This window comes from Sciurus carolinensis, chromosome 3 (genome assembly GCF_902686445.1).
Source record: "Sciurus carolinensis chromosome 3, mSciCar1.2, whole genome shotgun sequence".
Taxonomy (NCBI): domain Eukaryota; kingdom Metazoa; phylum Chordata; class Mammalia; order Rodentia; family Sciuridae; genus Sciurus; species Sciurus carolinensis.
In genome coordinates this window covers 14,017,090-14,224,357 of record NC_062215.1, presented here as the reverse complement: position 1 = coordinate 14,224,357, position 207,268 = coordinate 14,017,090, and the positions used below count along the sequence as shown (strand labels likewise).

The 207,268-nt window shown below is 37.7% G+C and overlaps 4 protein-coding genes and 1 pseudogene across 9 annotated transcripts; 1 reads left to right on the top strand and 4 right to left on the bottom strand.

Moving 5' to 3' along the window:
* Window positions 1-2,196: 2,196 nt before the first annotated feature.
* Polg2 (DNA polymerase gamma 2, accessory subunit) lies at window positions 2,197-18,503 on the bottom strand. Its single transcript, XM_047542723.1, has 8 exons — window positions 17,870-18,503; window positions 13,981-14,107; window positions 13,754-13,859; window positions 12,449-12,622; window positions 7,652-7,792; window positions 7,469-7,549; window positions 5,422-5,522; window positions 2,197-3,424 (listed from the first exon to the last, which is right to left on the bottom strand). Exons 1-8 carry the CDS (start codon window positions 18,411-18,413, stop codon window positions 3,259-3,261), a joined length of 1,440 nt encoding a protein of 479 aa, XP_047398679.1. The 5' UTR covers window positions 18,414-18,503; the 3' UTR covers window positions 2,197-3,258.
* A 2,694-nt stretch (window positions 18,504-21,197) lies between these two features.
* On the bottom strand, window positions 21,198-28,143 carry Ddx5 (DEAD-box helicase 5). Of its 2 annotated transcripts, XM_047543323.1 has the most exons (14): window positions 28,127-28,143; window positions 27,659-27,837; window positions 26,264-26,429; window positions 25,863-25,959; window positions 25,633-25,766; window positions 25,447-25,512; window positions 25,015-25,156; window positions 24,768-24,928; window positions 24,508-24,680; window positions 24,140-24,250; window positions 23,805-23,866; window positions 23,653-23,712; window positions 22,125-22,349; window positions 21,198-21,902 (listed from the first exon to the last, which is right to left on the bottom strand). In XM_047543323.1, the coding sequence occupies exons 2-14, from the start codon at window positions 27,700-27,702 to the stop codon at window positions 21,499-21,501; spliced, it is 1,845 nt and encodes a 614-aa protein (XP_047399279.1). In that variant the 5' UTR covers window positions 27,703-27,837; window positions 28,127-28,143; the 3' UTR covers window positions 21,198-21,498. The 2 variants fall into 2 exon arrangements, with proteins under 2 accessions (XP_047399279.1, XP_047399278.1); XM_047543322.1 differs by lacking the exon at window positions 28,127-28,143 and having other exon boundaries at window positions 27,659-27,876.
* A 198-nt stretch (window positions 28,144-28,341) lies between these two features.
* On the top strand, window positions 28,342-55,725 carry Cep95 (centrosomal protein 95). 2 transcript variants are annotated; one of them, XM_047543321.1, is made up of 20 exons: window positions 28,342-28,751; window positions 30,088-30,216; window positions 30,987-31,094; window positions 34,978-35,088; window positions 38,111-38,216; window positions 39,975-40,084; window positions 42,246-42,377; window positions 43,326-43,516; window positions 45,476-45,585; window positions 45,775-45,898; window positions 46,470-46,620; window positions 47,869-48,008; window positions 49,301-49,393; window positions 50,223-50,352; window positions 51,298-51,467; window positions 51,567-51,641; window positions 53,251-53,403; window positions 54,606-54,752; window positions 55,044-55,115; window positions 55,381-55,725. In XM_047543321.1, exons 1-20 carry the CDS (start codon window positions 28,733-28,735, stop codon window positions 55,570-55,572), a joined length of 2,463 nt encoding a protein of 820 aa, XP_047399277.1. In that variant the 5' UTR covers window positions 28,342-28,732; the 3' UTR covers window positions 55,573-55,725. The 2 variants fall into 2 exon arrangements, with proteins under 2 accessions (XP_047399277.1, XP_047399276.1); XM_047543320.1 differs by having other exon boundaries at window positions 39,975-40,090.
* A 5,263-nt stretch (window positions 55,726-60,988) lies between these two features.
* Window positions 60,989-165,314, bottom strand: Smurf2 (SMAD specific E3 ubiquitin protein ligase 2). Of its 4 annotated transcripts, XM_047544441.1 has the most exons (20): window positions 164,824-164,842; window positions 163,932-164,014; window positions 116,865-116,903; window positions 112,614-112,722; window positions 106,984-107,117; window positions 104,772-104,837; window positions 102,771-102,855; window positions 100,926-101,009; window positions 98,177-98,379; window positions 95,471-95,555; window positions 87,264-87,422; window positions 78,676-78,871; window positions 77,207-77,310; window positions 74,705-74,819; window positions 70,748-70,926; window positions 69,309-69,446; window positions 66,344-66,464; window positions 63,656-63,857; window positions 62,397-62,472; window positions 60,989-61,562 (listed from the first exon to the last, which is right to left on the bottom strand). In XM_047544441.1, exons 2-20 carry the CDS (start codon window positions 163,957-163,959, stop codon window positions 61,463-61,465), a joined length of 2,223 nt encoding a protein of 740 aa, XP_047400397.1. In that variant the 5' UTR covers window positions 163,960-164,014; window positions 164,824-164,842; the 3' UTR covers window positions 60,989-61,462. The 4 variants fall into 4 exon arrangements, with proteins under 4 accessions (XP_047400397.1, XP_047400396.1, XP_047400399.1 ...); XM_047544440.1 differs by lacking the exon at window positions 163,932-164,014 and having other exon boundaries at window positions 164,824-165,310; XM_047544443.1 differs by lacking the exons at window positions 87,264-87,422; window positions 163,932-164,014 and having other exon boundaries at window positions 164,824-165,313.
* LOC124979769 (60S ribosomal protein L19-like) lies at window positions 70,933-72,037 on the bottom strand (annotated as a pseudogene).
* Window positions 165,315-207,268: the final 41,954 nt, after the last annotated feature.

Genomic DNA, 207,268 nt, shown 5'->3' with positions numbered 1-207,268 from the left:
CAAACAAAACCATAAAAATTGTATGACTACATCATTCTTTATAACAAAACAACTCAGATCGATTAATTATTAAAATATTTTAAAGGAAGTCATAGAAATATGAGACAAAAACAAGGAGGATTGAAAAAACATCTTAAACCGGGTATGGTGGCACACTCTTATAATTGCAGCGGCTCAGGAGGCTGAGGCAGGAGGATTGCAGTTCAAGGCCAGCCTCAACAACTTAGCAATGCCCTAACCAACTTAGTGAGAACCTGTCTTAAAATAAGAAATGAAAAGGAGTGGGGTAAATTGAATGCAGTGGTAAATTACCTCTCGGTTCAATCCATAGTACCAAAAATAATTTAAAAATGAAAATAATCTTAAAACGGAGAAGGCTTTCCTTGGCATGACTCATAATCCAGAAGACATGAAGGACATTTGATTAGATAAACTATTCACAAATTATATTTAAAATAAAAACCCAAATTAAGTCAAAGAATAACTAGGGGGAAACATTTTGAACTCAGGTCTCAGGTAAGTGCAAAGTTCCGTAATGCATAACGAGCTCTAACTACTCATTAAGAAAAAGATCAATGTGTTAGTCCCGTTTCTGTTTCTGTGGCAAAATACCTGAGGAAAGAACGGGTTTGGAGGTTTTGGTCCATGGCAGAACATCTTGGCAGGGAGCACAGAGCAGGGCAGGGCTGCTCAGCTCGGGGCAGCAGAGAGGGAGAGAGAGGAAAGCGCTGGTGATGAAATAAACCCTTCCAAGGCACGTGCCAGGTCCGCCTCCCTCCAGCTGGGCTCGCCTCCTAATGATTTCATCATCTCCCAATCCCCATCAGCTGGGGAACAAGTCTTTGGGGGCACATTTAAGATCCAAATGATAACAACCAACAATCTATAGGACTCTGGGGAAAGGCAGGGCCCGCAGAGTAGTGCCCGGGCAGCACAGAGAGCTTGCGGGGCTGAGGAGTCTCCAGGGCCCTCCACCTCCACCTGCTCCCGCTCCCAGGGCTGGAGATCGTAGCCTGAGGAGGCTCTTGCTCTCGGTGCTGCCGCTCCCTAAGGCTGTCAAGGGGAGGGCTCGCCTGAGGGGTGATCAGTGGATTCCTGTGCCCTCCTGGATCCCCTCGTCCACCTGTCTCCCCCCTGCTCGCTCTGCTCCAGTCTTCCTGGCTGGCTTTCTGCTCCTTGGCCCTTCCAGGCCTTCCCCCCACCTAATAAAGCAGGGCCTGGTGTGTCAGTCCCTCTGTCCAGAACGCACCCCATCCTCGGAAGCCTTCCCTGACCACCTGCATAGGGCTCCCTGCCCAGCTGTCACCCAGTAAGTCACCCGTTCCACTTCCTTCTGTCACTCATCCAAAATTGTCCTCAAGCCCCTCCTGGGAGGTCCTTGTCTGTTTTGTTCACTAAGACGTCTGGGTACTTAAACCCAAAGTCTTTGTAAATGAACAAAAATGCAGCTGCCCCTCAGTATCCATGGGGATTGGATCCACAGATGCTCAAGTCCCTTATCAACGACAAGACGTGTGCACATGCTCCCCTGTGCTTTAAGTCAGCTCTAGAGTACGGACACCCGAGACAACGTAAATACTATCACATAGTTGTTATTTAGGGAATGAGAACAAGGGGCCGGGAGAGTAGGTTTAGGGTAGTTGCAAGGCTTTTTGTTTTTTCCTGAGTACTTTTAATCCACGTTTGGTTGAACCCACGGATAGGATTCAACCTGTGGATACAGAGGGGCAACGTCACAGGTCAGTGACTCAGAAGCACACAGTCCCTGGTATTTAAGTTGGAGAAATTTCTATACTTCTTCACACGAGGACATACTATAAACACAGCAGGCCACTGTCTTCAAGAACATTCTTATGGCAAAATCAACAGAGTTTCATAGGACTGTTTTTCCGTCCCCACCTCCAGTACTGGAGATTGAACTCAGGGGTGCTCTACCACTGAGCTGCATCCCCAGTCCTTTATATTCTGGGGACACGGTCTTGGGTGGGTTGTTCAGGTTGATCTCAAACTTGTGATCCACCTGCCTCAGCCAGTAGCTGGGATTACAGGCGTGCACCACTGCACCCAGCCTCATAGAAGGGTTTCTAATAGCAGTGTGGAATAATGCACCAATATGACACAATTTTGAAGTTCATAAATTTTTACTTTGTGCAAATATGAGCATAAAATATATTAAAAGCATCTGGGTGAGGGAAGTTCTGTCAAGGTAAGTAGCTCTCAATCTCATAAGGTTTACTACTAAGGCAGTCTAAAATGGCATGAGGGGACATTGTGGGGTGATGAAAATGTCCTGTTGTCATTGTGATGGTAGTTACTCATACACTCATCAATCACTTGAAATAGGTAAGTTTATTTTATGGAAATCATACCCCTCCCTGTACTCGGGCTTGAACCCAGGGCACTCTGCCACTGAGTCAGCACCAGCCCTTCTTATTTTTTATCTTAAGACAACTACTCAAGAGGCTGAGGCAGGAGGATTGGAAGTTTCAGGCCAGACTCAGCAACTTAGCAAGACCTCATCTCAAAATAAAATAAGAAGGGCTTGGGATGTAGCTCAGTGGTAAAGAACTTCTGGGTTCAATCCCTAGGACTGCAAAAACGAACAACAAATACCCTCTTCTTTCCTGATAACAAAACCCATTTCAGTCAGATACTACTGCACCCAAAGGAAAAGTTACACTTTACTAAACCAGTGCATTCCCATTTCCTTAGATAGTGACTGGTCCCAGACCAACTGCCACTTGGCCTAGTTCTGATCAATGAGATGTAAAGAGATCTTCTGACTGGAATGGCTTGGAAAGCTCTTATTTTCTTAACTAAAGTGGGAAGAATCTTCACTGGCTGGCTCTTGTCTCCTTGACTTTCCTCATTAGAAGGTGGAAAGAAAAAAGGAAATGCAGCAGCCACCTGTGATCATGAGGCAACAAGCAAAGATAAAAGTCAACATACTGCAGATGGTGGTCAACCCAGTGCCTGGGTCCCTAACTATCTAGAGGTACACTAGCTTTGGACGGTCTGTCCCCTGCATTTGCATGTTATATGAGAAAAACAAACCTCAATTTGCTTAAACTAGTGTAGTAGAATTTTTGTTTCTTGTAGCTTAACATATTCTTGGTATGATGGAACACATCAAAAGTATAACACCGAATGAGTCAAAGCACCAAAAAATGTTCACTTCTGAGTACAAAGGGACTAAAAACAATCCAAATGAACATAAGACAACCAAATTAGGAGTATTTATTATACAAATGTGAAAACCTATACGTTCTTAGCTGATGATATATACTTGATTAAAAAGTCTTTTAATTTGGATATATGCATCATTTCCTTCATTGTGGTATCTCTACTTCTCAGATGTATTAATCCATTCTCCAAAGTAGTTTCAGTAATCAAAACTGTGAAGAGGATACTCATTTCATCATACCTAAGAAAAGAGCAGAGCAACAAAACACATGAGCACAAACCCACAAACCCACACTACCAGCTTCAACCACAACCATGCCACCCCCAAACTCAAGGTCAGGGCCTGGGAGCTGAAGTCGAAAAATACAATATTTTTTGTTTCTGAATCATCTTCAAAGCAAAATTCCTAGGGTTTGTAATTTATTGTAATAGGGGAAGTCTTAAGTCTTAAGAGACTAAAACTCTCCATAAACACTGACGCCTCAACACATCCTTTGGGGTGATACTGTGGACGAACCTCATAATAACCGCAGCCTTTTGGAACTTGGCTGTAATTCAAGAACAATGATTTTAAAGTCTAGTATAATAAACAAGGTTATAATAAAGATCAGTTATACAGCAAATTATACCAAATACATGCATTCTTTATAACTTAGCATGCTAATAGTTTCTAATTCAGCAATCACTGAACATATCTAAACTGGCCTTTCTGCTTACCAAGTCACACTATCTCATTAAATGCTTATTTTCTTTGTAGGATCCCATCAAAAACTATTTTATCTATTTGGTTGTTTGTTATCTATCTTGTCCTACTAGAATATTAGCTTCACAAGACCAGGAAACTTTGTCTTGTTCAGTACTACATCAAAGTGCATAAGACACAGTAGGTGTTTAATAATAAATATATGGATAAAAATATGTGGGGACAATAAAGCCTGAACCATATAAATAATAACTATAACTTGCTATAACCACATGACTCAAAGGATAAGATTTTAGAACCCATGAGGACTGGGAAGTTCAAGTAACATCTCTTCATTTGATATATGATGAAACCGTTAGTTGTTCTATTTGGAGAAAGCTATTTTTCTGCAGACATTATTCAAAAGGTAAATTTTAACAAATTCAAAATACAAATTTTCAGAATACTTTACCCAAAAGACCTGAATTCAATACCCAAAGGTAAAAAAATAAATAAAAATATACCTAAAGGAAAAGAATGAATCACTTTTATTAATGAAACAGCAGAACTAGCAAGATTAGATAAAGGGAGATCAGTTAGGAGATGATTTTAATAATCTAGACAAAAGATACTGGTAACCTTAACTTGGGTGATAACTGTGAAGACAGAGATGTGGACTTGACATCTATGTAGGAGGCAGGCTGACATCTCTTTGGTGCACCTGTGTTTTGGCCACAACCTGTTGCATGAGGTCAGGTGTGGAATTTTCCACGTGCGAAACGTCAGAAAGTTTCGGATTTCAGAGTATTTCAGGTTTTGAAAGTTCAGGTTAGGGGTGATTGACCAGTAGCCAGTTTCAGTCTTGAGCAATCTGGTGAACAGAAGTGCCAATTCCTGAGAGGCCTAGCGCTCTGTGCTTGGCTAGAATTCTCTTCCACTTAATCTCAGAATGAGCCAAAATGACAGCAAGGAAAGGCATCCCGTTCATGTTCCTTGAGTCCTGACTCAACGAATGCATCTAATATACATAACACCATCCCTGTTTGACAAACTGAGGTGCACGTACTTTATGACATGAAGTTTTGGAACTGCACACAGCACGCACTCAAATACACCTGCTGTTCCCTGCTACAGCAATCAACCCATTTTGACCCATCATCCCAGAGGTGAAACTTAAATTGAGCAATAGATATACCACATATGGGAACTTTTAAATAATTATTATGTTTTTAGAGGTCTATATAGTCTTTTGAGAAAAGTAAATGATTACAGTGTTTAAAAAATATAATTTCCATATATATATGTGAAAATGTATATAAAATATAAATTCTAGATTATGACTCCAACCTATTTTAGTACACCTCTGTCAATTTTGTTGAAATATTTTCAGAATTGAAAACTTGGGACTTAATGGGTTGACTAAAGGGCACATGGCTCTATAAAAGTGACAGTAAGAAATAATTTTGTTTAAAGATCGATTTAAATTATCATTAACTAAAGACACATACAATCACTGGAAAAAACATGTTTATTAATGCAAGGAAAATAATTCTTACTTTGAATAAAGTTGTTCCAATGAAGATGGCATGGTTTCCAAATATCCAGGCCACACAGAAATTCCACTTTCTAGCAATTCATTATATAGCCCTTGACAAACCTGAAGAAAAATATAAAGACTTCCAATATGAAAAAAATAAAGAGTGTCCTATTTTTGTGAAACCACAAATCATCTTCTTTAATCTCTAAAATGGGTAGTAAGCCAGGTGTGGTGACACACACCTGTGATCCAGCCACTTGGGAGGCTAAGGCAGGAGGACCACAAGTTGAAGACAGTCTAGACAATTTAGCAAGACCCTGTCTCAAAATAAAATAAAATAAAAAGGAGCGTAGCTCAGTGGTAGAGCACGGGCCCAGCATGTGCAAGGCCCTGAGTTCAATCCACAGTACTGCAAAAATAAACAAAGAGGCATTAATATCACATATTTTTTAAAAATCTTTACAGATTTATTTAGGGTTGATTTGAGGATGCAAGAAGCACTGATCTCACCCCTAGAGAACTTTCCACCTTTGGAGAAGCCTTGCAGGGTCGGTGGGGAGATAAAAGCTCTAGAGTCAGATTTATCCCATTCTAATCCCACTTTTGCCACTGTGTGGAGTTATTTTCTTTTTGCCTTTCTGGATCAGTTCTCTGTCCTTTCTTGGGTCCTTTCTGTGTCCAGGCAAGGCTGACCTCTTTGGACTGTGTTACTCTAGCTCTCTTGCCCTCTGGCATCTGTTGGGTTCACATATTAATGTTTATAAGTTACATATTATGTACATATTGTATACTTTATAAGGTGTATATTTCCTTTGAAAATGAAATTAAGCATTACAAACTGCATATTAAATACAAATCTTCTGAAAGATATATCAAATAAGAATTTTAAATCATTATCATTCAAAACAAACTCAATTAAACCAAAACTGATTCTATCAGACAAAATACAGGTCCAAAGAACAATATTAACTCTAAACTCACAAGAGAGTTGAGAACTGAGCCCTAGGATCATGCTACTATTATCAAGGCAAGGGAAGAGCCAGGGGGGAAAATGTGAGAAAAATCAGCAGCATGGAATTCCAGAAGCCAGCTACAAAAAATGTTCCAAGAGAAGACACTAGTTTTAGTGGAATGCTGGAAACAAAGTCTGACTGGAAATGGAAAAGTCATGATAATTAAATGACATAGTAAACCTTACTGATTTCTCAACATGCAGTAACAAAGCAAAACAAAGGAAAATTTATAACAGCCAGAGGGTGCCTTGTCACCTGGGCACTTCAGACACAGGGGTTTTAGCCACACCCCACCTCCCCTCTGGTGACAATCAAAAATGCCTCCAGATATTACCAAATGTGGTCCTTGAGAGCAGTTTCTCAAACCCCAGGAACTTGAAGCTACAAGGGCCTGGGGCACAAGCCATTGTCCTCTTTGCTTGGTTCACAGCTGCCACTTTACAGACCTCACCAGGGTGGGTCTTAGTATCCACAGAAATGATGACAGCTGAAGGAATATCAGGAAAAAACTAAAAACCAACGCCCTGATTTTCGCAATAATACTTAATCATTAAACCAGATAGTTTAGGAAAATCAAAATCACTGATCTAGAGCCTTTGCTTATAACACCAACAAGTATTAAGTTAAAAGGGAAAGAAATAATTCATTAGACATCTGTACACATTTTTTAATTCCTAAAATTGTGTGGGGGTTTTTTAAATTTATTTTTATTTTTTATTTTTTTTATATTTTGTGTTGCTGGGGATTGAATCCAGGGCCTTGTGCCGGCAAGCACTCTACCACTGAGCTACGTCCCCCCAGCCCCAGAATTATAAAAAATCAGTAAGATATGAAACTTAGTGGGCATGACTTTAATAGGTAAAATACACTGAATTGAACTCAGCTTCTTTTATACCACAGTTCAACTGTCTACAATTAACGGTACTTATCCAGAGTTCATTGTTTAATTAAAACATTTTCAAAAGTAAATAAAAATAAAATTCCAAGTGGCAAGCCCCAAGTTTACTTGGAGTAAGAGTCGTAATGAAAATCACGGCATGTGTGTAAACTTGCCTGTCTTAGCTCCGAGGTGGGGCCTCTTCCCACATCCAGAGCAACCTTCATAGGGACCAAGCAAGGGTGGAGTTTAAGGACCTAGGGCAATTAAGGGGTGAAGGGAGGAAAACATAATTAACACAAAAGGAAAAATCCCCAAGGGTTAGTTTCCCAAGTCCAGCTCTGAAATACCAAAAGCACCTTTCTATGAAGGATTTTCTTCCTCACAAAGGAGTTCCCTGTGAGCTGGAGAGAATCGTAGAGGTAAGCCAGCACGCCTCGGTCCAGATCCCCACTCACAGACAGGACACAAGGAACCACGTTTTTCCGTCCATCTCGGCCCTTCACAGAAAAATCGAGTTATCATGTTAGCTGAACTCTTTGTTAAAATTATATATTTCAGAATGACACAATCAGAATACAAAATTATGAATTCATTTTACAAAGCATCCAGTCTAGGCCAGGCCTGTGCTAGGCATGGGGCACATTCCGCGCTCAGGGAGTTCAGACTTCATGAGTGGGTCCCAGGCTGCCAGGTTACGATCAGCTGTGAACCTGCACCACAGCAGTGCCAGGCTCTGCTCCCAGAGAGGGTGGACTCGGCTGCGGTGGGAGCAAGTGTTTTCAGTGCTTCCCAGGTGAGAATGGTATTTAGAAAGGGAACACTCTAAGGAAAATCTGTTTGAAGAGTATTAAAAAGGTCGGAAGAGCTCTTGCAAGGGGTGTTGGTGTGCTTAGGAAAAGGAATTTAGAGTGTAATTTTCTGGAAATATAATTTCATAACATATAATTGATTTATATTTAAAATATAATTTTCATAATAAACACCTCTTGAGAACTTGACTTTTGGGTTAAAGCTATAATTATTAATATAAAATATAATAAATACATCACATACATCAAGTATTGATAAACATTTCTTTTAAACTGAAGAATTATCTCAAATATTAAAATATTTCAATTTAAGAAGTTTTAAAGTTTTATATAATAGCAGTTCTTTTTTCTTTTCTTCCTATTATCACTGTTTATCTGAATATTTGTTCTTTCTTTCTTTTTTTTTTTTTTTCCTGCAGTGCTAGGTATTGATCCCAGGTCCTCATACAAGTTAGGTAAGTGTTTTACCACTAACATACATCCCAAACCCTTTATATTTTTTATTTTGAGACAGTCTTGTTAAGTTGCTCAAACAGGTCTTGAACTTGCCATTCTCCTGCCTCAGCCTCCTGAGTAGATGAACCCGACTGTGATTATTTTTGAATGCTTAAAAAACAACTGAAACCCTCAACTTCTTTTAATTATCCATGATCAGTCTTCATTAATACATACATATATATATATACTGACATTTGAACTGCGTATGACACTTCAAAGATTAAAAACTTGCCCTCAAAGAGCAGTGTACTTTCTGATACCTGGAATTCTAATCTAATTCCATTAACAGCTGATATCTGTCACACATTTATAGAACTGATAATGAGTATGATAATTCTAAGGCACTGCAAGACTCTGTGGTGCCATCTGAGTCAAAGAAACATTATTAAGTATTAAGAATGCTTTGTTTTCCAACATTTTAAAATTGAATATCCATGGATGTCAAGCTATCCAATGGCAACTGGTCTTAGCTAGAATATCTGATATCTGATTTCTCACATCTTCCAGAATGAATTTCTTTCTATCTTAGCTCTTCTTCAGCCATTACTAATTGCTAGACTGTTTTGCTTTTTGCAGAGCTGGGGGTCGAAGCCTGAGTCTCACACACACTAGGCAAGTGCTCTACCCCTGAGCTACATTCCCAGCTCTTAAAGTCAAACACTAAATGGCAGAAATTCTATTTAACAATTTACAATATATTCAATGAATAATGAATAATTCTGTGAACTATGGAAACAGAAGAACAATTTTGTGGAAGAGCAAAAATCATGCAGTAGAAAACGTTCCATTTGTGAAAATTACTCCAATAAAGAATATCATGAGCTGGGCACAAAGGCACACACCGATAATCCAAGCAACTTGGGAGGCTGAGGCAAGAGGATTGTAAGTTTGAGGCCAGCCTCAGCAACTTAGTGAGGACATAAGCAACTTAAAGAGATCCTCTTGAAACAATTAAAGGGACTGGGGATGTAGTTCAGTGGTTAGGCACTCCTGGGTTCGATCCCCAGACCAAAATAAAGACTATCATATGACTAAATAGCCATGATATAGAATCATCATTAAATCACTATTCACAAGTTTGAATTGGTCTTTATAATAATTAATGAAGTAAGTTTCATTTGAAAGCTGAAAATGAAGTGTGATCTTCATGGAATTATGGAAAATGTTCTCGAATAAGCTAATTATTTACAGGTATTTTATTCACATTTCAAATTTAATCAGTTTTCTATTCATTATACAGAAACTATAGGTTGAGCATTTCTAATGTTAAAATCAAAAATCCAAAATGTTTTGAGTACTGACACCCACAAGTAGAAAATTCCACACCTGGCCTCATGTGATGGCTCAAAGTCAAAACACAGGCACATGAAAATTGTCTAAAATGATCTGCAGGCTATGTGAGTAAGATGAATGTGAAACAGAAATTAATCTCATGCCTAGACTTGGGTCCCACTCCCAAGATATCTCATTATGTATATGGCAAAAATTCCAAAAACTAAAAAAGTCAGAATTCAGAACATTTCTAGTCAATCTGTACTACATTTTCATTATTATAGCATCTTCAAGTCTCAGGCACCTTTTTTCACTGGAAGACTGCATTAGCCACCCACAGCACATACAACTCCCACCTGTACACTGCCGAAAATTGTGCATTCAAAACTGCACAGGGTGAAGTTTTGGAAGGCAGGGTCCCTTCTCTTTAGGGATTATGTCATATGTTTAAATTTTAGAAAATTTTGTTTTATTTTATCAAGTATAAGAAGCATTGTTTTTTTTTCCCCCTTGCCAGGGCTGAGCTTTTAAAGCTGCCTGGTACATCCAGCTCAGGAGGTCAAGGGTCAACTTTCTGGCAGAGAAGGGAGAAGGCCAAGTGGACAGGGCCACACTTTCTCCTTCCCTGTGTTCTGTTGAGAGCACTGGGCGAGGGGGCTTTCACAGAGAGAAAGCACATTCAGGATATAGTTTTCCAACCAGCCTCTCCTCCTTCTTCCTTCACCTAGATGAAACATCCATCCAGAGTGTAGGGGTAGGAGGACTGGTATATCTGGGGCTGAGCTTTGTCTAAACATGGTAGGAAGTATAGTTACATACAACAAATGAAAAATAAGTAAATACACTGAAAATACTTGGTGCCAGGTTGCTCACTGTCAGAGAAGAGAATTATACATTTGCAGAGAGATCACGATAGCAAAACTATGGAACCAACCTAGATGCCCTTCAACAGATGAATGGATAAAGAAAATGTGGTACATATACACAATGGAATATTACTCAGCCTTAAAAAAGAATGAAATTATGGCATTTGCAGGTAAATGAATGGAACTGGAGAATATCATACTAAGTGAAATAAGCCAATCCCAAAAAAACAAAGGCCAAATGTTTTCTCTGATAAGCAGATGCTGATCCATAATGGGGGATGGGTAGGGAAGAATGAACTTTGGATTGTGCAAAGGAGAGTGAGGGGAAGGGAGGGGTAGGTGTGGATAGGAAGGACAGTGGATTGAGACAGACATTATTAACCCATATACATTTATGGAAAAAAATAAGAAAGAAATATATAAAAACAATTTGCAGAGGGAAACTAAAATAACCTCTAAAGCACTGGACTGCAATTTGAAGAACTGATATGAACACCTAGATTTTAAGAGATACAAGCATAGAGGTTAAGTGTGTAAACACATTCATATGCAATCATCTACAACACTTCCTACATGTACCCATGAGAGGGCCCAAAAGCAATGATATCTGGTTATAAGGAATATACCTCATGGCAAAATCTGTTTTTAAATACATTTCCTTTAATAGGAAATGGCTGACTCTATAGCCAGGTGAAGAAAATCTAAGATGATCTTCATATTTTTAGGACAATTTGTTATAAAAAGTAAGAAAGTACTAACAGAGAGGAAACACGTCAAAAGGACACTGGAAGGCTGGGGACGTGGCTGAGTGGTAAAGAGCTTGTCTCATGTGCCTAAGGACTGGGTTCGGTTCCCAGCACAGGGGGAAAAGAAAAGGACACTGGAAGTGTCTAGGACAATCTGGAAATCAAAATAAATAATGACAGTAACAAATTGGACCCATGAGAAAAACAGAAATATGTGAATCCATACCAATACAAGAAAATGAATAAATGGGGAAGGAGGAAAAGTTCTACCCTATATATAGTATACTGCTGACCAATAAATGTAGAAGTAATAATGAAAGTATAAAAAATTTTGACAAACCTCATAGTACTAGCTTATTTGGGCAAAAATCATCAATGGATGCTGCAAAATTTAGGGACAAAGAATTTATGTATAAAAAAAGTATCTGCCACCAAAGACTTATTAATACTTATCAATGAATATAAAATGCTTATTAGCTTTAGAGAAACCTGGTAGATACCACCTGAACCAAGAGATTGATGCCATGTGCCTTCCAATATGATGCACTGGGAAGAGGCAGCAAGTCTTCTGTGGTAAATCAGACAAATCCACACCAAGGTCATTCTACAAAGCAACTAGCCCATACACCTTTAAAGTGCCAAGGTCATGAAAGATCAGGAAAGATAGAGTCATGTGAAGCAGACTATAGGAAATACATGATCCAGGATTAGATCCTAGGCCTATAAAGGTCATTCCAAGGCCTACCAATTAAATCCAAAGGGTTCTGTGGAATGGATAGTAACAATGGATTACTGCTAATCCTCACTCTGATGGCTGCACTGTGGTTATATAGGTATCACCTGAAAAATACACACTGAAATATTAAGGGGTCTTGGGAGGTCTGCAATCATTCTCAAATGGTTCAAAAATGATCCCAGAGAATCTGCGTAAACAACATACAGGAGCTCAAGTTAAAACGTACGTGTAATTTAGACACATTTCCAGGATACATGTGTAAAAGTTCTTGATCCCCTAGATTCCACAGGGTTTCTATTGGCTCCTTTCCCCAGGGAAAATTGTAGTAAAGTTTGTTTCCTTTTCGTCCCTCTTCATCCTGACAATCACTGCTGCTGAAGTTAGATGGACTCATGGCAAACTGGAAAAGAAAGTTGGTCTTGTTAACTTGTTACCACTAATCCCCTAATTAATCCTAAGAATTAAAGTTGCCTAAGACTCTATCCAGCAACTGACTGAAATCAGTCAAGTCTCAAGTAAAACTTCTGAAATTTAATTAAGTATGCATGAGTATACTGCTAAATATATTGGTTTTCAGTCTGTAAGAACTGTTGAGAAAAACTATTGACGCTACTTAGGCTTTTTGTGGCCAATGAATAAGAGGGGAATTTAAACATGAACTAAACAGGATAAAGAAAAAAGTATCAGATGGTCACTATTCTTAACTTTCTGTAAAGTGCTTGGTTATCTGTGATTTTCCCATTTAGTTTAGGTCAGAGTTTGGGATTTTTAAAAGTAGGGAAAAGGTAAGACAATAACAATACAAAAATCCTTCAACTCCTCTCTTCATTAGATAATAAAACTTGGTTTTAAACTATAAAGTCATTTTGACTAACGTGGAGCATTCAGAGGTAGGAAGCAAAAGTTGAGGCTGTGAAAGAGGAAAGGGTTGAGGTCTACCCAGCAAGGAATGCCAGGAGAGGGGTCTGAATTCTACCTTGTCTTATTTTCTCAGTACTAAGGATTGAACCCAGGGCCCCAAGCATGCTAGGAAAGTGCTCTGCCACTGAGTACCCCACTTCCTCAAGTCCTTCTTATTTTTTATTTTGAGATAGTGTTTGCTAAGGTGCCTAGGCTGAACTTTATTTTTGTGGTGCTGGGGATTGAACCCAGGGCCTTGTGCATGCAAGGCAAGCACTCTACCAACTGACCTATATCCCCAGCCCCAGGCTGAACTTTAACTTGCAGCCCTCCTGTCTCAGTCTTCTGAGTAGCTGGGACTGGAGTGCACCACCATTCCTGGCTTGAACTCTATTTTCTTATTAACAACAACATTTGAGCTCAAAAAGTGTCTTTACCAAAGTAAGCCTATAATCTGGAGCAATGAAAGTCATTACAAAAAGTTTTTATTTGTATTTGCTCATTTATTATAGCTAATTTCTTACATATATAATGCAGCTACATCAAATCCAAGTTAATTTGTCACACAGAAGTATTATTTCTGACAATTAAGATAATTTAGTTATTAACTATAAAGTTATTATTGTAGTACCTTTCTCCACCACAGGAGTCGATGACGCAACCAGAAATCAAGCCACTGACTTGAAGTCCTTGCAGAGGTAAACCATACTAGTGAAGCTTCAGTCCTCTCACCAATTCTTTAGACATCAAAAATATCAGAGTTAGTTCATCTGAAAATTATATAATTTATCCCGAAGTGGAAATAACTGGTTCTGGACTATTTAAATACAAGGCTAAGTTATTTGCCATATTTTGTACCTTTTAACACCACTAGGAATCTGCTTTGTGTCAGAAACAGGATGAAAACAAATTCCAATCTGAGCAAGGCCATAAGGTAGCCTCTTGTTTACCAGATCCAGGCAATTAACATACTGCTCCAAGGCACCTGTCAAAAAAACACACCAGTCATGTACAAATCGATTCTGGAAACCCAAATTATTTTCATCAATTTACAGACAAACTAACAGTATAATGCTAACACAGCAGGGTAAGTACCATGGAGTTAATAGACAGATCTTAATTACCACTTACTTTTAGGTAGTTCCCCCCAACCTGCTAGTTTGAAGAGTTTCAAATCTGAAGAAAGTTGAAATAGTAGACACTTGGATATAATAAACACCTGCATATCCTTCACCAGTATTCATCAATTATCAACATTTTGCCAGGTTTTCTTTTTCTTATTCTCTCCCAAACACTTCAACATGCAACTCCTAAAAATATTTTTAAAAAAATATTCTCGGGGCTGGGGTTGTGGCCTAGCATGTGAGGCACTGGGTTCAATCCTCAGCATCACTAAAAGTAAAGGTTCACTGACAACTAAAAAAAAAATTTAAAAATCTCTGCATACCTTTATTACACCTAAAACTTAACCACAGTATCGTTCAGCATATGGTGGATATTTTGTTCTGTTACCCAAAAATATCATTTTTTGCTCTTCTCTTTCTTAAGGTTCATGTACTGCATTTTAGGGTTCTTCAATCTTTCCACTGAGAAGACTTCCTGACTCAACTTTGCTTTCTTTTTGCGGGGGACAGGGGAACTGGGGATTGAACTCAGGGGCACTCCACCACTGAGCCACATCCCCAGCCCTATTTTGTGTTTTATTTAGAGACAGGGTCTCACAGAGTTGCTTAGTGCCTCGCTGTTGCTGAGGCTGCCTCCTCAGCCTCCTGAGCTGCAGGATTAAATATGTGCGCCACCACGCCCGGCTTCAACTTTACTGGACAATAACTGAGTCCAGACTGTCATACATTACCTTACATTTGTGATTTGTCTACTGTTTTCTTAAAACTAAATTTGAGCTAATTATATTTTAGCAGGAATGCACAATTATTCCAATACTGACAAAACCAAATAAGATTATTTAGTTAAGGTAGTAAATATCTACTCCCCAACAATATCCTGCTTCCCAATCATCTCCCATCTGATATTTTAGAATTCACTGATGATCCTTGCTTGAATCAACTATACTGGGAACTATATGATTATTAAATGGTGATTTTTCTCAGCTACTTTTCCTCTTACATTTATTGTATAGCTTCTGTAAAAACAAATGCTTCCTCTGCCCCTTCTTCACCCTTGGCCTCATTGCTTATTATTGTTATTTTTTTAATTAACACTATGGACTTTCAGATTTATTTTACCTGGTATGTTATGATCCATTGTGATTATTTTTTTAAATGCTCAAATTGTGCAAAATCAAGCCAGTCTCTATGTCCTCTGACATGACCCACTAGTCTTCAGGCCAGTCTTTGCTTTCTAGTCCCATTAAGTGTTCCAAACTCACCTAGTACTTTCTCTGCCATTTCCCCAAGCACTATTCATTTCAGAAACCAAGACCTGGGAGCTAGGTATGCTCACTGCTATGGAATGTCATTGCTTCTATGCTCTTTCAATGAAGAAAGTCAGGAAATATGTATTTTCACAAGAGTTCATGCCGATATTCCCAGTTCACATTTAACATTACCATTTATTCTTGCCTTCCTTTTTATTTTTGCCTTTTCTCTTACAGTGAAAATCTTGGTTCCAATAACATTTGCCTATTTGTTTTATCCTCTAATGTACATAAAATAGTTTCAGAGTTCAAATTATAATATTCCTACTTAGAATTGTAAAAAGTTCAAAATAAACATCTTTGTTGTTCTTTGTGCACTCAGACTACAGCTCAGTAAATTACAACACTGTATGTTACTTGATTTAGGAAAACTAAATTGTAATGAGAGATACTGGTCAAAAATTATGTTAAAATCTGGGTAAAGACAGGGCAGTTACCAAGGCAGAAGGGAATGTGAGGGTCCAAGATCTGGAAAGTAGGGAAGAGCAGAGAGGTGAACTCAGTATTTAGTGCTGCTTTTCAAATTCCCAAGTAACAGAGCATCCTGCTAAATGCTGGGACTGGGAAGTACAAAATTTGTCGTTTTTCATCCACCAAGGAGGATCAGGCCTTGTAAACACCTTAGCTTTCACTGGGGACACTAATAAGACTACACTCTAGGGGGCTGGGGAGATAGCTCAGTCGGTAGAGTGCTTGCCTTGTAAGCACAAGGCCCTGGGTTCGATCCCCAGCACCCCCCCCCCCCCAAAAAAAAAAAAAAAAAAAAAAGACTACACTCTAGAACAGAGGTGAGTGAAGATCTGGAAGAGAAGGAGAAGATGATACGCATCCCACCTTCTCCCCATTACTTGCCAGAGCATAAGTATATCCTCCTCCACCTATAACTTCAAATTATCTCTAAAACTTTTTATGCATGAATTACCTTGAATAACAGGAGAAAATTCCAAATGACCAAAAGCTCAGAGAAAAACAGATACCAGAAACAGACACATTAGAGTTATTATATATGAACTTTAAAACATGATTAATGTGTTGAAGAAAACTGATGACAAGATGGGGAAAAGGTCTAGCACATAATTAGTCACAGATAGACACAAATAGGGCAGGGCAGTATTTGGAGACAGAATGGCTAGGAATTTTTTAAAAGTTATAAGTAGAGGCTGTCCAACAGTTCTGACATGGGACAGACAGAAGAGCACAAGGGCACTTGGAACAGAAAAAGAGGCAAACTAAGTAAGTCTAAGCTAAAAAACACTAAACCACCAAAGGATTCACAATTAAATCAATTTAAGTTTCCTAAAGGCAAGAAAATGTCTGGCACATAACTAAATAGATGCTCTAATGAATGGATATCTAAGGAAGCCGTGTCTCATTTTCTGAATCTGCACCTGGAAGGATAGTGTTTTCATTTAACAAAGATAGGGGAAAAAATGATTTGTTTTGTGGTCAGGGTAAATGAGCAGATAGTGATTCAACATCCCAAAGTAAAGCCAACATGGAATAAAGTATTATAAACTGAAATCATCATATTGATGACCAATTTGTTTTTATTTGCTTTATTTCATTAAGGAAATTTTTAAAAGGATACAACATGGGCACAACTATGGATGTTTAGGATATTTTAAGTTACTCTATAGTACTAAAATGGCAAGTGCAGCATTTCACAAAAACGAGACCAAATGGCAACAAGTCTGTCCGATAAAGAACCGAAGGTCTTCTTTTTACTTTTAGAATCTTGGCATTGTGTTTGATTTTAAAGGCCAGTGATATCCCACAAGTTAATGTGTGTTGACTCAACAATCACTTATAAAGCTCAGTCTTAATAGTTGGCAAACGCAAACATTACCTAATGGGTCAAAACAGTTTGGCGATCAGTTTTCAGTAAGATTAATTTGGGGAGAAGGGAGGAATTTTTCCTTTTGCTTAAAAAAAAAAAAAAAAAAAAAAAACTCTCTTGATTAGTTAATTAGGTAACTGTGGAAATATTTGTAAACATTTTGTTACCAATGAGCAAATGGTTCAAACACTTAATTGAATTGAGGTCTTAATTCTAGGGCTGTTCAACTGAGCTGTAAAAATCTATGGGGTTGCTTGGTGAGGCTGACAGCCTGACTAGCTTCCTCCGTACAAATTCTTTAGGAAACAGTAATAACTCCATGGACCAATTCACTCCACGCAACACTTCAGAGAAACGAGACCCAGATAATTCCTTTGCATGGAAAAAAAAGGACCAGATGCAATCTCCAAACTCGAGCGAGATTGCCTTTCTACCCCAAACTTGTTTTTGAAGCATGAAATCGTGAAGAACCATACCGTGAAGAAGATTCTCCCGTAGTTTCCCAGAAGTTTTTAATAAGTTCTCAAGATATGCTACTAGCTGTTCCTTACTCAGTTCTTTGTCTTGCAAGATTTCTCGTAGAGTTTCTGCAGAAACTAACCTGAAGGCGCCGTCTCCAGGTTTGTGGTGGGGGGCGTCCACCGCGAAGACCTGCTCCCTGGACACCACCACCGAGGACCACCATTCTGCGGCCAGGTTCTTCCGCAGCTCTATGCCCAAAGTTCCAAAACCGGGGTGGCACCCGCTCAGAAGAGAATCTCGGCTAAGCTGCTGCTTAGTTCCGCTAAGAAAATGCCTTCTCTGACAAACCTCCAACAGCGCCTCACTCTCTGCAGACTCAGGCGCTTCTGTCTGCTCGCAGGCCCGGGGGAGCTCCGCGTGGGAGTTCAAGTGTCCTCGGAGGGAGTCACTCCTTTCCGTCAACCAATCGGCTTGCCCCCCTTCTATTCGATCCCCAAACCCAGAAAACAGACACCTGCAGACTTTACGGCAGGTCCTGATGGCTGCACTAGACCGCATCTCCCTCAACAGTTAAAAAGCACGATACTCCATCACTGTGAAGAACCCAATAAACTGCCACAAACTGGCAAAGCACGGGGACCTACACCGTTGGCGATGGAAGTGAGCATGCGCTGGAAGGGCCCACCTCCGGAAGTACACCACCACACTGACAGCCACTTCCGGCTTGCCCCGCCCGTTGTGGCTCTTCAGCCCTTTACCTTCTATCAGCTCTCCGTAGTTTAGTCGCGCCCCCCTCCCCCAGCCCCCCGCCAGCAATTGCTGGTCTTTTGGTCCTTCATCAGTACCGTTGTCCTCACCCACTTTTCACCAGCGTCCTGTAGTCACTTGAGTCACCTTTAACTTCTACACTTAGAAACCCGGAAAAACGACCAAAATTTATGTTCTCCAAATCACCAAATAAGCTTCTTGATCTTAGGGTGTCTACAAAAATAAAATTTGGTTCCTATTTTTAAAAAGGTTTTAACCACGTATGATTGTTTAGACCCAGGCTTTCAGGGCAAATGCTACCGGTAGCCTGCTCCTGTTCCATTTTTTTTTTCGCGGGGTGGGGGGGCGGGCGGTGTACCGGGGATTGAACTCAGGGGCACTCAACCACTGAGCCACATCCCCAGCCCTATTTTACATTTTATTTAGAGACAGGGTCTCACGGAGTTAGCTAAGCGCCTCGCCCTTGCTGAGGCTGACTTTTAACTCGCGACCCAGACAGCCTCCTGAGCCTCTGGACTAGAGTGGTCTTTTAGTAACTTTTTCTGAGGGTGCTGTGGTGCATGTGAAGGCGATAGGGCAGTTACTTCCAAAGGGGAGTCTCACACCAACAGAACCTATAACACATTGAATGCCTTAGGAACTGAGTGTGTCCAGCGATGTTTTAAACAAGCCCCTCCTGATGCAGAACCCCTAATGTACAAGCCAACTTTTATCCAAGGACTTTTGCCTGGGTTTACCAAAAAATGCAACGAGATTCCCAAGAACAGACCCATTGACCACCTACCTAGCAGACTTGTGATGACTTTACAACCTCCTTTTGAACAGGAAGTGACTTTAATTGCCCACATAGTGACAAAGTACAGTCAGAGAAAAATGGTCGATTCCAAAGTCCATCTCTCAACAGTTTTCCTTAGGGTGGTTCTGGAAACCTTGTAGAGATTAATAGGCCCAGTAGACAGGAACAAGCTACATTATAATAGGCTCCAAGGAAGGGGCTGTTTATAAAGGGTAATAACTTGGCAGTTCAGTTATATTTGGTTGTTGCCGGGCACAGTGGCACATAACTAATCCCAGGAACTCAAGAGGCAGATGTGTTTTGAGGCCAATGGGCCAGACCATGTCTCCAAAGGGCGCAGAACGCGTCTCAGTGGTCAAGTGCTCCTGGCGTCAATCCCCAATACGTGGGTGGGGACATTTGATCATGGGAAAGTGGTAGGGCAGGCTCAGGAAATAATTCAAGTGGGTTAACAAAAGATGGGTGGGGGAAGAAGGAAAACAATTGTAGTAATGTTTTTCTACACTAATTCACACTAAGGAAGAGGCTTCTTCGCAAATAAATAAAGGAAGAGAATGGGGAGGAAAAAAATCATTTATTAAAGACAACCACAGGCTGGACACAACACACATGCTAAAAAGTGGACTGTCTTTTAAAATTTCAAAGGTAAATAAAGGTATTTTTCCACAGCCCCACAATCATTTCCATTGTTTACAAATTAAAAAGGCCCATGTTGACATTAAACAATATGTAATAAAAGCTCCAACCTGTCCTGAAAGCTTTTTCTAAGTTAAAAATCATGAATAAAACTAACCATGCCATTGAAAACTATTCAGGGTACCAGCAGCTGAATTGTTTTCAATGTTTATTAGTCCTAGAAATACCATTTCCTATCACAGGCCCCATCCCAAGCATATTCTCTTTTTACATTTTGAAGATAAGGCATTAACATCAAAGCCTCAATTTAATCCTCAGAAATTTAATGAAGACTTCTTCAGACTTCCCTCATCTTGGGGTAAACATACATCAGACCCTATGGGAAGAACTAGTTCTAGTCACTGGTAAAATTAGAAAGGTCGGTGAACCAAAGTTGAATCTAAAGCTATCCCCCGGATCTTTTTTTTTTTTTTTTTTTTAGCAATAAACCCATGAAGATCTATATTGTACAATTCACTGTGCTTTTGGTGCCTCGTGATTAACTATTAATTTCAATGAGGTTTTTCCCCTTATAATTTAAGACCTCTAGAACTCCCTGAATTATGAAGATATTCATGACTCCCAGTATGACCAAGAGACCCGGAAAGTCTCTGAAGACGAAAATCTACAAGTAACCTGAACTAAGGACATTATGCAAATTTAACTAGTAAAGATTCAAACTCAGCTTTCAGGCGTAATTTTGGTAGTTCACAATACAGCCGAGCATGAATGTCATCTTTTGAAAAAGCAAGTTATTTGAAGCTCTCTATAAATTTCCCAAATGAACAGTCACCCATGTTGTTCTGATTCCAGATAGGTGCTTCTATTACCTTACTGGTTACTGGTTTTCATTCTAATAAGGAAAAGAGACTATTAAAAATGACTCCCTGATGTTGGAAGCTTACAGAAAGCTTTTAAGCAATTTAGTCTAAAATCATAAATTTATCTAAATTAATCCCATTTTTAAAGGGGCCTCCTGATTCTCATTTCCCAATGGAAAAAAGTCACTTAAAAAAAACAAAAACAAAACCCCAAAACCCCATACCATCTAAGCCAAGTTTAACATGACAACATGTGTAAAATAAAGTACAATTTCCACTTAATTCAGTCTTCAAATATCTTTTATTGGAAGGCCATGCATTGCCTTCATTTATTGTATTTCAAATCACTGTACAGTTACTTTTGTGAAAACACTGCCTGCATTTTCTAGTACAAAAAAAACCTAAAAATTGTTTCAGGAATGTAGAGAAATATCCAACTTAAATAGCGAAAAAGTGCACCATAATTACTGCTGCACTGCAGTCATTTCTGCATTTCCCATGTTTCTTAAATAACTATCGTCTGATAACACACAATATAAAGAGCAATTATGAAAAACAGACATTTACATATACTTCTAAAGTCTTATTGAGAATATCCTGTTGGCATTGGATAGCCAATCATAGGTGCAGCTGCAGTAGCAGGATATGCATATGCCTGTTGGTTCATACCATTGTGCATATTTGGAACATTACTTCCATATTGCTGAGTGCTGTCATAACCATTCTGGTAAGTCCCTGTTGGATTACCAGTCCTAAAACTGGTCTGTATACCAGCAGACACAAAATTACTTCCAAAGCTCCCATTGGTATAATTTGCAGCACTGTAAACACCATTCTGAGTTTTTGCCCCAAAATCTCTCTTAAGCAGACTAGAGTAACCTCTGTCATAATTTTCCCTGTCTCTAAAGGTATTAAATCCACCCCTTTTGCCCGCAGAGTATCTGTCCCGACGGTCATCCTTCATGCCTCCTCTACCCCTGGAACGACCTGTTAAGAAAATAATTGCAAATTGATCAATTAGGTCTATGGCACAAATTATTGCTAACAGAAGGAACTGGGTAGCTCTATTCATGCTAGGTTTGCAGGGAGTTTTACAAGTTCCCGAGAAATTTCGAAATTTTACTCACCCTCCAGTTCCACTTAGGTGGATTTGTAGATAATGATGTGACCCCCAAACTACCCATATTTCTTACTGAGGGTTGGCCTTACCTGAACCTCTGTCTTCGACCAATTGAAGCAACTTGGGATTAATTGCTTGATTAGCTTCACGAAGCACAGAGATAAGGTCGCTCACTTGCTTTATGTTATTAGGTGTAAAGAAAGTGTATGCTGTGCCTGTTTTGGTACTGCGAGCAGTTCTTCCAATTCGATGAATATAATCCTCTGAGGAGTTAGGGTAGTCATAATTGATGACAAATTTCACATCTTCCACATCTGTAAGGTGTTGCAGTGTGGCAAAATAGCAATGTACGGAGTTTTGCACACCACAACAGCCAGACCAAAAATAAAAAGTTAGACAATTGTATTCCCAAGAAGGTACGGGCTGCAAAAAATACAGTTAAAATGGTTATCCATTCTCTGTAGGAATACCATTGAGGTTGAAAAAAAAAAAAAAAAAAAAAAAAAAAAAGAAAAAAAAAAGAAAAAAAAAAAAAAGGAGGAAAAAAAAAAAGAAAAAAAGCACATGTCATCTGTATAGGTCATCGCCCACCCAGTGATAGCACCTGTTGAAAGGAATATGTATTCTCCCTAGCACGTTCCCAATCAGCAAGTCCCCTTACAGATCATCAAGTGACATCTGAATGCTTCTGCGCAGTAGGGCCACTTATAGTTTCACAGCAACCTCTTCATGTGCTCATTTTGAGGACCTTTGAATAAAAACGTACAAGGTCCTTTGCATTACACACTCATCAGAAGTTCAAAATTCTGGCCACACTGCTTGTCTTGCCAAGACCTTACAACCGCAGCTGCAAGAAAAACATACCTGTCCCCCAAAAGTTGTTTTTATGCACTGTGTCTCGTCTAGGCAAGCGCTTCCAAGAAGCCAGGATTCACTTGAGAATGTGTCTCTCTCTGGCAGGTCTCGACATGACGACTACTGTGTAGGTGAGGGAGGAACTTTCAAAGCACTGCTTTCTTTTCCCACTGACTAAGTGTGAGAAGTTGCTCCTGCTCTAGGTCTCATGTGCCAGTACTCACCAATTTGTAAAAGGCTTAGTACCTTTTAAAGCTGCTCTCTCCATTTCAAACTTGAACAAAAATTTCATTGAACATTGAAGTTTGGAAATATTTCTTCGACATTTCAGCAAACTCACTGAAACTCAAAGACCCACAGATCACAGTAAACAGTTTGAAACAATGCTGTACCATGGCAATCATGCAAAGCATGGGACAGAAGAAATACCACGGCAGTGAACTGTGAGGGTAACTTCCATTTTTTTCCCCCGGAGAGAACAGTTTATGGGGCAGAGGTGGTATGTTCTGCCCTTTGAAGATTACTGGCACACTTTCAGCTTTTCACCTCTCTAATCGACTGGAAGCAGCCAGCCGATCACTAGTCCTCCATCCCCCTCGAGTCCTCCGATTGTCATGCCTAGGCCTTGCCACAAAGACTGCACCTTTATGTGAAAAAAACTTAGAAAAAATGCAGAGGTTAAAGAAAGCAATAAACTTTCTTTAAAAAAACTACATGGAGATCTTCTGGGAAACCAAGCCATGAATGCGAGTTTGTACTAACCTAGCCCTCTGGAGGCCACATCTGTAGCAATCAGAATAGGAGCTTTTCCGTGTTTGAATTCTACAAAGGAAGGCATATATATATGTGTGACCATTAATCTGAGCAAAAAAAATCCAAATTAACAATAAAATTTTCATATTTTAAATACTTACCATTTAGAACCCAGTCACGTTCCTGTTGACTCTTGTCACCATGGATACCCATGGCAGGCCACCTAGGTTAAAAAGCTACATTAGTAGACTAACATTTATATCTGAGAGGGCACAGGTTATGGCTCAGTGGTAGACTGCTTGGCCTAGCATGTGAGACGCTGGGTTTGATCCTCAGCACCACATAAAAATAAATACAGGTATTGTGTCGATCTACAAATAAAAAATATTTTTAAAAAAATCTGAGACAATTCTATTGTTTCTGGTAGCAGACCTCTCATTTCACCTGAAATAGCATATAATTTAACCTATCATGTGAACAGAGGAAGCCCACATACCCATCTCTCCTCATTTTTCTAGTAAGCTCATCACATCTTCTTTTGGTTTCAACAAAAACAATGGTTTTATTCTCCTTCTCACTCATAATCTCTTCCATCAGGCGAATAAGTCTAGAGATAAAAGAAAAATTTTGAGTTCAATACGTACACATTTACATTCTATAATTAAATTAAATGTACATGTATACATATCAAAAAGGAAACATCTACTAAACCACTTATGCAATTCTGCCCTTGGGATACATTACTTTCCTTTTCCTTTAGAAATATTAAATGATTAACTTAAAGTCACTTTTAAGAGGATCCATGAAACAATGATTCCTACACTGTATAAGATTTTTAAAAACAGTTAAACATAAAATGCTTACTTTTCATCCTTTTCTACGTCATGACATACATCCACAATCTGAAGAATGTTATGGTTTGCACTTAGTTCTAGTGCTCCAATATTTATATGAATATAGTCTTTGAGGAAATCTTCAGCAAGTTGTCTTACTTCTTTAGGCCAAGTCGCACTCCACATTAGGGTTTGCCTATCAGGCTGAAAGATGAGGAAGGAGAGATGAAATTGTACTCTTAAAAGAACTTAAAATTGAGTTTGAAAGGCAACATATACAACTGTGCTTACTCTTATTTGATCCACAATTTTCCTTATTTGGGGTTCAAAGCCCATATCAAGCATCCTATCTGCTTCATCAAGGACAAGGTAGGTTGTTCTTCTCAGATTGGTTTTCCCACATTCTAAAAAGTCAATCAGTCTTCCAGGTGTTGCAATACAGATTTCCACACCTTCAATTAAAACGGATAAAAATAACTATTAATATCTAGAACTTATGTCACTGCTAGGGATGAAGAGAACCTTATAAATTACATACCTCTCTCCAAATCACGTATCTGTGGTCCCTTGGGAGCACCACCATAGATGCAAGTAGACTTTAAGCGACAAGCTCTGCAGTATTCAGCAGCTACCTGCTGCACCTGCTGGGCCAGTTCCCGAGTTGGTGCCAGCACCAAACACTAAGGAAAAATAAACAGCTTTTTAAGCAGATCTAGATACTAGCTTTGTCTGTGAAGTTTTTTCTGGCTGGAGGGGTACTGGGGATTGAACCAGGTGGATACTAGCTTTAAATTGCTAAATTTACACTGGCAGATTATTTATGCTGTGTAATACAAGGTAGCTCTAGCTAAATTGGACAAAAATATTAACATCTCTATATTAAAGCACCACAAATTATTAAATCATTTGCTACATAGCCTATATCTCCACAGTATCGATCTGGTCAAATATTTTTAAAAAATATACTTACAATAGGCCCATCACCTCTCTCTAGGAATGGCTGATGATTGATGTGGACGATGGCAGGCAACAAATACTATTGGAAAGGGAGAAACACAAGAGGTAATTTTAAAATGCTATTTTTCCTTTCACTCCATCTTTGGCATATATCATCCATTTAACCCAAAAGTTACAATGTAATCCACTCAAAACTTACAGACAATGTCTTTCCAGATCCAGTCTGCGCTACTCCAACCATATCCAATCCACTTAGAGCAACTGGCCATCCCTGAGCTTGAATTGCAGTGGGTTCCGTGAAGTTTTGCCTTGCAATCACGTCCATGACGTTTGCTGCCATCAATACAGTCAATTTAGTAAAAAAAAAATTTTAAGGCCAAGACAAAGAAGGGAACATAAAAGGGGAAGGAATTTGAAAACTAGCACTACCAGGGAAGTTTGCTTCATAGAAATTCAGAACTGGCTTTGGACAGTTGTGACCTCTAACCGTAATTTCCTTGCTTCTTCTGTATGTCTCTACTTCTTGCTACAAAACAAATTAGGGGAATTAGTTAAGATTCTAAGTTTAAACAACCCCCCCCACTAATTAAAAAAAAAACTCTATAACTGACCAAAGTGAACTTTATCTATATCCACATATGAAAACCCAATACAGCATTAAACCACCTGTTCTATTATACTCACCCATTTTAAGAAGAAAAATTCAAAGCCACCTGTTTTCAAGTCATCTCTCTCCCTCAAGTCAAAGAACTAATTCTCTCCAAATTGGAGCTATTTTCAAGATACACATCAAATTTGTCATTTACTAGAAACCATAAGAAATTACTCACTGCTGTGCGCCTGGCCAAATCAGGGTGTTCCTGATAAAAATTCTTCTCAAACTTGGGCAACTCATCAAGATTCCACTTCTTTTTAACTAGTTTCTCCCCAGGATTTCCAAACTTCTTTCCAGATAGGGGCCCTGCCCTACTCCCTCCAAATCGAGGTGCACCAAACCTGAAATTAGGGAAAAAAAAGTTTTATAATTTCCAAATGTCCATAGGTTCATATATACATTCACTTACTACTATCCCTTAACACCAGCGAGAGCGAACTTCTACAAATATACAACTTTGAGTCCTTAAAGATAGGCTCATTACCTCTCCTTAGAGATAGTCATTCTCTTGACAGCCACAATTGGCATTCCCATAGTCCCAAGTACACGCTATTGAGGCCTAACTGCCAGCCTGGGATTTATCAGGTCGGAAACTGGCTGCCCAAATGGCAGAAGTTCAGATTACAAGGGCAGACAAGAGCTTGCAGCTACTATTAGTCTTTCCCGTGAGCTTAAGAATTAAGTAGGAGAAAGACAAGAAAGGCACAACCTAACAACGATGTTATTTTTACGGCTGTTTTCAAGCAAATCAGCTTTGGTGTTTATAGATAACGGGACAGCAATGGCAGTGAAAGCAGCCAAACAAGGAGGATGTTCGAGGGGGCACTCATGCAAGCGAATCGAATTGGGGGAAACCCTCAGAAGAGCTCCGGATCAAGGTAGCAAAATTATATAACGCGAGGAAAAAGAGAAGGAGGAGCCGGCGACTACCGGGGGAGGAGTCCCGGCCCGGGCGGAGCCGGCCGGGCGGCGTTCCCGCTGGGGCGGCGCTTCCCCCTTTGTCTCGCATTTCTCTCTGCGCCACATTTTCTCGACGCTGCCATTTTGAGCTCCTCCGCCGGGCGGGGTAACAAAGGCGCCGCCGCCATGTCCAAGGCCGGCATTTTGTGTCCGCGGCTCTGCCACATGGCCGATTCCCCCGCGCCGGCCACCCTCCCGCGCACCGACGGCCTCGGAAGCGGCCCCCCAACTCCCACACAACACCCGGTACCCCTAAAACCCCTCCCGAAAGGCTGCACCTATCGGCGGCGCCTTGGCCTCGACGCGTCGCGCTTTCCTCCCCTCGCAGAACGATCCCCTGGATTCCCAACAGCTGCTAAATCTGAGGCCCCGACGACTCCCTGCCCACCGCCACCGCCCCCCCAGCAAAAAAGCCAGCTTGAGGACAATTAACTGGCAAATCTCTCCTAACGGCTTTTACCTGAATATCAAAATGGCGCAAGCCTTCCACTGAGGCCCCAGACGGACCGAAAAGGCCGAGTTCCCACCCCGCCGCCCCCGCGCGCCGCCCCCCTCACCCGCCCTCCCATCCCCCACCCGCCGGGCCTGACAGGTCTGTTCCCACACTCACCCTCGATCCCGGCCGCGGTCTCGGTCACTCGAATAACCCGACATGGCGTCAATGGTTGCGGTTGGCGGGGAACGAAGAGAAGAGAATCGGGTGCGACGAGTCGCTGTTACTGGCCTCGGCTACGACGAAGCCTTGCGGGGGCGGCAGCGGCGGAGGAACCGCGATGACAACAACTGGAGCTAAACGACCAGAGACCGGTGGAAATGAATGAGGTGCCGGCCGCGTCCCGGCAGCCGGTTTTATAGTCTGGACCGCCTCCTCCACCGCAAAGAATGCTGGGAGCCGCTCTATGACCTAATCACCCCGCCCCCCGCGCAAAGGCCGCAACGCCCGCGGGCGTTCCGGAATCCGCCATGTTCTCACCCCTCCCCCCGCGACCGCTCCCTCACAGTCGCCCGGCTTTCGCCTCTTTGACGTCTGGGCCCATTAATCATTGCGATGCCTCATCTCGCAGTCTCTTAATTTCACCTTTTTTCTTGTCTTTCCACACCTCAAGCAAGCTACTCTGCCCTTTTTCAGGCCCAGCAAGGCAATAAAAAAGCCAGCGCAAGCCAACCCACTCGCCCCACTTGGTGATGTTTACGTCTCCACAAGAGTCCCCACGCCCATAACCAAATGAAGCGAGAAGGCGGAGCCTGACATTGTCACGTGACTGCCTCATGGGGCGAGCGAACCGCACTACTTCCTCAGTTGGCGTCGGCGGAGGAACACAAATCAACAGATCTCACCGGAAGTGCCGTTCTGATGCCCCCGGGAGACGGGCCAGGGCTGCTGGGTGACCTGGCTTGCCCAGCCCGGCTCCCTGAGAACACTTTAGCGGGATTTTGCCCGCGGGGAATGGTTTCTAGAGCCCGCAAACTGCCGCTTAGGCGCGTGCTGCGAAAGGAAGTGCTCCTGTAATGACCAATCAGCGGCGAGGAGCCGTTTTAACGTCCCTCCCTCATTCACCCCTCCTTCCTCGCAGTGTGGTCCGTACCCCCTCCTGTCCGCCCCAGGTCTGCGCGGTGCGGCCCTAACGGGACGCCGTCGCCCGCGAGCCCGCCTCGAAGTCCGGCGGCGACCTGCCTCTGCGACATGTCTGGTTCAGAGGCTGGTGAGTCTCGGCCTGGAGCCCTGGTTTGTGGACTTAAGATGTCCACTATCCTGACGGCCTCGGGCGGTCCTGAACTGGGTCTGGGCTGCCGGCGAAGCTCGTGACTGCGCGGCACACGGTCGCAGTCGCGGGTTCTCCAGATGAGTGGCTCAGCCTTGCTACTTCTGGGCTTCCCGGCACTCAGACAGCGACGTGGGTTGTGAAAGGGGCCTGGTGGTAAGGCTGGTAGGACACCTGCATCCTGGCTGCCAAAGAACAGTCGGCAGGATCTTTCCCGGACTTGAATCTCTCTGGAATGTCCCGCCACTGTCTCTGTGTTCTCCGCTCTTGTATTGTGGGGACTGAGGCCAAACCTACATTTGTATTGATCTTGAGAGGCATGACACTTTTTGAGATATGTCGATGCCCCGCCAAAGTAAAGTAGCGGTGTGTGGTGTTGTTTTAGTGCCCTCTGGAGTTAGGGTTTGTCTGGCATCCCTTTTGGAAAGCGAATTGATTTGGTTGTCTAGGACGCTCTGCTCTATTCTCCAGGACAGCGTACAAAACGGTTGTCATGGTTTGGTCTGCTGCGAGAAGTGGGCATGAGGAGGGAAACAGGTGTATGGAAGATATTTGCTTCCAAAACATGCGTCCGTAACTTACTGGAGCTGCATCTAATACTAACGTGCTTTCCTTTTAATCAGCAGTAATTTCGGTGAACTAATGATTCAAGCTTTCTACATTATCTTTAGTCAAGAAATCCTTAACCTTGGTAATCCCAGCCCTGGGGGAGGGCAGGTTGTCGTACAACACCCAAAGAACTTCAACAATATTGTTAAGATGCTAGTTCTGAGTTTAGGAACAGCCTAAATTAATCCCCACCCTTTGGGCGCCAGGTAGACCCTGACTTGCACAAAATAATTGGGTAAAAACATAACTAATACTATTGGGAATTTGAAGCATCCTTCATTAATTTGTTTCTAGTAACTTGAGATTGTCATTTACAAACCTTTTTTTGTGGTATGATAGTTCTGTTTACTTATATGTTTTAAGTAAAAACACCTATTTAAGTCTTCTGTAAAATAAAAACTACTAGCAAATAAGTGAAGATTTTGGGTTGCAACAGTAAAAATTGAATTTGCATTATAGCTTTGACTACATTGAAATTGTAGCATTCTAGAAATCATCCCAATACATCTTTTCAAAAATCTTGACTAGGAGGGTCTTTGAAATTTTATAACAAATTCCTTGTTTTGTATAGAGTTCAGTGTCTTTGTTTTGTGGGTTTTTTTTTTAAATGCGTGCTTGACTTTTCCTAGTGCTAGTAGAGACTGATTTTCTCCTTTTTCCCCAACAGAGTGGGTAACTGTTGCCAATAACCTTCTTTATAAATGTCACATACACCTGAGGATACACACACTTGAAGATTGTGATTCTAATGTTTTTATTGCTCTTTATCAATCCATTTTGGGAGAAAAAGTACCAGGTAAGTTTACTGAAAAAATGGTACTAATTGTGTCTATATGATAGGCCAGAAGTTTCTAGTGCCTTTAGTTAGATCCCTTGGTATTTATAAAATTTTATTTTGTTGGTCTGCATCTTATTTTTATCCAAATATAGCATTCTTACCCTAATGAATATCTTCAGAGACCCTCTCATAATCAAATCAGTTTGATGGCCAGCCCCATTTAATCTAATCATACATAATGCTTTGTGAAAGTCATACCATTTCTGTAAATAAAATTTCAAAGTTTCTAAAATTGAGTGGAACTTGGAAATTTATTGGGTTCTGCTGCTTAGCCAGTATTACAGATAAGAATTGATGTTTATTTTATGAATCTAACTTACTAAGAAGATAGTAAATTTACATTTTAAGTTGTGATTTGCACATTTCTTTAAAAGGTGCCACATTTTGCTGTGTCCTTGGCTAAAGAGCTCAGGATTCTTATCCATAGATTCCTTTACTGCCTCTATATCTTTGTAAAGTCTCAGCCCATGTCTTGCCTTCCTCATTAGACCATTTGCATCCCCTTGAATTTTGGTGCCTCTGTATCTTCTTTTACATGGTACTTATGTAGAACATGTTTATATTATGTGTTGGGTATAATATCAACAGTTAAAATAATATTGAAAAATAAATATTCAACTGAAAAGATCCTACTTTGTATTTAGTTTACTCATAAGCCAGGTCAGAGACAAATAGGTGAAAACTTGAATCCTTATAGATGCAAAAAAAATGTGACCTTTGCCCCACAGACCTCATAGCTATTCCCAAGAGTCAAGAGGATGATGCTCACAATGTACAAGCAGTGATTGACTCATTGGCCTTGGATTACCTGCAGGTTAGCTTGTCTCACATAACAGGTTAGTATGAATTTAATTAGGTAAGTATGCATTTTAGTAAAATAACATTAGGTAGAACCTTAGACATTGTTTAATTAGCCAAATGAGGGAGCTTATAGAACAGACAAACTAAGACTAAACCAAGACAACTGATATAGTTAGGGCGACCATACATGAAAGCTTTTCAGGAGAATTTAACATTGATCTGGATCTGAAATATAGTTCACGTTATGTTTTTGATTTGTTATGTTAAAGCATACCAATACTGCATGTTTATAGCAGCTTAAAGTTAGAAACACCTACATGCCAATTAATAGGAACTGCTTTGATAAATAATAATAGTTCCAGACAGTGCAACTGCTCAGTAGATTTGAAAGATGATTGCTAATGCACAGTGTCCCATTTTAGGGGAACAATCCCCAATGTATATTGTGAGAAAAACGTAGTGGAGTTATAATGTAGAGTATGCTACAGTTTGTTAAAACAAGGGTGGAGAGAATATATATGCAGATAGAACCAATTGAGTGCAGTCAGAAAGACTCTAGAAAAATAGATTAAAAAATAATAATGATTCCCTGCAAAAAGGGGAACTTCAGGGCTATAGGAAAGGGAACCCAGATATTCACCATATTTCTCTTACATTTTTTGAATTTTGAACCATATTACATATTCAAAACCTTTTTAAAATGTAACCTGTTTTTAAGACTTTTTTCTAAAATAAAATGAATTATAGTTTGCTGTGTTCCAAAACCAAACATACAAAATATATTTAAAAATTCTTATGTTTGTTAATAGTAATGAAAAAGAATTTTTCCAGTAAATTATTTCAAACTAATGAACAGAGGGAATCCTAGGGACTTGAAACTATATTTCAGTCACAAAAAGAAGGCTTCTACTGTTGATGTATTTTTTGACATTTGTTAAAGAAGATAAATGTTAATCATGGTAGGAAATTTACATTTCTTAATATTGACAAGAACAAATTTTTGCAAAAGATACACTGTCATAAGTATTTGAGTTCATTTCTAGGGGAGTAAATGTGGTAAATCAGTTTAAAGATAATTCATTTTGAGAAATGAGCCCAGTTTCCCCTGTTTGTTTATAGTTTGGAATTGCTTTATCACCTGAATACATTGGACAGTTTCTGATATTTGTACTTTTAAAATATGCTGTAGCAAGATTATAAACATTTGTGTTTGTAGAACTTTTTATCGCGAAGTTGCCCCTGACAAACTACAGTCACCCATGAGATACTGCACGCTGCTTACCTCCTCCTATGGATTGCAGAGCAGCTTTTTACTCCTTGTGTTGTGTTTAAAGCAGTTTCTTTTCTGCCACAAAGCACTGCATTCTGGCCAGCAGTCTTAGTTGCTGGGCTGGCAGAGTTTGCTCCCCATCCTGGAAACTGAGAAGTCTTGAGTATGCCCATGGGGTACATATGTATTTTAAACCAGAAAAACACAGGGCTTAAAAACAAGATTTCACGTTCATTATTTTAAACAGAAAAAACTGTTCCAACACAGCATGTTTTTACTAGTAGTGGTGTAAAACATCAGAGTTCTGGTATAGGTCTGTTTTGCATCATAGCTAAAGTTAAGAGTGGTCAGATTTTCTCAAATATCAAATTTCTACTCTGCCTCTCCCATTCTGGTTTGAATTCATGAGCATCCACGATATCCCAAAGGGATCACCAGAGCATCACAAAGGCGTTCCATCCATATCTGATGTTGATTAGATTCCATTTTAGATGACATTAAACATGTCAAGTATCCACGCTTTTGCCAGTCCTTTTTTTTTTTTTTTTTTTTTTTAATGGAGAATAACTTTTTATTCCTTTTTCTTTTTTTTTTCTTCAAATTTTCAATTTTGATGAAACAGGTACCTATTACAATGTATGCATCTGAAGCCCACGTTTCAAAGACATAAAAGCAAATTTCAGGATTATAATACTGAAAAAGATTGACATATTGATAATCTTCCTCCTACTACTTCATAATAACTCACAAGTTGCAATTCTCCCATTAGCCACTTCTGCACACATATTTCAAGTCTTTTTCAAGATAAAGAACCATATTTAGGGACTGGGTTTGGGACTGAGTGGCAGAGTGCTTGCCTAGCATGAGCGAGGCACTAGGTTTAATCCTTAGCACCGCATACAAATAAAGGCCCATGCACAACTAAAAAAAAGATTTTTTAAAAGCCATATTTATTGTAGCATTTATATACTTATAAATTATTTAACATGTACAGAATTGTGCTCCCATTTTTATTTGACTTCTATTTTTATTTCACTGACAGTTTTTAGGTACTATTTCCTGGCCCCATTTTTCTCTAAACCCTATGGTTGGTTTTGTTTTGTTTCATTTTGTTTTATTTTGTGGTACTGGGAATTGAACCCAAGGACATTCTACCACTGAGCAACACCCCAGTCTTTTTTATTATATTTTGAATTTTGAGACAGGGTCTGCTAATTTGCCCAGACTTGCCTGAATTGAGATCCTCCTGCCTCAGTCTCCTGAGTAGCTTTGCCAATCCATTTTATTCAACATTTCAACTTAACATTTATTAATCATCTGTTAGGGGCCAGGTACTGTGCTAGGAATTGTTTAAAGACTAACTTCTAAGTGTTATGTGAATACGGTAGGAGATGAGACTGAAGAGGTTGAGGATGGGGTGAAATTAAAAAGGAATTTAGCCAGGCATGGTGGTTGTGACTCAGGAAGCTGAGGCAAGAGGAAAGAGGATCACAAGTTTGAGGACAGCTTCAGCAACTTAGCAAGACCCTGTTTCAAAATAAAAAATAAAGTACAGGGGATGTAGCTCAGTGGTAAAGCACTCCTGGTTTAAAGCCTCAGTACCAAAAAAAAAAAAAAAAAAAAAGGAGAGGATTTATAGATTAAGATTTAGAAAGGGAGCCTGGATGAGGTCTTGCACTGCTGGGGATCAAACCCCATGGATGAGATTTTAATCAGAAATATGATTCGATCTGTACAATATGAATAGAAGTTAATAGGAGAAAAGAATCATGAATTCCTAAAGAAAGTATTGAGTTTTTTGTTTTGGTATTATTCTACTACTGTTATCTTTAGAGTAAGCCAACCTGTAGAAATAGGATCCCACAATCTGAATGTGTTTTCTTCTGTCATTTTTTCCACCAGTCTGATAAAGTTCTGCTTTGCTGCTTTACTGCTTTGTATAATGGTATAAATCTTATCAGAAGATGTTTTCTTTTTTTCTTTTTTTTTTTGGTACCAGGGATTAAACCCAGGGATGCTTAACCACTGAGTCCTATCCCCAGCCTTTTTAAATGTATTTTATTTAGAGACAAGGTCTCACTGAGTTGCTTAGGCCTTGCTAAATTGCTAAGGCTGGCTTTGAACTCTCAATCCTCCTGCCTCAGCCTCCTGCTGCTGGGATTACAGCATGCACCACTGTGCCTGACAGAAGATGTTTTCTTAAACCAGTTACTTTGCTTCTTAAAAAAAGAAGGAATATACCAGTGAATTATTCAACATCATATTCAAGCTTACTATCTTTATTTTTTTGGATATAATTAAACAGCAGGAAATTGATGTTTTTAGTATTTATAATATTATTTGTTCTGAGTTTGTATTCCATATATTCTTTCAAAATGTTATATCCATTTCAAGGTTATGAGGCTTTCAAGGCAGGTGTTGTTGTGCATCACAGTGCTGGGAGGTTGAGACAGGAGGATTGTAAGATTGAGGACAGCCTGGGTAATTTAGCTAGACCCTGTCTCAAAATATCAAAAGGTCTGGGGATATAGCTCAGAGGTGAAGTTCCCCTGGGCTCAATTCCTAGTACCAAAATAAAAAACTAAAATGGATTATGAGGCTTTCATTATCTTCATTAAATTTTTAATAGTTTTATATTCTGTGTTCAGGAGAAAATATAGTGAAAGGAGACAAAGAATCTATCAGGAATCTCCTAGAAATATTTGATGGATTGCTGGAGTATCTTACAGAACACATCAGTGAAACATCTCATGAGAAAAGTAAGTTTAAGAATGGAGGGGCTGGGGATCAGAGTTCTGGTAGAGTGTATACTTAGTGTGGATGAGGCTCTGGGTTCGAACCCCCAGCACCAAAAAAGAAAGCAAGAAGAGTGGAAATTTGTTTTGGTCTACAACTGTGTTACATCCCTTTTGCCTTTTATCTCTTTGGTTATTTTTCTTAGGAAGCAGAATCACCAATACAATATGCCGGAAAAAGTTAATTGTACATTTGTAATTGTTTCTGTTTCAGGTGGTTGGAAACTGTATCATCAACTCCTTTGTTAGTTTGGATTGTTACTTATAAATAACTTTAAAGCTAATCTATAATGGGAAGCTAAATTTCTGCCTGAATTGTTTATTGTTCTATTATTGCATAAATTTCTTATTCAAAAATTTCCTATGTCAGAATCACCTTTTTATTATTACAAATCTGGATGTTACTAAAACATTAGCAGGAAGAATTTGTGCATCTCTGCCCATGCTGATATTTCGTGATGGCCAGCTTTTTTTTTTTTTTTCCCTTTTCCTTCTTCATTCCTTCCTTTCTTAATTTGCTTTTTTTGAGACAGATCCTTGTAAGTTGCCAGGCTGTCTTCCAACTTGTGATCCTCCTGCCTCAGCCTCTTGAGCAGCTGGGATTATAGGCATGCACCACTGCATCTGGCTACCAATCTGAATATATATATTTTTCTTTTTGGTATCAGAGATTGAACCCAGGAGCACTAAGCCACATCCTTGGCTCTCCCCACCCCACTCCACACCCCCAGGCTGGCTTTGAACTTGCAGTCTTCCTGCCTCAGCCTTCTGAGCTACTGGAATTACAGGCATGCACCACCATTCCCAGCTGAATATTTATTTTACTCTTTACTCTTCAAGTCCCCACATTATAAAAAATTGTTGTGTGAGGTTTCTGTTTTAGGAAGATCAGTATTGCCTTATTTTTATCTAAAAGAGTTATGGTTATTTAAACTCAATCAGCAATACTTAAGGACTGTTTATCATCTTTAATAAATAAACCTCATATCTAGGAATTTATTCTAAGGAAATAATACAGAAAAAATTAGGTACTTGAAAGTCTTAAGTATATTGATATTTATCATTGCACAGAAAACCTGTATCTTAAGAGTTGGATGTGAATAATACTGTTGATCTTGGATGGAATAATATATAATCTGTTCTTATGTTACATATGTACCCCAAAAATTATCATCAGCACAGTAATTAACATAAAATTTAATACAAGTTACAAAAAAATTTGGGTGGGCTCATCTTCCCTAATTCTGCCATGATGGACAGAACCATGCTGTAATTATAACATTTGAAATTAATCTTAAAGTCTTTAGTTAGAGATACTTCCCTACCTTTAACCAATTTATGCTAAAACAATTTAGAAGCCAGAGGGAAGATTGAAAAGTATACTTTGGAAATTTATTTTTCTTAAAGTTCTAAAATTTTGGGTGTAGTTATGTGTTAAATGCTAATCTGGGTACTTTGGGAGGATTCAAAGCTGTATATCATTGATTTTTTTTCAAAACAAAAATAACACCTGATTTTAAGTCAGGGAGACAGCCTTAAATACATAAAATAGAAATGAAAGAGGGGAGTTAGAGGAGAGTACTGAAAGTGAATAACGTGGAATTCACCTAATTCAAGGTTACCAGTAGGTATTTGGATGCTCTGTATCCCTTGACTTTTTAGCAGCAAAATTAAGAGACAGAAAACTACCTTCAAGTAAGTTGAAATTAATTTAAAGTGTTGTAAAGGCAGCGACAGTTTTTACAATTCAGTACTTGATTGCAGGAAGAGGTGGGAAGATAGTGCCTGGTTGATAGAGCGGTGGGGATGGAGGGAGGAAGACATGCTCTCATGTGAGTCTGGTGGTAACGAAAGGCTGAGGGATACTACCTCCCAGAAAGGTTGGTATTATGTGGTGAGCTGAGCTGTGATAGGTGGAAGTTGCTAAGTTGGACCTCCCTCAGTGACAGTTGGACAGTGTTTTCTAAGATTTGAGTCTCACTTAGGCAGGTCCAAAATATACTTAATTGGCAGTATTATCTAGAGCTGATCAGATTCTTCAAATGCCACTTAACAAAATAGAAAGCAAATCTTTGCTAGCATTAGTTTTAACAGCAGTGCAGGGCAACTTCTGCCTGGGACCTGAGTTAGCATTTTCATTTACCATTGAAGAATGAGGGATTTGAAGGAAAACCATGGGTGTTCTACCCCTCACTGTCTGAGAAACTCTCCAAACTTGTTTTCTCATATGAAAGTTGTTGTAAAGGTCAAATAAGGAGATATGTTGAGCACAGAGCCTAGCTCAGAGTAAATGCACAGTGTTGACCGATGTTATTAAAATGTTGCTTGGTGAATACAGAAATAGAAAATAATGAGGTGGATGTTCGAACAGGAAATGTCTAGAATTTGGGCATGGGAATATCCAGAGAGGTAAATCTGAATTAGGTTTTACCCACAATAGCTCCTGAAATCATGGCCCTAGTGAATTAGTGCTACTGGCGAACATGTGTATTCATTGGGTATTTGGGGTTGGAGAAAAGTGAGTGATCATAAGGAAAATTTCATCTAAACCATGATATGGTCTGAATCTCACCTAAGGCATGGTTGTCTTGGAACTTGAATTAGGTAGATAGAATCATGTTTTTCCTGCTATCTTTATTGATTACCTCAGATATCCCTTACAGATGGAGAAGTGTAAAGAATGATAAGTGAACCTACCCCTAGCCTCACTTAAAAAAGAAAATATTATTATATACATGGTAGGCCTTGCTTTGAAAGCAACATGCTTCTTGTTTCTTTGTTACTCAAGTAACTCATTGTAGGTGATTTGATTTTTTTAATTTCACTGTCATGGGAGCCTAGGTTACCAGGATGGGTTGGGGGTTGTCTCACTGTACTTACCTCTTCTGGCCTCATTAAAAAAAAAAAAAAAAAAAAAAAAAAGTGGTATTAACTTAGGTTTTTTTTGTTTGTGTGTGTGTTGTTGTTTTTAATCTGTTTAAAACAGGTGAAACTGAACAGTATTTTAAAGAATCCCACCAAGGAGAACCTTTGGAAGAGCTAGAAAGCACTAAGGAGTCCAAATCATCATGGAAGAGAGTTTCTTTTGGGAGGTATCCCACAATGTCTGTGTATTTCATTAAAACAAATTATGTTTTCTCATCTACTGATAATTAAAATGCACATAATATACCAGAATGGTACCAAAAAAACTAATGTTAACATTTTACAAACTTCTATTTTTTTTTTACCTTTTAGAGGGAGTTTTAAGAACATGAGCTACATATAATACTAATTCTCAGTCTTTATTACCTACTCAGTTTTCATTTGTCCCTTGATCATGAAAGGATTATCATTTTTCCCTTGTTCATCCACCTTGCAGGAAACTTGGAAAGTACAGAGATATTCCTTAACAGCAGAAAATAAGATGAAATCTATCATTTAAAACTAAGTACTGCTATTAACATTTTGTTATATTTTAGTCCTTTATACTTTTTTTTTCTTTTTTGGATTAAGTCATACTGTCTCTATCATTTTATTTCTTGTATTTTTTAAAATTGAACATCAAGTATTTTCCCAAGTATTCATAATATTTTTTTCCCCAGTTCTTAGTATTGAACCCAGGGCATAATGCATGCTAGACTTCTTATTTTGGAACACATCTTGCTAAGTTGCCTAGGATGACCCTGAACTTGATATCTTCCTGCCTTTAGAATAGCTGGGATTATAATGACTATATATCATATGATTCATGTAGGTATATCATAGTTTACTAATCCATTCTTCTAATATGGAGGTTTGTTATGATGATGATGATTATGATGATGACGACGACAACAATGATTATAAAAAAGCAAGCTGGGCAAGATTTTGTAAATTTGAGGCCTGCCTGGGCAATTTAGTAAGACCCCGTCTCAAAATAAAAAGGGCTGAGGATGTAGCTTAGTGGGTAGAGTGACCCTAGGTTTAACTCCTTTACTGGGAGAGACAAAAAAAAAAAAAAAAGCCTTTTTTATTCTCCCTTCCTCTCATGTCTTTAGGCTAAATTCAGAATAGAAGAGTATGAATGTTTTAAGGCTATTAATAAAAGTTGCCAAGTTGTTTTTCAAGAAGGCCATTACTAAATTACATCCTCCAGCAGCATGAAAGAGCAGGTACTTCATGAGCCATTTTCATTGACCAATTAATTATCAGTTTTAAAATTTATGCTACTCTCATAGACAAAACATATTGTTGTTACAGATTTGATTGTACTTCTTGCTAACTAAAAGTTGAATGTGATGCTGTTATTTTCTTTTAAATATTTAAATTTTGATTTTTTATGGAGTATGTCATGGTTTGAAAAACATAGGCAATACCTTTTTTAGATAAAGTACACTGTGAAAAATGTCTCAAAGGAGACCCATCACCAGGTAAAATTCTTGATTTTACATTTCATTATATTTTTTAAAACAAGTGCAAAAGTGAGACAATTCAAGGATACTTAGTGCAAAATTAATGCTCTACCACACTCCCTCCACTTCTATACCCTTAGATTCACCCATGTCTGCTGTTTTTTGTATTCTGTCAATTTAATTCTTGACAATTTATACACAGTTCTTTCACTATATATCTGTCAACACAAAACAAGCAGCAAAGAAGTGATAAGTACTAAAAGGAAGATCATACAATATTGTTTGTTTTGAACATCTCAGGGCCTCAGGCATGCTCAGCAAGTCCCTTACTGCTGAGTTACTTAGCCGGCTCTGGTTTTTTTTCAGTTTTTCTGCACCTAGCAAATGAGCATTCTGAATACCTGCAGTCTGGAAGTTGGAAGCAGGAGGGCCTTCTATGGTCAGGCTGGGCCCTGAGTGAGTGAGAATTTCTTTCAGGTGCTCCTCCTCACCTGAGGCTCTGGGCCCCTCTTGGGATGAAGATGAAGCAGAATCCACTGGTGAAATAATTAGACTTGGAGACACAGCACACACCTTTTCTCTAAGAAGTAATGGTGAATATTTAACCTTTAAATATCAGTTATTATTTGGTATACAATTATAACAATGTGAAGAGTTATGCTCTTTAAAATTGAGAAGAATAAAGCCCTGATTGAACCTCAGCATTGAAATTCCAGAATAACACCATTATGCATTAAATATGAATAGTTGTCTGAAATCACAGGCAAGTGGGAGTCACAAGCAGATGGGCACATAAGATCAAGGCAAATCAGTGGGTGCGAGGTTGTAATGTAATTTGTGGGACCTGATATCCTAAGAAGAGAATTCTGGATGTGTCTTTACAATCTAGTCACACTTCTGGAGTACTCCTTAATTATAGTTTCCCAAATTGGACTTTTTCCATCATTTCAACTAACAAGTTCATACTCCCAGTAGCAAATTTCCTCCCAGGTTTTCGGTCACATTTCCAATAATCTGCTTACACAGAGTAGAACTGAATATCTCTCATCCCCAGTTTAAGGCCCTCCAACCATCCTACCCACCTTGCATGCCATGTTCATCTTTGACGTATATTGTTCCATCTGCTGGGATGCTCTTTCTTCCTGTTCTTGACAAACTCACTCTCCATAGCCCAACCTCCCCTACCTGCCTCAGTCTGTTGAAACTGTATTCTCTCTTCCTTTCTGTAACACCATTCCCACATTGCTTGATGATTTATAGTTATGTAAACTGTGAATTCCTGGGAAAGTGGCCATCATACCCATTTAGCAAATACTTGGTGCCTTTCCTATACTAGGCAATGGTGAGAGAGTTGGGAACAAAACAGACACAAATCCCTGCCTTTATGGAGCTTACATTCTACCTCTGAAAGCTGCTGATAAATAAGTAAGATATATAGTAAAATTATTCTTGTTCATCATAGTTTTTCAAAACTTAGGAAAACACTGATCCACCATAAATATTTTTGAATGGAAGGACAAGAATGCTACTGTGTAATTAGGTACTTAAAATTGTGAATCAGACTCTCATCCAGACTTTGCTACTGGCTGTGTGACTTTGGACATGGTGCTTATCTTTTCTGAGCCCCGTTTTTTCACATTTGAAATAAGAGAATTGGATTAAACCACCTCTAAAGTCCCTGTAAGCACTAGTACCCTAATTCCAAGGAGTAGACGCTGCACTCCCAAGAAATTTTGTTCAAAGACCTAAGTCTGAACATCGTAGTAGACCAAAGATGTGTGCTTGTCATCAATAGAGGCAAAGTAATGGAATGATCAAAGTCAAGTGTACTTAATACAAAAATGTTTCTTGAAGGAAGTCAGATAGATTGATAGTGGAGGGAATGAATGGTGATTTTAGAAATGGGTTCTCTGATATTAAGTGCCATGTAAATTAAGTACAGCAGTAAAAGATGAGTCAAGCATCTCTAATCCAAAAATCTGAAGTATTGCAAAATCCAAAACTCTAGGAGCCACTGACATGGCATCGCAAGTGGAAAATTCTACACATGACTTCATATAACCGATCACAGTCAAAATGCCAGAATACTAGAAATAGTTTATAAAATTACCTTCAGCTGTGTATATGAAACATAAATGAGTTGGTTCCCATCCCAAAGATCTTACTATGTATATGCAAATATTCCAAAATCCAAACCACTTCTCATCCCAAGCATTTTGAAAAGGGAACTCAACCTGTACTTGTTTTCAAATTACAGAGAGCAGAATTTGGTTTAATGTAATAAAGGAGAAAAGGTCGAAAGGGAGGCCTCGCACTGATAATTGAGATTAATTTGATGAAAGGGCTTATGGCAGCTCCCTTTTTCTTTAAGATGTCAGACAAATATCATACACATTCACAGGCATCTAATTTAGGTTTCAATTTCTGAACTGTAACTCTTTGATTATGGTACTAGCCACAACCCCTAATTCATTTAATATCTATACCTAGAGATGCCTGCATAACAATCAGCATTTCTACAACTCTAGCACCTATTTTTCTAAAGCAGAGTAATAAAACATTGAGTAAGTTGTGTAAGTGATCCTGGACTATAGAACTGCCTCTTACTATGTGATAGTTATTAAAAATAATTGATATTATTTAACCAACTTTGTTCTGTCAACATTATTTTATTCCTCTTGGCATTTAGTATAATATTTAGCAAATACTTTGATAGGTAAAAAAATTCATCTTTATTTTCTTTCCTAGGTGCTCAAAGTCCTGTTCACAAGCAGTCTAAAAGAATGTCACCCTCACCAAGTGCAAAACCACACAGAGATGTGTTAAATCCTCCCTCATCTAGTTTTCTAGTCAAGAATAGGACATCCTTCATTGAAGATAGTGAGTCATGTGTTGGTTCATTAGACTATTCCTGCGTTGAGAGACAGTTCATTGCCCTGGATATTTGCCATTAGTCTTTTTACTTAATTGCACTATATAAGAATCTTTTTGGTTTTACAATTTTATTTATAATTTGTTCTCTTAATTGTGAGCTCTAATTTCTGCTTAATATGGTCTGGCCATGTATTTTTGCTTCTACTATTTTATTATCTAAGTTATCTTCTCAGAATATTTGGGGGTTTTAGTTTTTTTTTTTTTCTTTAAAGGACAATAGTCTGATTCGTTTGTATATCAGTTGATGATCTTCAACTTATAAATAACAGAATATAGTAATAGTATATGAATATAGTAATAGTAATGAAAGAATATAGTAACTTGAAAAATATTCTCATTCCTACTTAATACAAAATTTTTATATGGTAGTATTACATAAAATCATTGTTAACGACTAACTGGTTTTCCAACAGGTGGATGAGCCATAATTTACATAGCCATTCTTTAAACTATTAGGTTGCTTCTAATTTTTCATTATTTTTATTTCTTTAGGGATTGAACCCAGAAGTTCTTTACCACTGAGCTATATCCCCACTCCATTATTTTTTGAAACAGGGTCTCACTAAGTTGCCGAGGCTGGCCTCAAATTTGTGAACCTCTTGCCTGAGCCTCCCAAGTTGCTGGAATTACAGGTGTACATCACCTTGCCCAGCTCATTATTTTAAAATAACTTTCAGGATCGATTTTTATGCTAAATAAGATTATGTTCATTCTCATTTAATTAAATTTCTGCTTGTTGGCTAAGGATGCATCACTTTACTTTTTATGTATTTTTAATGAAGTTTAAGAGATTTATTAGTGTGTGTGTGAATGTGTTTGTATAGTTGTAGGTATATGCAAAATAATTTATGTCTTAGAATTTTATCCTTGATCCATGTTAATTTGTCCTGCCAGCGGAAACCCCTTCTATGAGTACAGTTCCAAGCGCTAGAAAGCTAGGGGAGCCTATCAGAGCCGCTATTCCTTTACATCCACCCTACCACCCTTCAGAGCCTCGAGCACCCTGCCCTATAGGAAAAGAATACCTGCGTTCAAGTCACTGCTCCCCTGCCATGAATTCATCTGGAGAGCACACAGCATTTTCTGTAAGTGGAAAAATTTGCTTCCATTTGGTTAGAAAGCCCATATTTTAAAAAAATTATGTATCATACTGGGGATCAAACCCCAGGGCCTTGCTTATGCTAGGCAAGTGTTCTTCTACCACTGAGCTCGTCCCCAACACTAGAAGCCTGTCTACTTAGAGGTCTCTTGTTAGAATGACAGTCAAGCATATTGCACTGACCAAAGCATTGTGCTTCTTAAAATTTACTTCCACATACCCCTGCATGTTCTTGTTATAGGAAGGTTGGAATAAGATAAATGTATAAAAAGGGAAATAAGAAACAACACATACGGAATTTTTGTTTATTTTTGCCAGGCAGTTTTGGGTATTTTACAGGAATTTAATAATTTATTCTTCCAAACATTTCTGGAGAAATCACTATATTTTCCATGGAATCTAATGTAGAGAGGTCAGTATCTGGTCTGAGGTTATACAACAATTGTTAGAGGCAAGATTTGAACTCATGTATTCTGACTTCAGAACACATGTTGTGTATCCCTAATTAAATACTTGAAAACCTTTAAAATATCAGAAAATGTGAAAAAGCAAATTGCCACTGGGCAAAGTGGTGCATGCCTACAATCTCAGCTATTCAGGAAGCTGAGCTTGACAAGTTTCAAGGCCAGCCTGTGTAATTTAGTGAGACCCTGTCTCTAAATAAAAAGGTCTGAAATGTTCTCAATGGTAGAGCACCCCTAGGTTCAATGCCCACTACTGCTTTAAAAAAAAAAAAAAAAAAAAGTGACTATTCATCCATATTTCTATTATCTAGCATGAACACTTATTAATATCTTTGACTTTTACTCTTCTCTTTGGCGGGGGGTGGGAGGGAGTTCCTTTTAAATAAAAAAATTCTCTTAGTCTGTCCATATGTCCATATCTTCCTAGAAAGAACAGGCAGATATGTGCCAGGGTAAATTTGTAAACAATGACACATTCAATTCTCATTATTAAAAAGTTCAAGCAGTGCAGAAAAGGTACAAAGATGAAATAAGCATCATTAGCATTAGGTGACCATCATTTTAAACATTCTCTGTGTTTGTTTAGATAGGACAGATTGAAAAAAGAGAGAAAGAGGGTGGACAGATTAAAAAAAAGAGAGAAAGAGGTCATAAGATAATGGTTACCTTTGGGGAAGTCTTGCTGGGGATGGTGTAAGGGCTTCTGAGTTATTGGTAATCTGTTTCTTCACCTCGGTGGCAGTGAATGGGAATATTCATTTTGAAATAATTCACTGAGCTGGACATTTAAATTTCATTTTAAAAATATTTTTAAATTTGATTAAATATATTGCTATTTACTAAACTGTACTAAATTTAATAGAAGAAAAGGATTCTGAAGTGAATTTGAGGATATCATTAAATACCAAATAATGTTTATCACAAATATTTTCTAAGATTCCCTCTAGGAGACAGGTGTATAGTTCAGTGGTAGAGTGTATACTTAGCATGCTCAAGGCCCTGGGTTTAATCTGTAGCACCAAAACAAACAAGCAAAAATAGATTCCCTCTAAGGTTAAAATATTGAAAATGTTGGGTTTATATTTATATTCTGAGAAGTTTCATGATTGTTTTAAGTGTTTCACTTTTGGACAGTTCTAGTTGATTTCTCAATAGATGAGATAAAATTTGTGATTTGATCATTTTTTAATTGTCTAGTTGTAGCCATTACCTCTGAAATTCATGTTTAAGAACCCCTCACCTGCCTTTATATTAGAATGGCATTCTAAGTCACACTGTTTCTCTGAGCAGAAATGATAGACATAGCTCTACCCCTTTGACATTGAGTGTCAATATGGTATTTTGACAAATGCATTTAAAAATAAACATGGAAATTGAAGAACGTAGCTTTATGTCACAGATTCACCCTTGCCCACCCTCAAAAGGGTTCTGCATGTCTTCTTTGTTAACTTTTTCAAATTAACTTTGTTCTATGTTAATAGGAACCAGATGATAAAGATATCTTAACTTCCAAGGTGCCTGATAGTGAACAGGAAACCTATCCAACTCAGGTCCCCAGCCCCAGGGCAAGGAAGATTCCCAAGGGAAAAAGGTAACATTACTCCAGGCTTCCATGTTTATAGTCTGTTTGCAAATGGTGAAAAGTGAAGGGTACACTCTACAAATTTAGCTGTGGAAACCAGCATGAAATATGTATTAAAGCATGTATTATATGGTTATTTTGAACTAAGTAATGTATAACTGGCTACTTAAATATGTCACATGGTCACTTTCATTATAGAAATGAAAATAGAGCTGCAGTCTCATCATGGGATTCACCCCAGAGGTCAAGAAAGAGGTTAACAGAACAAGAACTACATGCAGTGTCAGAGAAACTCTCTCAACGGCTCTCTGAACTAGATTGGGCAAGTTTTGTTTTTTAATCTATAATTACTATGGGTAGTAAGCATTTCAGTGATCTTCGAGAGGAAGGTGAAAGCTAAAACGTAGGTATTAGAAAATCAGTTGTGTCTGTCTTAACTGTAAAAATGTTCCAAAAGTCAAGCAGGTAAGACATGAACAAAGATCTCTTAGCCTTTCTTGATGTAACCAAGTATGACACAGATTTATCCAAATCGTATTGGCTTCTGATGAAAACGGAATCATTTAATGTACATGATAATGTTAAACCATTTATCTTTAATTTCCCTTTGTCAATAAAGATGGATTTGATATAAAATTGGATGGATCACTGATTCCCACAAAATGCAATGAGACAACATTGAATTAATTAAACCCTATTTGACTTACTATAAAGTTTACTGAAACTGACTAGTCATTAGTATTGATACCAACCTTTTAAAAGCTAAAGATGTATAAGCATCTGAAAACTTGTTGTTATTAACTATCAGAGGAAACTTTAAATGTCTGCTCTCTACTTCTAATTTACATTTTGCTGAAATCAATGAAAGATGTTGAAAAAAATTTTCTCAATAGATGTTAAGAAGTGCTCTGGGTGATCGAATTAAAGACAAGACTAAGCGTGAAGAAGATATTGGAAACAAAGAGATGGAAAATGGAAATGAGGAGACACTGTCTCAGCATAGTGACAGCATCATGGAATATGAGCCAAAGAAGCTAAGACCAGGTACTCACTCAGAGGGACCTAGAATGGTGGTGTCCCTGTGAATTACTTAGGTAGTTCTCTGTGTTTTTGATATTTCCAGAAACCCAGAGTGCTGGGGACTCGAACCCGGGCCTCCAACATGAGAGGCTGGCACTCTACGAGATGTGCTATATGGCCTGCACTTCTCTATGTTTTTAATGACTTTCTCATTTTAAAAATTTCAGAAATATACAAAAGGATCAAAAATAAGAGCAAACTGAAGTTAGTAGTGTTTCCTCTTACCACTTTTTTTTTTTTTTTTGGTTTTGGTTTTTGGTACTAGGCATTGAACCCAGGGACACTCTATCATTGAGCTACCAACCCTCTTTATTTTTTTGATACAGGGTCTCTTAAGTTGCCAGGGCTGGCCTTGAACTTGCATTCCTCCTGCCTCAGCTTGGGGATTACAGGGGTGTGCCACCAGGTTGGGTTTATGACTATTTTCATACTTTGACAGTTTATATATTACTTGTCTGAATATACTATTGTCTTATGTTCTTTAAAAATTTACATAGGGATGGAAATACAGCTCAGTGGTAGAGCTCTTGTCTAGCATGCATGAGGCCCTGGATTTGATTCCCCATCTCCCTCAAAAAACAAAAATTTAAAAAAATTTACACAGATACTCTATATATCATTCTGCAGTCTGCTTTTTTTGTGTTAACATCGTGTTGGAAATCTATTTTGATACTTAAAGGTCCAGCTAATTCATTTTAGCTGCTGTATAACTAAGTTCACACAATGTATCCCACTGGTATGAGTATATATGTCACTATTCATTAGGGAAGAATCTGCACTGCTTAGACGATGCTTTCCCATGTTGCTTATAAGCATTCTACTTTGTAAGTATTCATAAGCTATGTATAAGTGTTTTCATCTCCTCCTTAGGACCTTGATGGAAAAGGATGCAGAACACAACCCAGATAATTTACCTTTTCTCCCTCCTCATTGCCAAGAGCACTTTCCATAGGACTTTGTGTATAACAAGCATTCCACATGTTGAATTCAAACCAAAATTGAATATACAACCTAAATGCTTGAGACAGTTCACATTTGTGTTCATTTGTCTGTTAACCTGGTGTGACTAAATACAAATTAGTTATAAAAAAGAACACATTTAGCACATTCACTCATTCTTCTCTTGGGTTTGGTGAGAACCAACTAATTGGTTTCCAGCTTAATATTTCTGGCTGTCAGGAACTAATGGTAAATGGCCTTTCTGTTTTGCAGGATTTCCCAAGCACAAAAAGCCGCCTTATAGATCCCATTCACTTTCTCCATCTCCAGTTAACAAACACAAACAGTTCCAGATAGAGAGAAGGAGGCAGCGTAAGCCAAAAGAAACAGATATCCGCCAGTTTCAAGCAAAGGTATTTCCCCATTCCTTGATTGTTGTTGTGTAGCAGGCCATTTCCCCTCAGCCAGATGCTACCATTAAATTAGCATACCATTGATAAAGATCTAAAATACACTTAATATGCTTTGAGTTGAGTGGATGATAGGGAATTATGTGATATAGTTTATGTCCATCGTAAGGAGCATAAAATTACTCATGAAATTCTCAAGAAAATTAGCTCATTGTTTCAATGGATTAAGAAAGAGTATGAGTTGGTATTTTTGGAGAGAACTTGAGAGATGAAGGGAAGTTGAGGTGGATTAAACATGATTGGTCACTTTAATTACATGGTGGGTCATTGATCAGAATGAGAATGTAGCCTTTAGAGGAGGTGGTTGGGCTCCAAGAAGGAGACTGGTATGATTAAGATTGCTGAGGAGGACTTTCTGCTGAAGAACAGGGATTCTGAAATGTTCATAAATGTAGGACACTTAGTTGTTTGCTGTAGTAGGTTTCATAATCTCTTCCCTCCCTCTTTTTTTTTGGAGGGGGGCACTACCGGGGATTGAACCCAAGACCTCACAGAAATGAGGTAAATGCTCTACTACTGAACACTTTTTAATTTTATTTTGAGACAGGGTCTCACTAAGTTGCCCAGTCCTCCTGAGTAGCTGGAATTACAGGTATATACTACCACACTTTCTCTTTTTGTGGTACTGGGGCCTGAACCCAGTGGCACTCTACCACTGAGCTACATTCCCAGCCCTTTTTAATTTTTTTTTGAAACAGGAACTCACTAAGTTTTTTAGATTGGTTTTGAGCTTGAGATCCTCCTACCTCAGCCTCCTGAGTAGCTAGGACTACAGGCATTTGCCACAGTGCCCAGTTGTATTTATAATAGTGAAGACTAAATTTAATTGAAGTGTCTTATAGTAGTTATATTCAGTATGTTATTCAGCATGTAACTTCCATTTAGGGAGTATCAAAATAATTACAAAACCTGTGGGAACAAAAAAAATGCATCATATAAAATTTCATTTTATGCCCCAATTACATATCTTTAAAAACAATATGCAAGGAACTGTTTTAAAAAAGGTGGGAGGAACTGAGCTTGATATTTTGGGGGTGAATGGTTTCCTAGGTGAATTGTTATATATATATATATATATATATATATATTTTTTTTTTTTTTTTGGTGGTGGTTCTGGGATTTGAACCCAGTGCCTTGTGTTTGCGAGGCAAGCACTCTACCAACTGAGCTATATCCCCAACCCCCATGTATATGTTTTTAACAACTATAATATTATATAACTTTTCCCCCTTTAGGCATTAACTGAAGCATTTGAAAGGGAACTAAGAAGAAATAAAATTCAGGAGAATATTGGACCTCAAAGGATAAATGAGGAGGAGGAGGAAACAGTGGGTAAAAAGTCTCCACTATAATAAAAGCACTTGATAAGATCAGTGGGAAGTACTAATTTTTTTTTTTTTTTTTTTTTTTTAAAGAAAGAAAAAGGATCAACAGGGCCTTAATCATTAGCTCTTTAGGAAAAGGCAGGATTTCATTTCATAATGTAGGATTTTTTTTTCCTTATTCATGGGGTAGTCAAGTTGCTAAATTACAGAAAGACATGTTACCAGAGAAAGCTACTGTTTTCCTTCTGCCTAAAATTTGCATTAGTTTTTAAGGGTTTCTACTTCCTAGTAAACCAGGGAGTTAAAAAATGGCATAGGCTGACCAAGTAAATGGGGAGTAAGAGAAGACAGAGAAGCCCAGTTGCTTTATTGGATGGGAGAAAACCAAAGCATGTTTAATGCCTTTCAAAAGGTTAATACAGAAACTAAGTAAAAGCATGGAGAAAAGCTTATATTAAAATGTTACTGAATAAAGTAGGTTATGAAGTACAATATGGTCACAACTAAACATAATACATAGTTGCTTGGGAATTTTTTTAATTCACGTAGGAAAAGTTGTGAAAGAAACAAGCATATCCAAAGCATTAACAGTGGTTATATTTAGAGTGTGGGATGAGGTGACTAAAACTTGAAAAATTCCAAGGGATACCAGGGACCAAAAGATGTCTTTACCTTAGAATAAATGAATATTAACCAGATTTTTAGAAATTTAGAAGAAAAGTGGGTTGTCTAGGGATTGGTTAGCTATTTTTGTCAATATAGAATGCTTAAGGTGATGTATGAAAGAGTTATACTTCTCTTACTTCCATTCTGTTCTATATCTGCTTTGAAGGGAAAAATATACAGAGAAGCCATTCATACAAGAACTCCAAAACGTAATCAGTCCTGGAAGATTTACTCCAGAAAATCCATAACTCCAAGTCCAAGAGGTGGCTTCCTAAAGCCACATAAAGCAGCTCCAAGTAAGAACCAAAAATTGTACTTCATGGAAAACTGGCCACCTTTGAAAGTATGCACTTCACACCAAGGACAGCTTTAAAAACTAACATCCCACCAGTTATCAGCAGAAAGTTCCTTCTTTTATCACTGCCATGTGACTGGTTTTCTGTAGAGAGAGCTAAAACTCTTTAAGAATTGCCTTAGGCCTGTATAGTGGCACCAAGAGAAAGCCAGGGCTACTGCTTGCAGCTCCAGCTTGAGCCTCACTCTGGTTGCCTTTTTTTGTTTTTGTTGCTGGGAAGTTGGTAGAATGCAGGGGATGCTTGAAGGCAAGCAGATGGCCTGTCCTGCCTCTGTATGTTGATAGTTATACAATACTAACATTGATACTTAGTGCCTTTTTATTTTTTGTGAGTGAATGTTGAATCTTTTTTGGGGGGGGGGGGGGCGGGGGGTGCTGGGGATTGAACACAGGGCCTTGTATTCGTGAGGCAAGCACTCTACCAACTGAGCTATCTCCCCAGCCCCTAAGAGTCTTGTTACAAGCAAACAAGGTCATGTGGAATGTCCGATTTTTAACTATTCCCCAAAGACTGCTGGCCTTCCAGCTACATCCCATTAAACAGTTTTTCTTGTAAGCACATGCCTGCCAGGAGGGCTGAGGAGTCTTCTGTTTTAACACTTAGGAAGCATCCACCTACAGGTGCTGAGGCAGCTGCAGCTAAACAGTTAGTATGGACTTCTCAGGCCCAGCATGTCATCCTAAGAATGTTGAGCTATCCTCATTCCTAACAAGTAGTTGGCTTACTCTGATCAGAGAAGGAATGCAAAAGTGATAAGTACATTTAGAATGACCTTTTTTCAGGATCATCATATCAATTAGATAAGATTTGGTCTACCAGGAAGATGGGGTAAGAGTTCTTATTGGCAAGTCTCCCAGATTAAGAGCATCTCGTTTGTCCCTGCAGTGAAAGTAAATGAACACAGTCTCTTGCCCCTAATGCTGGAGCAGTTTCCATTTCTCTATGTTTCTGGCCCAACACTAAGCAAAATGTGGAAACAACAAATTGCACAGGTTGAACAGCTCAACAAAGAGGTACATGGGGAGAGCCGATCAAAGAAGAAACTCCAGGATGAAGTAAGTTACCATCAACTTGAAGTGTAGGAATATAAACCAGAAAGGCGAAGAGCTTGTACTTGAACATCACTATTAACTTGCCTTGTATCCTCCTTACAGATAGAAGAAGCCCTGAGGAGGCATGATCTCCTCACTTCCCTTGTCAAGAAAGAATATGAACATAACAAGAGACTGGTATGTCAAGAACAAGTTGGGCATTCTAATTTTGAACTTAGAAAAGTTATATTCATTTCCTTTTATCTGTATAGCGGGGCAGCACAGACTCTTCTAACACTTGGCCTGCAGAAGCAGTTAAAGCTTTATCCAAAATTGATGAGGGAGAAATGCTATAGAAATGTTATATACAATTTTTTTTTTTTTTTCTAGTGCTGGGAATTGAACCCAGGGGTACTCTACCACTGAGCTACCTCCCCAGTGCTTTTTAGTTTTCATTTTGAGACAGGGTCTCACTGAGTTGCTTAGGATCTCGAAGAGTTGCTAAAGCTGGCTTTGAACTTGCCATCCCTTCCTCAGCCTCCTGAGGTTCTGGGATTTATAGGTGTGCACCATCATATCCAGCTTTAGTGCTGTATACTTTATATCCAGTTTCATTTAGCCTTTATAGTAACAAATTTGAAATGTTTTCTATGAAATGTAAAACCTGATTCTTTTAGATGGTAACTTGCTCTGGGGGCCGAGGGGTGCAGCTGAGATTGTGATGCAGTTCTTTCTCTCCCTCCACAGCCCCTTCTAGGTGTAGTTTATTGCTTTTTGCCCTCCCATCTTTCTCTGTTCCCATGTAGAGAGCTGAAGTGGTTTTCCATCTTCCATTTTAATTTTGATTTTTTTTCTTTTTTTTTGGTACTAGGAATTGAACCCAGGGGTGCTTTACCACTAGACTAGTCCTTTTTGTTTTTTGAGACAGGGTCTCACTAAGTTGAAAAGGCTGGCCTTGAACTTAATCAACTTCCTGCCTCAACTTCCTAAGTTGCTAAGTTCCTAAGTTGTGCCACCATGCCCAGCTGCTTCCATTGTAATTTGGATTGGGATTCATACTTGGCACAACATAGTCCCTTTTAAGTATAGTGAAGGAAGAGGTCAGAGGTCAGTCTGCCAAAGGAAGCGATTTTAAAACCTTTGATTGGGGGGCTAGGAATTTAGCTCAGTGGTAGAGCGCTTGCCTAGAACACACAGGCCCTGGGATAGATCTAAGCCCTGACAAAAATAAAGGGGGAGAAAAACACCTTTGGTTGAATGTATAGTTGAGATAAGCCATTAGAACTATTATCCTAAACAGTTCACAATGCTACCTAAGAACTGCTTAGGTTGCTTGGAATGGGAGAAAACAATATCTGAACATTTGAGTTGGAGGCTTTGGGCACAGGACCTCATTTCATCCTAACTGTTTTGATATTGTCTGATTTCCTAGTTTGAGCCTAGTTTGACAACTCAAGCTTGAAAGTCCAGGTTGCCATTTTTCTTGCTCTTGTTAAGTTGGCATTGACTGTGACTTAAGTGACCCCTAGTGGAGTGAGGAGGTGAGACCCTCAAATTTGGGGGTGCTCAGGTCCTGGCTGCTCTCTGCATGATTGAGGCTTGTTAGTGTTGCATTTCAGATCAAGGTGATGAAGCTGCAAAGGCTGAGGGCTTCTGGGAGCTGATGGTCTTCCACACACTGTCCAGGTTACAGGGCCACTGTTCCTGCATGGCTGCCTTTCTGCTCAAAGGCATGAGGGACTGTGGGGGGATAAGAAAGCTCGTATCTGCCTTCCTCTTACCCTTATGTCCTTTTCTCCTTTCCCAGCAAGACTTCAAGGACTGCATTTATAGACAGAGGTTGACCCAATCGAAAATAAAAGAAAATCGTCAGCAAATTATTCGTGCCCGAAAGTATTATGATGATTATAGAGTTCAGTTGCGTGCAAAAATGATGAGAATGAGAACCCGAGAAGAAATGGTAAGTATGCTCTTTCTGTCCAGCCCTGTTAAGGTGAATTTTGTCTGTTACATTTTAGGACTTTCTTTGTTGTAATTCTTGCCTCAGTTTAAATCTGAAATCCAAGCCAGGCATGGTGGCACACGCCTATAATCCCAGTGACCGAGGAGGCGGAGGCAAGAAAATCACAAGTTCAAAACCATCCTCAGCAACTTAGCAAGACCCTGTCTCAAAATGAAAATAAAAAGGGCAGGGGATATACTCAGTGGTTCAATCCCAGTACCAAAAAAAAAAAAAAGGAGGGAGAACACGTGGCATACCCAAACCCTCTGAACAGTTTTCTTTTCCAAAGCTCCGCAAATGCTAACCACCTAACATTGTGCAGCACGATGCAGGGCAGCATGTTCTGCTCTGGGGTTCCTGCCTTATACAAATGGCTGCTTGAGAGTTCTTTTCTGTGATAAGTAAGAAGATGTTGAACACTGTTAATCAAATACATATCAAAACGATATACCACTAACACAAGAATGGGAAAACAAAAGACGAGTTGATAAGAATGAGAAGTCAGAACTCCCATGCGGGCTAGTGAGGTTGTAAATGTATGATTGCTTTGGAAAACAATTTGGCAGGTCCTCAAGAAGACCATAAAGAGTTAATATGACCCAGTAATTTCATCCCTAGATATGAACCTGCATACAAACATGTACATGCATATTCCTAGCAGCATTATTTCTAATAGCCAGAAAGGGGAAATAGCTAATATGTCCATCAGCTGATGAATGGATGAACAAAATGTATATTCACATAGTATAATACTTGAGAAAAAGGAATGAAGTACTGATACATACTATAATATAGATAAAACTTGAAAACATAAAGCTCAGTGAAAGAAGTGTCCAGAATAGGTAAATCCATAGAGACAGAAAGTAGATTAAGGGTGCCAGCTAAAAGAGGGGAGCATGGGGAATGACTGCCAACAGAGATGGGGTTTCTTTCTGGGGTGATGAAAATGTTCTGAAACTAGTTGTAATAGTGGCAGTTCTGAATTATCAAAACCTACCAAAGTGTACATTTTTAAGAGGGAGGGTTAGTTTATTGGTATGTGAATAATATCCTAATAAAGCTGCTATTTTAAAAAATCTGAGAAAAATATTATTGGTATTTACCTGTAGTTGAGCAAAATGATATTCCTAAATGAATACATCTTTATCATCAAATGACAGATATTTAAGAAACTGTTTGAGGAAGGTTTACAAATTCAGAAACAAAGATTACAAGACCTGAGAAACTATGCCAAAGAAAAGCGAGATGAAGAAAAGAGACAGCATCAGAATGAACTAGACTCAATGGAGAACTACTATAAGGACCAGGTGAGCTCACTGTCACTCTTAGTAGAATGTGCTGGATCCTGCCACCTGTGTCAAAAGTTGGCTTGTATACCAACAAGAAACCTCCATTAATTCAGAACTTTGCAGCACTATATAGATTACAGTAACTCCATTTTCAAGACAAATTTAAAATAAAATAAGCTAGTGCTTGGCCATACTATATAATATATATTGCTTTTTTTCATTAAGAAAAGATCTTAAGCCTGCGAACATTTGTATAAGAATTTCTACATTTAGACTACAAACATTTTTTTTTTTTCTTCCCTCTAACAGTTTTCATTGCTGGCAGAAGCCATATCACAGGAACGTCAGGAACTCAAAGCCCGAGAGAAATTCCAGGCTCAGGTAATAATTAACAGGTCAGAAATTTTGTAGGAAATAGAAAACTGTATTGTACCTTTTTAGGGAATGGAGAAAATGCTAATAAGATGAGCCATCTGCAGTCCAAGATATTTATCCTGTGAGTTTAACTTTACTCATTCAGGTCTCTGTAAGAGCTGATGCTCAATTATAAAATTGTTGGAGGAGCTTAAAGATGGAGAGATACTAAAAATAGATAAGGGCCTGGATAAATGTTTTGAGTAGCCGGATGACATGAATTCTCTTTTAGACATTACATAAGGTGAAGAGGGAGCTGAGATCTAAGATGGAGAAGGAAATTCAGCAACTACAGAACATGATAACGCAGAATGACGATGATGCTTTCTTCCGGGAACTGGAAGCTGAGCGCTTCAGAGCTCGGCTGCAGCTGGCTTCTTTTCAGTACAGTCGAAATCCCTTCTCACGGGGTCAGACCTCATAGGTGAGGTTTCTGGAGGCCTTTACCAGGACAGAGCTAGAACTGAGCCAGTAAACAGTCTGAAACAGAAGAATTTTTTAAATGCCTTATCTGTGTATTCATTCCAATACTCATAATTTTTTTTAAAAAATAAAAGTGTTTTCTTTATAAAGCTTATTGCTTTTCTCTCTCTCTTTTTGGGTACTGGGGATTGAATCCAGAGGCAGTTTACCATTAAGCAGCATTCCCAGCCCTTTTCATTTTTTATTTGAAGACAGGGTCTCATTAAGTCACTAAGATGCTTTAGAGCCAAAGTTGCAGAGGCTGGCTTCAAACCTGGCATCCTCCTGCCTCAGCCTCCTGAGTCTGTTGATTACAGTCATGTGCCACCACACCCAGCTTACTTTTGAATTTGACTTCAACCTGGAAAGGGGAAATAAAGGCACACATTCTTCATCACTCAGATTTGTGCTAAAGCAATTATTCTTAACTGAGCAGCCAGCCCATGAAGCCTGTTGCTGCATGTCAACAAAAAGTTTTAAAACAAACACACATACACACACATACACTTGAGGATTCCCCCCAAATTGGAGAAAAGCTAGACTACTGGCTGGTCATCAGAGGTGGATCTTTGGGTTGAACCTTTACTGTAACTGTATGTGCAGGCTTCTCACAACACGTTGGAAGATGAGAAAGAATAAGCATTATGGCTTCTACTGGGTGGAAGAAGACAACAGTGAGGAGCAGCAAAGGTATAAAGCCAGAGGGTTTGCACCTCAAAGGAGCACCGGTAATTGCAGATGGGAGGAAGCATAATGGGCTCAATGTGAGCAACAGCACACCAACCCCCACTGTGGTTGGGGCATATGAGGAAAGAGAACCCATGCAGAGATAGCGTCCTCCATTGACGAGGAGGCTTTTAAGAAGGCCAGAAGCAGAAAGCTTCAGATCAGTTATGGATATGGGAGCTTGCTGGTCAAAGCCAGGGAGGGGCATAGGGCACCACAGCAGGGATGCCAGGAGAAGAGGTGGCCGTGAAAGCACGTAGAAGAGCATGGGGAGGAGCTTATCAGTGAAGCAGTGCCCAAGGAGACATCAAGGGGTGAGAGCTGACTGTCCTAGAGAAAAGCAGGCAACTGGATCAAAAGCTTGTGTCTCTCGTGCTGCCCTCATGGAATGGCAGCTGATAAAACAGTGAGCTACCAGGCAAAGTCCTTTTTTACTCCTGGAGCAAAACCAACTGCTTTATCAGCCACATTTGGGAAATTTGCTGAGCGAAGTGAGGTTTAAGCATGTGCTCCTCCCATCAGGACTGACTCCTTCGCTGTAGCAAACCGAGTTTTAAGTACTTGAGTGTGAATTTGGCCTTCACTGAGACACAGACTGGAAGTTCAGTTTTCTAACAGCCATCCACAGCTATGACACCGAGCCTTGCACACAGGAGGAATACAGTAAATATCTGCTGAATGAACAAAAAAACAAGTCACATTTAGGGCAAATAACTTCCATGTAAAGTTTAACCTATCATGTGTCTAGGGCTGGGGAGATAGCTCAGTCGGTAGAGTGCTTGCCTTGCAAGCACAAGGCCCTGGGTTCGATCCCCAGCACCACAAAAAAAAAAAAAAAAAAAAACCTATCATGTGTCTAGTTGCTAAGAGTGCTACCACAGGAAGGTAACCCTTCTGTGTAATTGCCTCGTCTATCCTGGTGCTAGGCTCCTGTCCTGTTACATCTGGGATATAAAGTACAAATAAATGTAGTGGGAAACAGTTAACCTTGATTATAAACAGCAAAGGGTCTCAGGTTACCACACAGCAGAAAAACTTCCAACAAACATTAGTTAAATCAAATTTTCAGGTAACTACAGACTATTAAAAATCTATACTAAAACCTAACAAATTTTAGCTAAAAGCAGTTAATGTGGCATGAGACAAAGCAAAAAAATAAATTTCAAATGAATATTAAAAAGCACAGCATGTCCATTCCTAGAATTCTTAATACACTGCTGCTACTTACAGGTTCCCCAGGCGGTCCATTCTGTTGTAGCCTGTGCTGTGTAGAGACTCACATAGACCATAGAGGAAAAATAAATATGTCACATGCATTTCCTTTCCCACCTATGGATCTTAGCTGGACTTTCATCTACTAGCATTTATAGAGTTGTAAATCATATACCTTAAAGTCCTTGGCTTCTAGGGAAAGTAGAACTAATTTCTCCTTTTCATTTTGAGGATTTTCTTGTAACACCAAGGCAGGGCTGGCAAATGTGAGGTCCCTACCACAGCTCTGCCCTTCAGGCCCAACAGTCCTGGGTACAGACAGATGGGTTTCAGGACCACATCACTCTTCCCTCCACTAAACCCAGGCAGACCTCATGGCCCCCAACAGGCATGGGCAACTCATCAAGTTGTCATGGCAGGAGAAAACATGCACCTTCCTGCTCTACCAGAGAAAGAGAAGGGGTCCTGAGCTCTCTAATGGGATAAAGAGTCAACTAAGAAAAGGCATGCATTCTTATCACCTTTTGTAAAGCCAATCAAATTTTTTCAAGACAATTCATTACAAACAACATTCTTCAAAAACGTTGATGCTGTGACAGTGCAAACAGCATTCATTTTATTGCTCAACTTCGGCATGGGCACATACATAGTTAATTTTTAAAAACCATTTATGTAGATGTTATTGATAAAGCTCATGTAACAACTGAGTGAAAATACAAAGAATATCAAAGCTAAAACACTCTGTAATAAATACAAATACAATGAAAATGATAAAACTTTGTTTTTAAAGTCAGTTCAAGAGAAGGAAGAAAATTACATAAAGTGAACTAATTACACCTAGAGATAAAACAACTCAGCATTTGGTACAATCATCATCCTAATGTAAGAATGTTAAATACCACAAATGGCATCTGTTGACTGCACGGCAGCTTAAATTCAGAAGCAGAGGGAGCTAGCTGCTCTACCAGACCATAGAGGTGGCTGGAACCATCTCTAACTCTGGCCAGCGCCATCAGTCCAATGCACCGCAAGTTTAAAGCAGATTTAGTGTTGTAAAATAAAGCAAATTACATTGTACTTAAAAGAAGAGAAACTTGTGCTCTGGACTGTAAATATGAAAAAGAAAAAAAGGACTTGATAAAAATTAAACCCATTTGGGGCAACAAACTATGTGCAAAACAAAATATACACTATACAACAGCACTATTTAAGAACTCTTTACACCATGAAACAAGGCCTTTGAATCAAAACGCACCGTGGTACTGCAATATAAGCTCTACAAAGTAATCACTGTTCAAAATAAAAAATTCATGAGGGAAAGGCAACAGTATGGACCAGGTGACACCTACATATCTGAAATAACAGCTAGATAAAGGACAGGGAAGAAGAACAGTGTGGAAATAAATATTCACATTAAACATGAGGTGCAAGTCCAAGTTTCAATGACACACTGGGGGGGGGGTTGTTTGCTTAGCACCCATTTGGAAGTAATCAGTTGATGCAATCTTGAAATCAAAATCATATTTTCATTTATCATGTTGGTGATGCCATATGTAGGATGATTTCTTAAAGCTCCACTAAGTCATTATTATAAAGTTAAAAGGCACTCAAGGAGATGGTATTTGCCTGCTTTATTTTTACTTCTTATTTTTTATTTTTTAATTATTTTTTTATGTGTGTGGTACTGGGGATTGAGCCCAGGGGGTGCTCTACCACTAAGCTACATCCCTAGCCCCTTTTATTTTTTGAGACAGGGTCTCAGTAAGTTGCTGAGGCTGAACTCAAACTTGTGATCATCCTGCCTCAGCCTCCCAAGTAACAGATTACAGGTGTGCACCACCATGTCAGCTTTGCCTTCTTCATACTGTACGTGAAAACTGTTAATATCATTTCATTGTTACTGCATCCCTGTCAATTACCATTTTAGAAAGTACTCATCGTGTATTTTCTTTTTACTTAATTATCTTAAGAGTAGGCACAACTACAACTGCACTCAGGCTTTATTATAAGAGAGATGGACCTGTAACCAATGTATTATCACAAAAGCTAAAATAAATCACTGACAATCAAACAGCATTTCTGTACATTTCAAGATAGTCTTTAGTACTAAAGAATGCAGTAGGAAAAACCGTGGGAAAAAAGGTTGGCATAAGCACATTACTGCTGCACAGTTATGATTATGACTAGCTTTTGTAGCAGTCAAATTTGGCCAAATAAAATACGTTAAAATACTCAGAAGCTACACAGGTAGTTCTCCAACTGTTTTTAAAGCAGCAAAGTCTCTGCTTCTTTTATCCTACTCATTTCCCTACCCCTACCCCAACACACCCCAGGAAAGCTTACTTAGAATTCCAATATATAAAAGAAAAACACAGAAGCTGCTCTGAGTCAAGGGGGAAGGGATGGGGATAGAGGTTCCTATCAACACCAGCTAGGCTTTCCCTCCCTCTCTAAACTGTCACTCATCAGGCACCTGTGAGGAGCCCTTTGGCTTCAAGAACACAGACTGGAACCCACTGTATCACATAAAACAACACAAATGTTCTATGCGCTCGATATTTAAACTGCAAAATCCAAAAGTTGTCCAAATTTCACACTGATGTTTTTAAAAACAGAAGAATACATATTTTTGATGGTTACATTTAAAAATCCACCTGTGATTTCAGATTTTTCCAATCCCTCACCCCCAGAGTTTTGGTTGCCTTTTGGATTGAGTGACAAGCCACACACCTTGAAAGTTCAGATGCAGATTTTCAACATTGAGGAAACTGGGATTCCTTTACTTCCAAAATTAACTCTTCAGTTTTAAAGTGATTTGTACCATGGAATTTAAGCTTGCTAAATAATCTTTAGAAGAAAATTTTCATTTCTGATCATTTTAGTTGATTGAAGTTATGAGTGGCTAAACAAAGCTCCAGCATGGTTTACTTGATAGCAACTTAACACTGTAATTAAAATATAAATTAGGTGCACTTATTAGAGGCTTTGGTTTACAAGAATAGTATATATACTAAATACAAGCTGACCCAGCAAAAGAATGAAAATCCTATCCCTTCCACATGCTCTGAGAAACTATAAAAATGCAGTATTTCCGTTTAAGGTGAAAAGTAATTTCAAAAAGTCCTGATCATATTGATTCAAGATAAAAACATCATGTCTTTTTTAAAAAAGTCTTCTTAAAAACAGGAACCCCTGAACATATCTTACAGTAAGAAACTACTAAGTTCAGACTGAATGGTTGCATTAGGAATTTGATAACCAAAATTATATAGCTGTATTTCCAGGAAAATCATGCTTGAAAAATATAAAAACAACCCACATAGGCTAGGCTGAACCACATAATGCAAAATATAATGCTCTATAGAAAAACATGATAAAACATGTAAATGGCTTAATTTCTTAAAGATAATGATTTTTTTAGCCAATTGTTTACAAAGGTAGAATAATTCAAAATAACTTTATTTTTTTTTTTTTTTACAAAGAGCAAGTACAGGAGCTATTCAAAATCATGTATTCAATCAAAATGAAATGTGACTTGTACCGACTGCTGAAGTTGTCTTGATGTGTGAAAGACTTGAAATCTGTGAAGCGTTCTGAATAGATTACCTTTTATAAAAATAGTAGTAGTCTTTAAGTGTAGAATACTGCCTAACTCTGGAAATGCAGGAAAAGTCAGCATTCTGTAAGGTTCAAGATATTAATTTTAAATAGCAGCTGAATGTGTCCTCATGGCAAAGCATAAAGACTTTTTTTCCTTGAAAAGGAATTTCAAAATTGTCCTTTCCCCTCACAGTGTCCTAAAATTTAGGGGGGGTGGGGGCGCTTTCCTGTATTTCAGCATTCTTTGAAACTCTGCTGAAGGGAGGCTGTCAGTCAGGGGTATAAATAGAGTCTGGGTAAGTCCTTGAAGTTCATCATTCCACAGCAAATCCACATGTTTCTTCAATGGCTGTTAGCAGCTTTTCATAGAGCTTTTCATAGCTTTCATAGGGCGGAATGTCTATTCGATTGAAGCTGTGAATAAGTAAATCAGATTTTACACAGTTCATTTAAATTGACCTATATGTTAAGTGTATACTAATACAACCACATCAATCTTAGTGTCACACAAAGTTAAAAGGCTGTATTTTTCTAAAGTATAGATTACCAGTTTGGGGTTTTCCTACCAATTTCTGAATAATATTAACTTTTAAATCTCTTTTTTTTTTTTTTTTTTTTTTTTTTTTGAGGCAAACCTTTTAATGCACTTTAACACCTTTTGCTTAAAATTTCGGCCATAAATCCTGATGTTCTTGGTGCTAACACTTGAACCTTAACCTACAAACAAAGGTGACTTCTCCCAGCCCCCAGCAGAGGAAGGTGGTCTCAGCAAGTCCCCAGGCGAGGACTGAGCTGGGTGACGGCCCTCCATGAGGCACACAAGGCGAGGCCAGGCCACATCCTTCTTGGCCCCTCTGGATCTCAACGGGGCTGCAGAAACTGGCTGGTTGTCCTGGCCAGTGGGCACGCTGGGTGGATTCAGTGGCCTCCCCAAGGTGCCGGCATCTCCTTGCAGGCACTTAGCTTCCGGTGGGCAAAGTCCCTGGCCCGGAGACGGCCGCTCCTAGGAGGCCGCGCCCGCACCACCAGACAGCCCCGCCGCTGCGCTCGCGCTCTACAGGTCGCGCCATCGCGCGCGCGTTGAAAACGCCCAGGCCCAGCTGCCCGCAGCCGAAAGCTTTTATATCTCTTAATTTCAGTTATTTATCATTCCTTTTAAATGTCGATTTAGAACAATAAATGAAAAATTTGTTAGGAACTAACACACACCTACATGGGACAGGGAGGAAAGTTACAAAAATAACATACCAGGTATGGGCTTTTGGCAGGTTGTTAGTACAGGCATCGATCTGGTGTATGGTAAAGAGGCGTGGGCCTGCGGCACCTGCAAAGAAAAAAATGGGTCAAATCACCACAGGTGCATGTCTCCATCTCTAAAATCTTAGATTAAAACTGGTACATAAGCCACAGGATCTAGGGACAGGAGAATGCTGTAAATCCACACATGCTACCTCAGGGTAGCAGGAAAAGAATCTGGGTTTTTTTAAAGTTGGTTTGGATAAGGCTGGATGCCTTAATATGCTAGCATTTCATTTTTGGAAAGAGTTGAGAATTGAAATCCTTTTGTCAACTTCTTTTAAGATCAATAATCCAAAGAATGGGCAAATCCAAGATAAAATACATATGCAAACATTTTAAAAAATGATAACCTAATGCAAATTCAAATTTCAAGACTCAAAATGGGCTAAGCAGATTAGTAGTCTATCATATACCATTTTACCACAGATGCCCCATACAAATATCTGGAGGACAAATACAATTTTGAGCTCTCCAAACCAGGAAGGTAAACACAACTCAAAGGCAGCTTTGCCTATGGAATTACAAGGTATGCACTGTGGTGGCACTGATATTATGTACCAGTCTTTGTGTATCCTCCCTCATCACTCAGCAGCTTTAAAATGAAGAGCTTAAGGGGTAAAGAAAGCACATGAAGTACCACGATCATTAGCAATATTATCAACTCATCCAAAATTAAACAACTCATTCCACAGAAAACAATCCTTAAAAAATGGAATATGGTTATACATCAATGGTCTGAAGCCATGCAATAATTGATGTGCTCTGACCAAACAGATGGCTTCCATGACTCATGCTGCCTCTTTCTATTAAAGGAAAGAGTAGAGGGGGAAGTCATCCCAGGTAGGTAAATGTTCTGCCAGATTGAAACGTGAACACGGAAGTGAACAACTTCTACTATAGGAATGTGCAACAGAAGTAAAAGCAACGACCAGAAAACAAAAGGCAGTCCACAAACAGTCCAGTCTAGCATGCGGCACTCACTACAATCACAGAGAACCCCGCAGAAAAGTCTCTTGGGAGGGGAACAAGAGAAGGGAGGAGAAGAAGGTTTCACAGTGTGTGAGTTCCAGATAAGAAATAGTGAATAGAGAATCTGTTTATAAGTACATGGTTTGTAAAATATCTGTACAAACCAAATATTGCCACCCCAACCCCACCTCCAGAAGCTTAGATGCCATGTGCCTGTCTCTCCCTCTCTGGGTTTTTACCTTGTAGTGCTTTGAAGCCCTGCAGAGGCACTCTAGATGATCCTGTCACAAACTGAAGCAACCGTGCTCGTCGCTCTTCATCAAAAAACTCCACAGCTTTCCAGAACCACTTGACGACATTGCTGTCTGGTGTACAGTGTTTTAACCGGGTGTTTACCTTCCAGTCATTGACATCTATCTTTCCAAGTCCACAAATAATGAGCTGTTAAAATATTGCACAAGCAGATGAGTCAGTGAAAACCAAAGCCACACTCAAAATTCCTCAAAACAGAACTTTAGATTTGTGATGTATTCTCACTTGGTGGCTCTTAATTAAAGGTGCACATGAGAAAGCTTTTCAAAATATACACACCAGGTCCTGTGCTCAGACATTCTAATTCTTTGCATCTGGATGAAAGGATCTGTAGTTTAGAAACCAACAGAGGTTTCTATTCAATGTAGGTTCCCTCTCCGGGATCTGAAAAGCACCACTGTGATGAACTCAACAAGACTAAAGAATTGTGCACATTCTATAGTTTTATAATAGAATTCTAATTTTTTAAAAAATAGACAGAAATTGAGACACATACAGTTTATTTGTGCCTTCCTCAGACCCACATCACATTCTATTGGTTTCAACACTATTAGCTTTGTCATTGGGGGGCATTTCAATTCCCTCCATCAGCCAACAGTTTCCTCTGCTGTAAAATGATAGTCCCCATGAAAGGGACTCACAGTACACAGCAACTCATGAAATGTTGAGAATAAGTGATTAACACAACTTGTTTAATTATCTTGAAATTATATTAAAATATGAAATACATGAACACATTGATATAGACCCCTGCTTGGCATCCTGATGCAGAGTTAGTAGAGATGAACTACATAAAAATCATTTTGGCACTACTAATACATCTCTTTAGGATCCAAGACTAACTCATTTTGTTATTCTAACATGTTTAAAACAGTGAATTATGAAATTATGAAAGTGTATAATATAAAACATAATGTAACTTGTATATCCTAGATCTTATATAATTAATCCTACTAATCCAGGGTAACTCTAAAACGTTTTAACAATTTCATTAGTAGTTGAAACTATATAGTAAATCCTACCCCTACTGAACAAGATCTCCAACAAAGTTTGTAGAGGCTTCTAAAAGACTACTTAATATAAGCCACACTGAACTGGGAAGAGGTTATCCTAAAAGGATTATGGATGCATTCAGAACACAAAAGACACCTTCCAAATTCTCTTCTTCAGAGGAGTGGCAATTAGAAAGCAAACTCCTCATTTGTTTCATAAACAGATGAAAAGGTCCTGTATTTCAACTTTAGTGTCCCTCCTCTTCCTGACCACCTCCTCCTGGCCATATTACTGTGAATAATTCAGTTGCAGAAGGAATGGGGATAGCACTAAGTCAAACGAATCTTTTTAGATTTATTTGCTAACAGCTGTTAGTACATTTAATTAGAACACTGCTATTAATGAATACAATCATGTTTTAAGTTAGTTGCAGACTTCTAATATTTATGTGATCTCTAACCACTAAATAAATTTGGGACCTTTGGTAGAATAAAACCTCATTAATTTTTCAAAGTAGTTCAGAAGAAAATTCAAATGTGTTTGTTAGATGTTCATTGTAACTTTAACCAGATAGTTAAACTTTAACCTATTAAAGATGTTAATTTTAACCTTAACCATCTTTAACCAGACCTGAGGTGCTGTAAGGACTAACTTTAAACAGAAACAAGAAATGCTTAATTGTTGAGTAGAGTTACTATTAGTATATGAATGTTTCTAAAGGTCTAAGGATGATTAGATACTGTACAGTTTTCCTAAGTGTTTTATTTCCCCCAATGATCTACTAAATGTTTTCTAGCAAAGTTTAGTACAAACCCAACTGAGATTAAACCTTTACCCAAGTAAATTTCGATATGGTAGAGACCAATTGATAAGGTTTTGTTTTGTTTGGTTTGATTTGGTACTGGGGATTGAACTCGGAGGCACTTAACCACTGAGCCACATTCCCACCCCTATTTTATATTTTATTTAGAGAGAGGGTCTCACTGATTTGCTTAGTGCCTCATCATTGCTGAGGCTGGCTTTGAACTGGAGATCCTCCTGCCTCAGCCTCCCAAGCTACTGGGATTATAGGTATGCACCACTGCACCCAGCATGATAAGGTTTCATCAATAACCTTGATAAGGTTTAGTTAAATCAATCACTAAATTGTGGAATAGAAAAAACACTGGAAAAACATACACAGAAGACATAAAATTTGTTTAAGGGAAGATAGGACAATAAGGAAATATAAATTAAGAATGTGCACAATGTGCCAGGCACAATGGTACCTGGACCAGGAGGCTGAGATAGGAAAATTTCAAATTCAAGCTTAGCCTCAGGAACTTTGTGAGACCCTGTGTTGAAATAAAAAATAATAAGTGCTAGGGATTATGGCTCAGTGGTAAAGTGCCTCTAGGTCCCAGTACCAAAAGAGGGGGCGGGAAAAAAGGTACATAATGTAAGAGACATTGCTCACTCAAAGAAATTCCAAGTATAAAAGACTTCCTGTAAATAAAAATTCTCACAGTATTGAACCATTAAACTTTAAAAGCATTAGAAATACAACTTACCTCTAAAACTAAGAAACAAAATAATTTCTCATCTTATCTTACTAGATGACATCATAACATGGATGTACTGACCTCTAACTCTTTCTCATCAAATGTCTTCAGTAGGTGCTGGGGAATCACTTCATTAAACCCTTTCTGCAGAGCCAGGAACTGAGCCTCGATGCCTCGTAAAAATCTCCAATTCACATAGAGCCTGTAAACATTGGACAGGGGTTTCATATGATCAGATATTCAGATTTGGTAATTACTGTGAATCACTTCTTTAGCAACATTGTACTTTATAAACATCTAGCATCAAGAATTTATTCTAGGGGTGGGGTTGTGTGGTTGTGGCTCAGTGGTAGGGAGGCCTGCCTGGCATGTGTGAGGCACTGAGTTTGATTCTCGGTACCACATATAAATAAATAAAGGTTCAAAAAAAATGTTTAAAAATTTATTCTGAAGTCTTAAAAAAAATCTCAAACTAATGGGGACAAATAGATCCTGAGCTGTGAGGCAGTTCAATGTAGATACAATGTAAACTTCCATAAATAAAAGCAGTATCAATGAAGCAATTCTTCAAATCAGAGAAACTACTGGTAAACAGGAAGTCTATTAGAACTTAGATGGTCTGAGATTCACCTTCTATTGGCTGAGGTGTACATGGTGCACAGCATGTGCTTCTTAACATGTACATGGCCCTGGGTTCAATTCCCAGCATGCATACACAAAAAACTTGATAAAAATTCTTTCTTTTAACAAAATTCCAACAAACCAGATAAAAGAGCCCAGTGACTAAGAAGATGACCATTTTTTCTGGCTGTATTTGAAAATATTATCAGAATGTGTTGCTGGGTATTCTGTTTATATTTAAGGCAGGAAAATAAAAGAGGAGACAGAAAATCCTCATATCCAAAATGAGAAGAAACTAGCCAAGAGCACTTTTTGAATAAATACTCATTATTCCCTGGAAGCTATAAAAAAGTCTGGAAGATGACATTTTATATTTTTTGAAAAGTACACTAAACTATATACATCTGTTGTGTAACTTGTGCTAACTGGAGTTTGTCATCTATAAATGAATTGCTTTTATTTACCTGTCTACCCAGGAAACGGTTCCATCTAATACATCATGACTACTCATCTGTCAAATTTGTTATCAACATTTTCTTTTCCAAACTTGGATAACTAGTTCTCTAATAAATAAGTGATTTAATATCACATTGTTTGGAGGACCTGTTTGATGGTTTAAAGTGGCAGCAAAACTATATAACTCTTGTCCTTGTTTATCTCATTTGGGCAGTTGTACAGGGATTATTACTGTGTCAGTAAACACATGAGCCCTGGAAAAAGTAAATCTAGGAACTGAGGACACACTGGATCCTAGAACTGACTTGCTCCTGAGATGAGGGAAATTACCAGTCACTCTTACAATTTTTATCAGAAATATAACAGAGCTGTCACCAATATACACAAAAATCAAACATTAACCATGTAGACCAAGTGAAACCTCAAAGTCCATTCTTCTACCCTCTTAACTCTACCCATTCCCAGGCCACTACCTTGCTCCCTCCTTCTAGGCAAATACTATATTTGATATACAGCCATATAAATATAAAACACAACTTTGTCCCTAAGTAATTCTTCTAGAACTTGTTTCTTAAATCTTACTGCTTATACAATCTCTCTTTCAAACATACACATAATATTCTACTGAATGTATTTATAATCATATTACTCTAAAAACATTTTGGTAATTTTTTACAAGCATTCATTAATTGAACATCCTTATTCATATTTCTTTAATTATATGTGTTTTTCTGTAGGGGAGTCCTAAAAACAGAACTGCTAGTTAAAGGGTATATACATGTTCACTTTGGTAACTGTTATAAAACTGCTTTCCAAAAATCCCATCAACAGTATGAAACTGAATTTGAAAGAAGGAAAATTTTAGCTAATAAGATTTGGGGACATTAAGATATAGCACAGTGTTCATGTTTCCATGTACATACGAAGTTCAAACTCCTAAATCTGATTATCAGTTTTCTATTTAGAAGACTTTAGTTACCATAATAAGTATTAAATCAATATTTCAAATTTCTTCAAATTATATTTTATAAAACGTGGAGAACATTTTCTTGTATTTCTCCCTCAAACTAAGTACTCATTTATACATCGGCAAAGTGCTAGCGATATAGCCCAAAGTAGCTCTGCACTGTTCCCTGAGATAGCTACACTGCACATGGCTTTGATGCTCCCTGTCTCCTGGGTTCCCAACTTTGTACAGCCCCTCCTCCACAATGAATCTGGGCTGGCATGTGACTCACTTCAACCAAAAGAATACAGCAGAAGCCATGTTGACCAGTGCCAGACTTAGGTCTTAAAAAGATCTGGCAGCTCTCTCTCCTCCTTGCTGTCATGCTCTCTCCTCCATTTCACTCTCTCAGGCGATCTCAATCTCTCTCTCTCTCTCTATCTCTCTCGCTCTCTCTCTCTCTTTTCCTCTCATTTTCTCTCTTACCCTGCAGGGAGACACTCTGCCTCTGTGCTTAATAAACTCTCTTATGTTAAAAAAAAAAAAAAAAAAAAAAAGATCTGGCAGCTTCTGCTTTTCTGTTCTGGGAAACCAGCACAAAAGGAATCTGACTATCTTCTGGGAGAGAGACAGAGGTCTTTCATACTATGAAGGGAGTACCAAGGAGCCCAGTGACAATGAGGCCCCAGACAATGCCCCCAGATGAGAGTTGTTCCTGCCAGCCCTCAGCCATTTCAGCTATCCTAGCTGAGTTCTCATTTATATGAATGAAGAGACCACTTTGGCCCCTTAGTCCAACTGACATCTTGTGGAATAGCAGTGTGCCATCCCTGATGTTCTCTGCCCAAATCACTGACCCCTGGAATTGTGAAAAACAATAAACAGTGATTGTTTTTAAGTGACTACATTCTATGAAAGCATATTTTATAGCAATAAAACGACTTAAATACTTAAATGTTTTTCCATACTGACATTCTAGAACATTAAAAAAATTCTCAACCTTGAGAACAGAGAAATGTTTACCTGACATATTCTTTTTTATTTTCTTCAGTAACAGGGATACTTTTGCCATTTGGTTTGAGTTCATGCTGAATAATTTCACCATATGCATTATGTTCAACACAGAAGGTATGATCCAAAACACCTGTAATATCATTTTCACTGGACAGGAAACAGAGAAAGAGATACATAACTAGAAAACCTAAAACACCAGTCCTATAGGTTTATTAACTGGTGAGACAGATAGAGCTAAGATAGTTTATGATATGACAAACATAAGAAGGTCAAGATTCGTCTTCTAGTTCTTATGCTATTATACTACCTTTTCTTGGGTAGAAAAGTCAAAAAGCTTTAATATAAACACAAGTAACATCTCACTTCCTTAGTAATGAGAAAGAACCCTGGTCAAAGCTAACCTTTTGCTAGAACCACAACATAAGAAAATTTCATTTATGTTTTGACATCCAGATAAGAGGCCTCAGGGAATCTAGGAACCCCCTCCACTGACCTGAGTAATCCAGAGAAAGCCATCTGTATATTTCATAAAAGGATGTAATACCAGCACATCTTCCTAAACAGAATTTTTATTACCTTAAGTAGAATTAGTTCTTATTTTAAATTTATGATTCCAACAATTAGCACTTCATTAAAAAATAACAGCTTCAAAAATTGCTATTCTAACTAACACATGCAGGACTGGACTGAGGAACTCATTACGCATAGTACTGTATATGTACATAGTACAGGATATACAAATTGAGCATCCCTAAATCAAAAATTCTAAATCCAGTATGTTCCAAAATCCAAAACTTTTTCAGTGCCAACATGACACCTTAAATGGAAAATTCCACACCTGACCTCATAGGAGGGGGTTAAAGTAAAAACACAGGTGCTCTAAAAAATAATGTAAAAAATTACCTGTACGCAATGTAGATAAGGTATACCCAAAACATAAATGAATTGTGTGTTTAGACTTGGGTTCATCCCCAAGATAACTCAAGTATATGCAAATATTTCAAAATCTAAAACAAATCCAAAATCTGAAACAATGCCAGTCCCAAACATTCTGGATAAGGAACACTCAATCTGTATTAGATTTTTTTTTTTTCCTTTTTAAAGTATAACACCTGCTAACTTTAAGGAATTTGAAGTGTACAGGAAAGCAGCAGAAAGGGGGAAGTCTTATGTGGGCCTACCACTCATGTAACCACACTTAATACGTTTTCAGTGCATTTTTAAAAAAAAAATTTTCAGTTGTAGATAGACACAATGTCTTTATTTATTTATGTGGTGCTGAGGATCGAACCCAGTGCCCAACATATGTGAGGCAAGCGCTCTCTCATTGAGCCACAACCCCAGCCCTATATTTTTTGAGTTTTAAAATAAATACACAGTTTAGAAACAAATCTTTTTAAAAGCTCATATTCTAACCATAATAAACTGATATAAGATTCCATACGTACAGTATCCACACCAAACTGTTATGAAGATCTGGATCAACTAACTCCATGTCATCCAAAGTAATTGACTTCCCAAGCAACTGTTTATAAAAAGGCAATGTAAAACCACCATCAATATAATGTCCATGAAACACAGCCATTCCCATTATTCGTCCAACGAAGTGGAAATATGATAAATGTTCCTGAAATTGAAAAAAGTTAATATGAATACTTAAGCTAGAAACTATACAGGAAGTTCTTTAATAAAAAGTAAATATGTAAGTAGCATTAAGATTTCTGGTGACGCCTCGACAATTTGGAAACGCAGGGAAAAGTCTCTGTGCTATGTAGGTACTAGGAACAGAAACCCAAAAGGACATTCAACCCCCAAAGCAGCAGCCAATGATACCTATCTGTGAAGAAAATGAAAGAAAATCCAGGGATCCAATCAGATGCAGAGAATGTGGATACAGAATAACGTACAAGAAAAGAACCAAAAGATTGATTCCCCACCCCCCCAACAGATAAAGTTTGTTTTTATTTCAAGGACTGAGACCACTATGTACAGACAAAGAGGGAAGCTTTATTTCTTGGTCTCTTCCTCCTGGGACAGAGTCTTGATGATCTCTTCCTTCTTGGCCTAGAGGCGCTCCTCACAGCGCTTGTATGCCTCCTTGGTCTTTGATCTGCGGGCCCGGTCAGCCAGGAGCTTCTTGCCGTTCTTATCTGCCTTCAACTTGTGGATGTGTTCCATGAGAATCTGCTTGTTTTTTAACACATTCCCCTTTACCTTCAGGTGTAGAGGCTGTGATACCTGTGACGGTCAATCTTCTTAGATTCATGGTATCTCCTGAGCAGCCTATGCACAATCTGCATCCTCCTCATCCAGGTTTTCTCTGGCATTCGAGCATTAGCTGTACCCTTTAGCTGACACCTATGCCCATATGCCTGCCCTTCCGGCAAGGCAATGTATTTTTCCGGCACCAAGCCCGGGAATGGACAGTCACTGGTTGAGGATGATCAGCCATCTTTGATCAACTTCCTGATCTGCTGACGAGAGTTGGCATTGGCGATTTCATTGGTCTCACTGGGGTACAACCAGACCTTCTTTTTCCCACAGCAGAGGACGCTGGAGGCAAGCCTCTTCTGAAGCCTAAGCATACTCATGGCTGCAGCTATGGCAAGATTGATGGTTTCTGATGCTCGATGAAACATGGGAATCCTGACGAGTGTCTTCCTTTGTACTTGGATTCAACCCTTAGTTTCTCATTATTATACAGTTTTTCATTTAGCAACACTTATCTTATGAATACAACTATATACACATAATTTCATTTTATTTCATTTCCAAACCAAATTGTGTTTAGGTATCAATAATTTGTATAGTTTTTTTTTGTTTAATTAAATGACTTAATTTAATTTTATTGTATTATGTGATCTGAAACAAAATGAGGGTTAAAACTGCTTCCCCAAATCACACTTTTAATAAAAGGCTTGTAAGAAATACACGTTTCCAGAGTCCTGTAAAATTCTAATTAAATAAGTTCCTTGGGGGGGAAAAAATATTTTTGGTAAGTACCAAATTTGTACTCTGCAACTATTTAAATGGAATCAATCGTCACATCAAAGCTCAATAAAATTCAGGGAATGTTTCTATAGGGCATGCTAAAGCTTTTCTACATTACTATAAAATACACAGTTGATGCCTCTCTCAGAGGGTAAGGGCACTTTGTAAAATTTATCTTTTAGAAGTCAGTCCACATCACAATCCCACTGCAGCTTCACTCAATCATTTGTGGATAGGTTCTGTTCCTTTCCTCCTCTCACCTCCTACTGAGTCTTTTGTCCTGGAAAAGTCTTACTGGCTGTGCACACTTGTTCAAATTAATTAAACCCTGTAAGACTGTCTAGACCTAGGAACATGAGGATAATGAAAGTATCTAAAAAGTATTCTATAAGAAGTACAATAAGGTGATGAAACCCATGGCACTAGGCCCAGCATACGGGCAGCACTCAACAAATGTGAGCTGGTTATTACTCCAATGGTAGTAGTGGGCTCCCCAAAAAGCCGCACCTACAAATCTTCCTTTCATAGAGAATTACCTTCAATGAACACTTCTATCATGTTTAGATATATTGTTTTTTTCATTACAGACTGTTTTGTTAATTGGAAATTTGTATTTTAAAATTCATTCACTTCTCTCTTTGTTAAGTAATGTTTAAGCTCATCTTTAAAACACCCTTTGATCTTAAAAAGTTGTTTCTTTTTTAAAAGTAGCATATGTTCACTACAAAATATTCACATAAAACACAGACAAGCAAAACAGGAACTAAAAATCACCTATTATCTAATACCCAGAGATAACACTGTCAGTATTATAGTATAGAGCTTTGCCTGTTTACACTTTATTGTATGTATTTACCAAAGTTGTTTCATACTGATGTATAAAATACTTTTCACTTTACATATCATGAACACCATCTTTATCCCACATTATCATTTTAGTGGTTGTGCAGAATGCACTCCTATGAAAAGATAACAGAGTTACTACAAATCAATAAATTAATAACTGCTAACTTCTCCTAAGCTCATAATAAGGAATAATAGGGCTTAAAAGGCATAGCACTGCACTAAATTCATAATGTTCAAGGTCCCACTTAACTCTCACACTCTTCTCTGAGACAAACTGTACTTATTATTTTTAGCAATTAAAATACTAAGGCATAAGTCAATGAATTTGCCCATATCACGAAGCTAAGTATATGATGAGAAAAGGATATGATTCCATGTATTCCCAATACCAGAATCTGTGTTCTTAACCATTTCTATTATTCTGCTTTATGTCACAATTTAATCAATCTTCCCTCTTATGGATAACTTTTTTTGTTGTTGTTCTTTTTAAATACACATGACAGTAGAGTGTGTTTTGACATATTATACATACATACAACTTATTCTAATTAGGATCCCATTCTTGTGGTTATATATGATATAGAGTTACTGGTCGTATATTCATATATGAACATAGGAAAGTTATGTCTGATTCATTCTACTCTTTCCTATTCCCACCACCCCATCTCTTTCCTTCATTCCCCTTTGTCTAATCCAATGAACTTCTACTCTCCCCCCACTCCCATTGTGTGTTAGTATCTGCATATCAGAGAGAATCTGTGGCCTTTGTTTTTTGGGGATTGGCTTATTTCACTTCGCATGATAGTCTCCAGATCCACCCATACCGGCAAAAGACATAAAGTCATTCTTTTTTATATATACCACAGTTTCTTTATTGTTCATCTGTTGAAGGGCACCTAAGTTGGTTCCACAGCTTAGATATTGTAAATTGAGGTGCTACAAACATTGATGTGGTTGCATCACTGTAGTATCTAATTTTAAGTCCTTTGGGTATAAACCGAGGAGTGGGATAACTGAGTCAAATGGTGGTCTAAGGAATCTCCACACTGCTTTCCAGAGTGGTTGCACCAATTTGCAGTCCCACCAGCAATGTACGAGTGTACATTTTTCCACACATCCTTAACAATCATGGATAACTGTTGTTTTCAATTGGGGCTACTATAAATAATAAACATCTCTGTGCCCAATTGTTTCATGTATACCATAATCATTTACTTGAGAAAATTTTCTCAAAGAATTGCTGAGTCAAAGAATATGATTAGGGCATGAAAAAGTAATTCCTATTATAATAAACTATATTGAGCCAGGCATGGAGGCATATGCCTATAATCCCAGCTACTCTTGAAGCTGAGACAGAAGGATCCTAAATTTTGAGCCAGCCTCAGAAATTTAGTGAGACTGTTAAAAATTAAAAAGGATAGGAAGGGCTGAGGATGTAGCTCAGTGGTAGAATACCCCTGGGTTCCATCCCAAGTACCACAATCAATCAATGTAATAAACTACACTGATATTTAGTGATAACAAGGACTACAGGTCTCAATGCACATCATTACAACTATAAATCATACCGGATTAACTGCAGAATCAGGGTTGATCTGCAAAGTATAGATGTCATCTCTTGAGTACTGGAAGAGGCCATAGTATGGATTCAACATTTCATGTGACAGGAGATACAACCATTCCCTAGAAAACAAGATATGACAAAAAAATTTTTATTAATCAGTTTTTATTAAGATGTACCATTAATCATTTTAGCAAAAATTTTTTTAATTAAGAAAGGAAAACAAAGTATTAAGTCTCTGCTCATGCAATTTTGGTTCTATTATTACATTTTAGCACCACAGAGTTTAAAAGCATTATGTAGCAGTTCAGCTACTCATGAAATGCTACAGCCCCATAGTTTGCTACTTTAAATGCTAAATAAATTTGTAACCCATGATAAATATAAAATGAAGGGAAAAAGTTTTATTTCAAAGCATCTATGTCATGTAGTCTATCCTAGTCCACTCCCATTATGTCAGATTTATACTAGTTTATGTGGATATATAATATAACATTAATTTACTTTTACTTTTGGACAATGGGGTGTTTTGTTGATGGACAATGGGATATCTTATTGATGACATTGTTTTAGTAAGGAAAGTTCATCATTTATCTCATTATATTTCATTGAATAGAGCCTAAAACATACCATGATAAGAATATAAGAAATCAGAAATTCCAAGGCACTTGGCATAAGTGTGGATACAAGGGCCAGTCTGCATTCTCTGGTTATAATTCACACTACTTCTTGGTTTCAAGTATACTACATCCATGTTTTCAAAAACTTCACAATAAAAAGTACTACTGTCCCCAACTTAATAAATCCTTTATAGTTTTCATAGTATAAAAGATAACCTGTCACTAATCTTAGTGGAAATGAAATAAAATCAGTAGTCTAAAACTTAAGAGAGACAGTTCTAATCTCATTTACTATTCCTGAGCTACAGAAAATTATTTAAATGATATGTTTTGACATTATGTATTAAACAGCTTAAATGCTACATTTTCAGCAAATGGGGTACAATTCCCAACTAGTTAAAGGAAAATATTTCAAAATTCTATAATATGATGGAGTCTAAATTAAATTACTATCACTATGTAGCAATTGAAAAATTATCATAGAGAAAAAAAAGAAGTGAAGTCTCCATATATGCAGCATCCCTACAAACAACACTTACTGATGTGCCTTGCACATGAATCTGTGTTTTTGTCAGAGAAAATCCAAATTTTGTTTTGTTTTCCCAAGTTTTTAGAATATGTGTAAGAGAAGAACTTGAACTATTTGGGGGTTCTACTATAGAATAAAGTTCAAAAAAAGCAGTTCACTGGCAATCCCATTTATATTGCCCGAATCTTGACAGTATAAAATTAAAAAAGATTTCTGAGGAAGGATCCGCGGATGCTTGGTTGCCTGCCAGCTGCAGAGGTGGAGGCAAAGGTGGATATCTGGGGTCCAGGCACCAACCAGCCTTCCACCCCTAGCCCGCCCGCTCTGTTCTCAACGCACAGGTGGCGCATAGGATTGTCACCTGCTGCAAAGAGAAAGCCAGTGTTTACCAGATGTGCTGCTGCAGATCAAAAGTAAATAAAAAGTTTTGTTGTTTTGAAAAAAAAAAATTTTTCTGAGACTATTAATTCCATATATAGATGCCACTAGCATATAAAGTTTTCCTACAAACATGAATTCTATTTGAGTAAATCATAATTCCGTAAGAACTACTAAGTCCTAAATATGATGTACAAGAGAACGTTTTATAAAAACCTTGAGAAATTAACCATTTGCAATAAGGTGACAGAATGAAAATAAGTCTACAAATGAATACAATTGATGTTAAATAACAGCTGTAGGACTTAGTGGAAGCACTATTTAATGTAGGTTGGCTTTAGAATAGGGAAGCAGAGTTATTTTGATAGTCCTTTCAACATTTTGATTCAGAGATATACTGTTTCTCCTACATTTACATAAAGTGAATTTTCACACGTGGAAAAAAATTATGATAGTGTATATGCTATCAGAAATAAATCAATTGGACTTGATGTATAATTATGAATGTAGCAGAAACACTATATCTTCTGTACTGGAACATTCAAAGGACCATCATGAGACCTGCACATATATACCATTATTTCGCAAGGAAAAAAATGTGGCAATGGAAGCAAAGGGAAACAGTATTTAGATAATATATCATTAAAGTCTCAAGATTGTTCCTGACAATGTAAAGCAGAGGAAATAAGTGCTAAACGAGAGAGACAGTGAAAACAAAGGGCCAACAAGTCCAACAAGACCACAGAGTTGCAGCTATTTTCAGAAAAAGTCTCACTGAGCTATGTCATTCAATAGAATAACTCTTATGGAAGCAGTAATGTCCTGAACTCATTATGAATGTATCTACAGAACTGTCCTTGTTTTACAAATATCAGGGAATATAACACTAGAAAAATAAATCTCCATAAGAAATTTACATCACAGGCAGTGTCTTAAATTTGTAAAAGAACCACACATCATTAAGTGACAAGCAAGTCTTTACCTGGCAACCCCTCCATAATCAAGGCCTTCTTCTCCACGAAATTTTATCATTAATCGCTTCCAGAGATCTTTTGGTCTCATTTTCATGACCTGTCGATATGACTCCTGAAAAAAATTAATATATTTTTATTAGGTGATTTTAACCTATTAAACTCCCCCTCCCATCCAACTAACAAAACACAGTTTGTTTGTTTGTCTGTTTGTTTCGTGGTGCTGGGGATCAAACCCAGGGTGTTGTACATGCAAGGCAAGCCCTTTACCAACTGCGCTATATCCCTAGCCACAATTTAAATAAAGTAAAATTTGTCCGTCAAATCAATGAATAAATTTCAAATGTTTTCAACTGCACAGAATTTTTAAAAACAAAAATGGATGTAGTTTAATCCTTCTGAAAGCAATTTATTTGATAAATACTATATGAAAAGCCTACTAGGTACTATGAACCACAGTAATGTTTCCACTCAAAAGAAAAAGAGAATTTGGTAGAACAGCAAATTTTTAGAAGTTGGTTGACCTAATTTTAGGTTATAGGCACCAGTAAAGTAAGTGTAAGAAAAACAGTTCCAAAAGAACACAAGCAATCATAAAGTGGTTCACTACATGGGTAGCTTTATATCCTTTTAAAATATGAACAGCAGACTACAAATAAGGTCAGAAGTGCTCTGAAAGAAAAAAGTTCATCCTTTAGGAAAAGGATAACTGGGGTTCCAAACATATTTTGTACAGGAATCCTCTAATGAATGGGAAACCCCTACCTTTGGCCTCTACTACCTATTATGACAAGAATTTTGAAGCTGGTATTAGGGCTATCCTCCAAGGATAAAAGTATATAACTGAAAGATTTTCAATAAATTAAGGAAGTAATCCAACAGTAATCAGACAAAATAATATTTTTTAATTAGAGTCTCTTAACTTTCAGAAGCATCAGAAATAGAGGAATGGATAATATTTGTGGCCTTTTAAAATTCACTTACAGGCTGGGCACAGTGGTACACACCTGTAATCCCACCAGCTTGGGAGGCTGAGGCAGGAGGATCATGAGTTCAAAGTTAGCCTTAGCAACATAGCGAGGTCCAAAGCAACTCCTAATACAAAAATGGACTGGGGATGTGGCTCAGTGGTTAAGTGCCCCTGGTTTCAATTCTCAATACCAAAAATTAAATAAAAATTTTTTTAAAATAATATTCATTAACATATAAGAATTTGCAATGCAGAGATCAAACTGAACCAAGGCACTCTTGAATATGTGGCACTCTTCATCCCATTTAATGCCTACCTCACATACTGAATATCTCCAATATTACTGCCTTTACTCCCCACAATTAAAAAAGAATTAAGAGAATGCTTTCACTCAAGAGGGATATGAATCCCAAAAAAGTATTCTTGAAAAAGGAATAATAAAACACTAAATTTAATTTTCCTCCATTTTAAAATAACACTTGTAAAAAAATAAAAGACTTCTAAGTTTACCTCAAAAATCTCTTCCCTGGAAACCTCAATGCGGCAGTGGCCAGCCTGAGGCTGTTGTTGAGAAAGTTCTTGCCTCAAGACTTTCAGTTTCTGAACCAGATCTCGCTTGTACCTTGGCACTGTCAGACACTCTGTGTCATCAGGGCATAATGACACCACTTGCTGTTGCTGTTGGTCTTTCAACTGGTTCTGCCGACTGGAAGTAACAGAAATGTTACTATGAAAGTATTTTAAATTTAAAAGATTGCAAATACATTTAAAATACCATCAGACTACAAACCAAATCTAGCAATATATCATTTGCCAAGCCTTATTAGGACATATGGTTAGCCTCTTTTTGGGGGGGTAGGGGAGCAACAATAAGCCAGCTCCAAAGTTTATTTCTCATAGTCCACATGAACTGACAGAATTAGAAAATGCAGTTTTATCCACAAAGCTTTATACTGCTCCTGGTAACAAATTTATCAAGTACTATTTCCATTTTCCTCTACATTGTTCCATCACCTATGTTAAAATTCAGGCATATGCCAAACACTGCTTGCTATCTAGAGTCTGTCTTTCTGGAAGAGCCAAACAGAAGTTCAAATTGGCAGCTTGGCAGAAACCCTTCTTGTTTATCTTTTATAATCTACACTACAACAATTTGGGAGATCATGAGTAAGTTACTTCACAGAGAAACAAGCACTTTACAAAGAAGTCTAAGTGCATTATAAAAACGACTATATCTCTGTGTCTATATGCGGTAAAATAAATATAAAATTTACCATTTTAACCATTTTTAAAAGTATACTTCAGAGACACTAAGAAAACTCACTGTTGGACCTAATTACACATATAATACCACAACATGAAAATAATGTCCCAAGTACATCATAAATATAATAATAGTAATAATAATAATAATAATAATTTTAAGAGACACTTTGCCTAGATATTGTTTTTATTCTCCTGACATAAAATAGTCTAAGTTGCATTTAAGATATTTTAAAAAGAACTCTATAATGTAATGAAGTAGTTAATTCCAATAATTTGTCAGGAAATAAAGTTACATAATTTATTAATGATGTCTATGCAGATACTGAGCGACAGGGTTGGAGTTTAAAATTAATTTTATACGAAATAGATAAGCAAATAATCTCCTAACCTGAAGGAAAAGAGTAATGGAAGCTCTGATAAAAATACATGAAAATAACTCAGTTCATTAACAGATAAATCTAATTTACATTACATATCGTGATTCTCAGTCCAGGCCAAATTTATGTCTGAAACATAACCATACAGAGAATACAGCATTTTTGAAAATGTCAATATTAACTATTCTTCTAAACATAATAATAAAGGTGTTTTTACACATACACACACACACACACACACACACACACACAATATGTTATAAAAAGTACTTCATAAATAATTATGAAATCCTATTTTTAAAAAATGAACTTGGGGGACTAGGGACATAGCCCAGTGGTATAGAACTGCTTAGTGTATGTGATGCCCTGGGCTTAAGTCCCAGTACTATAGGGTGAGGTGACAAAAACTTGGGTATATAAAATATACCAGATACAAAAATCAACTCAAAATGGATCACAGACCTCAATGTAAAATCTAAAACCATAAAACTTGGAAACAGAGGAAAACATATTTATAACCTGTGTTAGACCATGATTTCTTAGATATAACAATAAAAGCATAGTCCATGAAAGAATAAATGGAGAAATTAAACTTTAACAAAATTTTAAAGAAAATTTCTGCTTTTCAAAATGCACCAATAAGAAAATGAAAAGACAAGTCACAGACTAGGAGAAAATCTTTGGAAAGCATATATCTGACATATATGTAAATATCCCAGAACTCTCAAAAACTCAACAAAATAAAAACTAAACAGCTCAATTAAATAATTAATTAAAGGTATTGTGTCCATCTATAAAAAAACTTTAAAAAGAATGAGATACCACTGCACACCAATTAGAATGTCTAAAACTAACCAGGTTAATCATACCAAGATTTAGTAAGGATGCAGAGCAAGACCTCATGCACATAGCTGGTGGGAATGTAAAATGGTATAACACTATGAAAAGCAACCTGGCACTTTCTTTAAAAATTATACATAAATCTACCAAATGTCTTAGCCTTTTTACTCTTAAGTACTTATTTACCCAACAAAAGTTAGAGCATATATTCATACAAAAACTTGTATATAAATGTTTATTTAATAGTTTTATCTGTTATAGCCAAACACTGGAAACAACTCAGATGATATTCCATTGTAACAATAAAGAGAAATGAACTATACATGCAACAGAAACAAAGCTCAAAATTATGTTTGGGAAAAGAAACAAACAAAAATACTGTTACGATTCCATTTACCTAAAATCCAAAAGGGAGTGTTGTGGGTTGTCCCCTCCAAAAACATGTTGAAGTCCCAACTCTTTGGACCTGTGAATGTGACCTTATTTGGAAATAGGGTCTTTGCAGATGTAATCAGGCTACGATGAGATAACAATGCATTGGGTTGGTCCTAAATGCAACTGTTATCTTTGTAAGAGGAGGGAAATTTGGATGTAGACACAAAGGAAAGAAACCTATAAGATGACTGGAAGACAAACATTAGAGTGAAATGTGTACAAGTCGAAAAACACAAGGTTTCCAGAAACCGCCAGAAGCAAGAAAGGGACATGTACCAGATTCCCTCAGAGCTTCCAGAAGGAACCAACCCAGCTGACTCCCTCAGTATGGACTTCAAGCCTCCAGAACTATGAGGGAATTAGTTTCTGTTGTTCACCCAATTTGTGGTATTTTGTTGCAGTAGCCTTGGGAAACTAATACAAGGTGAAAGCAGCACAGGGAGGGAGAGGAGGAGAAATTACAATGGGACATGAAGAAACCTTTGGAGTGATGGATATGTTCACTTTCGAGTGGTGAGATATTTGGGTGTATAACAAGTTAAATATGTTAAACTGTATAAAAATTTACAGTTGATTGTATGTCAATTATATTTCAATAAACCTTTATTTTTTAAATCCACAGACAGCAAGCTCATGCACAAAGCCTTGTGTGAAAGACTGTCTAAAGACCTGCAAACGGAAAAGGTTTAAAACTGAAATAGTAAACAATCCCAGATTCAGCCACCAGAAGTTATTATTTCTCATATACGCATGGAAAAGAAAAACACAATTATCCAATAAAGCAGTCTATCTCGTCAACTATACTAGGGTGCAAAGGGCAGTTATGTAAAGACTGATGTCAGTGCTAGTCAAGAAACACTGCAGGTGCCAATCCTCTACCCTTCAAGGTGTTTGACAATGTCTAGAGACTTAATCAGGAAATCAAACAATTTTCCTGAAATAAGTGAACCTGACATGCAGAGAAGACTCAAATTGTAAAACCCTTGTCCACAGTCATCTTTAAAAAGAAAAAACAGAAAAGCTTCCTTTACAGTAATAACTTCCTGCAATGCCAATCAAAGGAAGGGAAATAGTGTTAAAAGAATAAAGTCAGGAAGAAAAAAAAAATACCTGTCTACAGTCAAACTGGATGGATTCAAATCCCAGCTCTCACACTTTTTCTACACCTCTAAACAAGTTAGATGACTAAGGCTCCATTCTTCTCATTGGTGAGAGGGAGACAGCATAGAGTTACAAAAAGAACGACATAAAATAGTGCTTAAACGACGTAAGATACGTCAGAGTGCGCTAAGCAGAGTAAATGTTAGTCATTTTAACTGCAATGAATATAGTTACTGGGTTAAAAAATCTATAAAGTTTGTTTTCAAGCAAGGACATTTTTTTTAAAAGATTAAAAATGATTTCTTAGAAGAATGTGTCCTTTGACAAATTATTTACTGAATCCCAATGACAATGTTCCGCAATAGTCTATCAACACTGTACCATCACTAACAGATTATGTGCTGAGGCCTCACAGGAACTGCATAATCTTCAGAATATAAAAAACTTCCCTTTGAAAAGAATGACACCAAAAGTATTACAGAAGGGGTTTGGGGGAGATTAAAGTACCACATAAAAAAGAACTTAAATAATATGCTCCTGAACATTTTATATAAAATAGGCCTAATATATATTTCTAAGAGGTAACTTATCACTTCCTCTCAAAATAATTAATTCCCAATTCTTCTTAGTTTGACTATGAGATTCCTCTCTAAAATATAACTTGCCCCACTATCTTATTTTCTGGCTCAGATAAAGTACCCTTTCTATGATTTTATTGCAATCAGTTCTTACTTCCTAAATGCTAAAACAGGTTACAAAAAACTAATTAAAAATAAAAATCATCTAAAAATATTTATGAAAGTTATATAACAATAATATATCAGAGCTTCTCCTAAAATTCAGACTAAAGGTTAAACTACTTTCACCAATTCATGATTAGTCAGATAACAGTAGCCTGACAGCAATACTCCAATAACATTTTTTGGAAAAAGAAAAATTCCAAAGAGAAAATAAGAACCATATCAGATCTACCAAGTAACTAGATAACAATGTATTTGACAGCTCATATAATTTAGATCCAAAATTCCTTTAACAGACTTTCTTATTTATTTATTAATCTCTGATTCCAGGGATTGAATCCAGTGGTTCTTAACCACTGAGCTACAGCCCCATCCCTTATTTTTTATTTTGAGGCAGGGTCTCCATTGCTTAGGGCTTAGCTAAGTTGCTGAGGCTAGCTTTGAACTTGTGATCCTCCTGCCTCAGCCTCCCAAATTGCTGGGATTATAAGAATGTGCCACCTTAACTGGCTTTTAACACATATTTAAAACACATTCCAAAAGTCTTTAAAAATAGAAATAAAGCATTAATGTTAAAAAGAGTCTTCTACCCAACATATCCTAAGATATATAAGGATTAATATAACAACGTTAAATTTTAAAACTGATGCCTTAATAATATCCTTTTTTTTTTTTTTTTTTTAATTACTGGTGATTGAACCCAGGGACACTTAACCACTGAGTCACATCCCTAGCCTTTTTTTGTATTTTGTTTAGAGACAGGGTCTCAGTGAGTTGCTTAGAGCCTGGTTAAGTTGCTGAGGCTGGATTTGATTTTTTTTTTTTAATATTTGTAGTTAAAGATGAACATAATGTCCTTATTTCATTCGTCCATTTTTTTTATGTGGTGCTGAGGATCGAACCCAGTGCTTCACTCACATGTGCTCAGCAAGCACTCTACCACTAAGCCACAACCACAGCCCCTCAGGCTGGCTTTTGAACTCACAATCCTCCTGCATCGGCCTCTTGAGACACTAGTATTACAGGCATGCGCCACTGCTCCCAGATGAATATCCTTTTAAAACCATAATTTGAGGTTAAAATTGTTTCTTATACCTCAACATAATAAATTCACTTTCACATAACGAATTAGGTTTTACATTTTATATCTGTATAAAAACTAAGTCCTTTGTCAATTTTAAGTTAACTTCTGATAGGAATTTAAATGCTGTAAATAATTACATATTTTGTCTAATATAACATGACTATAAATTCCAGAGAAGATTTATCAGGTTGGAGACTTTACGGATGACACTGTCAACTGGAGTTCTGAAATTCTGCCCTCCTTAAAAACAAAACAAAAAAAAGATACACAAACGCTTAAGCTTTTTCACAGCACAATTATTCAAAGATACTGAAGAGAGGATACAAAAGAAAAAAAAAAAAAAAAACACTTTCAGGCCAGGAGTGGTGGTGCCTGCTTATAATCCCAGTGATTCAGGAGGCTGAGGCAGGAGAATTACAAGTTTAAGGTCAGTCTCAGCAATTTAACTAGGGATGTAGCTCAATGGCCAAGTTCTCCTTAGTTCAACCTCCAGTGCAAAACAAAAAAAATTTCACATGAGAACTATCTACTGGGAATGACCATAAAACTTTGAGATACAGAAATGTTGATGATATTAAAGCAAGCTAATAAACAGAATTGGAAAAATAATCATCAGAAAAGCAGTCAATTGTTCTTCAAATTACTTCCTGTAATCTACTCAAACAGAAAAGGCAACCAACATTTCTAATCATCCCATCTAGTCCTTCCTTCAGAACACTACTTTTAATTCAGTTATTTGATACAACTAACTATTCAGTCAAAAGACAAGAGGACCTATAACTATTCTACTGAAATGTTCCACTGGCAACATCAAGTCAAACTCCAAACTCCTGAGGAAAGAAGATAAAATAAAACTACCTCTTAGGACTTTTCTGGACCTCCTAAAGAGTCAGAAGTCTGAGTCTTTAATAAATATACATTTATCAAACACTTGAGTATGCTACATACTGAAGAAGGAAAAATGCGTAGAATAGGGGTCCTCTTTTTAAGTAATTCAGAGTCTAGAGGGGTGGGGGAAGCAGGAAGGTATCAAATAGTGATAATACTAAAACAAAATAAAAACTTTCAGTAGAGAATGTCAATATCTTAGGTATTCCTTATCATCTCACCAAATCCCAGTTAATTGCCCCCACATGCCACTTAAATCCACACACAAAGGAAAAAGTTCCAATGGATTAAAGACTTGCCTAGTAAAGACAAAACTATAAATGCATCAAAAAATTAATCTACAGTTCAAATTTTTAAATATAAAGGGCACATTAGAAAAGTAATGTAAACAATTTATATAATGTAAAGGATGTAAACAATTTATATAAAACATCATAAAACTGATCAACAGGCCAACAAAAAACTCTGATCTCAATAGACAATGGTCATAAGATGTGAAGAGGATCTCTACCAAAAAAAGGAAATCCAAATGGTCAATAAATCTAATAACAGCCAACTACAGCCAAGATGTCTGGTATGAATCACCTATGAAAAGGTGCTCAACCACATTAATAATTAGGAAAATGCAAATTAAAGTCACATTGAGATAAAGCATCAGACTGGCAAATTATAATTACAAAGTACTAGTAAGTAAATACCAAGTACTAGTAAGGTTCTCATGCAACCAGAACTCATATAATGCTGGTAAAAGACTAAAGTAGAATAGCTACTCTAGAAAAGTTGTGCTTCCATACTAAGAGGTGAAGAAAAAAAATACTTTATGATGTTGCAATTCAACCACCAGGCAAGTGCCCCAAAGCAGTGCTACTTAAAGGGTAGACTACAGATTCTAATGCACAGAAACAGCCCAGAATTCTCAGTATTTCCTCAAGTGCTTACAAACTGTAAACCTGCCAAATACTTGTGAATTTAATTTGAAACCAAAATTTTAGAATCTTCTATCCACAATAAAGATCTACTGGCATAATAAGACTGTACATATTTTGAAGAAGAAACCATGGATAGATATTTCAAATGCTTTATTCTGTTATCCTAAACAATTGGTAGGCAGCTCTTGTGTAAATGTTTTGCTTTATGAAACCTAGTTCCAAAAAGATTAATGAAACAGATAATTTCCAAAGTCATTCCGAATTACTTAGCTTTAACTATGGTAGTGGGGGGTGAGCTGGGTTTAAGCTAGACAAATGCATTACCACTGAGCTATATCCCCAAACTTTAAAAAATTTTTATTATGAGATAGGGTCTATGCTGTCCAGGCTGGTATCAAACTTTCAATTCTTTTTTCCTCAGCTTCCCAAAGCAGTGATTACAAGAGTGTGACAACATGCCCAGTTTAACATTTTAACATTCATCATAAGCACTTCACTTCTGAGTACTTATTATGTAAGTAAGGAAAGATGAAGACAGACCAGGTAATATCATTTATTTAGAGGTGCTAGATGCTAAGGTATTCTGGAGTCACAGAGAACCTTGTTCTTCAAAGTCTAAGGCCAAGAACCTTATTGATATGCCACTGTCAAAGTGTTTTTACCAGGGCTGGGGATATAGCTCAGAAGCAGAGTCAGTCCCCACCACTACTGCCACCTCACACAGAGTTTCATTAGAATTCTTGAAAAAGACACTTTGGTACTTTGCTTAGTGATGAAGTTTCCTTTTCTCTCTTTTCCTTATCTATCCCCTTACTCAGAAGGCAATGCCAGTAAAACAACAAAGTTAGGAAAAAACTGGACAACTAGAGGGAAAAGAAAAGCAAAGGATGCAAATAACATCTTCAAACAATGCTCAGTGTAAGAGTTAACAGCCAACTAAAGCCAGGATGTCTGGTATCAATCTCTGGGCATGGCCACTTACCTCCTGACAACCTACAGAAAATCAACCTCTATATTTCAGTTTCCTTGTCCATATAAAAGGCAGTAACTACCTTGAGGAATTTCTGGGGAAGAAACTGCTAATACATATAAAGTAAAAGAACAATACTTTGTACACAATAAGCTACTAAAGTTTTAGTCACTAATATTAGCCTCAACTTCTGTGAAGTTACTGCCTCTGGGGAAACGCCCTCTCACTTGAGTACTTCCAATACGTACCTTTTACCTATATTTCAAGATCAGTTCCTACTTAAGCGTAGTAGAATTAAAATACTCAGGTCAGTGTAAACTCTGTCACACTCTTACATAAAATTTGATAAATAAAAATAACTCATAAATTGAAGAGAGCAGACATTCTCTCACATTTATTATAAAAAGTACCTATCAATTCCCTCTTGTTCCAACTGACATTTTTACATGTATTGTTTCAAAAACTTACTTTAAAACTAAATGCAAGTTAGCAGAGAGTCGAGGATCTGTAAATTGTGTTGTTCTGTTGTTATGGTCAACGAAATAAACTCTGCCTGTTGCAGTATTACGGATCTCCCATCCAGGAGGCAAAGGACCAAGCTCTTCACAATTGATGTTGCTAAGATCCCTGCAAAAACAAATATAAAGTAAAAAATACCTCATTGCTGTGCCTGCCGAGCCAAGCAAGTGTAAATGACACAGAACAATTCCATGAAGACTGAGAAAATGTATTGTTTCAGAAACTTGAGATGTTGAGCTGGAATATTTAATTCCCAGTGGTTTAACAAACTGCATATTCAAAACCCAATCCATAAACAGCTCAGAAGAACTTATCACAAAGCCTACATTTTTAGTAAGTTAGTTTCTGGACTTTAATGTAACACAGATTTTAAATTAAAATAAAAGCAATCACAACATTTGCCAACATAAACTATACTTCAATATTTGTTTGACAGAAAATACTGTGTTAAAAGTATCAGTGATAAAAGGAATTAAATGTTTTCTACAATTTCCCTTCAACTATTTCTTTCTTTACTACATCACAAAATCTGTGTAAATAAATGTCCATTCCATGAGTAATTTCAAGCTTTCAAAAAAGCAAAACTGGAAATGTTATTGAAATTATGATCCTGTTACAAGTTCAAGGCTAGCCTCAGCAACTTAGTAAGGCCCTACACAACTTAGTGAGACCCTGTCTCAAAATAAAAAATATAAAAGGCTGGGGATATGGCTCAGTGGTAAAGTACCTGAGTTCAATTCCCAGTACCAAAAATAAAAATAAAAAAGAAGTTTATGATCCTGAAAATAATCACAGCATTTTTTTAAAGGATAACTACTTCTCTTTGACTTCTGAAATCTATAAACTTGTGAATAAAGACTCTAAGACACCTAAGGAAGAATGCACTAAGGCTTATTGCTGCAATGAAAAAAGCTAAAAGGCCTTTAATGGATCAAAGGCCACTGTTGTTATACTGCACACACTTAAAATACTATTACATACAGATAAGAATTTATAGGACCTTAAAGAATGAGATAAGGAGCTTCATTATTAAAAACATTAAGGTGTTAGGGAGGTGATATCCCCAGAGTGGGCGTGGAAGCTCCTTACCACTCTCCTATACCTGACCCTAGGCATTGCTTCCCTTTGGCTATTCATAATGAAACCAGGATTATAAAATTCTATCCTCTATACTGTTAGAACAAAAATCTTTCAGAGTGAAGATTCCAAAGTCGCTGTCATCATCCATGGGGACAATGAGGTCACTGTCTTCCATGACCCCACTTAGGACTCACATAACAATGAGTAACATACTCAGGTCATTTCAAGCTCAAGTAATACTTCAGGCTACTGGAATTGCCTGTAAATGCTAAGGAAATGCCACTCTTTGAAAGTGACCCAGAAAGCTCAGGCATCTAGACACTAAGGCTGTTTGCCTTTGTGAGGAGAGGAGAAAAAGATAACAGCAGCAGGCCTACTATAGATTTAAACTAGAACATAATTATAGTGACAAGATTCTTTAGTATATGTGCTGCCGAAGCGAGCACAGTGACAAGATTCTTTAAAATCATGTTTTAAAAGTTAAAGTAGACAAAGATTTTTCCCCCCCTCAAATAATGGCTTGGTCTCAGTGACACATGATGATGGGCACATAGAGGCCCTCACAGCTTTGTTGAAATGATGGTTTTGACTTTGGTTTAGAGGTGCTCCAAGAGATCCTCTTGACCTGCAGCTCAGGATGCTAAGGCAGGAGGATGGTGTTCAAAGCCAGACTCAGCGAGGCTCTAAGCAACTTAGTGAGAACCTGTCTCTAAATAAAATATAAAAAGGGCTGGGGATGTGTATCAGTAGTTGAGCACCCCTGGGTTCAATCCCCAGTACCAAAAAAAAAAAAAAAAAAAAAAGAGAGAGAGAGAGAGAGAGAGAGAGAGAGAGAGATCCCCCTGCTACAGAACAACTAAAGTTTAAAGGGAAACATGTTTGAAGACATAGCTAGTCACAAAAGAGGCAAAGGAAAACTCCAAGAATTCTACTAAAAAAGGAGTGGGGGTGGAGGGAGGAAAAAAGGGAAGCGAGGAGGAAACTGAGGTAGAGCTGGTACCTGAGAGGCCAGTGGGGAGAGAGGAAGCCAGCAGCAAAGTTGGGAAAGGAAACTAATAACTTCCTCAGAAACTAAGAACTCAGAAGGATGAAGTGATTCCAGGAAAACTACCTAAATTCCCACTTCAGGTTCAGAGAACCCCATTAATCAAGAACAAATAATAAAATCACAGTCTAAAATCACCAAACACTTCATAAAAGAACACCACTGTCAAAGTCAGTAGAAACAATAAACCTCAGAATCAGATACCCAAGCACTGTCAGAGACCAAAATGAGAACAGTTATGATATGCAGTTTTTTAAAGGTACCACTGAACTATCGGTGAAACAGTATTAAAAATAAATGGTCCCCCTAAAAACTGGAACAAGGCAGGGATGCCCTCTTTCACCACTTCTATTCAACATCGTCCTTGAGACTCTAGCCAGAGCAATTAGACAAACCAAAGAAATTAAAGGGATACGAATTGGAAAAGAAGAACTCAAACTATCCCTGTTCGCTGATGACATGATTATATATTTAGAGGAACCTGGAAATTCCACCAGAAAACTTTTAAAATTCATAAGTGAATTCAGTAAAGTAGCAGGTTACAAGATCAATGCTCATAAATCCAATGCATTTTTATACATAAGTGATGAATCTTCAGAAAGAGAAATTAGGAAAACTAACCCATTCACAATAGCATCGAAAAAAATAAAATACTTGGGAATCAATCTCACAAAAGAGGTGAAAGACCTCTACAATGAGAACTACAGAACACTAAAGAAAGAAATTAAAGAAAACCTTAGAAGATGGAAAGATCTCCCATGTTCTTGGATAGGAAGAATTAATATTGTCAAAACAGCCATACTACCTAAAGTGATATACAGATTCAATGCAATTCCAATTAAAATCCCAATGATGTACCTTACAGAAATAGAGCAAGCAATTATGAAATTCATCTGGAAGAATAAAAAACCCAGAATAGCTAAAGCAATCCTCAGTAGAAAGAGCGAAGCAGGGGGTATCGCAATACCAGATCTTCAACTCTACTACAAAGCAATAGTAACAAAAACAGTATGGTATTGGTACCAAAATAGACAGGTAGATCAATGGTACAGAATAGAGGACATGGACACAAACCCAAATAAATACAATTTTCTCATACTAGACAAAGGGGCCAAAAATATGCAATGGAGAAAAGATAGCCTCTTCAACAAATGGTGCTGGGAAAACTGGAAAACCATATGCAACAGAATGAAATTAAACCCCTATCTCTCACCCTGCACAAAACTCTACTCAAAATGGATCAAGGACCTCGGAATTAGACCAGAGACCCTGCATCTTATAGAAGAAAAAGTAGGTCCAAACCTTCAACTTTTGGCTTAGGATCAGACTTCCTTAACAGGACTCCCACAGCACAAGAAATAAAAGCAAGAATCAACAACTGGGATAGATTCAAACTAAAAAGCTTTCTCTCAGCAAAGGAAACTATCAGTAATGTGAAGAGAGAGCCTACAGAGAATATCTTTGCCACTCATACTTCAGATAGAGCGCTAATTTCCAGAATCTATAAGAACTCAAACAAACTCTACACCAAGAATAAAAATAATCCGGGCTGGGGAGATAGCTCAGTCGGTAGAGTGCTTGCCTCTCAAGCACAAGGCCCTGAGTTCGATCCCCAGCACCACAAGAAAAAAAAAAAAAAAAAAATACAAATAATCCAATCAACAAATGGGCTAAGGAAATGGACACTTCACAGAAGAAGATATACAAACAATCAACAGTTATATGAAAAAATGTTCAACATCTCTAGTAATAAGAGAAATGCAAATCAAAACTACCCTAAGATTTCATCTCACCCCAATTAGAATGGCGATTATCAAGAACACAAGCAACAATAGGTGTTGGTGAGGTTGTGGGGGAAAAGGTACACTCATACATTGCTGGTGGGGTTGCAAATTAGTGCAGCCACTCTGGAAAGCAGTGTGGAGATTCCTCAGAAAGCTTGGAATGGACCCACCATTTGACCCAGCTATCCCACTCCTTGGCCTATACCCAAAGGACTTAAAATCAGCATACTACAGAGATACAGCCACATCAATGTTCACTGCGTTCAATTCACCATAGCCAGATTGTGGAACCAACCTAGATGCCCTTCAGTTGATGAATGGATAAAGAAACTGTGGCATATATATTCAATGAAATATTACTCCGCCATGAAGAATGATAAAATTATGGCATTTGCAGGCAAATGGATGAAATTGGAGAATATCATGCTAAGTGAGATAAGCCAATCTCAAAAAACTAAAGGACGAATGATCTCACTGATAAGCGGATGAGGACATATAATGGGGGGTGGGAGGGGTTAGCGTTAGGTTTAGGGTTAGGTTTAGGGTTAGGGATAAGGAGGGTGGTAAGAATGGAGGAAGGAAGGACTGTAGAGAGGGAAAAGAGGGGTGGGAGGGGTGAGGGGGAAGGGAAAAAAAATAACAATGAATCAAACAACATTGTCCTATGTAAATTTATGATTACACAAATGGTATGCCTTGACTCCATGTACAAATAGAGAAACAACATGTATTCCATTTGTTTACAATAATAATAAATAAATAAATAAAATGTAAAAATAAATAAATAAATAAATGGTGATTTTTTAATGGAACTTTTAGAAGTGAAAATCAATGATGAAAATATAAAGGCGGAGGAATTCTACCAATATAATGCAGAAACTAATTTTGTATTATTTTATTTAGAATTTTACTAATCTGTAGTCATACATAGGAGAGCTCTAAAGTCTCTACTTTCTATAAAAGTAGAAAACTGGAAATAATTTTTATGTCCAACTAGGAACTGATTACAGAAAAACAGAATGCTAGGTAGCCATAAGTATACAAATGTGAGCCAGGCATGGTGGTGCACAACTGTAATCTCAGTGACTTGGGAGGCTGAGGCAGGAGGATCACAAATTCAAAGCCATCCTCAGCAATTTAGCAAGGCCCTAAGCAATGCCACAAGACCCTGTCCTAAATAAAATACCAAAAAGGGCTAGGGATGTGGCTCAGTGGTAGAATACCCCTGGGTTAAACCTCAATACAATCAATCAATCAATCAATCTAAACTTCAAGACTACAGCCAGCATGCAATAAAATGAATAATTAGATCTTAATCATTACTTTAAACAGAAATGCAAAGCATGATGAAAAGGGATGTCTCAGATAAATTTAAGTATACTGGGTATTTTTAAATGAAGTTATTTTCATATTTTCTGGTTTATACAGTTTTATAAATGTCTTTAAATAGTGATGGCATTTAAATAAATATAGTCTGCTTTAATAAAGGATCCTCCATAGAAAAGGCATTTGCTAAAAAAATTTTCAAAACAAAAGATAAAATATAAAATTTTAAGATAATTTGAGGCACAGAGACTAATAAAAAGAAAAATAATACAGGGCATAATTTCATGAAGTATTCAAAACAGGTGCCAATATTCTTAAAACTTTATAGAAACCTCTCATTCATTCATGGAAAATGTTTCCTTAAAAATAAGGGTATACCACGGTGATACACGCCTGTAATCCCAGCAGCTCAGGAGGCTGAGGCAGGAGGATTTCAAGTTCAAAGCCAGCCTCAGCAAAAACGAGGGACTAAGCAACTCAGTGAGACCCTGTCTCTAAATAAAATACAAAATAGGGATAGGGATGTGGCTCAGTGGTCAAGTGCGTCTGAGTTCAATCCCTGGTACCCACCTCCCCCACCCCCCAAAAATAGAGCACAGAATGGGATCCTAATTATCTAAGTCATATTCCATGTACATATAATATGTCAAAATACACGCTATTACGTATATCTAAATAGAACAAATTTTAAAAGATATTTAAAAAACTCAAAAAAAAGAATAAGAGCATATTCCCAATTCCCAACAGTGATGCTGAAATCTCTTTAAATGTCAACTTCCACTGTCAGCTTATATTATACTCTTTCAACAGATAACTCAAGTTCATCTTTCTTGCTACTACAAAATAATTTTTCTTTATATTTCTTATTAATGACTAAATAATTTTAAAGAAAAGCTTATTCTTTATCTTCAATTTGATAAACAGAATCCAAAACACTTCTTTTCATAATTTAACAAAACTCTGATTTCTAAAAGTTAGGACCTTGGATTTTTTTCACAAGCTTAATTGAAAAGATAGAAAATACCCTCTCTACTACTTCTTAAAAATTAACATTTTATAGTGCCAAGAAATGGCAACCTTGATACAGTAATTAGTGACAGCATATTTCCCTGGCTGCCACTCTCAAAAGATTCTAATTGAATTATATAACTAAATAAAATATTTTTATTATAATCGTTTTATTTATAAAATACCAAGTATCAAAGCAACCCAACAACAGCTAGTCACATCTGTTTTTTGATTCAGTTACAGAGAGAAGTCTGAGTCAGTTTTAGTAAGGAAAGTTCTCTTGACACTCCATGGATTTTTTATGTTTGTGTGTTGACGCAGAAAACATCCTCATCCTACAAAGGAACACATGTACAATAGAAAGTTGATTAGAACTTGGAATTCAAGGTTTTTGGCAGGTTAGACTGCACTACTTGGTATTTTGCACTTGTTCATTAGAAAACAAGTCAAGCTGGCAATGAAAAATGTCTATAATCCCAGCTACTAGGGAGGCTGAGGAAGGAGAATTGCAAATTCAAGGACAGCCTGGGCAACTCAATGGGACCGTGTCTCAAAATAAAATATAAAAAGGGTTGGGTATGTAGCTCGGTGGTAAGTGCCTCTAGGTTCAATCTCCAGTTCCAAAAAGAAAAAAAAAGAAAACTTAAAAAAACTAAATGTTTAAAAAACTCATTATTTAATACCAGCATGTATTTAAAATTATACTAAATTACTGAACCGATTTGTGTCATTCCATCTTCTTTTTCTAAATTTTTTTACTTGAAAATGACACAATTATTTACTTATTTATTTATTTTATGTGGTGCTGAGGATAAACCCAATGCCTTACACATGCAAGGCAAGCATTGTACCACTGAGTTACAGCCCCAGTCCTTCATTCCATCTTCTTGAAAATAAGAAGATAACTGACATTTTGGTTAGCGAATGCAATGCCTATAGTTCAAATGTGTAAGTTTTGATATTTACATACAATGGAATTGAATTAACCCAAGTTGTCTTCTTTATTCTTTTTTTGGTACGAGAGACTGAAGCTGGGGTACTCTACAACTAAGTTAGATCCTCAGCCCTTTTTAGTGAGTTTGTTCCTTTATTTGTTTACTTATTCATTTGCAGTACTGGAGGTCAAACTCAGGGTCTTGTGCATGCTAAGCAAGTGCTCTTCCACTGACTTATAACTCCAGCCCTTTATTTTTCATATTGAGACAAGGTCTTACTAAATTGTAGAGGGTGGCCTTGAACTTGCCATGATCCTGCCTCAGCCTCCGGAATTGTGATTATAGCTGTGTGCCACCATGCTCAGCCCCTTGTTTTCCTTTCTACATCAAAAAGAAACTTCATTAAGGAACATATAAAAGATCACTGAATAATTTATATGAGATTAATTTTTTTTCAACTTTAAAAAAAAAAAGTCTAACCAGAAAGAATAATAATCAATCACCTACCTGTTTTAAAGGGAATGTTTTAGCCCATGTTTTGCCCTGCCCCCCCCCTTTTTTTTTGATACCAGGTATTGAACCCAGTGGTGCTTTACCACTGAGCCACATGCCCAGCTCAACCCCTTTTTTTCCCCTTTTTTTGAGACAGGGCCCTTCTAAATTTCTGAGGCTGAACTTGAACTTGATCCTCCTACCTCGTTTAAAATGGGATTGCAGGCATATGCAACCATAACCAGCTGTCTCACTTTTTTTAAGAGAATCAGAAAAGGGAACTGTACACTGGTGCAGGGAACCGGTGGGACTGCAGAGAAATAGGTTAAGATTATCTACTGAATGTTAAACTGAAATGACTGTCAGAAAGAGTCAAACGTTTATATAAACTACTTTTAAAAGTTAAGTATTTTTTTTAAAAAATGCAAGAAATCCAAAGTAAAATGTATACTCATTGTATGAGGAGTACTTAAAATATGTTCTTACCTAGGTACTCTTGGATCATGCCATGTGCTCACACCGGTTTGAGTATGTAAGAAATATACCTGACCTTGTTGTGTTGTCCTCTGTTCTGTAAAATAAAGAAAACTAATACTAAAAACACATTCAGAATGTCCAAATCAAACACCATTACATACATTAGGTTGACATATTAATAGGGGAAAATTTCCAAATTACCATTTTATTTCATTATGAATAACAGCTTCACAAATCACTTTTCTGTTCCCTAGAAACAATTATATGAGGGTTACAGGTCAGCTATCTAAAACCTAACTAAACTTATAATGTAGTGCAAATACTAAACACTGCAATGGAAAACAGAAAATAAGATTGTCACAATATTAATTTAAAGAAGTGATTTTTTTTTTTTTTTAACTAGAGATTGATCCCAGGAGCACTTAATCACTGAGTCAATCCCCAGTCCTTTTTATTTTTTATTTTAAAACAGTGTGTCGCTATGTTTCTTAGGACCCATGTTGCTAAGGCTGGCTTTGAATTTGTGATCCTCCTCCGCAGCCTCTGAATTAGTAGGATCGCAGGCACATGCCACAATACTGGGCCAGAAATGTATTCTTTAGACTAGAATTAGGCTAACACAGTCACAAAAAAGATGAGCTATAAGGGACACATTATATAGTGAAACAGGTAAAGATGGAAAAATAATCAAGTTGGAAAGAAGAGAAGTTAACATCAAGTGTGCACACTAGGAAGAGAGAAGTCAAAGATGAAATGAGCTCAAAGCCACTGAGTATAAAATAAGGAAACCAGGTTGAAGAAGAAGAATTCTGTAAAAGCATTCCTTCAGTTTTTGTTTTCTTAAGCAACAAAATCAGTTTTCTTTTAAAAATCTAATGAGAAAATTCAATACACGAGACAACAAAACTACTGTTAATATTTATTAGCAGAAACTTCTTTATAAGTTTCTAAGTCAATACACTTAAATTTCAAACTTTAAAAAACTATAAACATAAAAATGATTAAAATCAGTTACAGATAACAACTGTAATAATTTCAGTCTTGGTATCTACTTTATTTCTATGTTTTAGTTGTACAAAAAAATTTCAATCTAGATCACACAAATATTGTAAAAGTATAACCTCTCCTACTCCAAATAGCTTGCCTCATAATCTCAAAGAGAAATGGTAAGAGATAATTTATTCTAAGATCTGTACATTGACAATAACAGTTAAATTTTATTGAGTGCTTTCTATGCCACTCTGTCAGATACTTCACATAAAATTGTATCATTACAATGATACAAACAAACGTAGTGTAGGGTAGTGCAACAAACCTACACTACTGGTACTACTGGTTGACCATTTTATAGAAGATAAAACTGAGGTTCACAGAGGTTAAATACTATGCTCAATGTAATATGGCAAACCTGCGATGTGAACTGACGTTTGTCTGTTTCACACACTCTAAAGTAAGTAACCTATGAGGCATAGCACAGTTATCAGATAGTTAATTTCTTTTCCAAATTAAAGAGCTAAATATGGCCCGGTACAGTGGTGTATGCTTACAGTCCCAGTGACTCGGGAGGGTGAAGCAGAGGATCACAAGTTCAAGGCCAACCTTAGCAACCAAGTGAGATCTTAAGCAACTCAGTGAGACCCTGTCTCGAAATAAAAATAACAAGGGTTAGGGATGTGGCTCAGTGGTAAAGCATCTCTGGTTTCAATGACCAGTGCCAAAAGAAAGAAAGAAAGAAAAAAAAAAAGAGCTAAACTATGGTTTTATGGTTTTTGGTATCAGGGATTGAACCCAGGGGTACTTAACCACTGAACCATACCTCCAGCCCTTTTTCATTTTGAGATAGGGTCTCCCCAAGTTGCAATTTGTTGAAGATGGCTATGCACTTACAATCTTTCTGCCTCAGCTTCCCAAGTCGTTTCCTTCAGTAAAATATGTTTTAAAATAAAATTAGAATCATGAATTTGCAGAATAGTTTTTTAAAATACTCGAGTTAAAAAAAAAACTTAGATCATGTAATTTCCAATCTTGGTCAGTAGGTGTCACTATCAGTCCAAAGTAATTTACCTAACAGTGCTAAGAGGGCAAGGAATGCCAGCCAAGTGCACAACATGCTATTGTTTGCAAGTAGTGATTTAGAAAAGTTGAGTATTCAACTAGAAGATTCATGTTACCTTCCACATGAAATTCTACAATTCCAGGAAATTGCATGAGTAAAATCATCTTATACAAAGATGTGACTAAATCATTTATAACAATCCAGTCACTCAGATATGAAAAAATATAGATAAAACAAATACATTGAATGCCATAAGAAATATGCCTTTGAAGTTATTCCTAAATATGTTTATCTAAAATCAAAAATCACACTGTATGTTTACTTCAGATGACCTTTATCAATAATAATGCTACCTTATCTTTATACAGTGCCTATTTGCAAAGTTGTTTATGTTTCAGGTTTCTCACAATACTTGTGATAAGGTATTAGTCACATTTCATTTTAAAAGAGCAAAAAAGCTAAAGTGATTCATCAAACACTGGTTAGGTCGTCTTCTAAAAGTTAGAAGACTTTTCAAAGTTGGGAGGTTTTACAATTACGTTTATTTTCATGCAAAATCCGTAAACCCAGATTAATAAATTTTAAGTTAATTTTCTTTCTTAGCAAACTAAAATTAGTAAGCCACTCTTTATTTTTCCTCAGCTAGTGGTCAGTCATACCATAGCCTTCAGGCAGGTCTGGAGGAGTGTGTAAATGTGTCCTGCTCATGTAATTTCTATGTCGCTGAGATCTGACTCTCCTCTCCGCCAGTCTGGGATCTGAAGACTGTCCACACGTTGCACCATTTGTTCCACTAATTGGAGTATTCTCATCAACAAAGCAGCTAAGAGGTCTGCCAGGACTAGAATATTCAGATGCCGGTCTATTTAAAAGTAACAAGGAAAAAAGTTATCAATTTAGATATCAAAAGTAGAGTTCTCTACAATAACAATCACCTATCATATAAGAAAATGAAATGACTAATACAAACACAATGATTTAAGAACTGTGGCAAAAGCAAGCTCTAGGCACCAAAGAAATTCAAGTTATTAGTATGTCAATTATATATTTAAATAATGATTTTAATTGCTTTTTATATAAAGTCCATATATTTGTAGCTCTGAATACTGGATTACAAAGAGAACTTGACAAACTACCTCTCAGACCTGATTTCCCATCATTTTCCCTCCCAGCTTGGCTTCTGCCATACTGATACTGATACTCTTCCTGTTCCTTCAACTTTCCAAAGTCCATTTTACCTTTAGTCTTTGAGAAGAGTACCTTTTCCTTCCACCTAGAATACTCATTTCTCCTATTCTCCCTAGGCTTAGTTCTTTTTTATCATTCAAATCATAGTTTACACTTGATGCCTCCTTAAGGCGTCCTTCCAATCTTCCAACCTAAAAAGTCACCCAGTCATCTGACAGTCCAGACAGACCCCCAACCTAGATAGTTCACCTTTTGATTTTCTGACTTTACAACAGTGCAAAAGCAAACAATGTTTAGTAGAGACAGTACTTCAAATTTTTACCTTTTCCTGGGCTAGTAAGTGATACACAGAATACTGTCAAAATGCTAGACAATTAGCAGGGAACTGCAGCTGCCAGTCAGGTATATGATCACTAGGTAAATGACAGATACTCTACAGTACACTATGTTGCTAAGTTATGTGTGGTAAGCTAAGTATATTCAATGATTTTCTGACTTAAGGTATTTTCAACTTATGACAGGTTTATCAGATATAATCCCAATCAAGTTGAGGAGCATGCAAACATTGCTTTAGTTTCTCAACACAGCAGTTATCTCTGATATATTTCATTTCTTACATTCTTGTTTTTGTCCGTCTTCCCCCACTAGAATATTTACTGAAAAGAAAGGGGTGGGTCTACTGATTTTATTCCCTATTATCATCTAGTGCTTGTCATGTTAGTACAAGTAGCTCAGTAAGTACTTATTGAATGAATAAAGAAGTTATTTGTCTCTTGAAGGAATTTTCAGACTACTGTAGGTCTTCCAAAACAAAATAATCAAGAATTCATTTTTAGAATAACATTTAAATAAGTTAAATAAGTTAGAAGGAAATAGGCTTCATTTAAACACTAACACAAGTACACATTCATTTATGCTCAGATATAATAAACGTGTTTTTCAACTTCAACAAAATCCTTGAAAGGTTATACTAGAAACGCAACTGTGAAATCAACATTTTTAAAAATGGCAACATGAACTAAGCGTTTACCTGACAATCATAATATAATAGAGAAACTTTATGATTCCAATGAATTAAGCAATTAATTCCCAATAAGTAAAAGATGTAAAGCTAACAAGAAGCATTTGATAATCTATTCCTGGTGCTAGTTCTGCCCAGTAGGGAAAAAAAGGCAATCAAAACATTGAGCAGAGATGACAAATAAACTTTGCTTTTACTTTTAAAAAGAGGAGAAGGGGAATTAAATCTCTTACCCTATTCATTTTCAGTTACTTTAAAAGCATGTCTTAACAGTTTTAAAAAATGACCTTGCATCCTGATGTCTTTATACACTCCATTAAAAAGGGACTATATGTCTACCGCTCTTCAAGGTTTAATTCAGAGTCACCTCTTTCAGAGTTTTCCTTTGCAACTTTGACAAGTTCCTTACTGCCCACTCTAAGGTAGGTGTTCTTATCTTGACCACAGACCTTACTTGCATGATGTAATACGATCATCTCCTTATGTGACTAAAAGAATGGAAACCCTGTATGCATATTTTATAATAACCATTCAATAACAGATACAAACACAAGCTCAAAAAAAAAAAAAAACAAAAAAAAAAAAACCCAGATACTGAACCCAGAGGCACTTTACCATGGAGCCACATCCCAGCCCTTTTTATTTTTTATTTTGAGTCAGGGTCTCACTAAGTTGTTTAGAGTCTTGTTTATTTGCTGTGGCTGGCCTCGAACCTGTGTGCTCCTCCTGCCTCAGCCTCCAGAGTCAATGGGATTACAGGCGTGCACCACCAAGTCCAGATCAATTAATGTTTATTAAGTAATACCTAGGACCTGAAGCTCTAATATAATTTTTGTTGATGATTACTTTTTTTTTGGTACTGGGGATTGAACCCAGAGGTGCTTACCCACAGAGCCACAACCCAGCCCTTTTTAAAATATTTTATTTAGAGACAGTGTCTCCATGAGTTGCTTAGGGCCTCACTGCTGAGGCTGGCTTTGAACTCATGATGCTCCTGCCTCAGTTTCCTGAGCTGCTGGGATCACAGGTGTGTGCCATGCACCCAGTTATTGATGATTATTTTTTAAAAATAAAAGCACCTGCTCTAAGATCTACTGATCCATAGCAGTATAAAACCAAGGGAAAACAATCTAGAAAAGATAAGAGATAAAAAAGAAAGTGACTAGCAAAAACCATTGGAAATATCTGTATGTTCTTACCGAGTTGGGCGTTCCCATTGTGTTGTTCTTGTTATGTGGTTAAGATATTGGATTCTTCCAGAAGCAGTTCGCCTTTCTTCCCAGCTTAAATAAAAATATTGAAAGATAAGGCATTAATAGGAATTAATAGGAAATTAGGACACAGAACATTTTCACTGCGATCACAAAGATTATCTACTATCCCAAATCAGGCCAAACAGAAAGATCAAGTCACAGAATAAAGGGTTTTTTCAATTTATTTTAGAACTACACAATACATTTTTGTGAAATTCTGGGCTTCTAAAATATTTACACTGAGATGTGACAAATATTTTTCTATCAGCTAAACTGAGAATTTTTCAATTACATAATACTCAAATTATACTAATTTCTCCATAACTGTGTGAAAAATGACACCACCAAAAATATATTTAACCATAAATTAATCAAGGTCTCGTAGCTAGTAAGCACAAAACTAAACAATGGAATCCAGGTGGTCTAAAAATAAAAATCACTCTCAATTTTTTAAAGTCAATTGTGTGCCCGGCACGATTTTTAATAGTTTAAATAAAATAAGCAAATGCCATAGCTTGGATGTAAAAATGTATGTCAAAAGTCGGATGCAGGGGCACACACCTATGATCCTACTGGCTGGGAGGCTGAGGCAGGAAGATTGAGAGTTCAAAGCCAACCTCAGCAACTCAGCAAGGCACCAAGCAACTCAGCAAGACCCTGTCTCTAAAATACAACAAAGGGCTGGGGATGTGGCTCAGTGGTTGAGTGTCCCTGGGTTTAATCAAAAAAAAAAAAAAAAAAAAAATCCGTCAAAAATAATTTGAGTTGAAACAAAATCAATTATATACTTCAAATGGATCCAATTTATTGTATATAAATTACACATCTTTAAAGTTAACTAAAAAACTTTGAAAGTTAAAAAAATTTGAAGACAAAATCAGTATAAAAGATTGAGAGTAGTGATAAAGATCAAGAGCTTGAGAATCAAGACCTGGGTTTGTGCTCCAGCTCTGCCACTTACTATGTGGCCTTAGTTAGACAAGTTACTTTACTTCTGTGGGCCTCAGTTTTTTTATATGTAAAATCAAAGAGTGACAATAATAGTAGTAACAGAAATGATAGTAGCTAAAATTAAACACTGTATGTAAGATACTAAGTGCTTTAAGTAAATGATTTCATTTAATTTTCTCAACAATTTATAGGGTATGGTCTATTATCAATCATCCTTCTTAATAAATAAATATAAACTGAAGCTTACAGAAGTTAAATATATCAGTTACGGTCATAAAGCCAGTAAGCAGAAAAGTAAGGACTAGAACCCAAGTGATCAAATGGCCAGAATCATATGATCTACACTACCTTCCAAGAGGTTTTGAGAATTAAATGATATAATGTTTATAAAGTGCTTATAATAGTATTTGACCCATACATATTCAATAAATGCTACTTTGTCAAAATTTCTATTACCCAAATTCTCTTTCCCAACCCTCTAAATAGAGCAATGTTTCAAATTCAGTTATCTATAAGGCCTCTTTGGAATTTAATCAAGCAAAAAAGTTTTTCTTTTAAATTGATATATGTATAGAAGAATTATATTTAGCAAATTTTCACCTGCTTCCTTGTCAAAACTCTTTTTTAGAAAAAAATCAAATTTAACAGACCTAACTTGTGGCTTATTTTATAAATTTATTATGACCAGATCCTTCTAATTTTCCAAGTAGAAGGAAATTTCTTCATTACGGAATTGATCAAGCAAATTTCTAAAGCATGTAGTAAATATCAACTTTTTTTTTATTATTTTAAGGATATTCTCTATATACTGCTCTAATGATTTTAGCGATATTAGCTTACCCGTCTGGTAAATCATTATCAAACAAACGACTGCAGTCCACAACTTGTCCTCCTGTGCCTATTCGGTCTCTGGACTGAAGGCTTACTATTAAACAACAGAAACATTACTAAGATTCACAGACAGAAAGAACTATTACAATCTAAAATATCTATCTTTAGAAGGCATCTGGCTTAGATTTTTTTAATACCTCAGAATAAACTCTTTGGTTTCTATTAAAATCTGTAATTTATTTTCCCAGAATTTTTCTCTTTAGAAGTGATGTTAAAATATTAAGGTTTTAGGGCTGGGGTTGTGGCTCAGTGGTAGAGCGCTCACCTAGCATGTGTGAGGCCCTGGGTTCGATCCCCAGCACCACGTAAAAAAATGTTTTCTACTTTTTCATGTTTCTGGAGACAGTCTAATTTATTGTAATAGGGTAATCCAAGGTCACTGCTGTACTTAAGAGGCATAACACATTAATGGTATACTCATGTATAAATTAGTTAGAAAAGTTCACATTAACTTGGGTTTAAATTCTTGATAATCTGATCATCTTTTAAAAATACACTAAATTTGGCAATATGGCAATCCTTAGACTCCATGAGCTTTAACGATATGAACTAAAAGATCATGGATGAGTCCAACCTGCCTCGCTTACTGATTCACATAAGACCTTTTAATAAAATGCATACAACACCCACACACAGTAAAATATTTGATGCCTGCATATAAACCCAGCTACTGGGGAGGCTGAGGCAGGAAGATTCCAAGTTCAAGATCTACTGGGGTAACTTAATGAGACCCAGTCTCAAAATAAAAAGGTCTGGGAATATAGCCAAGTAGTATAGCACTCCTGGGTTTGATCTCCAGTACTGGGGGGAAAAAAGTAAAACATTTGTTTTTTATGTAGTATACTCCAGTATTTCTAATGTAAAACAAAATATTCTATTTGTATAAATGTGAATTTTCACCTAGTAAAACTATTTTGTTACTCCTAGATATTAGTTGGCAAGCATTACCTAATATCAAATAATACAGTAAAAGCAATTACATGTAAAAGGCTTGTATGCAGGTATTTATTTTTGACATGTTTTTTATCTCTTTTCAATCAAAGAATGACAGGAATTGTCAATAATTCTGTAATGCAAATACCTCCCTGGGATAAACCCCAAAGAGTTCTGTTATGTGGCTACTCTGGCATTTCCTCAACTATGAAACTTAATTCATTGTCTTGTAAAATGAAGTCTTCCAAATACTTTCAGGAACTAAAATCTCTCTAATAGACTCATAATAAAATCTGTTTATTCTGTATTCTGCTCTATCAAGAAGTGTAACATTCCAACTGCATTTATCTTGTTTTAATTAAACAGTTTCAAAAGAGCCTTCCTGAGTGTCCTAGTATACTGTGCATCTTCACCAAATCTCAGTATACCAATTCTTAAGAAAAGTCTCAGGAAATTTTATATGAAGACTTTTCCTCTAGGTCAATTCAAGATAGCCTATTAGCCCATTTCTAATTGAGTGCCTTATGAGTGAGGTAACGATTTCACCCTTATTTCCAGTTAGTGTGACACCACTATTGCTCATTGTATTTTTTTCTCAATTAGCACAATTTTCAAAACTGTAAAGCATTCAACATAAACAAAGCAGTAAATTTTAAAGTTCAATATTCTTTTCTAACTCAAAAACTAGTTCAAGAATTTTCAGAAAATTTTAATAACCATCTACAAAGTTTACCTCAGTGCTTTACCATATTTGAGTACTTTGAAAGAATCCCTGCCTAAAGGATCAATAGTTCTATACAACACTAAAAACTGAAAATTTTTTTCTTATATTAAAAATTTTTTAAATTAAGTTAACCTGGATCCTGGATACACTGTCTGTAGCATTTTACATAACTCATCTTTAGTTAATGCCAATACAGGGAAGCTGTATTTATTATATTTTGAATTAGAAGGCTTTAGTCTTTATGTCAGTTTGAATGAGGTCAAAATTCACATAAATTTAAATTTCACACTTACCTACTATCTGTCCTCTAACTGTATCATTGTCATTTGGCCCAAGTTTGCATAGATCCAATCTCTGATCTATTCCGGATCAATAAGAAAAAATTTTACTTAGCTGGTATCAGAAATTCTAACTTCTATTAAGTGACAGTATATTTACATAATCCATTGAAATCGGATCATTTAAATAATTAATCATTTTAATTATAAAACAAATGTTTAAAATTCTCTTAACTGTATAAAAAATTAGTATAAATATCTCAACAGACTTCAAAAATTATGCAACCCTCGTGTATTACACTGACAACAAGCAGTTATTTTCTTTCCAAAGCTTTCAGACTACTTCAGTCTTAGTCATGGCTTACGTCTTAACAGCTGCTGGTCTTAAACAACCTAAACCTTGGTTTTCTGACATATCATAAAACTTACCTTAGATTTTTTTAAGGACTAAATAACATAATTACAAATCTCAGCACAGTATCTGACACTTATGTGTTCAATAAATGTTAGTTGCCATTATCATTATTTTTTATGCAACCATTCCAAATGACATATACACACAATAAATATTAATAAGAAGCCAAGGGAAAAACTAAGATCTGGGTTTGATTTAATTTTGCCACTAATCATTTAGGAGCAACTCATTTATTCTCTCAGATACCTCATTTGTAAAATAAATATAACATTGACCTAGCCCTCTAAGTTACCATAAGAACAATGTCACCCACAGCGTGTTGGTTTTACTTTGATTATAGCACATATAGCTGAAGTACTCTGAAACTTACTTCTTAAATAATCATGAATTGGTAAAAGGAGGAAATCAAATCTTAGTCTTTGTGTTCTTCAATTCAATCTGGTAGAACACTACATCAGGTGCTCAATAATGGTTGATAATATTACCACACATCAAAAAGCTCAAATAAATTAATGCCATTAAACATTTACAAGCAGCAGAAAGAAAATTCTATGTCCCCAGACTACAGCCCCTGGCTATCCAGACAAAAACATAAAAGATGTTTTTCCTCTGCAACATAAATGCATGCTACTGGGTTGGCTGTATAGTGGATGCCTGCAGGGCATTTTCCCCTTCTCCTATTCACTTCTTCCAATGTGGCAAACTCCCTTTGTCAGCAGCTTTTATCCTTACTTCTCAGACAACAGCATCCATGTCTTTTTCATCTTTGTATCACCAAGGTTCAATGAACATTGTGTAATGTGAACTAGGGATAATGTCAGACATTTGATCTGTAAGTTTTAAGTTTGCTGCTGGATTGGGAAATAAAAGTTTATTTTTACATGTAGACCTCTTCCAACCCCAACCTCTCTCTCCTGTTGGTCATCACCCTGTGAACCCAGAAATATAAGAATTTCTCAGATTCCTTTAAATTCCTCTGACTCAATTTCTAGCTCTATTTTCTCCCTTTGTCTTAACAGGTGAATATTTGTGTATCTGGGTTGTGGTATTACACTCCACTAAAAAGGATCATCTCTTAATATATGTAGCATTCAATGTTAACTTTACTCTGTTTTTTATTTAAGTTCCTAAGCTAAATTTTGTAAGTTTATTAGCACAGGCATCTGAGCTAAAATCCCATAACAGTTAACAATATTTTTTGTATATTGTATAAAAAATAATTTTGTAGAAATAACAAAAAAAAAATCTGTTGAAAAAGATATTTCCATCTATGTCCCAATGGAAAGACATATCAAAAGGATGCTTTGTCAACTGTCAGTCTGTCCATCTGTTATAGAAATAACTTCTAACATCTTGATCTTGGTATACCTCCTCAAGGCCAGGAGGGTGATAAACTGAGCCTAGTCTACAGTTAAGTAATTAATACAATTATCTTATACTCAAAATAATGTCATATCTTTAACTTTTAACTTTGTTCAGTTTTATATGTCTTATCTACTAATCATTCTCCTTAACTGCCACCTTACACTCCAATCACCTAAATAAAAAATCACTTTCATCTCACAGATCCACCAAAACAGAAAAAGTTGCTAAGAAATTTAAAAAGGCATATATACTTTTAACACCTTTCTTTTCACCCTTCTGAAGTCCACAAAATAAATATAGATCAGGAATTTTCACCAATGTTTCAGCCATAGAGAAGCTAATTTTCTGAACTCCTAATAACATAAATAAAATCATTATAACAATTAAAATAACATAACACAATAACATTATATTTTTTTAATTCAAAAAGCACTAGTATCTACTCACAACCAGTGTCTTTGAGGCGGTTGATAGCATTGGAAAGAAGACGAACACAACCAAGAAATCCAGCACCTTGTTTTTTATGGATCTTCTTGTGATTCCATACACTGATTGTAACCGAATCAGACTTTCCAATATACCTAAAAAACAAAATGGCTACATGGGTAACTTGGTAGTTACAATTGTTATAAAAATTTTATTTTGTCCTTTTTATATTCTAAAGTTACACATATATTTCAAAGTATAGCTAGATCATGCAAAATTTCAATCTCCAGGACTGAATTTAAATTTTTAAGTCTTTAAATATATAGAAATAACTTTTAATATATCCTTACCATATCTGCCACTCTCACAATAGGCAACAATGTTTATTAGTTAAAAAAATAATTCTAGCAGCTAGTGTCTAATAACAATAAAAGAGTTTATAATAACTATTGTTTTCTAAGAACAAAAATCCTAAAAGAACTTCTGTCAGACACACTTAAAATATATTTCGATCACATGACCTATACTACCTCAAAGAGGACTTAGTTCACTTTCAAGGGACATTGTCAAGGCTGACAGACCAAAAATCTGACCTACCTGTTATATTTTTAAATGCTGTAGAACAAAAGCTGTTTGTAACGCTTTTCCCCTGCTTCTTCCCTGTATGCAGGCCTTGAGCGAGCAGGACTCTTGTAGATTTCACTTCACTGCCTGCAGACAAGCAGAGCAGGGAAAAGCGTTACTGTACTTGTCTATGCATATGTCTGAAATTATGTGAAAGCTCCACCACAGCCAATTGTTAACATGGAATCAACCCATGCAAAAAACATGTAACATAATTATATCAGTAGAACCTAACTCCATTTCAAGACTCTACGATGTCAAATTTTTGGTCCAGCAACCTTGATCTTAAAAGTATCATTAAGTAAAACAAAACAAAAAGAAAGTTTACTTACTATATAAAAAAGCCTAAACCACTTAAATGAGGGCTAAAACTTCTAAATAAGAAACATGGAAAGCACACTTGAGTCCCAGGATCCAGCTATGCCTAAAGAATGTCCACCCAGGGCTCTAATTATGCAAACCAATACATTTCTTTTCTAAAAATGAAGCCAAGTTGAATTCGGCCTCCGATGCTTATAAATGAAAAGACATGAACTAAAATATCAATCAAGATGCACACACCAATTTTCCAACAAGTTACCTATCATATGTATCATGGTATATATCTACTGCATGCTATGTCAAAATTCTAGAACCAGGATCAAGCATTAAACAAATAAATCACTTCAAACCAAACTTTTTTTTTTTTTTTTTTGCAGTGTGGGGATTTGAACCCAGGGTCTTGTGCTTGCGAGGCAAACACTCTACCAACTGAGCTATATCCCCAGCCCAAACCATTTTTTTAAAAAGCACATTAAATCAGTTTCCCAACTAGCTGGCCAAAACTGTACATATGCTAAAATACTGATTCTTAAGGTCTCAGAAATTCCATTTGTTTTTAGTGCAGTGTACCATTTTTTTTTTAAGTTTTTGAGGGTTTTTTTTATTACAGCATTATATATAGTAGTTGGGTTCATTTTGAGAAAATCATACATGCAAGGAATTTGATTTCAATCCTTATTTCCCACCACTCTGGCTTTTCTTCCCCTTCTCTCCCCCTATTCTCCTTCTTCTACTCTACTGATCTTCCTTTAGCATCTTATTTATTTTTGATTGGTACTTTCCCAATATGCATAATGGCAAAATGCCCTTTACTACCTTTATATATGCATGTAACATGATGTTAAACCCATTCTGTATTTCTTTCCCTTTCTTTTCCTCCCTCTTCATTCTCTACCTTCTACTCCACTGATCTTTCCCTATACATTTATGATATCCACTTCCCCCTGCCAACCACCTTCTTTCCCTTATTTTGCTCTAGCTTCTATATATAGGAGAATACATTCCACCCCTGATTTTCAGGCTTAATTCATTTACTATGATGTTCTCCATTTCCATTCATTTACCAGCAAATGCCATCATTTCATTCTTCTTTACAGCTGAGTAAAACTACATTTTATATATATATATATATATATATATATATAAAAAAAAAAACACACACCATATTTTCTTGATAGGCATCTGGGCTGATTCCATAATTTGGCTATTGTGGACTGTGTTGTTATAAACACTGAAGTGGCTGTATCACTGAATTATGCTGATTTTAGTTCTTTTGGATAAATACAAAGGAGGAGGATAGCTGGGTCATATGGTGGTTCCATTCCTAGGTATTTTTGGGTTTTTTGTTTTTAGACTTACAACTTTAATTTTTTTTTTTTTTTGGTAGTTGCAGATGGACAGAATGCCTTCATTTTATTTGTTTATTTTTACGTGGTGCTGAGGATTGAACCCAGTGCCTCATCTGCCTCTGAGCCACAGCCCCAGCCCCTACTACTAGTTTTCTGAGGAATCTCCACACTATTTTCTAGAGTGGTTGTACTAATTTGCAGTCCCACCAACAATGTATCAGTGTATCTTTTTCACCACATCCTGGCAAGCATTTATTAATATATGTGTTCTTGATAACTGCCGTTCTGACTGGAATAAGAGGAAATCTTTGTGATGTTTTGATTTGCATTCCCCTGACTGCTAGAGATGCTGAAACTTTTTTCACATATTTGTTGGCCTTTTGTGTTTCTTCTTTTGAAAAATACCTTTTTGGGTTTTTTTGCTCATGTACCACCATACTTTTTATATATACCATGATGTGAAAAGGTCGGAAAGCTCTACATTAAGCTGTAACATACATTTGATAATTATAGACCTCTGGAAAATAATCAAACTGTGAATTACTCAAAATTATTAATTGTACTGTATTGTTCAAGTGTATCCATTGCAAACATTCTGTCCAAATAGCCTGAGCCAGAAATTAATCAGAAATATTAAAATTTTTTTACACCTAGCAAAGTATTCCCAATTTAAGAAAACTTCACTTCATAGAACATACAAACACATAGAAGTCAATTGTTTTATAACCAAAAGTTAAACCAGAAGGCTGTATTTTCTACTAAAACTTCATCAAAATATATATGATTTACAAACAAGCCTCAAGATATTCTATAGACCAAAATATGATACATACATTAAAGACTTTGTAGACTCAGCCAATTTAAGGCAAAGATTTTGCAAAATGTATTCCCCTGATCTTTTTCCTTCCAATGTATATCTATCCTGGAAAAAAGCAAGGGAGAAGTCCCTACATAGTCAGTAAATATTAACTATAAAAAGAAATCTAGGGCTGGGGATATGGCTCAATGGTAGGATGCTTATCTGATATGTGTGAGGCCTTGGGTTCAATCACCAGCACGAGGAAAAAAAAAAAAAAAAGGCATCTAAGAAGTACATGAAAAGATGCTCAATACTGCAGTCACACACAGTGGCACACCACTGTAATCCCAGCAACTCAGGAAGCTAAGGCAAGAGGATCCCAAGTTCAAGGCTAGCCCCAGCAACTTAGTAAGGCCCTAATCAACTCTGCAAGACCCTGTCTCAAAATAAAAAATAAAAAGGGCTGGTGATGTATGGATGTAGCTCAGTGGTAACGCATCCCTGGATTCAGTCTCCAATACCAAAAGAAAAAGAAAAAAAAAAAAAAGTTGCTCAACATTGTTAGCTGAAACCACAATGAAGTATTAATTATACCCACTAGGGTGGATATAATTTTTTAAGAAAAATAGTAAGCATTAGCAACAGAGAAAGAGAAAATGCCCTGAAATCTTTCATATGAAAAACAATAATCATGAAAGACCAAAATTAGGATGCCATTAGCAATACTATAAACCTGCACCATCTAAAACCTGCACTGTTTCAGCCACATGGGATTACTAAATATTTCAAATATGGTTAGACCAAATTCAAGTGAGTTGTTAAGTACAAACCTCTGATTTCAAAGACAATATGTGATAAAATAGCTCAATATTTTACAATGAGTGTATGTCAAAATATCAATATTTTAGACACTGAAATAAACAAAATATATTATGCTTCATTTCATCTGCTTTTTTTTTAAGTGTTGCTACTAGAAAATTTAAAATTACAGATGAACTCCCATTGGTGGCTCACATATTTCTATTGATGCTAATCTAGACCTCAAAGATAATGGAGCAATGTATTCAAAATTTTGAACAAAAGTGATGACTGACCTCACAATCTATATCAGAAGGTGAAATATATTATTAGATCAGATTCCAAAAAATTTTTTCCATCTTTGTACTCTTCCTCAAAATGATACACTTCACCAAAACAGAAAGTCAATGGAGCTAGAAGAAACAAAGGCAATTCCTGACATAATGATAAAGACATTATGAATTGCTAGAATTGCATAGCAATTCTTAGAAAACTACCAAGCTAGATTGGAGTAAAAGCACAGAGGGTCCTGGAAAGACGTCTCGAAGAACAAAAAGTCAATGGAATGTCTGATATGACTGAATGTATGAAAAGAATGTTTAGTTCCATAGGAGAATTTGGGAATTAATGAGACAGAAAACAAGAGAAATGACAGAGATAACTATTAACTTCAGAAACAAAAGTGGTCAAGACAGGAAAATTCTTATACACCATGTGATCCAGCTCTGAATATTTACATAATCATAATCATGTAATCACAGAACAATGATTTAACTACAAAGGTTCACATAACTATATTACTAAGAGAAAGGAAGAGCTAAGAGAAAGGAAGGGGCAAATAAGTATTATTATGGGGATGAAATGAGGGGTATTAGTTTTAAAAGCTGAATCATCTTCACAGGTAGGAAATTTTATTTTATTTTCTTTTTTCTTTTTTTTTTTTTGCAGTACTGGGGATCAAACCCAGGGTCTCGTGCTTGCAAGGCAAGCACTCTACCAACTGAGCTATCTCTCCAGCCCGGAAATTTTAAAATATCTTAAAACGGAAACAAAAAAATAATGGAGATGTATAAAATATTTTGAAATAGAAGAAAATATCAGAATAAACTTCCAAACTTATTAAAGCAGTTACCTTGAGAATGAGAATCAGGAATGAGAATGGGACAAGGAATAAATACCATTTTCCATTAAAAACCTTATAGTACCATGTGTCTTTTTAAAAAAGTTACATATATTACTATTTTTAAAATACAAATTAAAGAGAAGCAATTTTGATTCCTAGTTCTATACTTAAACTTGGCCTAGAGTGAATTATACATTTATTTCATTGAAAATGGAAGGGGGTGCTCTACACTATGAGCCAGTTTCACTTTTTTTGTTGGTACTAGAGATTAAACCCAGGGGTGCTTTACCAGTGAGCTATACCCCCAGTCCTTTTTATTTTTTTTACTTTGACACAGGCTCTCACTAAGTTGCTGAACATCTCACCAATCTGCAATGCTCCTACCTCAGTATCCCCAGTAGCCAGTATTATAGGCCACCATGCCTGGCCACTTTTCTTTGCAGGCTTTTTAGGGGTACTACATCTTTCAAAACCAGGTTAATGGGCCAAACCACCTTTCCACTAGGTTTTGTACCTTTTCTGTGAACACCAAATTATACCACATCTAACTTGGATTATTTTCTACTATGCTTTTCAGATACTATATCAAAATAATATTAATTCTATATTTTATTTCAAATTAATCAATTAAACCTACAGGTCATAATGCTGATTCCACTTTGGATCGAGTGTATTCTTCACAGTATCTGTAGAATGGCATTGCCCAGATCCATCAACCACCACTTTAGCAAATGGATCAGGAAGGCCTGTGAAGAAAGAGGAAGATTAGTGCTATAAAGAATATTTTACCATGTAAGACAGAAGATTAATTACATAAAGATTACTATTTGCTACAAAACAAATGTTTTTAAAAAGTTTAACATTCAGCTACAAATGAAAGTGGCCTACTTTAAGTCAAATATAAAGTCACTTTCACATCAAATACCAAAACTAATTTTTTTTCTTGTTCTTGCCTCAAAACATTCTCAGTTAAAGTACCAAAGTGTAGAGGTTACCTTGCAATGTGGAAGTTTTTAAGGATTGTTACTAGCCCTTTGACCTCAGGAAGGCGAATACCTAAAACATTCACGGCTCACTCTTTCCAAATGGCTCCCTTAGTAGCTCATTTAAAGAACGTATTAAATATAGATTTTCCACACAAGAACATGGGCTACAGATAATCAAATTAACTAATAAATTTTATTGGATAACTAACCATGAGCAATGACAGAACAAAAAGGGTAAAATCTGCCATAATAGAGTTTACTGTCACAGTAGAGAGAGAAAACATGACCATACCGGGAGGGAAATTTAATAATAATGATAATAATAACCCTATGAGGTTATTACTATCCCTATTTTACTGATAAAGAAACTGAGGCACAAAGAGATTAACTAATGAGCCTAAGATCACACAGTAGTGAGTGGCAGAATCAGAGTCTGAAGTTTCGATTTTAAACCCATGCTCATGGGCTGGGGATATAGCTCAGTTGGTAGAGTGCCCGCCTCACAAGCACACGGCCCTGGGTTCAATCCCCAGCACCGCCAAAACAAACAAACAAACAAACAAAAAAACCCATGTTCATGCAAGCTGGCTCTCAAATTCTTGTTCTCAACCACTATACTCCCATTCACTACATGGTTTAACAGTAAGTACAATAAGTAAGAGTTTAGGAAACCAGGAGAACAGTTCAAATTTAAATAGTATATAAAGAGTGATGGGGATTTATTATTTAAATAGTAAATTAAGAATGCCAAGGAGCGTGTAATAATATTTGAAGGGCTTAGAGGAGTCTAACCAAGATGTTTGTGCTAAGGTACAAAAGTAAATACTGCTGGAGAAATAAGACTGAACCACTAAGAGAGGCTTAAAAGTCAGAATATAGGTTTGGAAAGATTCAGCTTATCAGCAAGCCTACAAATTCTTGAGCATGGCTGGAAATACAGTCTTATTTTTCTGTTAGTGGTATTCAGGATGGACTAGGGAAAGGAGAGATCACAGGCACAGAGATTCCTGTGAAATTATTATGTAATCCTACAACTGGATGAGAAGCAAGGAATTAGGGAAGTCACATGAAAAAAGAAATGACTGTTAAAAGACCTACTTTATTAATAAGAAACTAGTGTCAAAGATGTCACTACAAGTTTTTTCAGCTCAAAGCAATACTAAAAACAGTGGTCCTTTTCGAGAAAAATTTAAAAATCAGGAGAAGGAACTAAAAGCATTTAAGAGACAAAAATGATAATTTAGATGTTAGATACAGGGAGAGAATACTTCATGAAAAAAGCTGAAAACACTAGAACAAAATGTTGGTGGGTGTTCATAACTGGAAAAATTTTGCACCTCAAGATCCACAGTAATTTTTTTAAGTCAAGATCTAATTTTTCAAGATTCAAGAACAGAGAGAAATCCCTTATCCAAAGTCAGGCGCAATGGTGCACACCTGTAATCCCAATAGCTTTTGGGAGGCTGAGGCAGGAGGATGGAGAGTTCAAAGCCAGGCTCAGCAACTTAGTGAGGCACTTAGCAAATCAGCGAGACCCTGTCTCTAAATAAAATATAAAAAAGGGATGGGGATGTGGCTCAGTGGTTAAACACCCCTGGGTTCAATCTTCAGTGCCCCCCAAAAAAGAAAAAAAAAAATCGCTTATCTAGTTCCCCAACTCTATGATTCTATGATATCACCTCTGAATAAATAATAAGGGAAAACCAAACTTAATACTGAAAGTTTTAAAGAAACTTAAGTTAGGATACCAAATCTATTTAATTAAATTAGTTTTAAAGTTTAATGCTATTCATATTACTTCAGTAATACCTAACCATTTGTAAAAAGTGTTACATGGAAGAGTATTTTTTTTTACCTCTTCCTTCAACAATAATAAGTATTTTCTGGGAAGAGTCTACTCTAACTTGTTCTCTTGATTCTACTATCTAAGTAAACATAAATGTATGCATTTATGTAAGCAAAAGCAAACAAAAAACACTTTTGTGGCTTTTCCTTTGTATGTTACTTAATTAAAGAATTAAGGATTAAGAGAAATAACTATTTCCACACAAACCTCCAGGTGTGGCATCCAGATTCTTAATAAATAGGAAAGTCTGAGTCCCTGGCACCTAGGTTTTTTTTTTTAAGTGACACAACAAACCAAAATATAAGCTCTATACACACACCACAAAAAAAAAAGAAAGAAAGAAAGAAAAGAAAAGAAAAAGAAAAAGAAAAACCTGGGTTTCAACCTGATTATGTTATTCTACAAAAATTTAACTTGAGAGTCAAGTTACTCTAATGTGGTCGAAAGTGATCAAGTTTTCTGACACTAGTGAGACCTCTAGTGGTAAATATAAAGTGGCTAAATCGTTTACTGTATTTTTAAATTTCTCAGTTCTCCCCATAATTTCCAAGTCAAATAGAATAGTTAAAGCTCAAGAACCCCCTTATTACACAAATGTACTCAGGGAATGGAGAGAATAATGAAATAAATACTTTAACTTAAAATTGAGTCACTTTCCAAAGAAAGCAAAACTTTATTTTTGATTACATAAAGACAAAAAGAAAACATTTAGCCAATACATCTTGCTTCTGAGTGACTCTGATTTGGCCTCTATAAAATATTTCAATACACTATCTTACACAAAAATCTTTTTTAAATGTTTCATTAAAGAGAAAAAAATAGCCAGGCACGATGGCGCAGGCCTATAATGCCAGCAGATCAGGAGCTGAGGCAGGAGGATCATGAGATCAAAGCCAACCTAAGCAACTTAGCAAGGCCCTCAGCAGCTCAAAAGACTCTGTCTCTAAAGAAAATATAAAAAAGAGCTAGGGACATAGCTCAGTAGTTAAGCAACCCTGGGTTCAATCCCTGGTACCAAAAAAGAGAGAGAGAAGGAGAAAAAAATGACACTATCTTTAAAGAAAACACAGATGATGGGATAAAACTAACAATAGTAGAATTTACATGTTTCCTCGTGGTTGAAAATTTTCCTGCTGAAAATTTGGAAGAAGGGGGAAGAATTTTTTAAGAGATGTGGTTCCCCAGGGTTCAATCCCTGGTACCAAAAAATAAAAATATATCAAGAAGGCTTTTTTTGTTTTGTTTTGTTTTAAACATTCAAAACACCTAAAAATTACATCATACCAAATTTTGTGCATACAACATGTTTTTCCTGGGTGGTAGGACCCGAATTTTAAAATCTAATGAATCATCTGTTTCTAATTTCAAATATTTGACATATAAAATTTTGTTGACTAAGAAGTTTTTACTAAAAATTGTGTAATTTTTACTCAATTTAAAACTATTGTAAAGCATGAATTACAAGGGTAAGATTTTTAACACACGAAGGCTCTCTCACAATCCTCTCTCACAAAACTTAATCCTAAAGAAAGCCACAAAAAATTTTACAACCCCTTGGTTCCCATATTCATAGTCTATTCCCTATACCTCTGCTTTGGAATTTGAGACATAAGCATATTTATAATCGAACATGACAGAGATTTCTTTCCGACAATTATGTAAATTCTAAGAAGGCTCAAAAACTTTTTTTAACTCCCAATAAATTCTGAATGCATAGATAAAATTTCCTATAAAATGTTTAAAAAGTCTTTACAAAATATTAAATATTTTCTAAAAATCTAGTAGTATCTGCAACTTCCACATGTATTACACTCATCTGCACACACACATTCATATAAATATGTATGAGGGTGAATAAAAGGAAAGGGGTTAAGCTGAAAAAGTACAAAATTTCCTAGAAAAATGTGATGCTGAATGGCTCTGAACCAAAGCATTCATAAAATAACACTGACATATTCTGAATAGAGAAATTCCTAAACCAGACAATTCTGAAAATGTTATCCAAAAAAATTTACACAGGGTATGCAAGATTTATATTTAAAGTTAATTTACTTACGGAAAAAATCCTTTTTCACCAAGTTTTTTGCACAGAGTACTGTAAAGGAAACAAAAAAAAATACATGGGAAAAATTAAAATAAAATGGTAAGATTGCACTGTTTCATTTTAAAACACTGAAAACAACAGTGGATAATTAAACCCTAACTGCAGTGCCTATATGAAATATGATCATAAACGTTCATTAAAGAATAACAAAAGACAGCTGAACAGCAATGGTTGCAACTTTAGCAATGATCACCAGTAACAGCTGAAGGCAAGAAATGTGTAAATCCTATAATCTAATCAGGACTCAATTCCTATCTTCCATCGAGATCTATTCTTAGAGAAACCCATCAGCAATTGGAAAAATAATTCTAAGGACAAGATACATAAATTCAGGTTGTCATGTCTATTTGAAGGATGAAATAATTTTACACTTAAAAAGGATCATGCACAAGACAAGTGTGACGTTTTTAAAATAACATGCTATTACAATCAAAATGCCATAGAAATTTTATAGGAAAAATAAATTAACATCCCCTAAATCATTACCTCAATGACACAATGGATCTACTGTGTCTTTTAAACTTTAAAGTTAATATATTAAAGCTAGAGATAACAAATCTGAGTTTTCTTGCATTAAAGAATTACTTACATGGATGTATGTGAATATACTAAAAAATCACTGAACTGCACACTTTAAGAGAATAAATTTAACAGTATATAAACTGTATTTCAATTTAAAAATTACTAGTTATATAGTTATAAACTTATACTTCTTTAAATCAAACTCAATTAGTGAAAAGATTCATTTTCACATATTCTTAATTAAATCTATAAAATATGTATGTAATGTTTGGCTAATTTGTACCCAATTCTATTTCCAGTTTTAGTGGTCTGTTTAATTAATTACAATTACCGAAAGTTTAGCGTATAAAACTCATCTGACAAAAGAAATGGGAAGAAGTCTAAATATAAGTAAATCACTTTAGAAATATAGTAAAAATTATTTTGAAAACAGACATTATTAGTAAATAAATGAAATAGTAAGTAAGCACAATGATTTACTTGTCAGAATCTCTCAGACCACGTCTTTAAAAAGTTTTGTTTTTAAAAACACAAAAAATCATGGAAACCATGGCCATAACTAAGAAATATCAAATTACAAACTGACTCTCTCCCCAAACTTTTATAAACTTCATATAAACTGAACAGAATACTCAGGATCAATACATATACAACACACATACAAACCCAAAATTATAGTCCTGGTATTAATGAGGTAATGATTTTTTTAAACCACAACCCATCCTATAATTCATTAAGTGAAACCATTTCAAATCCTATTTTAGAGAACAAAAAAAAAAAATGAGAATTTCTCTAACATCTTGCCACAAACTCATTCTTTTCATACTCATTTTTTTCTTTTTCCTGCCACTTACAATGTCCACTCTCCTGCCTCTGGATCTCACACACAATCTACCATGTTACCAGGGAACTTGAGCGCCATCTTACACATCTACCTCGTCTCCACCTTGTCAGCATTTAAAGATACTCAAGTCTTAAGTTTAAGAGTCCCTCTAGCAACCTGTTCCCTTTCTAATGACACATCTTCAAAAGAACTGTCTATGGGCTGGAGTAGTGGCTCAGTGGTAGAGCATTTGCCTAGCATGTGTGAGGCATTGGGTTCGATTTCAGCACCACATATAAATAAAGTCCATTGGCAACTAAAAAAAATTAAAAAAAAAAAAAAAAAAAGAATTGTCTACACTTTGACTCCACTTCTTTACCTCCTTCTAATAACTCAGTCCACTTAATTTGGCTTTTTCCCTCATCACAGTCCCTCAACTATTTTTCTCCAGAGGCCTAGGGATCTAATATTAAATCCATCCAAAGGACATTTGTATTCGCTACCACACTTGACCCTCAGAGGCGTTTACCAATATTGACTACTACCTCTTCTGGAAGCTCTCTCTTCTTTTGGTTCTGTTTTAAAGCACATTCACATAGGGCATAAAATTCATTCTAAGTCTTCCTTGCCAGATTTTCTTATACTCCATCCATAAAAGTTGAGTTTCTTTAGGGTTTTATCCTAGGTCCTCCTCTTTCACTCTATAACCTGAGCGTTACAGATACCCATTTTTTTTGGTAACTCTTGGAATTATATGTAAATTGCTATCAGTATGTAAATTTTTCTGGGGAAAGAGCTATCTTTCCTGGGAGAGAATTCATAGATTGACAAGACTCTTCCTCCCTCTAGAAATAAGACTTTGAAGAGTCATTTTTCCATATACTCCCGTGGGTCTTAACCATTTTACTCTACGGTTTTGATGATACCTCAATCTCTAAAACCCAAATCTTAGTTATAACCTGAACTCCAGGTCCATAGAACTAAGTATGTTCACAAATGAAATCACCATCTTCCTTTTGCCCCCAAACCTGCTGCTCCCTCCAGTTTCCTTCAATAAATAGCCTTGTTTTCCTCTCTATTGCCCAAGTCAGAAACTGTCACAGCAACCTTCACCTCTCCTCTCCCTAACCATCTGTGTTGGCAATTATCAATTCTAATCAATTCTCTCTGATATTTCCCTCATCTGTTAACTTCTCTCTAGGATCAGTACCACAGCACCTTAGTTCAGGTCACTATCAACTACTGTTAGAAAATTGCCACAGCCTCCTAATTAAGTCTCCTGCCTCAAGGCTCACCCCACCAGCTGTACACTCACCCATTTCCCTTTCTCCCATCCTTAAAAAAGGTCTTCTGACCCAAACATATTTTGACTTCAATGCCCTTCAAAAGCCTTGGTTTCTATTTACCTCATTGTCCTCATTTTTTATCATCAAAACTTCTCATAAGCCCCTAAGTATAAAATTCAGCCATACTAACTTTCACTTTCTCAGAGGCATTCCCCACATCTCACATGACCACAGCCTTGAGGCGCCATTTCCTCTGCTTCAAACATTCTTCCAAGCTTCTTCACCTACTCATCTTTAAAGTCTCAAAAAGGGAAGGAAGTCTTTTAGAACATGTTTCTCTTAAGCCTCCACAGACTTGTATTTTGCCCATACTTACCACAAGCACTTTTCACATTTCATTATAACTGTTTAAGTTTAGAATGCTGCTTATAACTATGGTGGGAGCAAACTCCATACAGCACAAATCATGTCTCCCTTATCTCTCTCTCTCTTTTTTTTTTTTTTTTTGCAGAGCGGGTACCAGGGATTGAACTCAGAGGCACTCAACCACTGACCCACACCCCAGCCTTATTTTGTATCTTATTTAGAGACAGGGTCTCACTGAGTTGCTTAGCATCTCACTGCTGCTGAGGATGGCTTTGAACTCATGATCCTCCTGCCTCAGGATCCCAAGCCACCGGGATTACAGGTGTGCACTCCCTTATCTCTTTTTATCTAGCATCTGATGGGCGCTCAGTATCTGCTGAATAAATGAAAGAGATCTCAAAATAACCTAAAATAATTTCATTAAACAGGATATTTTTTCAACTATATAGCAGATAAAATTATCAATCCCGATATAATCATGATTTTGACTTATGAAATATTCTATTTATCTTTATTTTAAACACACTTCTCAGGTCATGTTTAATACTTTCTTTTAAAAATCACAAATCAGATGCTATTATAAAGGGTAACTAAAAAATTAAAATAGCAAAGAATGTTAAGAAAAGGTTGAAAGTTTATGAAAAAGATTGCATTTTAGTAATTAAGAGACTAGAAAAGATAACATCAGGGTCATAGAAGAAACAAGACAATTTAAAATAATTATTAGAATTGTCAAATTGCTATCCTTAATGCTGAATTCTCATCAACTCCAGCCAGTTTTTGCATAATTATTTTATGCCCTGGAAGCAAAAACTCTTATTTGCAATTTTTTAAAGGAAGATTACTAAACATGACTTGAGAACGTGCAATTTTATTTGTATAAATAAATTATTTTCACACACTAGAGCCTTTATTTACTGTCCTAGTTTCTTGGGAATTTATCTCAAAGACTAGACCCCATAGCCCTGTGGTCTTTCATCCTCAGTACAATTATAGGAGCTTAGTGAAATGCTCAAAGAATTCATGAATTTCAATATGATAAACTCCTGATTTTTTTCTTTTTTCTTTTTTTGGTACTGGGCTTGAACCCAGAGGTGCTTAATTACTGAGCCATGTCCCCATCCCTTTTATATTTTACTTAAGAGACAGGATCTCACTGAACTGCCTAGGGCCTCACTAAGTTGCTGAGGCTGGCTTTGAAGTCACAATCCTCCTGCCTCAGCCTCCCCAGGCACTGGGACTACAGGCATGTGCCACCGTGCCTGGCAGGCTAATTATTTCACAATAACAAATTTTCAACTAAGAAAGTATGTATCACAAGTGTATATTACATGGAATACTGTAATTTTATTAATAAACCTATCCCTTTTTTTTATAATGGAAAGTAAAACTAAGATTGGGAGTTCTGAAGCTCAGGTGGAGTGGCAGTCTGGAGGAGATTTTATTTGTTTTCTAAATGTTTCTTAAAGAAGACAAATAAAAACAAAGTTAAGAAATGCTGCCAAGCCAGGTATGGTGCACATGCCTATAAGCCCAATGGCTTCGGGAACTGAGGCAGGAGGACTTCAAGTTCAAAGCCAGGCTCAGCAACTGAGCAAGGCCCTAAGCAACTCAATGAGAGCCTGTCTCTAAATAAAATATAAAAGAAATCTGAGGGGCTGGGGTCATAACTCAGTAGTAGAGTGCTTACCTAGCATGTGTGAGGCACTGGGTTTGATTCTCAACACCACATATAAATAAATGAATAAAATAAAGGTCCATCAACATCTTAAAAAAATATTTTTAAAAAATGTCTGAGATGTGGCTCAGTGGTTAAGAATACCTGGGTTCAATCTGAAGGAGAAGGAAGAAGAGGAAGAAGGGAAAGAAGAAAATAAATGCTGACAAATTAGAAAAGATTTCTTGTAAAGTAGGCAGGGCCAGAACAAAGGCTAAGGTATAGAGTCTTTCTCATAGACAGTTATTAGTATCACAGTATTTTAATACTTAGTAAGCTTTCTGTGGTTCTTATATATACAGAAAGGCACAGAAGCCTTAAGTATATAATTTAATGAACATTATATTGACTCCAGATATTTAGTAATCATGTCAAATTTTGATTAACACTAACTACAACTGTAACATTTCACCAGCACAGTACCACTGCTACAGTTCATTAGGGACAATGTCTCAAACCACCTGTAGATGTACAGATTAAATTTACAATACTACTTTTTAAAAAAATTTTTTTAGTTGTTGATGGACCTTTATTTTATGTATTTATTTATATGCGGTGCTGAGAATCAAACCCAGTGCCTCACGAATGCTAGGCAAGCACTCTTACCGCTGAACCACAATCCCAGCCCTACGATACTTTGATCTTATTACTACCCTTCTTGAATTCCTTCAAAGTACTTCTCATTCTTAGGTCTACATCCCCAAAACCTATCATGTTCTAGTTACTCCACTTGCCCATTCGTCAGATAAATGATTCGAAATGATTAGAGGAGATGATCAAAATAAACTAAAGTAAATTATGCTAGGGTATACTGATAATGCCTGTTTCACATGGATACAGCTGTAAGCATCTTAAGATACTTAATGAGAAGGGGATACTTCCTACATCATTCTTTTTTTTTTTTCATCCAAGATTTCCTGAGCATTCGCTTTGTGCCAAGTACTAGAATAGATTCTGCAGCTACACAGATAAGACATGGTCCTTTGCCCTCAGAACTCACAGGTCAACTATAATTCGAATATTAGGTCATGAATAACTTTGTTTTTTTTTTTTTTCTCAAGAAATGTTTTATAATTCTATAAAAATCTGTTTTGTGTGTTTTATTTGAGGCAGCAATTACAGAAAACCATTTGCAAAAGTACAGATGACAATAAATATTATCACTTAGTCAATGATTTATTTTTTGGTCAGAAAGGAATTATCTATATGTAGCATACCAGGTCATAGTATCAGAGTAAATTCCAGCTGTAGGAATAGAATAGTATGCTGTTTTCTATTGAGCTGGATTCATAATGAATGACTGTCTATGCTTAATGTGAATAAAGCTCACAACTGCTTAGCATCTCCTTGCCAAAAATTTCCCTTCCTCCTCCAGAATGGAGTTGCATTCCAATTACATTGCTGATTGGAATGAGACTGCCTGAGAGAAAGGAAAAAAGAAGGGAAGGGGGAAGCTCAGACATCCCATTTTCCTTTGCCCCACAAAAAGAGATTGTATAACACTTTCTGCAACTCAAAAGTTGTACAGACTATTTTTGTATAGAGTAAACTTCTCCAGATTTCTCTGTATGTTCTTTGAACTTATGTTATCATTGCAAAATAAAACCAAAATCCAGAATCACATTTCTATATGAACGTCAGCAAGTTACCTCAGTGATTTACAAATGTCTACTAGTATGCACCATTCCTGATCACTCGCACAATAGGTTAGATATTTCTGTTCCAACAAACAACCTCTAACTGGACCCCAGCATGAAATAAAAATGAAATTTAAGTTCTATAGAAAACTTACAGACAATATAATTTTTACACGTTTTAGATTTTTTTTCTTGAAACAAGAGCACTACACGAAGATTCCCATATAAAAGTATTATTACAAAATGTTGCAGTGAGCTTAAGTATCAGATACAACCCTATAAGCCTAACAATAATGAAGCCATAAGTAAAGGCAAACAGCATGCTAAAATACTATTAAATAGTCATTAAAAATTATGTAAAAATATTCATAAGTAGCTGGGTGCAGTGGTACACATCTCCAAGCCTAGCAACTTGGAAGGCTGAGGCAAGAGGACTGTTTTCTAGATCAGCTTCAATAACTTAATGAGACCCTCAACAACTTGACGAGACCCTGTCTCAAAATAAAAAATAAAAAGGTCTGGGGATGTAGCTCAGTGGTAAAGTACCCCTAGGTTCAATCAGTAATTTAAAAAAAATTTTTTTTCCACAAGAAAATATTTTCTTATGCTTTTTAAAAATGTCTATTTAAATAATGTATTTAATAAAATGCAATTGTAGCAGGGAATATAAAGACACTGGATAACATTTATCAAATAGTTACTATATGCAAGTGTATATCAACCATTTGTGAAGTTAGCAGAGATATTATATCTACATTTTCAGAGATGAAGAAACTGAGGGTCAGGTGCAGATTTACTAAAAAATTATACTGTAAGTGACAGAGTTGAAATTCCAACTCAAGTAGTCTAACAGAACCCAAACCCACCATATGAATGAAGCATACTCTCCCAAGTTTGGTCTTCCTTCTCACAGGATCCTACTTAGGTTAAAGCAATTATTGATGACAGAGGTTCACAAAATAGTTCATTGAAACCTAGGTTATAGAAAGTCCTCCAAAAAATTAGGAATTCTCTTTCAATACATATAGCAGTTTATCTCTATAAACATAGTAGCCGTGCTTTAACTCAATGTCATGCTATGGCTACATTTTTTTTTTTACAGCTACATTTAATCATTTAGACAATTTCTTTCATGCATGTTGCAGAATAATCTAGGCCTCTTAAGTTTAACTTAGTACCTGACAGTTACGTAATTGGTATGTTGAATGACACATTAAAAGATAACAGGTTCTTTCATAATGAGGTAAACTTGACAAAAATAAACAATATCAACATTTAAATGTTTCACCAAAGGCAAAATTGGTTCTGATTTAAATTTTTAAAAAGGTAATTTAAAATTTACCTTTTTATAACATTCATATCAACTTTTTAAAAATTTTTTTAAAATTTCAATAAACATGAATATTTGGGCTTTAAAAAACTTCCCAAACGTTTGGTTTTTATTTTTAATTTTTTTTTTTTTTAATTGCAGGGTGGGGTGGGGGTGCCAAGCACAATAACATATGCCTGCAATTCCAGCGCCTTGGAAGGTTGAGACAGGAGGATTGCAAGTTCAAGGCCAGCCTCAGCAACTAAGGCCCTACACAACTTCGTGAGACCCTGTCTCAAATTAAAAAATAAAAAAGGGTTGGAAATGTACTTCAGTGGTAAAACGTGCCTGGGTTAAATCTCTAATACCAAAAAAAAAAAAAAAAAGTGTTGTGGGGTAGGGATGCTGGGGACTGAATCTAGAAATATTTGACCACTGAGCTATACTCCAGCCCTTTCTTTGTTTTGTTTAGTTTTAATTTATTTTTAAAAATATATTTTTAGTTGTAGATAGACACAATACCTCTATTTTATTTGTTTATTTTTTATGTGGTGCTGAGGATCAAACCCAGTACCTCACACATGCTAGGCAAGCACTCTACCACTGAGCTACAGTTCCAGCCCCTTTTTTAAATTTTTTTTTTTTTTTTTTTTTTTTTTTTTTTGCAGTGCTGAGGATCGAACCCAGGGCCTTGTGCTTGCAAGGCAAGCACTCTACTGACTGAGTTATCTCCCCAGCCCCCCTTTTTTAAATTTTAAGACAGGGTCTCACGAAGTTGCCTGAGCTGGTTTCAAACTTGTCATCCTCCTGACTCAGTCTTCCAAGTAGCAAGGATTACAGGCACCCACCATGCCTAGCACAATTGTGTTTTTTAAATGAATAAAACAAGACTAGGGCTGGGGAGATAGCTCAGTCAGTAGAGTGCTTGCCTTACAAGCACAAGGCCCTGGGTTCAATCCCCAGTACCGCTAAATAAATAAACAAATAAACAAACAAATAAATAAATAAAATAAGACTAGGGTATACAAATGCTTTTTTTAAAAATTAGGTACAAGTTGAACTTTTTCAATACAAAAATAATAATCTACTTTGACATAATAAATGCAGATATTATTTGTTCTAGTCACAGTTAACAATGTTTCCTAATAGTAATTTTAAAGTAATCTGTCTTCCAACCAGCATAATAATCAAGATCTGATCTAAGTTCACATGTTAAAAATAAAAAAAGTCAAGCAGCACATTCAGCAAGAGACAAATACAAAGTATGTGATCTAAATACCTAGCGCATAGCAAGCACACTATAGAAGCTATATTTTGAGAACCCATCTGAAAGCATTTTAGCTATGCATCTTAAACCAGTATTTCTGGGGATTATTTTCTCCAACTTGAGAATGAAAATTCATAAAGGTATCATCTTTCATTTATAATTCACAATGTTTTAAGCATCTCCTATGCTGTTTGCAGACTAAACATTATCCTGACGGGGTTGTGGCTCAGTGGTAGAACACTTGCCTTGCATGTGTGTGGCACTGGATTCTATCCTCAGCACCACATAAACATTATCCTGAGACTCAGTCACCACCTCCTTTAAGGGACACCTTCATTCCAACAGACCCACTCAGGCCAGCCTGTAATTCCAGAGACTACTGAGGTTAAAGTAAGACAATGGCAAGTTTGAACTCAGAAAAGAAAAAATAAAGAAAGAGAAAAGAAAACAATAAATCAAACAGACCCACTCCTAACTGCTGGTTGTCCAAGAGGTTGAAAGAGAATACCTAAATTATGCCAAATAATAAGAGAAGCCGCGTTCCAAGGGAAGGAAACCTTACTGTAACGCTTGTGTACATAGTCCTTTCCATGATGCCTAAATACTTATTTTATATGTAGGGAAAGATTCAAAACACTTTCTAGCCACTCCCAATTTTTCTCCTTTTTCTTTCTCTCTCTTTTTAATTTCTTTTTTCTTACTTTTTTTTTTTTTTGAGACAGTATGATATAGTCTTAAACTGTAAACACCATAAACACTGAGGATCAGAATGCCCTGAAAACTACTTAATGTCACTTTGCTTCAGATGCCCCATCTGAAAATAGGGATAAAATGAGGACACTGTCACCTCAGTGTTGATGTAAAGATTAAACAAACTGAAACACACAGAACACTGAGTACCTACTACACAGGACTCAATAAATATTAGCTGTCATTCTTCCTACTCTAAAATTTCTAAAGAAATTCTCTCAGACTTCAGGTACCTTAAAAAAGAAAGGGGTTTGGCAAGAAATTTGTCTTAGCTTGGGCTGCCAAAACAAATACCATAGTCTGGGTAGCTTAAACAACAAACACTTATTTCTCACAGTTCTGCAAGATGGAAAGTCCAAGATCAGGTGCCAGTAAGATTAAATGTCTAGTGAGGACCTTCTTCCTGGATAGAAGACAGGTGTCTTCTTGCTGTTTTCTTGCATGGTGGAGAGGAGAATCGTCTCTCTTTGGTCTACTGAGTAGTGCTCCAACCTCATAACCTAATTTCCTCCCATTCTTTAAATACCATCACATTGGACATTAAGCTCCAACATAATAATTTGTAGAGGAGATATATTTAGTCCATAAAAACGCTTATGTACTTAAATAAGCTTTCAGTAAATAAGTGAATTCCAATCTATATGTCTAGCCTCATTTCACTACCAATTTCATCAGTCTACCAAACACACCCACTTAGATACTTCACCAGAACTTCAAATAATTCTATTTACTCCAAATGGAATTCATCAGTTTCCCTACTGAAGCTGTTTATATTTTTATAAATCTTTATGTTTTTGTTTTTTGTTTTTTTTGCGGTGCTGGGGATTGAACCCAGGGCCTTATGCTTGTAAGGGAAGCACTCTACCAAATGAACTATATCCCCACCCCCTTTATGGCCATTTTTTTTTTTTTAACAGTACTGAGGATTGAACCCAGGGATTGGTGTGTGTGTGTATCTAAGTAGGCAACTCAGAGAGACCTTGTCTCAAAATTAAAAAGACTGGAGATGCAGCTTAGTGGCAGACAGCCCTTGCATTCAATCCCCAGTACCAAAACAAAACCAAAACACTTCCTTTTTCTACTGTTCCTCCTTCTTACTCCACTGAAAGCCAAAAGTTTAAGTATTTCCTAGTAAAATTTCCAATGCAAAGGAATATGCTTTTCATTTCCCAGATTCTTCCTATAATGAAATATTGCCATGTACATCATCCTTATCCAAGTTATATTCAAATGACAGTTTTAAGTTGCTACAGAAAGTTTGAATGAAGAAAAAATTACCAACAATTAAAGTGGCAAAAATTTACTGATTCAAATTTGCACATAATGGTCCCAAAACATCTAGCTAATAGGTATATAAAATAAGGCATTGGAAACCTACCAGTACCTTTTTGTTAAATCTACAAGACATAGAAAGGAAAGAGTTTAAACTAAGAAAACTTAAGCTGTCTTAACTGTACAGTTTGATAATTTCAAGGCATATTTCCATATCCCTCTCCCCAATAAAAGCAAAAATAAGTCAGAGCCAGGTGTGGTATGCACATCTATAATCCCAGAGGCTCCAGAGGCTGAGGCAGGAGGATTGCCAGTTCAAAGCCATCCTCAGCAAAAGTGAGGTGCTAAACAACTCGGTGAGACCCTGTCTCTAAATAAAATACAAAATTGGGCTGGGGATGTGGCTCAGTGGTCGAGTGCCACTGAGTTCTATCCCCAGTACCAGAAAATAAATAAATAAATAAATAAGTCAAATTATAATAGGGTGGTTCTACTAAACAACTTAAAATCTACAATGTAATTACAATAGTCACCAAAAAATTTGTGATGAGTTGTTTTGGGAAAAGTTGAAACAGAAAGCTTAAAACGAACAACTCACTACTAAAAGGCAAATCAAGTAATTCTACAAATAAAGAGTCCTACTTAACTTTAAAAGGCTATCAAAATACTATAAATTATACTACCTCAATAAAAGATAATCTATAGCTAGAGCAAAAGTCATAAACCAAAAGGATAGATGACCTGTGGTCACACGTGCAGTATGTGACCCTGATATACTGGCCACAGCTTACTGGATAACAAGAAGGCACCAGTGGTATAAGCCAATCAGATCCTCTCTCCTAGGAAGCTAGCATTGAGAGTCAGAGACACTATGGAAAAGGAGCTAGCTAGGCACCTAGAAAGATGATTGTTATAAATGGGCTCTAAATGGCAAATGGAAATAGCAGTCTCAGTTCCTGAGGTTCACCAGTCCCTGGATCCTATCTCTTCTTAAAGCCAGGCTGCACTTTCCCTTTTTGGTACCACAACTAGGTCCTCTCACAATTTATCTTTTTGCTTAAGTTGGTCTGAGTAGGTTTTTTCACTTGCAATCAAAAATGCCTTCATTAAGATAAAAGTAATCCACAATGTTTACCAAAGCACTGTCTTATTCAAAAACACAATGAAGAGTACAAATACGTTAAACTAAAAAATCATTCTATAAGGCTGGGATTGTAGCTTAGCGGTGGAGCACTTGCCTAGCATGTGTGAGGCACCGGGTTTGAGATCCTCAGCACCACATAAAAAATGAATAAATAAAGGTATTGCATTCTTATACAACTAAAAATATTTTAAAAAATAATTCTAGGGTTGGGGATATGGCTCAGTTGGTAGAGTGCTTGCCTTGCAAGCACAAGGCCCTGGGTTCAATCCCCAGCACTGCAAAATAATAATAATAATAATAATAATTATTATTATTATTATTATTATTCTATAACAACACCAGTAAATTAATATCAGTATATATATTATAGGATTAAGAGGTTCTATCTTGAGGGTTTCTAAATTCCCAGATGATGCTGATGCTGCTATTCTCTGCACCATAAGAAGAACCATGGTCTTGGGTAAAGATTCTTAATTTGGGGGGAAATGAGATGGTAGTGATAAAGGGCCCCCTTGGAAATCTGATGAAAACTGTACCAACACACACACACAAATATACACCTTATAGGGTTTATAGCAATGCAAAAGCTCATCCACATACCAAGTATTTCTAGATTAAGAACCTCAGTAAAGGATAACATAAAGGAGGCTGGGGATATAGCTCAGTTGGTAGAGTGCTTGCCCCTCATGCACAAGGCTCTGGGTTCAATCCCCAGTACCACAAAAAAAAAAAAAAAAAAAAAAAAAAAAAAAAAAAAAGAACATAAAGGACTGGAGTCACTAAATTGCCCACGCTGGCCTTAAACTTGCAATCCTCCTGAGTAACTGGTTTTTGTTTTGTTTTGTTTAGTGCTAGGGATTGGACCCAGGGGTGCTTAACCACTAAACCACATCCCCAGACCTTTTTATTTTTTGAGACAGGGTCTTGCTAAGTTGCTTAGGACCTCGCTAAATTGCTGAGGCTGGCTTTGAACTTTTGATCCTCCTGCCTCAGCCTCCCAAATCACTGGGATTATAAGAACGTGCCACCACATCCAGAGGTTAAATTGTTCTTACTAGGTATTTTGGTCATAGCAACACAAAAATGACTAACACATGTCTTCATATATAAATGACTACTAAACCCTAGTCTGACCCCCTAGTCCACTGATGGCAATGCAAATCTGACTAGGTGACATAATTCTAACTCAGACATATCACATATAATACAGAGACAGTTAGATGTCATAATTTCATATCATACATACAGCACAAACCATCTCCAGTCAGCTCTGTGCTTACCAACAAAAAATCCAGATACCACCTGCCGATCAAGAACACTCATAGATATGGATGGTTTTTCTCATATGAAACAAAGACAGTTTACTGTCTTTTGGCATAAAGGATTTATCCCATTTTTCCATCCCCAAGTACCTGCCTAGATTCTAAGATCCAGGTTCCCTGCTTGGCAATGAAGTTTTGTTTTGTTTTGTTTTGTTTTGTTTTGTTTTGTTTTGTTTTGGGGGGGTTGTTTTTGGTACCAGGGACTGAACCCTGGGGAACTTAACCCCTGAGCCACATCCCCAGCCCTTCTTATTTTACGACAGGGTCTCACTAAGTTAATGCTTAGGGCATCTCTAAACTGCTAAGGCTGGCCTGAAACTTGCAATCCTCCTGCTTCAGCCTCCCAAGTTGCTGGGATTACAGGAGTGTGCCACTACACCCACCCTGGCAATAAAGTTTTTTCATTGCGTACACAATCTTTAGACCTTGATAGCCTATGTTCTTTAACGGTTTTGGGGGTCTCAAAAAAATCGTAAGATTAAGCCACCCAGTGGAGCCAACAGACTACCAACACTTGAGAACCTACAGAATGACTGTTCTAGCTAATTTGCCAGGTTTTGCTCTGTTGACACGATCATCAAACTAAATGTTCTACACAAGACACACATTTAGAGATTCTAGATGTAAAGTATACACAAAACCAAATCACAACAACTCTAAACACTTTTGTTTCTTGCATATATTGGCCTCCTAACTCACTGTTGGATCAGATAACCACATTCTTTAGCCTAAACATTCTATCAACAGACCAAATATATAATGCTAATAAGAATTCAAAGTGAGCCAGGTATGGTGATGCACACCTGTAAGTCCAGCAACTGGGGAGGCTGAGGCAGGAGAATCACCAGTTCAAAGCCAACCTCAGCAACAGCATAAGTAGCTCGGGAGATCCTATCTCTAAATAAAATACAAAACAGGGCTGGAGATGTGGCTAAGTGGTCAAGTGCCCCTGAGTTCAATCCCTGGTCCCAACCACCCAAAAAAAAAAGAGTTCAAATTGATTCTTCAGCTCTATCCCTACCAAAATTCCCCCTTTTGTCAAATCTGGTTGTTGCATATGGTTTAATCTTAAAAATGACAAAGACATTCCTCATGCAAGACAAACTGTAACCACTGCACATACAGGCACTGAAGTAGGTTCACTGCCTAACAAATATGGGGAATCCCTGTTTTTCTGTTAAATGATCAGAGAATTTATTTCACTGGAAGAGTTAAACTCTATAACATCCTCTTAACACAGAAACCCCACTATTGATATTATCTCTAAAGTTTCAGAGAACCCTAGTTTTCCTAGCCTAAATGTCAGTTGCATTAATGGCTATACCATCATTCCAAACCTGATATACTCAGTATTATGCCCAAAAAGTATGCTAAATTTCCTCACTGGAAAGGACCACACTTAAGAGGGCCATTTCAGATCCTTTTCTCAATAGCTACAACAGCCAAGCTTCAAGGTCCTAATACATGGGTTTATGTTAAAACAAGCTACCAGCCTGAAACAGTGGATTTCAATACCCTTGAATGGTCTTCTTAAACTGAGTCTAATTAAAAGGTCTTCAAAAGCAAATGACCCAAGAATCACAGAACTTGCCCCATAATCCCAGATCCAGTTAAAGGCAAATAAAAACTGCTCCTGTACAACATGTTAGAAAACAGAATCATCTGTTCTTTTTTTTTTTTTTAAATGATTATTACAGTATTATTCTGGTGAGTTAATTCAAACAAGAAGTAACCATTATTTTCTCTTAGCACAGAAATACTGAGCTTGAATTTATTTAATTCCTGTTTAACCTGCGCACTGGCAACTAGCTACACCTTATAATTTCATGACAGGCACATTCAATTAAGACACATACACAGGCCACTGCTTTATCTGGTCAACAGGTATGTATTACCAGCCTATCAAAACATGCAGAGATTTTGCTTTCCAAACAGGAAACAGAGACGTTTTGTGGTTGTTTAGTTTTAAAAGACCTACTCCACCTCTCTCTCCCAGAAACTACTCTGTTAGACCAGGTTCCCTGATGGGCAGTAAAACTTCTTTACTCAGTGCTCAATTTTTGTTCTCTAATAATACTATTTTCTCTTCAGTAGCTGTTTCTAAGGTTTTCCCCATTATTAAATTCTAACTCATCTTTCCTTCTTCCTCTAAAATTTAACAGCATCATCAATCCACACAGTCATTAAGGAAACCTGAAAGTTAATTTTTATCCTTAATCATCCATGCACCTTCTAAAAGCTTTCTAAAACAGAACTTGAACTGTATTATTTACTTACTGGCTTAAAAACCTTCAAAGGGGGCTAGGGTTGGGACTCAGTGGTAGAACCTTTGCTTAGCATGTGTGAGGCACTGGGTTTGATTCTCAGCACCACATATAAATAAATGAATAAAATAAAGGTCTATCAACATCTAAAAAAATTTTTTAAAAAAGACCCTCAAGGCTTTCCAACACACCTAAACACATCCTGATCTCCAATACAATCTCTCACTGTATCCTCCACAAGTACCTTTCATCTACCATTTTCCTTCAATGCAAAATGCCTCCTTCATTATTACTCAGTTTATACACCCGGATAAATCCTATTAATCCTTAAAAACTGAGCACAATCATCGCTTAACCTCTACTCAAAAAGTCGTCTTAACATCTATTCAGATCTCTACTAACCTGGTCAAATTAGGTTTTCCTTTCCGAGTCTTCTTAGGGTACTGTGTTTACCTCTACCATAGCACTTAACAAAGTACAGTGAAACCCCATAGTGTAAGCTACTTTATAAATAATGCCTTAACATACCTTCTACCATAATGCCTGATACACATCAAGTACTCAATACTCCACTAAACAAATGACGCTTTCAGCATGTTGGACTGTCATAATCGTCTGAGGTCTGTTTCTTAAGTAGGAAACAAAAGCTTTAGTGAATAGATAAGATACTATCTTCTACATACCACCTTTGATATAAACTGGGCTTTTAAAATCACATCAATTAAATGAGATGGATATAGCTTTTCTCATAAGAAAACTAAGTATTTCAAAACTACCAGGCAGGGACTGGGGTTGTAGCTCAGTGGTAGAGTGCTTGCCTTGCATGTGTGAGGCACTGGGTTCGATTCTCAGCACTGCATATAAATAAATAAAATAAAGGTCCGGTGACAACTAAAGAATTTTTTTTTAAAAAACTACCAAGAAGAAAAAGGATTAAAATCCAAATTTCTTACTTCGAAATTCATACTCTTTCCACTGCCTTTTTTCAATAATTTTTAGGTGTACTTGGCAATACATTTCACATATTTAAAGTGTGTAATTTTTTAATCTGGACCTGGTGACACAGGCCAGCGATTCCAGTAACTCCGAATATTGAAGAAGGAGATCACAAGTTCAATGCCAGTCTGGGCAACTTAATGAGACCATGTCTCAAAATAAAATTACTTTTAAAAAGGGATGGGGTGTGGCTCAGTGGGAGAGGGTCTCTGGGATCAATCCCCCGTACCACCAAAAATTAGTAATAAATTATAAAAATTTTAAATATAAAAAATATATAGCACAATTAACTCTTTTCACTACATTTTGCTATTTACTTATGAGTAAAATCTAGAGAGAACCAGAGCTCCCCTCATCTGCTGCGGCAACTTCACCTCTCCCCAAAACCTGATTATAAATTGTAAAGATTATACAAGAATTTTTAAGGCAAGTTAAAGCAACTACTGCTGCATTAGAATTAAAAGAGACAACCAGTTCCACAGTAAACCCTGTTTCCAAAGAGATAAATTTCCCAGGGGAACCAACTGACATCCTCAGAGGGAATCTTAGAGATGGAGACTTATGTCCAAGGGGAAAATCTGGAAGATAACTTTTTAATAATACTGTAGTATAAAGAAAAGTCCATCAGGTAAACCAATGCTTAAAAAAAGAGGTTAAAATGAACACAATGTTAACAAAATTTTAAGAATAATAAGAGACAGAAAGCAAACCAAAAAGCAGAACTAAGAAAAACAAAGGCTAGGAGAATCAATCATAGTAATAAAAAGGTAAACAAACTTTCCACAACAAAAGAAAGCCTATTCAGAACTACAGATACAGCTGCATTGAGAAGTTTTGACCTGAAGTCTATAAAAAATGAATCTGGTGACATGACTGAAAGAAAAATGTTTACCCTGAAATCTAGGCTGCTGGAAGATAAAGTAATCTTAAGCCCTGAGGAAAATATAGAGAAAATTTACAAATAGTTAGTTAGGTTTAGAATAATGACCTGGGAATCACAAAAACAAATGACAAAAAGGACCTAGAAGGAGCTGTTTAATCAAGTGTCAAGTTAAGTTATGTGAAACTATGTTTCAATTACATACACAGAGTAACACTCTCAACATGAAGATTAGTTATAAATCTGACCTCAGTAAATGGAGTGGATTTATAAGAGGACAATAAAATGACAGGATGGTCACCTGAAGTGAATGGAAGAAATAAGCACCTGCTTTTGCTCCAAGAAGAAGAAATATAAAGTAATGCAGATGAAGCAGTTAGCAAAAATCCTAGAAGAGGTTGTGTGTGTGTTTTGTTTTGTTTACAAGATGCTTCCAAAGTCTTCATGCCTACATCAAGTAGAAAATCATTTCATTTGAGAGATTATCAGCCTTTTGGGAATTTCTAAAAATATATGATCCTGCTCAAATTAAATACCACAAAAGAAAGAGAGCCACTTACTCTGTAAGTGTACAGAGGGCTTACTGGCCAAAACACAAGAAATTAGTTCCTGCCACCACACCCAAACTGGTGCAACAGGTTAGATGTGAGCAGTAAAGCAAGAGAACTGTCTGTTAATATTGTCAAACTAAAAATTTATATTTAAAGTCACAAGAACAACTATGGTGGGGGGAAAGGGAAACACAAATAACAGTCCATGCAGAGTTTTAACAAGTTTATTAGCACAAATAGATTTTTAAAACTGTTTTTAGAAAATTATAAGAGCTACCCAGAGTTTGCCTCTCATTAGCTGAACTGATGATGAGTACAGCTGCTTTTACAGGCTTCTTACAGGTCCCAGCTAAGGGCTTTCTCTGCATGACTTGAGAGAACTTACAACATGTACCCAAAGACCCTACTTTCACCAGCACTCAATTAGGTCTTGGGTGTCCCTGAAAAAGCAACTGTTAGTTAAATGAAGTACTGAGATACAGGCAAGTAAAATTTTTTAAAAGTCTGTTTAATCACTTAGAGCACCAGCATCCTCACCAAGAACAGTTTCACAAGAGTAATGGGCCAAAATCTGAGTTGCTACTTAAATGAAAGGTGAAAACACAGAAAGAAGAGCAAGACTATTCTTTTCTCAAAGTCAATCTGAAAAAAAGAAAGGAGGGAATTGAAGAAAAGGGACTAAGGCAGGAATTTTAAAGATGAGAGACACATGGATATTTAAATTCTGAAAGAGGAGGAAAGGAGTATTTGATAGGACCAGATAAGAGCTCTAGAACTAAATTAATTAAACCTTGACAGATAAGGAACGTGTCTTGACTGATACGTGAAAATAAGCTTGGCTCCTATGATACACTTTCAGAACACAAAATGTACTTAATCATCTCCCTCCCCCAAAACAAAAAACATGAAATAAAATAAACAAAAAACAGAGAAACTGGAAAACATCCTAAATTCAACTCCTGCCACTTATGATCATACACACTTTATTGGACATAAGAAGTATGTGCACAATATTAACTAACATTCATTGAGTGTTTTCTACTTCTCAGGTACTTTATATGGGTTAGCTCATTAATTCCTCTGTATTAATATTATTATTCCCATTCCATAGAAGGAAATTATAGATTAGACAAGATCAGCACTTTAGTATCATACACGACCTCTCATCATCTCTTAGCCATTCCATCCTGTTATTCTAAGCCTCTCTCTTTATAAAAGGGAAAAAAGGCAAAGCTCTTAATCTCCAGAAGTTTATACTGTTGGCACATTAATCACAAATTTCTCCATTAGCTCAGAGGCCTGAAGTTAGACTAGCGGAAGTGTCCTGTGTAATCCACACCACATGGCTAAAAACTGAGCATGCATATCCCAACATACTCCTTGCCTCATAATCCTCCCACAGAATGTGTACATATTAAATCAAATGAATCTCCAATTGACTTATGCTTAAGCAGCTGTGAAAAAGAGACACAGGAGAAAAGAAAAAGGGAAAAAAGACTCTCTTAATTCAAAACACATATTCAGACTATCTGACCTAAAACCTGGTTCTAAAGAAAGTTAGAAACATTTTATCATTTTTTTTAAGGGAAAAATCAGACAAACAGTAACTGCTTAAGGGGAAAAACAAAAACAAAAACCAAGTATTCAAAGGCTTCCAGACCTCTATCAAAAGAACTAAACAATTCAGGACCACAGTATACACAGAGTTTAGAGATGGGAGTAAAACATATTTGGGTTCAAATTCCATCTCCCCCAACACATAACTCACTTTGAGCCCTTGAACAAATTATTTAACCTCTCTGAAATCAGTGTTTTCTGGTGACATGCCATATGTGTACCCACCTACTTCACATTGCTTTGAAGTTTGAGATGATTTCAGTAAATAATTTCCTAAAATATGGCAATTAATACATACATAAGGGGACAGGGATGTAGATCAGTGATAAAGCAGATACTTAGCACACAAGAGTCCCTGGGGGGCTGGGATCATGGCTCAGTGGTAGAGCACTTGCCTAGCATATGTGAGGCAGTGAGTTCGATTCTCAGCGCCACATACAAATAAATAAATAAAGGTTCATCAACAACAAATAAAAATATTTTTTTTTAAAAAAAAAAGGCTCTGGGTTTGATCCCTAGCAACAATGGGGAGCTACTATAATTGATGGATAATTTATGTAATAAATACACAGGTGGAATCCCTAGTGATAGTAACAGATTTCGCTATACCCAGGTACGCAGGTACTAAGAGTTGATACGAAAGTTGATCCGGGTCCCTTGAAACAGAGGAAACACAACTTCAAAGAAAAGGCAACACATACAAACAGAAGCAGCGAAAGAAACTCTCTTCTCACTAACCCCCCAATGACCTACCCTAGTATCATTCCATTGCAGGTAAAATGTATTAACTGAGTAAAAATAATATGGTTGTTTATAAAAAGCATTTAGTATATATTTACCATGCAACACAAGAATAACCATTAAATGTGTAATATTTGCTTTGTTGCAAGTTCCAAAATCTCTACCTTCAAAATATTGGTCTATTTTGTTCTCGTAACATGAATGATCTCACAATTCCAATTATTTAGAGGAATTATAGGTATCAGTAAAATTCTAGTCCCTACAATTCTGAGGCTTCAGGTATATACTTAAAACACAAAAAAATCTCAATGCTAAATTTTAGTTAGAATTAACTTAAGAACATAAGCAACTAGCCAAAAAAAGACTGTGCAGAATTTATACTCTCCATACAAAGCCCTCATATTAAGCAAGAAACAGTAGCATGCACCTGTCGTCCCAGCTATTTAGAAGGATGAGGAAGGAGCATCACAAGAGCCCATAGATTTAAGGACAGCATGGGCAACATAGTGAGACCCTATCTCAAGGCTCAAGGGCAGGCGGGGCATCAGTATATATGTGTGTGTGTGTGTGTGTGTGTGTGTGTGGAAAAAAAAAAAAAAAAAGACTACTTGAACCTCTGTTTCTAGGAAACAGATTTTAAAACTTTTTAACAGAATTAAGCTACAAACCCCAATAGGTAATACTAGACAGGAACATCTCAGCACTATTTTAAAAAACTGAAAACAATGTATACACTCCAGAGGAATTCTGGAACTATATATTTGATGTATTTCCTGCCTTTGAGAATTCTGTAGTTCAGTTGGAAAGCAATGGATAAGAAACAAAATAGCTTAAAACAAAATAATGTTAAACAAACAGTACTAAATTGAATTACCAAAACATTTATAGTCAGTACAAAATGTAGTTCAAAATAGGAAAATTGAATTAACAGGACAAAAAAATTTATCAAGCATATAATTATATGAAAGCACTGTGTAGGGAAAATAAACACTGTTAAGTTATATCACCTAGCAATATCATCTAGCAAGGCTGTTAAGACAAACACAGCAGAAACCATTATGTGACAAGTACCCTAAGTACAAAGAGTTTTACTGAGATTTCAGAGGTAAGAGCTCAAATTAGCTTCCAAATTATTTGAAAAGGCTCCACAGGGAGGTACAACTTTAACTGAACTCTAAGAACAATGAACCAGTAGAGATGAAACCAGAGAAAGGACAACCCAGAAGAAAGAAACAAACAAAATTAAAAAAAAAAAAAAAAGGGTAGGATTATATGAGAGGGTTAAAAGAAACATTTCAAGATTGCTAGAACCTATTAAATAAAGGGAAAAAGACTTAAAAGGTAGAATGGGGTTAAATTTTGGAATGGCTTGCTTAAATGATAGGCTAAGGAGCCTAAATCTGATCTTGTCAACAATAGGGAGCTACTAAAAATATCTGAGGGGACATGATCAGAGCGATGCTTCCAAGTAAAATAATCTGGGGACATTCAGAATGGGCTGCAAGAGAAAGGATGTACAGTGAGAAAACATGTTCGTTAAGTACGACAACAATCTCAAACTGATGTCAAATGGACTGAATTACTATAGTAAAATGAGTTTAAGACTGGAAACAATAGGATGGGTCAAGAGAAATTTCAAAGGAGAAATAGTAGGGATGGGGCCTAGAGACATGGCTCAGTGGAGCAATGGTGAAGCAATTATAAACCCCTTGCTTGGAAACATTACACTAATCCTATCTGCTGGATAAAATCCAGACTCCTCAACCTCTCATTTAAGTCACTGTACAATCTGACTCAGGTGTTCTTTTTCTTCCCCTCCCCACACGTAACCTTGCACTTTCTACTTTTTGATGTTGCTTACACTTCTCTCTCCACCAGGAGATTAAGACCAGTGTGGCTCTAAGGAGTGAGCTTAGACCAAGAGTATTACTTGTGCTGATAGGACAGGAGAGATTTCCAAAAGGAAAAGTAGGAGAAGAGTTACCAGAAGAAGTGGGAATGGATAGGCAGGTAAAAACCAGAAAGCATCCTCTACTTAAGTATTTGGCAGTTTACAAGGTAGGGGAAGACACTGGTAACTGATTATATCTGGGACCACATTAAGAAAGGAGAGAAAAATTAATGTTTTCATTGTACACTCCTTTGTACAAGCTAAATTTGTCATATATACGCATTTAGCTTATCTGATTTTTTTTAAACTTTTAAAATTATGTGCAAAAGACAAAAAACTGGGTAACAACTGATTTCTTCAAGTCATTTCAAATCAATCACACCATCAGAATAAATCACAAGTCTTGTTCTTCTCAGCTCAAGCCAAATAACACTACCTCAGGGTTATTCTGATTTTTCCCCCATTTACTGTGTAACAAAATTTAAAATTTTTTAAAGAGGAAAAAAGAGCAAAAGAAAAAAAAAAAAAAAGTCCTTGACTTCATAAATCCACTTTTAAACTTAGAGAAAGCAAATTCCCTATTAAGGCATAATTCTGAGCCAGGGACTACTCAAAAAATAAAGGGTTCCAATATATTCCAAAATATAAGGTTATCTTTCAGTAATGATTTATTTTTCTAGCACTTTATGCTAATATTCAAAATTTCCAAAATGTACTATGTATATTATGTTATAATCAAGTTTGTTTTTAATTTCACAAAAATGCCTTTCAACCTTTAAATATAATCAGTCTTCCATCTCAGCAAGTTCTGTATCTAAGGATTCAACTAACCACAAAGTGAAAATATTCAGGGAAAAAAAACGGCATCATTGAAGATGTGTAAATTTTTCTTGCCATTATTCCCTAAACAATATTTACACAGCATTCACATTGTATTAGGTATTATAAGTAATCTATAGATGATTTATAATAAATGGGAGGATGTGTGTATGTTACACATAAATACTACACAATTTTACATGAGAAGCTTGAGCATCAATGGGTTTGGGTATCTGCAAAACGTCCTAGACCCAATCCCCCACAGATACTAAGGGAAAACTATACATTCTAGTAACTTTCATTATTTAATAATAACCTTAGAATCCCCCTTATATACTGGGCATGGCAGCACAGCCTGCAATTCCAGTGACTCAGGAGACTGAGACAGGAGGATCATAAGTTCAAGGTCTGCCTCAGCAACTTAGTGAGACCATCTCAAAAAAAAAAAAGAAAGAAAGAAAGAAAGAAAGAAAAGAAAAAAGAAAAAAAAAGTGGTGGGGTGCTGGGGATGAGAAGAGACTCAGTGGTAAAGCACCCCTGGGTTAGATCCCCAGTACCAACAAAAAAGAAAAGAAAAGAAAAAAAAAAAAAAAAGAAAAAGAATTCCCTTATAAGCTTGATACAAATTATATAAAATAAATCCCTGCCCCCAAGTAAGTTTCTAGTCTCTATAGTAAAAGAGACAAAACACAACACTAAGCACAGTAACAGCTCAAGGCACAAGTTACAGAAAGGTATAGCAGTCCTTAAATTTCATTTCCAAAATTAACTAAAAGCTTGAGAGTTTGTAATATATACTCAATCTACATTATCTAAGGTTTCCATGCTAAAATGTATTCCAGGACAAACTGCAAAACTGTGAGATCCTGAAAAAGTCAATAGCTGTGACTAACTAGGATGGAAATTAATATTTTAGAAAAATCAACCTCATAGAAAAAAATGCCAAAGTTGTCTCTAACATCGATCTTCAACAATTACAAAAATTAATGTAAAGTTTGTAAGGATTGGGTAAGAAGAAAGACAGGCAGAGATGCAGACTTAAAAAATCTTTCCACAACTGAGGCATAACTCAGTGGTAGAGCACTTGCCTAGTGAACTCAAGGTCTTGAGTTCAATCCCCATAAATGAGAAAGAAAAAAAAAAAAAGAAAAAAAGAAAAGAAAATTTTTCTGTAATTTTTTCACAGTTTTTCCCTATCAAACAAAAAAGAATAAAAATCTTATTCCTAAAATGCTCAGGACTATTTTAAGTTAGTCATTTTTAAAAACATTTATTTTTAGTTGTAGACAGACACAATATCTTTGTTTATTTAGTTTTTTATGTTGTGCTGGGGATCAAACCCAGTGCCTCGTGTTCTAGGCAAGTGCTCTACCACTGAGCCACAACCCAACCCTAAACAATTTTTAATATAGTATATTACCCAAAAGAAACTCTTGCTGGGAACTGTGGCATACACCTGTAATCCCAGCTACTCAGGAGGCTAAGACAGGAGGATTGCAAGTTCAAGGCTGACCTCAGAAACTTAGTGAGATCCAGTCTTAAAAAATGAAAAGGTCTGGGATGTAGCTCAATGATACAGCACCCTTGGCTTCAATCCCCAGTTATCACCAGAGTAAGAGAAAGAAACTCTTATTAGTTCCCAGATTCATCCTAATTATTATACACATGGTTCAAGAAATTTTAAAGTGATCACATAACCAAAACCAAACCAATTCAGGACTCTGAAGACAGCATGATCTAAGAGAGGAATGCACATCAAAACATGATTAAAGAGACCACTGCTGAGTAAGTCTCTTAACTTCTCTGAGCTTCTTTTTCTGTAACATGAAGAAGTTGGGCACCATGCCAGAGGGGGGAAAATATCCACATAAACAATTTTACACTCAACCCAAGGGATTCACAAAAACCACCTGGAGCCAATCTACAAGCTTCTTAAAGATTTACAAAGCACAGGCTCAGGTAATTTCCCAGATCTCAGCCAGCTCAAAGTTTCAATGTTTCTATAACAGCATAGTTTAGCAATAAAGCCATAGGTAAATGACAAAGCAGATAAAAAGAAAAATTCCCAACAGTAAATAAAAATGATAAGCTTCACTAATAATAAGACTTCCAAATTCAAAAGTGAGGGGAGGGGAGTAAGCTCAGTAGCACAGCTCTTCGTAGCATGCACAAGGACCTGGTTTCTATTCCAAGCACCAAAAAACAAATCAACTTCAAAAAAATTTAAACACACTGCTTCTCTTATGTACAAATTTCTCTTATCTAAAATATGGATGTTCATTGCTGGCAATACATTTGGGTTTTAGTCATTTGTAAACAAGAATCCTAATGCAGACCCTCTCCCAAGAAAAAAACTCAAGACTATAGAATCCCAGTCTCCTAACCTAGATGATCAGTTGTTTTTTAGGTTTATTATCACTGGGCTTCCCTTTGCTTCCATCTTTCCCTTTGTATACAAGGATCCAGTTATCCTTGTATTCCTCTTCCACAGAATGGTCCCTCATTTTGGTTAGTATGCCCCTTCAACAGTTTCCTAAGAAGGGATAGTTGGCAATAATTTCCTGAAATGTAACATGTTCCAAAATGCCCTTATACTGCCTTAACCCTTAACCAAATATGTGGTAAGTTTCTAGGCTAGAAATTACCTTCCCTCAGAATTCTGAAGGCATTGCTCCATCATCTTCCCCTTTCTAGTACTGCTGTTGAGAAGTTAATGCCATTTCTAATTCTTACATGTGCAAGTGAAAAGTCTAATGCCTGGGTGGTAAGACCCCTCCTCCCCAACTTGGCAACTGTTGGCTTCCATTACAGAGTGTATGGCAAGGTGACCTGTTTCAATGGGAAACTTCAGTGTTTCCTCTGGGGCTGTCCAATTTTTTACGGGGGTTGTGGGGGGAACAAAAAAAACTTCGTAAAGGTTAAAAGACATACTTGGCTGCTAGTGGTCTTGGAGCTACACAGTGTAAGGGGCTGAGAGTTTCACCATGTAAGATGTAGCCAGTCTCCTCATTTTTCTCTCACTTCTACAATGCCAAGAATCTCTAGGGTCTGGAGCCCAGTATCTTTCTCCACAAGGTAAGTCTTGAGCTTTTTGTGAGGGAGGGAGAATAGTCACCAGCCTGACCTGGACAAAGTATATACAGAACCTTCCACAGACTTTAAACCACTTCCAGTTTTCAGTCACATATCTCACCTGCACCCTCAGAGATAGCTACTGTCTCCCATTCTTGGGTCTTTCTAGAGATTTGTGATATGAACTAGTTGGAATTCTCTAAGGACTCTATATCTTAGTCTACAGATATTTTATATTCCACTTTCTCAGCTAAATAACTTACTGTAACCATATTCCTAAAATTTTTTGACATTACTTATTTACTGTCTTCCGTTCTTTTTCGCTCGTTTTTTGTTTTTGTTGTTTTGTTTTTTTGGTTTTTTAGTTTTTTGGGTTTTTTGTTCAGACAGGGCCTTTCTATGTTGCCCAAGCTGGTCTTGAACTTAGGGACTCAAGTGATCCTCCCACCACAGCAGCCCAAGAAGCTGGCTTTCTCCTGTAGGTTTATACTGTTTTTAATCTCTTTATCTCATTAAATGGGGTTTTGAGCAAGAGTAGAAATAAACATGGCTACTTAATCCCCCATGCTTAAAAATAAGACACAGTTCTTCAACAATTTTTATATGATGCTAATATACATCTTGGGGTACATCCAGGTGTATGAAGACTGGAGTTTATACAGTTGGAGGACCCTACTTTAATAAGAACACAGAATTAGGCATAAGAGTAGATATTCAATTTAGAATAAGACAATAAATCATAAATTTTAAAATGCTGACAAAAATTATAAAAGTCAGAAAATAACAATATTTTTGTTATGATAGGTTTTTTGAAATTCATTGAGATAAAACTTACATTAACATGAAATCTACCATTTTAAACTATAAAATTCAATAGCTTTTAATGTATTCACAATGCTGTACAATCTTCACCACTGCCTAATTCCAGAACACTTCTATTACCTCAAGAAGAAACTACACCCATTAGCAATGACTCTTCCTACCCATCCTTTGGCAACCACAAATTTACTTTCTGTCTCTATGGATTTGCCAGGTGGAACCATGTAACACATGGCCTGTGTGTCTTATGTCTTTCAATCAGTTCCATCAGGTAGCATATATTGGTACTCTACTCCTTGTTATATACAGCTAAGTAAAATTCAACTGCATAGATAATGCTGCATAGATATGCCACTTTTTTTTTTAATCCATTCAACAGTTACTTTGGGTTGTTTTATCCATTCAGTATATTTGGGTTGTTTCCACCCAACTATTTTGGCTTTTATGAATAAAGCTACTATGCACAAGTTTTTATGTGAACATGTCTCCAATTCTTACATATATACCTAGGAATGGAACTAATAAGTCATATAGTGATTCTGTGTTTAACTTCTGAGGAACTGCCAAACTGTTTACCACAATAACTGAACCATTTTACATTCCCACCAACAATGTATGAGGGTTCTAATTTCTCCACATCTGTGAGAACACTTATTTTCATATTTTTTTAATTATAGACTTTATTTTTTTTCACATTTTTATTGGTGCATTATTGTTGTACATAATGATAGGATTTATAGCTACATATTCATATATGCACACAATTTAACAATATAATTTAGTCAATATCCCTAGCACTGCCCCACCTCCCACACCTTAGTCCCTTTCCTATGATGATCTCCCTTTGATTATGAGATCCGCCCTCTTTTACTTTTTCCTCTATATCTTTTGCACATGAGAGAAAACATTTGTTCCTTGACCTTCTGAGTTTGACTTATCTTGCTTAACTAATAGTCTCTAGTTTTATTTAGTGTAAACTAGTTATCTCATTGTAATTTTAATTTGCATTTCCCTAAGGGGTGTGTGTATACACACTTTTTTGGGGGGTGGGGTGTGTGCCAGGGACTGAACGCCGGGGCACTTAGTCACTGAGCCACATCCCCAGGCCTTTTTTTGGTATTTTATTTAGAGACAGGGTCTCACTGAGTTGTTTAGTGCCTCACTAAGTTGCTGAAGCTAGCTTTTAACTCCTGATCCTCTTGCCTCTGTCTCCAGAGTTGCTGGAATTACAGGCGTACACCACCAAGTCCAGCTAAGGTTCATAGTATTTGGGCATCTTTTCACATGTTTATTGTCACTGAAATATCTTCTTTGGAGAAATTTCTATTCAAATCCTTTGCCTTTTTTAAAAAATATTTTCTTAAATGTTGATGAACCTTTATTTTATTCATTTATTTTTATGTTGTGCTGAGAATGGAACCCAGTGCCTCACACCTGCTAGGCAAGCACTCTTCCACTGAGCCACAACCCCAGCCCCTTTTGCCATTTTTTAATTGGGTCGTTTTTGCTTTCATTCTTCAGCTGTAAAAGTTCTTTATATATACTGTATACTAGATACTTATCAAATAAATGATTTGCAAATATTTTCTCCCATTCTGTAAATTGTTTTTTCTCTTGATGATGGTATCCTTTGGGGAATAAGATTTTTAATTTTGATGAAACACAATTATCTACTTTGTTCTTTGGTTGCTTGTGCTTTTAGGGTCATGTTTTAGAAATCATTGCCTATCCAAGGTCATGTATTTCCAGCTAAGAGTTTTGTGGATTTAGTTGTTATGTTTTATCTGTAACCCATTTCGAGTTAATTTTTGCATATGGTATGAGGGAGGGATTTAATTTTTTTCTTTTATGTGAGAGTATCTAGTTATTCTAACACTGTTGATAAAGGTAATCTTTCTCTACTGAATCTAGGCACCCTCATCAAAAATCAATTGACCACTGTGTTAGCCAGCTTTCTGTCACTGCAACAAAACACCTGAGACAAACAAGGATAGTTATTCTGGCTCATGGCTTGAAAGTTTCAGTCCATGATCATCTGGTCCCATCACTATATACCTATGGTGAGGGAGAACATCATGGCAGGGAGCACCTGGCGGAGCAGAGCTCCTTACCTCATGTTGGCTGCAAAGTAAAGTGTGTATGAAAGAGAGAGAAGGGGCTGGGGACAAGTTATACCCTTCAAGGGCACATCCGCAATGACCTACTTCCTCCAATTAGGTTCCAACTCCAAAAGTTTCTATCGCTACTTGCTACCCATTAAGTTAGGAACCTATCATTGAATTAATCCATTAACGAGGTCAGAGACCTCATGATCCAACCACTTCCCAAAAGTCCTACCTCTAAACAGTAATGTTAGGACCACGTCTTCAACACATGAGTTTTTGGAGGACATTTAAAATTCAAACCATAATGACCACAGATGTATAAATTTCTTTCTGTACTCGATTCTACTCCATTGATTTATATGTCAATCTTTGTGTCAGTACCACATTTTTTTCATGAGTTTTATGTCATTTTCTATTGAGATAACAAAAATAATTGTCTTTCCTCTAGCATAGTTTAATGTATTTTTGTTGTTAATTGATGACTTGAAATTTCTTTTACAAAGGGTTATTTTCTGTACTGTTATGTAAACTTGGGAGAACTCTTAAGTCTCTTTCTTTAATAAAGCTACAAGATTTGGAATAATTTTCCACTGACTGGTTTTTGGTATCAAACCTTGCTTTCCCTGTACTCATCACACTTCAGGTACCAGATGACATAGGGCGCATTCATATCGCTATATTACCTCTAGTTCTGCAGGTTTATGCCACAATACCAAATGGAGTCACACAACAGGTAGTATTTTTAGAAACCATCCCTATACTAGGACGGCTAGCAATGCCTTGATTACACACAGAGATTGTGAACCACAGAAATATAATCTGCTAAAACCCAACTAAACATATTCCCAAATCACTTTCCTCACAGTCAGATCCCAATGCCCACAGTCATTCATTCCGCTGCCACCCGACACAAGAAGTGTAATAAAGGGGAAGTTGGGGTAAAAAGATAGCAATCTTAGCTGACTATGGTTAAAATAATGTACATTTTCAAACTTCAAAAATCTGTAATCACATATTGGCAATGTTATGTTTCTTGATCTATATGCTGGTTATATAAATGTGTTCAGTTTCTGAAAAATCTTAAACTACAAACTTAAAAATTTTATACTTTTTCTATGCAAGTACTGCACACCAAGAAAATATTATTTTAAAAAGGACCATGTGACCAGATTGCTAGAGAACTTCCCAGGCCCTCAGATCAGGTCCTAAAATCAAGCTTCATTATTTTCACAATAAACCCACCTCTGCACTTAGCAAACTGGATATCACAAGATATGGTTTCCAGTACCAACTGAAAATGAATCTGCCATGGGACTTGGAGAATTCATTTGTGACCTCCCTAAACAATTTTCTCACCTAGAATGAGGAAGAAGTTCTAGTAGTCATTCAAGAAATATTTTCTGAGTACCTTGTAAGTGTTCAAACACTAGGTGAATGAGAAACACATACACACTTCTGCCATGCAATAAGCATTAGGGAAAAATTAATCTGAATAATGTATGGATTTCAGTTAATAATATTATACCATTACCAATTCATTAACTGTGACAAATGTACCATATTAATGCAAGATTAGTTAATAAAAGGGGAAACTAGGCATGGGAAATATAGGAATTCTCTGTGATATCTTCAATCATTCTATAAATCTTAATTCTAAAATTTAAAGTTTATTTTTTAAAAAAGACTAACAAAGCTGGGCATGGTGGCACATGCCTATAATCCCAGCAGGCTCCTCAGGAGGCTCAGGCAGGAGGATAGCAAGTTCAAGGCCAGCTTCAGCAACTTAGCAAGACCTTGAGGTGGCAAAGAAAATTAATATTACTAAAGCACAATGAGCAAAGGAAAAACCAATTAAAGGGGTCAGATTATACAGGGTCTTTGGCGAATAATATCTATTTCATTCAAAATACAATGAAAAGCCACTGGAAGGTTAAAGCAAAATAAAAATTATGCAACTTTTCTTTTTCTTCTTTTTTTTATGAAACTGCTCTTTGGAGAATGGCTTACAGAAAGGTTAGAGAAAAATATTCTATAGGGAAGCACTAACAATCTATGATTCTTACCCCTGCATTATATTTTTTCAATATAAAAATCATCCGAGAACTAATTAAATTCACATATTTACATAAATTATTCAGATAGTATCTGTCTTCTTTCTCTTTGCAGTTTGTTTCTCTTTCCATTGAGTATCTTTTTAATTCTTTATGAAAATAATTTTGGATTTTTATGCTTTAATAACTGCTTCTAGAAGTTGTTGGAAATTTTTATGCTATTTATTAATTATCCATAGTAAACATCCTGAAAATCTCAAAGAAAGAACACAAAATAAATTACAAAAGCTGGAAAATGGCATCTACAGGTTAGTATACCAAAGAATATATATAACCCAACCTAAAAAACAAAAATAGCAGCCTCATTTATGTAGTCCATAAAGGTTCCTTTGCCCTCTGGCTTCAAATTGGGTTCAGTAAAAAAAAAAACACAGCAGTTGCTTGCCCTTTGCTAGCCTGACTTCCCATCCCTCCTAGTCCCTAAACGCTGCACTAGTCCTTTACCCTCCTCATAACATTTTAAGCAGCCCCTTCATTACATTCTTCCACCTACCATGAGAGTACTGCCAGTTCATACCAGGACCCTGATAGCAAGGGACACCAACTCAGTCTGGGAAGTCCACCAAGAGTTTAGAGGAGATAATGCTCTGGCTATGTCTTAAACTGAGATTAGGCAAGAAAACCAAGTGAGTAAGGAGGATAGCAGAGTATAAGGAAACAGCACCACCAAAATTTTGGAGATACAGACAGGGATGGTGGTGCACACCTGTAATCCAAGCAGCTGGGGAGGCTGAGGCAGGAGGATCATAAGTTTGAGGATAGACAGCAATTTAGGGAGACCCTGTCTCAAAAGATAAAAATAATAAGGGCTGGGGATGCAGCTCAGTGGTAAAAGCACTCTGGGTTCAATCCCCAGTACCAAGAATTTTTAAAGATGGGATACACAGGAGAACCAAGATTTAAGAAAAGATGAGTTCCAAGTCATGGAACATAAGGATATGATGGGAAGGCTAGAGAGGAATCATAAAGAGCTTTAAGATGCTGCAGGTATTTAATAGGCCTGGTTTCTTTAATAAATAAATTTGGAAAAAAGATAATGAAAATTTAAAGGAAAAAAAAAAAGGAAGAGGTCTAATAGTTTAATAGAGATTTAAGAGATATACAAACCAAATACAATTGTTGAGTGTAGGCCTCTTCTGGATTCTGATTAGAACAAATATTCGAAAGAAGTAGAGGAAGATGAAAAAGGAAAGAACTGAAAATGCATTTCTTAATGAGATGGGTGGAGTGTTCTTATTTTCAATTAGTTTATGAATCTAGGAGTGAAATATTATTGCTGGAATGAATCAGTATATGGCATAAATTCTATTTCTTTTTTCATTTTTATAAATATAAATGCTAAGAAAACTTATTTACATAAATAAGTTGTTTTAGTCAGCTTTCTTCGCTGCTGTGACTGAAAGATCTGACCGGAACAATTTTAAAGGAGGAGAAGTATATTTGAGGGCTCACGAATATTGAGGTCTTAGTCCATAGAAGGTCAGCTCCATTCCTCCAGGCTTGAGGTGAGGCTGAACATCAAGGCAGAAAGAAACAGCTCACAAGTCAATCAGAAAGCCGAGAAAGTCCACTCGCCAGATACAAATATACACCCAAAGCCACGCCCCAATTTCCACCTCCTCCAGCCACACCCAGTTCAGTTACCACTCAGTTAACCCCTATCAGGGGATTAAATCATTGACTGGGTTAAGACTCTTACAACCCAATCATTTCTCCTCTGAACCTTCTTGCACTGTCTCACACGAGCTTTTGGGGGACACCTCACATCCAAACCATAATATAAGTAAATAGGAATGAAAGGAGTTTTGTTGTAACAATGCAATTAAATCATTTTAATTGAGTTACATGTCAAAAAATAGGAGAATTATGACATTTGACTTTCCTAACAACTTAATCAAGTTCTTCCATTTTGTTGAAAATTAAAGAATGGAAATTACCTGTCTTGTGAACCCTGTACCCTTTGTACCTTGTACCCCCAGGGTTGGGGGTACAGGTAGAGTGCTTGCTTAGCAAGCATGAGGTCCTGAGCTCAATCCCCAGGACCACCAAAAAGAAAAAAGTTTATCCAATCATTGGAGCCACCACCTTCTCAACCCATGTCACCAATATTCAGATTTGTCTCTGGTGGCCTGGAAGGCCCTCTCATCACAGGACAATGTACCATTTGAGATAGCTGAGCAGGGCACCTTTCTTTTACAAAAGTAAAGGTAGAAAAACAGACTGCTCAATTTTTAGATATTGGAAACTAAGTCCTCCTAAAAATATCCATGAGCTTTCATTCTTTTATTCCACTAACTGTAACACTATTTAGTTATTTCATCCATCAAGTCCTCTCAATTCATTCTGTTCCCACTCCAAGTGTCCTGACAGCAACATCAGTGAGTGTCCTGACCTCCTCTTCTAATCTCAGAGCCTACACCTCAGCATTAGATGCATGTAAGACTCTTAGCAAATGTTTACTGAATGAACAGGAAAACACGAAAATATTTCATCCTAGTCCAAGTCTTCTTTATGGCTAGGGAAAAAAAGGAGTTAGGAGCTAACTAAATTGGAAATCAGAAGAAATTTAAACTAACATCACCAATCCTTAAAGTAATAAAAAGATGGGCTGGGGAGATAGTTCAGTCGGTAGAGTGCGTGCCTTGCAAGCACAAGGCCCTGGGTTACATCCCTAGCACCGCAAAAAAAAAAAAAAAAAAAGTAATAAAAAGATCAGTTTCCTTCCTAAGCTAAAATTTGTTTAAAAATATAAAACAACTAGGAAATATAAAACAAGAATTCAAACTTCATTACAAAGAACTTTTGTCCTCATTTTTAAAAATTGGAAGTTATACCAATTATTTCCTTCATAAGATTTTTAAAAACTCTTTTCTTCAAATTAAAGTTGTCCATTTCACTATTTTCAGTTCAGAATACCTACAAAGACAAGATCTGGAGTAAATGAGCAAGTAAATGAGAAATTTAAAAAAGAAACACTTTAAAATCATAGAGCTCTTAGCCAAGCATGGTGGTGCACACTGGCAAGGCTAAGGCAGAAGGATCATAACTTCGAGGCCAGACTGGACAATTTAGCAAGACTCTGCTTCAAAATAAAATTTTCAAAAGCACTAGGGATGTGGCTCAGTGGTACAGTATTTGCCCAGCATGCACAAGGTCCTGAATTCAGCCCCCAGTACCACAAAAACAAAAAAACCCACAGAGCTCTGAAATAATTATTAAATTACTAAATCATCTTCCTAACATTGACAGACTCCTCATGCAAGTGAAATTTTTTAGGTGATACCCCACAGATTTATGTCAAGTGTATGTCAATATCAGTCTGATCTTTATTTTGTTAAGAAGCAAAATTTGTAGAGCATGGTAAAGGAGTTTTGTTAACCAAACCAAATACTAACAAAAGAACGCCTCAGTCCTCTTTTTATCTTACTGTCATCAAAATTACTAAGATACAGATGTCAGTTAATTCAATAATGACATCACAAAGAGAAATCCTATTATTTGTTTTAAGTGAGGTCTTGATGACCATAAAAGCCTTTTTCAATTTCATCACTCTTTAATTCATATTTACTGAGAAAGTACTATATATCAAGTACTATGTTAGAGACAGTATTTTGAATTTATCAAATGTCACATTACTTTTCTTAAATTTTAAAAAAGGATTTTTCCATCCTTTCCTTACAAAAGTGCCAATCCAACCAACATGTTTTATTCCTCACTGAAAGAAGAAAGTTATATTCAAAGCCCAATAACACAGGATCATACAAAAATGAAATAATTAGTTTTATAATTCTGATATAATTAAATATTTTTTGTTTCTCCTTCTACAATATGCATTTAAAGAATTTATAAATTATGACATTTGCAGGCAAATGGATGAAACTGGAGAATATCATGCTAAGTGAGATAAGCCAATCTCAAAAAACCAAAGGAAGAATGATATCGCTAATAAGTGGATGAGGACACATAATGTGGGGTGGGAAGAGTTAGTATTAGGTTTAGAGTTAGGTTTAGGGAGGGGGGCAAGAATGGAGGAAGGAAGGACTGTATAGAGGGAAAAGAGGGGTGGGAGGGGTGGGGGGAAGGGAAAAAAATAACAGAATGAATCAAACATTACCCTATGTAAATTTATGATTACACAAATGGTATGCCTTTACGCCATGTACAAATAGAGAAACAACATGTATCCCATTTGTGTACAATAATTAAAAAAAAAAAGTTAGAGACAAGAACAGAAATTGTTATCAGTAACAGACTGATTAACTGACATAATAAACAAGCTTCTATGAAAAGTTAAAAAAAAAAAAAAGAATTTATGTAAGAAAACTATACTGAAGGGCTGGGGTTGTGGCTCAGTGGTCACGCACTTGCCTAGCACATGTGAGGCACTGGGTTCAATCCTCCGCACCACATAAAATAAATAAATTAAATAAAGGATTTGTCCATCTACAACTAATAATTTTTTTTTTAAAAATGAGTTATATTTACACCAGTTGAACCAGAGAGATTTTCAGATGGTTGAGGAAAACAATGTGGGCAAATGTATATAATAAAATAAATTTTAAAACTATACTTAAGTATGAATTTTCATTAGAATCCTGGTCACCTTTCACAGTTCTATTCCTTCAACTCAATTTATTCCAAATACACTGATATAGACTTTGGGTTCAGGCCTTCCCCACGTTTTACATCTACCTACCTCCGCAAGAAATAACTCCACCTACTGGCAAGAGGTGGAACTTCAGGCTATTTTTGAAAGTGCTAGCCGCTGCACGGAAATAAATCAAGTCATAATGACTTGCTCCATACTCCACAAATCCTAACGTCTACTTCTTACCAAAAATTTGGGGAGGGAAGGAAGAGAGAAGTACAGTTGTTTAATTGTTTGCTACAGTACTTTAAGATATGGTATTTAGCTGGGTGCAGTGGCACGTGCCTGTAATCCCAGAGACTCAGGAGGCCCAGGCAGGAAGATCACAAGCTCCAGTCCTGCCTCAGCAATTTCGCTAGACACTATCTCAAAATAAAAAAAATAAAAAAGACTGGGGATATAGCCCAGGGGTAAAGCGTCCCTGGGTGAAATATCTAGCGATGAAAAGAAAAAAATATATATATACTACATAAAATATATATATACATACACATTGTATTTCACCACATAATAATCATTACCACTGCATTAATGTGTGTCCATAAGTATTTCATACATCCTACTCTTGCTCCAAAATGTTTAGTTAACAAAAGAAATTTTATGCCTATCTTAAAAGATAATTTATTTTTTTAAATTTTAAATTTTTTATTTGTTCTTTTTAGCTATATATGACAGTAGAATGTATTTTGGCATATCATACATACACAGAGTATAACTTCTCATTCTTGTGGATGTACCTGATGTGGAGTTACACTGGTCGTGTATTCATATACGAACACAGGAAAGTTATGTCCAATTCATCCTACTGTCTTTCCCACTGCCATCCTCAATTCACCCCTGTCCAATCTGGTGAACCTTCACTCCCCTACCCACCTCAACCGCCCACTGTGAGTGAGCATCCACATATCAGAGAGAACATATTCAGCCTTTGTTTTTTGGGACTGACTTATTTCACTTAGCATGGTAGTCTCTAGTTCCATTCAATTACTGGCAAATGCCAAAATTTCATTTTTCTTTATGGCTAAGTAATATTCCATTGTGTATATGTACCACATTTTCTTTATCCATTCATCTGTTGGAGGGCACCTAGATTGGTTCCATAGCTTAGCTATTGTGAATTGAGCTGCTATAAACATTGATGTGGCTGTGTCACTATAGTATGCTGATTTTAAGTTTTTTGGGTATATGCCAAGGAGTGGAATAACTGGGTCAAATGGTGGTTCCATTCCAAGTTTTCTGAGGAATCTCTATACTGCTTTCCAGAGTCATCAAACCAATTTGCAATCCCACCAGCAATGTATATCATTTAAATCAATATCTACATTAGTCATTGTTAATTTTGTACGTGCTCACATAAAATAGAAAACTGGTTTTGATTAATTCATTTAAACAATCTTTGGTCAAAAATAACAAAATATATTTATAAAAACTTTACAGATTAAACAGTATTTTTCACATACATTATTTCTTATCTTGAATATTTCTAAAATAACACTGTCATTTTAAACTTGCATTTATAACTAAAGACACAGGCACAGAGAAAATGGGTGATTTGCTTAAAGGCACAAAACTTATTAAGTGGCATAACTAGAATCTGAACCCAAATTTTCTGTCTCCAAGTTCTACAATCTTTCTACAACATTCAGACTGCCTTCCATAAAATTACTAAGTATATCTTACAGAGAAAATACAATCTCCATTATGGATTTCTGCTTTGAGACAGTTCTCAGGAATGTAGTCATCAAAAATGGTCTAGTTAGATTTTAATATAATTTTCTTCCTTTGTCTTGTAGGAAAAAAAAATAAGCAAAAGTAGTACATACTCATAATCCAACCCACATTTAACAGAACAATCCTTTCTTTGGTCACATTTTAGATTTTTTTAAATATTTTTTTAATTGTAGATGGACACAACATCTTTACTCACTTTTTTGTGTGTGGTGCTAAGGATTGAACCCGGTGCCTCACATTATAGATATTTACTTTTTTAACTGACACCTAATAATTGTACATATTTATGGGGTATAGTGTGATGTTTTAATACAAGTGTATAATGTGTAATGATCTAGATATGTTTATTCTTTATATCCCACCTTTTCCAAATATGATTTGAAGGGGCTACTGGCTGGTAAACCTTATTAAAGTTAAGTTTGCTGCATTTCACCTTCATCAGTAAGAAATGAAAACTAATTTAAAAATTTGATGCATGCAATAAAAATTTTAAAAACAAAAATGTAGGGCCCAACCTAGCCTTATTCTGATTTCTTATATCTCCATTCATGGTACTATAATAAAAATTATCAGCTGGGCATGTGGCCCAAACCTATAATCCCAGCTACTCAGGAGGCTGAGGCAGGAGGATTTCAAGTTCAAGGCCAGTGTAGTCAACTCAATAAGACTCTGTCTCAAAACAAAAAGTAAAAGATAAAGGGCTGGGGATGCAGCTCAGTGATAGAGCATTTGCCTACCATGTGCAAGGCTATGGGTTCAACCTTCACTATTGCCAAAAAAATTTATTAATGCCCAACACAGGTCAAAAGCAATACATATCTGAGGGCTGAATAAATAAAATAGTAGTTCTAATGTATTATGAAATCCTAAGTCAAAAACTCAAATATGCTTACTAAACTGTTCATATGAAAATGTTTATGAAAAGTTTTTATTAATGTTTCAAACCAGAAGACTTAACAATTTTAAACCTGTAGCAATCAAGACAATATGGTATTATAAAGGATAAATTTATAAAGGGCAGAATTATATATAGATAAAGGAAACAGTGAAGTCCAGATATAGAATTACATGTTATTGTAAACTTTTTCAATCAAGATGTCAAGACAATTCAATGAAGGAAACAAAAGTATTTTCAACAAATAGTGCTGGGAAAAAAAGGATACCCATATTTAAAAAGAAAGAAAACAAAGAACCTCAATCTTTATTTCATATTTTAAAAATTAACTTGAAAATGGTAAAAGATTTAAATGTAAGGCTAAAATTACAAATAATTTTGCAGGAGAAAAAAATCTTTAGAAGCATGGGTTAGAAAAAGATTTCCTAGGACACAAAAAGCATGAACAATAATAGATAAAAATCAATAAACAAGGGGTTCATTAACATTCAAAATCGCTCTTTGAAACATCATCCGATGGTACACAGACCAGGAGAAAATACCTGCAAAACACATCTAATAAAGGTTTTGTATGCAGAATCCATAAATAATTCCCAAAACTCAATATCAACCCAATTTTAAAACTATGAGCCAAATATTCCAACAGATATTTACCAAGAAATATAAATAACACAAATAAGATTAACACTGCCAGTCATTAAGGAAAAGAAAATTAAAGTGAAATGCCTGTACATACCAATTATCAAATGACTAAAATCAAAGACTGGCAACATGAAATGTTGAACAGAACAAGGACCAACAGGAACTCTCATACACTGCCAGGGGAAATGAGAAATAATACAACTGAGAAAAAAGTTTGGCAAATTTTTCAAAAGTTAAAACATACACCCAATAAAAAAAAATGTTCAAAAAACCATATACTCAAATGTTCATAGCACTTTATTTGTATTGACTAAAAACTGGAAACAACAATTGACTATGGGTATTTGTGAATGAATAAACATAGTAGGGTATATCTACACAATGCAATACTCATCAGGGATTTTAAACAACTGTAGTGGTACACAATATAGATGGATCACAAAAGCATATGCTAAATGAAAGAAACCTGACTCAGGAGACACAGACTATATGATTCCATTTACATAGAATTCTACAGAAGGCAAAATCATAGTGACAGAAAGCAGACTGGTGGTTGAGAAAGCCTGGGGATGGGAAGAGACCTGAATGGGCACAAGGAAACATTTTGGGAAGAAAGAAATGCCCTTTGTGTATCACCACTAAGTTCAATGTCAACTGTCAATTTTTCCTACAAAACTAAACTGGAATGCCAATCAAATTTGTTTGGATACCTTTTAATACAATATCAAATGTGGTTTTAAAAACAGAAGTAAGGGGCTGGGGTTGTGGGTCAGTGGTAGTGCCCAGCATGTGTGAGGTCCTGAGTTCAATCCTCAGCACCACATAAAAATATAAACAAATAATATAAAGGTACTGTGTCCATCCACCAAAAAAACAATTTAAAAAAAAACAGAAGTAAATGCCTTCAGAAGTTATTCTAAAACAAACTTCCTTACTTTGTTCAACTAAACATTAGGAGGAATATTCTAGAGAGAAAAAAAAAATGTGTTGGGGTGGGGTACTGAACCCAGGGCACTCTACCACTGAGCCACATCCCCAGCCCTTTTTATTTTTTATTTTTGAGACAGGGTCTCACTAAGTTGTCAGGGTTGGTCTCGAACTTGTGATACTCGCCACAGCCTCCTAAATCACTGGGATTAAAAGGCATGTGCTACTGTGCCCAACAAAAATATTTTTAGATGTTTACAGTCAATTGTAAAAAGTGCCAAAAACTGAAGCGGGATGTGGTGGTGCACGCCTATAATCCCAGCCGCTGGAGAGGCTAAGGCAGGAGCCAAGAGTTCAAAGCCAGACTTAGCAAAAGCAGGGCACTAAGAAACTCAGTGAGACCCTATCTCTAAATAAAATATCTTTAAAAGGTGGGGGATGTGTTTCAGTGGTTAAGCCCCTCTGGGTTCAATCCCCAGTAACCAAAAAAAAAAAACAAAAATAAAAAATAAAAAAGTGCCAAAAACTAATTACTAGAAAAACTAGCATCAAGTGAAATACTAATAAGCTCAATGTCTAGGAAAATTGCTCGATAAAGCAAAAAACATGTAACTGCATTCCTAAATACAGGTTATAACTAAGATACAAAATAAATAAAATACAACATAAGTACCAGAAATATAAATTAGCTGAAGTTAAGTTAAAATACAGGATTAAAATTATAAAACTATCCTGATCAAAATGGATCAAATCTTGAATAAATGTAAAAAAACAGCAAGTTCCTGGATGAGAAAACTAAGTACACATAAATACCTCTTTTTCCCAAACTAGTGCAATTCTCATCACAGTCCAAATAAAATTTTAAAGTTCCATATTTATGCCAAAGAGCAAATAAGTGAACCAGTCACAGTGGTATACACCCATAATCCAGCCACTCTGGAAGCTGAGGCAGGAGGATCTCAAGTTCAAGGACAGCCTGGACAAGTTAGGGAGACCCTGTTTCAAACCAAAAAATAAAAAGAGCTGGGAATGTGGAATAGTAGTGGAACCCCTGGGTTCTATCCCCAGTAAAGCACACATACATATACACACACACACACACACACACACACACACACACACACAAACAAATGAGTAGAAAAAACATTTTGGCCCAATGGGATTTTGGGGGTTTTTTTGGCGGTGGGAAGGAGCTGGCAATTTAAACACAGAGCCTCAAGCATGCACTCTACCACTAACCTACACTCCTATGCCATAGTGAGAATATTAAATTATAATGCTATAATAATAAAAACCTAGCACTGGTCAACAGACTGATTTGACTCTACCATAAATAATTAACAAAACTGAAAAGATATCAAAACACTGTAGAAGGGAAGAATGGTTTCTTAAACCTCTTGGGGGAGAGGTACTTGGGACTGAACACTAAGAAGTGTTTTACTGCCAAGCTATATGCCCAGTCCTTTTATTATTATTATTATTATTATTATTATTATTATTATTATTATTTCAAAATAGGGTCTCACTAAACTACCAAGTCTGGCCTCAAACTTGAGATCCTCCTGCCTCAGCCTCCTGAGTCATTGGGATTACAGGTATGCATCACCACTCCCAGCTTCTTAAACCATTTTTTAAAGACACTAAAATAAAATAAATTTAAATACCAAGTTTCTCAAATAAAAGGGCATTCCTAAGTATAGAAATAACAACAACAACAAAAAAGAAAAACCCACAAAAGTTGGACAGATTTGACTCCTAAAATAACAAATTTCTGCATGTCCAAACATGGTCAAAATTAAAAGACAAAAAATAGACCATAGAAATGTTTGTATCAAATATGACAACAGATTAATATATTTTCAAGTCTCAGGCAGATCAATAAGAAAAACACTAAGTCCCTAACCTTAACTAGGACAAGACTAAACAACTCAACAACGAAAAATAGTAAACAGAAGAAAATATTTAACTTCATAAGTAAATGTTTATATACTATGTAACATAAAACTAGCAAAGAATTTTAAAAATAAAAGCCAAGGCTTATGGTGGAATAGTTTTGTTTTGTTTTTTTTAAAGACACTTATTATTCATTATTGCTCTAAACAGGCAAAACTCTTTTAGGAAGCAGCCTAAAGAAAAATTAGTCAAGTACCTTAAAAAGTATCAACACACCTGAATCCAGTAACATACTTTCTATGGAACTATCCTAAAATATAATACTTTTTTAAAAGTTAATTTTTTCTACACCAAGATGTTTACAGCAATTATTTGTAATAACAAAAACTTGGAAATAAATGTTAGAACAAAAAAAAATCTGAACAATGGCCACTGTCAAACCCTCTTAACTGATTATCTTAAAGTCATTTTTTTACAGATCCTAATCAAGACCATCTTCCATGTCATCCCCAGACTGTTTTTTTTTTTTTTTTTTTAGATGCTGATGGTCCTTTATTTTATTCACTTATTTATACCCAGTGCCTCAAGGCAAGTGCTCTACCACTGAGCCACAACCCCAGTCCTATTTTTTTTTTAAATAAACCTTTCTTTTTTAAAAAAATATTTTTATTAGTTGTTGATGAACCTTTATTTTATTTATTTACATGCACTGCTGAGAACTGAACCCAGTGCCTCACACATGCTAGGCAAGGGCTTAACCACTGAGCTACAACCCCAGCCCTGCCTTTTCTCTTTCTAAAAAAAAAAAAAAAATTTGTAGTTATAGATGGACAGAATGTCTTTATTTTATTTGTTTATTTTTATGTGGTGCTGAGGAGTGAACCCAGTGCCTCACTTGCATGCTAGGCAAGCACTCTACCACTGAGCTACAGTCCCAGCACTCCCCCTCAGACTGTTTTTAATATTTTATTTATTTATATGTGGTGCTGAGGATGGAACCTAGGGTATCACACATGCCAGGCAAGTGCTCTACCACTGAGCCACGACCCCAGCCCCACTCAGACTGTTTTTAATTAGAAAATATACCAAAGCTTCAAATACTTTTTTAAGGTACCCACCACCTTAAAATAAGCTTTTTTTGTTTTTGAATCAAACTTCTTGGCAAACTATAGTAATATCCTAAGTGGGCTAGTCTTTGCCTATAGCTTCATCTCTTGTCACTCATACCCAGTGCATTAGCCATAACAAAAACATGTAGAACAATATACAGAACTACATGTATCTCTGCATTCATTCAATATAACACTAAAAAGCTCCTAATCCATGCTGACACAAGGATCCTGCCTTCATGGAGTTTATAGCATACATATTTACAATAAATGCCTGTCAGTGAGTTAGGTTTGATAATGGAGAAAAAGTAGACAAAGGAGTCAATTCAGGTCAGGAAAAGTTCTAGGGATACTGGTAATCCTTGAGTTGAGCCTTAAAAGGTAAGCAAGGACTGCAAGGGGTGAGGGTAATTCCAAATGAGTGCAATATATTTATTTTATTTTTTCACACAACTTATAATTCATTTGAAAGAGGCTTTCTATATAGACAGATAACTTCGGTTCTGACATGTACTTAATCTCCTATTTCACAGAGCTATTGTGAGAACAAAAAGTGATAATAGATATAAACATGACAATGTCTTGCACTTAATACATTTCTGTCAAAAACATGTAACAATAATGACTACAACAGTGTATTTCAAGAGTCCAGCGTTCTTAAACATGAGAGTAACAGTTAACAAAAAAATGAGGTCAAGAGAGAAAAACCAATATGAACAAAGTTAAACAACCTATCATATTTATCCAGGGCCAAATAGTACTCTCTGCAGACCATGATAATATTCTCACTCCACCCTATTACAATTATACAACAATTTATATTCATAATAATGAATCATAAGGAGAACACTATAGTCTGTTAAGTATAGTCTACTTTAAAAGAGTAGGACATACTACATCTTTAAAAGGTTCACACCAAAAATGAGAAACCTTGTGTTCCTTAAGTGTGACCCTTCACTTTACCTTGAAAATTGAATTCTATGCTAAATAAATGTCAGTAGGTGGTAACAGTAATAATCAACCAACAGAAAAAAAGTAGAAGCCCTGATTAAAATACATACACACACATGCAGACAGACTTTACTCACCAAGAAAACCAAACTGTGTGAAGCACGTAGGCATGTTCTATTCCCTGTCCGAAGGAGGTTAGACAAGAGAGAACTTAAGAGAAAAGGAAAGAGCTAAGCCACATTGGCTTCCTCCTCAGGAACCAAGGAAACAGAATGAACCTGGGTCATTCAAATCAATCACTAACATCCCTAAAAGTCATTATGGTGTACAGAAACCTGCAAGGTGCAATCAAATTGTAATTTTTAAAGGTTTGTTATAAATAAAATATGAAATTAAATAATGTTAAGTAACCAGCATAAAGTAGGATTTTAAAATTAATTTCCTTAATTTATAGATCAGTAAGGTTAACCTTACTGCCAAGAATTTTTATAAACTAGTAAGATGAGAAATAGCATACAAAAACATCAAATTTACAAAAAGTCTTGAAATAAATGTTCTGGAGAAATAATTTGCTATTTCTCCATACCTAAGAATTTAAAATATTAGAAATTACATTAAACTGCTTTTTCCAGCCTTTGGTTTTCAAAAATAATAATGGTCTTTAAACACCCCCCCCCTTTTTTTTTTTACTATAACCAAACATAAAGAGTACTTTCTATACAAACCATTTCTTACAATTGTAAGAAAACCCTATATCAGATAAGCATACTATACCTACTACACATTGAAATACTAATGGAAAATTGATAGTATTACCACACAGACCATTTTAATGATCAAGTGTTAATGTGTCATAAAGAACAGAAGTGGTTTGAAGGATCAAATCAGATTTTAACCACCAATGTCCTGAGGAAGCTCAAATTTTGGATTAGCCCCACTTTTTTAGCATCAAAAAAAAATACCACAGTCCATTAATTGATTGTGGTTTTAGGAACAATATGTGGAAAACTCTAATATCTGTTGTGGGCAGAGATATCATGACAAATATTTATCCTTCAGAGTGTGTGTTCCACAAGAATTGTTAGCATCTCAATAATATAATAATAATAGTTACCACCTTTCAGTAAATTAGCAATTCTACATTGAGTAGCTACAGTTCATAAAGCACGTTGGAATCAAAGGCACTCTGTAAATTTAAAATATTAGTATATTAACTGAAAGCAAAGAACAATAATTTCAAAACATCTTATAGCCCAAGTGTATTGTAACCAAACAAAATTCACTGTGGGATCTGCTGTTTTCTGGGTTTTTTAGTGATTTCTTTTTTCCTCTGTTAGGAAACCCAGATCTAAATGAACTGTTAAACACTTAGTCTAAAGGTATGCCAAACATTTCTTAAGGTCTTAACAAAGAATCAACTTTAAAAAAAATAAAATAAAATAAAATGAGGCCTAGGTTAAATATTTTATTTGGCTTCTCAAGATGGACTGAGAAGTTGGGCACCAGCTCCAGACCAATTCCTGGACGAACATCAAACACAGCCCTGTCATTTATCCAGTCAGTCAAAACAATCTTTTCCATCTAACTCTTTAATGTTTATGTCCTAAAAAGCTGCTAATTGAATCCAGCTCTTGAGATCTATTTGTTAAAATCTATACCATTTAATTTTTAAATTATGAACAAAAATGAAAAAATATAAGTTAACTTTCCTGGCAAAACAGGAAGGATTCCATCATATGTAACCAAAAGGCATGAGGGGGGGTTGTTAATGTTTGTTGAACTTAAAAAGAAAACGATTCAAAGGCAAATTCCCAATGGCTTTAAGGAACTATCAGAGTATGTCAAACTGTTTTTACAATTGTATTTAAAATTCTTCAGAAAAATCTAAATATGGGGCTGTGGCTCAGGGGCTCAGTGGCAGAGCGACTGCCTAGCAAGTGTGAGGCACTAGGTTTAATCCTTAGCACCACACACAAAAATAAGCAAATAAAGGCATACTGTCCGTCTACAAATAGAAAAAAAAAAAACTAAATATACAAAATCACTCTATTTAGTTCAATGTTTTCTTTCCCTGCCCCCCAAAATAAGTGTAATCCTTCCTAACAAACTTTGCTTGTGAATTTTTATAATGAATCACAAGCAGTAAGGAAACCTCAGATAATATGTCAAGATCTACTGAATCACGCTAAAAGTCTCAAAACTCATTTTATCTGCAGAAAATCAAAATCCCAGTTTTCTCCCTCATTTTCTCTGTATGTATATAGCCTAGAGGGAAATAAATGACTACAGCCTGTTCCGATGGTTTTTGCACACCTAGGATCACAGTTTCCTTCCAGGATTGCTGGCACAGAACTGACTCCTGATAAGAACAGCAAGAGATAAACTAAAGCAACAAAGATCCCTTATAAAGGTTTCCACTGACTTCCCCAAAATAAGGAAACTGAAAGGGAGGTAAAGACAAGCATCCCCCAATGTAGGGTTTCTATTAAGAACCACTCAGTTAATGATTCTTCGCAATTTTCCCTTGGGAAGGCAAAACTGTAATGAAAATAAAATTTTTAATTGCAGGCAACATACATTCAAGCTGAATTCTCAAATACCAAACTCAAAGCAAGTTTTTATCCAGAAAGTTCAGCCAGTGGACTGGGATGTGCTATGAGTATGCAACTACAAAATTTGTCCATAAAAATCTCAAAGTCTAGTGTGGACAAACATAATTACAGTTTATTCTTACACTCCAGCACATACACACAAATCCTCTAAAGAAAATTTACTCAACACATATCCGAATAGAAAAGGCGACAATTTATTAATGGTAAATGATGATACTACTATAACCAGACTGATTTCAACTACACTTTCAAACCAAATATAATTTTACCTTAAAATGAAGCTGACATGTTCTTATAATACCAAAAATGGCAACGTAAGTAAAAACATACCTGGTAACGTCAAAGATTTCATGCACATGGAATCGTAAACACTGTAAAAATAGTCTTCTATCTAGCAAACCCCACTGGACATTCTTTTCCATTTAGAAAAGCGAAGGGGGAGAGGGGAGAAATGAGAGAAAGTTTGCTTGGAAGTTTGTATGAGCACATACTTAGAAATGCACACCCCCCCCCCCAAAAAAAAAAAGTGTTTCTACAGCAGATCTAGAGTCAGACGTGAGCCACATTCTGCGGCCTACAAGGAACAACCCAAAACATGCTACCCTACAATCAAACACTTCCAAAACACAGAGCGCACAATAAGCCCGAGTCGTGGGATCAGGCAGACACACCGGAAAAGTCAACCTCAGTCTCCTTCCCTTCCTCCCAAAGACGTGCGTTGAAGGTGTGTGGCACCGGCCACAGTGGCCGGCAGCACAGAGTAAAGGTTTTGCACGCGGGCAGAAGTGGGTGTCCAAGTTAACAACCCGGGAACACACACACACGCCCTCCAGTTAAGCACTCCATCTTTAAGGAGTGTTTACTGCGCGCAGTCAGCAACCGGATTCAATAATCCCCTTCACAACCCCACCTGGGCAGCAGCCCAGGGGCTGCTCCCGGTGGCCGTGGGGGAGTCGAGCTCCTGTGCCCAGACGTCCTGACCTCAGATCCGCCACGGACCCGGCCGGGTGTTCGCCTCCCCTCCACAAAAGACCTCCAGGCTCTTTTAAGAATTTCCCACCCTGCGCGAGTGGTCCTCCCACGACTCTCCCAGAACTAGGCCTTCCCACGCCGCGACCCCCGAGGCACCATTGATCGCGACTCTGGCCCTGCCCAAGGCCACAGGCACCCCCCGCCGGCCGGCCCTCCCCGCCGCTGCCCCGCGGCCCGCCGCCCCCCTCACCTGTCAGGCGCAGCTTGACGGGCCCGTTCCTCCGGCCTCCGGGGTTAGACATGTCCCCGGCGGCGGGGGCGGCGGCGGCGGCGGCGCTCCGGGCCGGCGGGCGGGGCGGGGGCGACGGCGAGGCGCGGCGGAGTCACCACAGCGGCCGGGGCTGGGGCCCGAGCAGCCGGCGCCGCGGCCGCCTCGGCCGGAGGGTCCCGGATGTGCCGAGCGTCGTCGCCATGAGCCGCGGAGGGAGCGGGACGCCTAGCTCCCCCCTCCTCCCACTTCTCCTTCCCCGGCCCGGGCCGCACAACAAAGCGGCAGCGGCGGCCGCGCCGCCTCCGCCCGCGCCCCCGCCGCCGCACCCGCCGCCTCGCGGCCGCCGCGGCCTCTTCCCTCCGCCCGGCTCGGCGAGCCCCGGAGCCGACGGGGCTAGTCGGCTGAGGCGGGCAGTGCTCGGCGCGCCAGAGCAGGACTCGGGGCTCGGCCGCTTCCTCCTCCACCCGCCCTCTTGTCTGAGGGAACCGGGTGCTGGGGCCGCCGCCGCCACTCGTCGGCTCGGGGGGCGGAGAGGAGACGGGAGGCGGGGCCGGCGGGGCGGGGCCTGGGCGGGGCGCGGGCGCGCGCCGGGTGTCCGGGGCGCGGGCCCGCGGGGACCGAGTGCTTTGCTGCCCAGGGTCCCTCCCAGGGACCCGCTCTGGGCTTAGAGCAGGAACCGGCAAAAGCACAAAGCTGCGGCGACCCGGGGCCCCCTGGAGAGATTGTGTCCAGCCCATTCAAGGGAGAGTTTGTGTCGGTGCCGGAAAGACCGCATTTATTAGATGCCCACTTGCGTGCAGAGCGCTCTGAAGGGCCAAGACGAGCAAAGTTAGAAACGAGTCCATTGCCCACCCCACCCCGCAATTTGTCGTCAATCAAGCGAGGGAAGGGGCTACATCCCATACCCAGTGTCATAGCAAATCCCCTAGAGTGCTTTGCTGCTGGTATTGTAGTTGCCACCTCCACCCTGGACTCACCTGGTGGACGAGATCAGGTTACCTGCCTACTCCAGCTCTTTTTCCAACTGGAGCACAAGAGTAGGAAGATGATACTAATACCATAAACGATTGTTAATAAGATAAGCCTTGGAGAGACTGTGTGAAAAGCTTTTTGTACAGCATTGTGTCTCGTTATCTCGGAAGGAAAAAATAGAAAATGAAATAAAAATAAATATGACTTACACTTTGACCCTGTAATTGCACTGCTAGCAATTTATTCTTGACAAATAATACAGAAGATGTTCTTTGCAAAGTTTGGCTAATAACAAAAGGGGGTGGGGAAGTGAGCCTAATGGTGAATTACGTCAACTGCATGGATTTTTTATAGTCATTTAAACGGCAATTAGGACGATCATGTAACATGGAAGAGTTTATATATAATGCAATTTAAAAGCAGAATAAAAGTCGTATGTATACACACCAAAGTAGTACAATGAAAACTACAGTGTGAGGAATTTTATGTATGTGTGCTTTCCTAGTTTTGCTTAGGGTTGTTATACCTAATGAAATATAAAATATTGCCAGGCACAGTGGAGCATGCCTGTAATCCCAGCGGCTAGGGAGGCTGAGGCAGGAAGATTCCAAGTTCAAAGCCAGCCTCAGCAAATGTGAGACACTAAGCAACTCAGTGAGACCCTGTCTCAAAATAAAATACAAAATAGGGCTGGGGATGTGGTTCAGTAGTTGAGTGCCCCTGAGTTCAATCCCTAACACCCCCACAAAAATTGTAAAATGTTTAATATAGTCTAATATATTTTAATTCTAATCAATATAAGTTGTTGTATTTAATTCATCAGAGAAGTCACTTCATTATCTCCAGTTGAAGTTACCTCCAAGAGCATTTCATCCGTCTGGATATACCCCTACAATTAAAGTGATCCCAAAATTATATAATGTTCCAGAAGTCAGACTGAAAATACAAGGGATGGCACTAGAAATTCATTCAACAAATGCTGAATACCTATTATGTGCAAAGCAGTGCACAAGGTTCTTTAGAAATGCTTCTTGTACTACAGAAGATGTGATGATATAAGAATCAATTTAAACAATAGGTGCTCTCACTATGTAAGAGGCTGAACAGTGACAATGAGCTTAACAAACTGATGAATGCATGCACATTTGCCTTATGGCACACACTTTGTTCCAAACCACCCACTGACATAATTTGTAGCTTTGTATTAGGTAATAGAAGTTAGTATTTCAGATGATAGGGAGCCTGGGGGAAGACTGCTTGTGAAATTTAAAGCAGTACATTCAAACGTGTAAATGACAGTGCAGGGAAATGGATACAGACGTGATATGCAAAGGAGGGCTCCGTTTAGGCTTGCTTGTAGGTTTAAATCTTATTGTTTAAACAAAAATTCAGATAAGAATAATACTTTAAAATCATTCAATATATTGGGAGTAATCTCTTTGAAAGATGATCATTTTATTATTGTTGTTTTCCTTACCATGCTAAATATTATTTGACGTTGACTTTAAATATTTAATGGAAAATAAGTAACCAAAGGTTTATAGTAAAGTAACATAAATGACAAAATAAAGTGGAATAGCACTAATAGGAAAGTCATTTTGAATGCATCTCTTAATTTAGTATCCTCAACTAGTACAGGTCCAGACTACAGAGATGCTGGGTCAGAAGCCTTTAAACCAACCACCTAACAAACAAAACAACATGTTTATATAAATATCCTGGAGATTAATGCTCTATCTGAGGTGCAGGTGACAAAGATTTTCTTGCATTCCATAGGCTCTCTTCACGTTCGTGATTGTTTCCTTTGCTGTGAAGAAGCTTTTTAGTTTGATATCACTCCATTTACTGATTCTTGATTTTACTTCTTGCGCTTTAGGAGTTTTGTTGAGGAATTCGGTTTGTGGGTCAACATGATGGACATTTGGGCCTACTTTTCTTCTAGCAGGCTCAGGGTCTCTGGTCTAATGCCTACATCTTTGATCCACTTTAAGTTGAGTTTTGTGCTGGGTGAGAGTAAATGAATCAAACATAACTTTCCTATGTTCATATATGAATACTTGACCAATGTAACTCCACATCATGTACAACCACAAGAATGGGAAGTTATACTCCATGTATGTATAATATGTCAAAATACATTATACTATTATGTATAACTAAAAAGAACAAAAAATAATAATAAGGATGTCTAATGAAAGAATAAAGAAAAAAACACAGGGTTGGGATATGGCTCAGTTGGTAAAGTGCTTGCCTTGCATGCCCAAGGCCCTGGGTTCAATCCCCAGCACCGCAAAAATAAATAAATAAATAAAAATAAAAAGTATTTATATGTTCCCCCTCCTTTAAGATTATTTAAAAGTGTACATTATAATGAAAATATGCAGGAAACTATCAATTGATAGCTGAAACAAAAAAGAAAATTAACTGGGAGTTGAGAATCTTATATAATATTGATTAAATTCATTCAAGCAGAAAATTCTTCCAGAAAAGGAAAATAGCACTGAAACATAAAGACAGGGCCATACAGTAAACTATTCTGTGATGGAAAAAAATAATAATTAAAGCTCAGACTAGTAGAGGAGAATTTTTGGAAGGAAAGGAAGGAAGGGAATAAAGATGGGGAAGGGAAGGAGGGAGAGAAGAACTTGTATTGACTTAGATTTAATTTGACTAGAAGTACTTTTTAATCAATGGCTCCCTAGGTCATTTGTTGATGAAAATACAGGTTCCTAAGCCCATCCCAGGCTTTCTGAATGAGAATTTCTTGAAACTAGTGTCAGGAGTGTTTGTAAAAGCTTCACAGGGGACTCTGACCCACAACCAAGTTCAGGAACAACTACTCTAGTGGTTCTCAAAGGTCAGCATGCATCAGAATCCCCTGGAGGGCTTGCAAAGCACAGATTGGTGCATCCCACCCCAGGGAGAATGCTTAGGGAGTGGAGCTCTGGTGTTTGCCTTTCTAATAATTTTTCAGGTGATGCTGCTTCTCAGGGTACCACATGTTGAAAACAACTGCAGCATCCTGAGTTACACTGTTAAGGAAAGCTCAACTTTCATCAGATTAAATTTCAGCATTGGACATACCATCTTACTTCATCATAGCAACACTTTTAGATGTGTTTTGTAGAGGGAAAAAATAGAGGAATTACAATTCTTAGGAAATTCATACTTTGCTTTCTCCCTAAAATAGAAATCCACTTGGAACATAAATTGCGCCTGTACATACCTTTGGTTAGGGGAAATGCAGAAAATCTTTTCAAAGGCATTTTATTCCCTTATGGCTTTTAATTTGCTCTGGGGAAGAATTGTACGCCTTTCATCAAATCATTATTTCAGGCATCTGTCTCAAGTATACTAACATCACCTATTTCATACCAATAAAATCAATTTTTTTCCACAAATACCACTTAATAAGAAACTTCCAATGAAAACGCTGTAACAGCATTGACTAAATATCATTTTTGAGCAAAAGCTTTATGCTTTTTCATTAATATATTTTACTAATCACTTAAAATGGTACTCTTAATGGTACTCTTATTCTGGACCACAGGTGAAAATCTACACACAGTTATGAGACTATTTAAAATCTTTTGTTTTAAAGATTGTTTTAAACATGTTCCTGTTTTTCAGGGCTAATGTTAAATTTGATGTGACTTTGCAAGAAAATGCTTACCATCTGTAGTTGGTATTTCTTCTGTTCCAGACGTTAATATGGTTTTTTTTACGTAGAAGAGTTGTCTCCAGCAATAAAAAATCTGTCTGAGGTAAGGTTATGTTAATAATGGTACTCCAGTGAAGCTATTTTTATAGTGTAAATTTCAAATTTAATACAGTGTATGCACCATGGAAAAAGCAAGCCTTGGGCACTCAGCAGTTTATACCATTGTGTAAAAGTCGACTTTTTTTTTTCATGTTTAAAATATCGTGAATTTAACTTAAGGTCTAGTTTCTTACAATTGAGCTTGGAACTGATAAAGCAGCACCCCATGCAGTTACTACCATCAACCTAACCCTCCCTCCCCCTTCTATACTCCGTTTTATCCTCTGCCTCTGCCTGTCCTGGTTTTTATGAACTCAGATTTGGGTTCATAAAAACTGTCATGAACAGTCCTGTTCTGACAGGGTTTAGGATTAACTCACATTCTGAGCTATTCTCCAGGGTCACTTCTATAACCCCCACCTCCCAGTATACCTGGTCTCCAATGATAGAAGCTGAGGTCGTGTCTCCTTTCCTATGTCTCTCCAGTTCTGGGTTCCCCCTTGCCACTTGCCTCTTGCCCTCTATCTTGGCCATACCGACTGGCAGTCCCTACACACATCCCCTTCTAAGGAAATCTGTCCTCACCTATGACTCTGAAACAGCATCCTGTGTTCCAACCCCAGAGGTTTCCCATCTACTTAGTTGGGAAGAGGCCCATGAATTTGCTTTCTAATGCTGCTGGTGCAGATAACCCACTCTGAGAACAACTGCCTTCCACCAGGACAAAGCTGAGTAACCATGTTTGTCATAGGCAAGCTTGACCTCAATTGAGTCAAGGGTGGACAGCTAACCAAGAAGCCAAACATCATGATCATGATCATGATGATTCTTTTTCCTTTTTTCTATTTTCAGTACTGGGGATCGAACTCAGGGATATTCTACCACCAAACTACATCCCCAGCCTTTTTAAATTTTCTATTCTGAGACATGGTCTTGCTAAAGCTGCCTAGGCTGATCTCACATTTACTATCCTGCTTCAGCCTCCTGAATAGCTGGGATTACAGGCATGCACCATCATGCCTGGTATGAAACAGAGCTTTCTTTCCTTGGAATGTTCAATGGGTCCCCCTGGAAGACTAAGCCTTGGGGAGGTGAGTTGACAGGGCATAGTTATTAGCCGAGGAAACCTCTTTAAGGTCTTTCAAATAGATCAATAAAAGAGGAAATGAGTCTCTCCAAAGAGACTGATAAAGTAGACTGAGAGAAGCTGGTACCAGGTTTCCTCACCCTGACACAGAACGATGAACAAATTCCCTGCCAGCATTTCTGGTCAGGTGTACTTATACTTCATCTCCAAGGGATTCCAAGTTTCAGTGTGCCCTGTTCTTTACATGCACTTTATCTCCATTTGGAATCCCTTCCCTCTTCAGGCTTACTTGTTCTTCCCCAGAACTGGAGTCTCACCTGCAACCATCCTGTGGTCTGAACCTTACCACCAACAGGCAGCACTTCTAGAATCTCCATCAGTCTAATATATATGGCTATTGCTCACTTGAAATATGGCGAGAGATGTGCTGCTACTAGTATAAAATACACATTGGATTTAAAGACGTGGAAAAAAGCAAAATATCTTATTAATATTTTTTTTAATTGATGACAAGTTGAAATAATATTTTGGTTCGTTGTTTTTTTTTTTTTTTTTTTTTTTTTTTTTGTACCAGGGACTGAACTCAGAGACGCCTTACCACTGAGCCACACCCCCAGCCCTTTTATTTTTTGAGACAGGTCTCACTAAATTGCTTAGGGACTTGAACTTATGATCCTCCTGCTCCAGTCTCCAGAGGCACTGGGATTATAGGCATGCACCATCGGAAATATTGAGTTAAATAAAATTTAACATTCAAGTTAAATTCCCCTATTTTTACTTTTTGCAATATGGCTACTAGATAATTCAAAATTACAAACACGATTTGCTTCCTATGTCTTTTGCTCAGTGCAGATCTGAAGGGGCTGACCATCCACCAGGTACCTCCAGAAAGTTCATCACCCACTGGATTCCCCACCAGTGTTCTTTGTGCTTTGTGTCAGACTTTGCCTGCATTACCCTTTAGACCTTTCCTTACCCAACCAGTTCTCCAACCAATTTCTATGGTTGTCATCTCAACAGTTCATCCCACCTTCGTGAGAATGGAAAGATCTTATGCCACAGGACGCTCTTCCAACTCTCCCACAAGTACCTGGTTTTGCCTTCAGATGACCACCATGTCCTATGCCTAAGTATCAAAATTGGACAGATCTTATATCACAAATTCATGTTTCTAATAGATAGTGAGCAAGACAACCTCTGTTATGGGTTGATTGCTCCCCAACCCCTCAAGACATGTTGGTGTCCTAACACCTGGGTTCCTGTGAATGTGACCTTATTTGGAAATAGGATCTTTGCAGATGTAATCAAGTTACAATGAGGCCATCAGAATGGTCCTACTTCAATGAGTTGTGTCTTTATAAGATGAGGAACATGCCATGTAAAGACAGGGGTACACAGGAAGACTAGTGAGTGATGACAGAACAGAGATTGGAGAGATATAGCTGAAAGCCAAGGATCCCTAAGGACAGCTAGACCCCAGTAGAAGCTAGGAAAGGACAAGGAAAGAATCTACCCAGAGTCTCAGATGCAGCACCTTGGCTTTGGACTTCAAGCCTTCAGAATGGTGGGAGGATACATTTCCGTTGTTTTAAACCCATCCCACTTGTGGTACTTTGTCATGGGAGTCCTAGGAAACTAATTCAACCTCTAAGTTCCTTACAAACCTTGTCATATATAATGCAGGTGGCAAAGCACATTTCCCAGCTGATTTTCATTACTTGTCCCATGTGCAATGCTCTGCTTTCTTACAAACAGAAAATCATGTAACACTAGGTCACTTGTATGGACCCATTTTCAAATGTCTTAAGTATACAAACTAGGCTGTTATACTGTGAATTCTGAGTTAAAAGAGAATGTAATTTGAAGAGATTGCATATTTTCCAAAGCCAGTTTGGTGATTTAAGCATGGAAGTATTACAATTAAATGTTTGAAAAGTTATCTGTGTGTGTTTTGCTGTAAGCTGATATCATGAAGCAACACATCTTTTCGGGATGAGGTAGCAGCCTCAGCCCCCGGGGAAAGGGAGGTGGGGGATCACTCCCCTGCAACTACTTTGGACAACTGAGCAACATGAGCAGGCTCGGGAAAAAAAAAAAAAGTCATCTCCAATCATCTTCAAAATATAAAACTGTAGTAGCTACAACACGATTCTCTAAGGGCGAGATGGGAGGAGATGTGGAAATATTTGTACGATGCAGTCTTGATGGGTAATGCAGAGAATATGGGCCAGAATGAGATCAACCTGACTTGTAAGCCCATGGGTCAATGTCAATCCGTTGCTTAAAATCCCTCAGTGGTTGCTCGTTCCCTTTAGGATCCAGTCCAAATGGCTTTGAGTGGCATTCCTGGCGCTGCCAGGGCCCTGCCTACCTCTTCAGTCTCATTTCCTCCTTCTCTGTCCTACCTGTGCCCAAGGACTCAAGGCTGTCACCTTTCAGGTTCCCATCATGACCAATTTCTTTCTCCACTCACCTTCAGACACCCAATCAGCACCTGATTTCCAGACTTCTCATCACATCAAAATGTAAGAGCATCTAATACGAACCTTCTACAAAATGTAATTGACTACTTGATTGATTAATAAGTAAATTATATTAATCAGTCATGTGTCTGTTAATAATTACTTAGAGTTAGGTCATTCTGGTTAATTATAGATCATTGAACAGGAGAACCACTTGAAATCACTTAACAGGTTCGACTCCCTCTAGCTGAAGAAAGGCTGTTTCATAACTTCTTAAAAGACAATCACGTCTCCAACAGTGTGTATACTTTTGATCGGCACAGACTCTGACGATATAATCAATTGCTGGAATACATCCTCTTTGTTATTTGGGTCTTCAAGGTAGCAACTCCAAAATGCCAAACCAAAACCCCATCATGGTGGTGGGGGGCGGGCTGTCCCCAAAAGATCAATAGCATGAAGGACCAGAAAAGCAAATGTCCTGCAGGCAACTCCAGAGTGAGGGGAGTTTGGTCCACCTTTCCAAAGCCTGAATGAATTTTAAAAAGATGGGGAAGTCAGGAGCATCACATTAATTTATCCTCTTCCATAGGGAAGGAAACATCAAGGATTGAGTCAGAAGCAAAGTGCCCTGCGGTTCATTCAGAGTAGACTCAATACATTTTTCAGGATCCCTCCAAAGCATTGTCATTTTGAACCTTCCAAATGATGACGGAGGAAACTGTTTAAATGTATCCATTTCCTGGGAAAGCTGTTATGGTAACTGTGGAGATATTTATGGAGCAAGAAGAGTCCTTTACCTACAGAGATGCATAAAGACAGTAGAACTTGCTCAGCATGGTGGCACATATTTGTAGTGTCACTTACTTCAGAGCCTGAGGTGGGAGGATAGCTTGAACCGATATGTTCAAGACCAGCCTGGGCAACAAGGCGAGACCCCATTTTAGGAAAAGGAAAAATGTATATATACTAGAACTAGAATTTCTCTGTAATTGTTTTTGGTTAGAACCTCAGTGGTCATTCCTTTTTTATAACTTGTTATTGTGGGTTTTAAATCTTACCCACTGAATTGATTTTAACCGTACTGAAAAGGAATTTACAAATAAATATCAAAACACATGTTACACCCTGTAATTCCATTCCTAGGAATCTATTCTAAGGAAATAATCAGAGGTATGCATAAAGACATATGCAAGATTATTCATCCCAATACTATTTATGAGAACAACAAATTGAAAGCAATTTAAATGTACAAAAGGAGATTGGTTTAAAAATAATTGGTATAGTCATATGATAAACCATTATGTAACCATGGAAAATCGTGTTCCCAAAGACTTTATTTTTTTTCTTCAGATGTTTTTATATTTAAAAAACATGAAAATTCTCCTTCCTCCCTCCCTTTCTCCCCAGAGGAAACAACCATCATGAATTTGGCATGCATGCTTTCTGTACAGGTTTTCATACTTCATTTACTTAGTGACATAAAGGAATGTTTATAATATAAATATGTATAAATTTTAAAAAGCAAAAACCAAAAAATATGTATGAGGAATAACCCCAATCCCAATTGTCAAATAAAACATATTTCTAGGGTCATTTGTTCGAAATAATATAAGCTCAGAATATACCAGGTGACTGCACGCTGCTCCTAGCGTGTGTTATCTGGAGGAGGACAGGTAACCAACAAGGACTTGTTTTGTACACACTATATGAAGCATAAGAAAAGAACTATTCATTGCTTTGTAGAGTGACTTTTCAGTACCAAGATCGACAATTCTAGTGATCCTCCACTTTTACTGAATATGTTGAAACAAAGATTTTACCTCTTTTCCACTGGACACGAACCAAGGACAGATACGACTGGGTCAAGTTGTGGCCCACAATGGCAGACGCTCTTGGAGCTGAGATTCAACACAGACAAAGAGAGACCAAGAGACAGAGAATTCCGATCTTGATTATCTTATGTGAGGCCCTGTATCCAGCCTTTTCTAAACCACCACCTGGCTTGGGTCAGACTTTCAGTAACTTGCCCACAAGTGTCCTAATTAATCATTCAGTGAAGCAAAATCTATGTTATGGAAGTTACAGTCTGCACTGTTAACAAGGTCCCATGTGAATCTTCTCTGAGGAAGTGAAGCATTGGCTCCAGACAGGCAAGATTGGCAAACTTTTGCTGTAAAGGGTAAGATGAGAAATACTGTAGGCTTTGGGGGCCATAGAATATCCATTACTAGTACTCAATTTTAGGGTTTTAATGCAGAAGCAGCCATAGATGAATAGGCATGGCTATGTTCTAATGCAATGTTATTTACAAAAGCATGCAGTGGGGCTAGTTTTGGCTCACTGGCCATAGTGCCTACTCCTGCTCCAAAATTAGAGGCATAAGTAAAAAGGAAAGTACTAAATCTGAGAAGGTGGATAGGAGTCAGTAAGTCATTTTCTTCCAAGAGCTGTGAAATCTGAAACCATTTAGTAGTGGAAGGAAAGAATCCAAAGCAACCAGGCTAGGGATGTAGCTCAGTGGTAGAGCACTTGTGTGCATGAGCAATGCCCTGGGATCAATCTTCAATGTGACATTCAACGCCAAAAAAAAACCAATATAACCATAAAAAGAGCTATATTCATAGAGGGCTTACTATGTGCTAGATGCTACACTGAGGAAGATCACGTAGGGTGCTTAGGTAAACAAGGACTAAAAAACCTGACTCAGGCTTAAACAATAAAGAAGATTAATCACCTTTGGTAACTAGTAGTTTTGAGATAGGGTAGATTGAATGGTTGGAATTTCAGTGATTAATAATCTTTTTAGGGTCCCAGGTTCTTTCTGTCTCATACTTCTGCCTTCTTCATGGCTTGGCTTTGACCCCAAGTAACTCTCCCCATGATCACAAGATGGCGACTCCCATCCCAAGACACTCACACTGAGACAAAAAAAAAAATCTTAAGAAACGGCATCTTGGGCTAGGGCTATAACTGAATTGGTAGATTGCTTGCCTTACATGCACTAAGGCCCTGAGTTCAATCCCCAGTACCACAAAAAAAATCTCTTCCTCTATCATCTTCAAGGGAGTAAAGAAATTTTTTGCCAGAAGCATCCATAGCAGTATGTTTCTTTTCATCAGACTTTAAGAAAATGCTCACTCTTAAACTAAACATTAGACAAGAGAATGAACTTCAACCGAAGAAGGAGGAGAAAAATAAAGAAAAAGAAATGGAATTTTCAAGATTAGTTGAGACTAACCAGGAACAACCTCCCAATCTTGACCATGAATTAATACCTGAGTGAAATCAGAGGTGTGTTAAGGAAGTATGGGGACCAGGAGTGGATATTAGAAAAGTAACCACACATGATAGTGTGAGGCAATGTTAGTTTCCATATTTTACAGATGAGAAAATAAAAAGTCAGAGAGGGAAAAGGGACTTATCCAAGGTCACACGAAGCTAATAAGGGAAGAGACTGGATTCAGGTTCAGCTCTGTGACTACATGCCCAAGAGCTTGACCACTACAGTTAAGTGCTATGCTAGGGAAGCTGAGGATGTTAGGGAAGAGTAAGACAACTCCACAATTTGTCTTATCAAGTAAAACTGAGCCAGTTAGGAAACCTGTGATGTGACCAGGCCTCCCTTGCAGGGTGTACCACTCAGCTTTGCTATATAACAAACCACCTCAAAATTCAATGAGTAAACCCACAATAACTTATTTAGCTCACAATTATATGGGTCAGAAAGTTGGGCCAGGCTTCTGATCTCAGCTGGACTCGCTCATGCCTCTTTAGTCAGCTGGCAAGTCATCTGGGGACGGGCTGGTCTAAGATGGCCTCAGCTGAGGTGGCTTACCTTTGTTCCTCGCGTAGTCCCTTATCCTCCAGCCCTCCAGCATGGGTTTGTTCACACAGAGGCCAGGTAGGGTGCCAAAAGGGAGGGAAGAAATTCAAAAGGCCTCTTGAGACCTAGCTAGGATCTAGAAAGGTGTGACTTTTTGAATAGGAACTGAACTAAAAAAAAAAAAAAAAAAAAAAAAGGTTTTATTTTCTCCTTCCACAGAAAGACTGATGCTCTAACACCCCATTCCCACATTTGAATTTAGGTTCCTCAAAGACAAGAACTCAGCCAGAGCTAACAAGTAAGGACAAGAGGTAGGACATGAAAGCAGAGTTTAAAAAGCAACACTATGGTCAACAGATGAAGGCTAGGCAAAGACCAGACCACATGAGGAGAGCACCTGAAAACCAAATATTTAAACCCAAAGACAAAATTCCACCCAGACTATTTGTGTCCTGCCTCAAAACATACTCCATATGGAATCATTCAGACCCAATAGTTTCTACTAACCTGGCAAAATAAATATAAGCTACACATTCATTCAACAAATATTTATTGTGCCAAACCCCATAAACTTGAAATGAATGGAATTCTTTCTTAATTATCAAGTAGCTGTCTTTAAAAATACCCTTCAAATGACTTATGATATCTTTATAAGGGCCCAAGGGTGTTTCTCCTCCATATTAGAATCTTTTACTTACAAAATTATTAAAACATTGTGGTCTAATTCATCTGAAAAGACCCATAGGTTTTTGTTCTGAATTCATCTGAACTCATTCACTGCTGTCATTAAGAATTTAAATCTGTGACTGTATGTAGGCACTGAAACATTCTAGAGTTAATGTTAAAGAAAGGCAGTGAGTTATGAGCCCATTCAGAAATGTAGTCTTTAGGTATGAACTTACGCAGCACGGAGCCTGGCCCACAGCATTTCAGAACGTGAAATCTGAATCATGTGAATCCTCATAACAAGAGAGTGGTTGCCAAAACAAGCAAATTTCTCTAAATACAGGTGAAATAATATTCTTCCAGAGTAAATCCTCACAATGTGAAAACATACAGAGTCAGTTCACTCAACACTTTCCAAAATAGTTTTCCATAGAACTGAAGCCATGGAAAGCGAGTGAGCCAGTCAAGAAAGAAGAGGGAATTCCTCTCCTGTGGAGCTGTGCAAGGACCATCTCTCCAAGCATTCCCTTATCTCAGGATCTTCTTGGGGAGAGGCATGAATATGGAAATCTTCACGAGTATGAATACAAAAAATACATAGAATACAGAAATACAAACAATAAAAACAAACTATCTGCTGGATTGTTTACTGTTCATTGTGAAGTTTTCTTGTTGGAAATATCAATTTCTAATGTGCCATTTTTAATTACATATAGCTAAGCAATCTACAATATATTCAATTTTTTTTTCTTTTCTTATAGGTGTTGGGAATGGATTCTGGGGCAGTTTATCATTGAACTATATCCCAGTCCTACAATAAATTCAATTTTTTTTTTTTTTTTTTTTTGGGGTACTGGGGTTTGAACCCAGGGGTGCTTTACCACTGAGCCACATCCCCAGCCCTTTTTATTTTTTATTTTGAGACAGGGTCTCACTAAGTCACTTAGCACCTCACTAAATTGCTGAGGCTGACCTGGAATTTGCTATCCTCCTGCCTCAACATCCACCCTCTCCCAGTTGCTGAGATTCCTGGAGTGCACCACCATGCCCAGCTGCAATACATTCAATTTTATAGAGTATCACAGGGCCACTAAAAGTACCAAGCAAGGAAACTATATCAATATATTGAAATGTATATTTGTAATGAAATTAAGTTTAAGGGTTAGGCATCATTGAATGATGTTTACAATGAGGTTAAGCACATGTTTACAATGAGGTTAAGAACATGTGACCCGGGCTGGAGACGTAGCTCAGTGCTAGAGTGCTTGTTCTGCATTCACAAGGCCCTGGGTTTGACCCTCAGTCTCTACCCGCCCCCCCAAAAAAGAATACATGACTGAGTGGAGTGATTCTGTTTGAAATAAACAGCAAAATATTTTAAGCTAACTTTATGTCTGATCATAGGAGATCAGTTAAATAGATTATGGTACTTTCATACTATGGAATATACATAATCATTAAAATAATATAAAAATATATTTATTAAATACATAAAATATGTTCATATATTTAATTATATGGAATATACAAATATTTATATTTCTTGACATGGGAAAAATACTTCTAACATGTCAAAAAACCTTTATGATATAGTGCTACTGTATAAATCCATTTCTATTATTTAATACTTTTAGTAGTCATATAAATTGATTTCTTAAAAAAATAATCTATATGCAAGCTTAAATATCTTAAAGGAAACATATCAAAATGTAACTAGAAATAGTTTCTAGATAATGAGACTGTAGGGATTTTTATTTCTTCTTTGACAATTTTATATTTTCCACTTTTTCTATAATAAACATTTTGGTTTTGTACTAGGAAATGAACTCAGGGTCTCATGCATGCTAGGCAAGTGTTCTCTAGTACTGAACTATATCCCTGGCCCTTTATATTTCTATTTTGAGACAGGATCTTGCTAAGTTGACCAGGCTGGTCTTGAACTGTGGTCTTTCTGTCTCAGCTTCTTGAGCAGCTGGGATTATAGGTGCATACCACCACACCCAGTTATAATGGCTATTTACTGTTCATGTAATAAAACAGTTAAAATACTGAGTTTTGCCAGGCATGGTGACACATGCCTTTAATCCCAGTTACTTGGGAGCCTGGGCAAATTTAGTGAGACCCTGTCTCAAGATATAAGACAATAAAGAACTGGAGATATAGCCCAGAGGTAGAGAGCCCTGGGTTCAATTTCGAGTACTGAAAAAAAATTTAAGTTTTAGCAAATAAAATATTCAAATAAGAAAGAAAGAAAGAAAAGATACCAAATGTACAGAATTTTCGTTTTTTTTCAACTTCGATGTGTTCTCCATTTTCTACTAAGAGGGTACGTTAGAGTCATATTGCATATATTAGTAGTGTTACATATTACTAATTCATATTTCACCCCATATTGGATGAACGGGCAGAGGAAGAGGAGTGGTTACACAAGAGAAAGGTCACTTTGATAAGCTAAAAATAAAAACTTCATTATCATCAACTCTAGATTCTATAAAATTCTTTCTTCAGAAACATTTGGGTGTCAATAGCAGGATTCCTAAATGAAACAGATAAAGGTGCAATTTGCAAGTATCAGTGACACCTTCACACTGGTCCAAATAGTGAAGGGATTCCCCAACTCAACACCGCCCCCTTCCTGTGGTCACGGTACCCCTCTCTTGAGTCAGTGGCAAAAAAAAAAAAAAAAAAAAAAAGTGAGAAAACTGGCGTTTAACAGAGGTCCATTGGGGGTCTTGGGTCCAAAGAGTCAACTGCTCAAGCAGAAGTTGAGGGAGGTGCTAGTCAACAGCCGCCGCTGTGGAAATGACTTCAGGCCTTTAGTTGACAATGCGCTCAGTCTGAGTCATTGCCCTGGCATGGACTTTTGGCTGAAACCATAGCAGAATTCCATGGAGGATGAAAGCAGCATGGTCCACCGCTACTCAGCCTGTCAGTCCCACACTGCAAGAAACATTTAAAGCCCCAGGTATTACACTGTCCAAAGGACAGTGGGAGAAGAATCAAAGTGCTAAGGGACTTCAAGTCATGTCCAAGGAAGAAGGTTCCAAGAAGCTGAGAAAAAAAAAAAAAAAAATTCAGGGAACCTAATAGCTGCCTTAAAAGTCCTGGTAAACTGTCAAGTTCAAGGGAATTAAAGTTCCATGTGGTTCTGCAGGAAGGATCCAGAACCAATGTGGTAAGGCTGGGATTGGAATTATGTTGAGACAGACCTTGAGACAAGAGAAAGGGCTTTTGAGTTTTGAATCCACAGAGGACAGACTGGCCATGGATTTCAGGGGAAGTCCATCACAACAGTGCTAGAACACAGGCCCCGCTCAGACCTGCCCAACCAGAATCTGCAGTTTAAAAAGATGTCCATGTGATCACATGCACGTTCAAGTTGGAGGGCACTGGCCAACTGCTTGCCTGGGGAGGGAATAAATGCCCTATTGTTCTGGAGAGAAACCCAACACTGCTTATACTTACTGAGGAGATGTGGAGAACTCAAAAATTGGACGAATTTCTGAAAATGACTTGTGAGCAAGAATGTTCACTGGAGCAGAGTATGAATTTAAAAAATAAAAATAAAATCTTCTGAATATAGCAAAAGCTATAAGAAATATTATGCAGTCATTAAAACGGTGATGGGTGAATGTTTAAAAACATAAAGAGCTCATAACATTAAAGGACATTAAATAAATTATAAAATAATATGTACAGTGTAATAGTTTATGTACTAATGAAGTATCATCTAGCCGATGGAGACCAATGTTGTTAAATGTTTATTATAAAAGTAATAATTGCTTATTATAAAATTTGGAAAATGGTGAACACTCTGAAGGAGAAACTAAAAATAACTTATTATCTACCACCAAAAGATAAACTTTCTTATCATTTTGTTGTATTTCCTTTTTCCCTTATGCTATGCAAACTTAGATGTTTTTAGTAAATTTTTGTCTGATTATAAAAGTAATACAAGTTCAATATAGACAATTTGGAAAATCAGAAAAGTACAAGAAAGAAAATTTTAAATGCTCAAATGCAATCACTATTAATATATGATTTCTAACTACCATGTGCTTTTTGTCAAAAAGGAAAAAAATATATGGTAAAATCAGTTTTATATTTAGATTTTTTTTACTTATCATGAGACCTTTTCCATATCATTAAATATTATTTGAATATGAATTAGTATCAGTGTCACATTTTATTCTATAAATATACATGATTTATCATCCACTCTAAAATTATTTAATATTTACATTGTATCTAGCTTTTCATTAGTAAACATCTATCATGAATATTCTTTTTTAAAATTTTTTTTGGTTGTTGATAGATCTTTCATTCATTTACTTATATGCGGTGCTGAGAATCAAACCCAGTGCCTCACACACACACTAAGCAAGCACTCTGCCACTGAGCCACAACCCCAGCCCTGAATGTTCTTTTTTTTTTTTTAAATATTTTTTTAGTTGTCAATGGACCTTTATTTTATTTATTTATGTGGTGCTGATAATCAAACCCAGTGCCTCACATATGCTAGGCAAGCGCTCTACCACTGAACTAGAGCCCCAGCCCTATCATGAATATTCTTATTTATGAATCCCTAGTTACTTTATTAGGATGAATACTAGAATTGGAATTATCTGGAGGTCAAAGGGCATTAACTCTTTCAAAGCATAATCCCTTTTTCAGAAAAATGAGATTCTCCCTCACTGCATGCTGTTGGTACAGACTAGCAGATTCTCTGAATTCAGATTTTTCTCTGTCTAATTTTTTAAAAATCACATGTTCAGTTTCTTCCATATCTGTTTGGGTACCCTGATATTTCTTCATGGGTCAATTTGGTCATTTATATTTTCCCGGAAAATTTTTCCACTTCTTCAGGAATTGCAGATTTACTATGATAGAACTGTAAATCACATGCTGGGTTTTTTTGTTTTGTTTTGTGTAAATCACATGCTGGGTTTTTTTGTTTTGTTTTGTTTTCCTTTGGCGGTGCTGGGGATCGAACCCAGGGCCCTGTGCTTGCAAGGCGAGCACTCTACCAACTGAGCTATCTCCCCAGCCCCATGTGTTGTTTTTTGTTTTTTGTTTTTTCAAGACAGGGTTTCACTATGTTGCACAGGTTGGTCTCCAGCTCCTGCCTTCGCCTCCCAAGTAGCCAGGACTACAGGCACATGCTACCTCAACCTGGCTTAAGGGGTTTCTCTTCTTATCATATTTATTTCCTATCTCATTATTTGTTAGGGCTCTTAAAATTCTTAATTAGATCATGAGATTATTTTAATACTTCCAAAAAATCAAACCTTCAACTTATTTATCACTGCAACCTTGTTTCTGACTCTTTATTTTTGTATTATTTCCTTCAGAAAATAATAAAAGAGATCACAAAGGGAAAAATTATTAATTTAACCATATAAAATTGTTTCTTACACCTTTTTGTGGTACTAGGAATTAAACCCAGGGGTGCTTTATCACTGAGTCACACCCCCAATCCTTTTGTTTTTTGAGACAGGGTCTCATTCTAAGTTGCTGAATCTGGCCTGGAACTTATGACCCTCCTGCCTCAGCCTCCTGAGTCTCTGGGGTTATAGGAATGTTCTGAAGCTATTCTTTACAGTCTTGCCTATCCAAGATAAATGGATATAAAGAAAAAGAAACAGACTGTATTCTGTTCTCAAATGTAACTGGGAAAACTTTTTTTTTTTGATACCAGGGATTGAACCCAGAGGTTCCTAACCACCAAGTCACATCCCCAGCCCTTTCTATTTTTTTATTTTCAAGACAGTATCTTGCTAAATTGCTTAAGGCCTTGCTAAATTGCTGAGGCTGGCCTTGAACTCTTGCTCCTCCTGCCTCAGCCTCCTGAGTCACTGGGATTACAGGTGTGCCCCACCACGCCCCGCTAGGAAAACTTTTATATTTGTATTATGTAGAGAATTTAAACAAACTCGGCAGAAAAAGACCCACTAATCCAAAAGATTAGTGGACAAAGTATTTATACATAAAGTTTATCAAAAAATATTTTAACAAATTAAAGTCTTCAAATATTAACTTAACCAGGAAAAAATCAATAAATAAAAAACCTTATATTGGTCAGTTTCATAGACATTTTTAAAAAGTTTTATTGAGATGTATTTCATGTTCCATATAATTAATAATTTTTAAGTTCATAATTTAGTGGTTTTTAGTTTACTTAACAGTTGTATGCCCATACTACTAATTTTAGAATATTTTCATCACCCCAAAAAGAACCCCATCCCTCTCTCCTGGGCTGTAGATAATTACTCTTCTGCCTTCTGTCTCTATGGATTTGCTTAGTCTGAGCCTTTTATATAAACATCATCATACAACACATAGATTTTTGTATCTGGCTTCTTTTACTTAGTATCATGTTTTCAGGGTTTTCTCTATTGTAGAATGTATCATCAGTATTTTGTTTCTTTTTATGACTGAGTAATAATCATTTTGTTTATCCATTCATCAGTTATTGGACATGTGAGTGATTTTCATTTGGGGGTTGTTTTAAAACTGCTGTCACGAACTTTTGTGTGTACACGATTTCATGTGAAAGAACTCACTGTCTTTTCCATGGCTAGAAATAATAAATGTGATGCAACCCTTTGACAAATTCATATATAAAATGTCTATTCTTTTCTTTGTTTGCAGGGCTGGGGGGTAAAATCCAGGGCCTCAAACATGCTAGACAAATGCTCTACCACTGACATCTACGCTCCCAACCCCCACACTTTAAAACTCCACTTCTCAGAATCTGACTCAAATAAATAAATAACATACAACGCAGAAAAACACTATGCAGAAAGTTGCTAATCAGGGCTGGGCACAGCCGCACACACCTGTAATCCCAGTGACCGGGTGGGTGGCTGAGGCAGGAGGATCACAAATTCAAGGCCAGCCTCAGCAACTTAGCAAGGCCCTAAGCAATTTAGCAAAACCCTGTCTGAAAATAAAACATGGAAAGGGCTGGGGATGTGGCTTAGTGGTTAAGCACTCCTGGGTTCAGTCCCTGGTACAAAAAGAAAAAAGAAAAAAGTTGAAGGCCAGCCTCAGCAACTTACTGAGACCCTGTCTCAAAATAAAATTTTAAAGAGGGCTGGGGATGTGACTAGGTGGTAAAGCACCCCTAGGTTCAATCCCCAGTACTGGTGGGGGGTGGGGGGAAGTTGCTAATTGTGACATTATTTAAGCATAACTGATCTTTCTTGTCCCTCCAGTAAAAGGTACACAAATAAGGATGCATCTTCCTAATGGTTGAAATGACTCTTGGGACACCTTGCTTAGGTTTTGTTTGTTTGTTTATCCCAAGAGGTTTTTCCAAAGGGAATCATTCAGTCTCTAAAAGGGCCCACCTTTGAGACAGTTGCCAAGGGGTTCACCGAGGGGTCCTTCTGGAAGGAGACTGTCAGGCACTTGGCCGTAGGCTGGCCACCCAGGCTCCAAGGAGTTCCAAATTCAAACCTTCCAAGCTCACCCCAATGAGTCCTGTCTCCAGGCTCCAGGTCCTTCAGATGACAGGGAAGATCAGCTCAGGCAGCCAGGGAGACTATAAAGCCTCATAGGGCAGATTCCCCACCCCTTCCCCAACCACCTCAGAGCTTTACCCTCCAGGGCATATGGGTAGGGGGGCCTCACACTCTCTCCCTAGGACAGGGGTGCTCTTTGCCTTCCACCTAACTAACTACAAGGAGCCACTGAAGGGGGCTTCCTAAAGATCAGTCCCATGGCTGACAGCTTCTACTTTTAATTTTAAAAATGTAAATCATTTACTTGTCCAGCAATCGATTTCACTTAAAAATTGAAAAAACACAAAGAGGAATACATCAAAGAGGCATCCTTCAACCTGCCCCAGCCCCTCCTTAGAGAGTAAATGGTATCAGATACAGAAACAGACAATACCCAATCTTTTCTCCCAGTTGCGTTCCTTATCATTTCATGTAAGTGCACAGTAAGTTTCTGCATATTGTTTGGATATATTCTAATTTACTTAACCACTCCCTTAATAGGTTGTTTCTGATCTTTTGCTAATTAATCTACACTGCAACAAATATACTTACTAAGTCACTGCACAGGGCTGGGGTTGTGGCTTGGTAGTAGAGTGCTTGTCTCACATGTGTGAGGCACTGGGTTCCATCCTCAGCACCACATAAAAATAAATAAATAAAGGTATTGTGCCCATCTACAACTAAAAAATTTTTTAAAACTAACTGCACAAGACAAATTGAATTCAAAGTAGTGTACTTTTTGTTTGTTTGTTTTGTAGCAGGGATTGAACTCAGGGACACTTAACCACTGAGTCACATTCCCAACCCTTTTTATTTTTTTATTTTGAGAAGTTGCTTAGGGCCTCACTAAGTTGCTGAGGCTAGTCTTGAATTTGCAATCCTCCTGCCTCAGCCTCCTGCAAAGCTGGGATAATAGGCATGTGCCACCACACCCGGCCAATGTTGTGTACTTTAAATTTGGGTAGATATTGCCAGTTTGGTCTCCACAGAGATTTAAGGGACAACTTATAGGGAGTGGAGCTGGAATTTAAACCCAGGTCCTCTAAGTCCAATTATAGGCCCTTAACACTAAGTTAAACTGTCTTTTTGATCTTTGCCAATCTATAAAGACTAGTCCTGTCCAGTAGTTTTCACCTGAGTTTATTATGAGAGAGGATGAGCATGTTTCTTGTGTTTAAAGACAGTATGTGTTTTCTTCTCTGTGAATGGTTTATACACAGTCTGTGCTCATTTTCCTACTAGGCTGTTGGCTTGTTTTCTTACCATTTTGTAGAATTCTTCGTATAAAAGGGAAATTAGTCCTTTCTGTATGCAGAACTGAAAATACATTTCCTAGTTTGTCTCTCGACTTCACTTATGATGGTTTCTACCATGAAGAAAATATATTTTTATATAATCATTTTATTCTTTTTTTTTAATTTTATGGATTCTGGGCCTAGTTTCAGACTTGGATGAAATTTCCATTTATTAACTAGTAAAATATTCTCCAATGAATTTTTCAAGTATTTTTATAGTTTCTCTCCCTTATTTTTCAACATCTAAATATTTGGCACATTTGGAATTTTTCCCAGTGAAAGATATGAGTCCGAGTTTTGTCTCCTTAGCAGGCAACTCATTTGTCCCCACACCATTTTTAAAATTATGAATATTTTCCCATTAATTTATACTAGTCTTATCATATATTAAGTTCCACTGGCCACATTCAAATGATATTTTGTGTGTGTGTGGTATTTGGGAATGGATCTAGGTGCTTTACCACTGAACCACATCCCTAGCCCTTTTTATTTTTTATTTTGAGACAAGGTCTTGCTAAGTTGCTGAGGGTCTTGCTCGGTTGCTGAGGCTGGCCTTGAACTTGTGATCCTCCTGCCTCAGCCTTCAGGGTTGCTAGGATGACAGGCCAGTTTCAAATGATACTTATTTACAAAAACAAAATAAAACAGAATATTCTGGGTGCAACCCGCCTTCTTCATTCCCTTTCTACACTACATTTTTGAACCCATGCCAGGAACACCTTGAATATTTAACAAGAGACCAACAATAGGATTCTGGTTAAAGTGTATCCTTGTAAATCTTCTTGGTGGAATATTACACAACCTTTTAAGTAATGATGATAAAAAATATGTCAAAACATGAGGGAAATACTTCCAATGAAGATGTCAAGTGAAAAAGGAAGGATATAAACTTTATGCAAACCAAGAAGATGACCACACTCTGAAAACATTCAGAGAAAAGAATCACATGAGCAATACCCCAGAAGGATGCGAGTGATTTGGTTGGAATGTGGGATGAGTGATTCCTCCCACTCCTGCCACCCCCGCAACCTTTCGCTGAAATGATGATATCGGCATCATTTTCGAATTTTCACTTTTTAATATGGCAGCTGTCCATATGTGTTTTTGTCCTCTGCCTCAAGATTGCATGAAAATGATAGTCAAGAAATGAAAAAGATTACCAACCCACAAGTACAAAAAAAAAGAAAAAAAGAAAAAAGAAAGGAAGAAAAGATCTCATGGTTGGAAAATTCCAATATGTTTTCAGGAGACAGGGAGCTGATGGAAGAGTGGTAACAGCTACCACAGAACTGTGAAGGAAGCGACCAGGAGGACAGGGTGGGGTGGTGATTACAGTCAAGCATGTCACTTGTGGACAGGACTCCAGACTCCTCCTGGGCGACATCGCTGACTCACTGTGTGTGCCCTCGGGCCAAGACGCTGAGAGTGTCCCTGCCTCTTTTCTCCCAACTGAACAAGGGACACTGTGTTCAACTTTTCTAGCTTCCACTTGGAGCCGCGGGAGAGTTAATTACTGTTTGAGAAGGTATGTGAGCTGTGGAACAAAAGCCCCACCAGGCTGGAGGAGGGTTTTTAGCAGTTAAGTAACTCTTTAAACCCTGTAGGGCTGTCCTGCACCGGGAGACCAGCTCTCAGGTGCAGGGCTGGGCGGCTGCAGGTGCAGCCTCGGGCAGGCTTTGACCAAATGCTCCCGTCCCTGTCAGGCAGGGAGGGCCAACTGGGAAGACCAGAACGGTGGCGAGAGGACCAGCCAAGATTCCAGCCCAGGCACTTTCTTGGGTAGCTACTTCCTCCGGAGCTGGTGACACAGCCTCCTTTGTCCCCTACCCAGGAACCAATTCCTCTCCAGATCTGGAGCCATCAGGTCTCATCTCGTGTCCCTTGCTGTCCTCTTTAGCTCCTGCCTATAAAGACAAGTCCAGAGTCTATATACTGGGAGCAGCAGTGCCCTAGAGTGGCTGCTCTGAATAAACGGGTGGTGTTGGCATACATATGGGCTCAGAAGGGACACACAATCTCTCATTCACACCAGGACCTGATTTTCAGGAACTTGGTGGTAGGCTCGGATCCAGGCTCATTTCTATGGATGGGAAACCAAATGGGGCTAAAAACATTCCTTCATTCAATTGATCGTACTCATTCCTTCTTCTAGAGAATGAATTTCTAAAGCCGAGAAATAAATGTAGCTTTCAAGTTCACAATAGCCATGTATTGAAAATCCACTCTAGCTCTGTCCCCATTCAGGACCATAAGAAAATATGAAGATATATAGCCTCTAGGGCTGGAGGTGCAGCTCAGTGGTAGAACATATGCTTAACATGCTCAAAGATCTAGGTTCAATCTCCAACGCCAAAAGAAAAAAAACATATACCTCAGAGCTAGCTAGACTATTTATACTTCTTTTAAAGACTCAAGCTTTCTTTTCTCCATGAGAGCAGGAATCACATCTGTCTTATTTACTGCTATTTCTTTCATTCAGTCATCCAGGAACTATTTAGTGAGCACATCTTCTGTGCCAGACCTGATTCAGGCACTGGGCTATATAACAGGGAACAAAAACAGAGCAGCAACTGGGCACAGGGGCGCACACCTGTAATCCTAGCAGCTTGGGAGGCTGAGGCGGGAGGATTGCAAGTTCAAAGCCAGCCTCAGCAAAATCAGAGGTGCTAAGCCACTCAGTGAAACCCTGTCTTGAAATAAAATACAAAATAGGGCTGGGAATGTGACTCAGTGACTGAGTACCCCTGTGTTTAATCCCTGGTACCCCCCCATCAAAAAAATCTATATCTATATCTATATATCTATATATATCTACATATATATAACAGAATAGCTATTTTCATGGACCTTAGACTCTAATAAGAGACAGACAAGAAATAAATGAATAAATAAATTTAGAATATATAAAGTGATGATAAATGCTTAGGAAAAATAAAGAAGGGTCCTTCTGGGCTGGGGAGATAGCTCAGTTGGTAGAGTGCTTGCCTTGCAAGCACAAGGCCCTGGGTTCAATCCCCAGCACCCAAAAAAAAAAAAAAGAAGGGTCCCTCTTCCATGTGAGGATGTGGTAAGAAGGTGCCACCTATGAAGCAGAAAGCTGCTATCACCAGACACCAAATCAGCTGCACCCTGTTCTTGGGTTTCCCAGCCTTCAGAACTGTAAGCAATACATTTGTATTGTGCTATGGTTTGAATGTGGTTAGAGTGTGTCCCCCAGAGTTTCATGTGTTAGGAGCTTGATCCCCAGCATGGTGATAATAAGAAGTTAATAAGACCTTTAAGAGGTGGAGCATAGGCTGGAGATGTGGTTCAGTCTAGCATGCAGGAGGCCCTGGGTTCAATCCCCAGCACTACCAAAATAAATAAATAAATAAATAAAATAAAGAGGTACAGCCTAGTGGGAGGTGGTTGTTGTTGGTCTTTTCCTGACTCTAGTTTCTGGCCTCGTGCCATGTGATCTCTCCCTCTGGCACATGATCCCACCATGATGCCACCCTTGACCTTTCAGATAAAACTATGAGCTAAAACCTCTTTTCTTCATAAGTATTCAGTTTCAAGTCTTTTATTGTAGTAATGGAAAACTGACTAGTTGTTTACAACTTTTTATAAAAATAGAAGAAAAAGAAAAAATAAGGGGATAATAGTGAAGAAAGAGGTTATTTCACATAGGTTAGTTGGGGAGACTTCCCTAATCAGGGGAACGTCAAGGAGAGACTTGAATTAGGTGAGTGAGTGGACATCTGGAATAAGATAGAACTGTACATGCAAAGTTCTCAAGGGAGGAACAACCAGGGGGGTATGTTGGAGAAGAGCAATGAGAAAAGCGTCACAAGAGCAGAGTGAGAAAAGTTGGGGTGCGTCCAGAAATGGGGGTTGGGAAGAGGGTGTGACAATATGGTGGAGGGCCTTTTAGATAAGGGCTGTGTTTATGGAAATACAATGCATGCAGAGAAAAGTTCTTGTACAATTCACAAATTCTTACCAACTGGACCCACCCGTTTAAACCACCTTCTACACTCCACTACAGAGCCTTCCCGGTGACCCTGAAACCTTCCCCTTCCCTCCTCTCTCCTTACCTACTCACTGGCCCAAGGAGAGACACCATTACAACTTCCATCACTGCAGATCAGCTTTGCCTCCTCTGAACTTTGCACAAACAGAATCACACAGCTTTACCCTTTGGTATCTGGCTTTATTTGCTCAATGATATGTTCATGAAAGTTGTCCCTACTGTGAATAGCCATGGTTTATATTTTCATTGTCATATAGTATTATATTGTATAAATATATCACAATTTATCCATTCTTCCATTGATTAGCAGTTGGATTGTCTCCAATTTGGGGACTATTTTAAATAATGCCACTATGAGCATTGTCATTTGGGTCTCCTGTGACACATGAGTGTGACTTGCAGCTGAGTAGACATTCAGGAGTGGGATTATGAGGTTTATGTCTTGCTTCAGTAGACACTACCAAACTGACTTCAGACTTTGTTTTTTTAGCTTGAGTGAAAAGAGCAATAATTTAAAGGTTTGAAATGGAGAAATCACATCATTTGACTTACCTCATTTAAAAAATCACATACTGGAAATTTTAAAAGATTACATTTTCAAAACACTTACCATAAGAAATAAAATCCACACTGAAGCTGGCGAGGTGGCATAAGCCTGTAATCCCAGAGGCTCAGAGGGCTGAGGCAGGAGGATTGCAAGTTCAAAACCAGCCTCAGCAACTTAGCAAGGCCCTGAACAACTTATTGAGACCTTGTAAAAAAAATAATAAAATAAAAGGGCTAGAGGTGTGGCTAGTAGATTAATACCCCTGGGTTCAATTCCTGATAACAAAAAAAAGAAAAAAAAAATCTGAACAGAAAGGATAATTCCAAATTTTTCCTCTGAACTCAGATCTGTGTCTCCAAAGTCTACCTGATAATTCACAAGATTGCATAATGAGCATCTCAAATTTTCCAAGGCCATAGCTTCTGCCATTCTGCCCTGGTTCAGTTCTTCCTATAGAATTTCTCATCTTGACTAACAGCAGCTCCCTCTCTCCAATTACTTGGGCTGTAAACACAGGTGTTTTGTCTCCTTGTATGTTCTCACACCCCACACTTGGCCTACCAGCGGATGCTGTGAGCGCTGTCTTCAGAATACTCCAGAACTACTGCCCATCAGTGCCCCTGCCCCACCAGTCCACGCTTTCATCCTCTCTTCCTTAGACTGCTGGAGTCCCCTCCTCAGGGGTCTCCCCGTTTGCACATCCTGCGTTCACCCTCTTCAGGCTACTGTCGCTGTTCCCAGTGATCCTGTTAAAACATAAGTTGCAGACATAAGTTGTATATGGTTACTTCTCTGTTAAAACCCAGTAGCTCCCCATATCATGGCAGGAAGCTGCTCCTTTTAACCTCTGATTTTAACTCCTCTGACTCTCCTGCCTCGCTCCACTCCAACCACACTGGCCTTTCTCCTGTTCATCAACCTTTTAGGACCTTGGAACTTGCTCTTCCCTGTGCCTAGAATCCTCTAGCCCCCAGCTAACTGCCAGCTCTATCCCTGGCCTCCTCCCAGCCTTTACTCAAAATTCAATTTCCCAGCCACTTTGTTTAATTTAAATTCACCCTTCCCCAGGACCCCGCATTTGTATTTGCTTTCCCAGCTTTGTTCTCTCTGCTTAACATTTATCACTTTCTTAACGCGCTATAATTTTTCATATTTTTATCTTGTTTATCAGTTGTCCATCCCGGTGGAACATAATTGCCGTGAGGACATTGATTTCTATGTCTTGTTTACCACTGTGTCTCAGCATCTAGAACAGGGCTTGGCACATAGTAGGCACTCAATAAATATTTATTGAATGAATGAATGGATGGATCCTCGCCCTAGATCCTTTTCTGATTACCTGTGCCTGAGAAGCTGGTGACGAATCAGGGGTGGTTTCTGAGCACCTCTGATAAGTTGGAGTTGCCAAGGGAAACAAGCTCCTTCTCTACTCTGCTTCCTGGGAAAAGCGGAGATGCTGATCGGTATCGCCGACTGGGAAGGAAGATGGGATCAGGTACTAGAAATAAGAGGAAGGATGTCTCCGCCCGTCTGTTCAGAGGCTGCGATCTGCCTGGCAGGCTGCCTGTTCCCAGAAACAGGATGTGTCCAGAGAGGAAGTGACTGCAGACGTGGAGCAGGAGAAAATGCCCTGTGCCTGAGACAGAACACTTGAGGCTAGTCATTCTGGAGCCTTCCAAGGGTCCATTCCTAGGGGATGAGTAAAATCCGCTCCATGGTGCTGCAGTGACTCATTCTATATGGCAGAGAATCGTAGCCTCAAGACAGGACCAGCAGGTGCTTCCTCCTCTGGGACACCCAGCTGAGCTGACAGGAGGCTGAAGGGGAGAAGATGCCATGCCAACCCCATGACAGCGAGACGGGTGGTACTGCAGGTTTGCTCCCATGCCAGCACCTTCCCAGGGACAGAGGGTGAGGAAGCGTACCCTTGGCAAAGCCGCGGGTGTTGGTGCTGCTTCTGCGGCAGTGGGGAGAAATGACCGAGTCCTGAGTGAGAAAGGACACCTGCATTTAAGGTCTGAAGGAAACATCCACGGAAGTGGCTTTGAGGCAAGACGTTTTACTTATCTAGTCTTCCTCTACTTGAGGTCAGAGATAGACAGTCTAGAAAGCAATTGCCTGGGGGTCTCTTAGGAAACCTGCTTTTTGTATCCTCCCCAGGAGTGGAGAAAGAAGCAAGCTTGTCCCTACCCAGCCCTGGAACTGGGTGCTCAGCATCCCCACAGAGGGAACCTCCCAACCTTAGTGAGATGGTCCAGAGACTGTGGCCTGAAGTCTTATTTTGCAGCCCAAAGCAAGAAAAACCTATAGACCTTTCGTAGTAGTTCTGACTTGGCGGGCTCTAAAATTTGGGTTCGGTTTTTTGACCAAAGGGCACTAATGTCATAAAACCCATACCAGAAAACTTGGTGCAAAACAATGTGACCGTTTAAGGAAAGACCTGCAAACACAGTGCTCAGCATGGAAACAGGCAGCAACATCAATTCAAGTTTCCAGAAGAGCAGAAAAACCACTCTGCATAAACCACAGAGATCTATAGACAAAGCTCTGGGCCTTGTGTTTATAGTAAAATGGAGTGGGCAGCTCAAAGCTTGGAATGTTATTATGAGTGTTAAAATAATGCTAATAAAAGCTGCAGTATTTTTTTTCTCCCTCTCTGAAAATCAAAACAAGCATCTTTAAGTTTGTTCTCTGATAAAAGTTTAAAGATAATAGGAGGTATCATTCTGGCATGCGGCTTCTAACTTATTTATTTACTGAACAGCTCATACATTAATAATTGCAAAGCATTCTACAGCCTGCTTGTCTTGCTTGAGCAATTAATTGTGAACATCTTTTCATGGCAGGATACATCTGTACCCTTCTGTGTGCTTCCTGTAAACTAAGAAAGTAGGGGTTTTCCTCCATGGAAGAGATGGAGCAATCCTTATGGCCTGGAGGTGGCTATGACCACAGAGATCTCTGGGCCCCAAAGCATGCATCCATTCTTTCTCCAGTCCTCAATAAACAATCCCATGACAAGGAGCTCACTGCCTGTGTCCCTCCTTATCTTCAGCACAAACTGGTCCACCTCCCAGGCGACCCACTCCTTTTGGCTATCTTGAGTTCCTTCTCTCCCTACAATTTCTTCACATTGCCCCAACCTCAGATTTTCCTTTCTAGAACCTGGAGGTGAAAGCAAAGCAGCTACCAACCCAGTTTGCCTGAGACTTGGGTCTCCCAGGGTGTGGTACTTTGAGTTTGAAAACCAGGATGGTCCTAGGAAAACCAGAACAATTGAACGCTCTAGTCTAAGAATGGGGTGCATGGTCAATCCTAAATGAATTGCTGGAGAGCACTTCTTCACAGTTCTACCAAGGTCAGGTTGGAAGTTTCTAGAATGTACACTTAGGTCCCATGCCCACTGCAGAGACAATTGCTAGGACAGGAAATGGGTATGAGGGAGGTAGACAAGAACCATCTACCAGGTCGAGCCAGCTGAGGACACGGACCACTTCCCATTCCCATTCTGGGGCCTTCGCGTGCTCCAAACCACCCTCCACCTCTACCTAGTTTCTCCAATTTGTCTTCACATTAAGGGCTTCCCAGACCCCTCTCCTGTGGGATCAGGAAGAGTCTCACCCTGGGAGGAGACCTGAGGCTTTACTTCCACCTGAGCACCAATATCCTTGAAGAAGTGAATCTGGGAACAAGACAGTCACCCAGAGAGAAGCTGTGAACGATGGACAGCCCTTCGAGGGCAAAAACCATAGTCCCCGCTCCACTGCTGTGGGAGACACTGGCCAGGGACGAGCAGAGACAGGCAACCAGGATCAATTGTTAAAACAATTGTTTAAACAATATGTCAGTAACACTTTCAAAGAATTAGCCCCATTTGTTATAATTCAGCCTCCCAACACACTATTTTCCTTGTGTTTTTAGGTATTCTTTGGCACATTTATGGTACTTTATTTTTCATTTGACAATTGGACCCATTAATTTCAATGCAAAGGTACTTCACCTGAAAATATAATGAGCATATTATTTGAAAGTGTCAGCAGTGTACACTTTTAAAAAATACATGAGATAGGACGCGATGGCACATGCCTGTAATCCCAGCCGGTTGGGAGGCTGAGAAAGGAGGATCGAGAGTTCAAAGCCAGCCTCAGCAAAAGCAAGGCCCTAAGCAACTCAGTGAGACCCTGTCTCTAAACAAAATACAAAATAGGGCTGGGGGTGCGGCTCAGTGGTCAAGTGCCCCTGAGTTCAATCCCTGCACCCTGCCAAAAAAAATACATGATTGAGGACCTGGTAATGTAGTGCAGTGATAGAGGGGGTACTTAGCATGCATGAGGCTTTGGTTCAATATATAGTACAAACACACACACACACACACACACACACACACACACACACAACAAAGTTGAATAAATAAGTGAGGGGACAAACTCCCCTCACTTCTCCATGCAGAAGTATTCCAAATAATTTCCATAGACGTTCCACTCTCAAGGAGGTTGATCATAACTCTGCACTTCTGAAGTAGGGGTTGTTTGTAGTGACTTCCATCCAGAGAGTACAGGATGGAAAGAAGCAGGGGGAAGTGGAGAGACCTAACAAACCTACCTCAGTCAGGTAACTAAAAAAGAGCTTGTCGATGGCTCCTGACTTTGCAGATGCCCCAAGCTGTTGAAACAGAAAGGTCTCTCTTAGCTCTGTAGTCGACCCGCTCTGAGTTCCAGTCCTGTGTTGGTGTGCTCTAGGGGTAGTCGCAACCTCACCAAGCCTCAGTTTCTCCATCTGTAAGGGAGAAGAGGAGCAGAATGCAGTGCCCTATGCATGGCTCACAGCAATAGCGAGTGCTGGAGAAATTTCTGAAGGTGGCCCTGAGGTGCTAGAGCAGGGGGCGGGGGCAGCTTAGCAGGAGAGTCCTGTGGTCACCAACCCCTCACCTGGGCAGTTCACCTCTTCCTCCCACATCCATCCATTCATTCATTCTTTGCTAAAGGCAGCAAGGTCAAGGGTCTTTTGGACCCCGTAGGTCAGTTTGGTTAGGGGCTGTTTTGCACAAAGCTTTGCCGGCTCACTTTATGAGACCCGGAGGGCACACTTTATAGAACACAATGTTCATACCAGTGTCTCTAACCACAAACCCCAAGAGTCTGAATGTTGAGACACTCAGGAAGTCTAAAGGATCCTCTCATCTTCAGAGGCCCAACCCAGCTCACGGGAATGGCATGCATCAAAGGCAGGAAGTCCCTGACAAGTCTGTCACATAAGCCACCAGACACTGGTTACCTTTGTGTGGCTGCACAAGAGGCCGAGCTCTCAGGGAGGAGTGAGGGCGTCTGGGGCCTTCACGGTCAGGGTGGAACCCAAGCCTGAGAAGAGAGGTCTGAGCTCCCACCACAGGAAGCCTGGCTGCCCGCTGCCCAAAGAAGGACCCGCAGTTGGGCCTCAGCTCCCTTGTGGGATAAGTGGCATTTGAGTTCCCATTTCCTTCCCTCTCTGTTTTTCTTTCCTCGTCTTTTTTTCCCCCCACAGATTCCCTAAGAAAATATTAAGCATGTACTGCAAATCCTAGGGATAAGACCACAGGGAAACATGGAGAAGAGCAAGTGGGCAGCCTCCTTCCAAGATCTGACTTATCAGAGGTCTGAGACAGTCCTGGCTGACTTGGTGGCTCAGGGTGCCAGCTCCCTGTCCCAGGCCTCAGGGGGAAGGAGGACTCTAAAGGAAAACACAGGAATGGCTGCAGGGGGCAGGGGGCGGGGTCTGGCAGGTCACAGGGGTCTGACTTAGTCCTGATTGTCTGTGGGGATGTCCCTGCAGCTGATGGCCCCATGGGAGAAAAGAGGACACAGGTCTCTTGATTTACAGAAGAAGCATCTTTGGAGAAGGGAGATTAAATAACAGACCAACTATGAAGCCCTGCTGGCCACTTGAAGACCCTTTATGCTAAACCCACCTTGGTTTCAGAGATCCAGCTTGAGGTAGAAGCAAACCAGAAAATGCAAGGAAAGGAAGAACAGAGAGCAAGAGATGGAAGGGGAGGAAACTGAGGCAGAGAGACAAAAGGCATCCTAGGGACAGAGGGCAGCTCCTATTTGCAAATAGGAGCTCTGGGTTGCTAAACGCTGCTAGGACATTTAACTAGCATCCTCACAGTCTCTTACAAAGAAGGAAGTCCACCCTGGGCCCACAGCTGGGGATAAGCTAAATCAGGATTTGAACCCAGGACTGCCTGATCCAACATCCAGGTTTTCAACACAACTCTAGGCTTCGCCAGTCATTGCCTCAGAGCTGCAGGCTGCCCACCTTAGCGTTGCACTTGACCATGGCTGTTTTTCTTTGCTCATATTTTTCAAAATACCATGTAAGACAAAATCTTAAGTGATACAGTTAAGACCCAGTACTGTGAAAATGATGATAAGACAATAATAAGACTATAACACCAAAGTTAAACCCAGAAGTGCTGACATGGTAGAGGAAGTGGGTTTGGCTGCGGGAGAACCCAAACCAAGACGTCTCAAACAAAGCAACATACGTGTCTGTCTCTATGTTAGCAGTTCTTAGCTGCTAGGGATCCGGGCTCTTTTTATCTTATTACCTCTCTTTCCAAGGGTGTAGTTCAAGCGATCACCCCAGCACGGGCACATTCCAGCCACCAGAAAGGGGAGAAAAGGGAGGAGAGGCACCCATTTCCTTTAAAGGCATAGCCCGGAGTCCACCATCATTTCTGCTCATGTGTTACAGACTAGAACCCAGTCATGGTAACTACATCCAGGGGCCGATGGATTACAGGTGAGCCTGAGAGGGTGCTCCCCTCGGCCTTAGTGGCAAGCCTGGCTCATGTCCCAGCACAGCCTTCACAAATGACCTGCTCTACGTGCAGTTGGGTTCCACTTAACATCCTCACAGTATGGGGGGTGGGGCAGAAATGACTTTCAAGGACAGAGTGTTAGGACAGAACGCATCAGCCTTCACAGAAAGAAGAATCATTAATGCGAGGACCTTTCTCCCCAGACTCTTTGCACCTTGGGAAAACTTTTCATTAGATGGCTAGGAAAATAACAGAGATTTTAAAATCCTAAAAAATATATTTATAAACCTAAACAATCCTAATAAGCATATGTAAAATGAATTCATGGGGTAATAAAAATGATCTAGTAATATTTATCTCAGAAATCCAAGGATTGTTAAACATCAAAAATTATAATGATAATAATAGCTCATCTAGCTGGACATGGTAGCGCACACCTTTAACCCCAGCAAGATGGGAGGCTGAGGCTGGAGAATCACAAGCTCAAGGCTAGCCTCGGCAACTTAGTGAGACCTGGCTCAAAATGAAAACTACAAAGGGGTGGAGATGTGACTGGGTGGAGGAGCCCTGGTTTAGCTGTGCAAGACCCTGGGTTTTGCCATACTGCAAACTAGTAACAACTTTAATTATAGAGGCTTCACTAGACATCTTGCCCAGCAAGTTTCAGGTTGAGATATTGAAAATTCTCTAGAATACCAAGTGTTAAAGGAAGGGATCTGAAAGGTTAAAGATATGAGAATCTTTAAATGGATCAACTATATATGACCTCTCGGTCATCCCTACCCATCTCTCCCTTCTTCTACTGTCAAGGCCTGAAGGACCTTCCCTTTACCAAGATTTCAAAAAACACATTGTGGGCTGGGGAGATAGCTCAGCTGGTAGAGTGCTTGCCTCGCAAGCACAAGGCCCTGAGTTCGATCCCCAGTACCGCAAAAAAAAAAAAAAAAACACGTTGTGACAAGGACACCAGTACCTTTCAGCTCTGGGGCAACTGACACTGTGGGCTAGAGATGAAGCTGGGGATGTGGCAAAGAAATTGGCATCCTTGATCTCGAGAAGAATATCCAAATTCCAGAAGGGTAGACCCCAAGTGGGTGCCTGTCAGACAGCACGTGGCACAGTTAATAAATGACAGGGAGCATATGCAGACTTCTCTTTGTCATAGGGATCTGGGGTGATGGCCAATTGATCACAGGGATCCTAGGAAGCACCTACTAAGATGCAACTTAGGCTGGGTTGTGGCTCAGTGGTACAACACCTGCCTAGCATGTGTGAGGCACTAGGTTCTCGGCACCACATAAAAATAAATAAAATATGGACTGGAGATATAGCTCAGTTGGTAGAGTGCCTGCCTTGCGTGCACAAGGCCCTGGGTTCAATCCCCAGCATCACAATAAAAATAAATAAATAAATTAATTAATTAATTAAATTAAATAAAGGTCCATCAACAACTAAAAAAAAAAAAAAGATATGATTTAACAAGTAAGGAGGAAACATTCCAGGTCTGCTCGGCAGAAATCAAACTTGATCCCATATGGGGATTATGGCCTCCTCTGCAGCTCTCAGACCTACCAGCTCAGAGGCCCACGACCCATCGACTGAGGGGGAGGCCAAGACCCACTGAGAAGGGTTTGCAATGCTCTGAAGCATAACAGCAAATCTCACCCCCAGCCCTCAGTACTGAATAGCTGTACACTGAAGAAAAATAAATATCTAGACCTTCTAGGGTTCTTAGATATTGCCTCTGAATTGACATTTCCTGTGACTCGAAACACCACTGTAGATTACTGATGGGAACTAGAGTTTTTGGAGAGCAGGAGTAAGTAGAATCTGAGGCAAGGCAAGACTCCTGTGGTTGTTTAAAAAAAAGAAAACAGACACGCACCTAGTGTATAGTGCAGTAGGCAGAGGATGCCACCCCAGAGGTCCACCTCCCAATCCCAGGACCTGCGCATACACTGTGTGATGTGGCAAAGGGGAACTCAGGTTGCAGATGGAATTCAGTTGGCTAATCAGATTATCTTAAAATAGGGAGATTATCTTGGATCATGTGGTCCACTGTGATCACAAGTGTCCTAAAATGTGGAAGAGAGAGGCGGGAGCAATCTCGGGGTGGTACGATGTGAGGGACTCAAACAAACAAGGCTGGCTTTGAAGATGGAGGAAGGAGCCATGAGCCGAGAAACATGTGCAGCTGGAGAGGAGAGCTGGAGAGGGCATGAAAATGCTTCCTCCAGCCTCTGAAATCATGGGCTGTCAGTGCCATGATTTCGGCTCCGTGAGAACAACTTCAGACTTCTGACCTCCTTAACTGTAAGGCAATAAATGTGTTGTGTTAAGCCACTAAGTCTAGGGACTGAACCTGGGGCCTCACACGTGCTAGGTGAGTGCTCTATCACTGAGCTACCTCCCCGGCCCTAGGATATTGACACACTTCGTAAAGGGCAGCATCCCCGTGATGGTGCTCAGAGAGAGGATGTGATGGTGGGAATGGTCAAACAGAAGGCCTGAATCTTCTCCCATCCCAAATGTCCTGCCAGGACAGCAAGTCAAAAACAGCACCAAACTCATGGGAAACTGCAGTATTTCATGCCACCATCAAACCCCTGAAAGAGGCAGGGACAGCTGCTCCCATCTCTTGCCCATATAATGTGCCTGTTTGAATGATTTAAGCCACAGAAAATATCAAGTGATGGCCCCAGACTTAATCAGGTCTTGGCTGTGCCAATAATAGCTGCAATTCTAGGGACTAACATACAACTACTCACCAGGAAACAGTTTGGCCTATGCCATCGGTAAAGAAATCAGAAGAAGGAGCCAATACAGATGATCTTTGCTGTTTTACCTTAAGGATCTGTCTACTTCCATTTCTTCCATCACATTCTAGTCTAGACTTTGCTCATTCCAATAGCCCCCAGAATACCATGTTGGTCCATTACATTGATGAGTCGTAAGTAATAATCACCTTACATATCTCAATAAGCTACACGTGTGCTAGAAGGTGGGCAAAAAACCCCACAGATTTTCAAAGTCTGTCTCCTTGTGAAGTTTTATGGTCCAGCAGTCTGGGGAACACCAGAACATTCCTTCGAAGGTAAGAGACAAATTCTTGCACCTTGTACTGCTCACCCTGAAGAAAAAGCCACAACCCTGGTGGACCCCCAAATTTTGGAATTGACTATATTACATGGGGACATGCTACTCTGGGTGACCTGCAAAGTCAATGCAGCCAGAAACATCTCTGGCCTACAGAGAGGCTCTATGAAGTGTTGGCAAGCCCCGCCAGGACAGACTAGTGAAAGGTCATGCCCTTTTTTTTTTTTTTTTTTAACCAATAAACTACTCTTCCTTTGAAAAGCAGCCCCTGGTTTGCTCCTGGGCCCAGGTAAGGTGTGAACACCTGGTTGTGATCAGGTGACAAGCATGGCAGAACTCCATTTCAAAGTGCAAGTGATATATCCCGCCTGGGAGGATCTGGAAGGCACAAGTAAACCGACTGAGCAGGTGACAAGGAGCTCCTGTTGCTTCATCGCCTCTCCCTCAACCCACACTGTGCGCTCATGGAAATTTCTTTATGAGTTTGTAGAGAAGGAAGAAGAACTGGTAGCCTGGCTTCTGGAGAAATCAGTATTAAGACTGACATCAACTGAAAGCAGATGACCATGACACTACATCCCACTCGGGCATGGCCCTGAACGACACTGGCAAAAGGAAATCTTCCCAGAGGCAGAACTTTAGATCAAATAATTGGTCGTCCACTTCTACACTGATTCATTGGCAGCTCATGGGTTGGCTGACTGGTTAGTGACTTGGAAAGAACAAGACTGGAAAACTGGTAGCAGGGAGATTCTGGAGGTGAGACATATGGATGGATCCCTTGGACTGGGCCCAGGTGTGAAGACATTTGTGTGTCAAATAAATGCCCAACCAAGAACACCCAGGCAGAGGAGGCTCTCTGTAATCAGGTGGCCAGGATGCCTCAGCTTGTAGATATCAGTTGGGTCCTTTTCCCAGGCACCCCCATGCTTCCTTGATAGGTCATGGCACAAAGTGGCCATGGCAGCTGGGAGGGAGTCTGTGCATGAACTAGACCACACAGACTTCTGGCCTAGGCTGATACAGCTACAGACACCACTAAGGACCCTTTCCACAAGCAGAGATCAACACTGCTACCTCAGTCTGACATTATTCCTGGGGTCTGGGGGTGGAGTGGAACTCTCCAGCCACCTGGTATCATTAATTACCAAGAATCCCTTCCTTCATGGACAGGGTTTAGCCTTGTTCTCACAGAAATACAGATTCCTGGTTCAGGTATCTCCCCTGCGTGCAGTGCTTCTGCCAACACTATTACTTGCAGATTTACCCATTACTCTATACTTCAGACAACATTATCTGCAACCAGGGAACACTTAATGCAAAAGAAGTAAGCAATAGGCTCACAACCATAGAAGACACTGGTCTTAGCTCATGTGCCACTCACTGCCTCGAAGCAGTTGACTCCGAAGGGGATGGAACAGCCTCCTGAACACACATTTGCATGGTTAACTAGGAGATGACACCCTGCAGGCCTGACATGTTGGACTATAAGATGCAATTTATGTGGATAAGAAGCTGTCAATATTTGGAGTTGACCCATTCAAAACTAGAAAGTTCATGGGTCTAGGAAACATAGGGTGGAGGTAGGGGTGGTCACTCTCACTCTTACCTCTAATGACACACTTGAAGAATTCTTATTTTTCATCCCTGACCTTGAGTTTGGGGGTTTGGATGTTCTAATGCCTAAGGTGGGTGTTATGGTGCAAATCTGAGGTATCCCTTAAAAAGTCCTGTGTGAGACGATGCAAGAAAGTTTAAAGGTGAAATGAGTGGGTCATGAGAGGCTTAACCTAATCTGTGCATGAATCCATTTGAATGGATTAACTGGTTGGTGACAGTAGGAAGGTGGGGGTATGGCTAGAGGAGGTGGGTCACTGGGGGCCTGCCTTTGGGGTATATATTTTATCCCTGGTGAGTTGAATTGTCTCTCTCTGCTTCCTGGTGGCCATGTCCTGAGCTGCTTTCCTCCTTCACACCCTTCCACCATGATGTTCTGCCTCACCTTGGGCCCAGAGCAATGGAATTGGCCATGTATGGACTGAAATCTCTGAAACTATGAGTATCAAATAATCTTTTCCTCCCCTAAAATTGTTCAGGTCTTTTGGTCACAGTGATGAAAAAGCTGACTAAAACAGTGTTGATTTTTTTTTCTACCAAAAATAGTCATAGTTCTGATGAATTGGAAGCTTGAGTTTCCCCCTGGACATCTGAGGATCCTCATGCCACTAACGCAGCAGGCAGAGAAGGGTTCCTTGTACTGACTGGGGTGGCCAGTACTTGTTCTGGGAAAAAATTCTACTACATAATGAAGGAAGAGAAGGACCATGTCTGAAACCCAGGAGATCCATTGAGGTGATTTTCCATTCTTCCACCCTCAAAAGTACTGTCAATGGAAACCCAATGAAGACTGAACCAAGGACTCCAATTTCCTCAAGCAAAGACTCCATCCCACCAAATCAGTAGAAGGTGAGGGGAACATGGAATGAGTGGCAGATAAATGCAACTCTGTTAGCAACTTGGGCCTCATGACCTGTTACCAAGTGTTATGGTTTGGATATGTGGTGTCCCCCAAAAGCTCACATGTGAGACAATCTAAGAACTTTGAGAGGTGAAACAATTAATTATGAGAGCTATAACCTAATCAGTGGATTAATCCCTTAACCAAATGTTCTACAAGGAGTTCTGTCCACACAGCCTTCTGTGTCTAGATTCCAGGAACCACCCATCTCCTTGCCTCTTCTGATCTGAAGCTACACACCCTGGGCTACTCAACAACAAAACCACACCTTACGGGGCTGGGGTCATGGCTCAGCGGTAGAGTGCTTTCTTAGCATGCATGAGGCACTGGGTTTGATTCTCAGCACCACATATAAATAAATAAAATAAAAGGTCCATTAAAAAAAAAAAAAGCAACACCTTCATAAACAATCCCCTTTTAAACACAAATCACCCATTGAGTGTCATCTGTTTCCAGACGGGACCCTAACCAATAACATAGCTAATATTTATGAAGCATATCTTATATGCTAGTCATCAGTATCAGAATTTTACTCTACCACCTCATTTAATCATCCCAAGAAGCCCACACGGTAACTACTGTTATTATCTATATTTTACATATGGGGAACAGAAGTATAGAACAGCGAAGTAACTTCCTCCAGAGCACACAGCTGCTGATCCATGGAATATGGATCTAGAATCTATGCTTGCAACCATTGCACTAAACTGCATTCCTTCATGATCATGCTAGTTGCTGAGTGCATAGGTGTTAATGACCATTTTCTCTTCCTTTGGGTTGCCCAACATCTGAATTATCTTCCTGTGTGTCCAGGGTATAAGCCTAGGACCTGGGCGTGGCTCTTCAGAATCAGCCCTGTGCTAAGTGGCCATGAGTAACTCCACTTCTGGAAGCTCAGACATCAGTCTCCTGGGGTAGCTGCCCCATGCTACTGGTGGAGTCTCCAGGGTTGAGTGATGGAGGAATTGGCTGTTGGAGCTGCAGCATTTTGAGTTCAAAGGACCAGTGTTCCCTGCAATTCTGAGAGTTGCCACTTTCCTTCTCAGGAATTGTTCTTCTACCTAAACCAACTGAAGTTGACTCCTGTGGCCTATAACTCTGATCAACGCAGCTATACTGCCTGCCCCTCTCCCTCTTTCTTATACTGGGGGTTTGGAATCAGGGCTACACCCTGAGTCCTTTTTATTCAATTTTGAGACAAGGTTTTGCTAAGTTGCTGAGGAATCTGGCCTTGAAGTTGCAATCCTCCTACCTCAGCCTCTGGAGTCATGGGATTATAGGCGTGTACCACGTGGTTTCCATTTCTCTATTTTTAAGGTATTTCATAATAAAGAAAATTGATGATTAAAAAGGAAATATATATGATCTTCTTACTAAAAGCAGAAAAACATGCAAGAACGATACACATTTGTAACTAATAGTAATAATAAACGCAGGAAACTAGATGAGGGGCCAGCTTCCTCAACCTGGTGAAAAGTTTTATGAAAACATACAGAAATACAAAGAAATTGTGGAAGCCTTCTCTTTAAGATTAGAAAAAAGAAATGAAAAACCCCGTAACTATTTCTATTTAATATTGTATTGGAAGGTCTAAGCCATGCAATAAAGACAAGAAAAATAAATTAAGTGGTATTAAAAATTAGGAAGGAAAACTTCAAGCAAATGCCAAGAGAATCTTTGGACAAAATACTAGATTTAAAATAGTTCAGAATGTTGTCTGAATATAATATCGGCATACGAAAACCTCATAGCTCAGTGGGTTATAGTGCTTATTACCTAGAGGCACAAAGCCCTGGGTTCAATTCCCAGCACTGCAAAAGAAAAAAGAAAAAGACAAACCTGATAGCATTCCTAAACACTGTAATAACCAATTAGAAAAAAAGTCCCATTTATGCCAGGCACAGTGGCACATGCCTGTAATCCCAGTAATGCAGGAGGCTGAGGCAGGAGGATCACAATTTGAGGTCCGCCTGGGCAATGGAGAAAGACCACATCTCAAATTTTTAAAAAAGGGTTAGGGATGTAGCTAAGTAGTAGAGCATCCCCGGCTCAATCCCCTGTACTACACACATACACAAAAATCCTATTTACAGGGGCTGGAGATGTGGCTCAGGGGTAGAGTGTTTGCCGGGTATGTGTGAGGCTCTGGTTCAACCCTCAGCACCATATACAAATAAATAAATAAAATAAGATAAGATCCATTCACAACTAAAAAAATATTTTTAAAAAAATCCTATTTACACTAGCAACAAGGTTCTATGTTGTTTAAGAATACATCTTAACAAAATACATGTAAAACCTCTATGGAAAAAGTTTCAAGAATTAGTGAAAGACATAGAACTATATACAGTTAATGTAGAAATAAAACCTGTGCAGAAATGGAAGGCTGAATTTTGTAAAGATGTCATTTCTCATCCAAATTAACTATACTATAATTTATAATCTATAACGTGTCTTCAGTAAAAATCCAAATAGGTTTTCTTGTGGAACTTGATAAAGAAGAACAAAAGCTAAGAGAGCTTTGAAGAACATATCCTTCTGAAGGCTCTAATATTATAACTGAGGTAGGGTGATATTTGTGCAAGGACAAATAGATATAGAGACCAGTGGAAGAGAATATAGAAGCCAGAAAATTACCCTCGCCACGTGAAAACAATATCAAACTAAGAGGACATCCCACTCAGTGGAGTGAAGATGCTGGATTACTCCAAAATAGTGGTACTGGCACAATTAGTAAACCACATGGGAGAAGATAATTGGATCTTTATCTCAAACACACACAATAATAAATTCTAGGTGGATTAATACCAAAATATGAAAGCGAATCTATAACACATTTAGAAAGGGCTGGGGGCTTAGCTCAGTGGCAGAGCGTTTGCCTAGCATGCCCAAGGCTCAGGGTTCCATCCCCAGAACCAAAAATAATTTAAAATAAAATAGAAAAAAAATTTAGAAAAAAAGTAGGGAATTTCTTCATAACATTGGGTAGAAAAAGGTTTCTCAAGTAAGACCCAAGACAGAAACTCAATTTTTTTTAAAAATGAAAAATTTGTGTTCCGAAAAAAAGAAAGAAAGAAGAAAAACAAGATACCATAACCACACTGAAAATAAAGTGACAGACTTTAGGATTCATTTTTAGAAAAGATAAAAGAACTTCTGTTAAATCCAGAAAATAACAAATAACCCAAGTGGAAAAAGGACAAAGGATAGAGAAAACTCACACAAAGTCGGACAGGGTAGTGCCTGTCGGCAACCCCAGCTACTCAGGAGGCTGAGGCAGGAAAATCACAAGTTCAAGACCAGCCTGGGCAATTTAGCCAAGACCCCGTTTCAAAACACAGTTAAGAAAAGGATGTTGCAAGGACTGAGAATATAGCTCAGTTGGTAGAGTGCCTGTCTTGTATGTACAAGGCCCTGGGTTCAATCCCCAGTACCACAAAAAAGCAGGATATTGCAGCTGGGTGTGGTGGGGTGCACACCTGTAATCCCAGGATTACAGGAGGGTGAGGCAGGAGGATCACCAGTTCAAAGCCAGCCTCAGCAAAAGCAAGGCACTAAGCAACTCAGTGAGACCCTGTCTCTAAATAAAATACAAAATAAGGTTGGGGATTTGACTCCGTGGTTGAGTGTCCCTGAGTTCAATCCCTGGTGCTCAAAAAAAAAAAAAAAAAAATTATGTGTGGCTTTATATTTAATTGATTTTGACAGCAAACAACGGGGGAAGATTAACAAATTCACAAAGCATGGATAAATTATTAATTAAATCATAATCATTGGTAATTCATTATAGAGAATTAATGTCTTAATAAATGTTGTTGAGACAACTAAATATCCACATGCAAAAAAGTGAAGTGGAACTCCCTGCCTTATATCATATAA

Bases quoted from the DNA above. Each gene is read 5' to 3' on its own strand.
- Polg2 (XM_047542723.1), bottom strand. From the start codon at position 18,413: ATGCGGTCTAGTGCAGCCATCAGGACCTGCCGTAAAGTCTGCAGGTGT. The intron at 14,108-17,869 runs GTATGGTTCTTC...TTTTTTTGACAG, and splicing joins ACGGGAGAATCTTCTTCACG to GTGCCTTGGAGCAGTATGTT. The intron at 7,793-12,448 runs GTACGTTTTAAC...TTTTCTGTGAAG, and splicing joins GAAATGTGTCTAAATTACAC to GGCCGAGATGGACGGAAAAA.
- Ddx5 (XM_047543323.1), bottom strand. From the start codon at position 27,702: ATGTCGGGTTATTCGAGTGACCGAGACCGCGGCCGGGATCGAGG. The intron at 26,430-27,658 runs GTGAGTGTGGGA...CCCTAATTTCAG, and splicing joins GACCGCGGCCGGGATCGAGG to GTTTGGTGCACCTCGATTTG. The intron at 25,513-25,632 runs GTAAGTTTTGAG...CCTTTCCAATAG, and splicing joins GATCTGGAAAGACATTGTCT to TATTTGTTGCCTGCCATCGT.
- Smurf2 (XM_047544440.1), bottom strand. From the start codon at position 164,875: ATGTCTAACCCCGGAGGCCGGAGGAACGGGCCCGTCAAGCTGCGCCTG. The intron at 102,856-104,771 runs GTAAGTGTGAAA...GTTGTTTAATAG, and splicing joins AGTTAGAGGACAGATAGTAG to TAAGCCTTCAGTCCAGAGAC. The intron at 87,423-95,470 runs GTAAGAACATAT...TTGTTTTTGCAG, and splicing joins CATGATCCAAGAGTACCTAG to GGATCTTAGCAACATCAATT.
- Cep95 (XM_047543320.1), top strand. The intron at 45,586-45,774 runs GTAACATTACTC...CTTTCATTATAG, and splicing joins AAGATTCCCAAGGGAAAAAG to AAATGAAAATAGAGCTGCAG. The intron at 53,404-54,605 runs GTAAGTATGCTC...ATCAAATGACAG, and splicing joins TGAGAACCCGAGAAGAAATG to ATATTTAAGAAACTGTTTGA.